At 39.9% G+C, this 288358-nt stretch overlaps 3 protein-coding genes across 7 annotated transcripts; all 3 read left to right on the top strand.

Annotated features, from left to right (window-relative positions):
• The first annotated feature begins 323 nt into the window (after positions 1 to 323).
• On the top strand, positions 324 to 2105 carry LOC138938382 (potassium/sodium hyperpolarization-activated cyclic nucleotide-gated channel 2). Its single transcript, XM_070305297.1, has 3 exons — positions 324 to 556; positions 670 to 834; positions 914 to 2105. The coding sequence occupies exons 1-3, from the start codon at positions 324 to 326 to the stop codon at positions 2103 to 2105; spliced, it is 1590 nt and encodes a 529-aa protein (XP_070161398.1).
• A 132429-nt stretch (positions 2106 to 134534) lies between these two features.
• Positions 134535 to 284728, top strand: Sox102f (transcription factor Sox102F). 5 transcript variants are annotated; one of them, XM_070304700.1, is made up of 11 exons: positions 134535 to 134601; positions 135102 to 135144; positions 179206 to 179301; positions 247755 to 248480; positions 253701 to 253920; positions 275696 to 275980; positions 276242 to 276620; positions 277649 to 277873; positions 278261 to 278308; positions 278473 to 278625; positions 278917 to 284728. In XM_070304700.1, exons 4-11 carry the CDS (start codon positions 247762 to 247764, stop codon positions 279408 to 279410), a joined length of 2523 nt encoding a protein of 840 aa, XP_070160801.1. In that variant the 5' UTR covers positions 134535 to 134601; positions 135102 to 135144; positions 179206 to 179301; positions 247755 to 247761; the 3' UTR covers positions 279411 to 284728. The 5 variants fall into 5 exon arrangements, with proteins under 5 accessions (XP_070160801.1, XP_070160803.1, XP_070160802.1 ...); XM_070304702.1 differs by lacking the exons at positions 134535 to 134601; positions 135102 to 135144 and adding an exon at positions 148251 to 148623; XM_070304701.1 differs by lacking the exons at positions 134535 to 134601; positions 135102 to 135144 and adding an exon at positions 149547 to 149830.
• LOC138938381 (parathymosin-like) lies at positions 159074 to 174522 on the top strand. Its single transcript, XM_070305296.1, has 2 exons — positions 159074 to 159236; positions 174296 to 174522. Exons 1-2 carry the CDS (start codon positions 159074 to 159076, stop codon positions 174520 to 174522), a joined length of 390 nt encoding a protein of 129 aa, XP_070161397.1.
• Positions 284729 to 288358: the final 3630 nt, after the last annotated feature.

Genomic DNA, 288358 nt, shown 5'->3' with positions numbered 1-288358 from the left:
ACCGTTTATAGATTAAAACGAATATCTTTCCCCGTTCAGGCAGTTTCAAATCTCCTGGCCGATACTATATCGGACGAGAAAGTGAGAGAAACCAGAACGGATCTCTCTGATCATCTACCAGCATGAAACGACATACCGACTGCGTTCTCCGTGAATCCGGTATGAAAGCACGGACTTCTCTCGCATCCGAAGAGATGCCGCCATTGCAAACGATGTACGCTTGTCAAACGTACTTATAATGACATTTCTATAATTAGAAATATATATTTAGGAAAATTCATTCTTTTTCCGCATCACGGAATCCATCACGTAACGATTCCACGATGCTTCGTGTGGAGCATGAATGTGAGCTGACAGAAAAACACGAAGATGTACTCTTGCTTTCCGATCGCAGTTTCTTCCAAAAAGTCCTTGATGCTTTGCACTATTTGATAATGGCATCAGACAAAAATCCGGGCGCCCGCAAATATTTACGCAGTCGAGCTTCCATAATCTCGGAAAAACGACGACATTTGCGTAATTATAGATACATCCTCCATCCGTTCAGTATGCTTAGGTATTTTTATATATATTTTGTTAACAAATTTCTCTATAATTTGTCTAAAATATATATGTACGTATGTTTTCTCGAATAAAATATTAAACTAAATTAGATTCTTCGTAGCATAGATTTTTCTGGGATATCACAATGATTTTAACGATAACACTTTTACTGCTGACTGTTCCGTATCATGTTGCCTTCGAAATAAGCAAGCGTTCGCATAATTGGACAATTTTCAAAAACTTCCTGCTTTTTCTTTGTTGCCTGGACATAAATGTTAATTTTATGACAGGGTAAATATAATTTCATTAATAAAAATATAAATCTATTTTTACATGTGAAAAATTAAAAATTTTATCCATTATTTGACAGATATTTTGATACGATGCATCACATTGTTGTGATGGAGCCAAAAAAGATAATGAAAAGATATATGAAATATGGCACTTTTTTTTCGGATTTGCTGGGCTCTCTTCCAACTGATATCGCATTCGTTAACATATGGCAGGAATATGCAGTTACACGCGAATCGATGTCTTTGATGTGTGGACTTCGCGCTTTTTCTCTCGCTTCTTATATGGATAAAGTTGCTTCCGAGTATAATACTCCAATGGCCCTCTACGAAGTTTGCATCGTGATATTTTGTCTTATAATAGCGTTTCAATGGCAATCTTGCTTTTACTGGCTGGTGCCAATAGCGACGACTTCCCTGTCTTTACCAGAGCGTCCCGGCAACGATTCTTGGATACACGAGTTCAATCTTTGGGAAAAATCGAAATCTCGACAATATCTGTCCAGTCTTTTACGCGCTCTCACTGTTTTTCTCTCATCCGGTTTTCTATACAGAAAGCCGAAAAACGAGGCGGATCTCACGCTTATGATAATCTTACAAATCTTAGGAAGTTTAACTATCTGGATCTTGATAGTTCGCGTGAAGCAACTTTTCAAGGGCGCTAATAGCTCTAAGATAAAATATCAAGACAACATGGCACAGCTCAAACAATATATGAAGCATCGACAGCTACCGTATCCGACTCAATATCGTATCAAAGCTTACTATGAGTTTTGCTTTCAACAACGCTACTTCCGCGAGATCGAGATCCTCAACACCCTATCTACATATATGCGCCAGGAGATCAGTATGCACGCCTGTCGTAAACTCGTGGAGAACGTTACATTCTTCAAAAATCTACCGCTTTTATTATTGGCGCGCATCGTAGCCCTATTAAAATCTGAGAGATTTTTGATAAATGACGTGATTGTACGGGCCAATCAGCCGGGTGATTGCATGTATTTTATCGCTAGCGGCACAGTGGCGATTTATACAAGTACCGGAAAGGAGATATGTCACTTGGAGGATGGCGCGTATTTTGGGGAAATCGCGCTGGTTATGCCGGACGAGCGGAGAGTGGCCAGTGTCATCGCTGTCGAAATATGCGAATTGTATCGTTTGGATCGCGCTGATTTTGCCAGAACAATTCATCCGTATCCCATGCTGTGGGAAGAAATCAAGAAAATAGCTATCAAGAGACATGAAAGGACGACAATACTCAATACACAGTAAATAATATCGCGTAGATATTTTACTCGCGGAGATATTATTGTTTTTATCAGATGTGCTTTTTGAAAATGACAAAAACTTTTACTTTTGCACAACTTAAAGTTACGATGTCAAATATTGCTTTTAATATCGATATTTTTTAGATAATTAAAAGCAATACTCATCTAATAATGCGCTATATCGGGAGCAAATAATATTGAAAACTGTTCTACGATCATTATAATTTAATATCGAACGTATCATTGAAACGATTAATCGAACGATAAATTTTAAAAGCCTCGATTATTTATCCTCGCAACGTAGCATTAGATTACTGATATTTATTTATGATATTTATCGATGAGATGGTACTTTGGAACAATGCGTTCGCAATTCATGCCTCATCCATAGTTGTTTAACAGATATAATGTGTTCTAAACTTATCGTAACGCACTAATGTCAGGTTGCAAGGACCGTCGTTGTTAGTATTAAAAGAATTGTTAATGATTGTTGACGATAATAGCGGAAAATTGTTAAAGAACCGATAAATTTCAAGACTCCGATAACTGTTTCTCGTAACCCAACATTAGGGCAGATTTATTACCCTGGACGTGGATCAAGAAGATCGCGATCGTGCGCCGCGGAAGACTACAATTTTCAATGTACTGTAGATCATCGATAATATCATGTAGGAAGAAGAGAATACGTGATCACTTCTCTTAAGATGAATTCGCGATAATTACAGTTTAGCGTCGCGCATCGCGATCGGTACTTGGGCTCGTTGTTTTGCAAACGTCAAAAATCAAATCCATTCGAAGTGCTGCAACGCGCGTATCAAATGTATCGAGCTACGAATCGGCAAGTGGGAGCACTTAATGTAATGAAACGAGAAACGGAAGGACGTTTCGTTTTCCTTCGCTTTGTGATGGTGCATCGATGTGCAACTAGCTCACGCTATTAATACTTATCGGACTCTGGGATTATTATCTTTAACGCTGGTTGTAAGATCCGTAGTTGATTGTAGTCAATGTCCCGGGATATTACATTAAGAATAGGCGGGTAACGAGAGAAGGTCTGATTTATTTGACGATGCGCGCTTATCTGAGAGATTGGCGTATCGAGTTAGTTCGACCGGTTCTACCTGAATATCTTCATGACACGATGCAATGATACATTATCCGTTATTAATGAATGCAGTTTTCATGATAATTGTTTTTTGTCGTTCCAGAACGGACTTGTTCTTTCATCGGATGAAGAATATCTAAGCCGGAAAACTTGGATGGCACGCGTAAATAAGCGGTACGCATGTAGGTGTAAAAAAATGGAACTTCATCAAAATTTATTATTAGATCTAACTGCGCTAGCGCGACAACAAGTTTGCGCTCTGCGATGATATATTTCACTTCTCCGGTTATTAAATGCGACGAATATGTATTTTGATTATCCTGCGTTTGCAAAAAGCGGCATAAACTACCGCAAAAAAGAGGAATAAATCCTGACTTGTATGATCGTATCGTCATACTCATAGTAAGAATAAAACAAAGCGTAGAAATTGCAGACGCAAAGTAAATATGCAGTAATTATTTTTTTCAAAAGAGACAAAAATGTGCCAAGTGCGTATGTCAAAAAAGAACGATAGTTTAATTATGCGCAAACTTAACAACAAGCTATATTACCATTGCATTAGATACGATCGACAATCAATGCGAAGTGAAATTAATATAAATAACTAATCGATAAGTCGCACTATCAGATTTATCATGCTAATTTATAACACTTTTCTAATAAAAAGAGGAGAGAGGGATCGCGCTGATAGATAAAACTAATTAATATACGCTACCGAGCGTATTATAAGCTGTCGACCGTGCAGAAATTCGCGCCTCGTCTGATCTCACTGTGGAAACGAATCGACGTTATCCGACGACGGCGCGTGCGGCGAGCCGCCCATTCGACGAGAGACAATGGTTTGTGCGCATCGACGCATGGGCAGAGAGAACGCCGATGACAATGAAACGTTTAGGAGGGCTGGCCATTATAATAGGCCGACGATGCGCCTGCTTGGTAGCTTCGAAGCGGTGGCGTACACGCACCGGCGTATCCCTACCGCCGCGCGCGCACCGGCTTCGGGTAGAAAGGGGATTGCCAAGCGTTAGGATAGTACAAACGAGAAAGAGAGAGAGTTTGCTATTGTTATCAGCATGGTCGGTTGGCGAGAGCGAGAGGAAACGTGGTGAACGAGTGACGATGAAACGAGAGGAGAAGCTGAAGAGAGAAAGCGAAAGAGATAGGTAAAGAGAGAGAAGAAAACATCGTTGTGGCTATGGTTATATGGCCACACCCCGTGGAGCCAGCCAACGAGCTCTCCACCGACCGACGACCCACCTGACCCCACAATGGGCAGATCCACGTAGCTACGCTCGGTGGCTATGCTACGCATTGTTCCCCTCCTGTTCGCGCCAAGTGGCGTGCATATTATTGAAGCGGGACGGAAATGTGCGGGTGGACGAGATGCGCGTGAAGAATGTAAACGAGAGGGAGAGACGCTGATGAAACAGCCCAAACCGAAACCTCGACTGAACACGTCATTTACGGTGCGCGACACGATGACAACGCCGAAGACGTTGAGAACGTGAAACGTAGCAGGTAGCTTGGGATCGTTAACGCGTTTAACGGTGCGTGAGTGATGCGGGATCACGATATGTCCTTTAAAATATACACCAAGCATATCGTAGATAATTCGACTCGGTTACTTCCATGACCGCGTACTTTCTCTCTAATCGCCTCCCTGTCACGTCTTGCGTGCGCATTCGGAGGATGAGGCGAAACACGCGCAGGGGGAAGAAGCGCGGAGACGTTGAGTTCGTTGCCCGGGATGCTTCGACGGAACGTATACTTGAAGAAAGAATCCGCGGTAGCGAATGTGAAAGTCCATAAAATAAAGATAATTTCAAGTTAAAGAGACATTAACGACCTAACGGAGCTGTGTAAATCTTACATTCACGCACATTCCTGTTAATGGCTCGTATACATATGCGCGGACGTATCTGAAGATTAAAATAAAACCATGTAAACACCGTATCAAGTCGCAGTCGTGTTAGACGAGCGCTAAATCCCGAAGATTGAATAGCATCCACGTTCGAGAAATTGCAAAACATTCCGGCGTAATACATCTCGACGGAATTAAAGCACGGAAACGATTCGGACTTGTATCGCCGATGCAACATTGCGAGATCGAGTCCCTTGTAGCGTCTTCACGCGCAAATATCCGGATAGACAGATACGCGGAGCGTGTACACACCTACATCAACAAAACCCGGCGACGTCGACCCTGGCTGCCTTCTCCTCCGCGATGGGTCGATACTCTGCGAACCGCCACCCTCCCCCGCGCTATCCTCACTCCGCGTCTCGTGCCTCCTCTGTCTTTCGCCCCTACTGCCGCTGTTTCCGTTCAACCCCTTCCATCCCTCCTCTCACATACCCATCTTCACCCACCATCGTACCGTTCTCTCATCCCTTGTGCTTCCTACCCCTACGTCGTCCTCCGTTTCCACTTCCTCCTTCTTCACCTCCGGCCATCTCTACCTTCCCGCCGTTACCACCGCCGCCTCTTTTACCCTCGGTGGCCTCGTCCATAGGTGTACTAGTTGATTGATCGTTTATCGATACGCAGAGGGCCCACCCCGGCGAGTTGCGGGTACGTCCTACACCCGATCCCTCGTCCCCGCGCTCCGACTGTTCCCGCTTTCAAGTATACGCATTACACATTTATAAAGGCGTTAAACACGAGCCGCATCGATGGCATAGAACGCTGTACAAGGGTATATATGCGTATTTCCCTCTCATCCTCTTTCGTGTCCTTCCCTCCTCTACTCCTCTCCTGATATTCCGCTCTGCGCTACTCTTCCTACCTTCCGTTATCCTCCCCCCCCTCTCTCTCTCTCTCTCTCTCTCTCTCTCTGTCTCTGTGCAAAGCCAACCGGCCGCCTGGCCAGCGGAGCCCCCCTACATCGGTTTTGTGTAGGAAGAGCCATGCTCGATTGGTGTCGGTGTGTTTGTAAGCGCGCCGGGCAACATCAATGTTTCGAGTCGAGCGTCCGCCCCCATTATTTTACCCCCGGCCTTGGAACCGCCATCCCATCGACTAGCTGCTCTCTATATAACCTCCGCACGGCGCGGCATCTCCCTCCCTCCCCCCCTCCCTGCTTCCCCACGCCGTTTCCTCCCTCTCGTTTTCTCTCCCGCTCACTCGCTCGCTCGCGCGCACAGATCCCGATGCACACAACCGATACTTATTGATATGGGCTTCCGTTTACCGTTGACTACATACGTGACTTAACCGCCGGCCCCATGCACTTCCGAAACTACTATATCAATTTTTAACTGCGCAGCCGGATTTATCGGGGCTGATATTCTATCCCGTGAACGGCCGAACGACTGTGCTTGTGCAGCCCCACGAGTTTTCCATATTCTTGCATCTTGTTTCGGTTCCAACAGATCCTTATTCCGTTCAATCTTTAGTCGAATATTCTTCGTAGAATATGAAATATATATAAATATAAAAAAGTACATATATATATATACATATATCGAAGAGCATAAAATGTTTCTACACGTTTCTTGTTTTTGCAAAAAAAAATGTCAATATTTATCTCTTTCTACATTATTATATGATTAGTTGCAACAGTTAAATATATTATTTATCTCATGTTTCCTCACCCTTTATTAATCAAAAGTAAAGCTAATAATGTCGTCCGTTTACGTTAACGATATAATTCGTTATTAAAGGAAAATTGTCGAAGAGGGGAGGGTGTACCCAACCCCTATCGAGTGTTGCCTTTCAGTCGTGACGTCGCACACCACAGTGTTGACTGTCCGTCACACATCCCCGAGCTCGAATGACGACGTTTATAAGCTAGTGTCAACAACGGTGGGTAATGATGTGCGGTCCCCGTGTTCAGCAACCATAGGAGCTTCCCGACGGGCGGTCGGTCACCCGCAACGTATCATCCCGTCACGCTACATTGAACGTCATTGTCCGAACTAAAGTCGTCGTTTATCGCTCAACGGGTGATGGTACGCGAACAGAGAAACCGAATACGCTTCGCCCGAATACGTATCGTCCGTTGCCTCGCGGCGCAAAAAATCGCTGCTCGAAAAAACGGCGCATCGATTTATGCGTATCCATAATCAAAGATTGCTCGTAACTTGTATCAATTCTTACCTCGAATAATATATGGAGCGTTTATTTTGAAAGTGGTGCGAGTCCATTTTCTTTTGTTTCGAGAAAATTAAATGTTAGCAGATCTGACAATTAAAAAATATAGGTTAATTATGTGAAGTCTGGGAATGTTTGTACTAATTTATCAATATGTAATTTGATTATATAAATTTCTTTTAGGCGAATTTAACTAAAATAATATATATTTCCAGGCTGCAAATGGACTTACACCACTTTCATAATTAGTCAATTGTAAATATCATTTAATTTCAATTTTGAAATAACAAGTATCACTTAAAATATATTTCATATTAATCCAATTTTGTTTATAAATAATAACAAGAAATAAAATAGAATTAGTATTTTTTATTTTGAACGTTAATTATATTTATATATTGTTAAACTTAACACAAGATATTGGTATTATTAATTATTTATGCTCTTCGTGTGGCAGTGTTTTGAAATATTCATGATGCACAGGAGGTATATAAGGTAATAGCTGCTGCATATCCTTATATTTTTCGTATGTAATAGGCCTGGCATCGTGATGGAAATTGGACTTACACCACTTTCATAATCAATGGTTACGCAATTTCTTTTACCGGCCAATTTTAAATTGAACAAAGTATTGGCATTTTTTAAGATATTAAATACTAACTAGTTATAAACAAAAAGTTTATACTAAATTAAGCATAAATTACGTCATATCTCATTTTTTTAAAAAAAGGACTTACACCACTTTCAAGATAAACGGTCCATATGATGTATGCGTGTAATATAATATACATTTACACTTATTGTTAATAATATGTCTGCACTTTATACAAAAGGATCATTTGTAGATACTATTCCACACTCGAAATTATTATATATATATATTTAATTATGTGTATAGCTAAGAAGTTAATATGAAAATCTTACATACACAAGAGCAACATATAAAATATTTTTTATAATATCCCGTAAGATACACAGGAAGCAATCTATGACGACGAAAACGCGCCTTTCCAACCCTCTGTACTTGACAGCTGATTTACATAATTCGTCATTGACTTCACTCGCTTTTACAATCACCCCTTGACTAACGAGACTACCCCAGCAGGGGGGATGTTTCTGCAAATTCACCTTCGTCCCGTGTAATATACTAACATTCGATTATCCTCGCATAGTTAAAGCATTCATTGCAACTGGTAGATAAAGCGGAAAATACGATCGTGGCATGAATTGCAAAAATTATTTAACTAGAAAAAAATGTTATTAATCCAGTAGCATCGAAATGTGATTAATAATCGTGCATTTAACGACAATAATAAACTAAAATATGTAATCAGCGACGCTTCGAGACATAGATGAAAAAAAAAAACGGAAGAGAGTTGTAAGTCAATTCATGAGAGTAATATGTGTGCCAAGTGTTTGTCTGCGATAAATAATAGCAATATACCTGTATGAACACTTACGCAAAAAATTACGTATGTTCAATATGTACGTTTAACGTTATGTAACGCACGAATTTTTGTTAATATTTTTCGAAGAATGAATAAACGCGTTATTACCAATTGCGAGATGCAAATTTAGTTACGTTTTTTATACAGACACAGAAAAATATTAAAAAATTATAACATTAAAGCCCTATAAATGTAATAAAAGTAATATTGCATTCGATATTGATTCACGTTTTTTTTATTCCGCGCCCAATACATGTGAAAAATTATGGCATTGGATTTTATTGCAGCACGAACGTAATTAAAATTACAAAGAATATAAAACAAGCGCGTAAATAGTCATTCGATCGACGACTCACAGTATGTAGCGGAGAGAAGCAGAAAAAGCGTATCGCGCGAATCGGCGCAACTATATTCGATACTGATTACTTTCATCTCACGTAGATCGTTTCGTTTCAAACGTGACAGAAATTACCCGTGGCGCTAGATTTCGCTTGCAATAGGCGTCCGGGTCCTCTCGATCAACAAGCGCTAGAAATGCCGGAACAGCTAGTGGAACGGAAGGACGCCGAGCACTCGTAAAATTCATAAAGCAGAAGCGTCTCTCTTTTTTCAGCGACAAAGAGTCGAATATTTTCGTCGCGCGTGTACATATAATGAAAGCTTTTTCCTCCCTCGAATTTTCGCGGCTTTTTATTAACTGTGACTTGCACACGAACACCCTCGAAACAAATAATTCGCCATCATTACAAATGGACAAAGTTTTAGAGAGGAATTTCCTTCAACTCATTATCAACTTCTTCGAAAGAAGAAGTCTAACTGGTCGACTTTTGTAATTCGACATAATTCCTAACGCCAAAAAACATCTACATGTTGAATTTAAACTATTCGTGATTACAATTTTTTTATCAATTATTTATTATTGTTACCTACAATATTTTATAATTTGCGTCAAATATTTCATAATCAAAGTATGAGAAAAATAAAAATGAAATAAAATTTGAAAATAAAAGTGAAATGTCATAGTTATGATTATATTTCAGATAAATATACCTGTTAAGACCTGCGTATCATTTCACAAATTATAACAGACAGTTAATTATTTTCGGCTTAATTCATGCGCGCGCGGAGCTTTATTTCGGAGCCATTGTACGACGTCCAATGGGTTTGATAATTTTTTTTCGGCGTATGCTCTCTTATATCACTTTATTCGAGCCGAGCATGCAGCGAAACAGTTTATCATCCGCCGTGGGTCCGAATATACCAACGGCTGTGTCGATAACGAGATGAAGAGAAGAATCAACTCCAAGAGACGCTGGTGATTTCGAGGCTCTTCGTCGCATCCATGCACGAAATCCAATGTTTTTCGCCGTAAAGCCATTCACGACCGAGTTATGAGACATTTATTCATCGCGATAATAACCAGATTTAATTACTTACTGCTACTGTAAATATGTTCTCCACAATATTTTAACCGAAAAAATAGATGTTTATTTTGTTAATGATAAATGCGAAATGATTACCGTCAAATATGTCGCAAATGTGAAACTTAAAGCGTCGTAAAACGTCGGCCGCTTTTTTCTCACGATAACCTGTTCAATTGATCCACGAAGCAATAGCATAAACAGATCGGTTGCCATATTATACAAAGCTCATCTAAACGAACCTGTTTCCGTAGAGACGTGAAATTAACCGTTACGATAGATCACGACGTATGATAATGAGAGAAATAGAGAGATAGAGAAATTTCTCTACGGCTTAGAAAATATTCTCGTATCCATTCCGCGTATCTTTGTACACGTAACGAAATTTACTGCCGGTCCCGTAATGTACATTTTGCCCGGGTGAAGAAGCTTTTGATAAGCCCAACGACGCTCGATTATTTAATCGACATGTACGACGAGTTTATACGCGCAAATAATGCGCCTAATACCGATTTACGTGCGATGGCTTTAGTTAGGATTCTTGCGGACAATTTTCTATTGAAATACTCGAATCTCTCGACCGTTACGCAACATTTACTCCATCATTTACAATACATATAACATGTATCGAATCCTGCATTTCTGCCTACAAGAGAGAGAGAGAGAGAGAGAGAGAGAGAGAGTCGCTATTAAATAACGTCCATTATTCAGAAATTTATTCGTAGATTTACAACAGAATACCGATATTACGAAGCGATAGACAAGCGTTCTCTTCTAAAGATGCGAGGGGATATGTATCTTGTTCCAGCTGCGATACTTTCAACTAATCCTCGTCGGTTATATACGCGGATAAGAACATCTACAAACTTCCGTATTCATAACTATTCATACACGCGTAGCCAATGCAACTTACACAACATGCGTGTCCACAAAGGAATTCAAAAAGATATATTTGGTAAATCGCGCTTGTATAGAAGATACTTGTAAAAAATGTCTCCGCTATATTAAAAATATAAATCAACAGAAAGAAATATTCGGAAGTTGCAAATCGTTTATTGATGTCGTAGATCAGAAATCAGATTTTTATAGATTTATAATAGTTTGATCGTAATTCCTAATTCTATCTATTCTTTTCGATTTTTCTCTGAGAATACAGGTACAACGCAAATATATCTACCCCCCCCCCCCCCGTTTGTCGCTGAGATTATTTTGCAATATCGCGAGCTTTGCGAGCAAATTTCCAACAAGCCTTCGCGAGATAACCCCCGCTGACGACGATAGTGTTAAAGCGGTAGCGTGACTGCGCGCCGCTTTCCCCTCCCTGTTTCCTGCTGCGACAAAAAAGCGCCGGATTGAGAGAATCGAACGGAGACAGGCCGTGGCGATCGACGCCGAGGCCGCGCGGACCACCCGATGTGCCGGGCATCTGAATTAATTATTTGTTTTAATATAAAATCCGCGGGATGTGATTTAGTTCGCCGCTACGGGGGCAAGTGGTTGGGGAGACGGGAGCGCATAAACAAGTCGCAGCGGTCGGGACCCTATTTCTTTGCTCCTCACGAATGCGTTTCGCACCGGCGAGAGAGGCGTTTGAGCGCGTCTATATATGTGTATACACGTGTGTGTATGTATGTATGCATATATATATAAATAATATGGCGTATAGGCACTACGTGCGCGGGAAAAAGAGAGAGCCGGGCTAACGAGTCGTCGCCGATGCCGCTGCAGTCACGCAGACTTCGCTACAACACGAGGAAAATCGTGCGCGCTCGCTCGGATCGGCGAGACGCCGATTATCGATGGCGCGATTTAATCAAGCATGTCGATTGCTTCTCGGCGTTTATGGCGAATTTCACTCTCTTCGTGTCCACTGAATCATATTTTTTTGTCGACGCCAGATTGGTTTATGTAGTACGCGCACTTGATACGACATACATCGCGTATGATGTATCTTAACCGCGATCGACTGATCGTTAGCGCATTCGTTTCATTTGACAATTTTTTCCTCCGGTATATCGCTTTGATTAGGTATGCGACTCTAAAATATCGTCATATTTCTGCTAATATCGTCGTTTATCCTCAGTTTTTCTTTTTTATCTCTCGTTATAAAGGATAGCGAATTGCTTTAACGGATTGCGAATTCCCCGCTTAATACATACATGTGCTATCTTGAATATGTAAATCTTCTGGTATTTGGGTTGCAAAGAATACAAGTGAATTTTGTCTGTGACTTTAGTCAATATACGAGAGTGTCATCTCTCTTATAATATATAATTACATATCATAAATACACCAAACGCAATCATGAAGCAAAGTAACTCGTTATGATGATAAACTTAATTGTTAAATCGTATATGTCCAAGCAAGAATTTATTCCTCTTAATATACGACATCTTATAGCATCTCATCGCAACAGGTTTCATACGCAGCCATTAATAAGGCTATCAATGCAACAAGTCAAGACTTTTAATTGCAAGTGTCAAGTGGATTAGTATGTATAAGTAACGATTTTTCTCTTTATTAGCCATTAATTATACCTGATAGTCTTCTTCGCGCAATATCTCTCGAAAAAATACTCGTGTATAAAGATTAGTTATTTTTAACGGACGACAAAAGTTCAGAGTCACATTATAAATATAGACAACACAAAATCTAAAGACATACAATATAACAAACTATGCTATCGTTTCGTGAAACTATAATAGGAATGAGAGGAGCAGAAATTTGAGTCGACTTAAAAGTCTCGTTTATGGATGGAAGGTCGCGTATAGAAAAAAGCATCGCGTTCGGAAGACATCGGTAGACACTAATCAATCACAAATATTAATTTTTTAAATTATACAGTCATAATATACTCTGCCCGATGGTGGAATCCCGATAAACTATAAGTGGATCTTCGAAAAATATAGGCAAGTCACTCAAATATACTCACTCATATTTTCGTTTATTCGAAGTCGCGTAATTTTTATTGATCTTCTGTTAAATAATCTAGAAAAGTAACATCGTTACATTACATCGTCTTTGGATATCCGATCGTATACCTATCATGTAGATAAAATCATTTAAAATATACATCTTTCGTAACGCAACATGCATTTTATAATTACATTTTCCGTTCGTTACTTGTTCGGATAGTGAACAAGCGTTCATAGATGACGTTGTGGATTCTGTAATTCAGAAAACTTATAACGTCGTTTACGCGACTCGTCTGCGAAATCGAATTCGTTCCGGAAAATGAGCACCTCTACGCGAGAATATTTATTTTCATGTTCTCGGTATAATATCGATGCGCAGGAAAATGTTAATGGATAAGCACTGACAGTAAATTGAATATGCGCAATGAATCGATTCGTGGCGATGCCACGTGCGTTTTATTCGACGTGGCACTCTATCACTCGTTGACCTATCAACTTACCGCGCCGTACGAAAGAATGACAAGGAGACCAAGTCTCAACTGTTACAGACCGCCGCGGGTGATCAATTAGAAACGAATATTCCGCTTCGCATTTATTGAAAGATTACATCGACGATGAATTATTAATTAAGCCCGATTATGCGAATATCTGTAAAAGTTAGTTACTTAAGTACGAGTCTTGCGCGAACAATTAAATATTCTACTGATTAATTAGACTCGCAAATATTTCTCCGCGCCACTTAAAGAAGAAGAAATCATGATCCTTATTTCAATTATCTTCATATTCGTAATATTATAATTAATATAAATATTTCACACACACGATCAAGAAAAGAAACGTCGGATTTATTTCATTGCTCACAAAGACCGCCTGGAAGGATCTCGAAATTGGGTTATCTTAATTGGAGGTAGAAACGGACTCGCATGCCAAACCGTCTTCGCTTCGTCTGTCGCATTTCTGTATTCACGTGATCGGGGCGTGAATTCCGCGTATTTAAGTGTCCATTGCGCCATGGTGCCTTTCTTTGCCCCTGGTAATGATCCCTTTGTCCGGCGAGTGAGCGCGACTTTAAGTGAAAACGTCCATTCAACCAACGACAACGACGGTTTGCGCTCTGAATATATTGCACCGATTGCGAGGGGAAGATAAGTATACGGGGGGAGACTGAGGTCCGTCGGTTCTTAGCTTCCGACGACTTCGACCGAAGGTGCTTCTTTTTCTTCGGCTCGCTCGAGAAAAGGAGCTTACAGTTTGCTTTCACGCGGTCGAGAAGAAGAAATTATTCGCAAAGATAAGGACGACGTCGTCATAATACGAACTCACTGTTGCACTAAATTCGGAGAAAGCGGCTCGTAATAAAGCGCGGCAATTATTCTCATTCGCGAAACTCGCCCCATTCGTCGCTTAATCCCATCGCGTTTTCCTTCTAACGCGACGTCCATCGACGAAGCAACACGAAAGATCAATCAACGTGAGAGCAATGCTATTAGCGTGAGATTTCCGTAGAATGCCAGCTTCGTTCGTCCGACCGGGCAGCACGTCGCAATAAATCGCAGTCGCGCAGTCCGTGCTTATTTACACGCGCGGATAAATTTGACGAGCGTCCGCGTCGGCCCGCGAGCAACGAAATGCGCTTAAGCCGCATCGATCCGTCTTAAGCCATGCGAATATTAGCGCGCGGGATGAATGTTTTCGCGTGCGGTATCGGCGGTATCGGAGATTTTCACCAACTCAGCTCCGTATATATGCCCGTTTATGTTTACCGCGATATGCCCGGCGCGATTTTTCCAGAAAATTAATTAACACTCCTCCCCCCCCCCTCCCCCAGCCGCGCGCACCGTAAGCCGCTTATTCCCTCGATAATAATCCGCGATAGACGTTAGAATCGCAAACGCGTTAAGCGCTAATAGATGCAGTCGAGTCGCACCGGAGTTCCAGTAAGTGTACTCGCCGAGAGTAAATAAGCGTATCTCAAAGTGGCTCTATTAATAGATTCCCTGTGAGCTTATAAGCCGGAATGTTTTTTTTTCCGAGACTAGATACCGCGTGGCAATAACACGCGTGTCCCGCGCCGGTCGTTTACAAAGCCGAAGGCACGTCGATCCAGAAGCCGATCTCGCATCGAGATAATAACAGGGAGATCGCCCTGTGGCAGGCGGTTAAAATGTGCCCGGCAATAGTCAACGACCGAGATCGTCGCAAATGATCCTGACCTATCGATCGATTTCGCGCTCGTTTGCACGCGATTTGTTAAAAGGTGGCTAATCTTTCCTGGACCGAGCAAAATTAACCTTTTCTTCTGTGACAAAGCGAGATTTTGCATGTATTTATAAATGACAGTTTTTAAGCCTGTATAATATTAAAAATAATATCGATTACTGGGAAATTCGATTAGATAAAAAATTTCATAGTCTCCAAATATTAAAGAAAAAAATATTAGATTTCTTGTACGAGTACTCAAATTTTTTTCAACTTTCAACGAATTCCAGTTGTCGCGAAGGAAAAGTCGCACCGTTGGAAAAGAACGAGTATCGTATCTTATGCAGAAATCATGGCAGAAACGAATGTTAATTTGCATTTCCACGGCACAAACAGTACACGGATAACGAAGGTCTATTAATATAGAAAGCAGCGCATGCCAGAAAACGACTGTCCCTCTTTCAGAAAGCAACCCGCTGCGGGATACTGCCACGCTATCACATATTTGCACGTACTTGGCAAACAGATAGGCACTCGAACGAGTCAGTAATTATGGATGTTGCTCGAAATAATGAAAATCTATTAGTTACTACAGCGTTTAACAGCGATGCTATCCTTTTAAGAGCGAGAACGCGCATCACCACATGCACACGTGCATGCTCGGGAATGGAATCTCACCCTAGGACAGGACGAATGAAATCTATCTCTGAAGAATTCTCAAGATAGAATGAAGACTGCAGTGAGAAGTACTTCAACAAGTTCTATTTCGTGTCTACCAGATCTTTGTAAAATTAATAGGCAAGAGAGAAGATGCTTTCTTCGAGATAATTCCAAACGTCTTTTATTTTTATCGGACTTATTGTCAGTTTAATATAAAATCGAACAAAAAAACGAGTACTTTTTTATCTTATTCTTAAAGTGGAAATTATAAAATATATTCTATAACTCGATAGACGACATTAAGAAAACCGTGAAAAACTTCAAGTATACAAGCTCATACTGATAATTAACTCGAAGTTTATGGCGGGACGAGAAGTGAAAAATTAAGAATTTAAAAATAGTGATCCTCTTAATTACATTAATGAAAAGCAAATTTAGGTGCAATCCATTTTTCCTTCGCTTATAATCAGATGTAAGATAAATATAAATAATTATAAGTACGACGCATACTGATGTATCTATAGCCAATACGAATATCTTTTTAAATATATGTTAAAATAAAAAAATGCTGAGTCTTGATCGCGAAACAAATGTTACATGAAATTTCTATATTAAAAAAAAAATTATTAATGGATAAAACAAACAAGAAAAGGAGGAAATAGAAAGAATCTATTGGAGTATCGGACCATATCTCCGATTACAGGAGCGCCTGTCAACAAAACGCACCGCAAGTGCGGAGACAGTGAGCCGATTAGAGCATAAATGCAGTATACAGACGCTGTACGAAGAGAATAGATACACACGGAAAGGGCACCGTCAATGACTCGGATGCTGCGGAGAGGATCTTTGCGCGTAGCCGGTCGGCCGGCCGGTCGGTCGGTCGGTCGGGGTCGCTGACTCGAACGGTCGCCGATCCGTCAGTCGATTACTCCGGGGATCTTACGTGAACATGGAAACAGGTTCTTGGAATCCGGTTCTCGATTCTACATACGACTCTAATCAACGCGGCTAGATTGCTGCATCGTATAGGTACATACGCCGCGCTGGACGCTCGCTCGGTCGCACGCGTTACCTCGTTATTCCCTCCAATGTAACGTGCGTTGTTTGTTCGACTGGCGATGGCCGTCCTTCGTCCGGTCGGATTGTCGAGATGCATTTAGGAAATAATTTCTTTATTCGCGGTCTAATACTTTCTCACACATTCTTCGTTTTTTTAATTTCATTAAGCCACGATCAATATATATCGAATGAGATTGTGATGGATATAGTGATGGGAATAATAGTCTTTTGTCAAATATAAATGACTAACACATTACAGTTACTGCTGGAGAATCGTCAACAATTCCCGATTAATTAAAGCGAAAAATTTTGTCGTCATTTGTCTAGTATTCGATAAAAGTATAAAAGTTACATATTGAGATATGTATAAGTCGTTACTATCTATTGTTAAAATATACATAGTAACAGTCAATCTCCCCAGCAGTTTTGTTCGTTTAACAACAATACCCACGGTTAAATTGACGCATCGTGTCAAAGACGTTCTCAATTTTGGTCATTTGCCTAAATGGACTTTCGTAAAGCCGGACAAACAAAGTGTGATTTGTTCTTTGTCGTTGATTGTCACGAAGATGTTTCGGTCTCGGTTTCTACTTGAGATATGAAGTATACGATTACTCGAAATTCGTCGCGCGGCAACTCATAGCTCACGACTCGATCACTTGAAAGTGATCGCGATGCGTGTGCGGCCCGAACAAACCGGCAACCGTCAGCTGGTGACTTTGTTTACATACATGGAACAAAGTCAGACATTTGCGTGCGCGTCAATCGCACCGGTCCCTTTCGAATTGCGTCGAAAGATCCGAAACGAGCAGATCACGCTGCGGGTACCGATTTTACGCGGCCGCGCCACGGTAGCTGCCGATTATCGTTAATTGAGATCCTGAAATGCCACGCCTCGCTGGCAGCTGCCGCGACGGAAACGATTCCCGGCGAATTTCGCTGGGGACAAACTGGGGAGAATAAAGATCAACTGGGATTCCATTTGATCATCGGGATTCTCTCGCGTATACGATCATAAACGTTATTTTATGCGCGTCGTACAATAGTTTCTTCTCAGCGAGATATCTCAGGTTGCGCGATCACAAATTGGCATTATCCTTCTCGATTTTTGCATTATGCAAAGCTGGAAACGTTCACAGCTATTAGAATGCGCATTGCTAGTGAAGCGCGATCGATTAACATTATTTCTGCGCATTATGATTTACATTTACGTTGATATTATTAAACGCGACTTCTTTTTCGTTGTAACAGCTGCCGAAAGTACCGAGTATATCGACAGGTCTGGTGAATTACAGGAAAGCGCCAATACAGTATCGGAAAATTAAAAAATAAAATAGAAAGCTAGAAATATCGGAAAACAGAAAGCAAGCAAGTGTCACGATAGAAGATATTAACGGAGCTTTCTATAATGGAAATTATTCCGAATGGTTTACCCGCCAAGTCGTAAACTACGTGGCTAAACGCAGACGCGGTAGGCTCGAAAAAGAATGATCGGTTTATCGGTGTTAATGAGATGCGAGGGACCAGGGCCCTGGACCAAGGTCGTCCACCTGCCAAGTTATCCGTCCCACGCGATCCAATGTCTCTCCGGCTAGTCCACGCTCTCGGAATACGATGCATGTTTACAAGGAGCGAGCGAGAAAAGCGGAGTCCTCTCGTTACGACGCTGTCGAGAATGGAGACATCATCCTCGATGATGCCGCAGAATCCGAGCGGAGATTTCCTCTCGTGTGGCCGCCGCTCGCTGGTGCGTTCCGGGGACGCGCTCTTCTCGCAAGTGACGTTCACCCGCCGATTGTAGGTAGGTATTGTAACAAGCGCTTCGCGACACGATATCGGAAACGAAATTCAAGAGTACACGCTACCTCAATACGCATTTGTAGCATTCTTCTTTATCGTCGTGAGAGAGAAATAATAATAGACCCTAAAAGAATTATCTTTTATTCTTGTAATAATTTTAGATTTATATAATGTGTTGCTTTCACACACAATTTTGTGTGTTTTTTTTTTATATTTTACCTAAGATTTTCTAATACCCAATCTCGCTATGCATATATTTATCCGCTAATTAAAATATGTCGTAAAAAAGTCGCAGAATAAAGTTCCATATTACGCAAAAAGATTATTCTTGCCAGTAGAATTGCTGGCGACCTTTTGCTTTCATCTCCAGCCTGTGGCTTTGGTATCAATACATTGCGCTTTCGCAATACTAATAAATATAAAATCACAAAGATTTTGCGGCGCACCGACAACAGGATGTACGAACCGCAAAAAGAACAATTAATTTTCGTAAAAATGCCGCGAGAGAAGCTACTTTAATGTGCTGCGTTAGAAATGAAGAGGTTTACACAATCACCGCCATAGAATCTCTATCTTGGTTCATAGGTTGACGCAACATCTTTTTGTGAAGCCGCTTAGACAATCTTCATTTCAATATATGATTTTTCTAAAACTCTGTAATTATCATTGCACATTGAAAATTTCTCTTAGAGAACATAATTTGCTTCTAATTAATAAGTTATTAATGTTTCTTGCTCGATCGGAAAGCACAACGGGATTCTATTAGAAATAAAAGGTATTAATGAGAGATACGTTTGTCAAGCTTACAAACTTGATTGTTGCAGCGAAATAAGATCGGCTATCGATGGTTCGCGTCTGGCCGCACGATATTTCTCCGTCAGAAAATAATCCCATTGCGTGACAACGGAAAAAATGCCGATAGCCAAATGCCATCGCTGCATCTCTTGACATACATACCGCGGAATGAAAATTCGTGCCAGATCCGCGTACGAGAAAGATACAAGTAAAATGCACGTCTGATCGGGCCGTTCGGTATGTATGTATAGACGCAGATGCACCGGCAGGTGTTATCGCAATTGCACGGACCAAGTTGTAATTTTCAAGCACAAATAATCAAGCGAATAGAAAAAACGATTGCGATGAATATACACATGCGCACATGTATTGGCGCGTGTACAAAAATATATACTATATTGCTAGAAATTAGCATCTGGAACGACAACAATTAAATTCCACGGGAGCTGGTTAATACGATTATCCGTGTGCTTACCGTGTCTAAATTATCGTACGCGCCGAGATTGCTTTACGATTGTATAAATCCGCTCGCAAGCTTCCCTCGATTTCGCGTTGACGTGTCTTCGGCGCGAATTTAACGGAATTTTTGCAAGGAATTTTTGCAACGCTTACTTTGATGCGTGCTTTACGTATGCATATATTCGCGAAATTTACACGTTACTTTCTAAAACTCTCTCCAATGTCCTCTACCGTTTGCCATTGCTGGTAATTATTAGCGACCGCGCGATGTAAATGTTTACACGTTCACAAAGCACTCGCTCCAAGAGCAGTTTGCAATTTGCTAATCATCAATTCGTCAGAGTAACCATTTAACGACTGTTATCCTGTCTCTCCGACGTTTCAACTTTCGCTAATCTGTTTAAATAGATTGCTATGTCGAGTCATAACATTATTTAATAATAATACAGTCATTTTCTCTATCCAATCGCGTCTTATAATTCTATCATATATTTTTGTTTTTCTGTTTAGAATTAAGAAGTCTTAAGATTGATCTCGTATACTAAAATCTCACAATTGCAAAGAAATAATTACGAAATGTCAAGATTTTTCCGAGTTTTGCGTCAAGTTTGATATTAATTAAGATTCGCAAAAATCTTTAAATGTTTCATACAGAAAATACCAAATCCGTGAGGGAATCTCGCAAATGAATTAACGTTTGTACCGACGTTTTGCTACCGATTTTTCTATCGCATTACAAAATAAAACCGTAACATGTATATGTCATAAGACTGAATAAAGTTATATACGATGCAACTTTTTGCTAGAGCGTTACATTCATTATTAGGAAAATATACATATAATGCAAGAAGATGTAAAAATAATAAATCTGTATCATGACTGGCAAAGAATTGCATGTACATATATAAATGTATTGCGTAACACGTATTTTGTGTCACACAAATTAAAATTGAAACTTTTAAAAAGAAGAAATATATAGCAATTTTTTGATTTCGCGCTTTCCGATTTCTGTCAAACTTTGATTAACCGTCAGCATAATAAACGGCGCTTGCGCGCGCGCATGCCGACGTAGTATCATGCGAGGCTCGACGTCGTCCGCAGAAACAGCCAATTTTGATGTAGCGTAGGAGGCTTCCGACACGACCCCAGGTCACACGTAACGCCCGAGTAAACACGTGCGCGCACGAGCCGTCAAGCCGCGGAGCCCCTGGCGTGTCGTTCGCGTAGATATCTATAAGAGAATATAGACAATAACAGGCGATGTACATCGCGGTGTACACGGCGAGGATGTTTGCTCGGAGCAACCGCGGTATGTCGTACACAGTCCAGGATGAAGAGAGCGAGAAGCCGAGAACGCGAAAGAAAGACGGGGACAATTGTGATCCTTCCAGCGCGCGACAGCGTGAAGAGAAAGAGAAATATCCTACGAGGACGAGAGGAAGGAGGAGAGATTGCGAGAGAACCGGCGGGGACGGCATCGTGCGTTCGAGCCGGTGGGAAAGAAGAGCCCGAAGAGTGGATCGAAGATGTAAGGAGGCCCGTGCATCACCTGTGTCGGCCCACGGGTATCGCCGCTGGCGTGCCGGTGTAGCGTGGCAGGATGAAGGAAACAGGGAGAGTGAAAGAGAGGGGAATGTGAGATGAAGGGAGGAGAAAGAGGGGAGAAGGGAGAATCGCGGTCCCGCAGGTAGGGAGAGCGTGGGCCTAGACGCGGATGAGGAACACGGCGGCGAAGATCGGGAAGGAGGGTCGGATGAGCTGCGTGTGTGACAAGTGAGGCTCCGGGTGGTATCAGCAACCACTACAATCACGTGGACGACGCACATGTGCTCGTTCGCGGCGAGCAACGAACGGAGAACGATCGACCGACGACGACGACGGTGAGAGACGAGCCGGATCGCGCACTGGGAGCGAGAGGGGAGAGGAAGCTGCGGCTGGACAGGGGGGAGGGACGGCGTATTCTCTCTTATACCGTGAGGGCAAAGACGCGAGAGGGTCTTATTCTGGAAGCGAGAGAGAAGCTGCGCGCGGCTGCCCTCCGGCGCTCGTCCGACGGCATTCCTTCCACCGAGCGAGTCGTCTCTTCATTCTTCTTATCGACTCTTCTCTCTCCCGCCTCTTTGTATCGCCGTGCGTCCTCTCCTTTCCTTTACCCTGACTTCTTTAAATCCCTCTCCATTCCCCATGCTGGTCGTTCGGCCCCACCTGTCAGTCGTTCGGGTCCCAATTTTAGCCTGGAAAGCCGCCTAAACACCCGACTTTGTCACCTGCCATGGCCCTTGAATCTCGCCGCGCTCTTTCTCTCTCTCTCTCCTCCCTATCCTTCCTCCCCTGTCTCTCTCTTCTTTTTTCTCATCGTTTGAGGAGACGACATACAATTCCACCAATATGATCAAAAAGAGATCCCTATTCGCGGCCCCATTGTTTGCTTTTGTCATAAGCGCAGCTTATGCTATTAGATAACGCGAGTACGATCATTTCGATCAATCGAATATCAATTGCTATAATAAAATAAAAAAAAAGGATTTATGAACAAAAAAATATTTATATACATCATAATCAATTATTAAAGAAAATCTATTGACGGAGATATTATCAACATTTTAACTACACGCGTTAATCGTCGCACTTGAAATACACCTTGAAAATATAAGAAACTGTCTACTGACTAGTGAAAAAAGCGATTTTCCTCTATACGTTCGTTAGTATGAAAACACGTTGGCGCGAATAAGTATGTTCGTCATTGATATATAAAATCCGTGCAACGCGATCGTGTTAATGAAAATTTCCATGATACCGCGCGTCCCCAAGTAAACGGTATTTTCGCAGCGATTAAAAACGATCGGTAATTTTCTGAAGCAACTCCCGTATAGAGTTCCTTCTCCTTCCCTTTCGCTCGAACTAAGTTTCAACGCCGAGATAACATCATGCCCGGGCGATAAGTTACGCGAACCCCTAACCGCAGAAAAACAAATACGTTTCTGACGGCAGGATCATTATACGGCGCGCGTTATTTATTCTTGATGATCATGAAATACCGGTTCTCCACGGGGCACGGCCGGTCGCGTACAATAATTAACGTACGGATAGCAATAACGATAATTTGCGATCTCGCGCAGCATTCCGGACGCTACCGGACACAAGCGGTGCGAGGCTCCAACTTCATTCATCGATCTCACGTTTATACTCCGCTTCAGTCCGTGAGTCGATTCCTAACGTGGTATCAGCGCCACAGAGGCACGTTTCGATTCGGTGTTATCTAATCGCAGTTGACATGCCGGAGCTACCGCCGGATCCTATTCCATCCTTTTTGCACGAGCGGCATGGTGCGTTAGCGCGGTTACGCACATTACACACGGTACTGATACGTATATTGGTATATATGTATGTAAAAGAGTATACATATACACTCGTATGGACATTGTCATGTGCGCATAGCTCGTAAGAGACGAGCTAACGCTCGCGCGCGCCGCGGGTCATTCTCTCTCGGCAGATTTTTACTCGCGGCAAATAATAAATTATCGAGCTAGCCGCGTGCGTAATCGGTTCGGAATATAATCTGCGCATGGACAACCGTATCGCGCTGCGGTAGCAACGGAGGCTCCCTCTTAGCCTACAATCTGTCTTACATATTCATTATAGCTGCAGGGTGAGCAGGTATTATCTTAGATGGTCGGTTTGGAACAACGTGTAGCTTGTAATTTTCAAGAGGTCTCTCTCTCTCTCTCTCTCGAATCTCATCCTCTCTCTGCCCCCGCACGTTTCTCTCCATCCGTCTCCTTCCTCGCCCCCTCTCCCCCGTTCTCTCCCATCTTCGTCTATCTCTCCTACACTTCTCGTACATACACCCCAAACGTTTCTCTCTACTTCGGCGTTCTAAGTCGCGACCCTTCCGGCCTCGGCGTCGCGTATCCCCGACACTCCATCCGACCGTCGTTATCTGCGGTATAATGACAGTTCGATACGCATATACACGTGTACGTACGAATGTATGTACGTAAACGCCTTCACCTGATAATATTGCGGTTTGACCGTAATTGCCACACGTGCGATCGTCTGCCTCACCACAATGCATCGAATGACGATCCTAGAATTCTCGGAACCCCGAGCGGCGCCTTCTCTGGAGAGGAATCGACGGCATTCGTCGTCTTGTTCTCTCGTTCTACCATGCACCGACACGATGCTTTGGATACGTAACGCCTGAACGCATTGACCATATATATTACTTGAAAGAACAGCAGTTTCTCTATTATCCCATTTTTACCGATTTTATAATAAAAAAGATATTAAAATTAATGAAATACACTGTGTGTTGAAAATTATCGAGACATTCGATAATAAATTTTGTAATTCTTTTATATATACTCTTATTTTATATACTCCAATATTCTTTTAAATATTCCGATAATAATTTTTCATTCTTTAACATAATTGTAAATTTTCTTACAATTCGCGATGTAAAATTTTATATCAAGTGATCCGCGTAAATAAAGTCTACCGTGCAACGATTGAGATTAACGAGAAACGAACAGCCGTTCTCGGGAGCTTAAGGGCGACGATTCCTTCGAGATTTCCCGAGCAGGATTACCCTTCAATTTTCAAGCTTCAGGTGGCGCATTTTCTTGACACTCTGGCAAGCATACTCGGCCGTTATAGCGGCACTCGTTCTTGCACTTACATAGGTTGAAGAGAAAAGCAGATGTCAAGTAAAGCGAATGACTGGTGGCATGCAGCTGTGACGGTGACGAAGGTGGAAAAGTGAGGAGAAGAGGGGAGTAAGATGATTTAGCGAGAGTGAAGTGTGCGATAATCGTGTGGGTGGATAAAGCGAGTTTGATGAATGAGGCGAACGCGGTGAAACACGCTCGAATTCGACGGCGCGTGCAATGAGAGTGGGTGATACGCTTTCTAATTATCGGAATTAACTCGACGGGAACATAGACGGGCGTGCGCCAGCTTTAACGCGCTTCGAGCCGCGCTGTGCGATCTTCCCCTTTTTGTTTTATAACGCGTAGATACCTATGCGTATAATTTGTTACCGGTTTGATTCTTACAATTTTTCTACGCAAAATGACATTAATTACACGCCGCGAAAGATCGTTTCTAATTTTTTCGCATTTATCGTCGCTCTATTTTAATGACAGCGTTGATAATAAATTACAAGTTGATAATAAATTCATCGTATCATATGTGTCATAAAATTATTAGCCGTCTAATTTTGGAAAAAATTTCGTTTTCTATTAATCTTGTTTTTTTGCAAACCGAATGTCATTTATGCGATTAAAAAAAATATAGTTTCATCTCTACTTTATTATTAAATATTATATATATTATTATTAATATTTCTTTTGATTAAATTTTTCTGTGTGTATTTTTATTAATATAAAAGAATAGAATGATTTAGGAGTTTAAAGTAGTAATAACAGGTGGCATAAAAAAGAAACAACAAATTTCGAAATTCTACGAGGTTCATCGATTCTGCCGGGTAAGTAGCTGGGAAGGCGAGCACCCGGAATCGAGGCACGCTTGTCGTACGTCAAGGCGGGGAGGAAAATGCACCAGCAACAATAATCAATGGAGTTACTGCATTGGGGTGTGGCGCGCGGTACCGGCGCCTCCTCGCTGTCCGACGTACTTCGATCGTACCCCTTACAACCCTGTCTTCGCCCCCTCCTACAGTGACTCCCTACTCTCCCTCTTACCTACCCTCCCACCATCCTTACCCCGTAACTCACTCGCTATCCCTCCAACGTTGTAGCTAGGTAGATATCGACATCCCGTCTTGTGTCTCCTCTTGCTTCTACTTATGTTAGATACTCCTGTCTTACGGTCGAATTATTGTAAAAGGAAACGTTTATCTCCGATACAGAGAAGGATGATCCTTCAGAAAGAGTAATTACGGATAACGATTCCTGGCGCTGACATTAAAAGTTTCGCATGTCAATAATTTTTATAAACGATTTTCTCTTTTCTTTTTTCATGTTTTCCTTGTTCTGGCGATAAACCGACACGTAGCGCAATTTTGATTTTTCAATAGATAAGAATTGTTTGCGACGGATAATCGAGACAGATAAATATAGATTGTCTAGGCTTGGGTACGGGGACAGTGCTGCTTGGACCAAGATTTAGTTCCAGTATCGAGACGTTGAGCGTGGGTGGAGCGCAGCAAGACGCAGTAGCGCGAGCACAGTACATTGCAGATTGCAGGTGTATGCGGCGAAAGAAGTAGCGTTGCGCTGGTCAGCGCTGACACGCCCGGTTGCTCGTGCTTCCGGCGTCCTCGTCGAAGCGAGTACTCTCGGTCCCAAGCGGCGCTACGGAAATCTGCCTCGTCGAGCTATATATCCTTTTCTCGTTGTAACATTTGTCAAATATCTGTTCCTCGTTTATCATTTCGTCAGGAATGCCGCGCTCAGTCGAATGACGCAACGCCGCAATAACGCACGAGCGGCGAAGTAAGCATTCGTTGTGTGTATTCGATACTAGGAATAAATAATTTTCTAAATCAATAAAAAAAAAAAAAAACAAAGTTCCATATATTTTTCAATGTCTTTATGTGGCGCATGAACCAAATCTTATCGTAAAACAATTCTCCCAAGATTATATCTTGATATATGCAAGTTCAAATGACATGGAAAAAAATTATATTCTTAGATACAAGAGATACAACGAATAGTAAAATAATAATTTTATTGTGCTTGGAATAATTTAATGCCGAATGCAGATTAACGATTCAAAAGATTGAACGCGGTGCCTCGTGACTTATATAAACGTTTCTGTTTCGATGTGCTGTGACAAATTAATAACGTCAATGGTTTAGACACGTAGTCACGGAAAACTGCAAGCGATAGTGATGGAATAGCATTTTGCTGGTTACAGCTGTCGCACATTTCCGGTGCCGTTGACCGTAATATACGGAACCGTATGAGCGAAGAATTTGACTCTCATTCTTCCGACAGTTATTAATACTGAAGAGAGGATCGGTTAAATATTCTCTTACGGATACATCACGTTCTACAGATAATATATACGCTCAATATAAATAATGGCGATAAAATGCGCCAACGTTTGTGCGCACCAGCATAGGTACGTTATTTAAAGGATCATGTTTTCTACATTACTCGTAATTTATTCCGGTAGCAATTATCGTTTGCCAAAGCTATATTTTATGATCGCTAATTGGAAATCGACACCGTGCGACATTTGAAAGATATCGTCTCTTTTAACTACTGCATTAATCATTTTAAGCGCGACTCTCGATAATTGGCACTAAGTGCTGTAACTTTTGCTGTAAAAATTTTTTCCCTCCCTCTTTTCTTTTTTTTCCATCTTTTCTGTCATTAACGCTACTAAACGCGAACGGTACGCCTCGCATACGATAACGATGACTTTCAGCGTAGTCACTGTCAAATAGTGAGCGCACCGCTGGTCGCCGAGGATATTTAAAGCAGCATCGTCATCCCTCGGCCGGTCCACATAGCTCATTCATGCTCGCTCTTCATTCAATCTTCTGAACAGAACCCACCTGATCGCAGCTATCGTTTGTATCTACTACAGACACGGAATATATCGATGTTGCATTATTTATAGGCTTCACTAATCGTCTTACAAGTCTCGCGGCATGTAGTAGAGATAATCCTAGTAGTCAACAATATCTTAAACATTGGCATTAGTTACGGCATAAGAATGCACCGATCGAGAGGAAGAAAATATATTTTTTCAAGCAAGAAGAATAGGCCTCATCATCGATCAATCAGCAAACATATTCGCATCGTCGTGAAGTGTACCTTATTTCACGATCAATCAATCAAGGAAAGTAAAGCCGTATTCTGTACGGGCAAATGCTCGTCCAACTAATTAAAACGTACAGGTTTCGATGTATCTATTTATCACGTATCTTTGTATATGTATGTGTATGCCGTTTAAATGTTTTTGTAAGCGTACCGCAGAGCAAGATCTTAGAAGCAGTCATTAAGAATTGCAACATGAAAAAACATATAGTTATTGTCCCCGCGTACACAGGTGGAAACTCGTTATAAAGCACTTGTTACGCATGATGCAACTTTCAATCTGAGTTATACGTCATAGCATGGACGTCAATGCAATTCAATGTGGTAAAAGTCATTATTGAATGATATATAGACAGTCTTGCGGCTAACAAAATGGGACGTCTTACATCATCTCTCGCAGCAAAGATAATAATGATGTATTATTAAACGCGTATGTTGTAACGATAAAAATATTATTTGCATGCTCCGCTTCTTTCATAATATACCCTTTGATGTCCTTAGTATATGTCAATTAGTTTGAAATTAGTCATTATATTCCATAATTTGTCTATTAGAGCTTTCTAGCTCTCGAGAGAGCTAGAATTTTTCTCCCGAATTTTATTCCAATTCTTTAAATCGAAATATTTCTCAATAAAACATATCGTTAAAATCTGCTATAACAAATATTTTTTTAATTATGATAAACAAAATAATATTGTATATTTTTTTGACACATATATATATATCATCAAATTTAAATATAGCTACAATTTTTGCGAGGATTAGCTCACCGTAGTTGCGTTAAAACCGATCATTCGTTATCTTCGAGACGATCGCAAAGGGGCAGTAATCCCACAGGAATATTCTGTTAGAATTCAAAGCGCGTACAGTTCCCACGTGGACTCCGGGGAGTTTTTCCGATTCACGATGAGTCGCTAACCTAAATGCTCAGTAGCCCGAGGATCCAGATTGTGCAGCTCGAAGGCATTATGCCATCCCGCGCGCATTGTGTGATTGAATAAAGAACATTTTTAGACACCACTTAGGGGTGACACGCAAGCACAACTCATCCTCGTCCAACATCTCTTCTTCCATTGTTGCGAAAGATGCTCTTATTGTTTGGAATGCTTTTAGCAGGCGACTATCTCACGGTAAAACTACAAATGGATATCAGAAAAAATGATCGAACGTCAAAAACAGATGGCTGACAAGTGACAAGATATCGCAAAATTCTCTTTCATTATTAATGAAAAATATATTAAAGGTATATATTATTTCTCGATTTAGAGTATCGCTGAATATATACATACAATATGATGTGCATTGATGTAATTAAGATTGCGATTAAAGTCTTGTAAATTCTATAATGCGGTTTTTGTTATCGCGATATATAATTGGAGATAATATAACGTAATCGTCGGTACATATTTTCATCGTACGTCTTGTTAATTGCACATTTAATGAAATGATTAGAATCCCTACTAAAAATAGATGTCAAAGATGTATAAATCATTTATATCGAAGGTTGTGGTTTAATTAGTAAATCGAAATCCCAATATTACAGATCAAGCATAAGTTATTATAAGGGTAATTTTAGCTATATTGATTTAAATTATGTATATTGATATCAGCAACTCGATAACGATATATATATACTCATATACGAGCGAGCATTTTACTTCAGTTAGAATCATGATATTCTATAAATTGTCTTAATTTTTTTATGTATTTTAAGTTAGATTTTTTTAGTCGATTTTAATAAAGCGAAGTAGAGCCGATTTTAATGTAGATAAATTTCTTCTAATACATATTAATTTATTTTTAGCAAAAAATTACTGCATAATCAACGAAGAAATAAACTTCTGTAATATACATTGTGTTTATTAGCATCGATTCTACTTATGCACTTCAAACTTTGAAATAATATGACTATACCTGGCTTACCGAAAGAATCGTGATATCGTGACCCCGAGCGTATAAGAGAGATTCGAATTTCACGTTTTATTACTTAAAATTATCTCCGTCAATGGCTGATCAATGTCATTCCACCGCGAGCGCTCGGCGATACATGGGAGATTGTCAATTCTCGAAGAAAACCTGACGATAAGAACGCAATAAAGCGGTACGGCCGAGAGCTGCCGCCAGCTAAAACTTCGTTTAGCATCGCATCGGGGTGAAACAAACCGGTCGCGTGCGTGTTGGCTGCGTGCGACGAACAGAGGGGGCAGAGGGTCAATCTCCTCGCTTCTTCTTCTTGTTCTTCCTCTTCATATTCTTTCTTTTCCTTCCGCGTATATATAATATCCATTTCCTTTTTCTTTTTCATTATCTTCTTCTTCTTCTTCTTCTTCTTCTTCTTCTTCTTCTTCTTCGCCCGTCTAACCATTCTCTTTTCTCCGCCTCCGTTCTCTTCGCGGCAGCATCCTTTCTCTTTGTCCATTTCTCCCCGCCATTATAATGTACCGAAATATCAAGTCGCTACCACCGCCGTCATAAAAAAATATATCGTATAAGGATAATATCGTCTGTATCTTTCATATTAAAGAGAATCCGATCATCTCTCACGTTTACATTATTACGAAAAGAGAAAACGATTCATCTCTCACTATTGAATAGTCGGCCTTGTCTAGATGTTTCATCTCTTTACGCATGAAACTTGGTAAGCCATTGTGATGCCATGGAAGAACAGCGGTAACGCGGAGTTAAATCGAATTGCGTGCAATCGTATTTGTACGAGGAAAACGTTTCATCTGACCGCTTCTCGCTTCTACCATATCTATCCGATACCGTTTCTCAATCTCGAAGCACTATGTATGGTAAAAAAAAAGCTAATACCACACTGAATTTTTTTTTTTTGACAAATATTGCTATAGTAAATTGATGAGGTCAAGTTATTGACTGGCTTGCTTATCCCAAGAGAGTTTATCGCTGTGAAACTAATCCCAGCTGAGAGAAAAAGGAGAAAACCAACTCTTGCTTCTTGAGAGTGGAATCCTCGCCGCGCGCAACGCACGCTTTAAACTTTATTAACGCTCACTTACGCGCTCGATCGTACAGCTTGTAATAGTTTTTAATCATCGATCGACATGACTTATCTCTAACAATAGGCAGAGAATATCTCGTAAGATCGTTCCGTGAACTTCGGACGTGACGCGATGTGCCGGCGCGGCAGCCGCGTGCACGTGTGCACGCGAATCGCCGTAAAACGCTAACGTTATAATAACGGTCGTAACAACAGCAAGAAGTCGTAATTTAAATTGAGTTTCTCGCTTGTCTACCCATAATAGCTCTATTGCACGCCACTTGAACGAGAAAGAAAAAGAAAGAGAGAGAGAGAGTTCAAACTACGATGAAACAACGAGTGAGACACAGTGATTCGGAGAAAGAGAGAGAAAGAAGAGAGAGATGATGAGAGCGAGACGCGAGGAGCGCGAGGGAGCAAGTAAGCGCAATGAAATGTCGAGCGGGTGGGTAGGTGTGAGAGATCTCTACGCTTGCGGCTGGGGCGCGTTGATCTAATTGATGCCCGGAGTTGGGGACCCAGAGAATCAGGATATGACGCGAATCCATTGTGGCTCGCTCTCTCGCATTATTATAATATATATATTGTACACGTATATCCTGCACACACCACTGATACCACGCCGCGAGAGTGCGGCGTGACAAGGAGAACGGTGCGAACGGTGAGGGAGAGAGACACGCCGAGGAAGAACGGGGACGGAGATACGAATGTAACAATCCGCCGACATTGTTCGGTCAGCCAGTTAGGGAGTGCGGTTAGCGGGAGTCAGACACTTTGCTCGATATATCGGCAACGATTTGTAAGACCGGTAGTCGCGGTTTACGCGCGTAAGTTTCGACAATCTTGCCGAAAAGGGAGATTTTTTACGAAGCAACATTTATATAGTGATCTGATGAAGAGTGCGACATTTATCCACGATATTTACAACATGAAAAAAAGTTAATGATTATCTACTCTATTGAATTTGTTAAAAAGCGTGGTAAAGATAATTTAACGATAACGATCTATCTATGATCTATTTTATGATGATATTATGCTTACGCGATAATAAAAAGCAATGATAATTATTTTGATAATTTTGACTTGCACTGAAAGAGAAAGAGAAGATTCATAACCAGCGCGATTAGGAGGAAAAAGGTTTACATTCTTTCATTTATGTTGTGGGATATCAATAAAGTTGTAACCGATGCTCCATCTTCCTGGCAATTTATTAAAGGACATATTGGTAAGTGGTGCATGCTATACAAGAGGATCGAGTGAAATTGCGGCGCGAAAACGAGCGCGATTAGCCGCGCTCTCATAAAAAAATGTCTCAGCAGCCTCCTTCTTACGGATCCTCTCCGTCGCTGCATCGTTTCCAGGATGCATACCCGCCACTCTCAAACTTATAATGAAGAAAATCCTCGAGACGCTTGTGTATAGGGGATCGCGATATAAAATCCTTAAAGGAACCGTGCAAGTATTCTTCCTTTTCGCCAGCGACATCCCTCCGTCCTCGCAGCTCTCGAATGAGTTGATATTCAAAGTATCCCCTCTCGTTTCAGCCAAGTGGATACCACTTTGACTCGTCCTCGCGATAACATCTAACGTTTAATTGCATTCGACTCCGCCGCCGGATATAACTTTACTACCGGAAATTAACGAACTTTGACTATCGGTCCCGCCCGAGCGCATGCATGGGCGTGCATTTAAAACCGGGAGCAACGCGAGCGCCTGCGAGATAGCGGCCCCGTTTGCGATCAGCTCGCACGCCCGCTATTAACGGATCGGGCGAGACCGTCGCGTAGACCGATAATTAATATCTCGATGTTAAGGTGAGCAACGCGCGCCGGCAGTCAGAGTTATTACCGCTTATGCAACGCAATACCACGCGCGCGCTTGGTAGATCCTAATATTTCGTCTCTCGCTCGCAGCGACTCGGCCGCTTATTTCCGAGTCCCCGCGATCGATCATCCGGCAACGGATGCTCCTTCAATTTTAGACTTCCCGACCGAGAGAGAGAGAGAGAAAGGGAGAAAGAGAGGATTAAAGACTTACGCGCTCCCGGGCGTTAAAGCGCAAGAAGCCCCGACCGATCGACCGCAGTCACGTAACTTGTAAAAAGCCGTCTCTATCTTATTTCCCGCGAGAGTTACCTGAAAAAATTCGAAAATATTCCACTCGCGCGTCACTCGCGCGCCCGTCGACGTGGCCCATCGAGCATGATGATGACTGCCCGGTCGTATCATTCCCGAGATCGGCAGCGAACATCACCGCGAGCGGTGGCTCGAACGGCGCGCGGTTCGAACTTATCGGACACCCGATGGGCACGGCCGGGGCCCGAAATAATTGCCCGCAGTGAAATATAAATGATACCAAGATTGTGGAGCGTCCACGGGAGAGAAGCGAGCGCAGGAGGGACGGATGCGAGCGAGCTATGGCGTCGTCGGTGCGCGTCTTCAACATCGGCGTATATTATTGTGTGTGTGTGTGTGTGTGTGTGTGTGTGTGTGTGTGTGTGTGTATGCGTGCGTTCGTGCGTGCGTGCGTGGCCCGTCGACCGGCTACTTGGTACGCGAGACGTACGCGCACGTAATTGCGTGCCCGTCCTGAAATTATTCATCTCCCCGACCGCGACTGATCCCAGGCGCACCATCGCACCGCACACGGGCCCCGGCGCAGCCAGGCCCCAGCGGTATGATAATGCATAGAAGTGCCAGTCATTATACCTATACGTACCCGGTGTATCCAATGCCCATCCTATCTACTCGGTACGTAGATTACACCACCTCGAGAGCCTCTCCTTTCTCCCCTCTCTTCATCCTCGTACACCCCTTTTTCCGCCCAGTGACTGCTTTTGCCCCCCCATCGTGCCGCATACAAACGCATACGCGTACAACACGCGCGAGTTACACCTACCTATCTCTTGCCAACCGGTATGCGCGATGCACGGATGCTGCGTGTAAAAGCCTGGGCGCGAATCTACCTCGCATACAAGTGCGTCGCGACAACATTAAGGATTATCGCAAGTTGCGAGAAAACCGAGGAAAATTGGATTTCCAGGTAATATGCGATAGGAAGAGCGAGATGTGCGACTGGTTGATTGTAAGACGCGTCGTTTAGAAGTTTTTATCTTTTTGCGAAGCAAGGACGGGGAGATCGCAATTTTAAAATCAGCATATATGCAGCAATTCATTAAAATGCCGAAAGAAATTTTAAGTTGCTCATTCCAGTTAAATCCCATTATATTTTCTTCTTTCTCCATCTGTAATAATGGGATGAGCACGTGAGAACGTTCGGATTTCATCTCGTGGAATAACACTTATCCGAATTACGCCGAGGGTCGCGTTGCGTTTAAGCCTTCCTGTGCATGGCAGGTAAATAACGCGCATAAAAGATTTTGAATCATTAAAAGTCGCTTAGGATAATATCTGGGTGATTCGCTTTTAAGCCGAGTACTTTTTCGAGCAATTTGTCTCGTATTTTCGCGGACCTCTACGATGCCCCATGGCTGTCAAAAATGAATATTCCGGTACTCTTTCGACGAATATTTGATGGATTTCGAAAGGTTTTGTACAAAGCACTTTACATTTAAACGTTATCAAAGTATTGAAAAAGAAACGTGTATTCTGTTTAACCTCTTCATTTAATATCATTAGAGTTAATGACAAGATAGATTCGGTCATAAATTGTTATTAAATTATATAGATAGGAGCGTAAGAAATTTTGAGAAAAAATATCGTTTTCTCACGTCGTATAGATCTTCAAATGTATCTTGCAAATATCCCTTAAAAAAAATTAATAAGTGATATTCTGTGCTATATGAATATCAATTGTGATTGTTTTTCGAATTAAGAAAATGTAATGTTTCTTTCTTTTTTTTTTTTTACAATAACGAAGATTGAAATTGATACACACGCCATCTTCCCCGAAATTATCTTAATGCAAATATCGTGAGAGCGAAATAGCTCTCATTACGCGGAAGCAAATCACACCGAGAATGTCATTACATCGCGAAAGAAATCTCGATCATAAGGGAGGGGAGAAAGAACGTAAGGCCTTCGCGGAACGGAAGTTCGCTCGATTCGCGATATCCGATGCCGCGCGCGGCCGATCCTTTCTCTCTCTCTCTCTCTCGTCCGCTTTGTTTCTGGAGCCCCGAAGATAATGAGCACAATTATGGTGGGGTTTTTGTTCTAGAAATTACACAGTAGTGCGCGGATGCATGTCTGTGGCTGATTGCTATGCTCCCGCAGTCCCCACGACGCGATACCTCGCGTTAAGCGCCCGTCCGTGTATCGCGCGCCCGTGTATTCGTGTGTACCTGTTGCGGGATCCGTGAGCGCGAAAAGATCTCAGAGATTCGCGCGCGTGTGCGCGTAACTATCGTGCGTTTGCGAGGAAGTTGAAAGGACGATGTGATAGCACTGGCCTCAAGAAGTGGAGGCAGGGACACGGAATAAGCTCTAATTGCATTCAATAAAGCAAATAATAGCAAGCTCATTAGAGCAGAGAGAGAGGAGCTGGTGAGTTGACCGTGGCTCGTATGCCAACCTGCCTACACGCTGCGGACAGAGAGAGAAGAGAAAGGAGAAGAAGAGGAAGGAGAGAAGATGGAAGACGCATGGAGGGTGAGACTGTATCGCCGAAGGAGGAAGGACTGGCCGCGGGAAAGAAGCGGGAGAGGACAAACCGGGCAGAAACCGGCGATCGTGCCAATGTCATTTATTGTCCGCAGTAGACGCGCCGTTCGCTGGAGAACGCATCCCTCGACACTCTTCCCCTCCTTCTCCTTCTCCTTCTCCTTATGGATTCGCCTGCTTCATATGAATGGGCCATAGCCATGCAACCTTCGCGTCCTTCGTTAAGTATTTATCCCCGTTTATTATTATTCGGCCGTATCCCCTCGCATACACACGGACGACGTGTTCACCGCGGTGCATCGGAGGACTTTATGAATTACGTTTTGCACGTGCAATAACACGTCGTTTCCATCCCATGTACGTAACGATTGGCATTATTTTTTCCGAAATTCGTTCTTTTACTCGAAAATTACAATCGCGCGCGTTAAGACGGTCGTGCTAACAGCGCAAGTTTGTGTTCCCTCGTTATGCGAAATAAGCAACGAAATATCCTTTTGCGGTTTAACTTAACTTCTGGAGTTTGCACTTTAATTAGTGATGTACAGAGAGGGGCTTTGACAAAGTCGCCAAAGAGTATAAATTTACCAAGATCGTTATCAGAGCTATGTTAAAAGACACAATCAGCTATGCCAACAATTACCAAACATAATAAAAAATATTCGAAAATGATCAATTTTATGCTACATTTGCATATTTCAATGCATAGCAAAGAGAGAGAGAGAGAGAGAAACCGCTTAGTCCGCTAATCGTTTCGATCAGTCCGCAGATTATCATCAAAAAGTGCATCGTGAAATCCGCAGCAGTTTGCAGGCGCCAACATTGACAAATCTACTCTCCGCCCGACGATCCGTCTTCGGGCGCTCTTTCACTTATTCGCCTTCGTTAAGCGTGACGTTGACTATGTTAATTCATCAATCCACCGAGTAGCATCTGCACGCGGATCAACGTCGGCGTATGCATCGCAGTGTCCTCGATACAGATACGATAAACAAATCAATTCTATACGGATGCAATTAATTTATTAGGGCTCTTCTCGCCCTAAATCTAACGAGCAACGCGCGAAACGATTTCTGTATCGCCCTGTGTACAGATCGCGGGCACGCGTCTCCGGGAAAGACGAACGATGGGCCATCGACGAGGAGCAGCACTATCGAGCGCACGATCGGCATGATGGCCGGGGGGGTAAGGGGAAATGGGAGAGGAGGGTACAGCCGGGGAAGAGTCGTCCGCCCCCGAGATGCGAGTAAACGTCGGTAAGAATGGCGATTCGGCTAATGTATTCCGCGGATGTGCGCGCTCATTATTCAGCGATAATTAATTGACGGCTATAAATAAGCGGCGCGTCCGGGTACCGCGTAAATAAATGGTTCGCGCGCTGCGGAATGGTAATGGTGACTTTGACGGACCGTTTAAACTGGAATAAAGGAGGGTAACTCGTTTCCTCCGGGCACTCCCCGGGTCCGGGTCTGCCTATCGTCCGGTAACGAATATAACTCACCTGCCACCTCGTCGCGCCGTCTGTACAGCGGCTATTCGATGAGAACTTGCGACCCTTGCCTGTGGTACCGGTCCACCGATACTTACTCCTCGGGGATTCTCTTAAACCTGTGGCCTTCCCCCCTCCTCCTAAATTTCTCGGTCCTCTCCGGCGGTCGCGACCGGTCAAGCTGTTATATTTATTTCAAAACGATACCACGCCTTCTGTCTTCTTGCCTACAATTTTGCCTAAACGTTAAGAGAACGTTTATTTACGGCTACTTTTACATTATTTTGCATATATCATTGTAACATAAAAGCAATAGGAGTACACGATTTATGTCCCATTATTATCAATGATAAAACATTTAATTAGGATCTTATCGTATCGTACTTAAATAAATGAGCGCGATAAAGCGTATAAAATATTGTTAGCGTTCGAGCTTCGTAATGACCGGTGACTTCTTCCCTCGTTCACGCCCACAATGCGTTATACATACAATGCACGATTAATCTCGATCGTAACAGGTGCTGACGAAGTATAAATCTTTTGATTAAGGCGACACATATTCACTGTTAATAAAATTGTAGCCGATACAGCTGATAGAGCTGAATTAATTCACAATTGGAATCTATCTCGTTGTCATTTTATTCGATTTGTACCTTATGTAATAGGTATCTTTTAATTATATCGTCATCAGCTTTCTGCGACATGGTACGCATTAGACGTATGAGAGAACGTAGATTAAATGAACCGCGAATATTAGCTCTTAGATTATGAATAAAAAAAGAAAATGATATTATAGAATGTATTTGTCTTAATGTTACATCGCAATGAAGTCGCCCAGACTACTTATCGCATTATTCTAATATTTGAAATCGACCCAATTAAAGGTATTATAATATAGGTTGTAACATTTCACTAAAGTCGCGTTGAATTAAAAAGACGAAGATAGCGACGAACGTGTCGTTAAACCGGCAACACGCAGCCAAAGAGCGAAATAATTCTCTAGTTCTTACGACAGGTAGCGAGAGTACGCAACAGACTGCAAAGTCTGAGCCTCGGGCTTTAATTGCTACGGCGACGCCATTATTATTTGAAAGTATAGAAATTACAGTGTCTCCACGCGACGGATCTCGTAGGTAGAGGAACGCTCTAATTCTCGAGAACCTATACTTTGAAAGGGGGGGAATCGTTCCCCATCGAATGAATATAAATCCGCAACAATGTACGCCGCGCTGTAGCCACGATGCGGCCAACATCCTGTACTTAATGTAAGTTAATGCGCCGATGCACGCGCGAGGGACGAACCTCGGTTATTAGAATTCAGAAAGCAGCGTGTTCTTACGCGTGTATTATTCCTCCCATTCGAGTGAAACACGAAGGCCGATCGAGATATCCTTGCAATAAAGTAAAGATCATTCCGCGAGTCCTTTTAATTGGGCACGCCGCCTGTCTCCGTCGAACTTTTATCACATGTAGCCCATTTACATGGGAGAAATAATACAATGTACCGATGATTCTTATCGGATGGCATCTTCGGCGAACATGGAATCCCACCTAATAACCTTCTCATCGATCGACATTGTTACGGCGCGGTCATTATAGAGGCGCGTTCCACCAGTGGCACCCAAAAAACGCGGGACGCATCGTCCGTTTAACGGCCCTTACGCCGTCGGATCTCATCGGCGCGTACTTATCTTAAGGGACTTGAAAATCCGGTCGCATTAAGATATCTATCGGAACAACGGATGTGCGCCATTAAACTTTTACTTTATTTAATGCTCGGAGGAGAGCCGCGATCTGCACCGACAGTCTGGGTAGAACGAAAGGAGGGGAAGAAAAGGAGAAGAAAGAGAGAATGTGACGGTACGTGTACGAAGTTGCATCGTTGGTCCGTCAGTAACGTCTGCGGGTAGAATTTCTCTACTCTCTCTCTCTCTCTCTCTCTCTCTCTCTCTCTCTCTCTTTCGCGGAACATCATTTTAGAATTGCTAATGCTTAAACGTCGTCCGAGATTGTTGTCAATGGACAATAAAGTCTAATGCATTAACAAATGATACGCCTAAGATCGATGTGGGCAACATGAGAAAAGATTTTAAGAAATTTGCGTATCTTCGATGATAATATCGCTTCGAGATCGAAAAACGAATGTATTCGTCTCAGATTTTAATGATTTTCTTGCGTGACATTCCCGCAAAGAAACGGGTCCAGTAGAAACCCGAATATTTTGCACGAATGCAATAGAAAGATTAACGTTGACGATTACGACACGGTACGGCGATTAAAATCGAAGAAACGGCCGTCATTTCTGCCGCTCGTCCTACGTAAGCGATTGTTAACTGGTTATTTCCTACGGTCGTGAAGCTGGATGGTTTAAGCAGAGAGTTACGACTTTGGAGCTCGTTATGCATGCATAGGCGCGAGCATAAAACACCGGAATTGCGCGAGCGAACCAACGAAAGAGCGAGCGAGTGAACGAACGGCACGGCCAATTTCGATTCGTCGTTGCACTTTGGTGTCCCTGATTTTCTTTTCTTTTCGTGTGTGTGTGTGTGTGTGTATGTTTCTGGACGATACGACGACGACGTTCTTGCCCTTAACTGTCGCTCGGACACCCGCGTTCTCCCCCTTTTTAAGGCGTCGCGAAACCACGGAGGCGAGAGTACCTTGCCTCGCGGCTGCGGAGAACGTGCATCGAGAGGGCAACGACGGGCGTTGTTACTCGCGTTGATTTAGTTGAAGACCGCGAATTTACGGATTCGCCCTTGTTGGAGGGCACGTACGGTACGCGCGAGCCGCGCCGAGCCCTTTCTCGCGTTAGCCGCCTACATTATATTTCCCATCGAGGGGCGTACATCATTCCCTCTTTATGTAAGTATCTATAACAGCTCGAGAAAAACATTCGCAGCTCGCTCGCGCCGAACGCAAAGGTACGAAACGGGACGGCGCGGCTGCATCGCGTGGGCTGCTTGGTTGGTGCCAGCGCGGGTGAACCGCTCGCGACCGCCGCGGAATTGATGTACCGCGTCCGGGGAACAATGCCTCGTACCGGAGAGACGCATCGCGTTGCGAGCTTTCCGCTCGCCGCGTCCACACCCGAAAACGTTGCGAACACGCCCACGTCTAGCCCGAAAAGTAAGGACAGGCAAGAGCGGAAGTCTGACAAATGTCATATACGACGCGTGACCGTATCTCATAATGGCCAGTTATATTTATTAAATTAACGAGACGAGACGAGTTGTCGATAACTTTCTCCATCCAATTTATACCCTACCTAATTATTATATAATTATTCGTCAACGGGTTATTTCATGTTAATTGCTACTCAACAGGTGTAGCAGGTGTGTTAATTTTATTTAATCGATTTTATTTATTTAACCGATACAGATTTATTAAGAATCCTATATTCGACTAGATATCGAATTAAAATTTCGCGCAACGGAAGTTTATCACGAATTCATTTACGACGGGCAGAGATATTTACCGCGAGAATCGTATGCATTCAGGAGGATGCATTGTTGCACGCTGCTCAAGATGTTATCTGGGCCCTTGACGTTGTCGTGAATTGTAAGATACCACCGCTGTCCGTGGATGGAAACGAATGAGATCGAAGAAATGCTGCACCACGTGAAATATACCGGTCCTCTTCTATCCGGTCGATTATCTTGGCGTTGCTGCCGCTCAAGAGGTAATTGTCTTTACTCAGGCACAGTCCAATTATCCGATGCTTAATGAGATGTCCGATTGCTTCCAATTTAGTGGCCCCCGATAACGAATTGTCAGAGAGCGTCGCATAAATCTGCGTCACGCTTCGTTTACGCTATCATGTCGCGCGAAATTTATGCACGGTAACAGCATTCATACTTGTATGTCAAAGATCAAAATCAGAGTCGATACTACATTTACCATAACGAGGATCGTTGTTTTCATTTCGAGAACAATGAAAAATTATTGCCAACAAAACCTATGCAATATTCTCTTTTTCCCCTCTCTTTCTCTCTCTCTCTCTCTCTTAATAAATAATTTAAGTAGATTGTTCATACAAAGATATGTATTTATATTTTAAAAGAAAAAAGAAATAATTTCTCAAATTTTTGTTTTACGATAAGTGATTGAAATCTCGATTAGAATAACAAGTGAAATTGATATGGAAAGTACGATAATTTCATTCTCTCCTCTCTAGAGAATCTTATATAATATCCATAAACGCTCGGAGCATAAAATCAACACCGTAAAAGCTTCGAAACTGGTATATCCTGAAGCATCGATTCCATCAGATGCATTAGCCGTTACTCGGGGCGTTCACGTGACGTCCGCGTTATCTCGTTATACATCGCGAATCGTCGAGAGCGGGCATGCACGAATCGAAGACAAGTCGCTCAACGATATCGATCCCAGCGCATCAAACCTGGGAACAGAATTGATGTGTGCCTCGTATCTTTTTAGAAAGACGAAGGTGAATGACAGCGATGGCGCGCACGCACACGCGTTGCGAAACACACGTTACCTCTCGGCTAGGAAGTAAAATCCTCAAGCGAATCTTTTGTCGTTATTGCGTAGAAATTTATCGTCGAGCACGAAATGCATCTTATTGCAAGAGGCGTATTTGCGGACGACAACAACGAATAGGTACTTAAATCCTGTAAGATGCTCGCTTCGAGAACAAGCGTGGATTCTACCGGTTCTTAATAATTGTATCCTATCTCTCTTCTTCTCTCTTTTTCCCTCCCTCCCTCTCTCTCTCTCTCTCGCTCTCTCAATTGCAAAGCTTATCTCCGACTTCAAAAGCCAGTCGGCAACATGGCGATACCTGGATAGTCCTTGCATACCATTGACCGATACGCTCTCAACGTGCGTCTCGACAAGACAACGAAGCTATTCCAAATGCATTAGCATCTTTTTATCGTATCTTTTATAACATATAACTTTGCAATTATAATACAGTTATAATTTTTATATCACAAGAAAAAGATCTTTTAAATTGTTTTTATTATAAAATAAATTAATTTCTTATTTTATTGTACATTCTTCAAGTCATGTATGGCACCACGTATTATGCAATTCTTAACCGTTATACACACGCAGCGTGATAAGTCACTCATTAATCACTCATAAATGGCTATTAATAGACAGTTTATTAATATCTCTCCGCACAACTATCGGCGACTTGAACACATATGCGCGTACATGTTTCGAACAGTTACATGTCATGATCTCATTAATCGCCTATCAATTAGATAAAGCTCGCCGTAACGAACTATCGATATTCTCGCGGCAAGTAATCCCGCCGCGCGAGATGGACAAGATCGACAGCTCTCGGACAGTAGTATTTTTATCCCGTTCGCGCGGAGGGCTAATCGCGTCAGTCACGAGACGAAGGACCTTTTAACCGTGAAGTCCTCTCAGGTTGGAGAACGAGATAGAACGGCCGGCCGGGAACACGGAAGACGGGTAAAGAAAGAAACGGCGGGATGACGGGAGAGGAGGGAGACACGAAGAAGAAGCGGAGGGCGAGAGGGGCAGGAGACAAGAGACAAGAGCAGAGGAGTTACGAGAGAGTCCCGGCCCGTTTGACAGTGAGGTGTCGGGTGGTCGGAGTCCAGCTTGCCGTCAGCTTGTCAGCCTGTCAGCCCACGCACGTTGGCACCGTAGCGACCGGTCTCGCGTGTAGATTCACATACCGACACCTCGCGTCGCAGCCGCACACACGACGCGCGTTCTTACATCGCGCTATTCCGTATGCGTGTGAAAAGCGGGAACGAGTCTGGGCCGGAACGAGTCCCGCTCCGCGCCCGTCATTAGTCGCGGAATCACGCCTGTCAATCCGGAGTTTTACCACGATTTATTAAAAATGCTTCGCGAAGCTTTTAACCAAGGCTGTAAACCGTACTTTGTATACATCGTGATAATGACGTCGATAATTGCAATTACATCTGCGCTATATCAATCAATGAAATCACCTGTGTGTGTTCTGGTAGAAATCACCTCTTTAATCCCAATAATAAATAAAAACTTTCTTCTGAATTATGGTGAGGCCTAAATGTCTTTGTCCAAGCGATCGCGCATGTGTCAATCGTCGACAGTCCATTCTATTCATTCGCTTTTAACGAGCCTCGCTGGCAATCGAGTGGACTTGCACGCTGAGAGACAGGTGCTCCCAGCGGATGCCCTTAGGAAACTTAAGGTGAAGAAGGGACAAACGCAATTACCTTGAACAGACTTAATCGTAGAATTACGATAACCTTACAAAGATCAATAGATTAGATTTTTATTATTGTAGTTATGTGGTCATTAACAAAGAAAGTGTTAATCGGGTGATCAGAATTTATCCAATTTCAGAAACATTTTATCATGCGTTTTGAGATCGTATGTAAGAGTTTCTAATATAATTCTTCCTCTAAAAGATTTCATAAATAAAATACAAGACTTGAAGTTAATATAATGTAAATCAAAATATATAACTACCTTTAATAATTGTTAAAAAGATAGTATATATTATGATTCAAATATAATTTGCATTTTTTTTTTATAAGAAAATTCTCTTATATATTCATTGTATGTATATGTAGAAGAGATTTTAATTTATATCTATATAAGAGAAAGTGTAAAACGCGTTTCAATAGACTGTATCACAAATACAGGAAGGCAACAAGTAAGTATATCAGAATTACTGATATTATATTCGATACTACAGTTGTTATCGTGATATTATACGTTGTATCCGGCTGTGAAATTAATACTTCACCTGAAGTCTTGTTATCGCTCGATCAATCTACATTTTCGTTATAATTACATATATATGGAATATATGATTTCTAGTCTGTCTCTAGCCTGTCTCTGACGTCAGGCATTTCTTATTCTCATTGTTAATTCAACCGGTTTCAATATTACCGCGCCGAAATATACGACGAAAGAAACACTGTTGCTAATTCTCCGGGGTTAAATTGCACTTTCATTACAATTACCGTATGCTGCTACCGCAACCGGATGGTTACGCGCTACTGTGTCCTGAAAGTATATAATTTGTCTATAGTGGGAGGGCGTAGCTCGCGCGAAAAACGTTTACTTACGATAGCGGAACGTTACATTTAAGAGAATTTTCCATAATGATAAAGACTCGTTCGTGAAATTGTCTCGGACGAGCAAGGAATTACAGAGGCGAGCGTAATTATCGATAGTATATCTCGATTATATCGGAGTCGACGCATTATCGTGTACGCCGGTGTAAAAGAGCGCAAAACGACGTCACATTCCACCCACAGGGAGATTCCGGTCATTATGCTAGATTTTCTGCCATTAAAGGTTCAATCTTCCAGGCAGTCCAGGAAAGACCATAGATCGTACCGCGATGGCGCGCGCCATACGGGCTATGGTGTAAAAATTTTGTCGCATCGCCATTAAAAATTCCTATTAATTTACAAGGATAGGTATCCTCGGCAATTAATAGCGCTCGCGATAATTAACAGCCCCGTATGGCTGCTGCGACGCGACTCGATTTGGCTCATCGCCTCTCATGACATATCGTTATAAATACTTTTACGCATGCTGGCAAATCGCACGCGATTCGCCCGTTGTTTGCGCGCATTATCGCCGAGTGTGCCGGATCCGGCTAAAGCTGAATGCATATTATACATAACGCGTCATTATCACTTTAAATATCCTTATATAAATTTCAATTAGAACAATATATACTAACGTTCGCAAAATTGAGAACTAGCTCTAGTATTATAAAATCCATATAAGAGAATGTTTGACATTACGTTGATATGACAGTGATATTCCGTATAGTGTGCATCTAGTTTAATCCGCGAGACGGATTTTAAGCCGCAAGATCTCGCAAAATCCCCAAACGTATTATTATCCGGTAACCCATCTTAATTGATCTCACCCTGGGCACACGGTAATCGGCGCGATTAAATCGGCTCGACCGCCGACGCGGGCAACGTATATGATAATTCAGCGGGCAGCCCAAGCCAGGCGGTCAATGGTCGCGCACCTGTTCTCTAAACTATCCTCCTCTCTCTCGCTCGCCGCGCCTTCTTCTCGCTTACGCTTAACTTGTCTCTTATTATAGGCGTATGTATACTCGTCCCTCTTCTTCCCCAGCATCTCTCGATAGTCCCTCCTCCGGCGGGTCAAGGCACGTCTAGGCTGTTGGAAGGCCATTTACCCCTTAGCCCGGTACACGACACACCCGCGGCCTCTTCTTTCTCGGATACGTTCTTGTGTGCGTTATCTCGTTTCTTCGTCATTGCGAAATGATACAATGTACGATAGACATTGTCATCCGAACGCGATATCTCGAAAATCTCTGCTTCGCTTTTTACAAGTCGATTAAAGGATGAAAGTACCGATAGAATAAAATAATACATCGAGTGAAATGACGTCTTCTAGTATTCTCATTTTTTAATCGCGTGTAAGTGCGATGATAATGATTTGACATGACGGCTCATACGAATGGTAAAGACAAGTCGAGAAAACGACGTTAGAAAGCGATAAGAGTAACCAAGTACTCGCGACGGTACCGAGTCAATCACTCGACGACTACCGCGCAACGCGAAGCGAGGGACAATTTGTCAAACAACTCGGTTAATTTACGTAACCACTCGTATTATAGATTTTATAAGAATGCGCGCGCGCGCACACATACACGGTATACCTGATCTCGCCGATCGTAAGTATCGATGACCTTTCGAGCGCGGCATTTGACGGATCTAATGAACAGATTTCTCTATCGATATCGCGTATACTTATGACGTTTCGCGTCACAGGCTTAAACAATCGTGGAACAAGGCGTGGGGCTTTTTATACCATGTGAAAATTATATCGTTTCTGCCACACGATTGCGTGCGCGCATGACTTAAGCGCATGAATGTACGTTTAGCGATTAACATGTTGCGATAGACACGTTAACAACGTCGCCGACGTCGACGTAACGCATATAAGTATGCAAGGAAGCAATCATATGCCCTATGCAACTTCGGTAGACACGCGCACGATTAATTATCCGTGTCGAACGGTTTTCACCGATGCATCGGCCAACTGCTAAGATTAATTGCCTCGAAACCGACTTTCTAGCGACAAACGGCGCAACGTGGTTAACGCTGGCGCGAGAGGAAAGATCTTCGTCACGTGTCCAGTCTTTCAACTATGTTATACCCAGGGTTGGGAAAGTTACTTTATAAAAGTAACTCGTTACCGTTACCGTTATTTTTTCTAAAAAGTAACTCGTTACCGTTACAGTTACTAAAAAGTAACGAGTCGTTACAATTTCCGTTACTTTTTTACAATACAAACTAATAAATTATTTTGCATAAGAAAAACTTTTAAAAAATTGTAAGCAAGATTTCATTCAACGTTTATTACAAAATAAATGATTAAATTTTATCGAAATTCTTTATTAATTTTTAATAAAATTTGTTGCTCCATAGTATCATCATTTAAATGCCCTCTTTATGGTGTTAATACAGAGCCACCGATGCTAAACATTCTTTCTACAGATGCACTGCTTGGTAGAGCTGTATTATATTTAATAAAAAGTTTTTTAAGTTTTGGATAGTCGTTTAACATTTCTATATTACAATTATTTGATTTTAAAAACCGTTGCAATTCTTCTTGTTCAGTTTCATTTTGCACCGTTTTTCGCTCAAAAATGAAAAAATCATCGTGATCGTCAGATTTTCCAGCTTTTGAAGAATTTTCAGTCGATCGGATTCCCAATAAATCCTCCAAGTAATTTTCAACACGTTTTCTTTTTTCTCCGGTTAACCAGTTTAACTGAAATTTTGGATGTAAACATGCCGCTATTATTAATTCTTTTGTTTCAAATATTGTAAGAAATTTAAAATCAAATATACTAAATTAAGCGACATTGTTTGTTTTATTGAAATTAATACTTTTGAATCAATAGTTTAAAATAAAATAATATTTTTCAATTAAATCCTTATTTAAAATTAAATAACATATGTATTAATGAAATTAATAAGTTACCTTTTATTTAAACCTTGCTGAATAGCTTCAACTAACGAATGGCAATCTATAAGGTCAGATTTATTGAGATTTTCAAATTTTCGTTGCAAGGTACTTAGAACTGGTAGTAAATGAGAGCTCTGCTTTTCCGAAAAGATAAAGCTCTCATTGGATATCGCGCGTCGCGTCATCGCACTGGTCTGCAAGAGCCATAAGTTGATCCATCACATTCAAGCATTTTTACAACATAATAAGAATGCTAATTGGTCGATTTGTTTACGGCTTTACGGTTAAGATAAAAATTTCATCACGCACAATAGCAAGAATAATATCTTAAATAAATCAAAAAATTTGAAAAAAGTAACGATAAAAGTAACTGTTAAATTCGTTACTCGTTACCGAAAAATGTAACGAAGTTACTTTTCCCGTTACAAATAAAATTTGTAACGCCATTACCGTTACAGTTACCGAAAAAAAGTAACTGTAACGGTAACGGCGTTACAAGTAACGCGTTACTTCCTAACCCTGGTTATACCTAACAACAATCGCGATTATCAATCATTCGGAAAATATTTGAAAAATCAAAGAATCTAAAAAACGAAAGGGGAAGATTATACGCAATACATCCAATAAAACGAATCTATATATCTTGCACATTTAATAAACATTAATATGCGTTATACATACATGCATCATCTCAATATGTATATTCGATTCATTTATATTCCAAAAAACGTATATTCACTTTAATAGATATATATACATGTATAAAATCGTTCTTCAGACTTTATTCGGGAGTCGGCATACGACCGGCTATATCAATTTGTATAGACGCGTGTGCACACGCGTGGAACGTGTATGCGTGAGCGCAGGTAGGTAGGTAGGTAGGTAGGTAGGTAGGGCGTGCGCATGCGAGAGAGAACACCTACACGATATCGTCCGGTTGCCGCGCAGTTTCGAGACCCCTTGTAGTCTCGTATTCCTCCCCCCCCCCTCCCCCTTTGCCCCCTCTTCGCTGCATGCGTTATAATCTCGATATCCCATATATCCACGTACAAGACATGCCTCCCATTTTAAATATACCATCGTGTAATTCATAATAAATGACTTATAAATGCAATGTACTTTTTGTGCCGGGGCACCGTGCGCCCGTTGCGCGAGTAGCGCATCGGCTCCCCTTCCCCCTTTCGCTTCGTCGTGTGTGCACGCACGCACACGCACGTGCACGCGCGGTGGCACACGCATGTCGGATCCCGGGGCACCGAGAGATCCCGCGTCTGTGCGTTCCTGTTTTATTATATGTAACACGCATTATACGAAGCCCTGCACCGCAGCCCTCCGCGTCATCTCTCCTCTGATTTAGATAAATCGAAGATAGCCGTGGCGGAGGTCAGGCCGCGCGTACCTCATCTCTCGCCGTTCCATTTTCGAGGGAGTCGCGCGCTCCTAAATCTCGCCTGCCGCCGCGTTCTTATAGCTCTTCGAGGTGTCGCACGATTCAAAAGCGTCGTCGGTTCGCGACCGGCTGCCAGAGGCGGGTGTCGGACAATATACGACGCTGGAACGAGGAAACTCGTTCCACCGCGTATCCGCTCTCTCCGTGAACTATGATCTTTGCAATGTTGCGATTTAAAATATTGTACAACGTGTGATCTATAGAACGCGGAATATGAATATTTTAGCAAATATCCTGCAAGAGAGAGAGAGAGCGTGAAAGAAAAACATATATGGTAAACGAGTCGCGCGCCAAGGGAAGTGCGAATAAAGGCAAAGCAAATTCTCATCCCTCAAGATCGCCGTTCACGTCGATGCTTGATGCGCACGAATTACCGTGGAAGCCGGTCTAGGGGACCTTTGTATTTCTCGTGTCAGATTTCTCACGAGTCGGGAGGCGCGAGCGACGCTGCGTGACCGAAGCCCGCGGTGAAAAAATCTGGGAAGATTTATCGAAATCCGATGCGACCAACGTGCCGCCGATATACATGTCCCAGACTGTGTTCGAAAACGCTCCGAAGAATCATCTGATACTGAAAATAAAGGAGCATCGTCTCTTTTTCTTTTTCTCTCTCTCTCTTTCTCCCCTCGTCGACGGCACGATGGCTGTGTACACAGAGAGTCAGCGAGAGAAAAAGAAAGAGAGAGAGAGAGAGAGAGAGCACGCGTAGCAGCAGGGGTGCGATTAATCGTCGTAAGCAATCGCTTATATTCTGGAATTTTAATTCGCGGTCAGTTAAGCGCGCTTGTAGCCGCTAGAGACGAACAAAACGTCGTCCGTATATATCGCGAAAAGCGGGATTCAAACAGCAAGCGCATCCGAGACAAGTCACCGATACCTAGCCGCGCGTCTATGCTACGTGTATGCGAATATTCTTGCCTACCTTACCTACGTTAGCGCTCTCTTATGCTTGGTTACCTATACTTGAAATCCGGCTAGTGCGGCTCCAGCACCTGCGCTCGCGAGCCCGACGAAGCAAGCGGTCGTACCAGTCGGCGATTGTAAAAGTGTCAACGGCCGCGTACACCGACTTAACTCCGAGTACCACCACCGAGATCGCTCGTAATAACGTTCCCCCCGCGTCCCTCGCGCGGTTTTCCAAGGTGTTAACGACACGACGAGCGAGAAAGCCCCTTGTCAATGAGCCGGATACGAGCGCTTTTTTTCAGCATGATCGAGTCAGTTTGCCGTCGCATCGTCGTCGTTGCGTTTACATCGCGCTTCATTTTCACATGACACACGTGATTCACGTGAAAACGCACGCACGCACTACCCGTGCGCATGCACGGCTACATATCGCGGCAAGACGCCGCGTATCCCGCAGCGGGGCGTCTCACTAAATAATGCAATAACGTAAGAATTATAGTAACATAATGATATTTTATGTATAATCATGCGCTTGTGCATTACAGGATCATCGTTCTCCGTTTTGCTCGTTGCTTATTCGAATTGTAAATAGTTATTCGCGCACGCGGATGCGGTTTTCTATCCTGCAAACAGATAGGCCGCGCGCATTTCGATGTCATCGTGTAGATTATATAGCAGGGTTGGGAAAGTTACTTTATAAAAGTAACTCGTTACCGTTACCGTTATTTTTTCTAAAAAGTAACTCGTTACCGTTACTCGTTACCAATTTTAAAAAGTAACTCGTTACCGTTACAGTTACTAAAAAGTAACGAATCGTTAAAATTTCCGTTACTTTTTTACAATACAAACTAATAAATTATTTTGCATAAGAAAAACTTTTAAAAAATTGTAAGCAAGATTTCATTCAAGGTTTATTACAAAATAAATGATTAAATTTTATCGAAACTCTTTATTAATTTTTAATAAAATTTGTTGCTCCATAGTATCATCATTTAAATGCCCTCTTTGTGGTGTTAATACAGAGCCACCGATGCTAAACATTCTTTCTACGGATGCACTGCTTGGTAGAGCTGTATTATATTTAATAAAAAGTTTTTTAAGTTTTGGATAGTCGTTTAACATTTCTATATTACAATTATTTGATTTTAAAAACCGTTGCAATTCTTCTTGTTCAGATTCATTTTGCACCGTTTTTCGCTCAAAAATGAAAAAATCATCGTGATCGTCAGATTTTCCAGCTTTTGAAGAATTTTCAGTTGATCGGATTCCCAATAAATCCTCCAAGTAATTTTCAGCACGTTTTCTTTTTTCTCCGGTTAACCAGTTTAACTTAAATATTGGATGTAAACATGCCGCTATTATTAATTCTTTTGTTTCAAATATTGTAAGAAATCTTAAATCAAATATAGTAAATTAAGCGACATTGTTTGTTTTATTGAAATTAATACTTTTGAATCAATAGTTTAAAATAAAATAATATTTTTCAATTAAATCCTTATTTAAAATTATATAAATAACATATGTATTAATCAAATTAATAAGTTACCTTTTATTTAAACCTTGCTGAATAGCTTCAACTAATGAATGGCAATCTATAAGGTCAGATTTATTGAGATTTTCTAATTTTCGTTGCAAGGTACTTAGAACTGGTAGTAAATGAGAGCTCTGCTTTTCCGAAAAGATAAAGCTCTCATTGGATATCGCGCGTCGCGTCATCGCACTGGTCTGCAAGAGCTATAAGTTGATCAATCACATTCAAGCATTTTTACAACATAATAAGAATGCTAATTGGTCGATTTGCTTACGACTTTACGGTTAAGATAAAAATTTTATCACGCACAATAGCAAGAATAATATCTTAAATAAATCAAAAAATTTGAAAAAAGTAACGATAAAAGTAACTGTTAAATTCGTTACTCGTTACCGAAAAATGTAACGAAGTTACTTTTTCCGTTACAAATAAAATTTGTAACGCCATTACCGTTACAGTTACTGAAAAAAAGTAACTGTAACGGTAACGGCGTTACAAGTAACGCGTTACTTCCCAACCCTGTTATATAGATACACTAAGAGTGTAACGATGTAAATGTTGGTAATTTTTAGTCTTTGTACTTAAAAAAATAATTCTTTCAGTAATTTTATATATGCGAAAAAAAGTATATACATATACACACTATCGATTCTATAGATCCTATAAATTTTGAAAGTATACGACGCCCGCGCATACGGTTTACGGCAAGTCGGAGTAACGACTGTGCAATTACGCGTAACGAAACAATATTACTTTATCGCCTAAGAGAATACCGTGGCTTATCAATTTTTACGAGATAATTTCCAAAATATCACTCATGCGTTTAATATCTCTCTCGCGAATCCATATAATTTGCCGCCTATCTTGGCTACCATATTACAAAGTCTCAAATACATACACGTGAGGATGAAGGGGGGGGGGGATTTGGCGCGAATGTGTCACGCAATGTAACGAGTGGCCGCCCTTCGAGGCTTTGATGAATCCACCGACTTTGTGCGTCTTTTCACGCGAAAGGAAGGCGCCGGGAGCGGTTAATTTAAAACATGTTATATGCAAAGTGGTAATGGTCCCAACACTGTCGCGACCATCACTCTCGGTTTCCTTAAATATCCGTCGATGCGTGTTTGTCGTTTCAAAGGGAATAGACGTGCTTTATTCGCCGCCAAAAAAAAAAAAAAAAATGAAATTGAAACGTACCATATATCCGCAAAATGTTTCGTAGTGCGAATATATTCGTTTGGATCCGTGTTTATGGAACGTTAAGACGTTGAACCGCGCGACGATGCGTCACAGAACTTTGCGGCAAAAATGGTTAATTGCTAAATTAACGGTTGCTCGCATCCGCGGAGATTTGTAATGCAATCAGTGCCGTCGGTCCCGCGTCTTCGAGCGACCCGACCCGATGGCAGCCGACCTCTGACTCGGCAAACATATTGATTTATTAAAGTGCACGTGCATACGTACGTATTATCACGATATTCCGCCACTGGCTGTCATGTCAAGGATATAATGGGCGGTTATTTTCTTAATAGATTTCCATTGCCCAAAGAAATATTTAACTGGCTCGCCGGATGCTACTGTCCGTGTGGAGCCTCGTTTCAAATTGCAGCTTGTTCGCGATTACAAAGTCCGGCTTATTGGCGCTGAATTGCCCCGGCCTGTCCGCATGAAAGCGACGATAACGAGGCGGCGTCGTTCAAAGGTTTCACATAGGAATTGTTCATTGTTGAAATAATTTCGGTGAGTTTGGGCTTCGATGCTGTAGAGATACGCGAAAGTGATCTCTATTTTCTTTTGTGGCAATGAAAACGCGGCAGTTACCGTATGGCTCTGACCTGCCTGTATTTGCAAACATTGAAGATGGATGTTATCGAAATTAGACCGATTTAAGTCTTTTGTTTGACAAGATTTCTGTCAAGATTTCGTGAATGGCCGAAAGCACGGGAGATGATTCTCGAAAGGGTTGACGGAAACAAGGATCGAGAATAGCGTGAGAGAGAGAGAGAGAGAGAGAGAGAGAGTGACTCCAAGAGAGATTAGTAATTTATAATATATAATATTATGTAAAGTGGTAATGGGACGGCTGATTGTAGTGGTTCGATGCAAACTGGGATTTCAAGTTGAAGGTAGACGAGCAGAGCCGGGAAACCGGCCGCGAAGATGTTGTAAGGGGGCACCGTAGGGCGAAAGAGCGAGAGGGAATTCTCAGGGGCGTCGAATGGAATACCCGGCCCCAAGAGCGCGACGACGATGGGGATGAGGGAGAAACAGAGATGGCGAAGAGAGTCGCGACGAGGAGAAAGGGAACGCGAAGCAGGGCAGGGAATATATATATATATATATATATATATATATATATACAGAGAGAGAGAGAGAGAGAGGGAGGGAGGAAGGGAGAGTGAGAGTATCTCGAGCCGCCACTGCTTGCGTGTCGAGTCTTAATGAATGCAAACCACGATCCGGAGGCAGCCCGCTCGACCTGTTGTTTTCCAGTCCAGATAGCCTATAATTTTTATTGTCACGGGAGAAATAGCAGCCTGATGGAGGCACGGCTTATCTCCTCGGTCCTCGTTTTGCGTCCCAGCCGTGTTCCGTGCGTTTTGTTGCCCTCTCCTTGCACCAACGTCCTCCCTCCCTGCTACACCCTTGCCGTCGGCTTCCCCTCTAGCATGTCGCTCTCGCGCGGTTTCTCACCCTCTTCCCCGCCTTTCCGCGAGCCTTCTCTCACCTCTCTCGCCATCTCCGCGATTCCGACTTCACATCTCGTTTTCGATCCTTCTCGATCAACGCTACCGGGGGCGTTATGCAGATCGCATATACGAAGAATATGATGGCGTATTACCTACTCTATATTGCCGTGGTATGTGGTACATATGTATGTAATATATATATATATATATATATATATATATATATATATATATATATATATATGTCTATATGTCGCGTTCGCGTAGATGGGTGCATGTGAATTGGCCGAAAAACAGCTATCACGAATGATCGTTGCGATGATTCTCCGGCAGATAAAACCGCGTCAAGTAATAATAAATGTGGCGGAAAAAAAAATTTTCGCTACCATAGCTAATCATGGTTTGCAAAATAAATTTCTAAACTGCAGCAAAACAGTTTGCTGTCGCACCTAATAAATAGGTATCACAGCTAAGATGTTCGCTGTTGCATCTAATATGTAAATAGGTGTTACAACTAACACGTTCGCTATCCATAAATTACCACTGAAATCTAGTTACCACACGCAGTTTTTAGCTACGGCAGCTAATTTTTTCCTCCCGTGCTGTTAAATTAATTCAGCAGAATGACGGAACATTTTGTGTCGTAATTTCAAAAAGAATTAGACAGTCACGTTTTGGCGACGAGTGACAAGTATCCAGCAATATCTCTGGCGACGCAGTTTGTCGATAATCAGAAAGAGAGAAGTTGAGATATGGACCATTCTCGCTCTCGTGGTCCGAAAGCATGTAATCGTTTCCAAGGAATCGCATCTGGGAAGAATCGATGAAGACACGTCAGATCGCCCATAACGATTATCCAGCGGCAAGGTGTATCGTTCTCGAGCGCGGTATACAAGGTGCCTTATTATTATATAGGAGATGCGCCGGGGTATTGTCAGCCGCGTACATACAAATGATTTCGCGGAATCGTACACGCGGTGGCCAATGATAATTAACGACGTGGACGAGTACACGAACGAAATAAATTACGGAATGCGCGCGAACCTTCTTCGAAGAATTCGATATTTATCGCGCCGACAAATTTGTGACATGTAACGAAATTCGTCGTGTAATTCGAGGAAAAGCGTTTATCGTGCTGATTTAAATTTGATCACGTCGCGTCGGATGCGTCTTACTTTTTCGTGAGCACGAAATGGATTGCCATTATCCACTCACAGATTAGTCAATAAACGCTTTAGTCAAAATAATCGCTCGAGATAACCGTTAGCTATTTACTCGAATTTTTACCAGCCAGTAATGCGATATAAATCTACAAATATCTTCACTTTCGTTCGAATGAGTTCCGATCTTACGACGTGATTTGTGTATAACTTATGTTATTTAGATAATGGAATCCATCCGAGGTACACGAACACGTGAGCAGCACATATCTTTCAGACCACGTTCCATCGCACAAGTGCCCGCGCGCGTGCAGAGTCCATTCCGCGAGGATCGGCGTCATCATCGTCATTATCATCATCGTCGGCTTTTCCACGCGTGTGTTCCCTCTCTCTTTCTCCTTCTTGACGCGGCAATAAGAAATTCCAGCGGGTGAACGGTATAGCGACCGCAGGGAAATCAGCGTTAACAATGTTTTATTGTTACGTCACGGATTGGGTTGGCTGTACACGGATATACGTACAAGACGAGCGGACAGGCGTGCATTAAAGCTTATCATAACGGTTCGCCGTTAAGTCGCCGTCAGGGGCGATGCCGGAGTAGTTCGCGGGCGGAAAAGAAAAAGGCAGCTCGAAAATTGGACCCGACACGCGTTGCTGGATCGAAGCGGACAATGTTCCGCGTGTCGAGATCGAGACGCGGACCGCCGAGAAGTCCTGGATATGCCTTTATGAACATGGTAGGTATATTCGCGCGGGTACGCTCGATTAAAGGCGCATATTTACCGAGAGCCCGCACGAAAATAAACCGGGTATTCCCAGAGAGTGGCGGAAAACTATTAATCTTCCGTGGCATACTGCATTGACTTGCAGCAAGTTGGATATGCGGAATATGCAATGAAGCTGCGTATGCATATATTAAGAGTTAATCCGTCCTACTGATTGCGGACTTATCTGAATAATGCAGATAATGTCAACTGTATTATCAGTTATTTTTACACCTTTAGAAATAGCCTTTAATTTTGTAATATTAAGCATTGATAAAATTAATAGAAGGATACACATGTACAATTTTAATAAAAAAATTGTAAAAAAAACGAAGAACATTATATATCTCAAAGTATACCTAGAAAATTAATTAATTTGTGTATTAATTTTTATATGCGTATAGTTTGCATTAAAATCCTGCATCTGATACGATACTTTTGCAGACTGTACACGAGAAGTTCGCCACTCATTCTCTTATACAGGCTAATGTATGGCGTACGAGGTGAGCAGAGGTACAGCAAGGAAAAGGTGGGGGAGATGTATAAGGGTAAAGATGTAACGGGACCCCTGGCGATCTACGTATTCATCATCCGTGACCTTAAGCGAGAAAAAAAGTGACAACCAATTTATAACCGAGATAATTACAATATCAAGTACAGGACTTTTAATATATACTTAATAACCGATAATGAGCTCATTGGCGGATCGACGCACGCATTCGTTTTACCCGCGTACCCGCGGTTTCGTTTATTCGGAAAAAGTGCCAAGCGTTTCATTCTTCTCTCGAAATGCAAACATTTCTATATTTTAGGAAGATCCTACCGACCGATATACGACAAAGTACGAATGACTGGTACAACGTTAACAGTATAATTCACACGAATGGACGAATCCCACGGCGGAGGACTAATTGACAAACATTGACGGACAGTATGTACGATGGTAGCGTGAAGTGTTCGAAGTGGCCTTTGTTGACAGGCGGACCTGTGCTTGGGCGACACGTACGGTATTTCCCACAAAAGCCCCGCTATTTCCACTCAATTTGCTCGTACGAACTCCGGCGCGGATCGGATCGCTCGGCACGCACACGAGCGCGCCTTATTGCTATCGGAGAAATTTCTCTCTGTCTACTTTATTGCGGACGATCGAATGATTATAGCTCTTCGCGAGTTCTTAATTAATCGCGATAACTTTTCTCCTAACCGCTAATTTATTGCGCACGGCCGTTAATTTTCCATATTAAAACCGGAAAGGCTTATGTTAGTGAATATCTGAACGCGCCTGTCCGTTTATAATCTTCCATCTTGGAACCGTCTCTCTGCTTACGTGGCAGTTCGAAGTTGCCCTATCGAAAGGAAATTCGATCAGCGTTTCGTATCGACGGCGACAAGCTTGCCAGCCGCGGTAGAGAAGCATTTATTTGCATAGGCGGCAAGTGCTATCAGCAAAGGGATTTCTGTAATCCCATGCAAATTGTTAAAGTTGAACCATTAGCGAAAATTAATGCGATTTTCTCCGAGCACACGGGAGCGGATCAATGCAATATTGATAGGTTTGACATGAGACGGGGGAGGGTGAGAGAGAGAAAAAGGAGGAGAAAAGAACGGTTTCGATTGGGGTGGAGAACGAGGATAAAGCTCGCGTCTCTCATTATTCATTAAATCATCGCTACGGAATTCCGTAAGCAAGTATCGCGCGCGCGCGTGGCATTTGCGCAAAACTTGAAGTATTGATATACATATATCGAATTTGTTTTTATATGTCGAATTATTCAAAAGCTATATAACCGCTACAATCGTTATATATTGATTTGTAATTTCTCTGTCAGTAAAAGGTTTTGCGCTTATTCTTATTATCGTCCTTCCCCCCCCCCTCTCCCCTCCTCCCCTCCCCCCATCGTCTACATGCTCCAGCCTTATTGCATTTCACATCACGAAAATAAAGTATGTCTTTTATTAATACTTAAATGGTATCGTCAAAAATAATAAAATGGAGAAATCACTCGAAAGCAAATTGGGCAAGTGGTTGCTTCGAAAAAGAAGCAAGCAAATAGCTCTCCCGCGCTTCATCGCCAATCATAGTTTATTTTCTATCGTTTCTCGTAACATTATATGATATTCCTGCATAGGTACTATCAATCATCTATTTTAATTGCTAGACAAATGGACGTATTAGATACGTCTCGGGAATACGAATATTATTCGACTCTCAACTTTCCACAGCACGCTTAATATTCTATTAGCTTAGTTGCGAGCCATCTCTTGCCCTTCACCTGTACTTCCCACCTCGTCTCCACATTTGCTAGTTTAGAACCTGGTAGAAGAAGAGACAGAGAGAGAGAGAGAGAGAGAGAGAGAGAGCAGTACTCTTACACAATATCAAGTACACAATAGTTTTGTTCGGTAGCCTTCCTTTTTCTCTCCGTCTTCTTTTCTCTTATTTGACCGGCGTGCTCGCGACGAATCCAGGAATCTTTATGAAAGGCATAAACGGCTATCTTCCCTAACGGTATCGTCGAAAATGGTATTCATAATTATACAGTTGCGACACACGCATTATTTGTTCGGAATTGTAATGGCCGCGAGTACTTCTTTGCCCGAATGAGCCTGCGAGCGGTATAAAACGTTAATCGCCGCGCCACGGAAAGATGTCTTTTACGACCGATTATAAATCGTCGCTTTCTCACTGCATTACTCTCGTCCAGTCCGTCAGAATAATTATAACCCCTCGTAGCACGAACGGGTTAATAATCAGACACGATGATAAACTGATGGTCACTGATTGATCTTAACAAGCGGGTATTGTGATATCCTGAAGATGTTCGCGGAATATATCGGCCAGCGGAATTTTCTCATTAAACGGCATGATTACAGAATTGACTTCAACACAATTTAATGCGGATGTTGTAAAATAAATTGTGTTATATACATAAGAAGCGCTTTTTCCTCTAAGCGCGCTTTATCAATGTTTGTTCGTTTCTCTCAATGTTTCGTACATAAAATACAAGAGTATCGGTGGAAAAACTTTTTTATATATTAAAAAAAATTGTAATAATTATTCTAATCTTTTTAAAATTAATCTTTTTAAATTAATACATTTTTTTCTCCATTGTAATAATTTTCTATCATTTAAATTATAAATAAAATGCCGCATTGAAAAGCTAGAATGTAGCCACAAAATAAGAATGGATTATTGTTGCCAAAACCTTTCGGAATTCAGCTGGAAGCAAATACCCGCAGCGTTTCCGAGAACAGGTCTAATAACAGTGTATCTCCTCGTCTTTCATCGCCATCACGGCGCTAATGCACGCGTGCAAAGCTCTGCCGCCGACGACAAGCAGTCGTGCCTTTTCGTTCCGATATCATCGGTCCGGCAATTTTGTTGTCGATCGAGCCCAACGTCATTACCGGCCCCGCTGCGCCGAAAACGGTCGGCGTGAAAGAGTTGCGCTTCTTCTCGCAAATAATGCAGGTTCGTTGGCCGACTTTCTCTCCCGTTCCATCCGTTCTCGCTCTCTTTCTCTCAGCATCCCTTCTTCTTCTTTCTCTGTCTCTCTCGTTCCCCCTTATACTCCGACTTGGTCTCCATGCCAGAGAGCAGCCGTGTTTTTGTCGCCCCATTGTGTCAGCCAGGGTTGCTGCCTCCTCTGCTCGTCCATTGTGCGAATTCATCAACGTATTCATTCATTCCGCCGGTATTGTCTCACAGCTGCTCTCTCTCTCTCTCTCTCTCTCTCGCGTAAGGTCTGTCTCCCTCTCCGCCAACGTTTCTTTCCATCGCCGCTGATCGCCTTCGTCGTTATGTTGCGCATTAATGGCAACCTTCTTCTCGGAGAAGAAGAAATAGAGAAGCGAACAAAGAAGAGTTGAGATTGTCAAAAGAATAATGACGCGCGGTGGAGCACGTGGCACGGAACAAAAGTTACTTCGGGCATCGTGGCAGCTAATGCCATTCGCTGCGTAGCTTCGCGAGCTTGTAACGCTTCATCTTAGCGTCGAGAGAACAAAACGCTTATATGTCAGAACGTCGACTTGGGGAAACCCGGCACGGGCCATCGATTTATCGTTCAATTTGCCGTCGTCGAAACGACATTGTCCTAGTTTACTCAATAACCTGTTTCTCGCACCCCTCGCGTCCGGAATCCCTCGGTTATCGCCGTGTAGGTAGGTGTGTAACAACGTCCGACGGCAACTTCCTGGGGCGAACTCCGTCACCCCGCAAACTACGCTTCTACGTATGTCGGATCGTGGAAGGGTCCGCGAAGAAGGGATGCGGGCGAGAGAGCGGCAACAATCGCATTTCCCGAGCGAGAATTATCGAGCCTACGCAATATCGTTGCGGATATTGTTTTCGACGCGAAGCACCGCGAGGTTGCGTCTAGGGTGGCGCGCTGATGACAATGGCGAAAACACCGTTGCAGGGGAAAGATAGAGAGAGAGAGAGAGGAAATGAAAGGGAATATGTGCGAGAAAACGGGAGAGAGGGAGAGAGAGAGAAATTTACGCGGCAGTGAATCGAAGGGCTGCGTTATTGTCGTCCACGATGCGGACCATTTTCTTGCGACTAGCAGTCCATCAGATCTCGCGTCGGTGGTGTCGTTCGTTCAGTCAGTCAGTCAGTCAGTCAGTTAACTTGCCTGCCAGCCACCAGCCGAGCCGAAGTAGTCTCGGTGGTTGCCGACCTACCGAGCATGGAAATACAATTACCACACCGGGAACACTATGCCTCACAGCTCTACCATTACGACCGGCAAGCGCGACCCCGCCGCCGTTCCTCCGAGTCGTAATGACGCCTGATTGTGTAACGCCGGTAGGGGGATATTGGGTTAAATAAACAATATTAGATCCATAAATCCCTGGGATTTGCGTCCCGTTAGTTACGTCTCGGCGACGACGACGTTCGCGAGACAGACAAACTCTTACGTTTTCGCATCTCGCGTCGTTTTAGTATACCGCCAAGTCGAACCATTAACGGCTAAAACAATAAGCGCGAGCATCTCCCCTTCTCTGACGGAATGAATGCGGGGACCCGGGAAATTGAGGCCGGGATGCAAAGGGTTGTAACGCACCGCTCGCAATACGCTTAACGCGCCAAAGCGAAGCACGATATAGCTGCCGGTGATTTATGAGAGCGCACGAGAGGGCACATGCAGTTGCACCGATCGCGATTTTCGCTCCGCGGAGGAATGATTTATCAACTCTCCTCGCGTTAAGTTACAAATAAAAATCGCTCTTCCCACTTATCGCTACCGTAATATCGCGTACAAGTGTACTATTAGCTATTGCTAGCAAGTATTTATCCATATTTCTTTTAACATGTAAAATTCCGTCCAAATATATATATATATAAAGATTTATATAAAAAATATATTTATATAAATAAATCTTTTCAATGATTTGTACGCGCTTAAGGCAGGACGTTATCAAAGTTTGCCGAAAGTGGTTGTTCAAGGACGCGGTAATTAATATTTTTGTCATATACTTTTGGAGTTATTCAAGACAATATCGTCATTCACATTTATGAGAATTAAAATCCACTCGGATATGTGTGTATGTCTGCGAATGTGAAAATACCCAGGGTTGGGAAGTAACGCGTTACTTGTAACGCCGTTACCGTTACAGTTACTTTTTTTCGGTAACTGTAACGGTAATGGCGTTACAAATTTTATTTGTAACGGAAAAAGTAACTTCGTTACATTTTTCGGTAACGAGTAACGAGTAACGAATTTAACAGTTACTTTTATCGTTACTTTTTTCAAATTTTTTGATTTATTTAAGATATTATTCTTGCTATTGTGCGTGATAAAATTTTTATCTTAACCGTAAAGCCGTAAGCAAATCGACCAATTAGCATTCTTATTATGTTGTAAAAATGCTTGAATGTGATTGATCAACTTATGACTCTTGCAGACCAGTGCGATGACGCGACGCGCGATATCCAATGAGAGCTTTATCTTTTCGGAAAAGCAGAGCTCTCATTTATTACCAGTTCTAAGTACCTTGCAACGAAAATTAGAAAATCTCAATAAATCTGACCTTATAGATTGCCATTCATTAGTTGAAGCTATTCAGCAAGATTTAAATAAAAGGTAACTTATTAATTTGATTAATACATATGTTATTTAATTTTAAATAAGGATTTAATTGAAAAATATTATTTTATTTTAAACTATTGATTCAAAAGTATTAATTTCAATAAAACAAACAATGTCGCTTAATTTACTATATTTGATTTTAAATTTCTTACAATATTTGAAACAAAAGAATTAATAATAGCAGCATGTTTACATCCAAAATTTAAGTTAAACTGGTTAACCGGAGAAAAAAGAAAACGTGCTGAAAATTACTTGGAGGATTTATTGGGAATCCGATCAACTGAAAATTCTTTAAAAGCTGGAAAATCTGACGATCACGATGATTTTTTCATTTTTGAGCAAAAAACGGTGCAAAATGAATCTGAACAAGAAGAATTGCAACGGTTTTTAAAATCAAATAATTGTAATATAGAAATGTTAAACGACTATCCAAAACTTAAAAAACTTTTTATTAAATATAATACAGCTCTACCAAGCAGTGCATCTGTAGAAAGAATGTTTAGCATCGGTGGCTCTGTATTAACACCACAAAGAGGGCAATTAAATGATGATACTATGGAGCAACAAATTTTATTAAAATTTAATAAAGAATTTCGATAAAATTTAATCATTTATTTTGTAATAAACCTTGAATGAAATCTTGCTTACAATTTTTTAAAAGTTTTTCTTATGCAAAATAATTTATTAGTTTGTATTGTAAAAAAGTAACGGAAATTGTAACGACTCGTTACTTTTTAGTAACTGTAACGGTAACGAGTTACTTTTTAAAATTAGTAATGAGTAACGGTAACGAGTTACTTTTTAGAAAAAATAACGGTAACGGTAACGAGTTACTTTTATAAAGTAACTTTCCCAACCCTGAAAATACCAAATGCAAACAAGAAAGTTTGCGTTTTTCCGAATTAAAGTCGACGAACGCAAGTATGTACTGCATAAATACATTAACAGTATCCAAAGAATTCTTTATCGTGTAGCCGGCGAATACTATTCAACTTCTAACGTTGTACATAAATTATTCTTAATCAAAAATTTCTATGTTTGTTTTTACAGTGCTTAAGATTTATCGTTGAATGCATTTAACCTACGATTCCATTAGAAAACACCATAAAGTTCTGGGTAGTAAAGGTATATTGGAAGTAATAGTAGAGACTTATTTTTATGGCGAATTACCTCGGCGCATCCGTCGTCTCGCGCCTACGTGGATAAGAAAATTAATAATAATTCTTTCACGACGCAGATCGGGACAATCTCGAAACTATACGCGCGCTGAAACAACAGCGTACATATACCGTTTACCTTCTCTTCGAAATGGCCAGACATAAATAAGAATGATAATAATGATTATTGCGATCGTCCACGGCTGTTGTCAAGCTCTCCGTTTTCTCCGTATCGTCGGCGTTAATTCCGTTTAATTGCGGAATCCCAGACGACTCGAGTATCGCAGTTACGCGCTGTTTCAGTTTTCGCAATCGTCGTCTTCATTTACGATATTGTTACTACGCAAACTATAACGTTGTAAAACTATAACCGTTTACGATGCGAGTTAAATTTCCATACGCCGTGTATTTCTCTTTCGTGTTATTCTCGATCGATCACTACGACAGACGCAAAGCAATCTCGTTTCTCGCCGTAAAGACGGCACTTGCTCGGAGACACGCCGGTGATCGAATACAGAACTCTATTTTATTCCTTTTTTCGGAGCAGAGTGACACATCCGCACGCATATATCGGCACAAAACTGATAAAGAGATCAATCAAATGAAACTCGTTTCTATCTTTAATTCTGGAATTTCGTTAGCTTTATATATTATTATATTTTCTTTGTCCGCTCAAAATTTAATGTCAATAATACCCTCATTAAGACATTATGGAATTCAAGTATGGTTTAATGTAAATTGTAGTTTTCGCATGTTTTCCAGTGGCTCGAAGCGCGTTATGTCTCGACGATATCACGATCAATTACTATCAATACCAGGAAGAGCCTCATAATTCGCAGCTGCCCGCAGAGCGTATTATTTACGCAAAACTCGAGGCACTTCGTGATTACGTTACCGCGCGGGGAAACAAAAAAGTCAAAGGACAACCCTTCATTTACTCGTCCCTTGTGAGTGTGGTTACTCTGGTGCCGCAATTCGTATGCACCGAAAGAAACTGCATTCGGACACTCTATGGTTCTATCATCAGAGCAGAACAGATTTTTGCGCGACGTAATCCCTGCAAGCGTTAAAACCATCTTTCTGTCGTGTAATGATCGTAATTGGTCAGAAATGTCTATTTTTTTAGAAAAGCTATTTTCTCGCGTTATTCACTCGAACAATTTTTCTTTGGATCTGTACAGCAATGTATCACAAATCAATAATCGCACCGTCGAGTCAATCAAAGCAGATTTGGGACAGGCGGTCTAATTATTGCCGACATTATTAACCTCAATGAGAGCGGGGTTCGCGCGGAAGATGAAGGTTGGATGAATAGGTGTCGGAGGGCGATAGATGGTTGCTCGGAGACCAAGGAACATTCGGGGGCGAGGAGAAGGAAGCCGGAGGCTGCCGGCTTCCACTATAGACGCCGCATTATGTCTTCGTCCGCCTTGCTTGCAACGCACCGTGTGACGTGACGTGAGTGTTCCAGACAACCTAATTACATCACAACATAGCACACCGTCATGCGCTACCGTCTCGCCCCTGCAGCCGCCTTATAAACCACCTTTCCTGCAAGCTACCCTCCCTTTTGCCTCCTTCCTTCGGCATCCAATCGTCTCGCGCTCTACGACACCCTCTAACCGACGTATCTTCGGATGAAACAGTCGCGTATAACATTCCACGCGCTAGACAGACGACATTACAAATTCCGAGACGTTATCATAGCCCGCTCTGTGCTTATTCAAATATATTCTGTCATATAACTGTATCTGTATATTAAACATAGAGAATATGTACAATATATAATTGTAGATGATGAAAATAATGTTTAAAAAGACGATATTAAAATATAATAAAATACGTTTTTTTAATTTATTATTTGTACGAAACATCTGTGCTGATAACGATAATAATAAACTGACATATTAGATGGCATATTTTAAAAAATTATTCTATAATAAACAGTACAAGTTTATGTGACATTTCGTGATTCTATATCTAGAATCGATCGTTATGAATGGATCTCCTTCATACGTACGAGCGCAAATGCTATACGTATGCTTCATAACGAACATTGTACGTAACAAGCAGCCATGCGGAAAATAATCACGCACCTACCATACGAAGGGGCGTGAATGGCGGCCATTCATAATACGAATGATGAAAATGCATCGGGTTGCAAACTAAGCGCCATGCCCTTTCGTTGCACTTTCACTGGCACTTTAATTGTACGTCGAGTCAAGGGCGTTTGCGATAGGTCTAAATCTCGCTAGTAAGTTATCACCGACGCTATCTACAGCCATAACGCAGTCAGCGTCATGGGAAAGTACTCGAGATTGTTTAATATCAGCACGATGCACAGGTAGAGGCTGCGCTCTAAGTCGATGGTTACACGGCACGCTAATTAACAGCTCGGACATTCAACAGATTACGAGGGAGATGGCGCATAGTCATCCTCTTTTATATTCCTGCTTATAGGCTTATCACCGGATGTTTTGTTACGTGCAATAAATTAATGCCCTTTTGCAGCTGACGATCTTATATCGCGCGGATCTCAAGCCGGCCTCTCGAACGACCCGATAAAGCCGACGATGTAAGCGCAATCGAGTATTTATAACAAAGTAGAACGTAATCTCGTAATAAGCAGTCACATGAAATGCGATTGATGCGTAGCGATTACGTGCCAGCGTTAAGATGATATACCTGCTCTTGTCAAACGTCAACTAAAATAACCCGATTAACGTACTAATCAATGCATATACAAACGATAGAATATTTATTTCATAACGATAGAATATTTATAAATGTATCCGAGATGATATATACGCGCTATTATAATGTAAATGCATTCCGATTACACGACGTCGAAGAATTATCCATCCGAAGCCAGTGTGATATCAAGGCTCAACGATTGAGAAGTAACCGACTGAAATGAGTATCCATCATTCTCAGCACGTATCCGATTAGCGGTATCTAAGTAAAATTACAAATGCCAGCGTAAATCGTTCTCTATTAATACTCTTCACTCATCTATAAGCTTATCTGTCGCTTCTACGAATTCAAAGTTTTATATTTTTATGTTTCATGAATAAAGAACGTGTGTTCTAGAATGCCTTTTTATTGCCATAATTAATGCGTAACACAAGCGGATAAATCGCATTAATATAACCACCACCTTTTATGATTATAAATTATAACTTAATGACCACGTTAATCCCCATGATATTATGTTGCTTTTTGTGCCTACAATTACGCATCAACGTTAATAAAAATCTGTGCTTTATTCTCAGAATATATCTTTATAGCGATAATTTATTGCCAAATGATTCATAACGTATATTACGCTGTTTTGTGATTGACAATTGCATCCATACTAACAAAATTTAACACTTTATCTCCAAAGGCAAGGCATGATAGACGGTTGAAACTGAAGATGAAAAATTAAAACGAAATAGAGATGACTACGAGTGGAGACAGGTGAGCAATCGCTATCAGCGTCTGTTTGTGCTTAATGCTGATAGATATCGATATTTTATGAGATAGAAAAATGTAAAAGATACTCTCTATAATAGCGAGTTTATTTTCATAGAGAGCGCGTAGGTTTTTTGATTAAGCGATCTAAATGGCCACCGATAAAAACGTCATAACAATAATAATATTTCTTTTATACACATATTGCACAAAGCACGTATTCATAATCGCAAAATGTTATATCATCGTTTAGAAATAGCCTATTAAAGTGATTATCACAAACGTACTGACCTTTGGTCACAAAGATGGAACGATTGTGTTATAAGTCAAATAATCGATTGCGTACTACGATGAAATGATGATTCAGGAGAATTTATGTCTAAGTTCTAATCATGAATCATGACGTAATCAAGAATAAACGCATGATTGATACATCGCCATAAATTAAGTAATTGATCATCTTTCAGTTATTGCATTAAAGTAAAATACACTTTGTGTGCGCAAGCTGCTTAAATTATTTATATTACATATGTACAAGCATACCTCGCATTTCACGAATAACATTTACGTACGTACGCGCGTTTCAACCAGAAACAAATCTCCGTAAAGTACGTGGTGCAACGAGGAAGCCCTTTTTCGTAATTATCCCAATATTAATCTTAGTAAAAGAGCTCGCGTAGGTACATCGACGTGAATACGCTCTTTCAACAAGCTATCGAGAACAGCGGAACCTGTTTTCATAACACGTTTGGCCGACAGAATAATCCGTTTGCTTTGCTTACCTTAATAAAGAAGTTTGCGACATGTCGTACGAAATATGTATATCGCTCGCAATGGAAAAGTTACGCGGCTCGCGACGTACGCGCGAGCGAATCTCGATCCTTTCGGATTAAATCGTTAGATACCGTAAATATCAGCAACGACCATGTAAGAAAAACCGCGGAACGATACGTATGTATTTAAAAAAAAAAAAACACATTCCTGCCAAATAGATCTTAATTAAATCTTAAGAAGCACTTGAGGCACATCCAAAAGCGGAGCTATGTCCCACAGCAATCGCCAGAAAAGTACGTGCGAGGCACACGACATTGCGTTATGTATTTTTACACACCAATACAACGCATCGGCGATAATTACTCTATCCTCCGTACACGCGAAGTACATATTTTTCGCAGGGAAAATCGTCGAAATAGAACGGCCATGGCGTGTTCTCGGTGTCGGCGCGCTCTCCTAACATGGTAAACTCTCTTGTAGGTGATCGATGTTCTTCGGGCCGCTACGTATCTCGCCGTATGTCACATTCCACGAGATCCGTCGATCGATGTGCGTAGAATATAATATGTAACGCCGTAATCTTTCTCGGGTTGGCCACAGGCCGCAAGAAATTGCACGACGCTGCCATTCCTGAATCAGAGCTCACGGTAGCCGCATCACGTCCCAACAGCTTGATTAATAGCCTTAATTAAGCTATTTAATTGCTTTTATTTTTATTTCCTGCCGGTGTGTAATGGCGACGTCGCGGAGAGGTCAGGAGACGTGGCGAAGGGAGCGACGGTTATAACGTCTCTTCTGTATTTGCAGAGGTCTTTGGAAAAAAAAGCATGTTCTTCAAAAACACATGCGTCAATCTTTGCGTATTTCAACCGTACAATAGTATATTATGATAGTATATTTCACTGGTACACGTCGTTGCAGTCGCAATGACAATTAGCCAGATTTCTTCTCTTCCTTTATTTATATTAGCAACTTTAACATTTCACTCTTACGTAATTATCAAACTTTAATGTTTTGGAAGAATTATATTTTGTGTTGTTATCAATTATATTTTTATACAATAGCAGCACACTTTAATTACTATTATCGTGCATGATAACTGTTACGGTTGTCACGCAACTGATAAACCTCAGCGCGTAGAGGGTAGTAATCGATAACGTCGTAAATCCTTGATCTGTCGTCTGGTGGTGGCTTGGGACAATACGGGTAATCACGTATAAAGGAATCAGTGATTGTTTCATTTTCAGTGTGCGAAGAGAGGGTAGGCTGTCCAAGCCTAGCGAGGAGCTAACTCCCAGGCGCGCGCGCACAGACACCAGTGTCTTCTCTGTCTCTGTCGTTTATCTCGGGCGGTCGCCTTCGTGTTTTGTTCGTACACGTACGACGGTGCAGAAGGACGAACCAACAGATGAATGAATAGATGGATGGTTGGATGGATGAATAGACGGACGGACAGACGGACAGATGGACGAATGGACAGACAGATAGACGGATAAATATGCCAACTCTCGTGGCTCACCAACTGCTTTAGGGGTGGCTTCGTAGGAGTTGTGGGTGGGCGACGTGAGGCGCACGAGCCGGGCGTACGTGTGTGTTTCTGGGGTGCAGAGGAAACGTGTCGGTGGAGGCGAGAGGTGGTGGATGGAGCAGCTCTCAGAATGGAACAATCAGCCGAGAATCAAGCGACCACTTGTTCTATATGCAGGGACGACGGACGCCGGTCGCTCCTCGAAGTACTCTGCTCGGCGCCAAGCCGAACAATAGAGACCGTGACAATTATTGCAATTATCGCCGAAACTCGCCGGAGAGCGCGCGAGAACGGCAAGGATACACCCGGCGTTAAGCCATGCCATTTCGATGCAAATCTAAGCTGCTCGTGGCTCGCCCGTACAAACGACGTCTGCATTCTTCGCATTTACACATGTACGAGTTTTCATGTAACAATAAATATGATATTTTTCTCTCTCTCTCTCTCTTTTCTCTTTCTTTTTATCAAGGATTAAAAGAAATCACATTAAAAGACAAGCGGCTGCAATGGTTTTCAAATAACAAGCGTCTAATCACTGTCAATAAACCAGTTTAACAGCTTAGAGATTGGATATGATGTTGTATTTGGATCGCACATATATAGATTATAACATGTCAATATAAAATAGAGATAAAGATAGATGGAGAAAACTGCTTTACATATAAATGCCGTATCATATATTAACCAATCCTAATCAATTTAATTATACATATTTTAAACATTAAAACATTAAAATAATATTAACCTTATCAATAACATTATATATAAATAAAAATTTCTAATATCAGCTATCAATTACTGACTCTTACCATCGATTTTTTTAAAGATATCACAACCTTACTTGTTGATTTGTCAAGAAATAAGAGCGAGCTGCGTTAACTTTCTTTAAAAAACAAAAAACAAAAAAAAATCATATCTATTACAGTTTTGATTTATTAGAAATACTATAAGTTGTTAATAGCAGTCTGTTAAGAAATATTTTTAAGAATATTGAGAACACAAACATCTACATCATGAAATATGTAAATCACGATTACAAAATCTAAAATATGAGTTATGTTAGAGCAGTATAATAAGAAATATAGCATTTCGAGTAAAATGCGATACATTTAATATGAAATGAAAATCTAAAAAAAGATTGTCTTTTTATTACATTTTATATAAAAACTGCTCATATATTTTTTTAATACAGTTATTAGCAAATGAATAAATAAATATTTATACAAATATCAAGAAACTTAAAAGAAATTTACATGCGTCAACTTTCGCTTTTCGCTATATTATGTGTCGCTGTGGATATTTCATGCATTACGAGGGTTCCAACAACGAGAACGACATCACCGACGACGGCCGTGCCCAAACTACAAAGAACAAGAAATAACGAAAAGCTACGTCGTTGCATCTCTACAGAGACAAAGAGAGAAATTCTAAAGAGCGCATGCCGGTGGTACGCATATAATATGTCGTTGCGACTAATGGTGGTTGGAGGTCTGGCAGAAAAAGAGAAAAAAAAAAGATAATAAAAAAAGACCGACAAAAAGAATGAGAGACGCCGATAGACAGCGAACTCTGTGTATAAATGACAATGCTGGCTGCCGGTAGTGCTGATAGTGTCGCGTCACTAAGAGAGAGAGGAGAACGATCATCGCCCTCACATCTTTGCGCGGAGGGCGCCAACAACCCTTCACAACGGTTATTGTTGCGGTTAGCGGCAACCCTCCGACGACGAAGTTAATTGGGCAACGATTGTACGCCGGATGCGTTGCTTTACTTTCTCGCAAGGCACGTTGACTCTCGAACGACGAAAGTCTCGTTACGAGAACAAAGAGCTTGCACCCTTTCTTCTTTCGTGGGATTTCAGCTAAACATCGAGAAACATTTTCTACGAAATCATAACGTTTGGAAAGAATTTTGCGACCATTCGACAATATTCTTGAATTTATTCGAAAAATTTATTTATTCCTAAAAAAATTTTATTTAAAAAATTTTTTTCTTTCACCAAAATTACTTTCTTGAGCGCTAAAAAAATACTATACGATACGATAATATAGAATAGCTGTTTATCACTATATTTCACTGATCGCCGATAATAACAAGTCATTAATGAAATTGTTGTCGGCAATAATCTACTAATGTGACGTTTGTGGCATTGTTTCGTTTCCGCGAATTTTCGATAGATAAATTCTATTATATGCAAGCCATAACTTTATAAATTTTTATCGATATTACACTGGATTAGTTTTGCAAATTAATCTTTGAATCAACAAATAAAATAATACTCAAAATCTCTGTAACAAAATTCACTCATAAGAAAAAAAAGTCTATTATATATTTCTTCTGCATCTATACACATCACAACCACTGTTATTAATTAATTAACAATTAATTAATAAATAATTTTAAATCTAAATGTATATACTACAAATCTTTAAAAAAGATTAGAAATTTTACGGCTTCATTTATTTTTAACCGTTAATGTCGAAGATCAATCGATCGTATCGCAGCTTTGCTTGAACAAAATCGGTGATGTTTTCGGCAGCCAAACATGGCATCTGTCAAGCCCGATCGTAAATCTCCGAACACTATTACTGCTATTGTTTCGTGCATTCAAGGAAACGCCGTCTGTTAACAGCATTGTCACTCCAAAATTGCGTCAAAGGTGATACCGAGTGAAAGGCGAAGGAAGAGAGAGAGAGAGAAAGAGAGAGGAAAACGATCCAGATACATTAAACTAGGCAAACTTGTGACAATCGTAACAAATGATCAAGTGACGGCGTACACATTCGCGGGTGCATACTAATATCATAATGAAATATGCAGCCGTTCACGTGTACTACTAAAAAAACACGTTTATATCATATAAATGCGGTTCTTTGAAATTTTCATCGATGGTCTATGCCAGTTATTACGTAACTATCCTTAGCAAGTCTGAAGGAACTCGTGGACACGGATCGCTGAGCCATGTTTTCCTCCAGAAACGTAATTGCATTTTGTTATAATTTCTTATTTAATTACGCTCATTATATAGCTATAACTCGAAACACAAAGTGATCGGATGTGTTTCCTGACGTTGAAAGTTCTATTCACGTGGCAGAATAAAACTCGCCATTCGCGAAATATAATTGAGAATTATCGAAAAACGGAAGCACATTGATTTCCTTGTTGTTCGAAAGCATCACGACATGTTGCTGCATTTAATGGCGACACAGTCGCTATTTAATTTTAAATTTTCTTTTCTTAAAAACTGATACATATATATAAATAAATGAATAAAAAATACATATATATTTTATTATTCTTCAAATATTAATTTCTATCAAAGAGAGAGATAGAGGTAATTTAATCATATAATATAGTAAGTGCAATATTTCTTATCTTTCTTCCATTGTATCTATTTCAAAAGTTCATGCCTGAGCGATCGATATTAAATTCCCTGTCATTGATTTGTACGTAATTGCGTTTACTCGGGCGTTTTCACGAAACCCAGTGACATCGACGTTAGCCCCTGGGCTGCTCGACCAATCTCTATAACCCAATAATACTAACCCTTTCCGTCAGCAAGAGTGCTCAATGAAAACTGACCTTCCTCTAGCGTGCATTGTAATCGCCAATGTGTTATTTCGCTAAATTCAACGATAAATCAACTACTTAGGTAACGTACGGTAAAATATTACTGACAGATTTATTAATTAACGGAAATTAATTCACACGTTGCGTAAATCATTATCTTGACACGTTTCTTATTTGAATTATAGAAGTAACTTTCACTGCAACGCCCCTTCCTTCCTCCCTCTCTTCTTCTCCCCATCACACGTACATTCTTTGTTATAAGCGATAAATATTATTAAATTTATTAAATACTTTCAGAGAAACTTTGTCTAAATTTTTTTCAGAGCTGTGATTTAATGACGCTTCAGTAAGTTCGCACATTATTGTAGTAGAGCAATTTGAACCGGTAAATTAATTTTATACGCTTACAATTATTTCTCCTTTATAGTTACGGTATAATTATTAGGCACAAATATTCAACATACTGTATATATAAAAAAAAAAAGTATACAAAACATATGAAAATGATAACATTTTTAATATTCTGTATATTATATATATTAAACAGCAATATTACTTTTAAAATGGCTTTTGTTCATCATAGCTGCTAATTTTAATCATCATTTCCCGTACATTTCTTTGCCATACGGAAAGCAATTTCGATGAGGAAATGAATGGTTTAATTCTATCGGAAAAATAATAATACGAAACAACCAACGAGAATGTTGGCCGCGCTCTACAAACCACCCCATTTCGCTCCCTACGTAATGAGATTTTACATTTGCTCGTAACGAAATAAATATTTTCTCTGGTTTCCATTATTCTTTTTCAAATCATATTTTCCATTTCATTCCATCGAACGTGTTATCTCGAAAAAAACGTAGCCTTTAAACGACAAAACAGCACTTCCGGTGCTTAGACAGGGACAACGATACTCCATCATGTTTCGGCGAAGCGAATTATAGTGATAGGAAGGGTGCATAACGGCTAAGCGGACAATCGTCGACGCATCCGGACGGATTGCGGATATGATGCGCTGGCATCCGTGGAAAGACAGAGAGAAACAGAGAGAGAGAGAGAGAGAGAGAGAGAGAGAGAGAGGGGAGATGAGCCGTACAAGAAGAAAAAAGAGGAGAAACGTGTCCCTCTCAGCAGGCAGCAGCTCGTTACTCGCGACCTGCGGCTCACCGTCTCGTAGAATCGCGTCTGCGGCTCCCAGACACGATTGTACTACATGAACGCACACGTTGATATATCGCATACTCTTATATTATTACGTAGCAAATATCGTTATCCCTTTTTCTCTTTCTCTCTTAAGTTAGCCAGAAATAGCATCGGCAGCACATCAACGCATTACCTCGCTGATTACGATATTATTCCGCGTGAATGATTATTTCTTACATCTGCACATTCTGTAATATTTTTTTTTAAGAACGAAGACTGCGCTTCTAAATAGTGATAAAGTTTATCTTATTAAAATAGTTTAGAAAACGCGTATGTTCAATGCGCATACCAAGATAAATCGCAAGGTTTTACGCTCGTGTAGATATTATGACACTCGAATACCTCAATGATATCTAAATCAAAAATTCTTCTTTCTCTCTCCTAACATTTTCGCAATTAAAATTATACATTAGGAATGTTTGTTTTGGCGACTTTGGTCTTCGCGTTCGCCGATATATCAGAAGGGTTAAATTTTCTCTTTTACCACTTCTTCTATTTTATACCTAATCATCGGACGTCAATTTATGGTATATCGCACGATACTCCCGTAACGACCTCGAGCCGCGGGGATAAAACGAAACGCTAAAACATCCTCCATGTTGATGGCGAAAGAAACCCTGTAGCGCGACGCCTAACGTATCTCTGTGCCTGAAACACGCGTCCCGCACGCGGGCAATCGTACACGAGGCAGTGGTAATACCGCGGTGGCACGCAAGCGCCGTCCAACGACTCCGCATTGTTCTGCGGAGGGGGCCCGCCGCCGCTAATTGCGCATTGTATACCGTTGTTGCTCTCAGCCGGTTAACTCCTATATCGACCTGCTATCTTCATATAAAGTAACGCAAAACAACGTAATTAATTGCCAGTCTCTCGAGCATTGTTGGACGATAAATAACGTGCGACGGGCCTACGTCCAATTAAAATATTCAGCAAGACAAACAACAATGGGACGGGACCTTCCTCCTGGGCTTCCTCCCCCCTTCCTACGTGGCTCCCTCGACTGATCCTACCTATCCGGCTCGCCGTGGTCTTTTGCCGTCTTTTCTTCTCTTCCTCGCGAGATCCCTTGCATGCGTTCTCCGGCCGGTTAACCCGGCGCAGGTGGAAAAGATACGAGCCAGTACCTGCGACTTGCACAAAAACGAAACGTGATATTCCGTGCGGCGTAATCACTGTTATCCCCGGGATCGTTGGCAAAATAAGGATCTCCTTTTTATTTGCACGTACGTACAATAGCGTACGACGTGTTATGAGAATCGAAATGCAAGACGAGATGCGATCTTTTTATCGCTTCGCACATTGCATTAGATTAGGCTAATAGCTTGTGATTTTAGTTTCTCTCCCAAAAGTTTTACTAATCTTAATTAATTAAATTAGTATTACGAGAATTATTTTTTGTAAACACGAGAAAGTAGATAGAAAATTTTTGTTAATAACTTAAAGTGAATTTTATCAGATTATTCAATATACAATTATTTCATTATGTTATAAAATATCGAATTAATAATGAAATAAATACGATCAAAGTTTCTCTACACATTAATGAGAAATTGTTTATAATTTCAGCAATCGCTCACTCTTTGCAACGTACGCGTATGATTAAAGAAATTGCATTGGAGGAAATCGAAAACGATTACATCAATGCAATTTGCGTTTAGTAATAATTTATTCGCTATTCGTTCACGATAATTCGCATGGAATTGATAGATATTTTTTTGGGGCGAATTTTCATGTTTCGTTTACGCGATATCTTGATTTACAGGTTGTCCACCGTTATCCGCTTTCTAATGCGATATCTATGTTCTTTTTTTTTTTTATTCCGTGTCGATAAATATGGGACGATCGATACACACCCCGCTCGTCCCACTCGTTGCATAAGACACTCTCGTCTTAACACCCAGCGGGACATTTTTCCGAATAACTTCAGTTAAAACACGTTTTATCTATTTTTCTTTATTCCTTCGATAAAAATCTGATAATAGTAATCGGTCTAATTATGTTGTATGAAATGCCGTATATAAGAAACGTTTTCAATGAGTTAATCATAAAATTCGTGTCGCCTCTATATAAAGATGCTTGTTTCTTGATACCTCATTCTTTGCGGGATAGAAGCGCTTCCAGGATACGTCGACGGTTCTCTCCGTAACTTCCTAAGAGCGCCGGTCTCGAGCGCGATACGCATGCCGGCGACTTATATGAGCAAGAAATTGCCTTGAGGAAACAAGGCATTCTGCATTCTCGCACGCTCTAACGACGTGGGCATCTTTCGAGACGAGAGCTCAGGCACCTCTCTACGCTGCGGCCCGTCCATCTCGCGCGCGCGCTCGCGCTCGCGCGTCCAGATTTACGAAGTAGCTGCGCGCCGGTGAATGCGCGTACGCACGTACATCCATTATCACACATTAGTGGAAGCTGAGACGTTGGCGGTCAGCCGCGGATAATGCAAATCCGCTCGCTCTCTCGAGTATTGTAACGCGCGCGAGAGGTTGCGGCGCGCTTTCTCTCTTCCTCTCACTCGGCATAGTCTATATCGCCATAGTTCTATCCAGGGTTGGGAAAGTTACTTTATAAAAGTAACTCGTTACCGTAACCGTTATTTTTTCTAAAAAGTAACTCGTTACCTTTACTCGTTACTAATTTTAAAAAGTAACTCGTTACCGTTACAGTTACTAAAAAGTAACGAGTCGTTACAATTTCCGTTACTTTTTTACAATACAAACTAATAAATTATTTTGCATAAGAAAAACTTTTAAAAAATTGTAAGCAAGATTTCATTCAAGGTTTATTACAAAATAAATGATTAAATTTTATCGAAATTCTTTATTAATTTTTAATAAAATTTGTTGCTCCATAGTATCATCATTTAAATGCCCTCTTTGTGGTGTTAATACAGAGTCACCGATGCTAAACATTCTTTCTACAGATGCACTGCTTGGTAGAGCTGTATTATATTTAATAAAAAGTTTTTTAAGTTTTGAATAGTCATTTTTAACATTTCTATATTACAATTATTTGATTTTAAAAACCGTTGCAATTCTTCTTGTTCAGATTCATTTTGTACCGTTTTTTGCTCAAAAATGAAAAAATCATCGTGATCGTCAGATTTTCCAGCTTTTGAAGAATTTTCAGTTGATCGGATTCCCAATAAATCCTCCAAGTAATTTTCAGCACGTTTTCTTTTTTCTCCGGTTAACCAGTTTAACTGAAATTTTGGATGTAAACATGCTGCTATTATTAATTCTTTTGTTTCAAATATTGTAAGAAATTTAAAATCAAATATACTAAATTAAGCGACATTGTTTGTTTTATTGAAATTAATACTTTTGAATCAATAGTTTAAAATAAAATAATATTTTTCAATTAAATCCTTATTTAAAATTAAATAACATATGTATTAATGAAATTAATAAGTTACCTTTTATTTAAACCTTGCTGAATAGCTTCAACTAATGAATGGCAATCTATAAGGTCAGATTTATTGAGATTTTCTAATTTTCGTTGCAAGGTACTTAGAACAGGTAGTAAATGAGAGCTCTGCTTTTCCGAAAAGATAAAGCTCTCATTGGATATCGCGCGTCGCGTCATCGCACTGGTCTGCAAGAGCCATAAGTTGATCAATCACATTCAAGCATTTTTACAACATAATAAGAATGCTAATTGGTCGATTTGCTTACGGCTTTACGGTTAAGATAAAAATTTTATCACGCACAATAGCAAGAATAATATCTTAAATAAATGAAAAAATTTGAAAAAAGTAACGATAAAAGTAACTGTTAAATTCGTTACTCGTTACCGAAAAATGTAACGAAGTTACTTTTTCCGTTACAAATAAAATTTGTAACGCCATTACCGTTACAGTTACCGAAAAAAAGTAACTGTAACGGTAACGGCGTTACAAGTAACGCGTTACTTCCCAACCCTGAGTTCTATCCACCGCATAATACAAGACTCTTCTTTATCTGGAGTTTACTACAGTGTTGGATTTAGCGAATGTGGGGCCCTAAGCGTAAGAAATGTTTATGCGTAAAGAAAATCTTTCTAACTCCTAATTATTGGATGAAAGACACAATTTGATAGCGTGTATGAATATTTTTCTTACAGTGTCTATAATAAAAGATTATTGTAAATATATGAAACTTCATAAAACACTTGCAATATACATAACTGATAAATGAAATATAAGCCTCATGCACCCACATTGAGAAATCCGTCACTGGTTAACTTTGCCGTTGTTCCTCCGTCGAATCGTTCTTCCGCAAATCTCATCCGCAGTTTCGCGCCTACCTTTGCCCGTTCTTCCCGTCTCTTCTTCCGCTCTTCTTCTCCTCTTCATTCTCTATCATCCTTTCTTTTATCGATTTCCTTTACCGCTTCTGCGTCTTATCCATACGTTTCGTTCTCTCCGCGCCGAGCGTCTCTCTTTCCCTCAACGATTGAGCGCGTTATTTATTGCCACACAGCAGCAAGAGCCGCAAAACTTAAAGCCCGTAAGCGTGTACATTTTCTGCGTGCAGCTTTTTACACCATGCGTTACAATGCACGCGCATGTACGCATTATACTGTCCCGCGTGATTCATTACCAGCCGATCCTCCGGGCCCCGCTTGAGAAAATACGGAAACTATAATTGTACGCGAGACTTATGACGCCTGGTACGGGCGGGCGTCGAGCTCGTTCTAGGATAAACGCGAACGCGCAGGCGGCGTTTATGATCGCCGTGAGATCGTATCGTTCAATCTGTTCATTCGGCCTTCGAACCTCGAACGTTCTCGTCGAGTGCGACCATTTGCAACCATTATTAAATCATACACATTTTTATGGTAAACAACGCATTTTGAATGACGCTGATAAACGCACGCAACTATATGACATAATGTATTTATGAGTGCGGTGAAGGGCTGTAATCATCTCGGGAATATGAAAGGAAAAAGATAATCCTGAATTTAAGGAAGAGATATAGCGTTTTATAAAATAAAAAAAAGAGATTGGTAGGAAAAATTTTTTTTACCACTTTATAAATGTCACACGCAACAAAACATTGAATATCTATGATACCGATCTTCCGCTTTCTAGATGCTTCATTAACGCTTAACGTTAACGGAATATTTAGCCTCGTAGATGTAATACTTAGCTTCTAATACTACATAAGCGATTCATGGAATTTTTTCTGATGTAAAACGAGCTTTGTGTTTACTACTGATCCGACAAAGTAGATTGGCGGTCTATAAAAAAAAGAAGTAGTTCATTCCCGTACGTCACTTTTAATCTCCATCGCCTATTACACGTAGCTGAGCTACGATGGACCAACGATGACCTACTTTCCGTCTTTTGATGCTGTTCGTGCTTTACCTGCGCTACGAAAAACTGGCGTACACTTTGTTTCTCGCGTATGCTAGATAAAACTTCCTTATTTTTTATACATTACATGTTGTTATCTGGATTAAAAGTATGATCACGATAACATATATATATATATATATATATATATATATATATATATATAGTTTTAATTATAATTATAATTCAGCAGTTATGTCGCAGCTGTTGAAACTTAAAAAATAGATTTTACTTACACATCTGTTTCGGTTGCAGTGTAAAGAATGGAAAGATATATTTTCTACGTCTTTGGATGACATGAACAAATTGCCTAAACACGCGCTTAAATACATCTGCAACTTATGAACGCAATCATTATCGATGCATAAGAGTACGTGGGGATACAATACGATAGTAATAAGAGCCAACACATGATATAATAGCTTTGTAATAAATTTCTCATTCTTCTTCCTTTCTCATACTTTCTTTCTATTTTAATTGAATCTCCGGTGGTATTCTCCTTTTAAAAGCATCTGACTTTCTACATTTTAATCATTTAAAAGACAGAAAAAGAGAAAGAGAATAGTCTTTTAAATTTCCCACGTAACACCGGAGATCTTTGTAGTAGCAACTCGACAGTGTCAACAATAAATGATGATATCCGTTGATCCCAACTAGTGGACGCGGCGCACGGTGATTAGATCGTTATTATAACAATTTCCGCACTGATTTCCTTTCGTTTTGCACGTAACAACGGACAGCGGTGTGTTCGCGATTCATTTGTGCGACCGAATGCCGGCTTGTCAAGCGCGAATACGCTAGATCCGATCTCCTTTTTCCCCTTTCTCACCGCATCTCTCTCGCTCGTTTTCTTCCTATGCACGTGCATACGTCTACAAACACCTATCTCTATCTATTTGCTGCCTGGAATCATCAACATTGCAGTCAGATGCCGCTACTTATACAACCCGGTGGATTCCATCTCCCCGGACTCTCGGTGCGCGGAGGGAAATCGAAACGGGGGGAAGCGAGCACGCATGGCGCATTCAGACAACGACGATACGAGGATACTGGCAGGAGTGGTTTCTACTTTCTGCCATCTCGGTGTTTGTAGGCGCGCGTTGTTCGAGCGGCCGATTTTATCCGAGCGGTCGCTGCCTGCCGTGTGTATGTCGATTTATAGCATCGCGGCCCATTAGAGATAATTGTTGTTGGCTGATACCCGATGCGTGTGTATATGTATCGAGTGCGATGCAATGCAAAGTCGTTTTCCTCCCCTCCCCCCCCCCTCCACCCGCAATACACGCGTGTACCGCGCGCACGGTTTGGATACGCAGTCGCCTATTAGGCGTAACTATTTTATTACGTGCGAAATTTTTCTTTAATTTTATTTTTCCACGTGATCGTGCGTACACAGCGTACATATATACGCATATACTAACATATATATATATATATATATATGTGTGTGTGTGTATCATCATAGACGCTCGTCGACTCGCGTTCCCTTGAACGAGCTAGTTTTATAGTGGTCGCTATAAACGCGCGCGCTGGGGGGACCCGGTTAATTGGAATGTTGCTCGTTCGATTAAACTATTAAAATAAAATCTCGATGTATATGGTGTCGGCTCGGGAAACTTCTTCTTGTCTGATCTTTCTCGCTTCGCTGCGGCATTCGTGGTATTCATAACTTGCATTTCGAAGTTTCTTGGACATAAATTTTCCCAAACAAGAAACTTTTTCTTTCATTTTCCAAATACTTATTATGTCTAATAAAATGCAAAAAGGTCATTACAAATATTATGGGAAAAATACAAAAATATTCCTTATTGTCACGAATCACGAATGTTCTCTTGAAAGTTTTAGAGTTAAGATAGATATTTAATATATTGAAAAGAGAGTGAAAATTTATAATTCCTATCCGTCGAGAAATATATCAGTTTCAACTTCATCTATCGTTAATGCTAAAATCAGCCAAGATGCTTCTTTTCTATCATTTACTCTTTTTTTTTTAACTTATCTTATTTAAGCAGCCTAAACGATCTATGGTATCCAATAGGGAAATGCAAATCGCGCCATATCTCGATCGATTTCCTTCTCACTACCATGTTCTTTTTCATAAGCGAACAGCTTTTCGCTTGCGCGAACACGGCTACCGAGGTAGCGCCCAACGAGATCGGTAATCTCTCCTGCGCTGAATATAGCGCAGATATTAATCTTACGCAATTCATCTCGTTGAGCTTGTCTGGCTTATTAATCCTAATAACGACAGTGCGATTCACTTTTCGAGATTTCGCATACGGCAACCAGGCTGTTGCCATACATGGCGAATGAAAAATCGCACGCATTCGACTTCGTTGTTTTTGATAATACCGTAATACGCACGCAGAGTTCGCATGGCCGGTATCTTTCCGTAAAACTTGCAAAAGCGTAACGAATTGGCGGTATGTACGTGGCGAGATAGACATTCCTTCTCTCTAGCTTGATACGAAAAGGCGGAGAAGAGGAAATCGTTGCAATTATAGAGATAAAAGATGCAAAGATAAGTAACAATCTTACAGCACGTACACATACCAATTTATATCACGAAAATCAATATAATCATTCTCTTGTTCCGTGCGAGCTTTTGCTGAAAGACCGAACTAATAAACGTTAACGTAATAACGTATGAATTATGACTTCCTGCGACTCGCGTTTTGAAACTTTGCGCGATCATCAACTTCGGTAAGTGCATGCGCGTAGATGAAAGAGATCGCAAATGCAAATAAATACACGAGTAGTATATTTTTGCTTAATCTTGAGATACTCTTCTTATAGAAGAATATTTATAAGAGTGTATTTCATATCTTCGTTGTTCACTCCTTCACCGCAGAGTACTCCGATAAATAGTTGTTAAGAACGTAATTTAACAAATTTATTTAATTTACTTAACGATTTTAATTACTTTACACGACTTTTAAATTTGTATAATAATTAAACATTCATAAATCGTTCGTATTAATTTTGAAGAAAAAGAAAAAAAAGAAGAAGAAATATAAAATATTTGAAATTGAATTTCTACATAATTTATTAAATCCGCCGAATAGTTATAAATTTAATTCGTCCACTCGACATTAACGTTGACCAAAGTCATTTGCGTATGAGAGAATATATACAATATCCCGAAAAGGCTATGTCGACGCAAAAATATATATTAAACCAGGATATATACGCGCGTACGGAGATCTCCGTATATATATATATATATATATACAGGGTTGGGAAGTAACGCGTTACTTGTAACGCCGTTACCGTTACAGTTACTTTTTTTCGGTAACTGTAACGGTAATGGCGTTACAAATTTTATTTGTAACGGGAAAAGTAACTTCGTTACATTTTTCGGTAACGAGTAACGAATTTAACAGTTACTTTTATCGTTACTTTTTTCAAATTTTTTCATTTATTTAAGATATTATTCTTGCTATTGTGCGTGATAAAATTTTTATCTTAACCGTAAAGCCGTAAGCAAATCGACCAATTAGCATTCTTATTATGTTGTAAAAATGCTTGAATGTGATTGATCAACTTATGGCTCTTGCAGACCAGTGCGATGACGCGACGCGCGATATCCAATGAGAGCTTTATCTTTTCGGAAAAGCAGAGCTCTCATTTATTACCAGTTCTAAGTACCTTGCAACAAAAATTAGAAAATCTCAATAAATCTGACCTTATAGATTGCCATTCATTAGTTGAAGCTATTCAGCAAGATTTAAATAAAAGGTAACTTATTAATTTGATTAATACATATGTTATTTAATTTTAAATAAGGATTTAATTGAAAAATATTATTTTATTTTAAACTATTGATTCAAAAGTATTAATTTCAATAAAACAAACAATGTCGCTTAATTTACTATATTTGATTTTAAATTTCTTACAATATTTGAAACAAAAGAATTAATAATAGCGGCATGTTTACATCCAAAATTTAAGTTAAACTGGTTAACCGGAGAAAAAAGAAAACGTGCTGAAAATTACTTGGAGGATTTATTGGGAATCCGATCGACTGAAAATTCTTCAAAAGCTGGAAAATCTGACGATCGCGATGATTTTTTTATTTTTGAGCAAAAAACGGTGCAAATGAATCTGAACAAGAAGAATTGCAACGGTTTTTAAAATCAAATAATTGTAATATAGAAATGTTAAACGACTATCCAAACTTAAAAAACTTTTTATTAAATATAATACAGCTCTACCAAGCAGTGCATCTGTAGAAAGAATGTTTAGCATCGGTGGCTCTGTATTAACACCACAAAGAGGGCATTTAAATGATGATACTATGGAGCAACAAATTTTATTAAAAATTAATAAAGAATTTCGATAAAATTTAATCATTTATTTTGTAATAAACCTTGAATGAAATCTTGCTTACAATTTTTTAAAAGTTTTTCTTATGCAAAATAATTTATTAGTTTGTATTGTAAAAAAGCAACGGAAATTGTAACGACTCGTTACTTTTTAGTAACTGTAACGGTAACGAGTTACTTTTTAAAATTGGTAACGAGTAACGGTAACGAGTTACTTTTTAGAAAAAATAACGGTAACGGTAACGAGTTACTTTTATAAAGTAACTTTCCCAACCCTGTATATATATATATCGCAGTTTACGCCTTCAGGAGGATAAAACAGCTTCCGCGCATCTGCCGATCGTTTAAAGGCGACTGACAGTAATATTCGAGTGGCCGTAGAGAAAGTGCCCGTTTCCTATTTTCCCCCGTCGCACTTCAAAAGACCAGGCGCGCGCGGCGTCCTCGGTCCGCACTCCATGTGGCCATGTGGTGATTTTAGTGTAACAATTCTCTCAAACCCGCGTGTATATGTGTGTGTATGCGTGCGGGCGGGTTTATACATTCGCGCGATACCGCACGAATGGGAGCCGCGTTGTAAAGGGGCGTCGATTGATTGATATTCGGTCCGCGTCTGTCTTTAGCCGAAAAGATTTTAACGTCCCTCTATAGAAACGCCGTCTTCTTCTTTCCTCTCGGATGTGGGTTGCCAAGAGGCCACGAAATGCGTACTATATGTGCCATCTATTCGCGCGACGAGTGATGCACTCCATGCATTTTCTTTGCCCTCCCCCTCTTCCTGCGTAAATATATATATCTACGGGGGAAAGTTCTGAGACGGATGTGTCTCTCTAATCAGGTCAGCTTGTTCATAAGATAATGCCCTTGCGATTGCTTAATGGGACTCGCGACGCTGAAATTTTTAAATTACTCTCGATATAATGAACGTGCGTTTGCCTTTCTTCTTTTGTGTGTGTATACGAACAGTAGCGTTGCATCACCGTCAGCTTCACCGCGACCATATATGCTTCTTTAATTCTAGTAGCTTCCTACATCTCGTGATAACGTTCTTATAAGGCTTGATCTTCTACAAACTTGATCGCGAGTCTAGACTAGGCGAATGAATGCATCTGTCGCAAAGTCATCGAACCTATTACAGATGTAACTGGAAACATCTTTATCCACGACATATAAAGAATATGTGTATTTGTCGCAAATACATATAATTCAATAACGCATATTGTACGTGATACGCGCGTAACGATATATTTTTCATTGTAATAGATAATACTAGTCAATTGTACGAGGCATCTAAAATAATGCACAGCACTAGTCAGAAGGGAATATTGGTCGCTTTTCATCTAAATAGCTTTTCGTAGTAACGTTATTTCAATGTCGGGAAGGAGTCGTAAGAGAGCGCGAAGGATATCTGGCAGGCACATTTCCACGGTCGGCAGTAAAACCGACTAACAGTGGCGCACGAAAGTAAATGTTATAACAAACACGGTGAGCAGAGGCTACGACGCCCCGCTATTTAACATTATTTAGTTTGCTTTGTGGACGTTTAAACAGTGCCTGCCTACTTTTTGTATGAATATTTCATGTGCCTCGCCCGGTCTCGAGCTACGGGCGTGTGTATATACACGCGGATGCCGTGTTTGTTTTCTAGGTGGCGGTGGCTGAACCAAGGATAGTCAAATCGCTCTCGGTATGGTACATATACACGCATGCACCTAGTAATATGGACTGCCGACTTGCAACACTACGTATTGACACGAGCATTAAGAATTTACAAAATATTTCCCGCGCGTGTGCAGAATATCGGAGAACGGGAAGAATAGAAGTATATCGCGGTCATTATTGAGATCGGTAATAACGCGCGCGCGATAAGGATGAAGAAATAATAAAATAAATAATAGTCATAACCGATAACTAGTGGCTCTCGGATGTAAATAAGAGAGAAAGAGAGAGTCGAGAGACAGAAATTTATATATGCTTGAAAATTCAGAACGGTAACAACGCGCGGTGGTGCAGGTATACGTATATAAAGTCGCGAGCTTGCATTCGTACGCTCTTGGGAAAACAAGGATTCTTCCGATTTCGGTCGATAGCGACATATTTTTCTCTCGAGGTAAGGAACAGCCGGCAGGACCGAGCGCGGGCGCGCGCCAAGATTTACACGCGTATTAAATTACACGCGCCTTCGTGACACGCAAAGGTGCCCCTTCCCTTGGGTGGAGTAGTATAAGACGAGGCGCGTATCGTGTAAGAAACCCGCGACTGCTCGTCGGGGCATAGAAGTCAAGATAGAAAGCTCTCGTATACCTGCAAACGGTGGAGACAAATGGTTGTGACGTACGGCGTGGATTCTCCCGCGCGGGACTCTCGCTTAAATCACACCCGGAATATTTACGGTACGGCGTATCACGTTTCAATATATCTTATTGTGGTCCGTGCGTGCGCGCGCGCACGCGGTCCGTAGTGAAAACGTGTTTATGTAACGCCCGGTATGTCATATTCCAATGTATCAAGCGCGGGCAGGCGTGGAACCGAATTAACGACGAAGTGCGTTAGATTTATCGTCGAGCGCTTTGTTAGTTAATGAGAGAGCCTGTATCTTCCATTGTGGCTTCATGCGGCCGATACAAATGGTCTTGCTCCGGTGACATCGGTATTCTCGGGTGAGAGGAGAACGATTCCGCCGGTTACGTCTCAATGTCATAAATCTATGATTATGCTTATGATTCCGTACGGAGCGAAAGGAAAATTAACCAACGACAGAACGCGTTTCCTTCTTTCTCTCTCCCCTCTCTCTCTCTCTCTCTCTCGTCCTACCATCGCACGTTAAAGTCTTCCGCGTTAATTTTTATAGTAGCGCACGCTACACATTGATATCTAGTAGACATCGATCAAGTTACGTTATCTTTAATTTTTTCTTCCATCCGTATCTTGAAGTAAAGTTGATAGAAATTTATTCAACGGAATCTTAGGAATGTTTCTAACATTCGGATACACAGCAATGTCTGTAAGATATAACGAATGTTTCGCACTACGGAAGGAGAGTCTTAACGAGACAATTTATACCGAGAGTCCTGGCTTAAATCGACCCGAAACTCTAAAAAAGGTCACGCCATCATTACTAGGTACAAGAATCGCGTGTGCACGCGCGAGAAAGAAGGCGACGTCTTCTGAATTGGAAGCGCGCACTGAGAAAGGAGAAGTGCGCGTCACCAGGCTTGTGCGCGCGGCGTTATATACCGCATTACCGTAAACGGGGTGCCAGCGAACCCATTTTCGCATTACGCAAAGCCTCATTAGACATCCTATTCTCGGACGTGCGTTTTAATCGAGCCGCGCTCGTTTCCCGGCAGCGAGCGGAGCGAACAAGCGAGGTGCAATGTCCTTTAAGCCTCTCTTCGTACAGGTATTCTCTCTCTTTCTCTGTCTTCTAGTTATCTCCTTCCCCTTGTCTAGATTCATGGCCTGTTTCAGGCGCTAGCCTGAACAAGAGAAGCGAGGAGGGACCTACTTTCTATCGCGCGTAGTTAGCCTACTGTTACCGCGTAACCGCATGGCTCCAGCATCCGGCAGCGCCCGAAGGGAACCATCATTCTCGCTGCGTGAGATGAGATCTTTGCGAGCCAGGTCTACTGTGCTTTTTCGACACGATTTAGCCACATCTACCGCGTACACGTATGTCGTCGTGACGCTGTCTTCAATGCACAACCGAAGACCTGATCCTGAATCGAGAAAAACTACGGAGAAGCAATCGCACATCGACGTAATCGTCAAGCGCTATATCGCCGATTTACGGAAAATTTTGCGAAAATTTTCAGTGGTCACGTCGACAGTGTATTAGAATAGAAAATGCATTGTGTAATGGGCAGCATCTATGATGAAAAACGATTGGTGCCTATTTTAAGTTGCTCTTAAAACATTGTATATTTTATCAAAGAAAGAGTAGAGAGTTAGAAAATTTCATACATTTTCATGTTTTTTATATGCTTATATTCCCTTTCTAAAAAAAGGCACGAAATCTCGAACTCGAATATACCTCGGACTTGCTTCATTTGTGTTATTTGTAACTGTCAAATCATGGGAATTTTGACAGTTTGACAATTTGTGAAAGAAAAAGTTTAAGTTAAGAAAGAAAAGTTAAAAAAATTGGAAAATGTCGCGCGCCTGTGTTGTTCTAGTTTAGAATAAAATTTCTACTTATTATTAATAAATCAAAAAATTGAAGAACGCGGAAGAGAAATTTATTCTGGAATAATATTAAACAAGAGAAAGTTGTGCAAAAGGAAACTCGATATCAAACACGCGAAAAATCGAATTTAAAAAAAAAAAAAACTAAAGACAGCCGATAACGCACGAATTTATATCAATTAAAATATTTGCATGAATAATTAATTACATTTCTTACATCTATCGCACATGATATTGCCGTGACATAGATAATATTTTTCGTCATATACTCGTAAAAAGAATCGAATAACACGTGCATTAGCGGAACCTGCTTCGAGGCGAATCACAGTATAATCTGATGGAAAATAGTAAAAGAGATCAGCGATTTACGCAATTTCCATCTCGCGCGCGCTCCTGGTTTGTCCTCAACGAGTCCGCAAACAACCTCGAATAGGGGCCCTCGTGCTCGTTGAAACGTTAACTCACACGCCCCATAAACACGCAGTAGGCGCGGAATTTGTGGAGTGCAAAGTATCAACGTATACCGGAGATACATTTACCTGCGGTCACATGCGTGGTACGCGAGTGCGTGCGTGCGTGCGTACGTGCGTGCGTATTCGGAGGACGCTCGACCGGCCGAAGCGTCAATGTTAACTGCGTTCGGTTGATAGAAAACCGTTGGCATGCCTGGTCGGCCACAAAAACCATTTCGACGACCACAATGCGCGCTGAAAACACGCACGTCGTATACGCGTATCCACGGTCGTTTAGGCGCATGCAATATACGCTTACCTGCTCGCACGGCCGCAGAGGCGGGAAAAAAGGCCCGAGAAAAGTACTCGCGTAACCGCACTTATTAAGACGTCGTCGGCTGGGCGGAATTTAAAGTACCTACCTTAACGTAGCGGTCGAGCACGAGCGGATAGATTATCCCGCACCGGCGTGCTTTACCGTAAGAAAGCATGATCTTCCTGGTAGAAGCAAATGTGTCTGCTAAACGAAAAGAACCGAGGGATGCAAAAATACAAATGCAAGTGAAGGGATGAAGCGATAATTCTCGCATGTTGGTATCTCTTGGCAAAGTATTGTAAATCTCATTACGTCGCGCGTAAAAGCTTTAGTTGAACGTAATAGAGGAGAAGTTGTTAACATACTATGAGATTTTATATAATATGCTTTTTTTATAAAAAAAAACTATACATAAATTATTTTTCTTTCTCTTCATTAGGCAGGTGATATCTCAAAATAAGAAAACGAAAATATGAAGGTCTTCTTTTTCTCTTCCTCTCTCATTTCTTCTCCCAGAAAAATGCGCTTCTCAAAATTTTTAATTATTCGAAAATAAACGATGTAAATTGATTCGTGAATCACGATTGGTCGAGGGCCTAAAATGAAATCTACGTGCTCTATATGCAAGGAAATTCTTTCGTCTGGTTTTTAGATAGTGAAATAGAAGGCGATAGATTGACGGAATGTAAGAGAAAGAGAGAGAGAAAGATCGGCAAAGTGACGACGGAGGCAGGCACGGAGCGGGAGTGGGACCAAAGCGTTTCATGGTAGTTCACATCAAAGAGTCGGCCTTAATAGAAAGCCTTAGAGGCGTTTGTTCGAGTCTCCTCATCTGGCTAAATATTCCTGACTGAGGAGATATCGGCGGGCCAAGATACACAGCACGGTGCGGATCTTACGTATAGAACAAACAGCTCGGGCCCCGGGAATACGCTTCCGTTTCGTGCCTTCTGGGTAACGACCGCGTATTCGTACAAGTTTCCGCGAGTTCCTCCGCAATCTGCGTGGATACACATATCGAGTCGTTGACTCCAGCGTAATAACCAATGGGCTCGTTTCGGCGTATGCGTCTGCTCGCGGCGTATGATACACACATCGCCTTCTATCGCGCGGAAGAATCGGCCTGCCGCGTTGGCAGACGACGGAATTCGACTAATTAATATCGGTGTTGACAGTGGGTCCCGACAGTCGCCGCGATGAGAAACTTGCGAAATTTCGAGTAAGGAAGGAAGGAATTGAGCGCGCCTCACGGAAGTTTGGATATATTTCCTCGGCGCCAACTGGCACGGTAGTTCAAGAAACGATATTGGAAATGTCGTCTTCCTTTCTTTTCCCTTTTCCATGTATTGAAAACTGCGAAAATGTCAGAATTTAATTTTTCCTTCTACGAGCTCATGAATTTTTTTCACGATCGATTTCACGCTATTGCGAGATAAATCTTCTTTTCATTACTGTCACCTTTTTTTAACTCTGCAGGTTCCGCTTTGAAAACGTCCAGTTACAAGTTTTCTCAGTTTTTACCATTAAAGAGTAAATGTGTTTGTAATTAAAAAATATTCGGATGCAATTTCCATTGAATTGCTGACACGTACTAATCCAATTTCCACTAACATGCTGACATTTAGTCGCACAAACGTATAATTAATCTTCGATCGCAAATCAACGTATTTGCTGTAAGTCATTAAAGGAAAAAAGCATTCCGCATACGTACTGTCGATTAATACCTGCGAATATACAACCGCAAAACCATACGTGCGTTTGATTGATTTAAACAGTCCCCCTTATCCTCTGACAGATACAAATGAATCGGATGCGCCCGTTACTATAAGCGCTGTACAGATGTAATCCTTTAAAGGGATATTCGGCCTGTGCGATTCGCTTCGGTTAAGCTATACAAATAGACGTGGGATGTTCGCAATCAGTGTTGGTCTCTCTACATGCTAGGGTGGACCGGCGCGGCTATTTATAAATGAATCCTCACGCAAAACACACCCTTTGACGAATCAGCAATCTTTCGTTATTATTCCACCATTCGGACACTCACCCGCTCCGCGCTCACGCCATTATACAAACTCCCAAAATTACGTCCAAAAATACTTTGAAACGATATTATATTCGCATTATGCCTCACCCGGCGGGCTGTAATTAGCGATACATACCAATGTTGTCTTATATTGAAGAAAAAGTGGTTATTTATTAACGTTGACGATAAAAGTGCATCTGCAATTGTTTTAGAATTTTGATCAAAATTCTGATGGTTCTAGCCGGAGCGCGTCGCGGTGTCAAATAAGTCAATCTCGCGAGCAGCCCCTGCAAGGTACAAGCCACTAATTACTCCCGTCCCAGAAAGCGAAGCCTTTAATTTGAATATTAACGGAGGGGGGGGGGGGAGAGCAACATTATGCTCAACAATTATTCAGGCACAGTGAGAGGCTGGCTCATGAATTAACAAGATCTATCAGTACTTTCTCCTGCCGACCATCCCCCCCCCCGACACTCACCCCCTCCCGACAGGCTCTCACGGAGCGAGCTAGTACTGCGAATCATCGTGCCAAGCGACCTCGGTAACGACGAGACATCCGCCGTTTGTTTGTACGCTTACTTTATCAGTCCACCCCGCTCAATCGTTCTCCCTCTATCTCTCCCTCTCTCACTTTTCCGACGGTCTCCTGTACCGAGTCTCTTCCGGCATTGTTTAAATATAATTTTGTCGTTTACTAATTAATGCGCCGTACATCAAAGAAGATGTTTATTGGTTCATGTGATACTAAAGAGACGGTAACGAAGAGGTAACTCGCTAAGGGAGCGGTTGAAGAAGCCCGGGAAGGGTGGCACCGGCATTGGTTTGAGAAGCGGTGAACGCCCATGAAAATATCTATATAGACGCAGGAAAAGTGTTTCCTCTCTTTCTCATCCCCGCCCCCCCCCTCCTCTTCTCTTCTCTCCTCTCACGTTCGCGTCACCGTCCTGTCTTTCTATCCGCCTTGCTAGCTCACCTCCTGCTCCTCCGTCGTTCGCTTCTCGTTTCTCCTCTCGGCTTCCCTCTTATTCCGGGTTGTTCGTCGCTCTTCTCCTCGACAAACGACGGTAACCACCCACAGACTCATCAACTAACTCTGTTCCAGAGTTACCGGACGACCCCCTTCACCTTCCCTTCGTCACCGATCCTTTTCTCTCTTTCTCCTTCCGCCTGCTATGTCTCGAGCTTTACGACAGGCCACGCCGCATCGCACAGCGGCGCCGAATCAGTCGTAGTTAGCCGCGTAGTTTTCGTCCTCAAACAGAAAGCGGGACACAAACATCCTCACAAACGACTACGACCGTGAGCGGGTTGGAGCGAGAGACGAAGGCAACCGTGAAAATCAGTCAAGTTGTTCGATCGCCGTGATTCGCTCTCTAGGTTTGATTTACATAATCTCTCTATTTAGAAGTCACACCGTAAGGTTGAGTTTTCTATTTCATCATGTATATTGATGAAACAGGACAGATTAACCGCGATTCTTTCTCATACGAGTACCCGTTTATTTTGTCAATATCTAATTTATTTAATTATATTTAATGACGAAAAAAATTCCGCACTTTAACGTGCTTTTTATTCTTATTATTTTCCAACTACGCTTGAAAAGAAGCTACAGTATATATATATATACACACACAACACATTACACGGCATGAAGAAAGAGCGGATTACAAAATGCAATCTCTGGGTAATGGGTGAGAATGGCAGGAGGCAACACTTTGGCGATAACGAGAGGGGAAGAAAATGCGGGATAATGAATGCAGGATCATAGCGTAGGCGTAGTGGTAAAACGAAGGTACAAAGGCGGCTTAGAAAGCGCGATGGAACAAAAGCGCATCGTGATTAATCAGGGTTCTAGATATAGCCTGTCGATACCGTCATTCGAGTCCGTCGATATAGCTCTCTGACCAAGCCGATAAGCAATAAAAAAAGCGACGGAGAGGAAGTAAAAGTGGATCGAGATAGAAAAATGTGAATAAAATGATATCGATGAATATAATTCGCGTCCAAGAGAAAAGAAGAAAAAAGAAAAATAATATAAGAAAAACGAAGTTTAAATGTGAATTAAAAAAATAATTTGCAAATTCGTAGACTGAGGACGTCCGTATCTTGTAAGAAATAAAGCATTACGAAAAGTCCAAGGGTCAAGAAAAATGGCGGTCGTTTTAATGACTTGTTTATCCGAGATTGTCGTTCCTCTCGCGCATACGATTTATGTTTCCAATAAGCAAATCCCAAAAGCATTCTGGAATTAAAAGAAGGACAAAAACAGGCAGATGAAGTAAGGAGGGGGAACGCCAACGACGCGTGAGGAAGTGAGATGTAAGGCTGAAGGACCGAGGGTCAGGAGGCTGTGGGTCCACGTGATAATGTTGTGCTCCGCCGACCGAACGAAAACGGTACCGAAGGGCTCTCCTCGTCCAACGGGACGCATTATGCTCGACGGAACAGGAGGCGCGCGCGTTGGTCGTTCCGTGCCCTTCCTGTGTCAATAGGCTCGATTTCCCTTTCAAGTTGTCAACTCTTTTTGTATGCCCGGCAAATTGTCGCCGACGATGGAGACGGGAACCGTGGTTGATACTCGAGAGAAAGAGAGAAAGAGAGAAAAGAAGAAAGAGAAGAAACGAGAGAAAAACGGGGAGATAAATTAACATTATTGTTGCGACAAAGACGGGGGTGCCGAGCCCACCCAGACTGTCCTACGCGCCCCCCCGCGGGAGCCGAAGCTAGGTAAACAATTCCACTTGATGATCGGCTCGTTTGATGTCGCCTGATTACCCTGCGCAAACAATCGTCGATTCTCTCCATGGAATATCGGGATATATTCTCTTCCACTCGTTTCTGACTTTTTTTCTCTGTCTGTACCATGAGAAAAATGCCCCTCTACACGTTCAATTTTTTGAGACTGGGCATTACAGATGCAATTTTCGGATAATGTAATAAAGAACTTTTGATTGATATACATATATATATGATTAATATATATGTGAAAATATAATGCATGCATTTTCACAATTGTAATGATCAATTTTTTCATACTTTTATATAATTTTTATACAAAATAAAACGCACATTTTATAATAACATTATACACATATATAAAGAACTCCACGCAAAATGTCACCTGTAAATGATAAATGAAGTCATTAGAAGTTCCGTGATTTGGAGATAGCTTTATAACTAAACTCGAACAAAAAAGCCTTTTATGCATGAGTTAATTACAAATTATTATTGAATTTTCATTAATTTATTAATTTCACTTGTACAACGCGCGCCGGCGAGTTGTGCGTACGTATTCGTTATCGCAATATCAACCTGTAATATTATACCGCTATAAAAAATCCAATGACAGCGGTCTTATATGATACGCGTTTTTTCGTCGACCGCTCCATGATCAATCTTATTAATTAACACTCAGAGTCCTCAAGCCATCGAGGGTACGTCGCATCGTCTCTCTCCTTCTACCTTCCGTCCTATTTGACGACGCAGACGATTTTTCCATTCGGTTCACGATCACAGGGAAAGAAGAAACCACATACCGTTCTGAAAGTCCTTCGATAACACGAGAAGTACCCTCGAGACCTTGGTTGGTCTTTCCGTGCCTACTTACACACGCGCGTCCTTAATTAGAGTGCTTCGCTCGTCCGTCGAATCCGCCTTACAGAAGAAGCGTCGTCGTCGGTTTTCGCGTCACAATAGGCGGCGATGGGCAATCATAAAGAGATTCACCATTTTGGAGACGCGCGGGGGCACGACGTGTAATCTGAATAAAATATACGATCGAGAACCGATGATAGATAAAGGACAATGCCCTTTTCATCGCGATGCGGAGGGATGCGAAATAGAGCGCGAGAGGAGGGAAGCGAGAGGACCCGAACGAACGAGGAACTCCGACTTTCAGCGCGAGTCGACAAAGAGGCTCCTTCTATGCAAATTAAATGCTGTTTCCATAACCATTCGTCCGTTCTATTGAGTGAGGTTCGGTTCTTTGTCATCAAGGTAAAGGGAACTTTCACAAGGGGCCGCGTTCGCTCGTTCACTCCGACCAACCAACCAGCTAACCAACCACCAACCCAGTCGCCCAACCAACCACCCATCCACCCCCCGCATATACACACCCGTCCACAACCTACCCTTCTGATTTCAATAACTGAAAACTCCAGAACGTTCCTCTGTGTGATACTAATAAAAAGATCTATTTTTTTCTCTTGTCAACCTTCATGTCCGTTTCGTTCTTTCTATTCTCTTTTATCTGCTCCCATTGTGGCCCTTTGCTGATAGAAACGAACATTTCAGATCATTTAATGTTTGCCTATAATTAACCGCATTCAATATCTATTTGATAGGGTTCGGGGGGGGGGGGGAGGAGATAGATAACGATAACTCTCGAACTGAAATGATTATCGATTATCATATGTTTATGTTGAAATAGTTTGATAAATAGCATAGTGAACAATCAGTGTCATATTACAAATGAAAATCGCATAAAAAAATGTAAAATATATCCTGCGGATTTTGATCTCCAAATGCGATTTATATTTCGGATTTTACTCGAGACATTAATAAACTCACGTTATTAAATTTACAGCGTAGCAGAGAAATATTGCGACTTACCCATCCACTAAATTGTCGCTCGCTTTGGTTCTGTTAGGCAAGTAATCCTATCAGGCCATTAAATCTAAAGGCGTTAATACTCATTAATAGAATGTTATAATGCTAATCGCAATAAGGCGAAAAGAGAATTAAAGCAACAACGTTAAAAATTTTCGAAATTAGAAAAAAATATATTATTTTTTTTCGCATGCATTGATGCATAAAACGATTGCATAATTTATACATTTGATTTTTGCAACACATACATTTCAAAATTTAATTATATGTATATATATATATATTGTATATAACACTATCTTTTTATAGACCACTTGAATACCGATAATAAAAATTTACTCCAATTCTTATAGCAACATTAAATTTTTAACTTTAAAGATGATTTCAACAAAAAAAAAAAAAAAAAGATGAATTTGAAATCTCACACAAATGTATTTTTGAATAAATTTTGTTATTAAATAAAGCTTTATAATATTTAACCGTTTATAATGAAAAAATTGTTTTCTTTTGGAACAATCATAATTTTGATTAATTTGTTTAGTAACACACAAAAATGTATAATATTAGCAAATTAAGATCTGTGTATAAATCGTTTTTGTATAATCGTTATTGCTTTCATTTATGTAATTCATTTTTCTATGTTTTCAGCTAAATATAATATTTCAAAAGTTATCTAGCATCTCGTAACAAAACAATTTCCACAAACCACAATTATAATATTTAGAAAGATATTAGATATAAGATACATTTCATATTCCCTGAATGTAATAAAGGTAATATTTCAATTTTCCAAAGTAAGTACATTGTAAATGAAAATAAGAAAAGAATAAATAAGCAGAGAAATTTTCAAAACATCCGAAACATTTGCGCGCTCGTTCATGCAATCGTTAGTCTTTCATTTAACTCGCGCTCGCCGACGTTTATAAGTTCAGAAGTCGAGCGTTCTAAGCGTTCGCGTGTTGAACCTTTGCCATTAATAATGCCATGAGTCAACGAGAGGGCATTCATTTCCTGCCGACGGATCGGCTTGGGTGTAACAAGAACCGCGGATATCGTCCCGGCCGATTTCGCCGACGATTTGATTCAACTCGACTCGACTCGTCTTGATTCATCTCGTAGCAGCGAGGGCGCGCCGATAGCAATGAAATTACACTCGGCACAAAGAGCGCCGGCGGGCATGCCGGCTGACCACCAGTAATGATGCAGCGCGTTTATGTTAAGGAAGCACACCGGTTGTATGCCTCCGAACAGAAGCAAGTTGCTCCTACATCTCATCGATTCTTCTATACGTTTGTAATTGCCTGCGCGTGTATGGATACTGGCAACATGCGTAACTTAATGCTATTCACGAGAGGAAGTTCTTATCGAGAGAACTGCTAATTTTTTCTGATATGTATGGCAGTTATATTGTATGTAAATGCCGTTCGCGTAATTAAATTTATATTAAAATATGTAATTTTTTAAATATATATTTTTATAACATTAGAAAGAGAGAGAAAGGTAAAACCGACCGATCTGTCTCGCGGAAATTTTAAGATAAACGCAAGGTGTTCGAGAGAACAATACTCTTGATAATTATCTGTCTAACTGGTGTACATATGGTTGATAAGACGAATGCTACTGGCAATCAAGCAATAACCAACATCCGATTAAAGAGTGGCTGATGAACGAAGGCTATGAAATGAAGAAGAAGAGAGGTGGATAAAGCTCGTTAAGTTTCTATCATCTGACTATGTTGAGGGGCAGAAGGACAAGACGAAGGACAAAGCGCGCGGCGGAGTTGCTGGCGGACATCCGAGGACTACGAAGTGGAAACGCATTTAACCTCTTTCACCTACATTAACACCGTGTGTTACGGGGTGGTCTTTTTACGGTGCCACGTCTCTGTGGGAATGACATCACCACTGCGCAACATCGAGCGTTTTACGATATGCCGCCGCATATTCGATCATTTATGGTCGAATACCGTTTGTGAGAATTACATATGTATACGAAAACGCATTTCTTTCTATTTCATATGGAATAAGATGTCAATAAAGCGGACTGAAACAAGCTTCTTTTGCACATATAGTTTTGACAAACCTGGTGAATAAACATCTCATCTTAACTTTGGATTATAATATATTGTTTTTTTTTTACGAAAAAAATAAGAGCGTGATCTATAAGATTTCATCATATGAAATTTAAAAAAAAAATCTTGGATTATGATAGGATAAAAAGAGATGCAATAAGGCATAGAACAGGATGGCTCCATTACAACGAAAACGTCGCGTTACGGAAAACGATCGTGTGGAAATTGACGAAAATTACGACTGCCAGTCGTCGACACATGATTTATATTTGTACGTTCCCTTAGTTCGCGGCTCGTTCCCTTTACGCTCAACGGTCGGCCAGTCGAATGATTCCGCACCAAGGCTGTTACGAGCTTGAAGATGTTATTAAGCACGGCGGCACGTTATGCTCGTCAAATCTCGCGCGCGGTTGTGTCGCGCCAAACGCGTAAACTCTGGCGGTCGTAATCTTATAACCGTCTGCTTAAATAGAATATCGGTTATTACAATATGATTCTTCCCTTAACTAGACGCACGGCACGAGTCTGCAATTTAGTCGCTGACTCGCGATTTTTGAATCCAAGTCCAGTCATACACAAGTTTGAAAGGACTCTTTTGTTTCACACAGATCTATCATCTATTATTATTTTTTCTTTTGTTTATAACTTTCTGCATGACGAATGATTGTTCTATTTTTTATGCATATTATATGGACCGTTTATTTTGAAAGTGGTGTAAGTCCTTTTTTTAAAAAAATGAGATATGACGTAATTTATGCTTAATTTAGTGTAAACTTTTTGTTTATAACTAGTTAGTATTTAATATCTTAAAAAATGCCAATGCTTTGTTCAATTTAAAATTGGCCGGTAAAAGAAATTGCGTAACCATTGATTATGAAAGTGGTGTAAGTCCAATTTCCATCACGATGCCAGGCCTATTACATACGAAAAATATAAGGATATGCAGCAGCTATTACCTTATATACCTCCTGTGCATCATGAATATTTCAAAACACTGCCACACGAAGAGCATAAATAATTAATAATACCAATATCTTGTGTTAAGTTTAACAATATATAAATATAATTAACGTTCAAAATAAAAAATACAAATTCTATTTTATTTCTTGTTATTATTTATAAACAAAATTGGATTAATATGAAATATATTTTAAGCGATATTTGTTATTTCAAAATTAAAATTAAATGATATTTACAATTGACTAATTATGAAAGTGGTGTAAGTCCATTTGCAGCCTGGAAATATATATTATTTTAGTTAAATTCGCCTAAAAGAAATTTATATAATCAAATTACATATTGATAAATTAGTACAAACATTCCCAGACTTCACATAATTAACCTATATTTTTTAATTGTCAGATCTGCTAACATTTAATTTTCTCGAAACAAAAGAAAATGGACTTGCACCACTTTCAAAATAAACGGTCCATATATTGTATATATAATGTACGTGTACAAATTGCCTATTATTATATGCAAAATATTTATATGTTGAAAACATTAATATATAATATAGTTTTTATTGTTATAACAACAGAAAATTATAAATTACTTCAAAAAAAATCTTCACAATCTGTAAATTTTGTACATATCTTGTAAAAAGTAAAACATCGCCGAAAAAACGTATTGTGACGCGTGTTTCGTTTTTATCATCGATGTATCGCGTTATGTAAATCCGATGAGGCTAAAACCGACCAAAGTACCGCCGCAAAAACAGTCATAATAATATCTGCATAAGACATGCGCGCTCTACGACGGAGCTAGTTAGCGAGCCGTTTCATTAGGCAGATAAGGCAATCAAGCAACTCGCCATCTCGTATACTGAAATGTGTGCGCGTAAATAAATGTGCATGCGTGCATGTGCGTATACCGTCACGAATGCACTTTATGTTACTCGTACGTACGACGCTTCGCAAAATCGCCTATTCTAATAAGTCCTATTAAAACGCAAATCTGTCAGTTTGCGGTATTCGCACAACTTACCGTACGAAGTGTTCATCTTAAAGCAAAGCAGAAGACGTTTCACTCTCGCGGGCTCAGTGGAAATAAAATCGATATTAGGACTTTAATCCGGTCCCATGGCGAGGGAAATGCATTGACAGTTAATACGTATATTTTATTCGAAATTCCTACAAAGAGTCGATGTAGCAGTAAAAATCTACTGCATTGCGCACTGTCAGTTTTATTAAATTCTCTATCCCATATATAGTCGATCTTTATACTTAAATTATTCTCGATACGAGAACTCAGAATAATATTTTAAGGACTGACGCTAGCGCAACTGAAAATACTTCTGCATCATATCTCGTTAAGTCGGGAATAAATTGTATTAGCCCATTTTTCTGGCTTGACAGCATAGATGCGGCTTATAAATATCGGTTGCACCTGTTTAAACCCATTTAAACTTGCACTTCGCAAATAAATGGCTTCGCGTTCAACTGGGAACATCGCCTGTCGATGTCCTTTGTAACGCCTTATTAGGATACGCGTGCCAAATTAGTAGCTAGCTTGGTTATCCGACTAGTAAATGGAATCGCGTGCATTCAGAATTGTCTCGATATCTCGAGCGGCCCACATGAACAACTTGGAAACTTCAGGGGCGCATTACGCACACCCTACGGCTTGTCTCTCCGCTATTCGTGCAGAGTCAGGATATCTCGTACGTCCCACGTAAAAGATTCAACATCCCGTAGAGACTTTACGAATACAATGCGGCGCATGCAAATGTTACACATATAAAATATAATCACATATATTTTAAAATATATTTAATATCATAAATAATATTTGTGTACATTTCTTTCTTTTACTTTGTTCACATTTTTATTACAAGCTGTCTTCATTTATGAGAAAATTAATGGCGATTAACGACGCTTTCAGGATAATAATAATAAAATATATTTTATTCATAACGGATGATATATTGTACTTCACATATTTGTATTGATACGAATCTATAAAATAGAGAGAGTAATAATTATATCGGATATATTTACATAGTAATCATAGTCGGGCACCGATTGTACGCTCGATAAATAAATATTCGCGTGACTATCTACGTTGAGACGATCGTAAAATCGCATAAAACTAAGACCGCCACGATGAGAGGCGGTACTGCGAGGAATAAATCTCCCGATCGACTACCAGTTGCCATTCGCATACGAGCGTTCGTTCGTTCATTTATACGCGCCTCTGTATTTAATATCATAAATTATGATCCGTCCGCGAACGGGCTGCCAGCAATCCGGACGATCCGGGAATTACTAGGTAATTAAGCGTGAAACGCACCAGGTTCTCCGCGACAGGTCCATGCGCGAACTCGCTGCAAAAATATGCGCGATGGAGAGAAGCGCATTCTAGGAGAACTAACTCTGTCCAAAGACTGTACGGCAATATATGCGTCCACTTACATGCGTCTTCCTGCTGGCGATTGTATCGATAAAACGATCCATACTTTTGAGACATTATACGCAGGCAAGACCAAGAAAGCCTGCGCATACATCTGCATTATTTCCGACTCATTTACAACTCGTCGACAAATCATCTACTTGTTTTTTCTTTTTTATGCTAGGCCGTCATTGTGCATATTTGGAAGCAGCGATATTATCATTTCAGTAAGCATAATCATCGCTAATAATTCATAAACACATTTGCATAAGTTGATATTTTATTTTACGTCACATTATAAAATATGATTTATATAAAAAAAAATAATTTAGCGAATTAAATGATTGTCACCTTGATAGCGATAATTCTTTCTGAAAATATCTGGATATCCTCAAAGTTTGACGATATCAGATAATTTAGCGAAAGTAATATTTAAAGTGGTATTTGTTTGTTGTTTGCGTGCAGTTTACTGTTTTGCATACCATGATCGTATTAAATGATAACCTGTTTTAAATCGAAATAGTATACTTAATTTGCAAGAATCGCCGCATTAAATATATTATAATTGCTTTGCACATTCCGATCGTGTAAAAAATACATTTTAATGCGACATATAAGAAACGGACTCGAGCTAGTTATCTGTATACATCGAAGAAACGAGTAGGCCACGAATTTCACAATTGTTTCACTCTAATCAGAGAGCGCATTCGTGACTGGACTGAACGTTTCTCGATTTCTTTTTGCACCTGACTCACGCTAGCGCTATTGCGCTGATTCGATAGATCGGTAAATCACACCTAGCACGACACATGTAGGCAATTAACGTGTATCTAAGGACGATTAGGCGCGTTAAGAATTACAAGCGCCGTATGTTGCAGTGAAGCCGACGCGCGGATGAAATAAGTCAAGAACGAGAAGGAAACACGTTAGAAATTATATTCATTTATTTTCTTATCGATATATCATAACTTATAATTTTGTTGCCACCTTAAATTTCTTACTTACACGAACACACATTTCTTGTTAAATTGTTGCATGAAATTAAAGAAAAGAATTGTTTATATCAATATTTATTTCTATTATGTTTTAATCACAAGTAAATTTTTAAGAAGCAACGCATTTATCGTTTATTCGATAAAGTTTTGCATTTGTTATTTTTAATCAATCGTGTTCTCTTTGATGATTTTCAATTTGTAATAATAATAATAGGCAATAAGTGAAATATGTACGACAATCGTTGTAATCGTAGAAGGTAAAGAAATATTTCTACGAGTTAAAATTTTTTCTCCATTCTAGTAGGCCGTTGCTTGCACGGAAATGCTTATTTTAGCATGACACGGCAAATACCGTGGAATAATGCAGATACATTGCATATAGGCTCTCTCGAGTTCTTTTTGTACTCGCTGGATTATCCCGCGACGCCATATTTTGCTTGGCCACGTCCGGCGCGTTGGATCTCCGTATCCAAGGATCTCATTCCGCCAATTCCTTCGTTTCCCATTCGCGGCCAGACAGCACAAAGTGAGCACGCATAAAGGCGCGACTTTCCACTAGGCGTTTATTCCTCCTCGCACCCAACATCGTCGAGGTGGATGGTGTGTGTATAAGTGTAGATATATATATATATATATAAACGCATATATATTTCCTCCTGATCTGGAAAACAATACGCTAAGCGTGGATTTATATGCACCGCAATCCGAGGCAATAATTTACAGCGCGAAACACTGCCTCTCTTCTTTGGCGCTTTCCTGGCTACCCCGGACGCATCCTTCCCTCTAAATAAGGATACGACGGAAATGGCTTCCCATTTCTTTCTTCCGCGTCTTCTACGCGGCACCGATAATCCGGTAGCACTTCTCTTTTCCTTTCTGTAACGTTATATGTCATCCTACAGATACTTCTAATAGATCAACATTTTTCATGCCAATACGTCCGTTCCAAATATTATTGATTGGATTATTTAAACTTCTTACTCTAAAAATTCTATAAAAAAAGAAATTTCTAATACGCGATTAGAGTTACTCGAGTTAATTCAAGGAATGTTAATTTATAAAAATATGTAAAAATGGAGTTTTTTTTTTTCAGAATATTAGATATTACCAAAGAATCGTTTCCTGCCGGAAGCATTCTCGTGGGCATAAATTTCGATTATTGGCGTTGTTTATGCCGGAGATATTCGGCGAACGGCAACGCGATAAATCTCAACACGCGCGTTCCGGCCTGAAGAATGGAGTTTCCCGACAAGCGCCGATTTGTCAAGAAGGGCTTCGAATACCTCTCAATGGCAACAAGCGGAAAGCTCACCCTTCGTGGCATTCCGGAGCCGCACAATGCCATGAATGTGCGTTCCTTATCCCAACGTTAGGGAAACGCCGGTCGAGATGCGGCGCGGAGGGGAAAAAAAAAAAGGTAGAATAGATCCGTTGCTCCCCTTCCACCACGAGATCGGAGGAAGCCTACAAAATTTACTTACGGCTCGTTCTTTCTCCGCCGGACCCTCCAAAGCCGAAGCGGATAACTGTATTACGTCACATTGTGCTCTCTCTTTTTAGTACCTTCGAGGCATCACCTGATTTCTCGTTGACCCGACGATAAAACGCGCGGCGTATATTGAAAGAGCTGATCGATCGTCTGTCGAATTGATCATTTTGAAATTTTGTGATCGAATCTAAAATATAATATATGCATTTTCTCTTCTTAGCAAAATAGATAAACGTTCTCACATTTTGATACTTTTCTATCGATTATTAGTACGTAAATACGATAGTTTATAAAATTTCCGAATTAATTCGATTTCCAAATAATATCGACATTTTATCGTCATTTATGGAACTCTCTATATACTCGGCATATCTGGAAAATTGATTAATATTTTTCGTGCACCGTCAGTAACCACGGCTTAAGCGGCAGAAGACGGTGGAGTACCTGTCGTTATACGAGACGCATCGACGTTTACCGGTCATTAATTACGCGTCAAATCATCGTGCTGTTCCCTAACAGAGACGTACATGATCCTTCGATCGACGACCGTAAACGGGCGGACGTTTTCCATTTGCGTGTCATTGTCTCCTCGATACCTGTCATCCGTACTTTCTCCGATCGATAGTCGATGGCTGATCCGCCGGCGCGCGCGTCCGCATAAGTCCTGTGGCAAGGATTTATCGCGCCCGTCGATCGTATATAATGGGTTGAACGACCTCGACTTTATCTTGAGACTTGAACCTCAGACCGCGCGAACAATCGATCTCGCGAGAACCCGCGGCCCGGGACGAAGGACGAGCGCCCATTATAGCCGACGGATAGACCGTGCGTGCGAAAGGTCATGACTGCCGTCGCTTCGAGTACGGCGTTTTTACACTTTCTAATGCTCAGATCGTCGGATCGCGGATCTCTCGCCGTACGGGGCTAACGATAGTGGCCGATTCCTCCTCTAGACCGCCGCACGGATCCGCTTCGCTTTATTATACGTCATTACGGACGCAGTTCGATACGCTTCCGGTATCGTCTAACATGATATCGTTCCGACCGTTTCATTTTACGCGATATCTTCCGTAAGTGAAATTCTTAAAAATTTCAAAAGTTAATCGTCTTCTTATACGAGCGAATCTGACAATTCGTTTAAATTTAATTGTATCTTAATTATTTTTAATAGTGCGATAACATACGTATATACTGTATTGAATTACACTTGGAAAATTTGTTTATAGCCAAAAATATGTAGCGTAAAAATATTGTTGAAATTAACGTGTTGAGTTTTGATTAGCGGACTTTACGCGCGATTAAGAATGCGCTATAATGGAGAAAGCGAGAGAATCTGTGTCTCTGTTGAAAATACAGTAATACACTTGTAGATACTAACGAGATCCGACAATTTAATGGCATAACGTCGTTACACTCCCGGGGAGGCGTTGCACCGCGATAGAGAGATATAATAGGACTGGCGCTAATTAATAATTAATAACCCGGATCCGAATTAAATGACTTTAAGGGTCGAGGGTGGTCGCTGATACGGAGCGATGAATGCCGCGGCGCGTGGTATATCGGAAATGGCATTGGGGTGCTTTGGGACACGGTGGAGGGGGCGAGAGCGACAGCGAGAGATAGAGGGAGAGAAGGGAGAATTCTCCTGTTCCGAAGGGTGTCCCGGGAGCTCAGGATTGCTCCGAGGGGTGTTGCATTATTTATGGCCGCCATCGATCATCGTCCGGCAAAGCAGGACCGTCGCGAACACCCCACTAATCGCCATATGACAACCGTATTTATTTTAAAGTCGCCCACGTCAACATATGATGCATTAATCTTAATTGTTTCACTCGCTCTCGCGACCGTGCCACTCCCGTCGTCGATGGAAAGAATCTTCCGGAATAAAGCGGCAAGTGTACGATAAAAGCGTAATTCTCGAATTCTCGGTTCTGATATCAGGATCTCCGAGAAATATCGATCTGTTGCCTTTAACATAACGTTCACGCTTATTAATTAATACGCTTAACTCGAGCGTGCCTTCGTCACGAACAAATCGCTCGTGACCCGCCGTATACGCTGCCACGTCATTCGAAAGTGATTTCTACGAGTACTCGCTTCTCTTAGCAGGTAAACTCATTGACCCTCGACCGCGATAGAGCCGCAGGAAGCGTCACGAAGATAGCCAGAGTACGCGAGGGTGGAAGTGCATCGCAAGTAGTGCTATGAAATATGCATAGAGAGAGAAAGAGCGAGAGAAAGGTCTGGGTACGAGACTGGCGGGGGGAGGGGGGGAGAGGGGAAGAGGGGAGAAAGGACCGGAGAAAAGCGGAGAAGGCAGAGACGGTGGAAGACGAAACACGACGGTGAGGCGGGCGAGAGGAATAGCGGACTTGCGCTGTATTCGAAACCGAAGTTAGACGAGAGAGAGAGAGAGAGAGAGAGAGACAAGAAGACGTTGCATCTCGACGAGCATCAGCAGTTAGAACGTAACGAAAGGAGCACAACATAGGGACGGGGACGCGGGGGGAAATAGAGAAGGGCTGCTGCAGGATCGACGTACAGGAACAGCGTCATGCACGCATCTGCAAGGGAACGCGTATGATACGGGAGAAGATGAAGAGAGGTACGGGGGCTCTCGCTCACCCCGTAGTTGCGCGGTGACGGCGAGGGTCGTCCGTTGACCTCGTTCGCCTCGCTATTGCTTAACCCGCAACGCGAACCATTATCTTCGCACTGCGCAACGTGCGTGCATTTAGACGCGCATCCGTGCGAGAAAGCCCCCGCGTGCGCGCGCGTACCGATGATGATTTATATGACATTAGTGCGGACGCCGTCGTCTAAAAGCCCGAAGAAGAAAGCGGTTCTAAACTAAACGACGCGAATCAATGCTTTTCGCCAGAAATCTATTTAGACGCGTAGACTTTTTCATTCGGGGAACATTAGTAAAAACTCTTGTTGGAATAATCATTACGTAAGATGAATACAATTACATCGTATAGTAGTAAGTTTCCTTCATGCGCAATACTTAATCTCCAAGAGAAAACAAAGCGTTTATTAATAACGCAATCCTCAAAACTGTAAAAAATATCGATAAAGAATTTTCGATAATATTAAATATTGTAATGGGTATTTTTTTGATACGACGACATTTATGAGAGATGATAATTAAGTTGTGAGATACACATAATCCATTTTGCCGTAATCTCCGTCGAAAATCGACGGATATTTACATCGGATTGAGTGCATATTAAAAAAAAAAAAAAAAAGAAAAAAATTCCCGTTTCCGATAACGTAATAATCAACAGGACGCTATAAAAATTGAACGGAGATGCGCTGATTCTCGCGAATCCGGATATTTGTTTGCAATGATTTATCGGCGGGACATCGGTGGCTACTAGAGCGAAATCAATTTCCGTCTCTACTAGAACGGACGATCTTTCATGGTCGATCTTTCATGGTGGCCTCTTCGACCGAGGCGTGAGGAGAAATCATACGGACGAGTCGCGCAGCGCTTGCGATATGCAACGTAGATGCCAAGACATCCGTATACCGAAGGTTGCGCGAAGCCGTGTAAGATAAGCACGGCTCCAAGCAGCGAGACTCGGACTGGCATAACTTGTTCAACACGTTCCTCGCGCGATGGGGTCATCGCCGAAGAAGAGGAGATGCCGCGATGACCGGGGTCATCGCGAGGTTGCGTCGCGGCAGCGTACACGTGGCAGACCGCCGCCGGCAATTCGGTTGCCAGCAATAGTATTACGGCCGAGGAATATCTCTTCTTCTCTCTCTTTCTCAACCTACCGATATAAATCACTCGGGATAATCATGGCCGTTTAATTGTGGGACACATCACCGGCGCGCGAACGCGAGGAGCTCGTTCGATGCGCGCGCGCGCGCGCGCGCGTGTTCCAGAGTACGTGATTCAAGTCGATCGATTATTACAGAAGAGCTATACGCGCTTTGGACGATCGGTGAAAAGTTCAATCACGGCGCTAACCCGACGATACGTTGACCCCGGCGAGCGAGCAGGTGTTCGAGCGGATCGTAGCTGGCGCGACCTTATGCAACGTGAATCTCGCTAAAAGACTAAAACCAGTTATATATTCTAAAAGAAAATCCGCGATGTATCATCATTACACATAATGATAGTAATTGATATTCATACGGATATAAAATGGAATTTACGAAGTACAGTTATAAATATATTATGTATTCGAATATTCAATACACATTATCGCATCGTAATCCAATGCCCGTATCTTCTTATCTAACTGTGCAACCAGAAAGGCGCAAAAATATATTGCCTGCGCAATTCTTCGTGAAATCAAAGAGCACGTTCAAAGACATTCTGTCCCTACTTGGCTTGAATGGTGAAGCCAGATAAGCAAGCCGGCAAGAAGGTGTCACGATAATGCAGTTTCCACAATTTCTCCTACGAGCACGATTCTTTCTAATTTAATGTCTTCTCTTGTCCCGCACTTCTCCGCGCCCGGATAATATAAAAGCGCCCCGGAGTCGGAGGGCGGACGCGCCTCCGTTACTTTTCTAACGACAACGGCGCCAATCGGGGCGGCCCCGCGACAAAAGCAGGGTAATGAGAACAGAAGTAAATCATCGGCCATTGTGAGGTAATCCCCGTGTATTGTCTGCCGGTACGCGCGTCATGTATTATGTTATTGGGGCGAACAAACGATCGCCCGTCGCAAAGACGCCGGAAGCGTCTTCTCCTCGTTGCCTCGAGCGTACGTTTCTTTTAGTTACGTTTTATTACGCTATGATTTCCTCTCGATCGATAATCCCGTGAATCGCGCAACGCGACGATTGCATTCGTCACGTTTCCCCTCGACAAATATTCTGCCGATGCAAAAAAAAAGTGTCATTATATCAGCGTCTATAAATCAAATTCAATTTCGCACGATGAAAGGCACTACTCTCGTCTACTTGCCATTAGAATGTGCGATCAATGAATCGCACAATGCGATTTTTATTGTGGAATACGCAAGCGGCTAGTCACAATATTGTAATTTTCCCGGCGCGCATTCGCAATCAGGTCGTAGTTCAACGAAGACGCGGAGGGCGCTTTGTCGAAATGTTAAAAAAAAAAAAAAAAAAAAAAAACAACCACGCCGCAACTTGCCGACGTCATTGTTAATAATTTCTCGCGGGGAAATCGCGCATTCACTCGAGTATGTTCGCTGTTATCGCAACACGCGGATAGCAAACAAACGATCTCACGCGGGACACCAATCGACGCGTCAATGGTACTCTCGAGAGGCTTCTCAACCGCATAATGATGATGACATGCGATGAATTAGCAGTGCCTGACAATTAATAATTATTGATTTGGTTCGGGAATGTGCCGGAAGCGTTCCCACCCTTTATAACCGCACGATCGAGGCGTATCTCCCGTCTGCGGGAAGAAAGTAAACCTAACGATAGATCGATCGATCGATCCATCGATCGATCGATCAGGAGAGAAAAGCGACCTCGCGGCAGCTCATTCTCGTCGCCCGTAACACCTACGTAAGTTAGAAACCCAATCCTCGAATAGGAGGCGTTTTCTTATTGGTGCACTTGCACGGTGTAACAGAAGATAACTGTAAACCGTTACAATTTTTTCCTATCGCGACGCGAAAAAATCCTTTATACATGGACATGCTCGCGGTAATACCAGTGAATGTCTCGGCAATTCTTCGGCGACATCACCTTTGGATTAAGCAGCAAATAATTTGCGATTATACCGCGACGCTATGATCTTCTGCGTACGTGTTCATTTGCCGGCGTCCCCGTTTTGTTTTATTGATCGCGAATCGTCGATCGAGAGGGACGAGATAGTCGTGCGACGAGGAACGTGCGGTAAATCTGTTAACAGAAGATTCGTCGGAATGACCGCCCCTTCAACAATTGGCATACCTGTCGCAATCCCGTTACATTGCGCGCGCGTACTTGATGCACCTATCATATGCGATCCTTAACGACCATAGATAACGATGTGCGATATAACGATCTGCGTTCGGAGACCTCTCACTCGCAGGAAGAATGCCGCCTGGAATACCGTTACTGTCTCGCGCCATCGTATCTGCTTTTCTCAAACCTGCCAGGTTAGTCGTATCGCCAAGAATATATCGATTTTCTTTCGGACAGGAGAAGAGAATAATCGCTCGAGGCATTTTAACGATCCGCGCGATCTCGCAAGAGACTTGTGAGATAACGAGCGATCGGTCGGGGATCGAAAGTGGAACATCGGAAAGTATGTCAACGACAAAACAATTCAACGCGCGCATTATTTGGCAGGCTTCAAACTCGGCTCGCCTCGGTTCATTTCGCGCGATACAACTTCGAAAATCAAAACCGGATCTTGATTTTTTGAGAATGATCATCTTTCTTTGTTGGCATATAATTTAAAAAAATCAATGTACATATATCTTCTTTATATCTTCTATATATTGATAATTGATATGTCAAAATTTAAATAACAGCAGTTTAAATCAATCTGTTTCTGAGACAAATATAAAATGTTTAACTTTACAAATTTCAAAATTATACACAATATTATACCATGCAATAATTTTTATACATTTGTTTATGACGATAGACAGAAATAAAATAAAATACATTTCGTATTTATAAAATATTAAACCGTGCATCTAAAATTAAATCGAGATTATCGGTTTCCGTCCTTCTAATTTTTTTGGGAATAAGATTTTCGTGATTGTCATGTACACGCGTGACAGAAAGATTTTTAATAAGCCACATAGATATCTCGCGTCTGATGAAATTAGACTGGATTCTTCCGGATAACCACGAGAGAAAACAGATTAAGAGAACAGATATATACGAAGTGACGGTGCATCGAGCAGGATGTAACTAGAAGAACTCACGGACTGTCACCGAGAATACAAAATGCAGGATGGCTGAGAGATGCGCTAGTAAAAGAAAGTCGGGGATATATCTCGCTTCTCATCTTCATGCTCCCATTACTCTTTATTACTTAGCTTTTTTTTTTAACGCCAAATTTAATGTTGTTCGCGTGAAAGACCATGCTATTAAATCAACTATTAAAATCATTCTAAACACTAACACGTATATGTCGTGGTATTAAAAAAAAAAACAGCAACAAGTTTCATAGTAAAAAATAAATAATATAGAAGTATGCTTTAAATTTATCAATAAAATGCGTAAAGAAAACGATTGCCAATCGCACAATATATAATGTCTTCTGATTTATCAGTAAGACTAGCAATGTCGTGATATTAAAGATGTTTTTTATATTCGAAATTATATTCAAATTAATATCACACGGATAAAATGTAATCGTACTTTAACGATCGCAAGAATTACACGACAAGAATCGCATCGAGAATTAACGATAAGTCTCGTTTCGTGTACAATCCGGCATATACAATGTGTGGCGGAAGCTAGATCATCTTCTCGCTGACCTTGTAAGAAGAAAAGCCTCTGGCAGATTCTACTACGCGAGCAACTAAACATTTGCTGCATGCTCGAGTATTTGCTCCTGTTCTCAGCAACGCAAATGACGAAGACTACTCGACGAGGATTACTGTTCAAACCCAGTAGTTATGTCGGCAATATCGAACATCTCGCTATCTGTTTCTCGCTATCTGTCTTGCACCGATTTAGATCGCCTTTTAGAATACGTTGCTGCGAAACGAGACAAACGTGCAAAATCACTTGACGTGAAGTGAATTTCTCAGAACTGTTTGAAGATTCATAAAAGCCTATGTTTTTCAATATGAAAAAACATATTATATTGGAAATTAAATGAAATTATAGAAATATAAAAAAACTTTGAATTTTTGCAATTTTTCATTGTAGGATCCATATTTTCCAAATTCCAACTATTTATAATAATTCCTCTTAATAAAATCATAGAGATAATGTTTGTAATAAATCAAACAATCCTTGGTTTCAACGATTGGCGAATATTAAGTAGTCGCGTAGTAATCTATCTCGTAACGAGTAATTTCACACAGAGACAGAACAAAATTAGAAATGAGTTCGAACGAAAACGGATATGTTACCGTTGGATCTGTGGGAGTTGGTTTTTCTGCGATGCGATAACACTATCGATAGATCGACTTTTCGCACGGCTAACGTATCCGCAAAATACACTCGTCTCGATTTTCACGAGCGAAACGAAAAATCGAACCTGGTCTTGTGTACGTCCCTATCCGTTAGAGCATGTGTGTACACGTGTGCGCGCACTGCACTCGGGTCGATTGAATAAATTTAAACCGATGTTAGAAAATACCGTTACTACTACTTCGCGTCCATGATATAGTCGTAGCTACTGAAAACCGCAGTCTTGCGTTAATATAATGTTCCAAAGATACCTAGACGCGCATTTTGTTTCCTTTCTCGTATCATGTATATTCAGTTATCGCGCTTGAAGCTTGCTTTGACGTTAACGTTTGAGCTCGCGTATTCCATGCTTCAGATTTTACAATAATGCTCATTTAACTTGTGAGATTTAACAAGGACTCACAAGAATCCTGTGCAAGAGATATTTCTTTATCTTTACAAAAATTTAAATAAAAGGTACAAACTTTTCGTTACAAAACTAATCCTGACAAAAATACTTTTACACATTTCTCGTTAGCGTAGAAATACATTTCGTACAAATTAGTACCTATATAATTTTTAGATATCTATCGATGTAGCTATCTAATAATAAGTATATGTAAATTATGACAAGATAATGTAATTTAATGTAATCAATTTTAAGAATCGCAAAAACAAGTACATTTGAGAAATCAGCCCGGACGTGAATTTACAGGCTGATACAGGTGTAGTTGAACAGACGGATAAGTTCGTACTTGCAATAAACGGGAAAATAAAATGTGATAGAATGCAAGGATGGGGTTAAAAGTAAGGATATATCGTGAAATAGGAAGACGCCAGGGCAAACGGCCAGGAAGAGCGGAGGCAGATTGGCAGTCAGGCGAAGGCAGAGAGGCAGGGCAGAGGCACGATACGGACCCGTAACGTTAACGCGGGCTAAACTACACAGTCTCAGCGGATATAAGTCGGGCTATTATCGGGCTATGCGCTGAGAGCCCTCCGCTTTCATCCGCTAATGGGCAGCTCTCCGCCTGTCTGCTCCTTTACTGCGTCATTAATACAAGTTGCACATGTCGAGAATCGGTGCGCTACAATAATTTACATGAATGGAATTGAAAATTTTCTACTCCGCGGAAGAGAAAAGGGAAGCGAAGGAGTGAGAAACGTCGGCATGCCATGATCAGAGAAGGAGAACAGAGAGAGAGAGAGAGAGAGAGAGAGAGAGAGAGAGAGAGAAGGTATGGATTAAGCGAAGCGATGAAGGGAGAGGATCAAGAGATGAGGAGGGGTTTCGCGAGCGAGCTAGGAGCAACGGAGAGGACGAAAATCTTCTGGCATTTTATGTCAGTAATTATATGAAAGATGGTATAACCCAGCCAACCGACAGACCGACCGACCGACCGAACCAACACTCGCCTGACCTCGCCCTTCCATCCGTTCTCCTCGTTTCAAGTCAACCAACTAACGCGCATCCTCCCCTTTCAGCCGCTGGTTGAATCTTCTTTAACATCCGTTACTCATCTCTTCGACTATGTCCTCTCTGCTCTTCCGCGGCTTTTTCTGTCTTCCCACATACGTACAGAAAAACGAATGGCGAGAGCAGAAAGCGAGAAAAAGAAAGAGAGAGAGAGAGAGAGAGAAAGGAGAGAGGCGGGAGAGGAGAAAGAGTCTTTTTTATGCTTTAATTTGTGCATAAAACGTGTCCAGTTAAGAATTTAACTACGTCGTGCAGCTGAATCCATCTTTCCTTCAAACTCGCCCCTAACTCTCCAAAGTAACAACTAAGTAGCAACCCATCCACGTGGCCTTCTCGAATGAGTTTCCAAGCGTAGATTCTACAAAACGTAATACGACTACGGGCAAAAAAGTCAGGAGAATCCAATTTTACCTATTGTTGATCCAGACACTTTATTATACATGATGTTATGAGTTAGCGCGAATAATATCATCGTAAAGCAATCACTTTGCTTGCCATCTTCCTACGCCTACGCGCGCAGACTTTAATACGAGAGCGTCGCACAGCGAGGATACGCGAACGTAAGTGTCCGTCTATGCACTGCCAAGGCAATGTGTGCACGGCGTGAATTAACGACAGCTCGTGAGCTCTATGAAATAAATTTGATTTCTTCTTTCCTCGCGTTTATGGTCAAGAATCTTTGTCCCGTAGCCGCGGCGATAATTTATTTTCTCCACTCTTACTTTTCGGCCACCGTAGAGAGAATCTGTCACGTTATACGTTGATATTTTCGTGAATAATGTTACACCGTATCGAAAGTCGCGATTACACTCATATATAATTCATATCGCTTTAACAATGTAGCAAGGTCTTGTGACCTTTACGATGCCTGCTTTCTCGTCTTTGGTTTCGATTATGCGCGGAACGTTATGTTACATTGTGTCCATCTTTTTGTACGATAGTGGAAGTCATGGATGCACGTTGCTCGATAAAGGTTGCGGGGATAATTCTACAGTACGTTTAGATATTGTGTTTTCTGAGACTAAAACATATACTTGACAATTTTCCACGATACTTTTGTATTCAAAGAAGGATGTTACTACGTAAAAGTTGTATGATTTGCAATTCAAAAGCAACCTCGGGTTATGATACCAATCGACAGAATTTGTTTTTCCAAGTTATATTGCAACAATTTCGAAACATTGATTATACCCAGGAAAGTAGTATGGAAACTCTCTATGTATGCAAACTTGTATCTCAATCGATCTTTGAAGTTCCTGAGAAGTAATTATAATTAAACTTCTCTACGTCTCTCTCGAATGACGATACAAATATGTCATACGCTCTAAATATGCAATCGTGCGATTTCGAATTAGGCAAAATAATTTGCATATTACAATATATCAAACAGTCATAAGAATACTCAAATGTATTTTTAATTAACTTACGAGTAAAAATTTTATTGGTTAGAATTATATAGAGTTATTATTTTATTATGAATTTTACCGCGCTATTTTACGCTCCCCCTTCCCTCTTCTCCTTTCCCCATGAGACTGCAGAAGATCGTTGACTACGATTTAACTTTCCTAGTTGCGTCGCAAACTTCGAACACTCCTGGTATAATATAGCAGGCCGTTGCCAAGTTCTTCGCCGACATCACCCCTGGCTACTCGGTAGCTGTAGCGGCCATACGTCAACGTCCATTACACTTCCACCCCGCTGCTGGCTTTAATGTTTTCGACTCGGGCACTCTTTATCCCACCTTGCAGCTAATTAGTGAGCCAGATACCGGACACAGTGCTCCTATACCATCCGGCATACACACGTTCTCTCTCTCTCTCTCTCTCTCTCTCTCTCTCTCTCTCTCTCTCTCTCTCTCTCTCTCTCTCTCTCTCTCTCTCTACTCGTATCCACAAAGTCCTTCCACGTCCGTTGCCCGTCTCCCCTTTATCCACATGTCCTTACTCTCACGCGAGGACCTTGTTCCTTCCCTCTCTCGCTCTCTTCCTCGTCCTTTCGCGTTATCTGCGGTTCCTTCTCGTGCCCGAGGGACACGTTCTCCTCGTTCTAGCTGTCGCGGAACCGGCCCGACTCCACGATTATTCCAAACTCATTTTAACTCATTACCCGGGTTCGTCGTTGGAGAATGGCACGCCGACAAGTGCGCCGTACGTGTGAGCACGCTACGACACGATGCTCGGAAAGCCGGAATATAAATATGAAAATTCGCGCGAGGGCGTTTCCTCCCCTTCCCCCCATCTCCCCCTTCTGCACTCTTCGCGTTCGTTCGTGACTGCTCTTGTATTTCGTTGCCTTCGCGTGTATGCGCGCGTGCGACGATTTCATTAAAATTTATTACCGTCGCGGTAGATTTTTGTCGGATAACTTTCAAATCGCTGCGTATCGTATCTCGAATGGAAAAATGTTAATTATTGAAAAATACTTGACCAGGAATTAATTCTTCTCATTAATTAACTCGATTCTCTTTCATTGAAAATAATTAGTATTTATTATAGTTGTTTATATATATGTGTGTGTGTGTGTGTGTGACGTGAAACTGTGTTAATGGTGTTAATTCGCAGGCAATCGCGACGCAAATATAAAGCTCGGTTGGAAATAATCGTTGTTCGAGAAACTTTTTTTTTTGCCAGGAAGATTACGCGATCAACTAAAGCGGCATTCAATTTCGATTTCTTCCCAACTCCATTAACTACTTCTCCAAGAGGATACTCCGGCAGGCAGCGATCTTTCCTACAGTCATGGGAGTAATTCCTCTCCGACTTTGAACGGTGTGTACATGGCGGCCAGGATAAGTTTCGAGCTGATCATTAGGTAAGTTTAGAAAAAGAGCCACTCCGAGGTTTCATTAGGAAATGGATGAAACAGTGGATATACGAGGATTGGAAAGGAGGCGGTTCTGTATGTAACAGGAATGGGTAAAGCTTTGAAGCTCGCGATGACTCGAACTGATAATCCATTAGGATCCGTCTACTTAGAGTATAACATCTATTTGAATGCAAATCAATAGGGAATGGGAAAGGACGGTAGCCAGTAATTGGTCCGGCTTTATTGGAGCTCTCAGTGTCTCAAAGAGCATCTCGTTCGGTCATCTCCTCTCTCTGGCTCCGCTTCAGCGTCTCCTGCCGTTTCCTCCCTTCCTCCGCGCTCGCCATTGCTCCTCTGTCTCACAATCTCTTTCCCTATGCTTCTCCGGAATTGCTCTTCCTCTCGCATTGATTTCACAAATCTCTGTTGCTTTCTCTACATCCGCGCGCTCTCACCTTGCAAAGTATACGTAAGACTCAATGGTAATTAATCGAGATCTCGTTCCCTTTAACTTGCTTCTCTATTAGAGCATTCGGTATATATTTGATCTTACTGTAATAAGTGCAAGTTACTATTCTGCAGAGTAACTCGCTATTATGGCTATTCTTGTTAATGACGGATTGAATTTACAGTTTCAACAGCGAATATTACATACTCATATTTTATGACGACATTTTAATTTGCTATCATTACATGTTATATATTATGATAATTAATTTAGCTTTAAACCAGACTTCTTCTAAAATAATATTTTTAAAGTAAAAAAAAATTTTTATTGTATTATTAAAGCTTGATAATCGGAAATTTTAACATTCAATAATTAAAATTAATATCAGATTCGTCATTCTTAAAAAAAAAAAAAAAAATGAAATTAGTAAATCATCATTAATAAGCAATATTTTAGTATATATGTAAAACACTGAAAACAGTGAAATCTTACTGCGATATATTAATTAGTCGTATAGTGGATGATTTTTCAGTAAAATCTTCCTATCACAATCAGTGAAACATAAGACGGAAGCAAAGTATGAGTATATTAAATATTAATAAAATTGATCTTTAATGAAATATTATCACTGCTTTAATCAATAATATTTTTACTGATTCAGTTTAAAAGAATAGGTGATCGTTTGAAGATTACTAATATTCTTCACATACAAATAGTTCCTTTCTTTGAGTAAAGGCAAAAAATTTCAAAAGCCAGAAATTTCTAAAACATTTTTCGAATCGCGACACGTTACACGAATTTCGACAATCAAACAAAGCGTAAACTAACGAGACAAGCGTTGAAGCGTCACAGTATTCTCATCTTTGCAGCTCGCAACAGCTCTCTTTCCCTAAGCAAGTGCAAAACGATTCATTCCCCGTCGTTGCGTGAGTGCTAACAGCATGGCGCGAGATGAAATTAATTCCAGCCACGTCCGAGCCACTCAATGGTTTCTTACTTTCCGTCGTCTTACCGTCGCGCACAAGTATCGCGAGTTCGGTAATGGCTTGTAAGAGCAAACGCCGAAGATTTATAGATTGCTACAACGAAAGTGTGTGTGTGTGTGTGTGTGTGTGTGTGCGCGCGCGAGCCAACAATGCATCGATACAATATGTATCAAAGGGGGTGGCGGCTGCCGCTATACATGACCTCCGACAAAAACGCGTACACACAATCGAACCCGACGCGATTGCCAATGGGAATTTCTTTTCGTTTGACCGCCGTGATTAACGATTGAACGCACTCGACTTTCGATCCGAGACACTTCGACATTCCCTGAACTGTGAGGAACGGTCGCTTCGCCGCGCTCGTTCTCTCGATCACGTGCTCGATTTTTACTTTCCTCTTCTTCGTACTACTCTGCCCGCATCCGCAAACGTTTCGCGCCTTCGTATTCATTGATATATCGCGAGCCATTCATCTCCTGTTTCCGAACGGCATCCCATTTTTCTGCCACAAAGACGAGAAAAGAGAAAAAGCAATGCAATTTCTTAGCACGGCGATATTTGTAACATTCAAATATCATCTAAATGTATGAAATTTACTCGCTCGAAATTTTATGTCTGAACTTAATCATAGCAAAGACACGTTCATTCCACTCTTAAAAAAGGCATGCTAAATCGATACTTGCAAGCATTGTTTCTTCTTTTTCGTGATGCTGATTGGTTATCGCGACGTAATGCGCTGTGCATTACTTTATATTATATCAATAAGAGGCTATCATGATTGAGCCGCGCATTTGACAGTTCAAATATTAAATATGTGTGTATAATTTTAATTTATTTGATTTTGAAAAAACGGGTAACTAGAGTTAATATCTAAATAATTTTATCAATATGTATGTATATATGTGTGTATGTGAAAAAATTAATTAATGCTGTTAATGATTAAAACTTTTTTGAATTCGAAAGAACAAAGTTAAAACTATAAAAAAATATAATAAATATAATAGAATAGATCTTCGCGTTTCGGAAATCACAATTTTTCGTATATTATAATTAATTCTATATATCTAAGAATTAATAGAATTAATCATATTATAAATATATATTATAAAATCTAATACAAAGGTTGATATAAAATATAATTTACAATGTATTTACTCGCGATTCTGCAATGTCGAAAGCAGTTGTCAAATTTGGTGAACAAAAAGTTAATATTTAATCGTTAGCTTAACATCGAGTCTTTATATTTTTATTCAATCATTTTTCTATTTAATATTAAAAGAATTCGCGATATTCGTGATATTTATAAAGCTTGAAATATAATTTCCCGAATTTATTAACAATTCTTTGATGTAAAAACACAATCTCCTAACTTTAATAATAATATTTATAAACATTTTAAAAACAAATAATATATAAAAACTAAAAATTAACAAATATATTAATTTAAAATTTCTGTTATATTGTCATTATACCATGTTCTTTCGGTAAATTTTCGTGTAATTTACAAAAAAAAAAGGAAATTTCATATAATTTATAATATTATTAATACAATTATATAATTACATATAAATTACAATTATAATATAAAAATAATTACAATTAATTATTGTACAATCATAATTAGAGTACAATTTACAATCAATAATGCTATCAGTATCAAATAAATACATCTGATATATTCAATATAATGTAGACAATTAATACTGAACAGCATTTACCTCAAGAGTTCAACGTTACATAAATTTATATAATAATATAATAAATATGTGTATACAAGTTTAAATATATAAAATAAAATGTAATATACACGTATTACATTTTATTTTGTACATATAATAAATATATGCAATTTTTTATTTATAAAAAAGATGTAGCTGTGTTATTTTGGAAATTTTTTCATAATTAGTTTAAATTTTTCTACTAGTTAATTTTTAATTTAAATTATTTAAATTAAAATTATTAATTTTTCTACAAATTTTTTATAATTAATTTTCACTTTTTAATTTTCCTAAAAAAATCCCACCTTTTAATTTTCTTAAGAATTTTAAGGAATTAAATACTTAAAGAATTAAATGACCATCTTAAGTTAAGATAATCCTAATAGATAATTCTAACAATCCTACTTTTGCTGGCTAAGCCAACGGGAATCCGGGATCACGGAAATTTCGGGGAACATGTCCTACTCGCGTATCCTACTCGCGTGCCCTACTCGCGTGACCTGCTCGCGTGATCTATTTGCGTGCACTATTCACGTGCCCTATTCACGTGTCCTAATAGAATGTATCGATAGCATTCTTGATTACGTGCCATTGCACGTAGAAATGCGCAAACACATGTATTGTCTAACACAAACATGTGTATTTTTACGCCTTTTGACCACGATATTGGTCAACTATATCGCTTCCGTTGAACCAGTTGGACCTACCTTTCGTTGATCCTGGCCATATTTATTCTGGCCAGAGATGTAGATCTCTATTAGAGGGCGATAAAGGAGAAAAATTCCTTTCGTTGCCGGCTAATTATTATCGCCGGTGCATGAGCGTAACTTTACGCTCGTTTACGGTCGTGAGACATTACGACCGTTTGTCATGCATCGTTTTGATATAACTTTACTTTAATTAATATAATGCCAAATTATCAATCAAAATTAATTGTTTGAGATTCTTATAATAATATAATATTAATTATAATTATATATAATTTATATTAAAATAAACTTAATGAAAGATTTATATTTTATATAATTTAATAAATCAATAATTTGGCTTTATATCAATTAAAATAAAATTTTAATTGATAATACAGATGAACGGGCTATGAAAAATTAGGATAAAATCAGCGCAACGTGAAAATAAGTTATTAGTATTTTATACAATTAATAAAATTAGTAGCGCCTTCTTCATTAAACAAATTAAATAAAATTTATCAATTGAAAAAAATATTTTATATTCTTTTCAAATTTTTATTTTAATCTATATCTTAAATTGTAGCTGTAATATATTTTAATGCACATTGAAAAAATCTAATGAAAGTTATTTTATTTAATCCAGCCCATTCATTTTGAGGCAACGGATCTATCTACAATCTACAATCTACAATCTACAAATCTATGAATCCGTTACTTCAAAATAAAATTAAGTTTATCACTCACCGGCACTGATGCGCAACAGCGGAGTTGTTGGTCTTGAGGCTACGTTATCTGTAACATACAAATATAAAGTCCAAATTATAGAAGCGTTCAAAATATTGTATAATTAAAATTTCGTGCGGAAGATTTTATATCCGATGCGTACAATACTAAGAAGCTCTATATAAATGTAGAACGATTTTATAAATTATAAAAAGACTTCTTTTTACATAGAAATTTTTATAGGAGTTATGTAAAAGTCTTTCTTTTTATTTTTCTCTCGTTTAATTCATTCGAATAAGAAGATAGAATTAGTACGCAATTTTCAACAACTAATATACAAATAATAAATATCTCACCCTAGGGTTGCTCCGCCGGTGCAGGATGCCTCTCCTAGGCCTCCTCCTCCTCCTCTCAGGATGTCAGGGTCGCTACGTCGATCTGTAACATGCAAATAGAAGATCCAAATTGTAGCAGCGCTCAAAATAATTAATATTTAAAAAAATGTATTATACGCATTGAATTTTATATCCGATGTAAATAATAATGTACACATCATAATGAAATAATTTTATAAATTTTGAAAAGAAATTCTACTAATAACTCTAATAATTTAATATAAAAGTTATAATCTAAAAGTAGAAACTTTAACATGATTATAGCTTTCGTATAAAAATCTTTTTCATTAATTGTCCCTTGTTTAAAACATATAAATAAAAAAACGAATTATGCGATTAATTGCTCAATTTAAATTGCACGTAAGCAATTAATAAGTAATTAATATACAAATAACAATCTACTTACCACAGGATTGCTCCACCGGTGCCCGATGCCTCTCCTAGGCCTCCTCCTTCTCTCATGTTGATTCACACGCGCGATACTCGAAACGACACTCCCGCACTTTTATTAAAAGATTACTTCCGCACTTATACGCGCGATACTTTGAACGACACCCCCGCACTTTCGAATTTCGGCACGATCGAATCCCGCTTCACGTGAGAATCACACTTCGAGTCGACAAGTCGGGAATTCACCGATTACTTCGAGCAAAGGTTAAGCGGAAGCGGAAGAAGACGAAATCGATTGATGGAATCGACGCGAATGGGGTTCGCTCGACTCTTGACCCGCGCCTGCTCCCATCGAGGGCCGACTAGAACATCGTTAGGAACGATTTCATACGAACCACCAAGTCTCTATCGTACAGACTGAGCCGGGTTTATCGTAAGGCTGGTAGACGGGTCGAGAATGAAGATGCCTACTTTCTAGGTGCTAACAATCTAGATCACTTCGAAAGCGGGAGATCAACTTCTCTAGCGAGCGAAAATCGAACCTAATTAGTACAGCCGACTCCTCAGATGCCAAACATGTTAGTATTTCTACAATGTGCTGTTAGACGGTACAAGAGAAGGGACCCATTAACGACGATTCCAAAACAATCGACCGAACTCTAACCGATTCGGGCCGAACCGTTCGTCGGAGCAGAACGTGCCCTCAACAGCCGATTCTCGAACCGAAGTTCAAGATTAACCGCGCGAACATGCATCTATACTATGCACGAACATACGTTGCTACGCGGCCGGCATTCACCTCAGCCGCGATACTGAGGCGTTTTAACATTGCGCCTGCATTAATATATTAAATTTATTAATACATAAATATTTATATAATATATAATATTAATATAGTATTAATATTAACTGATATTAATATAAAATTAATTATATTAATAGGTATTAATATATTAAAGATTGCAATGCTGAGAGACATCCCATTTAGCCGGCAACGAAGTATGATTCTCGATGACAATCGTGAAAACGAGATAAAAGTCCAACGCGAAGACGCGACGACGCGAAAACGCGATATCGCGAAAACGCGACGCATCGTTGCTCGTACGGCACGATGACGGCAACGACGACGCACTAATGTGCGTTCAACGCACAAATGCGCGTGCCACATATGAGCCATTGTGCGACTCGTGGCAATGCTGTGTTAACACGCGACGCGAAACACGCGAAAGCCGTCCGCGACGCGACGACGGCACCGACGACGCACTGCTACTTTATTGCTCGAGTATCGCCGCGCGAATGACAATACGTAAGAAAGGAATTTGAGCGTAAAAATCTCGCCCCACTACAGTTCTATTCAAATGTTTTTGTATAAATGATAATAAGGCCGTGATACATAAACAATGTTTACGCACGCCAATGTTTACGCCGCCAAGGCCAGATGCCATGTTAGGTATATTGTTAATTTACTGCCGAAATATTTTACGTACTATAAAATATATATACGAGATATTAAGTTATATAAGTATTTTAAATTATAGATCAATTATTTATTAAACATTTAATGTACCACGGAGCTTGTCATTATATTAATTATTCGGATCTGCGATTCGACTATTTTATTGTGCGTTCTCAATCATATTTAAGTCGTCTAAAAATCAAACGAAAAAACAACAGATGAAATATGATTGAACTTTAAGTATTTTTTAAGTAATAATTATTGCTTATAAAAAGAAAGTGAGAGAGAGAAAGAGATCGCGATAAAACAATAATTTACAATTTTTATTCCTATCACTTTGACTCTTGATTAAATGTATATATATGACGCGAAATATACGCGCCACGAGATTTATCGTTACAATATAATTACCTATTATTTAAAATATGTAAAAGATAATTAATTACATATTTATCATATCAAATTATTTCCTGATATTTGTCGTGATCTCAGAACACGGTTAAAATGATAGGAAAACATAATAATTATAATAAAATATACCTCCGCATTTTGAAAAGATCACAATTTTTCATATGTGTCATATAAAGATATATTCAAGTATTAGGAGGGTAGATTTTTTCGCATTTCCGGTTTCTTATTTACAGTTTTGAGTAGCACTCCACGAGATATAAAAGAAATAATTTAACATTTTGATGCTCAAACCAATATTACAAAAGGTATCACGATTTTTTTATCATTTTTATTTATTATTATTTATAAAAACTAAATGACGCATTTTATAATATTTTATATAACACACACACACACATATATATATATATATATATATATATATATATATATATATACATAATATTCTAATAATTTGCCGTGAGCAGCTCTCATCGAGATATTCAAATGAACTTTTAAAAAGATATGTTAAATCGATTGTTAACTCGCAAGTATTGTTATTTCTTTTCCGCAATGCTGATTGGTTACCTCGATGCTGTGCTGTGCATTGTTTTATATCAATAAAAGCCTATCATAATTGAGCATTTGACAGTTCAAATATTAAATGTGTGTGTAATTTTCATTTAATTTATTTTGAAAAAACGGAGAACTAGAATTAATATGTGCAAGTAATTATACGCATAAAATAAATGGCGCGCTTATAGTGTTCTAGTTCTAATTATTTATAAAAAATTCATATAATAAACTTTCGTATATATATATTAAAATGCCACAAATTGAATGAAACTCACGTAATTAACTTTCTCGTCTTTCTCGTGGAAGATCATTTAATCAAGATTAGTAGAAGAATAATGGGATTGCTATTAAAAGTTATTTCAGCCAAAGACTTAGTATTTTTAGCGTTACGAGTGCGCTCTCACAATTTATTGTTAGTTATGTTTTATTAATAGTCCTGGCATCTTCGCTGCGATAAAATTGGAAATCATCTCTCGCGCATGCAACTAAATCGTCATTTTCGCGATTCCAAATCCGCATGTACTTATGTATCATTTTTATAGAAAAAAATTAACAACGACGTTTTTTTTTATGCGTTAATTCTATACGCTTTAGAAAAATTATATTGCAATTTTTTTTTGTATACCATTCAATAATCAAGCAAGCATTATTAAAATATAATGACATATGATATTTTTAAAGAGATATTTTTTTTAATAATACACTTTATTTAAAAAATAAAAAAAATATCTTGTTTGTGAATAATAAATAGATCAAAATATGATGTAGTTAGATATAATAAGTGTATTATGTCAATATATGCCAAAAATACTTTCTTTAACATACTTTGATACTAATATAATATTAAATAACAAAATATAATTTTTGTCTTATTGTCCAGTTATATGGAAAAAATTCTTTTACGGAAACAATGCTGCCGGATGATAAAGCACGCATACGCACATGCAATTGAGCTTAATTAGCGTGCTGTGGGATTAAGCGACACAAATGTAATTTGCATAAATAACGAATTCACTAAAACCCATTGCGATTGATTGATGTTTAAATATTATTAAAATTTAGAGTATAACTAAATATATTAACGTATAATTACCGCGTGAACGACCGCAGTCTAATCAGTTTTCGTTTTGTTGAGCGAATTACGATCTCGGAATATATGTGAAAGCGACGTTCGCATACGTTCTCTATCGATAGTAATTCAATGCCCGTAATAGATCTTCGCGTGTACATAAAGTATTTCTTCGAGATTATATGGTAGTATCGTTCTGTCCTCTTTCTTTCTCGTGTGGCATTGATCTCATCGATATGTAAAATTGAACCTGTCGTTTAAACAGTCATTTTCTTGTTATTAGACTGTAAATGCCTTGTTGAGCGGACGAGTATCGACACGATGACGATATTGGATCGCGTAGGATTTATTAAAGATGATACAATATAATTGCTGTGCCAATGAATAAAATTAAATTGTGCGTTATATTGCGAACGCTTAAACTGATTATACGATGATGAACACATTATCGGGTAAGAGAGACGACGCCTACGATCTTATTCAATAATCTGCAATGAAATATCTGTAATTTCCACTATATTATTTTTTATATACTCAGCATGTATTATTTTTACATTTTCTATTTAAAAAATGCAATATTATAAACATTGTTGCGTATCTCGATAAATCGCCTTGCGTAAAAAGCAATATCTCCGATTAGGGTTTGAGCCACAGACAGAATCGTTCTTATCCGCATGCCAGCTTATCGCTTACATTTTCCACTCAACAAAATGCAATACGTTTTCACAAACGTCGTCATTGCTCGCTACATTCATACGTTGCTGGTGTCACGAAATATCTACCTTGGCGCCGCAGAATCATTTTCGCAACAACCCGACATATATCATTTCTAGTTTCCACGATTCTCGAGCTAATCCCTACAGGAAGAATGAACGGGAAGCGAAACGAGCGATAAACAACGATGCGTTATCTATCCGCCTGCATTTTGCTGTCTCGCAAATTTCTTCTTGCATTGCGCGATGAATTTACAATCAAATCGCAGCGCTAAAGTGAAAGTTCATGTTTCGTGACATTATTCTTTTTTCCAATTGTCTCGTCACAGCGCAGAGGGAGGAAGAAAGAGAGATAGATTGACGAACATTGAAATATAATGCAATTGATCCCAAACGATCTCTTTTTCCTCCGGTATCCGCGAGATAAATTTTCACACTTCACGTAGCTCGATATTGCATGATTCTCCGTTTTTAATTTTATATTTATAGTTTGCTCCGCACTCATATTTTGTTCGCGCAATATTTAAAATTAATATGATTCGCGATATGTTTAAAAAGATCTTCCTTTCTCGGTAGCTGTTCCCCGTGGAAATTTTTTTCACGTCGCTCTTGCCTACTTGTTTTACTTTCACGCGACGAGCCTTCCTACCGCCTTGCGTTTCTCATGTAAGTATCCCGCAAGAAGCAAAGTGGTTTTGATAATGTTACGATAAGAACGCCACGCGAGTCTGGATATCGCGAACTGGTTTGATGCAAATATAATATTGAGATTACATGCGTTAAAATTTTGTCAGAAAATATACATTTGAAACCCTGGTATTTAATTGTGAATTCTTTTTCCGCGACAACATCCTAATGGGAGCGGCGAATCCCGGTGAAATAAGGTTTTACCCGCTGACGGAGCAATCGTTATACTCACGTTTCTTACGTGCTTTCTCGCATAAAGTATACATCCGGCTAATGGTTCCGCGGAGAACAGATATTGCATAAAGACGCTTGGGTCCTGCACGTAAGATACCACGGCAGGCAATTAATTCCTCCGGTCAGACTTCCGTATCGGAAAGAGATAAACGCTGGACGTTTTTGATCGGGAGATTTTAGGATCGTATATTATAACGTGGTTTTGCAAAGCCCTCCTTCTATCCGATTGTCATACGATTACAATTTCAAAAAAAAAGATACCCGTACAGATTATGTATATATTCTATTTTTATTCTAATGAGGTATAAGATGTGTTTGAAAGAATATAATCGCTTAATAAAACGATAAAATTTCGTATTTAAATATAATGCAATTTAAATATTTATATATAATTTTTTTTCCGATTGTATCATTCGCAATTTCGATATATTAAACAAGCACTGATAAATATATTTTCAAGAATTATTTATCCATGATTACTTTTTGAAAAGAATAACGCGCGACAATTTATAAAATTTTTGTTTCTCATAAAGGACATTTAGATAGTAAAATACAGGGTTGGGAAAGTTACTTTATAAAAGTAACTCGTTACCGTTACTCGTTACCAATTTTAAAAAGTAACTCGTTACCGTTACAGTTACTAAAAAGTAACGAGTCGTTACAATTTCCGTTACTTTTTTACAATACAAACTAATAAATTATTTTGCATAAGAAAAACTTTTAAAAAATTGTAAGCTAGATTTCATTCAAGGTTTATTACAAAATAAATGATTAAATTTTATCGAAATTCTTTATTAAATTTTAATAAAATTTGTTGCTCCATAGTATCATCATTTAAATGCCCTCTTTGTCGTGTTAATGCAGAGCCACCGATGCTAAACATTCTTTCTACAGATGCACTGCTTGGTAGAGCTGTATTATATTTAATAAAAAGTTTTTTAAGTTTTGGATAGTTGTTTAACATTTCTATATTACAATTATTTGATTTTAAAAACCGTTGCAATTCTTCTTGTTCAGATTAATTTTGCACCGTTTTTTGCTCAAAAATGAAAAAATCATCGCGATCGTCAGATTTTCCAGCTTTTGAAGAATTTTCAGTCGATCGGATTCCCAATAAATCCTCCAAGTAATTTTCAGCACGTTTTCTTTTTTCTCCGGTTAACCAGTTTAACTTAAATTTTGGATGTAAACATGCCGCTATTATTAATTCTTCTGTTTCAAATATTGTACGAAATCTCAAATCAAATATAGTAAATTAAGCGACATTGTTTGTTTTATTGAAATTAATACTTTTGAATCAATAGTTTAAAATAAAATAATATTTTTCAATTAAATCCTTATTTAAAATTATTTAACATATGTATTAATGAAATTAATAAGTTACCTTTTATTTAAACCTTGCTGAATAGCTTCAACTAATGAATGGCAATCTATAAGGTTAGATTTATTGAGATTTTCTAATTTTCGTTGCAAGGTACTTAGAACTGGTAGTAAATGAGAGCTCTGCTTTTCCGAAAAGATAAATCATTGGATATCGCGCGTCGCGTCATCGCACTGGTCTGCAAGAGCCATAAGTTGATCAATCACATTCAAGCATTTTTACAACATAATAAGAATGCTAATTGGTCGATTTGCTTACGGCTTTACGGTTAAGATAAAAATTTTATCACGCACAATAGCAAGAATAATATCTTAAATAAATCAAAAAATTTGAAAAAAGTAACGATAAAAGTAACTGTTAAATTCGTTACTCGTTACCGAAAAATGTAACGAAGTTACTTTTTCCGTTACAAATAAAATTTGTAACGCCATTACCGTTACAGTTACCGAAAAAAAGTAACTGTAACGGTAACGGCGTTACAAGTAACGCGTTACTTCCCAACCCTGGTAAAATATTTCAACAAGAAAAATAAACGCATATCATATGATCTCTCATATTAATTACATTAGAATCTTTAGATTTATCTCCACCGTGTCATTTATGCGCTACTTCTGCAACAAAGTACGTAGCTAGTTAAATCATACCATGTTACGATGTCGTATTTGGAATACTCGCGTGCATCTATTTATAGTCGCGTCCCTTAATCCTTAGCTGTACCTTTACCTAGATACATTATCCGCCGCGGTACCTGTACTTGTACCTAGTTACTTTGAAAACATGCCTCTCTCCGCACGTCATCCGGTCGGGATGGTCCGGTTGCGGAACGAGCAAACTGGCGCCAAGTGGATGTCACCATCACGTATTTGGCCTCACAAGGACGCGGCGTGCACGCGCACATGCGCGCACGGACGCATCCCTGCCGTATTCCACCGGATGCCTTAGATTCCATGCGGCTAATTAACTTTACGTTATAGTGAATATCGAGCTGAATTTAAACCTCGCCGCGCGACCGCGAGCTACAATTATCGGTTTACCTAGATCGGCGCGCGCACGGTGGAGGGAAAAAAAAAAAAAAAAAAATCATCACGTTGCTCTTCAGAAATTGCGGCGGCCGTAATTGCTTGCTCGCGTAACGTCTTATTCTCCGCGTCGATCTGAATTACTAATCGTCTTGCTCCTTGAACGAAGGAACGAATGAGTGAGCGAGCGAACGCGCGAACGAATCGGCAACGATCGGAATCACGCGGGAGACGCTTTTAAGGAGATACGCGTTAGAGGCTCGATGACGGGGCGACAGGCGAAATGGATGGCGCGTAATTGCGTGCCACGATAGCAAGAAGAAAGTAAATTTACGGACGGCCCGGCCGTAAATCGTGCGTCGGCGAATTGTACGAATGGATATGTTCGTACGCGAGAAGTGCCGGCGCGTCAACGAGGCGATTTAAATCGTGCTAACGTAATTGCTGATTAACGGAAGAGAATTGCCGATTTCTTATTTTACATTGCTCTATAATAATTCTAAATAGAAAGGTAGAGCTAGCGGAACAGTTTGGTCTACTTTCAGTTTGTTAATTAATTAAATAGATAATTCAATCTTATTTTATGTTACTTTTATAATAGTACATGCTTATTATTAACAACGATCGATAGAAAAGGTCTTACCTGACAAGTTAATCATTATTAAAATACTTTAACGTGAATTCAGTTTCGAGAGAGCATCATAAACTGTATAAAAAAAGGCAGGAATAGAAAATCTATTACAAAATGTATACCAATTCACAATGTTACATTACTTTCATTTACTTAAGATATTTTTTCTTTCAATAAGTAAAAAAAATCAAAAATAGGATGATATTCACAATTCATGATAAGAATATTTCAATTAAGATATATTTTCTCGTTTTATCAAGATATAGGTTAATAAGATATCACGTCAATAGCTTAAGATGCTTGAAATAAATCTAATTATTGCAACAAATAATATTTAATATCTTGACGTAATTTTTATTCTTTATGAAAGCTAATATCCGGATACGGATCTGGAGCATCTTGCTTTATGCCAGTTTGCGTCCGTTGATATTTGAATGTACCTAGTACGCTCGCGAAATATCGTTTTTACACAAGGTACACCCACGATCCACGATAGATGTATTTCAATAAAGTGTAGATAGTTCGTAATAGGAATCAAGATAAATACGCACAGTTTAATTTTCATCTCCGTGTGCGGAAAATGAGTCATATATACTCTCACGTCGCCCACACGCGCGCGGTATCTTGATCGTGCGTGACACTAACAATAAGTAAAAAAAGCTAGCATGGATTTGTGACGTTCTTACTGTCAATCGGGTAGGTGCGCCGAACGTCTGTTATTCGCGGACGAGCGTTCGTGACATTCTAGCCGCGATTTAAACATGTTAATGTTACGGTAACAGCCGCGCGGATGCCCCATGCAATTCTTCCAATGCATCTCTCACTCGAAAGCCCTACAAGTAATAAGCGAAAAAATTGCCAATTGACATGAAAATACAATGTATAAATATCACCGCGACAAATGATTCTTGTTTATTACGAATATACAATTGTCGGATAAAAAAAAATACATATCATAGTCTCATCGAAATTTGAAACATTTTTGGAATTGTGTCGCAAACTCTTTTACGAATATATTAAACCCACGCAAGTGTTTCAGATTAAAAAAGTTTCCGATTTTTGGTATATTATTTTATCTTTATGAAAAATGCTTGAGCGAGCGAGAGTTTTAAATATCGTGTTTTTAAATGTATAGCAAATATTTTTTTTACTGTCCAAAACTGATAACAATTTAATTTGTATATATCGATATCTAATGCAATTTTTGCAAATATATTTTATGCCAAGATTAAAATAAAAAAGAATTTTTAAGATTCACTGTGGTATCTCCGATGCGCAACAGCAGGAGTTGTAGTATGTACATATATAAATGTTGTAGAGAAGTTGCGCTATATTCAATCTGTAACAGAGAAATATACACAAATTGTAAAGCAGTGTAAAAATAATTCAGAAAATAAAAAAATTATAACTGAATTTATCATTCAGATATCTGATAAGAAAAAATTACACAATTTATGAAAAAAGAATTCTTTTTATATAAATATAAATTTTTATGAAATATAAAGTTATAAATCGCGCTTACTTGACGGTTGTTCCGCCATTATTGGAAGTTTCCCCTCGGGCCTCCTCCACCTCTCCGGTTTTTTTCGTGTCACTCACACTCACATAATACATTCGCGGAGACACAAAATAATAATCGCGCGGCGCTTTTCACTCCCGATACTGCATGCTTATTTTTAGTTGATACTTACTCGCGAAAACTAAGCTTTTCGATAATTTTATTGTTTAATAAAATGCATGAAACCATGATTGCACGAAACTACGATTTATTTTTTTCCTAACGATCGTCCGATACTTTTTTCGACACTTCAGATATACACAATACGCTTATTTACAGATATTTGTTCTCTTAATAATTTAAAGAAAGTTTTATAACTCAGATATGAGAAAATGACAAACGATTTCTATGAATAATCGAGTATAATTCCTTTAATACTCACGATCGCGATTACATCTGCGTCACAAGCACCGCCATGAACATTTACCCGCGCAAACGAGACAACTAAACCTAACTTCCGATGAATTATCTTCCACTAGCACTCATTAGTGCCAACTGTGACATGTGAATCGTTCGAGCGATTCTAGTTTCTATTAACGTACATGCAAATCGAATATAAACGTATCTTTAATGCATATTTATATCAGAACGCGATATATAGAACGCGAATATCATGAAATTATTTTTCACTTATTATTACTAAACTATTACGTTAGAGAATATATTCATTAGACGATCGATTTATATTTCTTGATAATATTATATAGATTGTATAATTAACGCGCTCACACGTATATATGACACGGTACTAGTGACAAATACGTACACTGAGAAAAAAAAAAAGTTGTTAATTTGACTAAATTCGTCCAACTAATTACTATTTCTTTGTATCTCTTTAATTGAAATATTTAAGTATTTAAATCAAATATACCTCATGTTAGATTTAATTATTTAATATGTCGTATTTGACTTAAAATATTAAAATATTTCAATTAAAGAAATAGTAATTAGTTGGACGAATTTAGTCAAGCTGACAATTTTTTTTTCTCGGTGTATTTTTCCTAAAGATCGTCCGATACTTTTTTCGACACTTCCGATATACACAATACGCTTATTTACAGACATTTGTTCTCTTAGTATTTTAAAGAAAGTTTTATAACTCAGATATGAGAAAATGACAAACGATTTCTATGAATAATCGACTATAATTAATTTAATACTCCCGATCGCGATTACATCTGCGTCACAAGCACCGCCATGAACATTTACCCGCGCAAACGAGACAACTAAACCTAACTTCCGATGAATTATCTTCCACTAGCACTCATTAGTGCCAACTGTGACATGTGAATCGTTCGAGCGATTCTAGTTTCTATTAACGTACATGCAAATCGAATATAAACGTATCTTTAATGCATATTTATATCAAATATATAGAACGCGAATATCATGAAATTATTTTTCACTTATTATTACTAAACTATTACGTTAGAGAATATATTCATTAGACGATCGATTTATATTTCTTGATAATATTATATAGATTGTATAATTAACGAACTCACACGTATATATGACACGGTACTAGTGACAAATACGTACACTGAGAAAAAAAAAAGTTGTTAATTTGACTAAATTCGTCCAACTAATTACTATTTCTTTGTATCTCTTTAATTGAAATATTTAAGTATTTAAATCAAATATACCTCATGTTAGATTTAATTATTTAATATGTCGTATTTGACTTAAAATATTTCAATTAAAGAAATAGTAATTAGTTGGACGAATTTAGTCAAGTTCACAATTTTTTTTTCTCGGTGTATTATCTTCGCGATAGTCGAGATGATACTACGTCAATTTGTTTACAATACACAGCGAGTACAATCGTTATAATATTTCGAAATGTAACAAAGGAAAGTAAGCTAAACATAAGAGAATGGAGAGAGGGGAAATTTTCGGAGTCTAGCCTAAACGCTTTGTTTATGATACACTGTAGAGTAAATACAATTGCTAATCTATTTCGGAATGTAATAATGTAAAATATTACATGAAATATATGACAATTTCTATGATAATTGAAATAAGGTAAACGTGCTAGAGGCTTTCCAGAGGAGACAGAAATCGCTTCTTTTTATAAATGAAAGAACGAAACACGGTGCGTTCAATATTTGGTTAGACAAAGGGCGTTAGATACAAATCTAGAAAATACGATAAATGTTGAGGATGCTGCTTCGTTCCTTCTTTTAAAAATGTTTCTATCCTTTTTTAGAATTATACGCTCATCTTATTTTTTCATAGAAATAAGCGCTTTCATCTCACAAAAATTGCTATATTCGATGTATTATTTTACGCACTACATTTTTAAACGGATTAGTAGTTGCATTGGCACGCTACTACTCGTATATATAACAAGAACGGCCGGGCTCGCTTCCGAGAATCTCCTCCAATTACACGCGGCGTACTCGCATTTTTCAGTTTCTCGCTTAGTCCTGTCTTGACTATCGCGAGGGTTAGACCGAGTTTTTCGCGTTTCTGGTGTTCCGCGCGCGTTATTCGTGCAATCTATAATATCAAGAACGATAAATCAATTGTGTTAACGATTTGTGATAAAAATTAATATTCGTGTTCTAAGATAATCCGTATACATACATGTTAAAAATGTCGCGTTTAATAAAAACTAATGCTCGAACGATAATGAATATATTTGAGTATATCGATGTAAATTCGGAACCGCGAAATCGGTGAAAGTGATGGTGATCTATGTTACGTGCTCGTCTATGGTAGTACCACAGACTTCTGAAGTTTGTGGGTAGTCCATATACATGACGCGGTAGTTTGTGGTATCGGAACGATCTGGCGTCGGTTACAGCGCAGATTTAATGGCGATTCGAGGATCGTGAGTGGTTAAAAAACTGGCATCCGAGTTAAGAGAGATTTTGTTATCGAGAATCGAAATATCATATCTGAGGGCAAATATAATATCGCAAAAATGTGGAGAAAAGTATCTCGGAGGATTATCGTGTTATGCGTAGACATTATACAATATTTCGTCGATAGTGAGAACGTGCGACAATTTTCTACGGAGTGAAGTTCGCGCGGAAGCCATTAATTTCGAAGCATTTTTAAAACAAATAAGGATCAATATAGAGGGTTTTTACGTCTCAAAATATATAAAATATATTAAGTTTTACAAAGTTTCGTAAAGTATTTTACATTGAGCCGGTTAAATTTTACGCTCCACTCGCCGCAGCAATACTAAAATTCTTATTGCGAATAGTATGCGCTCGCGATTTTATTCTCTTTCTTTTTCTATCTCACTCTCTGTCTTTTCCTTTCATCCTTCCTTCTCCTTCTTTTTCCGTCTCGCTTTTTCTCTCTCCCTTTCCATTCTTTCTCCTTTTTTAGACACAATGTGAGCGATAAAATATACAAATTAAAATCAAAGATAAATACCTGAACAAAATGATATATCTGATTTTCAACTATTCGCGTAATACATTTCAATCGAATAAAATAAAATATCGCGCTTTAATGGATCACCGATATATAAACGTCGAATTTTTGCTACGAAATTTTGACGGATATCGAAATATATATCGTTTTACTTACAATTGTAAGTAATTAACCGTTATTAATTAAATATGTCGCTTATGTCGCTCGATTCGGAGTCAATTCGTCGTATATACACATTTTGTCAATGATAAAAGAATTAAAAATTGTCGGGAAACATTAAAATTGAAATATTGAAAATAAATGAACAATTCTATATAAAAATTAAAAATTGATGAATATTTGAAACTATAATATCGCGCGATATTATATGAATAGAGCTAATAGTTAGTTAAAATGCGATGGATTGTGCGAAAATATACAATAATCGTAGCGAATATGTAATCGCATTAGATATCTCGTATTTATCGCGATTGCATTTAGAGAGATAGATAAATTCAATACCATACTGTATTCCTTATATACTCGAGTATCAAGCGAGTGGAGTTGATAATAATTATATTAAAACGCGATAATTGTCCGAAAATATATAATAATCCTAGACAACGAGCGTTTAGCGCTTCCTACTTGTCACGCGATCATAAATTACGACAAAAGTCGAGCGTTGAATTTTACGACGTAAACGCGTTCGTATGTTTACATTCGGTCGCTTTGTTGTCATTCGCGCGGCGTAACACAAGTGAGTCTGGCAGCAGTCGTTTCGTATCACGCAGTATCATTCTGGATCGCGATCGCGTGGAGTACCGCACAAGTGTCACAAACGCGATCATATTTCTCTTTTCAGTCATTGACGAAACATCGCATATAAAAGCTAAATCGACTATGTCGAGCAGTATCGCGACGCTTTTAATTAAGTTATATTCGTACATTCCATTCGTAAAACAATGTATTTTGAGATCCCCGCGTCAACTATATAACGCAACTAGACAACTAGTGTTATCGAGTTCGTATATTTATTTTTATTTTTAATCGCTTATAACGCGCGAGACCAAAAAATAAAATCTATCTTAAAATACAAAGGTATACATTTGTTAGCGATGAAAATTTTTCCATTGACGCGGCAAATAATACAAATAAATAATAATAAATTTGATTACACAATTTTTGAACGCCAAGTGTATAGTGACGGTAATTTTCGCGTTTCATTCTTTTGCCAAAATATGTAATAAAGTGCGCGTCCGATTTTTTTTTTTTTTTTTTTTTTTTTAGCGCCGTATAAAGTAACGTGAGATTATAATAACCGTGTGTCCGTAAAGTATCAGTGTCGCGAGTGTAAGTTTAATCGAAAGAAAAGATAAAGAGAAGAGGAGGAGGTCCAGGGAGATATCGGGCGACGGCGAAGCAACCGCAAGGTGAGCGATTTACAATTTATTTAATAATTTATTAGTTATTATTTGATTAAATTAAACCGCATTGCATACGGTTTTATTATTTCTGCGATATAGTAATTTCTTTTTTACGTTATTATATAATATAATGTATGTATAAAAAAATATCTTAGATTTTATTTTAAAACAGAGTATTTTAATATTTAAAATTATTAGTATTTTTTTAATTGATACATAAATAATATTTCATTGTATTTAATATGTGTATATATATATATATAATTAAAAATAATTATTATAAGTAATGTCAAAATATAATTGCGCTTTTTTATGCAAGAAATTGATATGATATTAGTAACCGCTGAAAATTTCGAATACGAAAAAAAAAAAACAATAAAAAGGAAACGGATGCTTTAATCGTATCTAATATATTTTAATAAAAAAATGCATATGATTAAAATATTTATAATTATTTTAGATATACCGTTTTATAATCTGAATACATATTTTTCTATGATACACAGGTTAACATTATATACTACAACTTCGCTGTTGCGCATCGTACTGGTGAGTTATATGATATTATTTTTCATTTTAATCTCGAGATAAAATATACAGGGTAATTATGCATATTAAGGCCGATCTCATAGATTTCAACGACCTTGATAAATATTATCAAAGACACAGTCCTAAATAACATTCAAAAGATTTTAGCCGTCGCTCATTTTTTATTACAAAATTATTAACAAAATAAGAATAAAGTATTAAATGGAGTATAATAGAATTAGATAGAAGACCAGATTATATAGATACAAGTGAATATTTTATAATACACATTTATTAAACATTTTGTTAATAATTGTTTATAATAAACAACAAGCGTCGGCTAAAATCTTTTGACAGTTACTCAGGGCCGTGTCCTTGATAATATTGTATATATCCTTGATAATAATATTCAATTGAAATGTGTGAGATCGGCTCTAATATGCATAATTATCGAATAAATAAGAGGAAAATATTTTTTATTATTTGTCTTTATATAAATTGTTTGATATTTGAACTCATTATTTAATAATTAATAAATAAAAATATTTAATATTCTGTTTTTGATAATTAAATGTTTATATTTTTGAAAACATTGCTCAATTAGCAATTTAGAAATTTAAGTGAAGAAAAAAAAATTGTAGATATTAAGTCGATATAAAAATAAATATCAAGAAAACATGCAATACAGATAGAAACGTTGTAAAAAAAATAAATTTACAATAAAATTTTACAAACAATATTAAAATTTGTTTTTAACGGTATGATAATTGATTATTTATACATATAATTATATACATGCTGCGGGATAATATGAAATGGACGATAGTAGGCGAAACTCGTTTTAGCCGAAATATTTATGATAGTCTTAGGATCATAGTAATTAATATTAATTATTAGAACGTATTTTAATGATAGTTAATATTGAATTTATTGAATTGCATTCAGGACAGTTTTTTATCGCAATGACAAGTGACGCAATATGATGAACATGTATATCAAAAGGGGTCAGTGTTACACCTGCCTTGTCTCGTCGAGTACAATAACACGGGAATTCTGATCCAACGATCGCGAAAGTATCTTCCTCTTGCGCTCTCCACCCGAACGCGACTCGTTCTACCATGGGGAACATAATGCCGCGCGGAGCAGGTACTCATAACGCTCGACCAACTTGTTGAGATATAGCCCGGATAGTGTTTCAATCGCCGGGTCCCCCTCGGACTACGAGCATCGACAATGATACGTGCACGTATGCAAAACGTATTACAATATTGGATAGCGGGGTTATGCGTCACGATAGTCGAAATAAATCATCCGGCAACAAGTACCGACGTATGGCTAAGGAAGTCTTAAATAATTTAGCAATTTTTCGACGCTACGACCTTAAGGTCACGCCAAGCATCGCGTAAATCCCTTTGGCTGTGGCTCGTAAGGCCCTTCTCTTTCTTTCTTTTTCGCGCCGACTGGAAACCGAGGGAAATCGCGTGTTTGTTAAAAAAAAAAAAAAAACGCGTATTCCACGTGCTTGTGCCCGCGGTAATAAAGATTCCGTGCTTCGCATATACCGCTGGAACGTTTCTCGCAAATCAAGCAACAAAACGTCGTGTACTGCGGCGAATATTATGTAAGCGTTTCAGCATGCAAAAATGAAACCTGTCCCTTTGCTAGTTTACTCCTCTTTCTAAAAGCTTAAAAGCAACGAGAAAAATTTCTAATTTTCAGTAAAGAAATTTTAGTTCCTCGCGCGTTTCATTTTTTTTCTTTCTTTTTTTTGTTTATATCAAAATTGGAGATACGTAAGTTTGTTCATTTGCAAATGTACAGATTTCTGTCCACTTTACTAAAATCAATATATTTGCTTTTCTTTTCTATGCGTATGTATTAATATTAATTTAAAGGTGAAGCGCGCTACTATTAGGAAGTTTCGAACATTTAGGAAGAGAATGATAATAAAAAATTAAAATACATAAACCTTTGAGTATCGTTGTTGAATTTCAATCATGTAATTATATATTACGAACTTGTACTATAAGATAAACAATTCCCGCATTGAAAAGCTATAATTTTCGCATTTATACGAGATTGCACCAACATGACACGATTAACATTGTGTTTAAAGACGACAAAATACCACTTGATTTCTCGACTATCGCTCACGCGTATTCATGCGTGCGTATACGTGTTCTCTGCTCTCTCTCTCTCTCTCTCTCTCTCTCTCTCTCTCTCTCTCTCTCTCTCTCTCTCTCTCTCTCTCTCTCTCTCTCTCTTCTCTTCCTCTGCCCTTCTCCGCTCTCTTTCTTCTCTCCGCTTATAATGGCCAAACACATAATAAGGAGGGCAAAACGCGAGGCTGTGATACGCGATATATGTAGGGCGGCTAACAATGGAGCACACCTGAGTATGAGCTGGTGCGTTTGTGATGGCTTTGGGGAGGTAGAAGGTACCGCATGGTGCACCGGTATGAAATTTGGGGGAGGGAGGAAGAAAGAAAACGGGAAAAAACGAAGAGGCTCCTTGCACGGAGAAAGGCACGAGAGAAACGTAACAATGCTTTCAGCCTCTCTGCTGCTATTTCTTCTTTTCGTTTTTCTCCTCCTCCTCTTCTTCTCTTCTTCCTTCCTTTCAACAGTAGCTGACGCTGCTATCCCGCGCTCCTTCTCCGATCTCCCTTGTCGACGTGTTTGGGTGCCAATGCCGATGCTCTCCGATTTGTTCGCAAAACACCGAACACAGGCGGTCACCTGGTATGCGCGGCATTGTCCAACACGCGTGTGCGTGACTTGTCTCACTCACGTTCCCGTGTCCTCTCGTAAGGAGCAGTTATCGGCAGAATGCAGCATTCTCTTGCGTACGAATAGAATTCTCCAATATAGCGACATTTATTTTTATAATATTGAATGTTATTATGTTTGATAACAGATGAGAAAAATGTATCTTAATTTTTACTCGCGTATAAAATTCTTTCGCATAGTATAAGAGCAAATTATAAGAGCTATAGATATAATTTTTTTTTTATTGAATTCATTCTCTCTGTTCATTTATTTATATTCTTTATCTTAGAAATGTTTACCTAACAGCTACGTAAGTGTAGCGTATTTAACTATATGATTCTTGAAATGTATTTGGCGTTATGTCTACAATTCTGCTTGACGCCGTTAATAACTTCCCTTTGATCAATTACTTCTCAAGTACTTTTGACATTAATGTTTTTCCACCGCTGCGAGAGATCATTAACCATTGCAGGCTCGTTGCTCCCGACATTAAAATTTAAAACGGTGGTGATATAATTACGAGTAGCGGCTGAGATTTGCTCTCCCTGAGAATTCTTGCGAATCGTCACTAATAACGTACTGTGAAAAAAAAATTAATAGTTGCGTCTAAAAAAAACTTTTATAACACACACACACACACGCACACGCGCACACACATATATATGTATATACACTCTAATAAAAAAAAAATATACTCCACAATATATATTTGATAGGATATAATATTTTTAATTATTGTAGGATTTCATCTTACAATTACACAAATATTCTGATGTTTATGAAGCATGTTAAAATGTTTATGTTATAGTCTACATTCTGCTTTTCAACAACATTGAGCATGTAAGAAAAAATTCAAAGAAGTAGATTGTGTAGAAAAAAATTATATATCTGCATTCGTTCGTTGCAAAAGAAATATCTGTACGCGCATATTCTGCAATAATGTAATCATTATGCATCGGCATCTCGTTGTGGCAGCTATATTTAATTCTTGTAAATTATATTGATCCCGTCATTAAAGTCGCGGCGAATGAGAGTTACTCGCGATGGAATGCTGCAGAAGAAGATCTCCACACATGCTCAAAGACTATACGCGGGATTCTCGGGCAAATCGTGTAAGAGGGAATGGATGTAATCTAAAGTGTACGTAACGAAAGAAGCTTTCACGCAGTATCGGATTATTGCTCGTCTAATAACTACCATCGATAAAAAGGAACGTTGCTAATTAATCCGAGAGTATCGAGCCTCTTTTGAAATCATGAGATATCTCAGTCATTCGTGATCTGTTAGAGTTCAAAAATGATTTTTTTTTTTTCTGATTTGATAGAGAAACTTAATCCAGAGAAGCTTTGATCCAGATTAAATTAATAAAATTATCAATGAATTTGTTTATGGTAGAGATTTTTATTTGCTGTACATATTCCTAAAAAGCTTTGTTAAATATTCCTTATAACCTGTCCCTATGCACGCTAAGAATTATGACAACAGTTAGGAGAAAGATAATTAAATCTCCAGAGTCTCTTAAGTGCCGCTCTTTCCCTCGTCCCTTCGACGGTGTTTCCTTCTTGGTACAGCGAGATAGTTATTTCCTGTCTGTCCATCGTCCGTGCTACGTGACCCTCAAGGCCGACACGGATACGACATGGATGAGTGATCTTGTCGGACGTACGTTTAAGATGAAAACGCATCTTCCTTCGATTAATATTTATTCGTAATCTCACATGGTTCGAAGCAAACGCGCATACTGCGTTCGGTTATACTTTTATCGATGGAAGCTGTTACGTCATATTATACAATGAATCTAGATAAAGCGCGTCATGTTCGACTTGCAAGTACGAGCCAAAGGTTATGCGTCGACTACGCTTAAATAACGATATGTCGGAACGCGTAACGGTGTTAGTTAAAAGGCTTTTCAATCCAAACGTCATTTACGACAATTCTTTCTTCTATCCAGTCGTAACTTAACAGAACTTACCTTTATTTTAACTTGCGATTATACGACGGCTAATGTAATCCTCGAAAGACTGTGAAATGCAGTTACGATCGAACGACGACACGGATTTCGTCGGTGAACAATAACACTACCGCGATACGTATATCGGGTGAACGGTGTACGGTCGTAGTTGATAGATGAAAATCGAAGCAACCTGATCCAAGGGACCAAGGGCCTGCTGCATAATGGGAAGGCTGCCCTTAACAATCGTGTAAAAAGACGCCGGGCCGTTTTAGATTGAGGAATATTGGGGCATTGTGAGAGGCCGCACGGTCGACATGTGTCCGTATGCATGTATGCGTTACGTGCGTTGACAATAGGAAGCCCAGTGGGTGCGTTAATCCGGCGTGTGTGAGGCTGGACTGTGGGAATATTTCGTGAAGAGAAAGGAACAGAAGAATTGAGAGAGAGAGAGAGAGAGAGAGAGGGAGAGAAAAAGAGAATGGCGGCGATGGTGGCGGGGGAAAGAGTAAGACGGTCTTGGCTCTATTGTATCTCGGCGATACTATCTGCCGGTACACGCGATGCCTCTGTCGGCTCGTCGACAGTGTTGACTCGCGTTTAAAGTCTCGTACATTTGTGTGTGCGAGCACGCTCCTATCCTTCTCTTTCTTTCTAACGCGGGGCTCGGCCAGCAGTAATTGCCGCGAACGACGTACGGACCGACGAAGAGTCGAGACAGCGATCGTCTCGCGGACAGTTCTCTTCGTTTATCGAAGTTGCGCGGCGCACCTTCATCCGGAATCGATAAACTCATTGTCTACCGTAATTCACGATCTCCATCGATGCCTAATAAGAGAGAGAGTCTCATCGGAAGCGTCACTCGTATGAAAAATGGAAGGAAGGGCGCGAAGACAATCGGAAGATGAGTGAAGCTCGTGAGTCACTCTATACTTGCTTTTCTCATCAATATTAAATTTTTTTCTCATTATATTACTCAGGTTATTGATTATTCCGCGACATACTTTCAGCTATACATTATCAAGTTATTTTAAATTATTGCTAAGAATGAAAGAAATATTATTCGTGGCAAAATTTTTCCTTTGAAGAGAAGTTAAGTTCGAGCTAAGAACTCAAATCTATGATGTTTTCGTTCATTGATAATAAAAATTTGAATATTAAATTTTGCATTAAAATTTCGTGGAACGATCAATCTCAGATGAACGAGAAAGATAGCGGAATAATTGTTTCTTATATACTGTATAATCTCGAATATTTTACATTTAAATAATTATATAAATTTAGGGAGTGATTATTTTCGCTTTTTATAGATATTTTTTCATTTTAATTTAATATTTTCACCACAATTTATCAAATAATGAAAGAACAATTTTACGCGTGTGTTTTTCTCTCAAGTATTAGTCTTTATTCCTTATTATTACAAACAACTTTTGGTTCTTCTTCGATGCCGCGTTTCCTTATCAAAGGTTGCAATTTCATCCTTCCGGTCGAGTGGTTTCGAAATTCCAGCTCTGACGGGCGACCCAACGACGTCTTCGCGCCCGTTAAGAGTCCCTGTTCTAATCTCGAGAGCGGATATCGAGTCGGTGTACTATGTCGCCGGTGATCGGTCAGAGGATCGCTCTCTCGGAAAAGTGGCCGGGTATTTTTGTAGTCCGCTGAACGTGGGAATGATTTTGAGACTAGAGCAGCGAGAGGGAAAAGGGTTGAACGAAGATGAAAGAAGAGAAGAACGGGGCACCTGGACGTCTCCCCGAGAGCCAGTCTTCTTGATGCGCGAGCGTGCGGGCGCACAGATCACACATACACGCGTATACAGAGCTCTCTCTTGCGAGTGCCTACGACGGCGCTCACGATGCAACACACGCGTCGTCCCGTGTATGCACGTTCATGCAGTTTGTAACGCGCGGAACAGGTATTCTCCCATTGAAATAAGGTAACGTCGCGAATATGAAATATATCCCCTTGTACAACTTGATAATCCGTGGTTACCATAAATCCTGAGTGATTATCCGCGTGTCTATTTATAAGCCTCATGGCGTCGCCCTTACCTTCGCAAGCCTCATCCCACCTCCCTCGCCGCATACCACGCATCTCTCTCCCGCCCTACCTCTTTTCTCTTTGTTCGGTTATTCTCCCAATATTCTCGTTTTCTTCTCGACGATGTCGAGCGGGATCTCGAAAGACTTGCAACGTTTATACCTATGCGCGTGTCATGGCTTTCTACGGTATGCGCGTAAGGCTTCGGAGATATGCCCGATAGGATTAATCGGCTTACGACGAAATAACGCTTCGTTTTCGCGTCGAGAAGCGAGAATGATTTGTTGCCGAACCGTTTGTCCGCACCTGCGACAAAAGTGTTGATCGGCTGAACGAAGATGTAACGTGAAGAAATCATAATGAACGATAGGCGATGAGAAACGACGCGATCTTTTCTCGTAGAATAATACGATAATGTACAGTATACGTGCACGGGGCATAATAAATAAAAATATAGTCAAGATTAATTGTCTAATTCTAAATAATAGTGAGTGAATTTATAGTATGAGGGCAGTTAAATAGAGCTGCAAAGCGGATTTGTCTTGGCGCGAGTTTACAATCCACGCGAGGCTGGAGAAAATGCAAGAAAATGTATTGAGTCAGAAGATAATAAATAATTCAGTTTGATATACGAGCTCCAATATCGGCGAGATCTCACCGCGTGTCGTCCGTATACGGATATGTGCGAGTGGGTTGTCGCACATTTTGCCTCGTAGACAGATATATGCATATCGATCATTCTCGATGCATTGACAGCTTCATTCGCGAGCATATTCCATGGAATTACACCTCCGCGTCTGAGTCCCCTTGCTCTCCTTAGAGATTTCAAAATATATCAAAATACCTTCTCTTTTTCATAAGATGACATAAACTCATCAAGATTGTAACTGTAACGACGCTCGTTAAGTTTAATGTCATCAATCACTATTTGCTACCGTATTGTCTTTACGTGGAAACGTGGAAAATATTGCTTCTAATGATAATTTAATATATGATGAAGAAATTTTACCCAAAAGAAAGAGAGAGAGAGAGAGAGAGAGAGAGATTGAAATCTATTTTATTAGATTATATTTGATACCATGCGATATAAAAGTCACATTCTTTATCGTACATCAAATATTTCATGTTTTAATGTTACGATTGTTTAATGGAGTCATTCAGATTGTCGAGTGTCAGGAAATGGCGCATAAACAAAAGAAAAAATAATACAAATTGCTAAATTAATTCATTTATATATTAATTAATATTTTATCCCGTTTTAAAATAGTCAAAATATTACGATACAAAACTCAAGTATAACAGCGAATAGTTTAAAGCGAAAGGTAATCGAGCGTCGATTTATCCGAGATAACGACGTCGCTAAGTATGGAGAATGATTTTTGATTCGCCCGCATTGAGGAGGTCAATACTGAGAGAAGGCGAGGAATACAACCGGGAGTATAACATCGTCGCCATAGGCACTGTGCGGTAAGCTATTAAAAACCCAAGTTATGAATGAAAGCCGGGGCTGAAATAGAATGGCATGCCGGGTCCCGCCCACAGGAGCAGGTACGAACACCACGACTACGACTCAGCCTCGGCTGAGACCAAAGTTTCGAAAGATTCCCAAATAGCTACAGACGATTACCTAGCGTGATGCGCAAGTCGCCGCCTCGCGCGCGCAGAACCGGTAGTCGAATCTTCGGATAATTTAATTATTATCCACATGTCAAAATCAACTTGTTCCCGTCAATACTCGTCGCTAGAGCTCTATAAAAAAAAAAAAAAGAAAAAATAATTGTACAGAAGAGAGAGTGTTTACATAGACGATTCATCGACGTGTTAAGAGTTCGTTATGCGCTTCTTGACGCGTTTAATATTCTTCGGGAAGACAAATTTATAGAGTGGATTTATGAAGAGCTTTATAATCGAGCGCAACGTACACGTGTGCGAAGTCGAATGTACTTACATTTGAATTTTTTCAATTAAACATGTCGAGTTGTATGTGAGCACTAATTCGGTGATAAATACATATAAAAATTATAAATTTAATCGATTGAAATTCAACCTTAAGATTTAATTTCTGGAAGAGATTCGGTGTCCGATCTGTCACATTCTTGACGTCAGCAGCCGGTATCCGGAGAGCCGGCACTCGGTGGAGCATCCTGACGATTCAATTAGGATTCAGGCACGCCAGCGAAAGGTCCGGATCTCGCCTCTTTTACCATCTTTTTTTCGTGGTATAATCGATCGCCGATTTCACAAGAGATCCAACCGATCGTACGCTCCGTTGATATATGAAGTTTAGGAACCAGATGCAAGCAACCTGTGCGTCTGCAAGGTATCAGCGGATCTTCAAGATGCGGTTTAAATGACAATATAATAAGCGCATCGAGAAACAAATGATTGCTCCTTGTCCCGCAGATCATTAATTTTAAATATAATTCAATTACGTATTTTGTACGTGGATTTTTCATTAATATAATTGATTATCAGTCTCGGTAGTTTATAATAAACACGAATTTTTTTTTCATAATTTATATATATATATATATATATCATTGCAACGAAATACGAACAAATTCGACGCGATAAGAACAAAGTCGCTCGAGGATGGGTTCTCGCAAATTATCTCGAAGTGTTATGCTTTGCGCGCGGACAATGTCGGGAGTGTTACATTTAATTAATCACAAAAGAAGAAAACCCTATCGTTATACTACTACGTCGGGTACACAGACGAGTCGCCGACGAGACTAAGGAAGTGAGACCAAAGCATCGGACCAAGGGTTGAAAGCCTCGACGAAGCCATCGTCGAGAAGCGTCGCGGGACAATGGAGCAATCAATAGGGTAATGTGAGGACACTTTATCGAATTATCGATGCGGTCGACACTGGCGTACCTACGGTCAATGGACACGGGTACCCTGCTTTTCGAACGAACCCTTACTCGCCTCACTGTCGCTCTTTCTCTCTCTCTCTCTCTCTCTTTCTCTCACCCGTGTCTATCTCTCTGCCTCGCTCCCTCTGGTTACCCCGCAGTCCTCTCTTTGCTGCTTTCAATCTGTCTATCCGCGTCTCTTTCTCGCTGGTTCCCGTCAATGTTCGGCGACTGATAGAGCCGGAGCATCCGCGCCGTAACAAGCTCAGTCGCCCTTGACACTTTGGGCCGTTAATGTCCGAGAAGCACGCGATAAATCCGGCCCCGAACGAAAGGCGTATTTCCATCTTACCGCGGTGCTATCCCGGGAGTGTCCTTCGGTGCAGGAATGAGTATCTCCGCGGCGTATGTCATCTCTCGCACTCGCTAAAGATACTGGTTTGTACGCTTGTCCTATTTCTGTACGGTGCGTCCCTACCTATTTGCGATCATCGCATCAAACAAATTGCAAAATCTTTTATCTCCTCTTTTTCTTTTTTTTCTTCCTTGTAATAAAACGAAAATAATTAATGGCCGCTGCATGTGACAGGTGAACTTATAAAATCGATCGATCGATCGATCCGTAAAACTTTATTCCGCAAGGTTTATCGTCTTTACTCTTCTAACACTTGTTCGTGTACAAGATAATTTCTCTAATCCTCAATACATAAATCTGTTTGTCCAATCCGATTCCACAAGAGAATCCGTAATGCAGAAGAGTCGCGGACGACAACGCGCAGTTAGAAAATCCGGTCGTGAGTGGGCTTCGCGCCCGAGCGCAGCGAACATTTAACAGGGACGGTAGTGGGCCGATATTTTTACGCGGTCTCGGTGTCACATATTTCATGTCAGTTTGACTGGGAATTTTTTCTCCGCATCTTTGTATCGAATATCGTCTCGCGCGTATACGCGTGTACACGCATGCGCTTGTATAATTGCCACGGCCGGTCTTCGGTGTCCTTATCTTCTTCGCGTGGTCTCGCGTCGTCCCGCGTCGCCCCCGTGTCGTGTCTATCTCGCGAAGCACGCTCGATTGACCGCGTGTGAGAACACGATATCGCACGAATGAGTTATGATCCCTATTCGTGGATTTGCATACCGATTCATTATGCGCCGGTGGAACTGAAAATTGGAACGCAACGTGGCGCAACAGAATCAGACGCTGCATGTGGAACGTCGAAGGAGGGCGGCAGCAGAAACGATAAATCAAAGGCCTCCTGCTTCGCGTGTCCCTCTCTCCCCTCCCTTCGCTTAGCCTCTCCCTTTTCGCGAACCGTATGCAAATCGCGCTCGCCTTAATGACGAACGATGCTACGGTCCAGGGAAAGAAAGGAACATCGCGTCCGAAAAACTTTCCGCTTTTCGCGTACCATGTTTATCGCTTCGAATGTGCGAATTCGCTCGGCGAAGGCCGTGTGCACAGATGTACTAAATTGCGTACAAACAAATCACTTTGGCACGATGTGCGCAAACACAGTTGTGTAACGCTTCGTAATGTTGGGTAATTCGATTTATATAACGGTAGTGCTATTGTCGACGCACGTTGTTCTGTTTCTCGGATTTCTTAGGAATATTTGACAATTATTAGAGTATTAGAGTATTATTGCCACGTTTTTCTTCAACCTATTTCAACCAAGTTATCCACGCTACGTTCTCGGCCGCGAATAATTATAAAAAACGTAAAGATCAATTTAATTTAATTATTATTACGAATTATTCTCAACAATAACCATTCTTACTTTCTCCAGTAGTTATTTTTCGCTCCGTTAAATAAGTAAAAAGAAAGAGAAAGAAAATACAAAAGCAATGAAGGAGAGGAGAAGAGAAGCGTTTTTGAAAGACGGATGAACGGATCGTCTGAGATAAGCGGAGATGACAGGTGAAATACGTAGGCGGAGACGGGACAGATAGGCCGATACATGATGCTATTCGCGTTGATATTCTTACAGCTACATCTTCTCTTTACCATTTATTATTTAATATTGATACACTCGTGCGATTCATTTATGATTCACTAAATTCTAAAAGAATCGACAGAAGAGACTATAAAGTATACGATCATTTGTATCTTTGAACTAATTATCCAATATATATATATATATATATATATATATATATATACACTTGTATATAATTTTTATAAAAAATTTACTTTATATATAAATTAACTTTATAAATTTGTAATATATCAATTCTCTTTTAATCAATAATTAATATTCGTATGATTTTTATATTAGAAATAAATTAATTCGAGATTATATAGACGATCAAAGATGTTATACTATTCGTTCCATCATTGTCTTATATGACACTTTGATCCAAGTCTCGTCCGTTGTCCACGGAAAACATACATACGGATCAATGAGTATACGCATCATTCGCGAACAATTCGTCATTCTGGTCTAAACGATGGCAGCATAGATAAAAACAGAGAGATGGGAGCCCGCGCGACTGCGTTAAAGCGCGCGTATCCGCGGTTAAACAGCAACGGCAGCAGCATCGGCAGCAATACCGGGAGTAGCAGAAGCAGCAACGGACACCCCTCCATGACCGCAGGCTGTCTATCCTTTCGTCTTTTCTCTCTCTTGTCTTACTTCCTCTTGGCCAACGTTGGTTAGCCCCGACACCCTCTTTCCTCACAATATTTCTCTCTCTCTCTCTCTCTCTCTCTCTTTCCTTCCCGGCCGATTCTTTGCCTCTCTCACTCTACCTGGATCTCTCATCGTTACTCTCTGTCTTGCTCTCTCCGTATCTTCTCTCCCGAGTCTCTTTAGTTTTGTACGCTACCTACCTGCCTTGTGGCTCGCTCGTATCGTATCGTATGTAAGTGAAGCGAGATGCTGTGGCGCGCGCGCGCGCGCGCGGGACGAGACGTGGCGGGGCCCCTAAGACCGACGGGTTAGCTGTGTGCGGCACGACGTGGCGTTGTCTCCTAGCGTGTAGGCACACGGCCCTCTCACACGTGCTCACGCACGTACGCGCACCGTGCGGCGCGATATAACGGGGAAGACGAGAGCACTCTCGCGCGAGGGAGATAGCATGTCGCGGAGTGTACGGGCCCGTACACCAGGCTCCAGCATCCGACACATACAGGTGCGTAAACGTGCTCTCCTGCGCTCTCCCGATTCCGCTCTCGCGATCGCGTGAGCGTAATAGGGTACGTTGTGTACGCGAATGAGAGAGAAAGGAAGAGAGAGCACATACATGCGTGTGTGTGTGTGTGTGTGTGTCTGGTACCGCGATTGTGTGCGCGGCCGGTGCACGAGAGCGTGGGCTCCCCTTCCTCCGGAGCCACACTCCACCTCCTCCTCTCGGTCTCTACCTCCTTCTTCTACCTGCCGGCCCGGCCGACACACATGTGTATGTGTACCTTGGTCTTCAGTGTAAGATCTGAACCAGTGGAGAACGCACGCTATTGTTATATCATTATCATTGTCATCGTACGTAGCCGTTCGTTCGCGCCCGTTCCCGCCGCCGCGGTGTATTGTGAATATTTCACGTCGACGCTCGTGCGGTACCGCGAGGTGGTTGGTCGAGACGAAAATCTATTCCGAATTAATCCAATCGGTTGGCCATGCGTGTATGTACCAGGCGCCGGGTGTGAACGAGAGAAATGTTCGGGCACGCGTGAAACGTGCGGCGAGAGATCCATTCCATCCCTTCGCGGCCGATACGCGGATCTCCGCAGGATCGAGTGGCGATATGGGGGATGCGTGCTGATACCGCGTTCTCTCACGGTACGGGACAGTACGTTGTAAACACGTGGGAAATTGCACCCGTCGATCGTCAACTGTCAACTTCATCGTCAATGTCATCGTAATATCGATTCTGCTGTGAGATTTATTGGCAAGTGAATCCTTAGGAAAGGATCATCTTTCAAATTTTATTTTGCATTAAAAAAGTTTATAGATTTTTCGTTAAGAAGGCGGGTTGTCGAGAAATATTGTTAGATCCAACATTTCTATTTGTCGTCCACAAATCTCACAATGATCAAAATCTAAAGCGTCTATCATCGATCGACGTTGAGTTTCTAACTAATCGACAGCGGTCGGATGTAATCGATCAAAAAGTAGATCAGGATTAGAAGGACCCGATGACGGGGAGGAAGCGGAGGAGGCTCCGAATCTTGATAGACGAGAAGGGCAGAATAGGTTGGAAGGAAACTATGGACGATGCTAATTAAAGCGATTAGACTTTGGGGTTAATTGTTCTGGAACGCCAACTCTTGCATGATCCCACATTGATGCTGCTATCGTGCTTGTTATCTTCGTATCCCTTGAAGCAGGACTGAAAGGGCGAACGATCCACAACCGGGCCAATTTGATGAGCCTTGAGAATCTTCGTTGTTACTTACACAAGGCTGATCTGAGAAGATTGTTTGATCGTAAACGAGACGTTGGGTTTGGTCTACCCGAAAATTGTGGTGCTAATTACTTATGCTGTAATGTGTCATTGGCTTTATTGACAATTATCAAGTGCGTTTTCTATTATGGTGGAAAACGTTATCGATTTTAAATATTCTTTTCTTCTTCTATAATAATTCTATCTTATTATTATTTATATCTATAATTTTCTATAATAATAAATTTTATTATTATACATAATTTCTCTTTTTTCTATAACGATTAAATCAAAATTGTTAATAAGCCTCTTTTGGTTTTATACAATAGTTTATACTTTAATTATAATAAACGCGTAAAATCGACTCGATATACTGCGCGATCGATATGATCTCGATGATTGCTCAATTAGTTTTAAACGTCAATACATATAGTGTATCGCGAAAGATTCGTCCGGTTTATCTGGCTTTTTGTGATTAGTGCGAAATATCTCTTTCTCGGATCGCCCAGAAACGTGGACTATATAGTGTGGGGTGAAACACCTTGACGAAAGTGCAGGAGCTTTAAAACCTCGTGTCAGGTGTCATTGAAAAGAAACAGCGAGTTAGTGCGAGTTTTATTAGAAATTGGGTACGCGGACGAGTAATCGTGATGACGAGTGATTCGCACAATAGACGCTTCGCTTGTTCGGAAATAGCCAGTGGAAACTGACGGTAAGCTGCTACGTTTTACTATAATATTTTGCTCGTAGTGAAAAATATTGCGCTTTTTCAGCGAGATCAGTATATGATTTAATACGCGAATAGTAATTCTATGTCTTGCTGTATCACGTTTTACAAACACCGCGCTTCTTCGTCGAAGATACGTTATATGGGAAAGATACGTGGACATGGTATAGATTAATCTTTCGCAGACGTTGGTAGAAAATTCTTCGCGTCATTATGTCGAGAATATATCTTGACTCGCGTGCGCGAAGGAAGAGGCAGTCTCTCAAAAATGTCAATTAGGCGCGAGAGCAATTCGCAGAACCAGATGCGATCGATCTCTCACGTCGCGAGCACGGATTTTCAGGTAATACGCGAGTAAATGGAACGATAAATCCTTCGATTGTCGAGCATCGTTCGGCGACGCGTACCGCCGTAAACACGGCGAAAGAGAGAAGACGATCGTTGTCCAATTCGAGCAGTTATCGCGCGCACGTGATCGCGACATGATGGCGGCGGTCCGATTGATTCTCGTCGCAAATAGCAAAAATTGCGCTCTCGCTAAATCCGGCTCGGTCACGTTCGCGATGTAACTCGTCTCGCGATTCGCGACGCGAGACAGTTCTCGATCGGTGATCCGCGGCAGCGCTTTCGGCACTCTTCGATTCGTCGAAACTCGCGCATTATCCAAGTAATCCGCGTCCGTTTCCTTCCAGGAGGTCGGTTCTCGTTTTGGTCAAACTATGCCCGTTGAATGGAATCTATCGTAATACGCTGCTTATTTTAATTAAAAGCACGCAACCATCTAAACGATCGCGGCCGCTGCCGCATGTGGAACAATCGTCAATGAGATCGCGGTTACGATCGCAAAGATACGCTTCGCGTCAGTGGCTACCGGTGCATCGCTACCGACACGTTCGACTTTCTCGTATTTTGCGTTTATTTTTCACACGCTTGCGATGAAAAATAAACTTGAATCAGCCACGCCGCCGATAGACGTGGAATAAGGAAAACGCCCGATGATTGCGCTCGGAAAGTTGTCTCTGTCGGTTAGGTTGTGTAACGATTTCCTTGAAAGAATCTGTAAAAGTTATTCCTATCGCTGCATCTTCCTTCGTGTATTTTTCTTACTATTAACTTATTATAGATTCACACATACATACACGCATCGCGCGAATTTTATCTTTTCGCGACCGAGCACGTCTGATAATAATCTGAAAGTACAAGATAGGCGTGAAATGTTTAGAATGAACTGGCTAAGAATTATACAATCTTGCCAATTGTTGCAAATGGCTCGATACGAGAAAACGTACATCTTGTTTGATCATATTTTGTAATCCCCCAACACAATAAATTATTAATCAAAGCACTTAATTGTTCCTAATGTAACTAGAAATTTCTCGGGACTTGACGGTCGGTGGAAATTGTCTATAGCCTGTGTATTATTCTGTTTCGTTACACGTACGCGGATATCTCAGATATATTGTACCAGGGTTGGGAAAGTTACTTTATAAAAGTAACTCGTTACCGTTACCGTTATTTTTTCTAAAAAGTAACTCGTTATCGTTACTCGTTACTAATTTTAAAAAGTAACTCGTTACCGTTACAGTTACTAAAAAGTAACGAGTCGTTACAATTTCCGTTACTTTTTTACAATACAAACTAATAAATTATTTTGCATAAGAAAAACTTTTAAAAAATTGTAAGCAAGATTTCATTCAAGGTTTATTACAAAATAAATGATTAAATTTTATCGAAATTCTTTATTAAATTTTAATAAAATTTGTTGCTCCATAGTATCATCATTTAAATGCCCTCTTTGTGGTGTTAATACAGAGCCACCGATGCTAAACATTCTTTCTACAGATGCACTGCTTGGTAGAGCTGTATTATATTTAATAAAAAGTTTTTTAAGTTTTGGATAGTCGTTTAACATTTCTATATTACAATTATTTGATTTTAAAAACCGTTGCAATACTTCTTGTTCAGATTAATTTTGCACCGTTTTTTGCTCAAAAATGAAAAAATCATCGCGATCGTCAGATTTTCCAGCTTTTGAAGAATTTTCAGTTGATCGGATTCCCAATAAATCCTCCAAGTAATTTTCAGCACGTTTTCTTTTTTCTCCGGTTAACCAGTTTAACTTAAATTTTGGATGTAAACATGCCGCTATTATTAATTCTTTTGTTTCAAATATTGTAAGAAATTTAAAATCAAATATAGTAAATTAAGCGACATTGTTTGTTTTATCGAAATTAATACTTTTGAATCAATAGTTTAAAATAAAATAATATTTTTCAATTAAATCCTTATTTAAAATTAAATAACATATGTATTAATCAAATTAATAAGTTACCTTTTATTTAAACCTTGCTGAATAGCTTCAACTAATGAATGGCAATCTATAAGGTCAGATTTATTGATATTTTCAAATTTTCGTTGCAAGGTACTTAGAACTGGTAGTAAATGAGAGCTCTGCTTTTCCGAAAAGATAAAGCTCTCATTGGATATCGCGCGTCGCGTCATCGCACTGGTCTGCAAGAGCCATAAGTTGATCAATCACATTCAAGCATTTTTTCAACATTTTAAGAATGCTAATTGGTTGATTTGCTTACGGCTTTACGGTTAAGATAAAAATTTTATCACGCACAATAGCAAGAATAATATCTTAAATAAATCAAAAAATTTGAAAAAAGTAACGATAAAAGTAACTGTTAAATTCGTTACTCGTTACCGAAAAATGTAACGAAGTTACTTTTTCCATTACAAATAAAATTTGTATCGCCATTACCGTTACAGTTACCGAAAAAAAGTAACTGTAACGGTAACGGCGTTACAAGTAACGCGTTACTTCCCAACCCTGTATTGTACAATGTGCACAATGTGGTTCCATCGAGTTATTAAGTCAATTCTGTATCGCGGCATTTGTAACCGGAAATTAAGATGTCGAATAAATGTTACGTTTTTAGTTTAGTTCCTTTTTCATAGGCACTCATGTCGTACCTTGCCTCACTTCGTCGCTCTTTTTCTCAAATTCTAAATACACACGGCGATGTAGAAAATTTACAAAAATTTATAAACAGATGTAGTTATCTTTGACACCTGCCGCAGTTCCGTATCAGTACTTTCATTGCACGTTATACCTGTTACGAGATCGCGTTCTCTCGCGTTGCGTATATTTGATAGCGGTCATTTTTAGTGGCCATAATTTTTACTTAAAAGGAGTACCTGTCAACAGTGATTTGGGTAGCGCGTGAAGCGCCGCTTTTATTGTACGCATGGGAGGAGACAGTCCAATTAAGGGCACATTTGTATACTTAAGTGCGCCGATATCGATGCATAAATCGGACCAAGCTCGACGATTTATAGCTCGAGCGAATGTCGTAAAACGTCTACCGCGAGATACGCACGGGGAAGCCGGACCTTCCCGTTCTTAGAATCCTCAATGGATACAGATATTTAGGTAAGAGAGTACAAGACGAGTTGTAATGCATCTTTCGCGATGATAAATCTATTGCAAAGAATGATATCTAAAAATACATATTAAAATTTCAACAATTATCTTTAGTATTTTAAAACTTTCCGTTGAATGCTACATATCTGATGATAAATATTTCATGCATCGGAAAAAGGGAACGAATAGATATCTTTATACGTTAAATAATAATAAGTAATCGATTTATTGAAAAGACGCATATTTTTTTTATAACACACTAGCCTTTAATTCTCCCGTAATAGATCCGTCTGTGATAAAAACTGACTTTGAATATCACTAAAAACTTGTCAAGGAAACATCTCTCGAGCTTACCGCGCGCAAAGTCAACCCCCGAAGCACGCAACGTTAAACCTTTTACGCGCTGCGTCACAAAGGAAAGCGAGACGTCGCTAACCCTTATAAGATAATTCTTCCTCTCTCTCTCTCTCTCTCATTCTTGTCAAAATGTATACGCGTGGCCGCGATGTAAAATATATTTTCCTTTGTCGTAAATCTTTACTTGTTTCTCGCGTGCTCTTCAACGATCAGCGTTGAGTTACGTCGGTATTTCTCAGAGCCGTTTCGATGTGTTAGAAGCTCGTAAATGTGCAGAATGAAATCCTTTAGAGCACGGCATATTCATTTTGTACGTAACAATTTACATGTAAATCCGCTGTGCTTGAACGTAAAGACCATAGGATATCGTAATTTTCCGCATCAAGAGTGACGATATTTTTCGTATATATCAAGCAGATATGCGCTAATTTTTATGATATTGTATGAAAAATATATTTCTCTGTTAATCCTGCTTTATTAAATGCGAATTAAAACTTTGAATATCGTTAAAAGTTGTCGTTTTAAATATTCCATGTCACATACATTTTTTGCGAGGTAATTAAATCAAATGCTTAAAATTTCTCACGATATGTATATATATATTTTTCTTTTCAATACTCTTTATTATTGCCTAATCGACACGTTTGATCCATCATATATACCGAGATCTCTCCCAATCGAGCAATATTCCCATCGCGTGAGCTTGCTGTCAATCGCGCATATTTGAATATAGTCACGTGTCTGCATGATCTTTCTCTCGATTTGTCAAGATGCGTGCGATTTGATGCCAAACGTAATCGGCAATGCTACGTATCGATATGGAATTTTTGCGAAACAGGTGGTCTTGCCCATATAGCGAATACAATACGAGCTCGTCGTTCGCGTATCGCGCGATCTGTCTTCGTAGCGAATCCTGTTCGCCTTGGCATGGAAAATGCACGCCGCGTGTCCTAATAGAGTTCTTTGTTCAAAATCGAACTCAATTGTTACGGCCGGTTATTCAGAGTGGAACAATGTCCGATCGACCAGTTTGTCTCGAAACGCATGCGTCCTGCGTTCGCCGATCGCGGTATGCATGATCTTATCTCGCAACCCGGGGCGAAATGCAAATTGAAGTTTTCTCGCATAATTGGTCCTTTTCAAGCGCTTACCTATCTAAGAAACGCGCATGGACGAACGAATTAAGTTTGCCGTCGTTTTTATCGAACGACGACATGAAATATAAATATTGAAACGTTCGATACTCATAACATCCATTCTCGAAGTACGCGCGACAAGTTGATTATCTCGTTACATCGCGTGTCCGGTCGCGCTCTTTACATAGGAAATTTAAACTGAAGTTGCGTGTGTTGGGGCCAGAAAATTGAAATAATTTCTAATAATTGTACAAATAATTCGTATTTCAGCTACTTAAATTAAAAAATTTAAACCCATGTAAATTACATTGTATATAAAATATGTCAGAGAGAGCGTCGGGCGTTATCGAAATCTGATCGTTATGAAAAAGAAATTTAGTTTTGATAGTTTTGCACGCGTATGTTCATTATTTTATACTTGGCGAAATGATTCGCGGCAAAGTTACCTGACCCGTTCGCCCACCGGGCCTCATCGAATCCCCCCCTTTCCACGAAATAAATATAAAAGATCAAAGCAATTCACGGATTTAATGTCCGTGGGTTCGTACCCATAAACGAGGCAACCGATGCCAGCTGGGAAATAAAGTGAGGTGGGTATTCTTCCCGCATCCACGATAGCTTTCATCTTATAGCCTAAGAGACAACACGCCCACTTGACGATCACCTGAAAACGATCCCGGTTCTCCTAATATCCAAATTATATCGAGATTAGTTGTAATTAAAATTAAAATTCGAAAGTGCATTTGTGTCCGACTAACGAAGCGTATTTTTTTATCTTGGTCGACGATAAAATTTTTTTAGTTCTTCTTTCTATATCGAAATACGCTTTTATTCGACGAGACAATATATTTTATAAAAGCCACATTATACATTTGACAAAACGGAGCACAATTTTGTCGCGATACGCGATCGTGTCGCGATCGATGAGATTCAGAGAGATCCGTAAATCTTCAAATATATCTTCCCATTTGGAACCCCTCCAAATTTTTGTTTAACCCGACGCATCTACCTGCGCGTGCAGGACATAACCTGCACCTGCTTACGCTATCGATGAAACGGTCATTGACCCGGCCAACAGGTACCCTTCGGTCTTAACGAGTTTACTTCTCGGACCCCAGAAAATGTCAACGAGAGCGAGTCATCGTAGTGTCAACGGATCGCCGATTGCGAACGGTCATTTGCGCGGCGATCCTTAAAGGGCCACTTCTTCCCTCTTCCCCGCTCTTCTGCGTTTCCATTTTGCTCTTTGCAAAGCACGATCCTTTATAGTGGCGAATCTGGCCTCTGGAATCCCGAGGCATTTATCGGTGGAGTTAATACAGGTGAAAGAAGAGAGAGAAAGACTGCGCACGTTTTCGTAGTTGCCGTTGTCGTAATGAAGCGAGCTCTCCTCCTCTCCTTTCGTTCCCTCGTTCTCTTTCTCTCCTTCTTTCTCCAAATGAATGGTTGGCGTTTCTCTGTTGTTGAGCGAAACACGATGGTTTCTCGACGAAGAGAGGTTATTCCTGATGGGTGGAAGGTCGGTATCATCGGAAAGGGGTGAGAGGGGGAGGAGAAAGGCCAAAGGAAGAAGGCAGGGCGACGGTGGGCCTAATTAGTCAGGGATATATCTGGAATCTCATGGAGGCTGAGTTTTGTAGGCCTCCTTCAGTTTTATGTACGCAGGCGGATTTCTCTCGTGGATTAGCATACAAATCGATTTAAACTCGAGATAAATAGCCACTCACAGGCTCCTCACACGGAGCCGACTTCGGGCATTATCTTGTCCACCGTCGAGATTAACGCTTAATGCTTTATACTTTACAGCCGGGGAGCCTCCCCGCGCTGCCTCCTGCGGGTACCACTATATACACTTAAGTACGTACCTGCGTTTTGTCATGACACCGTCGAGTGGTGGCTCTTCATCTCTTCCTCTTCCTCTCTTTCTCCCGTCCCGGCGTGCCCGCCTCGCGCGTTTCACGCCAATGTGTTCCTTCGTTACTTCATGCCGCGACCGATCGGGCAAACTCGTTTCCGATTAATCGAAACGCCGGATCATCGTTTGTGCAATAACGGCTCGCCAATGCGGCGGATCATTTACGCTTTACATCCTCGATGGATTTCACGGCAGTATTCGCGGACGTTCTTTACGCACGCACGCGCGCGCGCCGATACCGCTGTGCTAACGCCGATAAAATGAACTCGAACATATGCTATTATCGTGTTACGCGAGTTTATGCTTTGTCGCGCTGCGCTATATTATCTAGTAGATACACGTAGAGCGAGATTGTATCGTGCTAGTCCGATTAATGCGAAGAGGAAGAATAATTTGCATACATCGAACAAAATTGACAATTCGTGGATATGCCTCGTGGATATGCTTCTCGCTACTCGGATCTCGAGTGTCGCGAGAGATATTGTATACATTCGCTGACATTTTATGACGCTTTTACACCGGCTTCTGTAGCATTACCGTTCCTAATCGCTAATAGTTACATTAACGTTTTATATTCGGCGCTTTAACGATTAGCATATCTCTCCTCTCTAGCATAAACGGAAATACAATGTTGGCGCGAGTAGACGAGTTATAACTTTTGCACGCTCGTAACAAGTACGTCGTTATTCGATCGTATAACACGGTTATGCCTTTCGGAAGCATTTACAATTTCGAAAGACAACCTTATTTTATATTATTGTCCCTCGTGGTGTATTTATTGCTTGGCCGATCAAAATTGCGTTGACTTTATGATTATCTCAAAATGGTCGATTTATGTATTTAGCCTTGAATGACGATGAATTATTCGTCGAGTATAATGCGAGCGATGCCGTTGACTTCACCGATAGAAGAGGAACGAGTTTCGATGCCGCGTCCGATTTCTCCGCGATGCACGAGATTCGTTGTGTTTTAGCGGAATATTCCGATTCACGACGATTCAAGGTTTCGAATAGCAAACGTCGTTCGGATAGTCATTAACGAGACGCGGATACACGTGGAGATACGAGAATCGAATCTCCCGTGAGATTAGCCGTATCGTCAAGAGAGAGAGAGAGAGAGAGAGAGAGAAAGAAAGCTGCTCGTTATACCTTACTCTTTTATACTAATTTATACCGTTATATCTCTCCTTATACTCGTACGGAACTTGTATTTTTTAATTGGCTGTTGCGTAAAGACTATAAAACTGATTCTCTTCGATTAATATATCCATTCTTTATATATTCGCTGTACCATAAATTTTCTTATAAAATTCGATATATAATAAAATATTCGTCATACGTGAGTGAATTCACTATTTATATGATTAAATTAGTTTTATCGTGTTTTCATTCTAAGATTATTATATTTCAAACTTTTTAATATTAATTACAACTCTTTTATTATTAATACGCTTTTATCGTTTTATAACGAAGAGGCAAACGTGTACTCGTAATGTTAAAATGTCCTATTGTTCGATGGTATTTCTTGAGAAAAAATAAGTCAACGATAAGTGAGACATACCGTAAAAGCAGATCTTCCTACTTTGCATTCTAACAATTATCATAATTTAATTAATTAAGAAAAATTATTGGAAACTACAAATAGCCTAAGCTGTTTAGATTTGACGATGATATCATACGGGTTCGGCTTTGTCGCCGTAACGGAAAAAAGAACTTATTAAGCGGTTATACTATTCCACTTGTGTATTTAATTTTCGCTACTGGGTACATCACTCAGCATCGTATTATCTCTCCGTTGTTTATTTATTTTGTCCATCTGTTGTATCTAATAACGCTACAATGGAATAGCGTGCGCTTTCGCGAACGTTCGGCATCCGTTCGTTCAATTAGCGATTATTTTGTTTGTACCGGAATTATCATCTCGCGTGTCCCGATGAAATCATTAACGGCCGACTTTTAGCCTCGCGGCAAGCGAGTCGGATCGCTTCGATTGATCTTACACGCGATCGTGTTACAAATACCGGTCGCGCACGTAATAAGGATGGCGAGGCTGCATTTCGGCGGCTCGCATGGCATACGTCAATTAATGAGTTCGTAATACAAAGACTTCTAATGCGATTCCTGATAGCCGGCCTCGGGATAATAACGTCAATCCGCCAGGTCCCCGATTACTCCGTAAAACGCGCGAGGCAACCGGAAAGAGAATAAGCGCAAGTGGGCCATTCTTGAAACGGATGAGCAGGTGAACGGGCGTAAATCAGGGTAGACTTAAGTCACGGTACGAAACGGGAGGAAACGAGAGATGGCAGAGAAGAGAGAAAGAGAGAAAGGGAGGACAGGAAGGAACGAAGGATAAAGAAAGACGCTGAGAGATGGTCGACAGAGGACAGAATGAAGAGAAAAAGACGAAGAGAAGCAGAGCAGTTCTTACACAGCGCGAAGAGGACAGCAAGATTGGAAACGTCCGATGCTGGATCGAGACCAGCTGCTGTCACCGACCTGCCTGGTAGACAGCCGGATTATTGCACGAAGCCTCCATGGACCATGGACGCTCGTTGACTCCGCTATGTGTCCATAGCGGCATCCGTAGATGCTGTGGTCGATTTTGAAAGACGACGTGGAAATCACATGCTTACTAAATCTGGATTTTACGAGTGAAAGCGTTTTTGAGCAATGCCGTAGAATTCGTATACCATAGAGGAGACGGAGTCCTCAAAAGTAGTCTATTCGCGAATATATTCGTTCGAACATAAACAATTAAGGCATCTCGAGATGTGTCATTTAGTAATTGTTTGCTTCGTGAAACTTCGTTGACAGCTTGACACAGCAGTGAGATGAATATTGCATCTCGTGCTATTAATATAAACTCTTGGGGGACATCGTTAAAGCCTCACGTCGATGTACGGCGCTGCGACGTTCGCACCTTGCCGATCGAATTGTTGATTGCTACTTGACCTCGCGGTATCTCGCATCGCTCCCGCATCGCGAACGATACGGCTCAAAGCCGCAAGTGAGACGAAGTTACTTTCGTACAGAAATGAATGTTCGGAGAAGGCGCTAGCAGTAATAGAGAAACCGTCGCGGCTAATAAATCTCTCCGCTTACATTCCCGGCACATAATGCGGCTCCACCGCGAGAATTATGCGCGATTGATAAGACGCGGCGCAAAAGTGTAATTTACGACATCGTTCGCGCGCGATGTAATTGACTATAAATGAAATTGTAAAAGGGAGGCTGCGTGCGCGCGGTGTCAATCCGCCTCCGAGTCTATATACCCGGTCGAATGCTTTGGAAGTTTTGCACGCGACTTTATCGGCCTGTAATTTAACGGAGAACATTTCCTCTGACAGGCACATATAAAACTCTTCATGTGCGATAACATATCGAAGTAAATCGCAATAATACGAAAATACGAAGCACGGATGCATAATCTTCTGTGCAATCTTCCGCACACGTCAAAGGGATATCTCAAAATATCTCTGTTATACGGCCACGCTTTCGATCGGTAGCGTGCTCCTTTTCGCGTGACGAAGTTTAATTTGGAAATTCCCGTGTGGAGAGACTCTCACTCTCTTCGAATATGGATAATGCGTGACACCGTGGAATCGGTGCTAGGCGGCAAGGTGTTGAAGCTAAGGGGCTCGTATTTTTGTCGCCGCCAGAGCTCGTCGTCGTCGTCGTCGTCGTCGTCGTCGTCGTCGGCGCGGCGAGCCCCTTTTCGGGTACAGTGGCGATAAATCCGTATCTTTATGAAACGCCGTCGGACATTGCTGCCTATAGTGGCTTCTTTTGTTCGGTTAAATGTTCCGTAGCTCCGGGCCGGCTGCTCTCGATCTCTCTTTCGCCTTCATCCGTCGATCCGGCATGCCTTCTCCTCCGCGTTTTCTTGTGTAGGCATTGTATTTGGACCGCGCAATCTCTCCGATACTTGTATCAATCTTCTTTTTCGCAATGTTACACGTGTTGCCAAAATTAGAATTAATTATTCTTGCTGCACAACTCCTGGAAAAAAAAAAAAAAAAATGTATTTGGTAAATTTTTTAAACGAACAGATTAGCATCCATAAAATATAATGGGTGATCCTTATTGGATTCATAGTGTCACTGAGGGTTAATATTCGGAGAAAGTGTATATTTTATGCGGTATTTAGCAGCCTCGAGAAATCGCGCGCCTGTGGTCGAAATCGTTTCGCGAGTGATTTTACGACTGCAGAAATAAGAGCCAAGAGTAAATTCAACTCGACGATATAATTATGAATATTTACGCGTTATTAATTTATTTCTAGGTGAAAGCGAACATTACGTAAACGAATGCTGACATACACGTTAATTGAATTATCTTTATCTATTGGACTTTGTCGACAGTAAATATTCTTACTACAGACGATGTATCGTCGAGACGAAATTACAATACTACATATAAGTAAACCTCTATCTTTCACTTACGAGAATCGACCCTAGTCCTTTGTGGGAGCTGTTATCCAGCACTAAGATATTTCGTATATCCATGTAAAAGCCCTGACGATCCAATCTTATCGTAACGAGGGACTCTGAGTTTGGTCGGATCCCATATAAATTATTACCACGAATTTTTCGAGACACTCCGCCTCCACCTCCTTTTCCTCTCTCTTTTCTCTTTCATTCCAAGGCTCGCTGTCTGTTTCTCCAACAATCTGGTAGGAATTTACCGCGTTACCATCATCGTGGCAAGGAGACACGGGAGACGGGGGAGCGGCATCTAATCAAAGAATGGCGGTAATCACCGAAAATAATGTCCTAACATTTCGTAGACCTTTAAAGCTTACGTACACGGCCGGCTTGAGCAACCGAGACGATGGGCGATAAATTGTTGGCACCTACGCGCGAATGCCGCGTGCTCGCCTCTTTTCTTTTCTTTCTCCTTGTCCTGCTCCGCTGATTGTGAGACGATTTCCGCTCTATCCGTCCTTCTCTCCTCGCGTAGCCTCGTCGGCCGATCATCGATTCGAGACACCTTAAAACAATAATGAGGGGATAGCTCGTTGTTAATGCGTTACTTTTTTGCGCGAGACATTCCGTGACGGATGAGGATAAATTTACGACGGTCAAGGTATAGACGGATGTGTTGTATCGGCGACGTAACTTTCTTCGCGACGATATTTCGATCGCGGGTGACATTGAACGTATGCGACATGAAAATTAAGACAAAATTGCGCGATACGAAATGACAAAGAATGCGTCCAAAAGGCGTTCCGTTCCGTCAATGCGTCATGTTCGAGTAAAAGTTGTTTTTCGAGTAATCGTTAAATACAATACAATAGTCTTGTGATTCAAGCGAATAAACAATAGTAACGCATAATGAGCATATATGACGTAACGATGTAATTCGGAATGACAAATTACAATATCACAATGTATTTTTTTTACGCTTATAAAGAAACATACGATATATGCGCATATGAATATACGAAACGACTTGGAAAAAGACGACATTTTATATCTAATTGCTATCTAAAAAGCTGCGTAGACTTATTGTCTACAATACGTAAATAACTCAATGGCTCAATGTCACGTGAAACAGGCAAATTACAAAAATTGAATTTGTATTGACGGTAACATATAAGTTATATAGTTGAAAATAAATATGTAACTGTCAATGTTCATTGTGTTATATTCTATGCGTTTCCGTAGATAATAATGTCTGACAGATGTTTCCGTGTGGATTGCACATCTCGCGGACACATCTACACAAAGTAAATGCTTCGAAAGGACGCATGAGACAATATATAAAAACAATATTTCTTTCAATCGCTTTCTTTAAATTAAATCGACTCGATTGAAAACAGGCATTCTGTGGCACGACATAGAAATAGCTTTGAATTCATTTAAATAAATATAAATTTCATCAACGTTATTGTGTGTTATATAATTGTTTAATGAAAAAATAAATCAAAATTGTTGAAGTATTAATGAAATATTGTACGAGACATTAAAATGATTAATTAAAAACTTTGTCAAATATTGATGTATTATTTTTTTGAATTTTTTTAAGCTTTATATCCGGTATGAATTAATAATATTCATTAAATAATCTTGTTTGTGTGTGTGGATTATGGCAAGAAAATATTAGCAATTATCCAAAGTCGTTGTCTGGAAAGGAAAGCAAATATTAGTTCCTCGTCGCATCGCCGCCACTCGAGAGACGCAATTATCGGATATTCGTAAAAAGACGAAAGAAGAGGGCAACAAGACGGGCGTTGATGCGACTGATACCGTTATATAGCGCAGCCTATAATAAAGTAAATAAAGAGTTCTCAACCAACGACTTGACTTTCCGCTAAGGCAAATCGTACTTTTATTTTTCCCTTCGTTCAATCGAGAGGGGACGAAAAGGAATCGTCGTATACCCTCGAACCAGTTCGAAAACAGCCTGTTCGTTCTCCACTCGTTACGCATTATCATTCTTGATATTATTTGTTGATTATGTAACTGATAGTCAGTAAGCTCTTCGTTCTTCACTAATTTCATCGGCCACCTGCCGATTCATTGCATATCATTATCTCCTTTTACAAAATTGTTTTTTTTACACTCGAGAGAATTGTCAGCAAATACAAAATAGAAGGTAAAATAATTGGGGGATATTTTAAATATTCCATACGACAGAGTTCAAGATTCTATCTCTTCGCCCTTCTTTTAATCTTTATACTTTCAAATGTTCTTATAATTTTTTATAGGATTTGCAAGAGATTACGAAATTTCCAAGTTTTACAAAAAATGATGTGATGATGATATCGATTGATAATTTGATGATTTTCTTTATACATCAATCTTGAAAAAAAAAAAAAAAAATCGTAATGTTATCTACGATACTAATGTTGCTTTTATAGAGTTCTTCTATCGCTTTGTTACTTTGTCGTTTCTCTCTAAAAAAAGGATACGTGAGTTGCTCGATATCACGATATCATATTTATATATTATTACATTATTATTAAAGTAAATATTCACGAGGCATTAATTTCTTGACATTTCATTGAAATCGAAGTTTTGATATGGTAGAGAAAGTAGACATTTTCACGTTACATAAGAATTTGTCATATTTGAATATGGATATTTATATTTAATAAGGCAATAAATTTCCCGTTTAACACTTGTTCTACTTTATTGCGAATTATTTCCTTTATTTTTTTCATCGATTGCAAATGATTTTTTTTTTCTAGATAGTAGATTTTTCCTGGAGCGTAAAATGCATTACAAGTAGATAGGATAGAAATATATCATTAAGACTATTCGTAAACGCGCGAAATTGTTTTTATCAATCACGCGTAAATTCTCTCCGCTTTCTTTCAATTTATTTCAATAGGTAAAAAGCAAGTATTTTAAATCGCTTTTATTAACGCGATTTCTCTAAATATCGATCAACGTTTGTTTTCAGACAAGAAATTAACTGCTTTCAGTATAGAAATTAACAAACATAACATGTTAATTAAGCGAATTTTATATCCAATGCAATCGCTGCGAAATAGTCTACTTAATCCGATAACTTAGATAAAAAAGGAGGTAAACGCACGATGTTTATTATGTTAATTATATTACATTGCTTGATGTTTCCGGTGAAAATGCAAAAGACGGAAATGATCGTTGTACAATCTGGAAAAAAAGACGTCACAAGATTATTTTGTTTTACACACAACTATTAAGCATTTGCGATAAAAACATAACGGAAACTAAATATTCAATCGACAGTTTATTAATCAGGGAAAATTTTGACGAACAATTTTTAAGCAATTACATAAAATGTCAAGTAGAATGGCAGATCAACTATTTATAATAATTTTGCCAAGCATTTTTACACGCGATTAAAATCTAATATATTTTTATTAAAGACGATGTGCAATTGAAATACCTGTTTTCATCGCGACATACGATTTATGGCATTCGACCACGCGACGACACCCTATTAGTATTTACGTACGGTTAAACGCTCACGCATGTTCACGTACCAGAAAGGATTATGGGCATAAAAAGGCCATGTCGCATGTCGTCGCTTGACGCGCGCGACAGTTTCCCCGTCCAATTATCATCTGACAATGAGCCGCAACACCTGCGGCGAGTCGGGCTGCACCGCCCCGTGCCTATCCGTGCAGCGAGTCAGACAGAAGCTACACGCGCATTAATATCCTCACGCCCGGAGGCGCATTGTTCTCGTTAAATAGGGCGAGAGCAGCAGCTCCACGAATCGCGATAATCACCGGCGTGGCGGTGACGGAGGTGCATCTGCATACAAGTCGGCCAACGCGAGCGGACCGACCGACGAACGAAGCGAACGAACGGAGCGGAGCGTCCGGTGACAACGGGTAAGGGGATCAGTCCGTAAATGTAAACTTGAACGAGCGACGCAAAAAGTGCGCGACTCTACTGCGTCGAACGAAGGGCCGTTTGTCTGGCTAGAGGCCGGAACGAGCGGCTCTTGTACCCGGTTCCCCGATGCTCTTCTCTGCCGCTCGTTGTATAGTCTTCCTCGTCTTGCTTCCCGCGCCGTATCCTCCTCTCGTCTTCTTCTTCTTCTTCTTCTTCCGTTTCTGCGCTCTCTCTGCTCCCCTTGCCGCCCTCGCCAATTCTCCTCACCCCTTCCTCGTTGATTCCCCTCTCTGTCGGCTGTGTTTCGCTTCTTGCGCTGCTCGTACGCTCATCTCCATTCCGTCCACGCCGCTCATCCTTTTTCTCGCGGCAGCCGCCGCAATCCCGGAAAACGCGCGCGCGCCTCTCCGTATTGCTCGTTCTCTCTTAACCGCGATCGACGAGGCTTTCTCTGCGGCGAAACGTCTGTTTTGAGAGCATCCGTTTAAGGAATACAATATGAGGACGCGGAAAAGATTTTTATAAAAAGCATTTCTCTCTCTTTTCCTCTCGTAAAAATTCGCAGCTGCCCGCATGTGCAAAGGACAATTGAATAATACGCGAATATTTGATCTTATATTTATATATTTCCTAGTTAAATAAAAAAAATAAACATGCGAGAAAATATATATTTTTACATACGCTAAAGATTAATATTAAAAGAAAGATATTATTGAAACTGAAATATTCTCGAAACATTCAACACTATTCTAGCGGTTTATCGAACCTCATTTCTTAAGCACGCGTGAATAATTAGCTCGGATAAGAAACGAGCATGTTGCCAGTCTTTTCTCTTTACACGCTTTATTAACTCTCTAGTCTAGACGTACGAAGGATACGAACACAGAAGAGCTATTGTGCATGTTGTTCGGCATTCATCTTGTATGCCTCTATAAGCTTTTGCGAGTGGGCATTTACTCGACGCAATCTCGTTTTTAACTTATAATTATGCGATGCACGTTATAGAAAATAGTATCGCATGTATGCCTGCTAAAGCGGAATGTGTCAAATTTTTTATCTATTTTTTCATATATGGTATATCGTTAGAAATAGAATTATAAAATGTCGCGACGGTGTATGACGTAATCGTATTGGAGATGACAATCAAACCGTTGAGAATTAGCAAATATTCTTTCATATAGCTGAAAAATTTAGGAAGGTATATCTTCGATTTTTCACTTATACTTTATCTTATCTTAAATTCAATGTTTTATTCGATCATTTTGACGACATCGATCGATCCTGTCGCTAAAAGTTCGTTGATTTAATCGATGCGTATTCTTGATATCCTGCATCTCCTTTCTTACTCTCGCTTTTTTTCCCTACACGCCACTAGCCTCCATTTTTCGCATCGTGCTTCTTCCGGCGAGAAGGCAGCAAAAGGCGCGATGCGGTCGGTGGAGGAAGAGCATTCGGTGAATTGAATTATTTAAAGCCCGCGCAAGAACAGGCGTCTTTTATGAGTGGCTCCACACAATGTCGGCTTTGTGCCTCTCAGATACACGTGTTGCGTGCGCGCGTTCACGTACGCGGCGCGGCCGCGTCGGCCAGCATGAATGTGCTAATAATGAAGGTAAATTTGTTCCGAGGAGTCATTAATTAAAAGTATTTTGTAACAAGGCGACGTTCGCCGCCGTGCGCATCGTCCTGGTCTCTCCATCCGAGCTTTCTTTCCACCCTGCGCGCGCGTTACATAAGACACGGGGCGGTTCACAGAGTTACCGCTTGGAGCAACCAGAATTACCAGGGTATACGTATACCCACCCCTCTAACCTCTGGACGGTAGAAATAAATGAATGTACTCTCAAATGGCTACGATAAAGAGACATAGAAGACGATTGATGGTGATGTTTCTTTGAAAGAAAAATTATTCATTCGTGCTTGTTTAAAGGAAAAGATCGTAACTCTAAAGCAACTCTCTGTATATATGTACACGTGCTCGTTGGACGCCTATGTGTCGTATGTATATACAATACATATACGCGCGAATAGATGAGAGCCGATGGCAAGAACGATGTATAAATAAAAATGGCGATCATAGAATTGCTAATGTTTCAAAGAGAGATATTATTCTTTTCAGAAGATGACAGGACGCGCGCCACAACGCGAGACTTTTCAGAAAATCACTAGAGACGGGGTAGTGGGAAAATGAAAAAGGGTGTAAGGATGACAGAAGGACCGCGTCGTTGGGTTGACGTTGACAGTGGTGGATAGTGGGATGGCCAACATCTCGTGTTTTCTCTTTGCGCGAACTTCGTGGATACACGTGTACAAGAGAGAGTCCGCGCAAGCGAACCGCCATATTTAAATATTGCTCACCGAGATACTCTGTATATATGTATATATCTACGCAACACGCGCACATGTGCGCACAAACGGCCACAAACGACCGGGTTTGCGTGAATACGTATACGTTATATGTGTCTATACAAAACAAGCGGCCACCAGTAATTCAAAGGCCCCATTCAAGGCTCTGTCTCTATTCTTGCTCTCGCGTTGTAAACCATTTCATTTGCCCTTTGCCGGAGTAATAACTAATAAGAAACTCTGCTCCCGGATTTTTAACCGCCAACAACGTATCACGGTGCTGCTTTCATTATACAAATAACCAACACGCGGCCAACAGTGGCTTTAATATTGTCTCGACTAGCTGGGAAAGCAATAAGGGAAGCGTAGGAAGTTGATTCAAAGTGTAAGACGCTATTCACTTGCCACGCGATGTTTTTTATCCGTAAGGGTGTGTTTTCGAATGGCAAAAAAACCATAGCAAAGGTATCATAATGTAAATGAATTAATTCCATCTGTATGGGAAAATATTTTATAACACTGCTCAGATATATATATATATATATATATATATATATATATTGACCCATGGCATGTTATGGAATAGTTTAAAATCTGTGCTCAATTTTATTACTATTTTTTACGACTGTTTTGTCTTTTTTAATCTCTGAATGCATTTTAATTAAACGTTAACGATATTTCTAATATCAATCAAAATAAAATTGGAATTATACCGTGCATGCTTATTTCATTTTTAATCGGCATATAAAAAAATTTCATGTTATATCAATAATATAATATCTGCTAGAATGATCGATGTTAAAAATACGTACACGAAGATGAAGAAAATGATAATTTTTCATATAATTTATATACGGAATACATATATATATATATATATATATTTTTTTTTTTTAAATGATACTACTATTTATCATCAAGGGCGATCTATCATCGCCATTAAGATATCTTTTTCGCAGAACGTAGCACGCAAAACTTGACATACACTACTGATGTTTTATTCATAAAACGATCTACACTCTACTGGTTTTGCCAAATTAGATAAATATATTTATTTAATGAACTTTAAGATAAAGAAAGTTTTAATAAGCCAACATATCTGATCTTTTTCACAAATTAATGTATTTGTTGGATTAATTACAGTAATAATGTGCATGTTTAAGTACCCTTATAGAATGTTTATAAATATTTATATGTTTCTTTAATTTTTAGATAAAATCGTCTATATAAACACTGAAAGCGTTTAATTTATATTGCATATATATATATTGTTTAATTCATGTTATATTTAATTAAATGGCGTATTTATATATTTCTCTTGCATATAGATATATTTATACGTCATTAAAAATAATAGTAAAAGTGGTGGAAAAAATATTAGCATTATTAAAATTAAAAAAGATTGAAGGATTTTCGACATTTCATACATTTTAATAATTAAATTATTAATAAATATCAATGTAAATTAATAATTGATTTTATACAATTAATCTTTCACGAAAATTGATTCTTAAAACTTTTATAATGTAAAAAAAAAAGAAAAAAAGTAGTACGCGCGAACGAGATTTAATCTTTCTATTTCGCTGCCGAAGTTAATGAACGGGCGTGAAAATATAGCTTAACGTGCAATTACAGTCAGTCTGTTTGCTTTTATGACGGAAGAAAGATTACGTGTCTATCTAGATGATGTCACGATGGAAATGAATGTCGAATATCATGCGCTCTCTCCTCGATAGATATCGACTTAATGAGTATACATTCATCGTAAGAGCGAAACTATGGACATCGTAAACGCGAAGTTGCGCTGGTATGCGAGTTACGTCATCTGCGACGCCATCAGGTGAAGACACGCTTGGGACGAGGTGTCCTTGGTGGACACCTGTCGGGACTCCCCGTCGATGGGGGACGATTATCGAATGACGAGAGAGCGAGCACGAGCACGAGCACGAGCGCGAGTTACGAAGGCAGGGTTTTGGAGGAGCGCCGATGTGATCTGAGGCAGGTGGAGCAGAGGGAGGGGAGAACCCTCTTGCACTCGAAGTTCGATGAAATTTCAACCCCGGCCGAGAGAAGATCGGCCGGTAAATTGACGAAGGGCGAATGCGCCGGAGGCGCCCTCTCCAACCCCCTGTCGCTAATCCACCCCCGTCCCTCCGCCTTCTCCTTCTCCCTCTCCCTGTCCCGCGCGGAACGCAGTAAGCCACCGACCAACTAGATTGACGTCAGACAGAGGAAACGGCTCCGCGCCTAGTGATTGTCATTTTCCGGCCTGCATCCGGACTGCATGCTTTTTCTCCGTTCGCGCTCTTTTCCTCGCGCGTCTGCTTGTAATTATTTTTTACGATTAAGTGCGCCGCGTCGTCTGAACGCCCGTTTCGGAACCGATACTGATTGCCATCCCGCCGTAGATCGTTCTCGGCCTCGGGAATTGTCCCAAGCTCTCTCTTTCTCTCTCTCTCTCTCTCGAGTTCAATTTGTATTTCTTTTCTCTCTCGTTCTTTTAACGCGATTGAGTCAATTGCCGGATCGTATAAAGAGTTAAAGGGACGCATTTCTGTTATACAGTAATTTTTCTTAATTATATTTTTCGAGATGATCCATATAATCATTATAATTATCTGAGGCGCAATGTAAAGAAGAAAACTGCTTTTCTTCTTTCACAATAACAGATTTCTATTTACTGAAAAGATAAATTTACCAAGGCTTTTTAGGGTGCTAAAAATACATCAAGCTACAATTCGAGTGCGGTCTGGCAAGACTTCCGTTGCGGAAAAAAGAATGATTCTCTTGGCCGAACGTTTGTTCTTCGTGGTAAAGGAGCAAGCAGTGATCTCTCAATGAAGAAACTCGACTCCATAAATAACCCTCGCAACAAGGATTAGTTGCCCCTTTTCGTCCGGTTCATTGTAAATTAATTATCTGGAAATGAGAAATCTCCGGTATACATTTTTCTCGGCCGCTCACGCATTCAGCGAGAGATAAAAGCCGTTCTTTGAACCTGATCGCTTTTTCATCTATATATCGCGAAATAGTATCGTTGGCTAAGACTGAAACGGTAAGACCGATATGTTTCCATAAAGTTGTTGACATGAGATGCACATGTGTTAGGATAAATTGATAGCTTTGCATCGCACAAATAGCACTTCAAAGTCTACAAACCTTTGCCGTCAAATGACGATCTACGAATTTATATGTCTCTGATTGAGTCAACACAACGGCAGACACATCATTTCTAACATCAGTCGGAGTCTATTTCGCTCGAAACTGACGATGAATATTTTTTATCGCGTCATCTTTGTACATTGAACCGATATTAGAGGCACGAAGACTGAGAATACATACATAGAAATATACGTAAAGAGATAAAAGAAATTGCGAAGAAAGCGCGTACGCGAATCGACGACGGTCGCGACGAAAATTGACAAGGTTCTACTAATTGAATTAGAGAACGATTGTTACCCGTCCTACGCGACGTATATATGCAGATGTATATACGAAGACGCGATTACGGAGGAGTCTCGCGCGTTTCAACACACATATCGGCGCCTACGCAACTGCTCACCGGCCATGGTGGAATTTTCACCTGCTCAAATAGTGCCCGGACCGTCAAGCTCGCCGTGTCATTGTGTTTGCATTATTATGTTAATCGCAACGTGCGGCAGTAACAATGCGTCAACCTCGATTTAGGAAGCGGCTCGAAAAGGAACATATAGCTGAACAAATATTAACCGAGTAAATCATTAGTTTCCTCCTCGCCTCCTCCTTTATGTCGGACGGCGTTTGTTCGAGGAGACTCGAAACACACGCATACACCCATGCTGTCGTACAATACATTGATTTCGAGAGACTCGTGAAGTAGTCGGCCCCATAATTTGCAAATTAAGCTTAGCTATTTGCGATGCCACGAAGTGCCGTACCTGTGAAACCGCGGATAATACACAACGGACGATTGCGCAATTGTGTAACTTAGAAATTTTTATTCTTGTCTATCCTTCGAATACAATTCAATACAAAATCAATATTTGAAAACATTGAAAACCTATAATACCAAGATAAAATAAGAGAAGGATATTTTTACCCTTTTGTCTGCGATTCGTATTTGCTCAAGTTCTAATTATACGTATGTTGAAGTAAATTTAAAGATAAAAATAAAGTAAAATTTTTTATTACGAAAGCCAGAATTAATAATAAAATCGTAAAACATACGTTTAAAACTAGCGATAAAATTTACGGTAAACACACGAATATTCTTAACAAATGTAACAAATATAATCGAAGATGTAGCTCGAAGTGTATGCGGGAAACCAAGTCGCTCGAATAAATACGAGCTATTAGACCGGCGTTTTCTTGCGCTCGAACAAATCGCGCGTGACCAGAACGCCGCGGTACAATTAAACGAGGCGAAGCCGAATCGAACGGAAACAAGAACGTCGCATCCAAATGGCGAAATGATCCTCGACCGACTAATGACGGCGCGTGGCACGCGTCGCCGATACGCCGCGAAAAAACGGTATCGATCGTGAATCCACCGATGCGAGACGTGCTCAGGAGACTCGTGGCGCTAATCACGTTAGCATAGCATTGCTGATTGAAGTGCGGCGGCCGAATGAAGGAGCTGAAAAGTGTACTCGGCGGGGTGGGTTCCATTCGTCGAAAAGTGCCACTCTACGCGGTACGATACTCGTCGCGAATCTATGATACACGAATTCCCATCGGTCGATTCTATTAAGATCGACTTTACTACGGCGTTTCAAGCTGCCGATTCGAATTTTACTTTCGAAAGAATTTTTGTATTTATAAATTTTTATATAAAAAAAAAAGAAAAAATTGATTCGATACAGTGAAAAAAGTACCGATCTTGTTTTATTTCAGGAAAATAAACATTTCGCTCTTTCGCGACATGTCGATCGAATAATTTTTGCGTCGATATTGCGTCGGACATTAAGGATGTACAGGAGGCATTTTAACCCTTAGACTTCCCAATGCGATACTGTCGTACCTTTCTTTTTCAATCCAACGACAAGTCCGTTCCTCGCAAGCCCATCCCCCTTTTATCCCCGTCCATCCCGCTGCGACGTGTAACGCAATTACGATTGTTGTTTGAATGAACAATCAAGCACCCTCGAGGCGCGCCTCCAATCATTCAATTTCTGTTCAATCGACTTCTCTGCTCTCGCGCGCGCTGCCAGTCGGTTCCCGCGCCCCTTCCTTTCTCCTGAGAATCATCGTCGTGCCAGAAAGAGACGGGAGGAGAAGAGAGACAGAGGAAAAAGGGGGTCGGTGGTACATCGAAGGATAAAAAGAGAGCGGGCGACGAACGCACTCGGTCGCGGGGAGGACTGGGGTGCGGGCCCGCGATTATTGTCGCTTTCCCGACTGACAAAGTAACTACGCCGGAATACTTCTTATTTCCTGCCGCTGACAGGGCGCATATTACGAGAAAAGAAAGCTAATAACAGCTACCGCGCCGCCGTCTCGTCGTTCGGCTACCTGCATTGACGGGCGCGCCTCGCAAACCCGTCCCGGGTTACATCGCCGTCCCCGACTCCTCGGCCCCCTTGGCCCCCTTGGTCCTCGCTATTGATTTGTGCTGGTGGAATCGGGTACGCGCGCGTGTGTAGCGGGGACGAGCCCGTGAAACCCGGTTATTAGTTCCCTGCGGGAGAGCGGACCTCTTCTCTCCTTCTCTCTCTCTCTCTATTTCTCTTCTTCTTTCATTCTTTGCGATTCTTGAAGGTACCGTACGAAACTTCTCGATTGAAGAGAGAAAGAGACGAAGAGAGGTCGAGAGGCCGCCTATTATTTCATCCATGATGTCATTGCCGCAAGCGTCGCGGGATGTTAACACGGATGTGACGTCGCAAATCGTCGATAGGCTATTTACGCGATGGTGCTGATATCTGCCGCGGGGAGACACGCGATCAACGAACTTGGCTTGTCGTAAATAAACAGTCGGTCATAATTTCCATGAAATATGAATGATGAGAGAAACAATAAATTTCTTAAATAGAAAAGAGGCACGGAGACACGAACGGTAGAATTTTTTTTTTACTTCGAATAATCTTTCGTAATCTACATAAATAGGCTTTAATATATTAAATATTCCATTTTTATTTTAATATTATCAGCGTGCTTGTCTCACAACGTCTTGTAACATATTAATTTAACGGTATCTTTCTTGTCAACGATCAAAAAGTAATTATCATATTAAAGCGAAATCGTCGCCGGCGATTTAATATATGTCATAAGTCGATTTCTTTTTCGGATTCCGAAATTTATATAAATTTCGCGATATGCGCCGTTAATATCCGTGCCAATAAATCGAAGGTAGATCGATTCGAAACCTGATAAACCCATTTGAATCGTGGCTTTTTATGTTGCATTTTAAAGAGTTAAAGAAAACTGCACGGTTTAAATGTTGCTCAAACACGTGGAGCTATATGATATATAAGATATCTTCTTTCTCATTCTAATCTTACTTTTCTCACATTATATCTCACGCGTTCACAGTTTGTACCTCTTTAAGCCGTCAGTAAACATAACGATCATAAAGTGCTAACAACGTTGCCTTAATACTATCGTCTCACGCTGCTTACCCCATAAACCTCTACGTTTCATGGGTTCCACCAAACTTTTACGGTATCGTTAGTATGTCGAATTTACTACGTGCCTCTATATAATATTCCTGCCAGCAGGATCGCGCGCTGACCCAAACAATAAAAATAAGATACAAGAAATAACCCTCTCTCGGAGGGGATGTATCCATATAAAAGACAAATTCTTAAATTAAGGAAACAAATTCTGGTTCGCGCGAGGTGCAAAATGTAACGGTTTAATTATCGTGTTTACACGGAGAGTACAGTAACCGGCGATTCCTTCAAGTACAAATATCGGTAACTTAGTTAAGACGAGCGTTTGCGTTCGGATCTAGAGCGGAGACGTCGGAGAAAGGAGAAAAGGGGGTTAACACCGAGACAGAAGAAGAAGAAGAAGAAGAAGGAGGAGGAGGAGGAGGAGGAGGAGGAGGAGGAGGAGGAGGAGGAGGAGGAGGAGGAGGAGGAGGAGGAGGAGGAGGAGGAGGAGGAGGAGGAGGAGGAGGAGGAGAGAGAACGGACGACGAGAGACGACAGTTCAGAGGAGAGGAAAAGAGATTCGTGATGTTTGTGTATGTGAATACCTGTACATACGTGTGCTCGTTGGCGAGGGGGGCAGCCGGTAGCGAGGGGAACAGGGGGGGGGGGCAACGGGTGAACGGGTGAACGGCCTGCCGCGTCCTTGCGAGCCACCTGACCACACCGGCCGTGCCGCCACCACTCGGTCTCTCCAGCATCCTTCCAGCGGTTCGGACTCGCCTCTTCCAACCGGCAAATCCCGCTCGTCCTACCGGGCTTCTACCTGACCGATCGCATACATTTTACGGCCCCTCTGTGTCGATTCCCGCGAGTTCTCTCGCGCGATCGCACCTGAATCTTTGACATGCCATTCTGCTTGCTCATGGCTTGTCACGAGTTTACCGTAATCAACGTCGAATTCAGATGCGGATCTCGTTACTCTATTCGGTGGATTCTGGATCTTCGCGACGCTATTAATAATAATTCGGGATTTTTTCTTTCTGAATATAAATATCTTTTAATTTTTATATAGTTTTCCGAAATATATATTTTTATATATTATAATATTCGGTTTTATTATCTGAAAGAAGATATTACAACGGCTTGCGATAACAATTAATACATACGATAAGTAAATTGCATTCTTAAGTTTACAACATATGTGTAACATTGCAAAATTTTTAAAAACAATAATTAGGATAATATATCTAAATCCTTCATCTTAACATACATCGCACAAAAATGCGAAAGCAATTTCCGTGACGTTTAGGCAAACGACCACTTGCGATTTTGCAGTCGATTTCAAATATTCGTTTCTCGCAACTCTATCCAAAAGTGGTTACCTATCCTTTGTAATGCATGCTTCCTTATTTCCAGAAAACGCCCACGCATTATTAGCATGTTACCGCGATATCTTACCTTTCTCGAGAACTGTCTGCTTCAACTTGTTTATTCTTTTCGTGTAACATGCGAGATACAGTCCCGTATCTTTCGTATCGTGCGATATTGATCGACCACTTAGCATTTATCCGTAGATATTGATTGTTTTGTTCGAGGCTTTTCACTTTCTAATGAGTCGCTATTTATAAAACGCATTATTCTACCTATCTTTGCGACACATCTATGACGCCAAGCGATTTCTACATCTTACTTTACTATAGACTATCTAATCCAATATTAAGTTCTGGCTTATCTCAATTACCAGTGTGTGTTAATTATTCTATAAATCCACTTTTTCAATTAATACAGTCTTTTTTACTTTATATATTATAAATCTACGCAATATTTTGTTTATTTTGTTTTCCCTATATATACAATAAATCTCCCTGAGTTTGATTTAAATATATCGATAAAGTCATGCGTTAAATTTTCTCCTTTGTAAATTATTATAATTTCTCTCGGATATCCAAATACACTATTGTGAAAATTAAAAATGAGATCGATACAATAAAGAAGAGAGGGTCGATGTCCGTTTAATGGTTCATAACGGCACCGCCGTGGAGATCGTCTCTTCTCTTTAAAGCTTATTTATTATTATCAAAAATTATGTAACGCGGATATGTTGTGAACATAAAAATGCAATTTACTTGTACATATTAATTGCAGTTGCAAGCAATTATAATACATGTAAAAATATTTCTAAAAATTTCATAACAATTAAAAAGATATAATTCAGAGATTTTATATCGCCGTACAGATACGTTTGTCGTACGCTTTGCGTTTTTAACACGGCTGGAAATAAATTACGGGATGTTTATGTACTCATGGTGGCGTACCTCTTCTCAATACATTTAATCTTCATTATTTCAAGACACTTCTCTCGGTCGCAAACTTTTATACCGTGTGCGTTTCTATCCGTTCATTCGCACGTAATCCAAATTGATTTTATGTACACTCTCGGAGTGTTCCGTATGCCGTTGATTGCAATCGTTTCCCTCTCACGGGCCGATGCTTCAGTACCACTTTCTTACCGAGTCGAAAGTGGCTATTTAGCGTCTTTATGGCTCCTCACTGCCTAGAAACTGTGTAGCGCGCCCGCGGCTATATCGCCTCCACGCTCGCAAATTTATCAAGTGTTGTATTAGCACGGCCACTTATTCTTAATGTCTTATTATTATTCTCCGATCGTCATACATATTTTTCTATACGCGTATTCTAATCTTTATTGTACATATTTCTTTTCATTTAATTGGTCAGGCGTATATTTTTGCGATAAGTTCCTTTTATTCGACACAACCCGAGAAAAAAATGATATAATATGGTCAGATGTAAATAGACTTGAATTAGTTAAATATTAAATATATTATAATTATTGTTTTGAAAAAAATCTGATAACTGTATGTAATTTTATATGATCATATATAATAATATTCGAAATTTGGCGCGATATGATCTTATCTTTATGTAATCATATTCGGCTAAATTTGTTTTCATATATATTTCATATATAATCAGGTCTAGCCGAATATGATTATATAAGATAAGATCATATCATATTTAATTATATATGATTTTATATAATTACATAAGTCACTTTTTTTCGGAAATATAAAAAATGAAGGAAAATTTATGATCGTTGAAAATTCAAGCAGTATTAAAATTGTTACGTGATCCTGCATCGACCAATGGATTGCAGTTTGCCTTTTGATTTTTGAAGAAAATTAAATTTGTGTTACAATTTAGCAATGTCATGATCGCGCGAGTGTTGTTTTTACTTCACGGACGATTGAAACTCGGCTGGACGATTACACGCTTCACGGCGGTATTCTGTCGAAGCATGTAACCGGTATTGGCTCGACAGAGACCGTAGGTTACGGAAAGATCCTCAGGGCTAATGATCCATCACCTCCCGATTCTAAAGTCCGAAGTGGCTACTTAACGACTTTACAGCTGCTTGCCATCCGGGAACGCCCACGTGCCATAGGTAAACCCCTTCGACGCGCTTGCGAATTGATCATCCGGTCTATTAATAGAGCGGGAGCTACCTGCGATCTTCTCGAATAGAAAAATACAGTCCTACCCGTTTTCGAGAAAAGAACGCCTAAAAATCGGCGGCTTCTGTTCGCCAAATCGAGTGATTAAACGTTTTTAACGTTTTTATAAAACGCATTATAAAATCAGATATTTTAGATAGCTTGCAAGAAATCTGAGAGATCTGCCTTTCAAATTAAATTGTATTAAATTAATATGACATATATTATCCAATTATCTTAAATTAATAAAAAATTGATCAGGTCGAAGGTTTCAAGATATAACCGTGTGAAGACTAAGTATCTGACGAAAACATGATGATTCTGTTAGGTAATTGGTATAAAGAATTGTAATGATATTATGCTTTTGTAATGAATTACTATTTATAAAATGTTTCATTTTGTCGTTATCTATTATACATATATACACAATTTATAATAATTATTTATAATGAAATATATAACTTCAAGCATTTTTCAAATATTTAAACAGTTCTTATATGATTATAAATTATGGAAAGGGGAGAATGTTTAGTGAACATTATATTTTCTCAAGACTCATTTAACATGGTCGGATTCCATGCGGCGGTAGGAATGCCGGCGTTTCAAGTCGAAACCATAGAAGGAACACAGGAGGAGAAAGAGAGAGTAGCGAGGCGGAGAAGAAAAAGACAGTGACGTAGTGTACCCGCGTTCGTAGGAATCTCGTGTCATCTACCAGGTTCTTCTCTCCACCTACCTCTGAATCATCATCATCCTTTGTCTTTTTCCAGAATCCTTCGTACCTGTCGGTAACCAACCGCAAATCGCCGATCTTTCGACTTTTAAATAAAAGCGAAGATAGCGAAGATTTAACGAAATGTATTCTTTTCTCATTAATTGAATGAAAGTCATTAAAGTCGAGACTATTATAATGTAGGATACATTTGCATTATCTTATAATTACGAAAATTCATAAACCATTGTAGTTGTTTAATATTGCTATAAAAATGCAAATTAATTGTTCTTCTCTCCGCCATTCTTTACCCGTCACTGGATGGATTAAGATCGGGAAACATTAACAAGTATTCATCGCTAAAATTCTCTACATTAATTTGCTTTTGTTCTTGATCAAGAAACTACGTTTACGTTTACTTAATTATACTTTCTTTCGCGAAAAAGAATGAGGTAATGTGATTCTCTTTCATTGTGTTCTTTGTTAGACTGTACGTTATCTTTTATTCGATTTTATTTTCGAATTTTATTCTTTCCACCTTCCTATCAACAATTCCGATTCACTTCAATTTTGTAATAATATCGAATGCGAATTAATTGATTTAAGTCAACGAGATGCTAATATTTATAAATTAATGTCTCATGCTATTAGCCTCGGTTATATATATATATATATTTATTGTCAAACAAATGTATTATATTTTAAAAGATCCATATATTATAATAATAAAAAAAATAATTAAGTTTGCTTTGTGTAGAATTCAATCAGATGATTATAAAATTTTTCGATTATTGCGTTATTCTTTAGTATTACTAACTGTTCTGTGCTATCGAGTCAAAGATTTAAGAGGATTTGAGAACAAGCTGCGAGAGAAAACTCGTACGGGTAATGAAAGTTGAAATGGATTATGTAAGAATATTAGAGAAATATTGTAGAATTGGAAATGTATTACGCGCAAGAAATTCTATCAAAGGTTAAACTGCGCGGAATGACGTTTTGCATTATTCATCAAGCTGACCAAGATTCTTTTCTGTCTTGTCCGCAGGATGGTGCGCTTCCTGATGTTTGCCATAATTGTACGACGGTGGACGGGGTCGATACGGCCGTAAAACCCGATCAGCTGGAAGGAGATTCGAAGCTGGTAAGTACGAATGACACCTGCTTATTGTGCTTATTCATTCAGGATGCAGCTATCCAATCGTGTACAATGTGACTTTAATGGAGAACCCATAAAGACCTTTAACTACGAAATCTATCATCGCGTACAGTCTAACTATAGTACCACTGCGATTTATCAGCGATACGACTTATTCCCCTAGCGATACATCTTTGCATAGCATGTTCATAGCATGTTCGGTACTCGTTTATCGAGCTGTTGAACTTGCATACAAGCGCTTATTACAAGCGTATTTCAATTGAAATCGTGTTATAACGTAATGATATAATAGTACTTTAAAACTTTAGAAATCTCCGCGCTTCCGATACAATCTCATCAAATGGATTTTCATAGCATCTACCAGCTATATAAATATGAAACCGGAATTTTTGTATAGAAAATACACGTTTATTGTATGAAAATGATAAAAAATATTTTATTCCAAGTATTGCCCATTGCTAGCTATACATTTTTCCCATCCCTCTGACAATTTGTGAATGCCACGCCAAAAAAACTGTTGCTCCTTTGAGGCAAACCAGTCATCGAGCCATTTTCGTATATTTTCGTAAGAAGTGAAGCGCTGCTCGGCAAGTGCGTGTCCCATCGATGCAAATGAGTAGTAATCGGATGGAGCCAAGTCTGGTGAGTAAGCCGCATGCGAAAGTATTTCCCAACTAAACGCCTCAATCGTTTCCTTGACCGGTTTTGCTGTGCGCGATGGTGCATTATCATGAAGCAAAATCACTTTGCGTTGCTTTTTTTGATATTCTGGTCGTTTTTCACGCAAAGCTTGATTCAAATCGATCATTTGTCGTCGGTAGCGTTCAGTATTAACGGTTTCGCCAGGTTTTAGCAGCTCGTAATAGATCACACCCTTCTTCCACGTTCTTCGTCTCTCACGTCAAAATCGCCACTTCTGAATTTTTTAAACTACTCAAAGCACTGTGATTTACCAAGAGCATGCTCACCGTAAGCTTCGACAAGCATTCCATGCGATTCTGCAGCAGTTTTCTTCAAATGGTAACGGAAAATCAATGCTGTCCGCAAATCGTTGTTTCCAGGCACAAAATTCGACATGTTCAACGCTATTAAAAACTATGTATTGTATGAAACTTGTATTGTTGCGAGTTGAAAATCTTTATCAGATGTCGAAACAAGAAAATGGCGCCAATGACGCGGTTTGACGGTAACTACATTGACAGCTAGGACCATCTATGGGCAAATTCCGGTTTCATATTTATATACCTGGTACAACATTCGACTTTTCTCAACTTTATTTTTATTCTGAACAAAAAAGATCGACATTTATCTGTTGAAGTGTTAAAGTTATCTTATTCCGTTCTATGAAGTTATTAAGATAGGAAAAATTGAATGGTAAAAAAATTTGTCATTCAGGCACAGAGGAGAGAGATAGAAAGAGTTATGATATCTTATTTTTGTACACCTTCGGGTGCTGATACGCTATCGAATTGATTTATACTTTGCACGATTGCTTTTGCGAGTGATCGATCAAATCGTACGCGGTAGGTACGTTACTTGAAACCTACACTACGATATAGTACGCGCGATTGTGCTCCAGGCGGCTAACATGAAAAATAGAATTTATGTAGAATCGCGCACGTGGCAGTGCAAATGAGCGGAGAGAAAAATACTCGTCGCATACTTGATGTTCGGGCTAAGTACAGTATTCAGACACACGCGGACAATCACGAACGGCGGGACACGATTTTACAATAAGTCAATCCATTTTCAAGCTGCGTAAGAGCCTGACAAAAAAGAAAGACCGAAGCTGGATATAGTTATTGCGAGTGTACACGTGAACAGGTCGATCCGGTCGAGTGAGATCAAACGAGAATGCAGAACAAAGAATAAAAAGAGAGAGAGAAGAGAAGAATGAACGCGAGAGGCAGGGGGTTTGCGATGGCGACAGAAAAGAGGGGAGAGGGGGGGGGGAGGGGAAGCAGAAACGAGGTACATATATATATATGATGGCATCAAGGGCGATAAAGATGTGAGGGAGAGGAAGAGAGTAGCAGAGACATCAGAAAGAGAGAAAGAGGTGAGGATGTGTCGTACAATAATCGAATCCATTCGTAGCGCAATGTTTACAAAAGTGCGATATCTAATCGGCGAAATGCTCGTCGAAAAGTAAACCGAGAACAGGGTGGAGCACAACGTGCCGTCTCCCTTCGTCGTTCACGGCCGTTTTCGTCCATCCGTCTCTTGAGCTCGCGAGCGCGCGAACGGGTTATGCGCGCCGGAGAGCCTCTCCTTACGGCAATACCTGCCGCGCGCGGTGAACAGCACACTTCGCTCGGTGGTATCTATTTATACATATATATACGCGACTTTGTATAACAGTCAGTGTACATGTGCACGCATACTTGACGAGATGCATGCGCGCGCGTACGCACACTCGCGCCGGCCAGCACGTATTGGCGTATATATCACCGTCGAGTATTGTATAATGCAGCCATTGATAGCCGTCCTCTCTTTCACGCACGCGATATGCTGCAGTCGCTGCAACCCGTGTCCGGTGACAGCCTCCAGTGTCCAGTCTCCCCGCCGGTGAGTGTCCACAAGATTTATTTTCCCAGGCGATATATACGGGGTGGCGCTCTCCCACCGCAGGAGCGAAAAATCCGGCTCGCGACCCAACTTCTTCGCGTACAATCCTAAGGATCAGGCGAGAATAATGATTTGCCGCGCGTTGTAGTTTTCAGGACGCGACCAAGAGTGCAATCTAAGCGGAAGTACTATTTAGTGAGGTGTGACTTTGTTGGATATTCTCTGCGTTTTCATTGTGTATCGAACATTTAGTTTCTTATCTGTCATCACTGGAATGGAACCGACTAGGTACGTAAAAATCATAGTTTAACTATGAGTGTTTATTGGCAAAAAAGCACGCTGCACAAAAGTAAATATTAATTATTAATTCTGCATATATTTATTATCATTAAGCTTTTTTGAGTTTAAAATCTATAGAAAAATCTGATTTAACATATAATGATGAAATAAAATTAAAAATGTTTGATAAATTAAACTTCAAAAAACAGACGGATGAATAAAAAAAAAAAAAAGTGTTAGCTTTTAATTATTTTCAAACAAATTTTCCAATATGTATTTAATTTCGTACTTAACGATACAGTTATTTAATAAGAGTAAATCATTTGCTACGAACGATATATCCTCAATCAAAATAGTATCCGTTGCAAAAAATCCATCAACTACTGCGATAATGAGCAGATATTTTATATATTACGCGAAACATGTTTTTACTTAACAATTCGCTTTCCAATCCAGCGATCCATGTTACTACTGTACACGATGAAACGGAAGCGAGTTACCGTGAGCTTATGCAATGTTCAAGTTCCGTCGTTGCTCGCGTAAGATTGACTTAAGGCAAGAAATGTAGCGAGAACAAAACTCCTCGGCCGCGATCGCGACTTTCGCCATTAATCGCGCGTATATCGGAGGTAACGTCGTTATTTTCTCGATCGCAACCTGTCTTTCTCGGTGCCCCGTGGTACTTAACGAGCAGATCACTTTCAGCTACGGCGCTACATAAGCACGATCAATTTACAAGGGCGACGAACTGCCTCGATGTCAGGCGTGAAAGATTGCAATCGTCATGTGACGACCGGTTCGGCGAAAGGATCATTCCAACAATCTTTCCTAGATGACGAGGATGACGAGGGACGAGTTACGATTTGACGAGGAAACATTGAAAACGATCGGGAACAATCGGGACACCCGTTGGATCGTCGATCGCTCTGCCATTCGAAATTGCGTAAACGGAATTGAATTACCGTCCATTGCGAGAGAACGTGAAATTCGCGTGCACGGTTCGATTTATTGGACGATCGCTGACGGATAGCCACCGAACGGTTGTTATTTTGCGGACAACTAAAAAAATTGTCGACGATATCTTCATTCGATCGCGCGTGGTAGACGATTTTATCGTATTTTAATCGTCCGCGTTCGTTACGCGCTTTGAAAGTCGAAAAATATTCCGTTTCGCAATATTTATAAATGTTATAAAATATCAAAATTACTTTTGTTTTTCTAAATTGCAGAAATTTTTATGTACGACGATGTGACGCGAATTCACAGATTTCTCGAACATCGGTTTTCATTTCCGAATACGGATATCGCATCCGGCGATATTGACATGCCGCTACCAATGGCGGAATGTTAAGTAAATAGCGCGCAGCTACGAGTATCGTAATGGCTACGCCAGTATCATCGTTCCATCTAGCAATTGTCAATAAACTTGTATCAGCGTATCTTCCAAGACGATGATAAAATGTTATACGATTTAGCTCGAGATTTTTGACGGTGGAAAAGAGCGCTATTTACACAATGATGATTACGCGATTACGCGCATCGCGAATGCTCGATGCGAATCATCGATGCGCTTCCGCTAATTTCGTTCCTCCGTTTCTTCGACGAGAAAAGCGGGTCGAAGCGCGGAGCGCGTTAAATTGGGAGTAATTTGGGCGCGACAGTATCACAAAGACAAGTTATCTCATTGTCAGTGTACTCGTATAAACCTTAGCGAAAAATGATATTTTCCCCGGCATTTGCATTGGTCGTAACTTTGACGCTCCTTCTTCTACGCGATTATATTAAAGTCGCTTTGCGTGAAAAGAGAAATCGGGGAAAAGAGAGGCGCAGGAATAATCCACATTCGTCTATCTTATTTGTGTCTTTGAAAAAGAAAAGAAATGTACGAGAGAAATGTGACAAAATGCGCGCTGCTATACATATTTGCGAAACGCGGAATGCACTGACACGGCGGCTGAGATCTTTATTGCAAAATTTTTATTTCCTCGGACAAAAAGGTATCGCGTCATTCGTGTGCTCAGAAATACGGGTAACAGCCACCGTCGCCAGAATTATTAACGATAATTCAAATTTTTGGCAACGGCAAGTGCTTTAAGAATATCGGGCCTCCGATGACACATAATACATGCTCATATATTTGAATCTCGATCGTCGGATAAAACTGCAGAGGCAAGGAAGGGGCGGGGAAGAGAAGAAGAAAAAGAAGTTGAGACGCGCCTTTGTCGCGTATGTCATTATGACATCCGGTTACCGTATGGTCGTTCAAATGACGCAAATGGTGTTTCAAAAATATCAAAACATATTTGATTAAAAATAACATCGCGCCGTCGCTATTGTTGCAATATCGATTTTTTCCACTCATTACGATCAAAAATTTATTTCTTATTATCATGCTATTGTTGCATATAAAAATATTCTCATTGTAGCTTAATAAAAATTCTAATTACAAATAATAGCATTATAATACAATATTATCAAATAATGTTCGCATATTTATTTACAATTTGCATATTATAATTTATATTTATCGTTTTTATATTGAAACTATTTTAAATGCATATATTTGCACGGGTATAATGAAAAAAGCTACAAGGGGCATCTTCTTGGTAGTCTCTTCGACGTATAACACCAAGCTGTTTAGAATACCTCGCCCAGGATTAACACACTCTCGCGAGATTATGCAGATCCTGGAAAGCTTGTCTATTTAATTCTCGATTTATGCGGAACTCACAGGCCGTTGAACGTGTACCCCATAGTGGCTGTTGTCGACTTTAATCGAGGTCTGTGTGTGCTTGGAACAGCCAATCGTGAATCTGCCGTTGATGCCGAGAAAGCCCGGCCTCTTTGACAAAAAAAAAAAAAAAGAAAAAAAAAGTAGGCAGGCATAATCGTAAAGTGCGAATGTTATTCTCCGGGCGATGAGCGAGGCCGCGAAAGAAAGAGCGAAGGAGCAATATTTTTTTCGGCGCGTATAATGGAACGCCATGGAATAAGAATTCCACGTCTCTCGCAGTCGCGACAAAGATCTCGGGGGAATATTCGAACCGGAGCTCGAAACTGACGTAGGTACCGTTACTGTTCGAATTACGACGAGTCGCAAAGCAGCAATTAGTATCGCGTAATTAATCGAATAAATTTCGCTATCATTCATATCCACCCAAGAATCGACGTAGGAATTTATTTCGCGTCATCGGCAGTTGGATAATATTTTTCGAATTCTCTCGCTACAGTATTTTGCACGTCGGGATCCTTTCATCATTTCTTCGTTGTACTTGTCGATAAATTCGAGGGAGAGCTAAAGATCGGGGCACCCCCCTCGACCGGTATTCGAGCGTGGCGCCGTGGATTCTATCGAGCACGTCAATTGCGAATGATCGACGAACTAAAGACGACGAAACAGGGACGAGCTCGGTCGCCCGAATTGCACAAGCGGATTATACGTTTTCCTTCGTAATAAAACATGGGAGGTCTCAAAGGGAAAATAATGTCTCCCTGATTACTCGCCTCGATTCAACCCGCTACTCTCCTCTCCCTTCCCGACGCCTCTTTCGCGCTGTTTCTCTTTGCAGGGATATAACTTCCCGGTCCTTTCTATGCCTGGGACTTTGTTGAAATGGGGATTAAAACGATGTTTGCGCGGAAGCCAAAAGCATTACCGACTTTATCTTTCGAATTGCACCGTATTACTTTTCCTTTTATCTCGCGGCGCTTCTGTAATATTTGTTTTCTTAATTTTAGTCGAACGACGAAGGAAGATATTCTCCGTTATAAGATTACATTTGAAAGAATTAAAATACGGAGTCAGTCTTTCCGTCAACGTGTGCAACACAGGTCAAGTTACACAAAACGATTTTTAACGTGAAAATATATTCATAATATAATTAAATCCTAGAGAGTGCATTTTTTTATTCAAATATTCCGATCAGTTTGTTAATTGATTTTTATCAAATATCTTATCGCGTATAAATTTTAAATACATTAAATATATCACGGCTATCACATTTATCACGGATTAAATGGATGTATATTGTAGCACATTAAATAAATTGATTTCATGTAATAGCCAGTTTTTGCGAAATCTTTTATCTGCATATTTCCTTATTCGTGTGTTAATAATATTAATGATAATAATATTATAATTATTTAGATTTTGAGTATAACGACTCGAACGTTAGCTTGTCGTTCGATAATCACAAATCGGTTGCAATACAATACAAAGTCATATATTTTAGAATTTGGTTCCAAAGACAGAGAGACATTAGCAACCTATAAAATTTTATACATCAATTCCATAAATATAAATAATCACGTTTATATTACATGTTCTCTAAGATTTGTGAGATAGAGATCTGTCTCTCCATTTTTTCTAACACTCATATTTCACTATATTAAACTAATATTCATTAAAAATACATTATTTATGCTAATTATGCAACGATGATTATAAAAAAATGTACGCGATTTATTGCCCTATTAATGCTGAAATTGCTCAAATAAAAATATGTGACCTTTAAAAACGCACGATTTCTTAACGTACGTATCGCTTAATAAATGTGACTGATGTGAGAGTGTGTGTGATTGCTAAAAGAGATTGGATTAATAATTGATACACGTATTAATAACTATAATGCTAATAATTAATTAATCATGAAGGGACAATACGTGTACACGCAAGGGATATTCTCTTTTTTTATGCAACGTTCAATTGTCATTTTTGAACGAATAAAAATTGCAATATCGAACTCGTATCATATTTCGCGAAATATATATACGCAACGTTCGAGCTTCATTTTCTCCAGTCTTAAATATTCAGCAAAACGAGCTGCGAAAACAAAAACTATCGCTCCCTAATCCAGTGAAAGCCAGCCACCAGTCACGAGTAAAAAAGAGAAAAGACGCAAGCCCGAGAACCAAACGGTCGGTCGAGGTGGGTAGACGTCGCGGCGAGAGCTTGTCCATAATGTATAGAGCCCGCGCGAACATAAAATTCTCCAATTGCAAAATTGATGCGGCTTATGTTTCCCTATCTGTCTCCCTTTCTCTCCCTCTATATCGGTGTCGCTGCACCCTCCTCGCCGGTAGTCGCTTCCGCGCGACCCCGCGACAGCATCGCGTCTACGACGATGCCACGGGTCTCGCGGGTCCCTTACTCGTTTTACTGTAAAGCAACTCCTCATATTGTACAGGGACGCGTAATTCATTTTTTACCGGACTCGGCTCAATTATTTATAAATTGCTGCTCCCTCGGGGAGAGGATGGGCCGATCTGTCGTCCCCTCTCGATGCGGCGCGTCGCGGCGCCCGCGCTTCTCTCTCTCTCTCTCCGATAGCAACCACACCACTGCGATGCGGAATAAAAAAGAAAAAGCGAGTGCTTCGGAGCCCCGTATACAACCGGTCGGTAGCTGCCAGACACTTGGAGCGATCGCGCGAGAGATGTAATTTGTAGTTTGGCATGCTTTATTTCATCAAATGTATGCTGTCGGGAGACGCGAGTTTTCATTTTTAATTCGATTTCACTTTTCGATCATAATTACCTGCTATATACAATGATCACGATATGAGATAAAATTATAGAAAGCAAATTACTTTAAATTGGTCAAAAATAATCGTCTTATATTATTGAAAACAAATCAACTAAAATATTATCGAAAATTACATTGGGGACATGTAAGTTTTTCATATAAAGTTGGTAAAAAGTAATTTGGGGAAACTTGTAAACAGATTTCTATTTTAATAGGATAAACGCAATATTTTATTCAAATATATGTATATTAGTATTCCAATACTTATATAAAACCTACTTGACCGAGACAATTCGTAATTGGATATATTTAAACATTCGTCGGGAAAGAAGAGATCTTTGCACTCAGTAAGAACTCGCTGAAGCGCGGAGTGATCGAGACGATAGGTCAATTAAACACGGAGGCCACGTATGACCTCGCGCAGCACGCGCTCGCGATCGTAACTTCATAATTCACGATCTCTTTAACGATGATGCGCCGCTCTACATTAATTTACATATAATTGCAGGCTTTTTCGCGAACCTGGCAATTTCAAACTCAGACGCATTAAGACGTACGCACGCGACGCGTTTCTTTAACGGTAACACCCCCGCACTGTCTCTCACGAAACAGGCTCTCAAATCTCGACATTATTATACGTTAGGTCGTAGCGGTCAGGTGACCGTAACTCAATCATACTTGTTATATATGTATAACGGAACTCGTTCGTTGTATGTGCGTTTATCTAATATATTATTAAATATTTCTAAAATATAAATATATAAAAATTATAAGTAAACACAACAAATAGAAGCATGTCGATAATCTTCTTTTTTTTTTATTTTTGAATGACGGTGTCTCGAGAGAAATTATCTTTAAATTATTATTATTTTTTATTTTATATATCAATTACAATTAGAGCAAAAGATTATCATGAAATAATCATGAGTTTCAAAGAACATGATTCTTGTTACAAATATGTAATAATTAAATTTTTGATATTAGATTGTACAAAAATATTTGAAATGTATTTATAGTATATATCGTAGCGAAATGTATTATTTTAAAATCCAGAAATAAATTAGTGAATTATACGACGGTAATTTCGGGCCTTATTATTCTCGCCGCGTTCATAGGCAGCATCGCATCGAACGTTCAAAGAGCATCGTTCTTGGTTTGATGCTCAGAACATCATTATAGGGACACCGTCTGCTTTGACTGTTCCCTAGAGAACACAATCTCCCTTTCTGCGTCTCCGTGTTTCATCATCCGTTCTGGTTTCCTCTCCCTTTTAACGTACGCGCGAATGCGATTCGTTGTTTACAAAATCGACTAGAGAACTCGGAGAGTTTTCTTTTTAAAGGGACCATATGCTTTTTAATTAGTCCTCTTCTGCGCTTGGTATCCTTCTATTCGAGTGAATCGCAAGAAGCATGACAAACTCATGGTTACTAAAATTCCTGAGAACATGTTTTAGTAAGCAATACTACCTAAATATCAATCGAAATATATGAAATATTTTAATATTTTTTTTCAATTATTAAATTATTTAAAAATACTAGATTGATATAAATTCATGAGCGTAAGTTTCAATACGTGAGTTTGATAACATTCCAACGACGGTAACACAAGATACAGAGAAATATACATAATTGATCGGGTACATAATTGTTTAACTATTAATTAAACATTTCATCTTGCAATTATAAGTCGCAAGTGTTGCGATAACTGACAACGTATTTCTTATAAACATCGACAAAACGATCTGTATGTGTGTTTTCCATTGAGCCGAATGTGCACCGATGTGTACGTAAATGCCATTTTTGTTAAATTATGCTATTGAAGTTATATCGAGAAAGAAAGCATTCGTTCGGCAATTGACGTCGATACAATTGATTACATAATCAGACAATATGCCAAACGTGTAAATATTTATCACGCAGATATTTAGATAATGATTTGAGTGTTTTTACGTTAAATAGGAATAATCGATAAGAAAAGAATATATGTCCCTGTAGATATTAAAAGCCTTTCTGAATAGGAAGACGTTATTGGAACAACGATTTGTATAATTATATTTTTAGTAAAACATAAAAAAGTGAGATGCTCGATTTTTACAAAAGAGAGATCATCCGCACGTACATTTAAGAATTCGTCAATAAAATATAACAGCGATTGGTGCGAGATGCGCGCAAAGTACACAGTGCAAAATGTAACGTGTCATTAGAAAGCGCGAGGTCGTAGCTGCCGGGAGAAATCATCGGGACATCGCGGCTCTTTTCCTTGCAATTTCTTAAAAATCATCAGACCGAACGTACGTACTCCGCTGAGAGCGACAAAGTCGGTCGACGTCCGCCGAGGAGCGACCTTATCCTCCAGCCAATAAGACAATGCTGTACTCTCGGGAGAGCGCGCATCACGGAACGACAAGGAGGGCAACCGCGGACGCTCATCGCGCGCGAGCGCGATCAGGGGCTACCCTTCAAACAACCTTGATATTAACCAGTTGTGGAGGGCCCATTGTCGGCTTCGGACTATGGACATTGTGCTCTTTGAGCGTTCCACAAAGAGGCAACGGGCTCGCACGCTCGGTGTGCGTGCGGTATTCAGTCAACGCGCTATCTCAGGTCCCGGGGCCCCTGTGTGCGCACGCAATACGTACATACGCACACGTACACACGCGCGCGCGCGCGCGCACTGAGTGCCGTTAGATTGCTGCTAAAAGCGCGGTGCCCGCGAGGCATTATCCATTGTGAGCGTGGCGCATCTCGAAAACATAACGCCGGTATCAACAGCCGAGCACCGGTGGCAGGAACGAGAGACGAATGGGAGAAGAGGTGATTGTAATAAATTCATCGATACTGAGACATCACTCCGCGTGGTTGAATCGAGAGAAATTAAATTGATATTTTTTCAATAAACTTTTTATAAAATTATGAGGGATACTTAACACAGAAATTGATTGAAAATGTCATAAAGCATTTAATACGATAATTTAATTTTATTTGTATACAATTGACATTTTCCTAAAATACGTACACGCTACATTCTATAGAAATATTCGTATACATTGTATCAAAGGGACAAACATAGGCACGGATATCAATCTTCAAAGACGTGAGCAATTCACTCACTAATCGCTGAAGGAAGACATCACACAATGGATTCGCCGTTTAAGCCGCGAAGAATTTCCGACGGCGGAGATTAATTGGTCGCGAGAGGTGCGCGCGACGACGAGCAGCCCAAATTCGACGATATAGCGGAACGTTGGATCTCTCTTGCGTGTATAATCGCACACGTGTATCTCCGGAGGTTTATCGAAGAGGGTGGAGGAGAGACGATATCACACATTGGCTGTGTACGGTCGCACGAAGCTCGTCTTAAGGCCCTAAGCTCCTTGTCGGAGGACGCGACTACGCATGCGTGCCAAGGACTAACGCACCGGTGGCGGCACAATGCCGCCGCGATGAATGTGGGCATTAAACGATTACAGTCAGGGATTTGTATGAACAAATGGATGACAATGGCGTACGCGAATGGCCACGCGGGCACGGAGCGACCGGCGACGAGAACCGGCCTCTTGTTCCGCTCCTTCCTCTTTCGAGATTCAATGAGAGGCTAATTGGAGGCTGCATCGTGTGTTGGCGTTGGCTGCAAGCGAGCTCACGGTAGCGCGCTCCTTGTATCTCTTATATACGCGCATATTATTCTCTGCCTCACCGTCCGCGCCATTACGCAAATTGCGCTCATCGATAAACGCGCTCCTATTATTTTAATCTTCGTTGTTTAGTGTGTATTGATGCGAAATGGATACAGATATCTCATACGTGATTACCTGATATGTCTTGTGCACCGTCGTTGCGCGTGCTGCATATAAAACATCATTCCAGACATTATCACCTACATTTTCTCCCGAAGAAAATATTGCGAACTTGGCAGAACCGCGAAAGAATTAGTCGCGTGATAAGTGAAAAGATATTTTCGTTCTTACGAATTATTTCGGCGTTATCGTACGTAATATGAAAAACGCTCATGTCTATCAATAGACAGCAGCGCGCCACTTACTCCCCGCGTCGTGTAAATCATATCTGTTCCATAAATCACTGGCTAAAAGGGATCTCGAGAAATCGCCTCGCGATTGGAGAAGCCTTATTGGTCCACAATAAGGCGTGACGCATATCGATGAACATTCTCCACCAGATGTCTCGCACAAGGTCTTTTTCCGCCGATAAACCAAACCCACGCCGAAATATACGAGAGTATATCGAGAGACGCGATGTCGTCGAGTTATGATACAAGCATCGAATTTCCGCGTAATGTACTTTTCCTGTCATTCATTTTGCGAATCGCGCGCGAGTAAATGGCTAACGATAGATCTAAACCGCAAGCGCCGCAAGAGAAGAATCAGGGCCCAGGATCCGAAGAAAGAGCGTCTCGGAATCGGCAGTGCCGGCCAGTCGGTCGGTTGATCCAGCGGCTACCATCTATCATGCAGCTGTTGCTTCCATTGTGTTGTTAGTCTTACGTTACGCGTCGCGACGAGAGAAGTCAAAAAGAGAGAGAGAGAGACTCTCTCCTCGCGAGCGAAGGAGCCAGCAGCCGGCGAGTGTGCAACATGTGTTCGGCCCGCGCTCTCCTCCCTTCTCTACCCCTCCTCCACTGTTTCTACTTCTCTAGATCTCCCTCTTTTTTTTTTTTTTGCGTTATAATATTATTCTTCCGACCTAACTGAGAAGACACTGAGAACTGTAGCGAGGAACATGTATAGTCACGCGAGTCGAACAATGGATTAGATCCGTTCTTTTCGGCTACTATTTTTCTGTACGTTCGATATTTCTCTACCTTCTTCAGTTTACAATCGTCGCGTTATCTTCTCTCTTCATCGAATCAATTGACAAAAATCCGTAATACATTATTATTTTTATAATGTATCAATAATAATGTCCTCCATGGAATTCGTACCGAAGAAAAATAACATTTGCACCGGTAACTATTATATCAACATTCTCTCACGTACTTGATCGTAAGAAAACGATGTATTAATTTTACGTAATGGACTAGCCGCGTATGAACCGATGCATTTGTATCAAGGAGGCCGGGAGTAATTTATAAATGGTCATCTCTCGGAACCCCAAAGCCACGCGCGCGGCTTGGAGAGAAAGAGGCGACAGAAGGATGGGAGCGCGGGGCGAAAGGGCGAGGAAGCGAAGGAGAGAATCGTCGGGGGATACAGAGAGCGAGCTAGGCAGAGAAAGGGCGTAAAGGCCACGGAAAAGGGGCAGAGGAAGGGAGATCGGGATCATGAAACGGAAAGAGAGAGGATGGGAGAGAATGGTAAAGGGAGAGGAGGGAGACGGGAATGAGACAGAGAGAGAAAGAGAGATCGAGACAGGCAGAAAGATAAGTCTTTGATGTCTAGCGGAGATATGATGATAATCATGATGAAGGCTTCCGCTTGCACGCTACAGTGGAATCCGCGCTTGCTACCTCCTCCCCGCCATAAGCCGTCGTGTGCGCGCGCGTGGTTTCAGGTCAGGTATCCTGTGTTCTCGCAATCAATATAACGGACGTACCTCGAGACGTTGATATACTCGCGGGTGACCTTACGTTAGCGCGTTACGCCCAAACGGGATTCCAGATATGCAATGGGTCCGCCGCGCAGGTGTACGAACGGGTTTCACCGTGGCGGCAGCGGCAGCGGCGCGCATACACCGCCTTTTAACAAGAGGCGGTAGCGCGAAATGAGCGCCAATTAGCATTATGTTTCATGCATAACATCGGAGAATTATACGCTCGGTGGGCAAAGACAAATAGTGCCGAGTCGCGAGATTAATCATTAGTAGCTGACATAATGTATAATATAGGGAAATTATAACAGATTTGTAGATACATTATAGCGCACGAACGATCGAGCAAAAAGATTTCAAATCGTCTTACCAATAATTATCCATATTTTAATTTCATCGCTGTGATCGAACAAAAACTTACCGAAAGAATTTTCAGGAAAAGCATACACACACACATATATATATATATTAAAAATTGACACAATGACAAAAAGTTTCCTAATCATTTGCTATATACGCGGTAAAGCCTTTTGCTTAAATTTAGGAAAAGGATTGTAGAAACGGCAAAACACATTTCGACGAATACCAGCAGCCTGTCCAACCAAGAAAACACAACGGGAAGTAGATACGTACAATGAAGACGATGACTCGCGTGGCGAGTATACAAGAAGTGCGTCCTGCTTTCACGACAATCCAATGCGGGCGCGAGAAAGTAGTCGGTCCATCCGCCTTTATACATACCAATCGAATAGAAAGCTAGATAAGCTTTATAGTCGATCGAAATCGTAAAACGGCCGGACGGTAGAGTTTTAACGAGATATACCGCATCTCGTGACGGTCGCGAGAGACAGTTCGTGTCTCGCTACACGTGCGCTATACGCTCCCTGGATGATGGGTGGAATTGCAGCCCCCTATGCCGTTCCGGCGATTCCGTGAGAACGACCTGGCACCTTTTAAACGTGCCGAGTCGAGTCCGCGTCGTAAAATCTCGAGAATTTCAAGTATCGCGTAATCCGAGTAGAAACGAGCATTATTTGTTCGCGGCGAATAAATTCTTTCATTTTATCAACGAACAGTGGATCGCCAAACGGACATTTTCATCAAATCAGTGCCACGTGCCACTTGGCTATTTGCATATGTATGGCCGATATATATATTCTCCGATTGAATATTGCTTACTTTCTCGTACAGGATTATTCGGTTTGCTCACAACGGTTTCTCTGATATAAACATTGGTACATATGTGTTTCAGCGAGATAGCCTTATTCGTGCAATCGCACGGTGTTTGCCAAAAAAAAAATCGTATATTGCGAGAATATTGTACAACTAATATATACAATTGATCATATGACAGATATACGTTTGTATCGCGAGAGCGTACCTGGTGAAATAATTTAATGGCAAATTTTTTGGCAAAATCAGAGTCAATTTTTTTTTTCTAAATTTTTGTTTTATCGGAATCGCATAAAACGTATACATGTGTTAATTGTGTAAATTATTCTTTAAAATTGTATATTCTCGTTGTATCGATCGTACGCGGCTTAAAAATGAATTCTTTCCCGTCACATTGCATCGAGAAACGAATTTACTTTTAAACCATCCGATATATTCTTCGATGCACGTGACCCCGGCTGCTCTCCGGAGGGTTTTACCAACGAAATTTTATACCGTAAACCAGAAGAACGACTCCGACAGGGATAGGCGCACGTGCGCCGGACATCGTTACTAAAACATTAGGTGGCGCCGATAAATGGCCGCAATAATCCTGCGGTTCGACTCGCACGCCGATTGTAGAGTAAAAAGCGACGGAGACTCTTGGCGGAGAGACCCCGCCGACATAAATGATCGCCCTTCTTTCTTGGCCGCGTCTCTATACTCCACGGACCGATAAATACAGGTTCGCCGTAGGGCGGAGGCGCGAGGCTTGGCCCACGAATTATAGGCGTTTTAAAAATATTGTTCCATCACTTATTCAAGCGCTCGGCTAAGGTATCGCTTTCCAATAGTATCCTTCGATCACAATTTCCCACCGGCTGTATTATTGAAGCTTACCCCAAAAAGTCGAGCAGTCTAGGTGCTATGCGGCGGATCGTCTACTTTGTAGGAATAGGTCGAGCGGATAAAAGGATGATGTACGATTATGGCAGCCCGCGAGAGAAGCTGCTTTCTATTTTGGAACATTTTAGCGTCGATCTCCGTGAATCGAATATCGCCTTTACGTTTCCTTTCAAATACAATATTATAATGACATGTATGAATTTTGTATCGCTTGTACATACAATTAAATATTATTTATTTAGGCGTCGTTATTAAGATTGACATTAGAATCTGTTCCGAATGCTGTTTAAAATCGCTGATGCAAGCGGATTTAATTGCGGTTTCAAACCGACTATCGGCAAACACGTATCGATTTTATGTCTCTATGGTATTTCGTCAGAGACGCGATTTGATCCTTATTGCATCTGTATTCATCGTGTTCCTAAATGCGCCGCGGATTATCCACTTGTAATCTGTCACAAAACCGAAAGTTTTGATGATTTCATTAAAACTTTAGGATTCTCCGAGATATACAATAGTCATATACCATATATCGTTGTGTACGTGGAACGTTTTCAACGTTCGGAGTTTCTCGATGAAAATTATGTCATAAGGTATATATTTGAAGAAGCGCAACAATTTTACTAAATAGAACTCATTAAATTTGCTCTATATATGTTTTTTATTATATCCAATTTCATTATTATATTCACATTAAGCACATTTTACATATATAATATATAACTCTATCTAAAGAAGAAAATAACGTTTTTCTATACATTTCATATCTTCTCACCTTAATAAAGCGAGTCTCACAACCTAAGAAAGAGACAAAGGATTATCTCTCAAAAAAATTTTTTTTTTCTTCTTCTTTGCGCAAACAAGAGAAGGAGACAAAGCATGAGGTCTACATCTGTGTTCGCGGAAACTGCCGTATCGCGTTATATACGCGTCGATTATAGACCGTTTCTCCGTTCTCGACCAAGCTGGCCGTTCCAGGCGTTAATGAGGACAGGCGATCGGCCCCGGGGCATTACGCATACATTAGGAATCGCCGATCAACGGCCGAGAGATGCGATCGGCGGGATCGCGACTGCATTCCGCGGGCGTAACGTTAACCGGCGCGCGGCGTCAAGAGCGGTTGTAAGAGCCGATGGCGTCGACGGCAGGAGCCGCCGGGAATGGGAACGAGAAGCTCAAGTGGCGGCGCTTTCAATTATTCTCGCCGAACAATCTCACCGCTTGTTTCCTTCGGCGATTACATCTCCGAGTATTTATTCGCCTCCCCGTCCCCTCCCCCCTCCCCCCCCCCTCTCCACGGAGCGCGCGCGGCTTCCATCGTTCCGCCGTATCTATCCGCTCACTATCCCTTCGCTGCTCTCGTTCCCGCGTTATGCCCTTGCTCGCTGTTCCTGGCTCGTTCCGAAGTCTCTATATGCGAAAATTTATTGAGAAAAATAATAGAGCAGGAGCGTAAGCTTTTTTTGGGTCATGGTATATACGATAGATTCGTCATGAAGCAATCATTACAGATGTAATTGTGCCGTTAGATAACTTGTGGAAATGGAGTTTAGAATTTATCTCGTTCGATTTGATGATTTACACGTGTTGTTGGTTTTAGATTTAAATCTGACCTAATCGCGCATGCAATTTCTGTAATAATAGCGTTCGCTGGTTTATGTATTCGCGCGCAAAAATTACGAGATCATATTCAAACGATTTATGGCATTTGGTAAGAGTATAATATGAGTTGTAAGAGCATGCATCTCGCGTATTAGAGACGATTGAAAATAACGACGCGCTCGAATGGCAAGCAGGATCTTATAGTCATTAGCTTGCAACGAAAGCGGGGAGAAATTGTGAGTCCCGGTTTCCAATGCGATCATTGCTCTTTAAAGCAACCCATTAAGGAATTGTTCTCCATTCTCCTGTCCGCCTCGCTCGCATCACGAACCATCGGACTCGCCCGAAGATCCGAAACTGTGATTACACGCGCGCACGAATTATCGAGAGTTAATTGTAATCTTAATTAAGGTCTATACAACGTGACCGTCGGATACGCTGCTCGATAATTTCTCTCAAGGGATAAATAAATATGTAAGGGGACGGGATATTTTAACGTATTACGAACTACTACCTCTGTTATCTTTTTGATTCTTTATATAATTAAACTTATGTTATAAAATATATTTAACGAATATATCGATTTTTTATAATCTTTTACACTCTTTGCTAGATATGTAACAATATGTTCGTAAAATAATAAAAGAAATTCTAAATTAAATTTTAATGCAACAGTGTTAGTTTATTTTGTTTATTACGTGTATAACAAGGGCAATCATAATATCTCGAACTAAAAAAACAACTACCGGAAATACGTGTTGTCAACTCTACCATTATCTCTGAAAGCAAAACATCTTTCTTAGGGCGCAACTGCTTCACATTAAGCTCGAAGGTATAATCGAACAGCCTCGTGGCTCAAATGCCTGTTATGTCTATCTATCCTTGAGTTTTCTTCGCGAGCACGTATGGCTCACACATGTTTAAATTATTATTGTCTGAAATATATGCGTGTATATATAGGTACAAAAGCGGCCGTTTGAAACGCTGTTCATGATTTAGAATTCATTATCTTTCTCTTTAGCGAGATAATATGTATATCTTCACAATCTTAGCAGGGGAATTCATTAAAATTATATAACAATAAATTTGGCATGCAAATTTGGATCAATGCTATAAAAAGTCACGGATACATTAATAAATAGTAATATATTCTCGATTATTTTGTCAAATGCAATTGTGATTTTATACGCTCTTGATAATTTCATCTTGAATAAAATTATGCTGCGCAGAGATTGATGCATTGTATGACACATGACTTGTAAGAATCACCACAACCGATGATTGTAAAACTCGCAGGGTTGGGAAAGTTACTTTATAAAAGTAACTCGTTACCGTTACCGTTATTTTTTCTAAAAAGTAACTCGTTACCGTTACTCGTTACTAATTTTAAAAAGTAACTCGTTACCGTTACAGTTACTAAAAAGTAACGAGTCGTTACAATTTCCGTTACTTTTTTACAATACAAACTAATAAATTATTTTGCATAAGAAAAACTTTTAAAAAATTGTAAGCAAGATTTCATTCAAGGTTTATTACAAAATAAATGATTAAATTTTATCGAAATTCTTTTTTAAATTTTAATAAAATTTGTTGCTCCATAATATCATCATTTAATTGCCCTCTTTGTGGTGTTAATACAGAGCCACCGATGCTAAACATTCTTTCTACAGATGCACTGCTTGGTAGAGCTGTATTATATTTAATAAAAAGTTTTTTAAGTTTTGGATAGTCGTTTAACATTTCTATATTACAATTATTTGATTTTAAAAACCGTTGCAATTCTTCTTGTTCAGATTCATTTTGCACCGTTTTTTGCTCAAAAATGAAAAAATCATCGGGATCGTCAGATTTTCCAGCTTTTGAAGAATTTTCAGTCGATCGGATTCCCAATAAATCCTCCAAGTAATTTTCAGCACGTTTTCTTTTTTCTCCGGTTAACCAGTTTAACTTAAATTTTGGATGTAAACATGCTGCTATTATTAATTCTTTTGTTTCAAATATTGTAAGAAATTTAAAATCAAATATAGTAAATTAAGCGACATTGTTTGTTTTATTGAAATTAATACTTTTGAATCAATAGTTTAAAATAAAATAATATTTTTCAATTAAATCCTTATTTAAAATTAAATAACATATGTATTAATGAAATTAATAAGTTACCTTTTATTTAAACCTTGCTGAATAGCTTCAACTAATGAATGGCAATCTATAAGGTCAGATTTATTGAGATTTTCTAATTTTCGTTGCAAGGTACTTAGAACTGGTAGTAAATGAGAGCTCTGCTTTTCCGAAAAGATAAAGCTCTCATTGGATATCGCGCGTCGCGTCATCGCACTGGTCTGCAAGAGCCATAAGTTGATCAATCACATTCAAGCATTTTTATAACATAATAAGAATGCTAATTGGTCGATTTGCTTACGGCTTTACGGTTAAGATAAAAATTTTATCACGCACAATAGCAAGAATAATATCTTAAATAAATCAAAAAATTTGAAAAAAGTAACGATAAAAGTAACTGTTAAATTCGTTACTCGTTACCGAAAAATGTAACGAAGTTACTTTTTCCGTTACAAATAAAATTTGTAACGCCATTACCGTTACAGTTACCGAAAAAAAGTAACTGTAACGGTAACGGTGTTACAAGTAACGCGTTACTTCCCAACCCTGAAAACTCGTTTCCTAGATTTATTATTTAAATATCTTCGAAGGATAGTATTGTATTATGTCGTACATTCATCATGCATACAATTAATACATACAACGTGTCTGTAAAAAAAAATCGAATTTTTCGTATATCATGAAATCGAACCGTCGGTCGAAACGATGGCCCTGACCTAGCTCAATCCGGTACTCACTCTGGTTTCTAATTTCGAGTCGGTCACATCCTCTGCCGGAAATAGTGCACGTGTGTGCGGGGGTACTGGAAGATTCCGGAAAGGAGGGGTAGGGAGTGTCATCGTTCGGTACGGAGCAACGATAATTAAGGGCAAGTGATCGGGCTCGCGATTCGTCGGTAACGTCGCGTGGCAGTCGAAATTTTTCATTCCTCATACTTATATACGATACGAATATCCGATGCCGTGCCGGATGCCGCGAGTCACTATGTATACGATAGACGCTATGCGAGTGCATTTATTATATGTTAGCAGCGCAGGACCGGTGCGCGTGCGCTTATGCCATCTCGGAGACGGATGCACCGGCGCGCGCGCAATCGCTCACTCGTAAGCGCGCAATATACTCCTACATTCGCGGCTCCTACATTATGCGTATCGTACAGCATTGCGCTGAAAGCTAAATTTACATTGTTAAATTGTGCCACCGCTTCCGTCAAGCTTCGCGCGAACTTGCCACTTATTCGTATACTTGGTCGCCGAAGTTACAGATGCGTCCTCAGTCTTGCTATTTATCTCGCGCTCCTCTCCTCATAACGTTGTTATGCGCTATTAAATTTATTTCGCGTCGCGCGAGCGGCTGAGAAATTCAGTGAAAATGAAACAAAATTGTTTAAATTGCTTCCATCAACCGCGTGATCGCGGATATTAATCATCTCGAGCGCTCGTCTCTTTATTATATTCAATACATAATATTATATTAAGCCCGGATTTTCTTAAACTGTTCAAAAATTATTCATATCTCGTAATTATATGCTTGTACCCTAACGGAATATGAAATCAAATCATTAGTTACGAGTGGATAAACTCGTAACTACACTTGTGAGATTGCTATTCCATCATTATCACAATTTAAATATTTCTACACTCGATTACTCGAATGTCGGTAACACCTTCAATCCTTCTTCAATTTTCATTAATAGCGCGTAATTTCTGCGTGAGAATTTTTAACAGCACTCTCTGATTCGCGATATTAAAATGTTGCCGGCGTAAAAGCCGATGCATCGTTTTACCGTTATCGATCACTGTATGCGTATGTAAAGACCGCTAAGTGTCTCGATTGCATCGCGTCGATTTTCCAATTATCTACGCACGCGTTCCACATTACGCTTATCGAACAACGGTATACGCGGCAGCAATGAGGAAATGTCTTCGTATCAACAAGCACTACTATTGCGTACTACCGTACGACGTTGTGTGCGCGCTTCTAAATAATGATTTCCGTCAAGTACGACCTTGAAAGAAAGTATCGATGCGATAACGAAACGGAAAAAGCGCAACGCCGTTGACGTTTTTACTTCTCTTTTTAATCTCGTTCGTGCAAGCTCTCACTTTGCGAGACGAAATAGGCAAATAGTTATCTAAATCAAACCGTTGACAGTACATAATGATCGGATAGAGTTATTGACAATGAAAACGCTCTTATTCGGATACCGCACTTTCAAGAGAGAAAGATTTTCCGGGGTCATTTAAAATGGACTGATTGAAAAATGTTTTATTAAAATATTTTATTTGTATTATAACTGTAATTGTATTATTGTTAAGAATTTCGTGTAATGATGTAATTCGCATCGGATCTCTAGTATAACAAATTCTTTCTAGCTAATCAATAATAAGAGTGATACAAAGATTAAATCTTAATTCATAAGCCAAAAATCTGATCTTCGGGGGAAAGAAAAAGAAATATTGCACATTAAGTTTTCTTATAATTTTTTTTTTCTTTTTTAATTAAAAAGTTTTATATTAGAAAGATAATTATATAAAGAATATCAATATTAAGCCGTAAAGTTATACATATAATCAATGCAAAATTAAATAGCAGTCTTATCGTTACGTAACTTTGTTTGCATGCGCGCGAGATGACTCGCGGTAAATGAAATCACTCCAAAAATAGCGATTGGCAGAGAATCAGGTGCACCACTGCTAACGAGATGGACGAAAGCAATTCTGTTACACCGGCGTGCTTTCACGATATAATTTTTTAAGTGAAACTTATTCAAACGATTCGCACACACAAAAATCAGCGCTAGCACAACGGCGTATATTTTTCTTTCGAGGCGCTTGACCTTACGAAGAAACTGAGACAGAGAGAAAGATCTTCGTCGTATAACCGAGCGCTGTAGCTTCCATACATAATTAACAGCGCGCAATAGGAGATTCTCTGTCCCCCGAAGCAGATCTCTAAACGATAGTCGTGATTTTCGTAGCTACGAGTGTGTCGTAGCGTTAGAAAGATGAAAAGAAAGATATTGTAATAGCCGCTTGGTGTCTGCAAACAGCCTATACGAGATAGAGAGGAAAGAGAAATGGAACAAAGAAACTCGGAGAGAATGTCTTGTCGTCGAGGATGGCAGCGCGCGTGAGGCAAAGGTAGATACGGAGATACGGATGGACGAGCCGCGCGCGAATGCTCGAAAATGCGAGATATAATATCCTATCTCTCTTGCGCGCGTGAGCGATCGTCAAATTAAATTAAACGACACGCGAATCGTTAAGGGAAAAGGACGGTCGCGCGGAGCTGACCGCGACGAATATACGCGCTGATCCGCCCCGGGCGGCCGATGACGTTTCCTCGTCGTCTCTGCGTCCATGGATGCTGCGAGATACTGACGTGTCATTGCTGCTGTCCGTTGCCGCGCGACCGATGACTCGCGTAATATATCTGACGCGCGAAATAAATCGTGTCGCTTTCGCGATTGCCGCTACGCCTTGAATAAGTCAATTACATTCGCGAGGAAATAAAACAAGCGTTGTATCTTAACGGTATGAAACGAAATCTTCGTTTGTAAATTCTGTAAATCGAGTTATATCACAAGTCAACTCAAAACCTAAACTATTACGCGTCCATAATTTACTACAATTTTTTTGTCATAAAAAGTACACAATTTTTCAAGATTACGGGTTAACGATCGTTGTATGTCATCGGCAATGAGTTATTTTTTCTGTTACTGAAAAAAACTATCATAATTTGTATCTTCGTTGATGAGCGAAGAAAAAAATTGCGAGTATAAAAACCGCATGTACTTTAATACGATAATGTTATGAGGAGGAGACAGTCTATGACAAGTGCACAGAAGCGTCGTGCGATTTATACGTGCTTGCATACTCACATGCGGGATGTTTTGTGGCGGCAATTAATAGTAGATTAGCGGCTCGTGCATGGTGTGCAAAGAGGAAGACGATGGGAGGGTGAGGGTGGATCAAGCGTATTGGGAACGCACGGTAGGGGATGGGAAACAGAATCCGGGGAAAGGTCGAAAAGGGGGTTGCCGAAGGGCCATGGGACTAACTCGAGGAGAGCGAATCTTGGGGATGGGGATGGGGATGGGGCGGATTGGGGGAGGGATGAGATTACACACGCCGCCTCGGGGATTACCACACTCTGATTCTCCGATAAGAATGTCAAAATAAGCTGCCTCTCGCCGCGCCACGTGTAATCTCTCTTCCCGCCCGTTTCTCCCCCGTCGTTCCATTCGCTCGGTGAACGCTTACGAGCCGCGTAATTATGTTGTAACGAGCCCGGTCGTTCTCTCTACGACGAGCTCTGATCCGTCGAAACGGCCGTTCTCGCTACGGCCAAGCTGTGAACCGTCGTCACGATTCGTCTCACCATCGGCGATGACTCAAATCATTTTATATAAGTCGCGGGTAGTGCGTATCGGTTCAATGTGTAGACACACATATGTACATACAATATAAAGTACATTCGTATATCAATTTCAGACGTAAGCGGCATATTTACGCGTCGCAAGAACTAAATTAATTTCTTAAGAGAATGAGATATGTATGCAGATTTATTTTATTCAGAAAATGTATTGTACGTTTGTTTATAATGTAGAGTGAAACTTATAAAGATTTTTTTATTGTTGCACACATTACTTGTGATTTAATGTTTAATTCCGATTTATTATAGATTTAACGCACAAATAATAACGTATTTGTCTTTTCGCGATACAACGAAATCGGCTCTGAGGAAGCTAAAGGCATAAATTACGCTTAACGCACACGCGCGCTCGTTTGTACGCACTGTCGTGTAAATTAGCCGGCTGACACGAAGGCAACGCGCGCCATCGGAATTCTAAGTATCTTCCGAATACCAAGAGATCTCTTCAGGGCTCGGATATATCGCCGGACAATCCGGAGAGCGTTTGACCATGCGTACAGGCCGGCGAGAGCGTAACGCATAAATTACGGCTTCGGATCTTCACACTAGCGAGGACGTGCTACTTTTCACGGGGTTCCGTCTAACGGTCGCGCGAACAATCCGGACGCGAATAAAAGTGAGGAAGAATGGGATCGGTCTGAAGGATTAGCCGCCTTTCAGGCCGACGTTGAACAAGTACCGCGTCTTCGCCATGCGAGGATTAATTCACGACTCTTTCGTGCCGCGAAAGAGAAAAAAATCTCAAATGGCGAGCGTCACGGTTAGCCCGTTTACCGTATCCATATCCGTACCAACTCTCATATCATGTTAACACACTTGATCCTACCGCGTATCGTTATCTAAATTCAACAATAAATTATTAAATATGAATATTTTTCTTATCGTTATTGGATTCCGAAATAAATTGCATTCGCGGGAACTTAAATTTCGAAATAAATTAAAATCTTACGAAATGCAAATGTTACGAGTATCTCTCGTTTTCTAATTTAGATGGCTTATTATACACATAATAAAAAAAAAAAAAAAAAAAAAAAAAAAACTCATTGACATGCGAGAAATCCTGCGGGATCGAGTATTACCTATCGACCGCGATGAACAGTTATAATAGCGCGAACGTGTGCGCACATACGTTATGGATGCACATACGATCTTCAGACTTACTCGCCGGGGGGCTTTTCGTAAGGAAACGATACAATAGTCGGCGAATGACGATTATTCAAGTCGGGGTGGATTATGAGACGTTTATTGAGGCTAGCTTCTGTCCCCCCATCGGATAGAAAGGTGGAAAGGGGAAGAGGGCGAGCCGTCTTTTTACGCGCGTATGCGCCGACGCAGTATCCGAGTACGGGGAGGATGTTGACACTGGCAGATCTGCTCGTGGATTAAAGCTTTGTGTCGTACAAAGCGCCGCCACAATGCCCTGTCATTGTATACGCGACCTCATATACTTCCACCGACATGCGACACTCTGCAGGGATGTAATAACTCGGTCGATTCCCCATTAAAGTTTCAGGCGCACTCGAAAGACACGAGTGATACATCTATGTAGTTGGAGAGGAGAAAGAGAGACGGATCTCGGTTCGATCGCTTTCCCGCTCCCCTTCGCCAACTGGTCGCTTCAAAACGCGTAGGAGTTTCGAACTAGAACCAAGCCGATTTCGCGAATGTCGTACTGTATCGAATATCTCAGTTGCGTCAAATACGCATTCGCTCGTTCTCGGATATTAATCGAAAGACACATGCACGCGCAAATATCTCCGTTTTCGAACATTATACAGAACTTACACGGCTTCTGACAAATATTTTACGAGCTGCGAAAGTCTGATTAAGTTGCGCTGTCACGTGTTTGGATAAACACGCGATACATACTTCCTTGCTTTTAAGAAACGATGAAATAATATATCATTAGTGATATTCTAGTAAAGAACGATGACCGATCGGCTGCGATAGTTATGAGAATGAAATTCTAGAAATGTTCTAAAAGATGTTGGAGTTACAAAGTAGAGCATCTCTCGATTCCGATATAGATAAGTAGAGGAATGTAAGACTTTCTATGATGAGAGACAAAGTAATATCTCATTTCAACAGAGACGTATAACATCCCGAGTTTACGAGTTTTCTGCGCTCAGTGTGTCCATCTTAATCTCAATCTATGTGAAATCCAACGATCTTCGTCCTTCGCTTAAATTGCGTTAGTGTAGCCCCTCTACGAAGACAGCTTACGTCGACCGTGTTGACCACCGCTCATCACCCTCACGACGGGATGATCTCTGTGTTTCTGTGTTTTTAGTATTTCCCGAAATGAAGTTGCGAAAAGTGAGATGGTCGGACTACGGCGGTAACGCTACGGTGATAGTTGCGCCCGTTGGCGTTGGCGATAGGTAGGTAGGTAGAGGTAGCTAGCTAGGTAATATCTTCGTAAGCTCCGTCTTTTATGACAGGACTGGAGCGCCTCTCAAGGATATTGGTAATCTTCGGGCTGGCTGTAGTAATATCGGCGTCGCAGTGATCTCTCGCCCCGAAGATCCCCATCCACGTGATCCCCTCCCTTCCATCGTCGCCTCTTTCACCACGTTCAACCCTACCCCCCTTCTCTCCCTTTATTTCCCTTTCCTCTGCTGGCTCTGCGCGCTGGTACGAGTCCACCAACCATCCTTTCCGTATAAGAGCCAAGACTTCGAAGAACCGACTCTATACCTGCCTCTCTCTTTCTGCTCTAAAACCGTCTCTCGCAGTCTCCTGCTCTCTTTTTTTGCCCCCCCCCACTCCTCTTCTATCTATCTAACTCTCTCTATTTCTTACTTTCTTTCTTCGTAAGGGCGGATGTATTGACGCGACTTTGCAGCCACATTCCGAGATAAGAACGTACAACGTGTACTCATTTCTTTTCCGTTCACCGATTTTGCTTTCTTATTTCCTTGTCTTCGATTTTCTTGTCTTCTCGTCACGTAACGTAATCCATATCTATGATATCTATTTTGTCGAAATTTTGCTCGTATATTTCGAGCAATTATGATGTTAATTTTATCGCAAAATGGATTTAAATTGTATTATGTAATTAAATTTCCAGGCGTACACATATACACAGTGCTCGATTTATCATCCGATTTTAGATCGCAGATATAAGTTTATTAATATATGATATGTGTTATAAATAAATATTTCAAAATTTATTTTGATTTATGAAACATCACTCATGTCACTATTTGTGGAGACCTATTTGCGGTCAGATCAGAAATAATGTCTATATTATTACGTAATGTATTCTTAAATAATCATTTAAATTTATAAGAGAACATCTTTTGATACAAATTCGTCACGCGATCGTCGTGAGGAATATATATCCGTATTGAAGCGGACACGCGAATACGGTTGCGGAGAATTATTTCTAGCGCTTTCTAATCTTAAGCGTCGCATAATATCGCGCCAGTCCGTGAAACGTATACAAATGCGCTTAGCAATTCATTCTAGCGACAATTATTGCAGACAAGAGTTATGGTTCGGACATAACGAGCCGTCGATCGGTTCGTTACGTGGCCAGCGCTCGGGCAAGCCGAAGATAATTGGATAGCGTTCGATGAATTGCTCGTGCAACAATGAGACAGCAGCAAGATAAATCGCACTTCGGTACTCGCGTTATCTACGACGACACAGAGGTGAGCCGCTTCGGCGATTATCTCGATTCATTTTGTCCACGTATCCGATATTCTTTTATATATAATTCTTTTTGTATATATGCGCATACTCGTATAGTATAATAATGCGAACACGTTATATTTGCAAATTCTATAGAATATTTAAAAACTACCAAATATTGCCTTTCATATAGCACATTGAAAACAATAAATGCACTGAAATATGGAATCGATGTTCCCGTCAAAAGACAGCTTAGCTTTATAAGTTTTATTATTAGCTTTATAGCGAAAAATTCATTATAATGTACATGCTCGTTACTTGCATTGTATTGAGATAAATGAGTTTAATGAATATTTGGCGATAGTTAATCACTCGTGAAAAATATATTTGTGCATTTTCTATGAGGACAAGAATTTCGCAATAAAGGGATTTATTATTCTCATCTGAAAACTAGCGCGTTAACCGCGCGATCTAAATATTTGTATAATTACGATCATAGATCTCTCTCGAGAACGTTTATTCTCATTAATAAGTTTACCGCCCGCCGACTTGTCACAGTTGTTACTTTAAATCTCTGCAGACTTAGATTTCCACAAAAGCCTTCTCGTCAGTATTCCCCCTCGGAACGGGCAGGAGCCGCGACGCTTAATTATAAAAATTAACGTCGTCGCAATATTGCCCCTCGGACAATTGTTGACGACTAATTAGAATAACCATTTTATAATACGACACATATAATGATCTTATTCATTCCGTTTGACGCCGACGCAAGTCGCACGAGCCCATCGCGATGATCTTTTTTTTTTTTTAATCCTGTGTCCGGCTTTTCTCCGTGACCGTACATCTCCTTCTCGTCGTATCTGGTGCGCGAGCACCGGGTATATAAGCCGAAACGACCTGGCTCCAGTATCGTCCGCGAGAGATTAACGCGCGAGTAAAATAAAGGCCATTGAAATCCCCGTAGCTCTACGAACAAAAATAGCCGCCAATGAGAAAGGGAACCTTACAGTTCCTCTTTTCAGGGCTTTCATAAAAATTTCTGAAAACTAATTTTCCTCTTACATACCAGGCGCCAGGCGGAGTAAAGCGCAGGCGGCGAGAGCCCGCTATATAAGAAACGCGGCCTTCGTCTCGGTTCTCTCACCCCTCGCTCACCCTTCGACGTTCGCCACCTCTGGTGTGCTTTCTCCCTCTCTCTCCCTCCCTCCCTCTCTCTCTCTCTCTCTCTCTCTCTCTTTTTCCCTCCTTTTCTCTGCTATGTTCTCTGCGGTTATGTCGGTACATCTCTCTCCTTCAATACCTTTCCTGATATCCACTTCCACCACACCGTCGTCATCGTCATCTCTATAGCCTTACCTCCCCGGTTCTCTGTTCACGCTACAGCACTTTTATACGAGGTGCTAATCTTCCAGACAAGCCCCCGCCACCCACACCACTTCCATTTCTCCGTTCTTGCGATCTTTTTCTCTCGTTCTCTTTTCGTCGGTCTTACAAGCAGAGAGAGAGAGAGAGAGAGAGAGAGAGAGAGAGAGAGAGAGAGATTTCTCGCCGCTCTTCTCGTCGAAGTCAGTGCCGGGATTATAATATAATATCGCGCTTTTGCGAGGGGTGAACATGGTCGCATCTCAGACTCGTTGCATTTCAACGTCAACGTACGATTCTGTCAATAATCTCTCGATAATATCTGTCAATTTTTTCTTCCTCGTACGAGGCTTATTATCATCTTCATTTACATAATTTGTTGTGACGGAGAGTAAATATACGAAGTCTTGCCACAAATTATATGATATATCCGTTGCAATTATAAATACTTAAAAAAATATAATATATATAATATTAGTATATGTAATCCGCTCTATGTGCTCTATGTGTTGTGTATGTATTTAAAATATCATTTAATATTCTTAAGAATTTTGCAGATTTATTTTTAAAAACTATTTGACTTTTTTGTAAAAAGTTTTGGGTGTACAATGTTCTTGCATCATAATATTTGTTTCTAACAATATAATAAGAATTACGAGAGAAAGATCTTTCTGCAAAGTATGAATAATTAAAATGATCAAAAGAGAAAATAACTGAAAAAAAATATGTGTATAAAGAATCAAAAGAATTTAAGACTAATTTTTTTTTTGACAAGTGCAGATGATAATATATATGTTGTATATGTAAATATATATAGTATAAAACGGCGTTACCGCTTCTAAAGGAACGAAGGGCATTGCCATTTGAAATAAGTTAGCCGATAAAAATTTCATTTTCTCGTCGCACGGAGAAATTCGTGTCGCTCCGAGAGCGTGACGCTATTTCGTCGTTCATTATCGCCCGGGTCGCATAACTCGCGGCTGTACCAGTCCCATGGGAAACGGGCGGACGCGCGGGGAACAATGTGGCCGTCTTCTGAATTATTCCCTTTGATTGCTCGCTTTCGTCCCGCTTCGTTCGATCCGATCTGACTCGTCGCGACCCCGCGATAAAGAGTTTTCGTGGCCCCGACTCCCGTCGAACCTTGATGCACGGATCGTGGGGGGTTGACACCGATTACACTCCCATCTCCCTTTCCCTCTCTACTATGATTCGAGGTGAAGGGTATAGTGGGGAAAGCCGGGGATCGGATAGCCGGACGGACAGATGGACGGATGGATGGATGGATGGATGGATGGCACGGCAATCAAACTCCGTTAATACGGCTAAGTGGAAACGAACCTCCGCCGCGTACGCCGGCGCATGCTCGTATATATCTCTGTTTACTCGTTCCCGCCGTGGAAAATTCATCAACCGGCCGATTGTCGATGGTACCGCGACGCCAAGTCACGCTCGACGTCCATATAATCGTAACGGAAATACAAGACGGTGGTCTTTAATAGCCCACTATTGTTCCTTTTCTAATCAGAATCAATTTCTAAATTTACAATTGTAATTAGCGATACTTAAATTTGTCTTATACAGAGTATTTGCTAACTATAATTATGAATATATAGTAAAAGGAGATGCGGAGAAACATTATAAATACAAAATCAGATTTGATCCAAAGAATGCTCTACGTGCGTTAAATTTACACATGCAGACCGGAACCGTCAATCGCGACGGCAGGCCACTCTGTCATACGGGCCACAAAAAGACCTTTATTGGCTGACACTGAACGTACCTATTATATTAGATACGCGCGCGCGTCATCCATCTCTCGAGGACAGCTCAACAATAGCTCGATAAGGCTCTAACATTCGAACGGATGACGTTCGCTTATACGGGGTGAATTGATAGAGACCAAAGATGCAAACGCGGCGCAGTAGCATTATTTGTATCTTGCAGATTTTCATTGATTCTCTCTCTCTCTCTCTCTCTCTCTCTCTTTTGGCAGATCGCGACGTCGCGATGCGAAAACCTTAAGCCGAGGGAAGGGAACTGATTGAGGAGCGTCCGTCAGATAAGCGCGTAATAAATACGAGCTTCGTGAGTAAGCTGAAAACGGCGCGGGTGAGTCAGCCCTTCGTCAAGTTGCCGAGATTTAACACGTTATCTACCGCAGATTGTTCTTTTCTCTCTTGTGCTTCGCGATAATAAGCAAGCAAATTCCTTTTATATTTATTCAGCGTAAAATAATTTAGATTATTTTACATCATTATCTCTCGGAAAAGAGCGTATCTCAATTTCGCTTGAGACAAAAGCAGATTGAATCATTCTCTCTTTATCGCGAGAAAAAATACGATAAAAGGCGAGAATTCCGTCTGTAAATTTGACGCGACGAAGTCGGGGCGCCTGAATCGGACCCGGAGATGTCGGTTTGCCTCGCGGTGAAAGCGTTTATACGATATTTATTGAATGTTGTTGCCATAGGCGGTCTGACGGTTCGTGAATGGGGAATGAACTGAACGGCGCGAAGGGAGATAAAGGTATGCGGAGGAGAGGAGGAGAAGTGACGAGAGAACGGGGAATAGGGGAAGCCGGGAGCGAGAGAGCAAGTGAAAGCATACGGTCCGGGCATAGCGCGAATAGGCGAATCAATCATCCCGCGACTCATTAGCCACGCTGGTATACTTTTCCCTCTTCTTCCCGTGTCCCTTGACTCACTCTGTCCCTCGTTCGCTCCGTTCCGCAGCCTCATCTCGCCTTCTTGCGCCAAGAGAGTTCCGCTGTTTCCCTCGAGAGGATTTCTCTCTCATCGCACCCGTTACGAGAAGATGCTCTCCGTTCGTATTGCGTGAAACCTCTATCACGCTCACAATACGTGCCAACTTTTAAATCTCCTGCGTGTCAGGTAACAAAAAATTATTAAATATAAACGTATCCTGGAGTATCCAATTATTTTTATCGATCACCATTATTCAATTTTGTTGTCTTTAAAAAAGAATACAATCAACTTTGTTTGATTAATTACTGTACATGCATATATATATACTGTACATGTATATATATATATATATATATATATATATATATATATATATATTTGTATATTTTTCAAACAGTTATTCTGCTTTTGCTATCATATTTAGTGCAATTGAGATCGAAATAAAAGAACGAAAAATAATGAAAGGAAAAGCCTCGAATCGCGAAAAACGCTTGATGCGCAGAATCTGCATGCAGGCGAGCCCGTTGATCGTTGGTTTAATAAAACGTTAATTAAGGAGAAAAGATCGTCCGCGTGAAAGTAGAGAACTTCGCTTCTCGCAATTAATGCTACGGTACATCCACCACTGACCGCGGCGTGGTTCGGCAACGATTTGCCTTCCGCGAGATGAATCGAGTCCTGGCAAATACACACACATACTTACGTAGATGATTACACCTGCGTTACATAACGCGTTAAGTTTGGCCCGTTATTCTACGGCGATTTGATCGAGCGAACCGTTTATCGCAAAACCGGTAATTTGCCCTTCTCCCTCCCTTCTCACCTTTATCATCTCGCCCCCTTCGTTGTCCGCCTCTCTCGTTCTCTTCTCGATGTTCTTACCGATGCATATTTTTTTGTCTTATCAACATTATATATGACATTTACGTGCGTGTTTTTATAACATTTTTATTACGGAAAAAAACGTTGCCTCTCGGATTGTAACGCTTACTTTGTAATCAAAGCAGTGTCCAATTAGGAATGTGTAACATTCGCAACTAGTTTTCCATCGCATAGTATCCAAGGTATAAAAAATGTATTGTTTTTTCTACGAATAATATTTTCTTTTTGCGATTGTATAATCGTATCGATGTTGAAAGCAGATCGCATAATTTATCGGTACAGCTATTCAAGTCAAGATTTTTTCATCTCTTTTGCAATGTAAAATAAATTCACTGAATTTCAGCCAGCGCGCATTTGGAACGGTTTCAATATAATCGAGAATATTGCGTACACGTTCGCGTAGACTCGACAATAACTGCCAATATGCAGCGTTGCATAATACATCGCGTATGACCCGCGTCAAAGCCGCTTCTCTTGGCGTCGAAGTTCCTTCCTCGGCATACAGGGACCGGACCCATTAGCAGGATATATCGAGTCCCGTAGGATTAGCCGGGTTGCCCCGCGGCGCCTGCCCCATCAGCTCAAAGGACAAACATAACTACTTTAGTCCCGGCCACAAACTCAAGGGTTAAGCGAGCCTCCGTTACGCTTTACGCGAGCTCTCCGCACGCACCCCTCTCAGGACACTAAATTCTCAAATCTGCCTCTCGGTCTCTCTAACAGTCCTTCCTCGCCTCTCCCTCCTTTTCCCCGCTCTTATCCGCCCCTCCCTGAACCTGCCTCTCCGCGTCCATCCCGAGTAGCACAGTCAGGATTGATTCCGCCTGAATATTTCATAACCATCCAAACCCGAACTTGTTGCCCCTAAAGCCTTCCTCCCCCGTGTAGTTCATTAACGTCATTATTCTATGATGAATTTATCGTCCATCGTTGCCCTTGATGATGCCTACCATATGGATCTGCCAAACTTAATGAGCGATCGCTTCGCGATCGCTAACGACTTGCTCGGGCATGTATACAACCACATTTCGTCATTGATTTTCGCTAGATACACGCGCGCTTTTTTCGATTTATTCGCACTATTAATTTCTAAGAACTTTATGAGGGATATTACACTTTTAGATATTAACACTTTTTTATTGTGATTATAGCTATATAGCATCAGAAATTATATCAGTGAGATTTCTAGATTAATGCTTTATGTTATTTGCTTCGTATATCTATTTCTATTTACGCGAATGCAATAGCGAATTAGCGTGATAGATGGGGTAAATTTACAAGGAACTAACGAAGAGAGCCACCGGATTATTGCCATATTTATTAGAATGTCTCGCGTCATATTAGCGGGGCATTAGTGGCATCTATGATTATCTTAGCTTGTTCAATTAATCACAGTAATGGTACAATTTGGGACACCACGCCAAATAACGACCTTTAACTGCATTATCGTAGTCGTTTACTATTGGCCATATTCATATTAAACGATGGTATAGAGACCCAAATAGCCTGACGCGACTTTATTCGGTCGATATGAGCGACGCTCGCATAAGGAAAGGGAATAACAAAATATTGATGCATAGATTACAATTGACAGATAACCGCTCGGTGATGAAAACACATTATCTCTTACATTTTTCCCGCGCTTCATTATGATAGTTATTACGATCGTAATTACAGGAATCAGACGTATCGTGTCGCTATATGTATAACGGAAGACGTCGATTATTTCGTATCGCCATGTCGATCGAGCCCCGCAACTCGCTGTTCTAATCAATAGAGTAGACGGTTGCCAGGGTATGGAATACGTTCAGCTCTGCGATGTCGTAATTATAATTATTAGGTAAACACACAGAGCGGCGTAGCTTGCACGCTGTGTTATATAGATGTATCGTACACGCATGTACGTACTCTCTCTCTCTCTCTCTCTCTCTCTCTCTCTCTCTCTCTCTCTCTCTCTCTCTCTCGCTCCCTGTGTGCGCCAAGCGTAGTTTTGGTGTGCCGTGTGACTGCAATATATCCCAGCTATGCATTATGCACGGAATCCTCTCATTGGCTCGTAGCGTGCAGTCGATACTCTGCATTCAATGGATGTCTACAGGGCCAGACCTCGCCCGATTCCACTGCGTTTGTTGCGATCGATTAAGCGAAAATATTCGCTTCGCGAATGCCAGTTCAAATATCAGGATTATATCGGTGCAAATGTATGGAATCTATGCGAAATTCAAGTACGCACAGTTTTCTATAATTATTAAAATAAATGGCAACATCAATGTATGGTATATAGAAGTTACAGAACTCTTATTCTTCCTGTCTCCTTTTCCCTTTTTTTTTTAATTGCAGAAACATCAAGAAATAAGAATATGTTATTTTACTTTATTTGCCATGTTTATAAAGACAGATTATTTAATTCGTTAAAAGCAAACGTGCTATCATTGACGATTGGCGAACGTGCACGAGTCTCTTTATAATTTCTCTACCTCATGCACGAGAAAATTGCCGTCGCTTCTCGATGGCAAATTACAAGAGCTTCGTAACGCCGGCCGCGGTAGGAAAAAGAACGCGATCAGCAGGAAGCGTTAAACTTGCGACGTACTCAATTTCAAAATGGCCAATAAAAGCGCTCGCCGTCATTTCTTAGGGGGTTTGCCGGTGCAGTCGAAACCAAATACAGCGCGCGGTAGCCTTTCTCATTAATTTTTTATTTCACAAGCACGAAAACTCTCGTCGCGTGCAAAAGTTCATCCAGCGTTCTCGTCTACTTTCCTTTCCTTTTCCCGTCCCTTCCATCGCACTCGGGCTCTTAAAAAAAAAAAAATGCGCAGAGTATTCATAGATGGGGGCAGATTTCACGACGATGTCGGAGAAACAAATGCGCGAAGATCAAAGTACGCCCCGGGCTCATCGGACGGGACTGATTATTTTTATGACATTATGTCACAGGCGCGGGGTTGTCCGGGAGATGAGATGCCTCCTTCCTATCGACGATGTAACGAATCTTCGTCGGGAAGGAGAGCACGCCATTCAACCCTCCTCGTGCTACTGACAACGACCTGTCACCCCGTGACCGGAATATATCCCGTCGCCTTTTATTTCTCGTCGTTCTTACCTTATTACTTACTGCGACGATAGACGACTCGGCGAATTAATGGACGTGGACATTATGAACGAAAGAGGGCACAGAAAAGGGGATGATATGGCGATGATAAAAATGAAACAGTTCATGAGATATATTGAACCATAAAACGTGATTCGAGTAAATGATACGTTGTTTTATATCTGTTTTTCAGCAAATCGTTAATTATAGGTATTACCGATGGAATCTTTCGTTATTTGTAACCTTCGAAAAGTATTCGAACAAAATAGAAGATCTTATTTCTCGTTTGAAATAGAAGAGATATATATTTTCAGCAGTTCTCTACAAATTTTGTGGTGCAGGCCACGTATAGAGGTATGTACATATGTATTTCTCAAGCTGTCAATTTGAGACTTGACCGTTTCGGGTCGATACGTGTGCCTTGTCTCGTTACGTAATAGTAGAACATTCGGCAGGAACAAAGGACGCCGACAGTGACGGGGATTAAGAAGCCGAGTATTATCGTGCAATGCGACAGATTGACGGCGTTATTCTTAACCAAATGAGAAATGTCGTCGAAGCGCGCGTGTACGTTATGTGCGCCATGCGAGGATTTTTCATCTCACCTCTCTCGTGTGTGGCCGCTCGCTTCCTCTGGCGTTGACAAAAAGCCACTAAACGTCGAGATATGTGGTAACACTTCGAGATAAAATATACACTTATACTCAATCGGCTGCGAATGCATCGATAAGTAAAGAAAAAATGCTCTTTTTTTATTTACGCCGACAAGTATTGGATGAGTTAATCTTCAATTATTCTAATTAAATTCATATATAATATAATGCTGATTCTCCAATAAATAAATGATGCTACGATTAACAACTTGAAAATTAGCATCAATTATACTCTTTTTGTTATAGAGAAAATCGTTCGTCTTATAATGAACAACGGAAAATAATTGTACATGAAGTTATGATGCCATTAAGACAATAATTACTTCCCCGTAATCTTTTATCTCTCTCTCTCTCTCTCTCTCTCTCTCTCTCTCTCTCTCTCTCTCTCTCTGTGATGCTGTTAATGTTCGCTAATTGTCTACTATTGTAAATCTGTGCGAGCTTAAAGGCCGCTTGCCAGACTTGTATAAGAAGCATCTATCAATCTACCACGTGTGAACGTATGTGCAATGTGAGAGACAAAAGAGCAGACACATACGAGGTATTATTAACGTCAAGATTGAATTATGTAATCGGGACAGAGGCCGCTTTTAATGCCTTCTAACACCGACTTGCGAAGAGGCATTTGTTCGCTCATAATTTCGCTCGGTTCGACAAAATTATGTGAGATTCTTTCTATCATCGATAAAATCAGATAAGATCGAAAAATCAGACGATAAATTAAGAATAGTTTTTTTTCTTCAAAATCTCATTAATATTTTTTATAATAAAATAGAAAATACGGTTATAAAGTTGCGAACATATATTTTAAAAAGGTATATCGATCGAACTTGATTTTTTTTCCTTCATTTATCAATTTCATAAAAGCGCCATTATTTTTTAGCATCTCTGAAAATCGTATCGCTCTATTGAAACATTGATCGAGTGATCGTGTTTGTCGCGTTAAATTTCAAAAAAACTGAAAAGACTCAGAGGGATATGATTGACAAAAATATCTCGAATGATAGACGGGTGATTCCCGGAGGAGGCAAATAAATTGACAGTATTATCAATATTCAGAAAAGTGAGAGAGAGGGAGAGAGATAGAAAAAAGGAAATTAAAAGAAAGGAAGAGCTGAGTTCTGCCTTTCAATGCCGTGTCAGAACATTTCGATGTAGATAGGTACCCCGTATGCTTACTCGTGGTTGCCCTGTGTCATTTCTGGAACGAAAATAACGTGCGGTATTTATAGTTGTTTTGTATGTGAAAACTTAAGTGCTTCTCATAAGATTACATGAAGAATACATGCCGGCTTAACAATCTGTTTCTCGTAAAAAATATGCCAACTAAAAAATAATTTTTTTTTTTTTTTTTTTTTAAACTATGACTATCGAATATTTCTAGCATTTTAACTCAAATAGGCATTAATCGAATAATTGCTCGATTCTCTTTAATAAAAGTGTGCATCTACATTGCACTTATATATATTTCTTTAAAAACACATTTTTTTAACATAATTTATATAGAGAAATATCCTTTATATTGTACATATATGACAATTAAATATTGTTAATTTTAATGAAAAAATTGATAGATATCTAAGCTTGATTTATTTTTTATAATCTATGCGTAATCTATATTATTACCGATAAAACTATAGAAATTAATTTAACTTTTATACAACATATTGAGCTAACCGAAATTATATCAGTCTCGATGCCCGGTTCTAAGTATCCGTGGATGTGGAAAGAGATCACAGAGATCCGACATGTATCGTACCGCTGCTTATACACGCGCAATATAATTACAAAGTATATCGCACGCACCCACACCCACGCAGTTTCGTTTTCTTTACAGATCCTCAACAAGATGTGCTTTATACGCGCTTTCCCCTCTCTTATATTTCTTAACGACAAAAGAAAAGGCACACTCGCGCCCTCCGGTCGTTTCTTCTTCCGCTGCCTTCCTCACGCCCATTTACAGTACGTATATGTATGCCCTATCCACACAAACGTATCCACGTACGCCATAATGCGGTAATGTGAAAAATTTTGCTGCGTAAAAATTTATGGATGCATTCTATAATTTATGCATCTCATATCTATTTATCTATAAATTGATGAGTAGGGAAAACAAGATAAATGAAATTTATTCTTCCTTCCGCCAAGCTGACCAGATTCTAATCTAATTTATTGCAAAGCTCTACTTTTACAAATAATATTGTATTATCACAAAGTGTAGATTGGAGAACGTAACAATTATATTCAGGTTGCACTCGTCAACCGTATCATTGATCCGTGTAAACTTTCGCGCCGATCATCATATCCCGATGTACGAAAGAAAAAGGAAACGACGCACGATCGAAGCGCCGATGTAATTGAGCTTGGTCACTCGAGTCAGCCGTCTCGTTTTCCGAGGCCCTCTTCCACCGAGCACACCCATTTCAGTCGACCGTTATTCATCGCTCCCGCTAATATGGACCACGTGTTTTGAATGGCGACTCTACGAAAGATGACGATGGTCTCTCTCTCTCTCTCTCTCTCTCTCTCTCTCTCTCTCTCTCTCTCTTCTCCATGGAAAGGGACTGTCGAGTGTCGCGCTCCAATGGGCCTGCCGGTTGAACCAGCACGTGCAAACCTTCTCTGACCTTCGGCATCCTCCTCCGCTTCCTCGCTTCTTCGCTTCGACCATCATCCCGGCGGCCATCAGCCTTTCTACGTCAAACAACAGTCTCATTGTGACTGGTCCGCGATTTACATACTCGTACGTTTACGTCACGCGTGTGCGTATGCGTGTGCGTGCATACTGGAGCGACTGTATCACGCACCTTATTAATCGCAATGTACATGTGATCGTCGCGCTTGTGCGCGAAGAGAAAACGATCCATGGTATAACAGTGTCTGAGCGAGTCTTGCAAACGCGACGTTAAAGTACAAAGTAGTTGAAATAAGATTCGAACCATTAGTTTAAAGCATATATCGATATCAAACAATTTATTTATCTAAACGATAATCCACTTATTATTACGCTAATTGCGTTTTCGCAAATATTAAAGACTAATGTAAATTTTACATACAGTAACGTAAAATTATAGTGATTGTTGTATCTAGTATTGAATAATTGGGCAAGCATTGTAACATCGAGCCTTCCTCGCGATTGCATAAAAGAGGGCACCCTCTTCCGACCGGCGAATGAGAGGGGCACGACCTTTATCTACCTAAAGTCGAAGACAGATAGGAAAAGGGGAAATTATTTCTATAGAAACGTTAATAATAATAATCATAATAATTCTCTTCTCTTTTCACGACGTCTGTTCGACGCAGTCTTTTCATCGGAACGTGAATGGGTCGAACGAGTTGAGCCACATCCTCTTCGAGCTCCCTTTTTCCTACCTCCTCCAACTCTCCCGTCGCTACCATCTCTACCCCACCCCATACTCTCCCCCTTTCGTCTAACCCTCTTCTCCATCTCTTCGTAAGGAACATCCATTGGAGACCGCGGTACCGATTGTGCGCTCCTCGTCGATCTAGTAAGTCATGTATGAATAGAGCCAGTTTCCGCGACGTTCCTCGGTGCTCTCATGTGCCAAGAAAAACGCGAATTTGCGATGGCCGATCATATAACCGATACGGTCTATACGAGTCTTATTCAGGCTTACATTATTATAATTGGTAAATTGATGTATGTTGCATTATTATAATTTTTCACCTTATTATCCTATTTTATCAACTTTAATCTCTTAATTGAAGTAAATTCATCCAAGTAAAATTTTATGCTTCTTTTTGGAGCCAAAATGTAAAAAAAAAAAAGAATATATAGACAAGAGATCGATTAAATCAAAATTAACATTAGTGAACGCGGTCATTGGAGAGAAGAAAATGTCAAGTTTCAAGATGCTATTAATTCGAGGATGAAACTTGTGTATGGTATATAAGAATCTTACATCTCAATTATTATATTTAGTATGATTTTACCTTGTTGGTAGAGGTACACAGCTAAAAAAAAATCCTGGTTTTTATCTGGGAAAATGTATTTAATCATGTCAAACATCAGTCACACGACAACAAATTCTTATTTTTCTACAGAAATAAAATTGTAAAAGAGCTTTAGTCATTCTCAGCACTATATAATATACTATAAAAATTTCCTATCTTCTTGATAACTAAATTAATTTGAGCATTAAATTATCATATAGCGAGTGACGTATTTGTAATTTCACTTAGTATCATAAATTGTTACTTAATATCGTAATGAAATAGTACCTTGTATAAAATTTGATCTCTCTCTCTCTCTCTCTCTCTCTCTCTCTCTCTCTCTCTCTCAAATTTGATCATCGACTGAGATTTGCAATCGACGAAGAGATATGAAAGAGGACATACTATAAAAAGAGTCGCTTCTCGAAATCTATCATGCGCCGGCGTTTTCCCTTCATGCCGACTTGCCCGATACACTCTCTCCCCCCACCCCCCTCTCTATCTCTCTCTCTCTCTCTCTCTGTCTCTTCTCCTCTTGTCGATGTATATATCTATATACAAATTAGTCGCGTGTACGCGCAAGTGCATACATATTGCACAAACGACTATCGCGCGCATTCCGAGTGCGCGTTACGTAGCTCGACTCCGCGGGACACGCACAGTATGATCCAATCAAATGCCAAAGTGGATACCAACAAAAAGCTATGCGATGATTTCTATCGTTGGCCCAACGAATTTCAATATGGGCCGGCATGCCCGAATAACCACTTATCCCGCGTAGGCAGGTATTCGTATGCGCGAATATGAAAAGCGCGACCGCGTGCGCATCCGCGAGACGATGTGAATGCCGCGAGCAGCGAGTGTATAGTCGTCTTTTCGAATAGGTTCGTCCGTGCATCCTCTCTAAAGTATTTTATTCTACCCGCGTATCGCAATACAATAAAGTAATAAACAATGAGATCGTGTCAAAATTGCTAATTCTTCAATTTTACGGTTTTATTATATCTTGTTAAAACGAGTTTTTTATCACAACGCGACTCCGCGTGTCGTATTATCTAATATTGATATTTGTAATAATTTACATATATTAAATCATTCCGTTGCTTCTCATATATCAATGTACGACGAAAGTAATTTGCATGGTTATAGGCTACAGATTGTCGCTTCGAATTCTCGCGATGCATTCTATTATCCCGCATTTGTTTTTTCCGCGAAGGATCTCGTTGATTAGCATCATTTGTAATATACCGGTATCATTTATAATCATTAACTTGTCGCATCCATACTTCGGCAATGATTGTATCTCGACGATGATCGTGCATTCACGTATATCGCGAACAGCGACAAAGCATACATGTCTTTTTTTGATGTGTAAGTAGAGATAACGTAATTAATGTTCAAAAGAACGAGAACAATCAAAGATTATTGATTAGCAACGAAGTTTCGAATTATTATTCGCCACGTATATTTTCGATATTTTGCTTGATTAAAAACTCAATTTATTTGATATTTATTTTTAAACTCATTTCATCGCAATACCAAAAAGACGCGAAAAGATCGGAATAGCTTTGCCGAATGGAAAAAGGGGATTGCCTATTTAGAAGCTGATGGCCCTAAGGTGGCGTCACTTATCCCGAAGGAAAAAGACGGCGCTTGAAGAAATACGTAGAGTGACAGTAGAACGAGCAAGAAAATGGGTAGAAAGAACAGACGAGGCGGGAAAGAGGAGGCAGGTACGATCTTTAGGGGATGACGAAGATGCGTTTTTGTCGGCACGAGGGAGGGCGAGAAGAGATCGCTTTTTCTTCGCTCTCTTTCTCGCTCTGCCTTCGTCTTTTTCATCGCCTTTCTTTCTCTTTACAAGCCGGCGCGTTTAAGAAAGCCCACCCTGTCATCCCTCCTTTCGATCTTTCTCTTTCTCTTTCTTCTCTTTTATCGCTTGCACTGACGACGCCATCGTCCTCCGCCGTCCCGGTCGTCGTCCTCTTGGTTCACCCCGAAGAACGCCGAGAGTGCGAGAACGAGATGGACGTTCCACGGATGAGAAACGTGTTTGTCAATAGCCCGTTAATGCGCTAAGCCATTAATCATTGCGAGCGCTCGCTCCTGTCACCGCGAACTTAAACCATCCCCCGAGCTCCCCGACGTTGGTAGAGAAGCAGCGGGAGTGAGAGCACGGGGGTGGCTGTGCAAAACACCAAGAACCGACTTGTGCGGTTCTTTCCGAGATCTCGTTTCCGGCATTTGGCCCCTCTCCATCTCTTCTTCGATCTCATCGTTCGCTGATAAACAGAATTTATTTCCAAAACATTTTTAACCGGATTAGATTTATCGACTTTTAATGAGACAAAGGTTTAATAGTAAGATTCTACATTTCATTTCAAGTACTGGTTTTTATTTATATGCTCAATCTATAGCTTGAAATATTTACGATTATCGGAAATATATATCATATCGTTTGATTTGTAAGTACAGCATAAATATCTCGCGTGTAACAGCGGTGACAAGTACAGTCTGAGTTAGATATATTTACGCGTCAATATATAAATAATTTGAATATATCTTGTTAGAGTGTAGATTCTCAAAAAATGACATTCACACAGCACAATCCAACCATATTATCGTTTTTTTATTTTTCAATCAGAAATAATATTATCTCGACATTACCTAATTTCTTTATAATAATTTTCCTACAAAATTTTTCTCTCATATATTATATATTAACAATAAGTAACGATGACATTAACGAATATTTCAAAGTAGACATTTAACTGCGCGAAGGGACCCAGCGGACATCCAATATCCGTGTTGCGAAGCGAGACGAGATGCACGAAATGCAGGCAGGGATTGATCTTTTCGTTGCAGCCCGAGAGTCATTCGTAATTTTTGTACATTTTCGCAGCGCGGACGGGGAGCATCGACGATCGAAGCGGTGGCGGCCTGGCGGCGGCGGAGCGCAGCGCGATATACGCTCGTCTTATCATATCGGAAGGATCTCCGCGCGCGTTAATGCGCCGCCACGTAATAATATCTCGCTAGCAACGTGCGAGAGTGCGGAGATTCGTTCTCTGAAATAACCGCGCGTTTGCGGCCGGCGTGCACGCGCGGGCGTAGAATTTGTGGAGCGATGATGATCGGAGCGCTTCTGTAGAATGCAACAGAAAAGAGGAGGACGAGGAGAAGAGAGGAAGAGAAGAAGAAATAGCGCGAAGAGGGAGGAAGAGAGGAAGGAAGCGAGCAAATTCGAGCGCGAAGGAAAGAATGAGACAGCGAGAGGGGGAGAAGATAAAGCGAGAGAGTGCAGGAAGGAGATGGAACATTCCTATTTATAGCATTCTATTCGTTTCGGGTAGCTACGGATGCTGCGTGGATCCTGCCATTGCGGAAGGCATTATTATGGTAAACGAACGCACGACGCTCCGTTTATTATCTCGAAGTTTATTGCGCTTTCGCGGCCGATTAACTCGTCTAGTCTCGAGATCGGAACCGCTCGCGAGAGCCCGTACGTGTATGCGCGCGCGTAGATAATCACACACGCACGAGAGACTCGTGGGTGCAACTCGTGCCGCGGTATCTTTCCTTCACCGGAGTCTCTCGAAACGTATCGCTCATTCAGAAATAATCACCTATTCCGTAGCGTAGTCTTCTATAGTGGATATAAAGCTGCACATATATTAAATACACCAACTTGGCTCAGTATTAATAATGAGTAATAAATATGTTGATAATAAGAGAATAATGAAAGATATAAAAAAAGAGAAATTTTTTTTAAATACATACAATAATTCAATTTTAAATTCAGATCAATTATAGCGTGTGAGCGCAATGAGCAACTCCTATTTTATCATCACTCGTGTGGCGCTTTGCATAATTGTAATATGAGTTCTGGCGTTGAACATTAGACACTCGGTAACGAACCGCGGATAATAAACGTTTAGCGTTTAACGAGTACAGACACTATAATTCGCTTCGTGAGATCTGTAAACGCGCGGCTATAACGAGAAATCTGCTCTCTCGCTTCGGCGCGCGTACATGAATTAACGTTAACAAGACACGGTCCGTATGTTAATAGACATGTAACAATATCGTTCAGGTGCAATCTAAGAATTAACGACGAGCCAGCTTTGTAAAACTACTGATTAGAAATCGCGCAAAGGCGAACGTGTGTTTCCGAAAGTGAGATGCGCTCGTAAAGGCCGGATATTGGAAAGATGTTGCGATGTTGATTATCATTTCTAGTTGCGCACAGCTCTCTCTTCACCAATTTGATAGCTTTTTTTTTTTCTTGTTTACCATTCATTCGTTCATTCGTTTATTCCAACGAAACGAGAGGCATGTTGGCGATGTTGTCTCACTGTCCATTCAGTTTTTCACTTTTATAAGAAACAGAGAGAGAGAGAGACAGAGCAATTAAATTGAGCATGGTTTTATTCTTGTCTCTTTTGAATTATGTTTGATAGTACAACATAATTGATTTCCGACGAAGAAGTTGAATATGAGTTGACCGAAACTAATCGCCATGTGGGAACTGCCCATCATGCCGCTCGCGCGTTCGTACGTCGAGGATACGGAATACATCACCGTTCAGTGCACACAATGTGCTTTTCCCAAGTACAAACTGCTTATTGTTTCTCGAGCGCCGTGCGCGCGCTCGCTCGCTGCGAGGGCTGAGAAGAAGCCGAGAGAGACGATAATAATAGCTATGCGCGCGGCCTCCTCTGCTGCCGCGCCACTCACGAGAGAGCGCGGGGCCGTTTCCTCGCTTCGGCTTTATGAAATATCCTCGCCATTCTTTCGCGCCTGACTCATTCCTTCGTTCGTGCTGCGCTCCATTCATGATCCGCGCTGTGCAACCACGTCACTTTAATTGCGCGTGTATGTACGTACGTCGCGTACACGTGCCGCTGCAACGGAGATACTACACGTTGCTCTTTTCTGTCGCGTCAATTTTTTTCTTCGTAGGAAACGCTTGGTTCTCCAATTTAATTTAAATACACAATACAGTATAATTAAATTTGATATTACTTGTTTTCTTTAATTTAATCTTTCACGCAATTTTGTAATATTGGTTTCTCGGGGAAAAAATTATGGTAGATGTTACATGTAACTTTTTTTCTATTGTATATATATATGAAGTTGATATTATTTCCGGGGTTTCGAATCTTCCGGCACAGTTGACATTGATCCAGAGATTAATATCTCGATTTTTTACGGAACGTACGTTCGCACGATTCGTGCGTATACGTTGAACGCGTTGTAATTTCAAATATCTAATATAAATGTGCGCACGCGCATTGTCGGTCCCGAGTGAGAAAGAATCCCATTGTCTTGACGAGTATCGTTATGAGCAGCGCGTGTTCCCGCAACCGGTTGCGTGCACAAAAAATCGTCGTTTCGTAGTTATTAGTAATTAAGATTTCGAGCCGCGATGGGAACGGATGCCGTAACGTGAAAAAAAAAGGAGGAAAAACAAAGGAGATTCTTTTCATATTAATTTTCTGCTAAGTGGATGATGGGAAGGCCGCTATTATCGGCCGTTGTTTGCGCTCGTTATTTCAATACAGAAGTTAATGATACAGTTCTGCTGGGTTGTTTAAAAGTCGCGTCGTCAATCATTGCATCCCGCGATTAACAAGCGAAATTTCGCCGTTGGCAGATAGTTTAAATTTTATTGGTTATACAAAAATCTGGGAATCTTTGGATGGTTTACAATAATTTTAATCTTACGATAGAGAGAGATAATTCGATTAGATGATATGAAAAGAATCTCATTATAAAAGAGATAATTTATTTATTATTTGAATATTTATAATATTTCGAATATAATAATCTAGTTTGACTTTTAAATTTCGATGGAATTATATCGAATAATGATTATACGATTGAAATCGTTTTGCTTTAGCAGATGTATTATAAAAAGCGTATACATATATAAGAGAGTGTATAATATTACACGTACACACACACATATATATGTATATTGATATTAAATTTACTGACTTATTAATCATAATAATAATCATGAAATAAATATCTATCTTGCTTGCTAAATCGAATATCAGGATCAGATTTTGCCACACTCTCACACAAGCCATACAGTTACATTTACGCATAAGAGAACCTATTTCGAAATCGCTTCTTACAATAGTCATCCCTACAATAAAAGGGGATTAGAGTACGTTTCACAATCGAGGACCGCGAACCGATCGATCATTGTACGGTGTCCCTGCGTCGCAAAGCACGGCGACAATGCCAGCGCGGTCTCCGTTGTTGTTCGTTAGCCGCGCCGCGTCGTAATTCACGCCTACGCACGTGCGCGTACGTCTTGGACGAGAGCACATAATGTCACGGAAAACCCGCCGCTGATCGTTGGTTCGCCGCGTGCAACCAGCGCGGTCGCCTATTACGGGCGCGACCGCGCATACGCGAATTTTAATTATTCTCTGGACCGGACACCTGTCACGTCACGAACGCGCACGCGTGCACGCTCTATTTATACACACACGCGTGTTTAACGGTCAGCATTATTTCGCCACGCCGCGCTCTCGCATTCGCGCGAGGCGAGAGATCCGCGTCTTCTCTCTCGTCTCTCGCGAGAGGAAGCCCGGGATAACGCGCCGGCGCGGCGCGAGACGAGTGTCGGCGCGTGTGTACGCACGCGGTCACTCGCGCGCGGGCACGCGCCCGGCTCTTCAACTGTGTGGTCATTTTCAGCCAGCCTCCCCACTCTTCGTGCCTCCTTCCTCCACATCGCACTCCGCATCTTATCTTCTCACGCTAAAGTCTCTTCGATGCAACGATGCGGTGTGATGCGATGCGTACAAACGCGTCTATTGAATTGATTCATAATTCGATTATCCCATCCGATCTAAGTACCTCGTAATCTAATACGTTTTATGAAAATAGTCTCAAGTACGATATTTCGGAAATATTATTCAATTAGGTATTACGCGGTGATTAATTTAATACAGTAGAAATTACAAAAGTAAGTTTATTCCGGGGTATAATACTGCGTCTTGAAGTAGCTGCAGGCAGCTGTCAACGTCATGTTTTTTCGAAGCTTCTCGGCCCATTATATTCAGAATATCTCATCCCACGCAACGATTATTACTTTATCCTAGCTTACGGCAATGTAAGTGTGAATAGTTTAAGTCAAGAGTTTAGAAAATTAACAGACAACTTAATACTGTCGAGGAGAACTCAGGTGTGATAAAATATTAAACGTCAAGCAAATCTGACGTATGAGCAAGTGGAAAAACCGAAAACTATGGATGAGCTTCCTTCATTGTTCTCGGCAAGCTTTAAATGGGAGATTGTCTATAAATATCTATTATTATTCTAATTTCTATTGTTTACTTCTTATTTTAATATACAAATGTGAATTAAGAGGATAAATTGAAAAATTGAAAAACTCTCATTTGTATAAGCGAGTTATTCGCACAAAACTTTCAAGGCACCACCGCCAAATGGAGATGCGGAGGCGATGAGAAGATGGAAGTATAAAGAAAAGCGTCCGACAAAGGTTACTATTTATAATCGGTACGGTGTTCGTCGCCGGATGAGCGGGCGGCAGTGACGCTCGAGAAAGAAGAAGAAGAAGAAGAAGAAGAGGGCCATGAAGAAGAAGAAGAAACAGCGACGATGCGCAGAAGAGCGTGCGGTCAGGCACGGAGACGGCGATATATTAATAATGGGAGCAACAAAGCGGGGAGGAAGAGAGGAATAAAGGAACGAAGGAAGTAAAAAAAAGGACACTCATATGGAGCAGGGGGGAGTAAGCAGCTCCGTTCCCTCCGTTCTCTCAGTTCCTGATCTAAATTCGTCCCAGACCCCGTTGCGACCGTTTGGCTTAAGGCTAACGGTCCGTCCAGCCTCCCGCTCGCTTCTCTGTCATTCCTTCGTCCTTCTTCGTCCACTTCGCTCGACACGCTCTACGTCTATCTCTCTTTCTCTGTCGCAAGATCGCTACTCGATGACTCTCATTCATGAGAAGAGAAGGACGCGAATAGATAGAGGAGCGATCGGAGTGAAGCTACTGTACGAGGGGCAGGGTGGGCGAGAGAACGTGGCAAAATGAGAGAAATTGCGAGAAAGAAAGAGAGACGGAGAGATAGAGAGCGGCCGGAAACGCCGCTCGCAAGCCAATGTTCATTCACAAGCCGCTTGCCACGGCTGCGTTGTCATCCTTGTCGTCTTTTTCCTTTTTCTCTACTTCGGCCTCGCGCGTCCGTTCCCTCCTATCCTCTTCCTCATCCTACACGCAGATTCTCTCACCCGCACTTCTTCTTCGTTGTCGTCGTGGTCGTCGTGGTCGTCGTGGTCGTCGTCAACTACGACGACGATTACGACTACGACGGCGACGTCCAGCATCGCGAGCAAAACGTTGCGACGCCACCGACGCCGCCGCCTCGCATAAATCTCGTTTCTCTTTCTTCTTCCCCTCTCTCTCTGTCTCTCCCTCGTGATTCCAATCGCTTCTCTCTATCTCTCTTCCTCTCTCTTCCATATCCACTATAGTGCCTGGCATATTCTGCAAGAGGATGCACGAGCAATACGCGGAACGCGTACAACACTCATTGTTCTTGTCGGCTCCCGCACCCGCGACTGGGTACCGGAATAGCATAGTATCCCGCGTGCCACCGCGTTAATACCGCTCCCGTGCAACGATGGTGCATCTCGCGTTTCTGCGCTAAACTAACCGCGCCCGCCCGCAGCGGAAAATGTGCGGATTCTGATCTCGGCCCGAACATGAGATAAAAACGTCTTGCACCCCGTGTAATCCAACAACGCACAATATTTTATTATCCTAATATCATTTTGACGAATAAAACATCGCAACACACATGTTTCTAAAGTTTGAGATTATAAAAGTTATGTGTCGCGTTACATATAATTTCTTGAAGTATCTTCTTAAGATAAGCTTAGGCGCGAAAAATGGCAATTACATTCCTCACTAATTTCTATTGTATATTGATTCTTTCACCGAGAAGATGTATCTCTCTCTTATTATTTTTTAGCGCAAATCATTTTTCTCAATTATATCGAAAATTGGAGAATTCGCATCGCGCACGCCATTTAAAATTTTTATTCAAAAATTTAATATAGCGAAAGCAAAAAGAAATTTTATGAACTTACGTAAAACGAAGTAGAGTGTTATGTTGATTATGCGTGTAATGTGGAAAAAAAAAAACTGCGGTCTTATTCTAATTCGAAACGGTACGTTATTCATTTTTCCATCCTGTCGCGAAGAGGAAACGATCATGCAGAATAATTGCGAAAACAGCACAAATTGACGCTGAACCGCAATCGATCTTAATTGAGAGGAAAAGAACATCGATTTGCGGTGTAACGCGGAAAGGGTCAGACGAGGCGCAACGGATGGACGAATTACGCGGTGGCCCCGGCAAAGTACGCTCGGGGGATGGTAAGAGGCTCTAGTTAAGGGTGCGCGCTGGGACATTGAGAATACGAAAAAAGAGAGTGGAAGGATGGGAGTAGGAAAACATGAAAGAGATACGACCCAACGCGTCAGTCTCTCATACGTTTCTCTCTGCGGAAAACAGTTGAAAGTTACAAGGAATGCGACAATGCATACATGCGTATATTGACACGTATGACATCGGCGGGTGATAAAGAATCCAAGATTCTATCAAACTAAAAAATGCAATTTTTGCAAGCTGCATCTTGTTAAATTCTCAAGTTATTCTTCGATTTGCAACGCGATAAGAGAATTTGCCGATTTAAGCGCAACTGAAGTAATAAGATTTACATACAACGCTCGTATTCGCACTCGTTACGCAACGGCAAAGCATAATGGCGATAAAATGCGTTCGTCTCTTCCCGATTTGAGGCCCGACTCGAGAATTTCTACCTGGGCGAGAGAACGCAGGGACGATCGGCAAACCCGTGGTGGAAGATGTGGGCGGACAGACCGACGACAACAATGAGCATTGTGATCTGCGCGGGTGTGCCTCGCGCCCCATTGGTCGATTCTCACCACCTCCACGAATCCGTCCCCGAGCTGTAAGCGAGCATGCCGGCAGAGGGTTGTACCGCCGCCTCCGAGCCAAACAATACACAATGCGCGCAGCGAACCACTTGAGACTGACATTGTCGGTCGAAAGCGATTTCACCATTCGATGATTTCCGCATCATGATTTGGTTGAATGTCGATTTTTTAATCCTTTTAAAGTGATACGATTAACTCTCTGCATTAGCCAATTGATAACAATATTATCGAATACATAAAATTCAAAGTCATGAATTTGATCGAAGAAAGAGGAGAGGATTAGTTGAACCACAATATAGTATAGCTTTAATTATAGCAGTTTTTTTTTTGAAAATCGAGAATGAATGTTGATTATATTTTAAGTTAAAAACTATATACTTATAAGTTACACTTGGAACGTATAGTCCGCTATTTATGTATCTTGTCGTAGAAAAAAGAAATTGTGACGCAGGATAATCATGTCTGACGCAAATTCAAGCCGAACCGCACCTTAATTGGGGAAAAAAACATCAATCTACGATCTAACGAAGAAATCACACCCAATCGAGAGATTTAATAAATATGAATTTCTGTTCCTCGATCTAATTTAATACGCATATAGAGAAACATTAATTAAATCAATAAATATTTCAACCACGAGCTCTAAAATTCAAATTAACATGTTATCGAATTGACGCATCATTTTTTTTCTATCTATTAATTATACAAAATAATTGAACAAAAAAACATCGCAAATGCGAAATACATGAAAACAATTAAAGTGTCGCGTATGTTTAAGACACACAAACGCTGTTTGCATTTGACCGTAAACGTCGTTTCGAGATGAACGTTGTTATTACATGGCAATACCGACAGATCGGTGCAATTTCGCGGATCTTTCGCGATAGGGTGCATCCATTGAAACGGTGTGCTACGTTTCGCTCCGATATCGCGACGATGTACCGCATTCTTGTGCGCCACGTGACGCGTTGATCTCGTTCTCTACCCGCTTGTCCCCATTGAGCGATGAGATATCCCTGTAGGGGTAATTGGGGGGATAAAAAGGGGGAATAAGCGCAGCTACCATAACGCGCATAGCTGGCCATCCACGGTGCCGCCACTACCCCCAACTACGAGTCGGCAGCGCCTTAGGATGGATGAAAGAGGCCGGGGGCAGATACACGATAGATTCTACCAACCGCGCGCACACAGCCGAACGATCTTGTCGGCGGTGTTAACAAAGACGACGAGGACGAGGACGTCGGCAAGGACAACGTTGGGAGTCGGCGGCGGTGGTGGCTCTGTAGTGGAGGCAGCGGCGACAGTGGTGGTGGTACTTACTGGCGGCAGTGGCGGGCAAAGCACATCTCGGCGTGGGTGTCGGGAGAAAGGAGGCGGCGACTAGGCTCAAAAAGAGGCGTGGTATGCGTAGCGGGATTCGCCGCCGCGTACAAACGAGATGAGGCGCCTCCGCAACGACGGTGAGATGAAGAGGTGACGGGAGAACGGCTAAAGGGGAGGGAGAACAGAGAGCGGGAGAACGAGAACAAGAGCGATAGGAAACAAGAGGAGGGAAGGAGAGGGTCGATAGCGGTCGCCTGATGGAACAGAGGGAGGACGGAGCGTACCGGTAACAACGGCAAAAGAGAGAGGGACTGCGTCGGAACGATAGGGAACGAGAAAGGGTGCGAGCAGGACGCAAGAGAACAGAAGCGGGGCGCGAAAGTGGTGCGGCGCGCGGGCGCCGAAGCGCCAGCCGCTGCCGCTGCCGCCGCCACCAGGCAGCGCCTTCCGAATCTCATCCCGGTCGGTCCTCGGGGGCTTCAGTCAGTCAGCCGACGCTCCGAGACACGCGGTGATTATTTCCATTGTATGCTCGCCGTTCTCTTCGAAGGGGAAGGGGGAGGTTTCCCCACCGCCCTCTCGCGTTACCTCGCTCCCTCTCGCTCCGTATCTCTCTTTCTCTCGCGCTGACCTCTCCGCTCCCGCTCCCCCGTTTCGCCGCACGTTATGCCGGAGCAGCCTCCGTGCGCCTCTATCTCGCCCCCACTGATACGGATCGGCTGACGCACCGCGAGGCCGCTGAAGCCTCTCCGTCGTGTTGCAGAGCGCCTCGTAGCTCGCGGTAGTGATACGCGAAGCGGAGCATCGCGCCGTTATCGTCATCAAGCTACCCGTTACATTCGTTCTCCGTGCGATTCGGCGACCGGATATTTCCGCTCGCTTGCTCGTCCGCGCGCGTGCATCGTCTGTCCGTGATTGGTGTTGAAGTGCGCGACCGGTACCGACGACGAGCCGGGTTACGAAGTAACGTGAAGGAATCGGTGCAACTTGTCTTGGTGAACGCGCTTTTGGTCGTGCGATCGTGTCCGTTCGCGTGCGAGTGTTGGAGTTATCGAGCCCGCTTGTTGTGAATTACCGAGTGTTGAGAGAAACCGGTTGGTTCCGAGAGAACGGATCCGATCGTCGCGTTAGCTGTCGATCTCTTTGAATTGACTTTGTCAGTGGCGATTCTACTCATTGTGCTGAGGTGCATTCTTTTGATACGTGACAAGTGGTTCCGTCGATGGCAACGGGGTAGTCCAGGCTACCAGCGCGCGGCCAGGATGATATGAGCACGCTTGGCAGGTGAGTGAACTGAGCTAGCGTGTGTGTCTGTAGAATCGAACCACGTGCTTCTCTTGATGCACGATGCGGGGATCGGCGAAACGGCGGCGAAATTATGTTCCGCGTAATCATGCGGCATGAGACTAATTGTTCGATAGAGAGTTAATTTTAATTAATATTTTTATTTTTTTATTTTTTATATGTAAGTATTTGGAATTTATATATGTATATTCTCTTGAACGCACGATTGCAAAGTTACAAGATCCCATATAATTTATAAAAATCTCTAATAGAGTAACATTAGGATAAAATGTGTTTTCGTAAAAATTATATAACCTATAAAAATCAAATCGATTTTAATTAATCCAATCCATCAATACGATCTAAAACACTTTTCTATGACACTTATATATATATGTATATTGTTAGAATTATATAGGTGTTGAAAAAAATGTCAAAAAATTACGAGAATATTGCGATAAATTTAATCCGGCGTTGTTAATACCGATCCGAGATGACTTAGATGGCGCGTGCAACGTGCGAAACGGCACGCGTGCGTGCTCGTGTAACGTGAATTACGATCTGGTATGAGCGAATGATACGCGTGTCTATCGGTATACGACAACGTAAGGCTTCGTTGGTCACAGCATCCGCGGTCAGGACCGAGCCAGCCGCCGACGCGTCTCGAAGCACGGAATTACGCTTACACGAGCTGCAATGATCACGCGTAAAGAGTTCTCGCCGTGTAATTGGAGTCACGTCGCGACATTGTATCCCGCGATACGCGACCGCCGGCGTGATAGCGCGAGGACGATTAGAGTGTACGCGTAACGTGTGTGTCGACTTATGCGAATGCGTGCGTGCGTGCGTGCGTGTGTGAGTCGTATTCAGGCGGCCGGGTCGCAGGCCTGTACGCACACGGGGCCATGTGTTCGGTGCGCGAAGAAGAGAGCCGGTTCAAATCGGAAGGTTGACGAGAGAGAGAGAGAAAGAGAAGAGACGAAGAGAGGAGAGGAGATGTAACGAACGAGGGTTGAGAGAGAGAGAGAAAGAGAGAGAAGGGAGCGTGCTCTTTACGCATCTGACCCAGTGACCCTCCCCGTTGCCTCTTTCCCCTCGGCGTCATGCTTCTCTCTATGGGGTTCCGTCTACTCTCTCCGTAGGCTTCCCTCTATCGCGGTATATCCCTCTCTACACGACCCCTCTTGAAATCCGACGACAAATTCCTTCTTCCTTCGCGCGAACGATGCGAGAAAAAGAGCGACCACTTGATGCCCAGCTCGATCAATTAAATATTAAAGCACACGGCGCATATGGTATGAGCTCTTTTAGTCACAAAACGATAAGCCAGAAATTTTTGTCGATTAGGCGTGTGTACAAAGTGGATTTCGTGAAAGATGATGTGGTCGGGAAGGGCGTCTTAATCTGCAATAATATTTATGAAAATTGTTTCTAGTTACGGGTAAACCCGAATGATACAATAAGACATTTCAAATGAACTTTGTAATTGCTCTATCACTTATTACTTCATTACGGTAAAGTTGCTTACTTACGTAGCATTAAAACGAAATATGATTTTGCAATTTTTATCTCAATAGCAGAAAGTTTCGCCAATCAACAGCTATCTAAAGCAAATGCAATTAGGGATTTCGTTTGCAAATACTTCCGCAATGTCTCGTTTAATCGATGTTCCTAGCATAAATAATCCTTCCAAGTACGACTCGAGTTACGTGCCGGGTTGCCGAGTACGCGTTCACGTGGCAAAAATATCGAATTACCTCAGGCATCGTGATAATAAGCGCGAGAAATACGGATTCCCGAAGGATACGCCTGACACGGAATTGACACGTTGAAGACTACATGCACGCATTTGCGTAACAAGAGCGCGTATCACCGAACGGTACGGAATCAAGAGACGGCGTTATCGAATTAACGCGCGAATGTTCGACGCTCGAAGAGCGTATCCGCTTTATTTTTCACCAATTTCCCTGGAGCACGGCGATCGTTTCGCATTGGTTTTGGAAACGAGCGATTTTACAGACGAAATTATGATTTGCCGGACACGTGATCGATTTTTTACTTTGATTACCGAAGCGCTATTTAAATTAACCGACAGCGCTAAAAAACGAGCGAAAGCTGACTAAATTGCGAGAGCAAATTAAAATATATAATTCATGTTTAACGGTGAGATTTTTGGGGAGATTTCCAACAAAATTAACGTCACGAATATCTTTTCTCGTGAACGTTTAAAGAAATTTTCTTTTCTTCTCTAACACGATTATATAAGAGAGTAAAAATTATATTAATTATTGCATATATTTTTACTAAAGAATTTAGCTATTATGGGCTATATCCCTTCAAGTAAATGAAGCATTAAAAATACTGTGTACTTGTTAAACTTAAAATCCATTCATCGGCTTCATAGAATTCCGCGTCTTTGAAGAGATATAATTAAAGCGAAGATACAATATATAACATGCATAAAAGCGCTTTGTATAGCTAAAGATGCAGCGCGGCTCGTATAACATATTATGTTATATTTTCGTTATAATAAATTATTTTGAACGAGGTTACATCTCTCCGTATCCCTCCTCTCTCATCTATAAATACAACATGCATTATATCGCATCACGCATAAAAATATCGTTCGTATAACAATGCGTGCAATGTAATCTGTCTGCGGAATTTTATTAAAACCAATTGCTTTCTAAGTATAAATCCAGTCGCTTGCTTAACGTGTTAGCGTGTTGCGACTCGAAACACCGGCACGATCTCGGCTGATATACGTGTACACGTATGCAGACAGCCTTATAATTGCGCGTGACACCGCTCGCTACGAAATGAATTCGGGTGCGCATACATAAAGTCGACAATGGAGACATACTGCGCGTTTTGATTGCGTCATTAAACTGCGCGTTAGCGTGCGAGACAAAGCACGATTCTAAAGTGTCAAAACATGAGACGGTCAAGTTCCGACATTCCGACTCATTAGCGAAAAGGAGTGATAGCTTGATTCGCGCGTCTAGCGTTATATCGAATAAGAGTGTAAGTAACCGGCGTGTGTCGCGAAAACTTTCCAACAATATAAATAATATTGATAAAAACTGATAATTGCGGCGCATCGTTTCAAATCTCATCTATAAGTGCAAACAGACTAATTATCTAGTCGTACACTGTCGGGAATATATCGGGTGTATATATATATATATATATATATATGTATTTTTCCATTATTTGTAATATTTTTCACCCAAAATTAGGCTGTATAAAAAAACTGAAATGTTAATTTGGGGCTTAAAATAAATGAGATGGCAAAAATATTTTTTATTTATAAACATATATATAAATTATAATTGGACCTACATATATGAGTTATATCGCTTTAATATAATGCGTGTTTTTATAATCGCAAACGATATCGTACTTGACTTTGACCGATCTAACAAACGACAGGATGTGAAATGCATTCGCGTTAGAAGAAGAAAATCTTTACTCATCAGCGTGATTGCATATCCGCTAAGGTCAGTTAATGGTCGGCATCAACAAGTCATTAAAATGATAATATGAAAGTAAATAGGAATGCTTTTTTTTTTTTGGATTCTTTCGCGTGCCTAAGAATTCTCTATCTTAGTTTTATGTGACGTTTCGAAAAATCCCGGTTCATTATTTAATACGTTGGAATGCATTTTTAATCATCGATAAACAACCATAACAAAACGTATAGCGAAACAAGATACAATGAATTAGATCAGTAATTATAAATTATTAATTAACGCAAACGCGGACATAATCGCGTACACAATCATTTACAGAAATATTACGAGTCTTTTTTTAATTCCTACATATGTAAATTCGTTATAAAATTTGATAGATAACAGTGAATGATAAGCGTTGGATGTTTGATCCTAACAGCTCTCTCTAAATTTCTTCAATGGGATGTGATCTCATAATATTATGTTAATCTTGAATTTGATCAACGATAATAATATTATATACTGCGATATTTCCATTTGTACAATTACTTTCAACAAGTTTATGCGAAAATAGCATACTAAAATTTTTCTTCATTGATAATTTTGTATATTCTTTTTTTTATCAGAGAGTCATTTATATTGCATATATATAAATTTATAAATATTAATACACAACATTGTTTTCTGGTTCTTTTTTCAAAATATTTCTATATATTGATATTTTGTGCCAATCTTTAGGATTATGGCAACAAAAAGATTGTAAAACAAGCTAGCATAGACGATAATAAATTATCTTGTTTTAGTTACAATGATACAATAATGTCTGGTTATACTAACATTACGATAGTTAGTGATAAGATCCTCTTCAAAGTCGGACAGCGCACAAATACATGACACGTGAACTTTTTTAAATAAGCTAAAGCAAAAAAAAGCATTCAAATAGCTAAAGATGTAATCACATACCCTGCAGTCGTTACGATCGCATGTCTTCCTTGGAACGTAGTAAAAATGAGTGTAAATTTTATTAGAGCCGGTCTATATTTATTAGCGTTTTGCGATTATATTTGTTAGTCGCGATACAGCATTTTGTAATAGAAAATTACCGTGACAATTAGACAGTGACGTATAATAATGCACAACACGGTCCATACAAGAGACAAACAGAAATGCAAAATATATTATCCGTTGATCGGGCAGGTAGAGAGTAAAGGTGAGTTATAGAAGTTATCGATTATGGATATCAGGCCATTCCTCTGATTGCAGGTTTTCCGTGTCGCTTCTTTTTTGTTGTGTTATTTTAAGTGCGAATAAAACATAATTAAATATATAAGTTAAATATTAACTTTGTTTAGCGAGAGCAATAAAAAGTCCAGAAACTCGTTGAAATTTTGTCCATAATTCTATTATAATGAAGGAGAATATCGAGATTGCTTCTTACTATCGTAAGAATATTTTTCTATGAAGAGAGAGAGAGAGAGAGAGAGAGAGAGAGAGAGAGAGAGAGAGAGAGAGAGAGAGACAAAATTGTAAAATTGACATTTTCTGATAAACATGTTTTATTACGAATATAAAAATATGCAAGAAAAAATATAATAAAAAAGAACAGAGATCTCATTACTGCATCAAGATTGGTTTTCACCCCGAGAAAGCCGAGTCCTCGAGTTCGAGGATCGGCGGGGATCTATCCCGCTATTCGCAAACCACACAATGCCCGTACCCCGTCGCGAGAACAACAAGAATTCACGGCGCGGCCGGGATTCATCAAGACAGATGAATAGCGGCAGATAGCCGAAGTATGTACTCGGACCATCGCGCTATCGCGCGTGCAGCCTTTCGCGCATAGGTCTGCGCTTTGTTCGCGATGTATAGGGATCGTGTACGCGTTTGAATCCGGGGAATGGCGAGAGCTTCGTCAAGAGAGATACAAGCGCGTAAAACGCACACGATGGAGATACCCATGTGTTTTCGGGGTGGCGCGCCGTCGCGCGTACCCCACGAGTTTCTCTCGTTTTCTCTACGCTTGGCCTTCCTCTCCTCGCAATCCTCACACTCCCTTCTCCTTAGCATTTCTTCGTGTTCCTCTCTCAAAAGAATGTGCTTTTCCTCATGCGTGCCAGTGTACGTGACGGTCGGTGCGTGGGGGCGGTTGCGGAGAACTTTAACGCGTTCCAGATGCTGCGCGCTTTGTTCTCATCGACGCGCGCTCTCGCGCGATGTCTACAGGCCCTCTCTTTCTCCTTCTCGCTCCTTCGACCGAAATTCTGATAAATGCGTTACGGCACTCATTTACATTCGAATACCTATAAATCTCATTTTTAATCCTACATAGGTCGTAGCGAATATACAAGATAAAAAGGTTCAACAGTGAATTTTTTAAATTATAATTGTATAATCAAGTAGGAAGAGAGGAGAGAGATTAGATTTTTTTCCAAGACTATTTTATTGTAAAAAGAAGCAAAATATACATATATATATATTTTTTTTTTTCTTAGTAATCATCTTTCAATTCTACTTAGTAAAGAGATATATACACAGTTAACGTAGACAAATCTTCTAAATGTCGCTGCTTTTCGTTAGTTTTATAAACACCGTCCTGTTCTTATTTAACTCTAGACGACTATTTGCGTCTTTTGTCTACTTTAGTAGTCTCCCCCGAGAGCGCCAAATAAATTCCTTTCGTCTTGCTTTATCTCCTTCCTTCTTTCTTTCAGTCAGACCCTTTTTCCTTCAATCTCGTTTATCTATCTTCCCTACTGTTTCTTCTCTCTCTCTCTCTCTCTCTCTCTCTCTCTCTCTTTCTCTTTCTTTCTTTCGTGGGACGATACATGCATACGCGCGACGAGTGCACGTGGAACGCGTGTAACGCGTTCCCTATTCTCTCTCTAATGAACGCCGTTATAACGCGAAGGAGGAGGATCGAGGAAGCGATCTAAGGTCCAAGCAACTTGACACTGAACACATGGCCCCACTTCTCCTTAAACCCACACTCGGTCAGAAGACCCTCCCCCATTTCTATCCCGTCTGGCTCTCTCGTCCCCTCATCTCAGCGTGCCCTATTCTCTTTTTCTCTGTTCTTTGCCCTCTTTTTTTTCTTTTTCTTTTATTCGTCTCTTCTTCGAATTCTTTCTTGATCAATCATGCGCTCGTAATCCATATGGATTTTATTTTTAACGAGTTTGTAGCGATCATGACATCGTAAAAATTATAAATCAATTTTTTTTAATATTAGATAGAGAGAATATGACGAATGTATCATTGTTATTTTGAAAATGAAAAATTATCGCAACTAGTATTTATTGTATTACACACATCGTAAGATTAAATATATTATTACTTAGTCATTTCATATCTTAATTTAATTCTCAGTATTATCCATACACATAATCAAATACAAAAATAAATTTGCACAAAAAGCAATTGTGAGCCTCCGGAAATTTCCTTATCGCAACGTTGCGAAAGCAAGTTGAGTATAAGTCATTTCTTTACGCAATAGTTAATCCATAAGATATATACATAACATATATATATATAATAAGGAAAGATAGTAAGTTACGCCTCGTGGAAATGAGAGAAAAATATAAAAAGTGACTGCCACAACGGTAAAAGGTCGAACTTATTTGCTAGTATCCTCTATTTCTCGGATTCACTTCGCGTTATCTGCAGGCGTCAAAAGTGGTTTTTTCACTAGTACCTAGCTATGCGAGCAGCTGATCGGCGTGGCGTGCACAGCCTCTCTCTGATGTACCATATATAAGTCTCGATCGAACGGCGGTGAATCTTGCAAACTAAACGTTCGTTTCTTTTGATCTTGTTTCTCGCTGGGACCCAAGTTCAGTAAGTACGCCGTTGCCGCTCGCGTAATCAAGTTACGACGATATTAATTACGACGGCTCGATGCGGCGTGTCCGCGGATTAATAATCCGACTTCACTTTCGTTCATTGATTTGCTTTGGCGCGATACGATAGCCAGCATTTTATCGCCAGGATTGAAAGAATAGAATGTATCGCTGAAAGTTCAACTTTTGCATTATTCATATATTAAAAAATAATTTCCGTCGATAATTTACAGCAATGTACTATTAAATTACTAATAATATATACGCGTAGTAATTTTGACTAATACATTGACACAAAAATTTTTATATTGTACATTACAAGATATAATAAAGAAATTAAAGGACTTGTTGAAGGAAAACGCGCACGATTCACGTATTGTGCGAATGTTTATCGCTCTCTTGATATTTGCGTTAAATCACCATGCGATAAGATATATTTTTTTTTAATTTGTTGTTTTAATATATTATATATGCGTAACGAACTTCGTCCAGCGATATGAGTTTTCCCGCGTATCTTTCCTGACTTCTCCGAAGCGTTGTATAAAACTTTTGGATTTATCTAAAAGTATTTTAGAGAAAGAGCTTTTTCTAATGAGAAAATATAGAAATAATTTCTTTTTCTTCGATAATCTACATTTGGAATATTGAAATACTAAATTTTAAATGCCCCAAAAATAAATACATCAAAAATAAATTTTATTTATACCCCTCTCTTTTAACGTATCGTTATAATTATCTTTTGTATAAACGAGAATTTTGGACTCTCTTCAAGAGTCCATTTTCTTAATTTTTCCCCAAGTGCAAAGTTTTATATTTTATATTATCATACTTGAGAGCGGAAGCTGCGAGTCTCGTAGATAAAAGCCCACATTGCGTGAGACGAACGACGAGAAAAAGATTCGCGGCGAGAGAAGCGATGTTGAGAGGCGACGGCGGCAACGGAAGAGAGAGGCGCCGGAAATAGAACGAAGGGCTAGCACAACCACGGGACCAAGAGACAGCCTTCCTTGACCCCTCCTAGTTCCGCTGATAACGTATTCTAGAAGGCAGAAGAAGAGAGGAAGAAGCAGAGACCGATGGAAGATTGCTTTTACAGCCGATGCGACACGATGCGCGACGAGGCGGGCGTTCGCGCTGTCGGTTCCTATGAATGTGTTTCGGTCTAGAATCGCGGCTTACGGCCTCTGCCTTGCGTCACGATGCAAAGAAGAACGGGAGGATTGGACGCGCGAGGGCGAGGAGGCTTACTCTCTGGGACAGCTGCTATCTCCGGTGGGTTACGGTGGGCCGTTACGTTGCTCGCGCGGGTGGTTGTGCGGGGTCCGCGCCCGCTCATACATAAACAAGAGATCGGCCGAGAGGTAGCATCAAAAGAAGAGACGTCGGTACCGGGACTCCATTATGTAGAGCGTATCCCACGGTGGTCCTATGAAGAATACTAACGATCGGCGCTTTCTCTTACCACGTCCAAGATTTCCTCGCGCGAGATCGCGGGTTGAAAATAGAAATAGCTATCGATATTTAGATTTTGAAAACTCTCTCTCTCTCTCTCTCTCTCTTTTTTGTCAGCACATTTGTTTGTTTTATATTTAATTACTTTGGGCTTTACTCTTTAGGTATTATTAAATTTTAATAATGTTAGAGGTGACATTTCTTTTAACGTGAAATAAAATAAAAAGAATTAAAAAATAAAATCAAAAATAAAACAGAAAAGGAATTAAAAAATACAGATCTCACATATATAATTAATCGATAGTTTATGAAAAATATCGATTAATTATATGTGTGAGATCTGTATTTTTTAATTCCTTTTCTGTTTTATTTTTGATTTTATTTTTTAATTTTTTTTTATTTTATTTGCTCTTGCCGCCTATGTATTCATGATAAATGAATGCTTATGCAATACGCGAAATTCGCGCACTGATAGTATTATATTTAATGATAAAAATTTGCACGCCCTATGGTGGAGTCGTGTCCTCTCGCGTTTGATTTCTCTTACGACAGCTTCTAAAAATATATAAAAATGATAATGAGAAAAAAAGAAAATAAAGAGTACGTTAATGGTTTCTTATCGTCAATGTACGCATTTGCTTTCTTTGTCGTATAATTAGTACTGAAGGACTTAATTATGCTTTCGGTCGTCTTTTCATGAAAAGCGAAAGATAATAAGTTTTTATATGTCACAATGCGTAATTATAATTTGCAATCTTTCATTCGCTTCTGTTGAATAATAGATAAATACTTTCACTAATAATTTATTTTAATTTTTATACGCAAATTATGATGTTCGGTTAAATAATTGCTGAATTGATTGCATCGTAAACAAATAGGATAAGAAAACGTTATTAATGATTCAAAATTATTAATGATTTATTATTAATATTTAGCTATATATCTAAAATTATATAATAAACTCTTTTATGTGATATAACACTTTTTATAGGATCAAGACTATATACGTTATAAATTTAATCATAAATTTCATATTACTATGGTTATATATAATTATAAAATTCTTAATTATATAAATTGTCTACAATTTATTTGACATGTCTTCGAGTCATGTCCATTTTTCTCCAATAATATCTTCTGTTTCTCGCAGCTGTTTTCCACAGTGGACCAATCGAAACATAGTTCTCACCCTATTTGCGTGCGCGCTGACGGAAGTCGTAGCTCGCAGTATCGGGTCAACTTTCCCACCCCGACATTGAAACGCCACCCCTGCTTTGCTACTTGAGCCCGAACAGATGCATCCCTAAAAAAAAAACCAGATTCCTATTATGCCACTAATAATAGAAAGTCTAGCGTCGGCTCACACGCTCACGGCTCACACCAGAGTCACCCGCTTGGACGCGTGTCGTTATGCGTGTGACTCTGTTCGTGTTGCTCGCGTAAAGATATTCGATTGATCAGGATCCGCGGAAAAATAGTCATAAAATAATCATCAATTTTTTTGTCTCGAAACACGCCTGTAATAAATTAAATTAATTTAGCATTTTAAACTTAGCATCTTTTTTTTTGCGTATAGATTATGATTTTTTTTTAAAAGAATATAAATAAAATATATATATCTTATAGATATGACAGTTTGAATTGTTTTTGTATGTTTTTTGTATGGACATTTTATATGTCATGATATAAAGATATAATTTTAAATATAGTCATAACATTGGTTTCAATGATATTTTATCTGTGGGGTAAATGTAATAACTAAGATGTTCGACCTCTCTCTCTCGATAAGCAAAGTGTGGCAGTCGGATCTAATATGTGACATACAGGCGCAGATAATTGCGTCGAACTCTTCGGTGAATTTACATTATGCCTAGAATATCGTAATTTTACGACTTGCAGTATGCTATTAGATTAATTGCAGCGTTATTTAAATCGTACACGTAATGTTACGTGGCGCATATGTGTGATTTAATAACGTTACAATTTTTCTAAATCGTTGATAATTCAATCGCCGACGAGTCTTCTAAAATTAAGCTTCAATTAGATTCTAATACATCACGTTCTGTTATCATATCATTATATAGAGTTTTTTACATATTTTTTCTTTACCTTATATTATGTACGTTCGCAATGCATAACATTATGTATATTATTATTGTAAACAGAAAATATCATGTAATTCTCTTACGTGAAATATGAATTTATGTGGATAAGAAGTATCATGTTGCGCACTGCTTAACAAAGTTTTCGATCCACTGACCCTATCAACAATTTTTTCACGATAGTAGAACGTATGATGTATTAGAATTTAATTGCAGCTTAATTTCAAAAGACTTGTCGACGATAGAATTATCAACGATTTATAATAATTACGATTTGCATACAGCGGGAAATCGCTGCGGCGCGCGTACAGAAGAGAGAAAGAGAAAAAATGTGCTTGCGTAATTACTTATCTTATATGAACTTAATGAATCAATAACTGAATGAATAGATATTGCGTGGGTGCGCGCAAAGTTCTCGTACAGTGTCCGGCGAGAGAAAGACTCGTTGTCGATTTATCTCGTTGTCCATAACGAATTTGCGTCCTATTAATATCGACGGTCACATTGTCGACCCGTTATCGCTGAATACACGAGATCCTGTGTGTTTGTTACACGAACTTTGAACTATATTTTCGACTAATCTTTTTCCGAATGTTTATTACAAATCTCAAGATGTCACGTAATCTCGCTCCCCGAATTCGGATGGATATTTTTTTCTAATTGTATATATACTCTATCTTTCGTACGAAATTATTTTTTTCATCGTACAATTAGTGGATCGTTCGAAACGCGCGTTATAGTATTCGCAGGAAGGGAACCCATCACCACCACCGCGTTCCTGCACTGTCACCGGCGTTGATGATCTTTCGCTATCCTCGTTTGTGATTTCAGTCGGCCGGACACGATGGCATCTGGCGGTTAAAAATATTTCTTCCGTGGACGTGCCGCAGGCACGCGCGCTTTTTGTTCGGTTGTCTCAAGTAACCGAGGCTATAGTCGCGAATCTGTGCGCTTCGCGTAGTAATTATGCCGGGCGGGAAGTCTAGAGACAGAAATACTTCACGTACCGAGAGCGCGGTAAGGGTTCGCACGGCAACAACGAAGAACCGTGACGTTTATACGTGTACGTGTACGTGTATACGTGTATACGTGTATACGTAGACGCGTATAATGTCGAGACGTAGACAATAGAAATAGAAAAGCAGCGCGATAAACTCGGTATATGTTCTATAAGAGAGAGAGAGAGAGAGAGAGAGAGAGAGAGAGAGAGAGAGGGGGGGGGGAAGAGAGAGAAATGTATAGAGAGAAAGAGCAACGGACTCTGTCGGCGAGATTTCGTCGCGTCCGATTGAACGTTTGTTATACACTGATTGATTGCCACGACTGACAATCGTGACTTATGAGATTACTATTTATCACGCGTAGTTATACCGAAACATATCTTTGCTAAGTACGTGTCAACCTTATTTTAGTAAGCCTTGCCAAAATCTTAAGTTCATTTTTAGAAAAATTGTTAAAGCCTCAGGAGTATGTATCCTGTTTTTTTTCTTGCCTCTATAAGAGAGAGAGAGAGAGAGAGAGAGAGAGAGAGAGAGAGAGAGAGAGTTTGTATCTTAAAAAGTGTTACAATTATAAAATTATTTTTTTACCAAAACGTTGAATATTTGTTTGAAAGACGGAAAATAAAACTTTGACAATTTTAGTCTCTTTTTATCGTAACAGCTCATAAATGCAAATAATTCAATATATCTGTGTATTCCTAAGAATAAATATAAATATATTCTTTACAAAATTGTCACCGACATGCTGTGTAAAAGAGAAATTAGACGTATCTCGACTTTATCGCATCTACGGGATCATACGGTACGCGATAGACTAATCGTAAAACGACTAATAGTCTCTCTTTTCCGGCTAGACGGGAAGTGAGCGGTGTCAAAATTCATCAAGTCGCGCATCGCGATTTATCGTGCTCCGATCTCGCGCTTATTATCTTCGTCACGTATAGCACGCTGCATTGGAGATACACGTTCGCTCATAGCAGACCGCAGCACGTGGTCCTCGCCGAGCCCCGATCCGCCGACGACTCGCGATTCGCGCGAGTGCACGTGTGCGTGTGCATCGAGCGGGAACGCACGTGCTTACACAATCCCAGCGCACGGGACACGGGACGTATCGCGCGAGTTCGCGCGGCGCAAAAAATGCGCTCGAAGGCGCGCGCGCAGCATGGATATTATTGTAGCACACATTGTAGCACGCATTGTAATACGCGCCGCGTTATACGTGCCCTCCCTATTATCAGCGTGCTGACCGTTTTGCTCGGTATTTTTTGTATGCGCGATTTGCATAATAGACTGTGATAGGGCATATCGAACACGACCAGAGAAGGAGACGTCGGCATTATAATTCTGGCTTTCTTAAATTCGCAAGAATTAAGGGCACACTTTCTTTTAAGACAAGGAATAATTTATAGGTATTAATCTACATATAACATTAATTTTTTACGATATACAAATGTTTTCTTGGTTTACAAAATGTGATTTGAAACAGATAATTATAGATATAAGTTACAAACAATATTAATAAGAAACTGTTAATATTTTTTTGAAATAAGATGTATACATATATATATATATATATATATATATATATATATACACATGTTACGCAATAAGAAATTATGCGTAGATCCTCAAACGTCTTTACGCAACACGCACAACATATCTCATACAAATATTATCCTTTTATTTCCACAAATATTATCTTTGTTATAAATAGATTTCCGGAAAAGAGAAATTAGCTTATATTGATTCAGCTAGCGAAACAATTCCATTAAAAAACTTCCTGATGCTTTTTTATATATTTTATATACGATGGTTAAAAATATATTCTTGTTCAAAACATTAAATTGATTCTTAGAGATTGAACGGCAAACCAAATTAATACGCGTACTCACTGATACAATTTATATTTAATATACCTCTTGGATTAATTGATCGATTAAATCGACACATTGTGGGGGAGGATCATATAGATCTTTTTACGTACAACGCATCACATAAATATTATCTTTATCCTCGCGATACAGTTATAGCAGCGCCTAAAGCGATAGCCGATGACAGCCGCGGTATCATTATATATTTCAAAACTTTATGATATATTGCTCCTATGTTCGGAGAAGATGCATGCGGCATTCTCAGCACCGTAAATCGTTCTCCATTTTGTGACTAACAAATGTCCGCGTAACGCCGAGTAATAAATCTCTCCCTGTAATTATCTACATCACGAGACGATTTTGAACGCGAAGCGACATATAAAGCGCGTTTCCTTGGGTTGAAAAGTCGTTTATGTCTAAAAGTCATTATCTCTGACATATATACGTAATGCACTTTACCTCTGCACATCAATCGTGGACTTCAAAAATATAGATCAAACGCATTAATAAGCTACGTCATTATCGCGTTGTTGAATAAAATGCTCTATTGTTTTAAATAAAAGAAGTTAATACAAACTTACACTTTTTTTTTTATACTTGACGAACACAATATCGTATTATAAATCTGAAAATTAAAATACAATTTTTTGGGGAGGGAAAAAAATGTTTAGGAAAAAAACTCGGTAAATTCAAGAATTTAAAGATGTTACTTTCAAACGAGTTACTTTCGGCGGAAGTGTGAAGAGCTTTCGCCGTGTTAAAGTCTGTATGCCGCCCGAAATGCGATTAAGATTCATCTCACTTTTCATTGAGCGTCGATTAACGAAACCGCGAGCCGCACTCGTTCCTGATTTCGGAACCTCGCTCGCATTAGCCAGCGAAAGATAATCGACCGACGTAGCTTACTCTCTTTCTCCCCCTTTCTTTCTCTTTCGATTCGTCCGTCGCGTCTCTCGCGCGTTCTCGGCCCTTTAATAAAATCTCGTGTTCGATTAACGGAAAGATCATTGCGACACGATAGCAAGCGCAACAATAATTGCCGCCCGATGATTGCGTCTTATTATTACGCCTCGTGCCCAGTTATGTAACTGTCATTCCTCGGTTTGTCCGTTCGACGATATCTTTGACGACGATGCTGCCGCCGAATCGGCAGACGACCGGTCGATCGCACGATTTGGATTTAGATTTGGTAATTTGTAGACGGAAATGAATGGACGAACTTGGGATAGTCCGTGTCTAAATTAACTCCGCGCCAGATGGCAGATAGTTTAGACGTCGCGCCCGCCGGGGATGTCCGAATGACGTAAGAAGTAGCGTCGCGTTGCGTCTCTCGCTCGCTCTGATCTTCCATTTAAAGATGTAGAAGCTTATTCCATTATTCTTTTGCGCTGTTAATAAAAGAAAGATCGATAAATTGCAATAAATCACGCTCAATAAATAAAGTCTGGTGTTTCAGACAATTATTTTTATATGATACGCAAAAAAAACAAGTTGCATCATCAAATGTGTAAAAACATTTGAAACCGGCGTTTCTAACGCCAATAATCCTCCCCCCGCCCTTGCTTCCTAGTATACGCCGCAATCAAGCAATGGCTGTTCATGTTACGAAAAAAGAAACAAAAAAAAAAGAAAAAAATAGAAAGCAAAAAAAAATGAACAAATTCAGCAGTCTCTTGCTTGTGTTGCAGACTGAGGATGTCCTCAAAGAGGAAGTCGCCACCAACGAAGCTATCGGAGGGCGGGGGCGGTGCGGGTACAGTGGCAGGCGCTAACGAGGAGGAGGAAGACACGACCTCGCCGGTGGCCGGTTCCGGTGGTGAGGCAACCGTCGGTGAGGAGGGTGCCGCCACCCCCGTCGACATCGAAGAGTGCTACTCCCATCAGAGAGGCGGCGAGTGCGAGTCGTCCGGTTGTTCGTCACCGGCGACTACCAGCGAGCCGGATCTGCGTGACTCGCCGTCGCCCTCGTTGAATTCCCTGCGGACGCCCAAACGGCAGAAGCTGCTGTTCCTGTCGAACCAGGACACCCTCGCGCCGTACCACCATCCCCATCATCACCATCACCATCACCATCATCACCATCACCACACGAACACGTCGTCATCGTCGGGCGGTATATTGGAACCGGCGAGTTCCTCAGAGTGCGGCTCGCCGCCCACCCTCCTCTCCGTTGACTCTTATTATCCCCATCATCCTCATCACAACAACAACAACAATACCGTCACTCAAAACAACAATAACAACAACGGCAGCAGCACCGCCGCCGCGGGCAGCAAGAGATCCATGGACGACGTTCTTAAAAGGTTAACGTGCAAAATGAACAGTGAGTCCCTGTCTATCCAGGACGATACCACTAATAGCAGGCGGACATCGCCGCCGCTCTCCTCGACGCCAACTAGCCACAATGCACATAGGTTAGTCCAGGTGATATTATATACTGATAATGAGATAGAGGTTCTAGGGTGGGCAAAACACGAGATTTTTTCATTTCATGCTATTCTTAATTGTTCAAAATTGTTCACAATAAAAAAAAAAAAAAAAAAAAAAACTTTATTTTATCGCATTTTTAAGTAAGATGATGAACGAAGAAAGACAAATCTGATAGTTTTTGCATTATATATAAAAATATATTTAGATATTAATTCACTATACGTTCGTATAATGCACATTTAACTATTGACTCCGCTGTACATTCACATTGAAAAATATATTTCTCTATCTCATTTGTATTTTAATGAATTTAAAAAAAAAAAATTACTTTCACTTGTATTTTAAAATTATTGGAATTTTCTGGATGCTCTCGTTATAACAAATCTTTTAATCGTCAAAAAATTCAAATTATTTTATACACGATTCTCTTCCATTTAATATTGATCTAACTTCTATTAATACAGTCAAGGAATATTCGTTGAATGATAGGAAACGATAACACCTTACTCTCGAGAAGTTCTTCCTATTTTCTCGGTCATTTAGTCTCCAACGATTAGAGCAATTCATGCGATGATAAGCATTTCTTACGCAACTTGGATGCCATGTTAATTATATTCGATACTTGTTTGATCGACATTGTAACAGTGCACTACTCTGTTGCAATATCATAATGCGCCACCGTGTCGCCGAGGTTATCATATCTCTCCCACTTTACATAACTGATTAATACAATATAATGGCAAATCTCAGAGGCGAATGTAGCTTTTTGCAATTCTATTGCGGGTTATAATTTTTGTTTTCGATTAATTTAATTGCTACCAATTATTTAATCGAAGAATGCAAGTATTCTCATTTAAATATAATTTTAATTTTAACAAAGAAAATTTATTTGTGCAAACGAAATTATAAATTGTTCGTGAAACAACTTTACATGTTGCTATTATGTTATTGATTTACATACAATGTTATCTCGGCAAATTTAATAAGTATATTTCGGAACTTAATAATTGTGTCTGGTAAATATCGATTTTTAAAATCAGATATGTTTAAAAATAATGTTTAATAATAAAAAAAGCGCTATTCTTCTGTACGCATTAAAAATATAAATTAAAATCTCTCGGACTAAAAATTGGATGTTCAGATGAAACTTTTAAGAAAAAGAACTTTTGAATTTAGTTTATAAAATTACCGATATTGTCCGAATATACATAACTGACAATGAAATATCTCACAATCTTTATCATACGATATTATCGCCAGAAATTAGAACGTCAGCTATAATTTTGTTTTTTTAGAGAAAAGACCACTGTGTGTAGTTTCTTGCTTTAACATTCTCGAAAGGCCTGGTATCTTGAATACGGTAACATGCAACTAACGATCGAGCGGGTCCTAAAAGGGACTATTGTCCCGAAACCATAAGGCCAACCTAGCAGTCTTTTGAAATTGATCTCTATTGCCGTATATTCAGTTGACAATGACCAGTAACCCAAGAACAAAAAATAGTATAAAGTCAGCGATAAAAGAGCTCAGAACGATATTATTATCAAATGAGAAATGAAAGAGACCAATTTTCTATTTTTTGCGCCATACATTTTTTATTGACGTGTATGATATTTTTCATCGATAATTCTACAGTCTATTAAATAATATTTAAATATGAGAAAATCTGTGTTATAAATTTGCATTAAAAAAAAAAAAAAAAAAAAAAAAAAAAAAAAATTATTATTGTACATCAGTAATAATTGCTCTAGATAATCAGGTTTAGCAGTAAATCGATTCGTTAATGTCAAGTTATTGATAATATCGGGCAATTTTTTTTTTTAATTTTAATAGCAAATCGATCCCACGCAATGTACAAAGTCGAGAATACGCGCGTAAATTGTTTGCGCGTGATTAATTATGATCCATATATGCGTCATAAACGATGGCATTATAGATTATAGAGCATTAAGATAATGCTCTTATAAAATTATACTTTTATTTGCTATTATCTTTCATACTATTGCGACGCGTGTATTGTGGATTGTTGATTTAAGTTAGAATTAGCTGATTTAATGGAGCGTAAATAAATCGTTTATGACATAATCGCGATTATATTATGAGATTTCATGTTATTTTTCCTCAATCACAGAACTGTAATCATTAACATAAAAAGTACTTTACATATCTAGTCCGCTGTTACGACAGTAGATTTGCGTGGAATAATACTTGGCAAAATTACACGGAGAACAAATAACAATAGAATAGGAGAATCCTCTTTGCAAAAAGTATCGGGCTAGATAATATGCAACGTAACGCGTCTCTTATGTTGACACGAAGTCATTGAAAGCAAACGAGTGAACTTGGCAACGTGGAAAAGCGGTAGCACAAGACTATGCCAGTCTGCTGCCCACACCGAGCAGAAGAACGGCGGGCCAAGATTCTTCAAAAATTCAGCCAAAAGTACAACGTGCGCTTACGTTGACGTTCATCTTCTTTTTGGAGCATGTTCAATCTAACTTCGCGTATATCGAAATAACAGGAATGATTTAAAAATATACGGCTAATGCTCACGATGTTATTATCTCATGACATATAATTGTATATTCGTATAATATACATATACATATAATATCGAATATGCTGAATTAATATTCGACATTATTTTATATTATTTTATTAATTTATTATCTAACAATGAACTAAATGTATAAATCTTTAACGATGTCAATTTTCTTTCTCGCGAATATAATTCGCGAATGTCTAGTTTTAAGATATGGCTCGGTAATCCGTCAAATTTGTACAAAATTGCGCATTTGCAACGTATTCGGCGGAACGTACAAACAACTGTAACAACATTGTTACATAAAGCGTCTCGAATCGTATATGCATCACTGACGTATCGCGCACACGAATCGTATTATGAGCACGCACTAGCAACATTCGGAGATACGAGTGAGTAACGAGTAGAGTTATAGGGTAGACGAAAATATCGAGCATGTACATTAGCTCTCGGCTATTCTAAATATAGCCGGTATTGGATAAAAACTCGTGAAGTAACCGTCGCATTATGGACCGACGATAACTTCGAGATGTATAAAAAACTGATATTTTTGGTAACGGAGAGATTCGCGACATTGGTAAAAACTTTCATCGGCAGTCAGTTCTTATTCAGTAATTATTTTTTCAAAGTTGAATTTTTTAATTAAATTTACTGGGATTTTATTCTATGGATCGCGAAATAAGAATGCTTTTATTCGAGATAAATCGAAACCGTGACAAAAACAAGAATAAATAAATAAATATAGATAAACAGATAGCTTGATGATTTATACGTATCACACATACACATAGGATAATTGATTATTGTATCGATTGATTTTTGCAGATATACATAATTATTGACAGTTATATTTAATGATATCAATCGTAGTTTTGATGAAGTGCTGCTATAAATCGAATGAATCTCTCATCAAGATCTCACGTGTGAGTCCTTGCGGAGTATGAGGTGCGAAAATCTCTTTATTCTTATTGACTTTATCTACGATCCATGTGCCATCAATTTATCATACATTCTCACGTCTGTTAGTCCGTATATATGAGAGCAGATTGTGTACGCAGAGAGTAACACAAAAGAGATGAGGCGATCATTTATCATGGCTCGCGCATGAAATTAAGCCCTTTAAATGTCTTAACATGTGACTAATAATAACAGGAAAAAAAAGCTTTTTTTATTTTCAAAACCAGTAAGTACAAATGAAATTCATTGCCGAGTCATATCATCATTAGGGCTCAGGCTAAAGAAAATCCGTGTGGAATTGAGACTTTTTGCGGAAGCCGGATGCGCGCACTCGCTGGCTGTCGACTGCACAAAATAGACAGAGAAAAAAAAAAGAAAAAAAAGAAGAGATTTAAATGTTCAGAAAATATTTAAATATTACATAGTTTAATTAGTTTTAATTCTCTTTTAAATTAAAGAGTCAATGTTTTTTTATATATTTTTCTATCTTAATACGCGATATATTAATTATCGAAGGGAATATTAATATAACGTATAGATATAATATATTAAAACATAATTTTTCATTATCCACTTATCACCTAAAAAAAAACATAATTCCTAGTCTAGAAAAATCAAAGCAACATTTATTGAAAATCAAAAAATATTAGATGAGGAAAAATCGAATGTCGTAAATAAAAAAATATGAGATGTTCCAGGCACTCGGAATGAATGATTCAAACATTTGCTTCGTATCATACCAGGTATATCGTAACTTTAATCGTTGACCCTTGCTACGAGAGTAATCATGCTGAAGCCCGCTGGACTGAAGAGACGCTGGCCTATATTTTTCGCAGCTTAGGCTTTCTCGTTGTCAACATGCTTCACCCTCGTCCACCGCCTCGTTCGCGCAGTCTTTGTCCGACTTGTGGTCTCCTAAGCGCCGCACAATAGACCTGTATCACTTATTCGCGGACCATTTTCTCCGACATAAAGGCGTAGAGGCTCGAGGCAGGTTCCGGACAAGCGCTCGAAGGCCGGGATACAGACGGAGGAACGGGGAGGGGAAGGGGGGGAGGAGAGGATTGATGGCACCGGGGTACCCCATCACGGACGCAAACACTCGCCCCGTCGAGATTGCGCGGCCGCGACTCATCTATTATTCACCTGGCTTCCAGCATCGCGTATATGCGACCATCACCATCCTGTTCTGACTTAATACACTGGAAGCCATCTCCCTCTCCCCCCCTCTCTCTCTCTCTCTCTCTCTCTCACGTGACGATCTAGAAACGTCTTTTACACACCAACGGATATTCCTAATTGATATCTATTTTGAATTTTTGATAATAGATATAGAGAAATTTTTTTTCTTATATATAAGGTCAGTTTTTATATCAGTTAAAATCGCTGAGGCGGAGAAATCTTTGATCTACCGGCTTCTATCTTTTTTTCTTAATAACTCCAAATATATATCTTTTTATTTATCTGAATGATAATTAATATCTAATTACTTGGTTACTTCGTTAGTAAAACATATTCTTTAATTCTTATAATCTTTTTGTATATTTGTCATATCTATTGTATTTTGCAATTTTTAAGCGCTTAAGAAAATATAATTTCAGAACACCCAATACACACAAATGCCTTGCTTTCTCTCTCTCTCTCTCTCTCTTCCTCTTTATTTGATTGAACAAAATTGACCATGATTCAATTGCATGTGTTACAGTGGAGTCGCAACAACCGTGGCAAATAACGTAGCACTCTCGCCCCCGGATTCCGGAAGGATAGCAAACACGGAGGCACAGGTACAACAAGACGGCGTAGCGGCCTTTCATAGGGTCCTATGCGCCGAGAGTTTCGTTGAGAAGGAACGCCGACTATCTGAGATGATCCTGCAGCTACAATTAATTAGGGAGCAACTGCTGCAACAGCAGGATCAATCGAAGGTAAGCGCAATTATCATGGTGTATCCGCATAGGATACACCACGTAATCGAATTATATAAATACAATACCGGATTATTACTTATAAAATTATACTGAGTGTTGAAAAAAAAATTCACCCTATTACTTTTTGCCTACGAATTTAAGACAAAAAATAATAAATTTTTAATGAAAATGTTAAAGTGTCAAGATCTATATTGAATTATAATTAAAATGGAAATCTACAAATTGTAACGATTTAAGCTACAAGAGAGAACTCAAAGAAATAATAAAATTACACATCTACTTATTGCGGAATGTGATCGAAGTAGAAATAGGTGATCGAATGATAGAAGTTGTTATCGCAACGTACATTATGACAGATAATGATAGAATTGTAACAGGTGCGCCGATCGATGTATCTAATTACATCATGCGGGATATCGTTTATGATTAATAAAAAGCAAAAAGAATAAAATAAAATACGTGCCACACGTGGCTATAACGGCGACAAAATAGGAGCGACAGATCGAGCTGTGTCTCAATACAAATCGTTAGCTAGCTAGCGCATGTTGATTGAGGGAAAGTACATCGATTACTGTGGAATCGTAATTGCGCGGTTGAATCAGATATAGCGATCGTCAGATATGATCGGTGAACGTTCGTTACTAGTTTAACGTTTTTTTTTTTTCGATTTGAAAAAATGTCACGCGCGATGAAGCGAAGTCTGCATGACTATCTCGCGACTCCTAGAGGATCATAGAATAATTCATAATGTTCGCTAATGTACGATGCTATGCCTTTCTCTACAAACAATTTAAAAATTTTACGTTGCGCGTTTCTTCCCGCATCATTGGAATGTCGGGCCGTATTCTTCCGCTTAAAAGCATACCCGCGATGTTCCCGACAATAACGTCAAGACCTCCTTCTTTCTCTCTTCCTCTCTCTTCCTGCGATATTACCGTACTAATAGCGGCGAGTCCGTTGCACCTCCGCGAGTAACAGTACACCTTTGATAATGCGTCTGCATCACGCCAGAATGCAATTCGCGATCGCGCCATCAGACGCGAGCGTTGCGGCACAATGGGATCTCATTGAAATCGCTCCGGTCTGCGTATCGGATTCGATAACCGCGCCGAGATTAGTATCGTCTTCGCGGCGATGACTCGATACTCTTCGCGCGGTCTCGAAAAGCATGGGTCATCGCGTGGCTGTGGCGAAACACAACAGCCGCAACCACGCCGCTGTCTCCGTCGCCGCTTGAAGGAATCGCGGGAGACCGGAGGAACCTGTCTGTCCGCAAAAATGCAAGCGCGTGCAGATAATGCCCAACGTGTATTACCGTTATTATGCCAGTCATTTACGTGTTGTGGAAAAGATCTTTCTTCCACAATGTCCCGCTAAATTCGCCCGCCGGCAAAATTCTACGAATGCATTCGTGTAAATATCCGTCGTGTGAGCGCGGCAGGTAAAGAGGCCCAGCATACTTGAACATTAATATACGGAATTCGGGAGCGGTAACAACATCCGTGAAGTATGAACAACAAACCCTCGAGGTATTCTTGAAATCTCGCGGGCGGCTTATGTCGCAATCCATAACGAAGAATGCGGCGGACAAATCACGCTGACACATACATATTATATGTATGTGCACGAGAAACGAAGATGTATTCAACAAGAAAAATTAAAAATATATGGATCTTTTCTCTGATAATAAATTAGCTGTTATGCTTATAATTGAATCGATAACTCTTTATGTGAAATTTATTCAAAATGGGAAAGTTAATAATAAATTTTATTTTTTTGTACTAATGAATTATATTCCAGCAAAAAAAAAAAAAAAGCAAAATAGTTTTTAATAGAATTTAATTAAATTTGAAATTATAATTTAACTCTTTTATTTATAAAAATGTTTTTCTGCAATTTTAAACAAATGTTTTTCTGCAGATGGCAACACATTACACATTTAATACCATAATTTTTTTAAAGATGTATTCTTGTAAAAGAGCAAATATTTATGAAAATTTAAAATGTATTATTTTTTTTGTTTTTAAAAAATCTATGAAATTATTTCAATAACATTTGCAAGCTCACGTATTATAAGAACACCGGTTAATATTAGGTAATTAGATAATTAATCATGCGAAAGAAGAAGAAAGAGAAATAGCCAGCGGAATTGGAAATTATTACGATCATCTGTAATTACGTTAATAAATCTGCAATCGAGAGGCGCATAATACCGGCAATAATGTTTTAATGATACGAAAGAGGAAGGGTAAAGGAAAATAAAGAAAAAGAATAAACGATTTCTCCACATTTTCTTGCGATTGATAGATTTTAATTATTGTATAGCTGAGTGAAAAATTTTTTAAATCTGGAAAAGTTTTCTAAATGAACTTGCAAGTTGCCTATCCACACAATAATCGATTAATATATTTGATTGTATAATTCAAATAGATATAGATACGCCGATTATATTGGTATCAATCATTGAACGTGGATAAATCCATAAAAGGATGTTAGTCGAGCGAAAGATTGCCTCGATCAATCTTTACAAGAATGTTTTACACTATCCCATAGTGGAGAACATTCTTTCGTCCGCCATTTCATCGGTGGAGTGAAAATGCGTTTGTGTCGGCGGCGTTTGCGCGCCAGGCGCCTCGAGTTAGTTGACGTTAAAGTGAAAATGCAGCGGATGCACCGTAGACAAGCATAAAGCGGGGTGAAGGGAAAATAGAGATGGTAAGGAAAGAAGAGATGCGGGGGCGGCAGGGACAGCCAGGAGAAGCTTAGGAACGGGTGTGCGAGATAGATAAGAGAGAGAGAGAGAGTAAAAAGGTGATAGAGGAGAGATAGAGAGACCACGAGAAAACGTAGAAGGAAGGCGGTAGTCTCGATGTTCTCCTCCTCTTGGATCGTGGAGGGCGTATAGTAATGTTCGAGTTGGTAGACTCGGGGTCGAGTGGGGATCTCCCTCTTTCTCCCCCCCCCCACCCTCTCTCTTTCTCTCTCTCGTCCTCTCCTCCCGGTGTGTCTCTCCGTTACCTTTCCACCTGTTATGCGACGCCGTGCTACGTTGGCACAGGTGTGCGCGATCGCGTAGCCAGCGACAGAACCGCACGCTCTCTTCGGTCTCCTCAGTCTCTAGTCTCCCTCCTTTCCGACCTTTCTCTTCTACCTTTCTGTACTCTCTCTCTCTCTCTCTCTCTCTGAGAGAGAGAGAATATAGATATATATATACATCTCTCTCTTTATTCCACGCATCTCCGTTTCCTGGCGAACGAGCAGACCGATCGTGCGTGGGCGGCGAGGATTGCGTTCCCCTTTACCCTGAGGCGCTTTCACAGTCCTACCTGTGCGTCCGGTTGCACCTGCAGCAGCAGCAGCAGCAGGGGTATATTGTCACGCCCAGTAATTTGATCGCAGTCGACCTACTGCATTGCGAATTTTGTCCCCCCCTTCCCCTTCCCCGGATGCATTCTCTTACATTGAAAAAGGCAATTTTCATCGCACACTCTCAGAAAGGATTTCTGATAACGAGACAAAAAAATATTCTTGACATATTTAATCGTATCACAACCTTATGCAGTATAAAAATAAAACAATTTTAAAATTAAATCAATAATTTCTTTTCTTCTCTCTCGAATTAAATAAGATTGTCTTACTATCTTGAGACAAGAGTAACATATACAAATCTAAGCTTATATATTCTTGCATTTACAATAACTTGATGTTAGCGCCACAATAGCCGGCGCGAAACCGATATGCGGTGGCGTTACTAGGCATTTATTCTAGATTGAAGAATTTTCCATTTAAGATTAAAATATTCCTTTTTCAATAATAAATATGATTGTCGCTATATCGATCCTATTTTATGATAGATTGAAGAGTAATAGCATTAGATCCGGAAATCTTTTCTGTGGGTGCACTTTTACGTATCACGTGCGCCGGCATTTTGCTAATTATCGGCAAAATGCATTTTTTTTCGAACGAAAGCTAATGAACGATGATAATGTATATATCCTATACAAAAGCCATTTGCGAGAAAAAACAATAGTGCAAGAAGTTTTTATTTCATCTGGTTAAAGATATTTGTGAATACGATAGTCTCTTTGTGGACGAAACTTTTTCTCCCGCGAGTATACGCAGAAAGCAAATTATCTCCACTGGCGTATATTTCTCTGAAATAAATTCTCATAAATTACCAACCTGCCAAACCCGCGACGCAGCTGCGCGTAAAATTAGTACATTAATACGTTTTACTGTACTACTTTTACATATTTTAATCGGAATTATATGTATTATCAATGAGATATTTATATTAAACGCGTGCGGAAATCTTTACGTTTGATTTGAAAAAAGCTCGCGATTGCACATTTTATTTCTTAATCTAAACAGTTCGTTTATCGAAGAGAGAGAGAGAGAGAGAGAGAGAGAGAGAGAGAGAGAGAGAGAGAGAGAGAGAGAGAGAGAGAGAGAGATCTGTATTTTCTAAAAACTACATTTAATTTTAACGCAACACTTTGTGTGCGAGTATTATTATATGCTAATGAGAATATATTTAATGAGTTAATTACGTATGTACTTGATAACAAAGTGTTTAAAAGTGATTCAAGGAGGTTCAGCAACGTATAATAAGCGTTCGGATAAAAAGATACGTGAACGATCGGAATGTGCATACCATGAGATGATTAACGATAGGATTGGATTTAGAAAATATTTATTATATTTTTCATTAGGATATAAATAAAAAGATATATAATTATGTAAATGCCTATAGGCTTGTAATTATTAACTTCCTACAATTCTAGGTCGTGGCACAAACATGTTTGTTAAATTCATTCAACCCGAGACTATCGAACAATCGAGAAAAATATTACATGAACGTGTAACAATCCGATTATAAATGAGCGTATCTTGTAACAAACGCAATAATTTCAGAGAGAACTGTATATAATTATATGCAATAATACATTGTAAAGATATATATTCATATATTCATGTATATATGCATATACATTATACATACGCAATTTCAATCAACAACAATATCGTTATTACGCGCGACAACATGGTCTACAAAGGCGGAGCAAAAGCTATAGAGGAGTATCGCGTTTCGCGCATCAAGAGCGACGGGGATGACGGGGGAAAACGTGCGTGCGCTGCCGTGTTCCGGGCACGTGCATGTGTACGTACATATCCGTTTGTCCATTTGCGTATCGGCCGGCGCTTTATGGGAATTAGCAGTGCATTGTGGATCGTCAGTGGGCGGGCTGTGTGTGCACCGGTGCACGAGACGCAACCGCAGGCGCGACCACCCCCGCGATCCGGCGGGGAGGATTGCGGCGGAATAGCCGAAGGGGATGGCGGTGAGATAAAGGGAGTAAGAGAGAAAGAGAGGTAGATAGCGGGAGACACAACAGTTATATGGACAGTGGAAATAAGAGGGAATTGCCGTGACCTAGGGGGAGGAGGTATTGGGGGATGATTCTTTGTATGTCTCTCTCTCTCTCTCTCTCTCTCTCTCTCTCTCTCTCTTTGCGTACCACTGTTTGTCAATACGCGAGCGATATGATCACCAAGTATAATCACCGGCGGACCCGAGAGAGCGCCGGGCTTTCTGTCAATAGAATACTGCTTTGTGTGACCTCCCGCGCGCCATCCCCGCACATCTCGCCGCTTATATATTGTATCAAACGCATCCGAGCGTCCGCCCTCTGAAACACATCGCATCGCCGTTCGCAAAATCCGTATCGACCACGAAGCCGGTAATGTATATATATACACGGAGATGCATAGAACACGCACGGAAGCCTGTGGAAACTGCGTGGATCGTACCGACGAACAAAAGTGTGTCCTCCGTTTTGCATATTTGCGTAACGTATGTTTTTGTTGCCGTTATATGCATGCATCCCCGACTCCATTTGTTTTTCTTTCTTCGCTCGCGAGTCTACCTCATGCGCGAGCGGCTACAAAGAGAATAGTATGGCGATAGTATGGCGGCTATTGCGATCGGGATACATGCACATCGCGGCTGTGCATGTATACGTATATGAAAACAAGGAACATAATGACAAAATTATTACTTATGAGTTTATCAGATAATAACGGTAAACCATCTTGCTACGCATAATTAGCGGTTATCGCTGGTAACGAAATATTTAATAGTCTGATTAGTTTGCATATCATTAGATATCTTGTGTTACATATTATATTAACAGAAATAAGTTGTTGGGATCATTCATCGTTTATAAGGGATTGAGAAACGCGGAAACTGACTCGATTTGTATTACGAAGTAGAAAATAATTTTGATACGCTAAACGAAAAAAATTTCGCATCTGGAAAAAAAATCTACTTTTATAATAATTTTATAGAAGATTTAAGGAAAAAAAAAAAAAAACAGAACTGTGTTTGATTACACGTTGTATATTTTGCAGGCTATCGTTATCGCATATCATTAGTGATGCTCGCTTATAATGTATCCTCCGCTAACGAAGCTCTCGCAAAGTGCGCATTATCACCGCGTCGCATCGTCGATTTTTGCAGAGCGCGATTCGGTCTGCCGTGTTAAACAGGCTAAATGAGCGCGGTCGCGTTTCCGCCTTTGCCTCTTCGTTTGCTTTTTGAGCGAGAGACGCCGACTTACGCGGGCATCCGCGCGCGAACACCTATCTTCCTTCCGTTCAGTTCGCCCCCTCCTGATTCGTCCGGATGGGGGAGGCCGTACTATCGCGTCGGTCTGGTCCTAGTGTATCTTTTCGAGCGATCAAAGAATTACCGCACTCGAGTGGCAGACCGACGGTGTTTGCCGTTTGATCGTCGGGCAACGACGCGTAACTTTGCGTGCCCGTGTTACTTGACATCGCGCTGCGCTTCAAGACCGCGATTTGGAAAATTTGTGCATCACGAGAGAAACTTGCAAGTTTTCTCCTTATTCTGAAACAGACAAAATAAATTTATTACCTAGGAGAGATGGAGATCTTCTCGAAACAAACAAAATCGTATGAAATTGTCACTATATACGGAATTTTTATGTATTTTAAATTTTTTATATATCAAAAATTTTTTGGAGGAATTATAGATGCAGAAAATAGAAGTGTTAAAAAAAAGAATATATTACACTCTCAATAAAATATTAATTTTTCATTACAAGATTAACAATAAACTTTAATTGCTAAACTTTAACTGCAATTAATTATTTTTTTTTATTTTAAAATATCTAGATATATTTATGGACAGTTCTATATATGTAGTTTACTATAAATTTATTTATTATTGAAATAAATATCAAAGATATTAAATATGATGTTCGGATATAGATTTTACAATTTTTAATGGCGGATTATTGTTTTCCAATAAAATTTTTCTAAAGTTTACCTGTGCTCACACAGAAATATCCATACGCCAATGTCAGACGTGGCGCATTAATCATATACTTATTCACATATTTTTTATGCTCGCTCTCTTTGTTTATTTCTGTTTTTATCTTGTTTGTTCTCTTTCTATCCCTCGTTATATCGCTTTCCATGTTCTACTAGTCTTTCTTTGCTATATGTTCTACTTGTTTTGTTCACCTCCTCTGATTTGTATATACATTCAATACCTCTTTCGAAGACTACATCCTCATCATGTCGTGTTAATGCATGTAATTGCAATTAATCTCATTAAATCCGGCCGATGGCACTCGTAAATCGCGTTACTCTTTTCTGGTTATCTTGATTTTTTCCTATTCGTTTTTGTAGTAGCTCTAATCTTTTTCTCTTTCTCTGTATCTTCTCTATGTCTTTTTTTTTATCCTTGACGATATTATTAGTTGCTACTGATTTCAAATTGCCTTCAGGACGATAAAGCATTCATAAGAAAAACTAGATATGTACAGGTATATATTTTTTTATCTTGAAAAAAAAAATACAACATGTTGAAGGATTTACGCATAATTGGAAGAATACACGAGCGAATGGCACGACATCCAGGTTGATCCAGGAACTCGTATGCGGTTAACGTAAAAATTGAAAATGCCGATGCTGCAATAATTGAAGGTTTCAATCGAGTTTTACTGGCGCCAAAAGCGCGCGTTCGGTATCGGATAAAATTGAATTAGAGCTTGATAGAAAAAAAGAGAACGACACTCTTGTAACCCAATCGCTGCGTTCTAGGTATCGAAAGCTGATCGGGGACCATCGGCGTAAAACGCGTTCAATCAGCTTCGTACACGTGCATTCGAATACTCGGCATATCGAAAGTAATACTGCACTCCAAAAATCGACGATACGATTACGCGCTCGTATACCGTATGTTTTCGTATTTTTTAACCGTAAATGCAGCGACCCGATCCGTTATTCAACGTTCGATTGAATGATCCTAACAAGACATAATCTCGTTTTATTTTCCAATACGTTGCTGCATATGGTATCTCTTTTCCGCATATAACAGTCTAGATCTAAATGATCATCGATGTTATTATCAATATAAATGTCAGATATATGTCAGTATTCCAGTATTAATATATGGATTAACACACTGTTTTTCCGATAGCTATATAATCGTCACCGTCGTTAGCCATTTCGCGTTTTGGTTGTTGGAGTCGTATACTAATGCCATAGAGACTTTGATTAAGCATTAAATAAATATCCAATTAATGTAAAAATAATACGTCGAAAAATATATAAATATATATAACGGTAATAATCAACTTTGACTAAAAGAAAGTTAGAATACGGATACAGCATTCTATCTTTAGCTGTAGATATCTCTTTTTCTTCGATACTCTTCGTCGTTCAATATAAATGTCATTGGCGTGTCATATATTTAGTTCATACAATTATATTTTTACATGATTCTTTCTATGATTTCTCATTCTCAAATTATACGAAAGCTTTTTATAGCTATTTTCTAAGATTAGAAGTCTTTAATGTTTTAAGTACGTGATGTTAACATCGTAATCGTTTGTATTTGTAATATTAACAATTTTCAGACTCTCTCTTCTCTTCGCTTTTGTCTGATAAGACTACAAATTTATAAAGAGCATATAATCAACAAGGACAATCCATAAAATCATAACTATTAATTTTTAATTGTCTCAATGTGAATTGTATTCTTCATTTTCTGTTCTTCGATTAAAAGCCACATCCATAGCGTTTTTAAATGGACGGTTAAATGCAACCGAGCAAACATTTAAATTACTTGAATTTATTATTAAATACGCATGCTAAAAGCTGTTTTTCTCTTACGCGTTTCCTTGGGAATTGCTTATATCCTTTTGATATCCCGTTGAGTACTCCTAATCAGGTGACGGCTGTTATATTAATTACGAAATAATTATATCGTCGGACGGCTTTAGAGCTATACCTTGTGTTGAATGTAAGAAATAGCGAACACTAATGCATCCGCAACGTCGTCTGGACCACTCGACTATAGCATTACGCGAACCCTCTTACGTGACGCTTTTCTCCTTGCTGTGTCAGCTTCTCATCTGATTTTTCACCGACAGAGAAAAGAAAGATTTCTCGTAATTATTTTTCTCATTAATGCGCCCCATTGTCCACGCGCGTATAACAGCGGTATCGGTAACTACCGCGTCTTAATTAAATCCCCACGCGTGAAACGAAGCGTTAATCTAAAAGCGAAATTTCGTGGACGCTTCGTGGTTAATGAGCGCAGTAGGATCAATATAATCATCGCGGATCATAATAATGTCTATGTTTGAAGAAGAATTGTCGTATAATGTATCGTTATCGCGAGATTATGAATATGAAGTAAGAATTATTTTTTTTGGAGTAATATAGTTATATGATTCTCTTTGCGATATCATAATTTCGTAAAAAAAAAAAAAAACATTGCCAATAAAAAAAGAGACGAGTACAAAAACTTCCCTCTGGATCGCTCGATAGATAATGCTATCGTTAGAATGTAATAGAACGCAGCAAAAGAACGCAGATCGTGAAACAATAAATGAAATAATTATTGACGCCGGTTCCTCTCTTTACACTCTATAGAATCTTCGTTGAAAGAGAATGTACCGGAAATATCCGTGGATGATTGGAGCGAATCGTCGCGCCTCCGCAGCCTCCGTCATTCTTATCTAACGTCGGCCCCCACATTGGCGACACGGATTGTTAACTGAATCCGGGAGCCGGCATTGTTCGAGGGTACCGAGCGCCAGTAACAGTGGCCCATTGTATTCTCTCGGACACATTCGTCGGCTTTTCTTTCTCTCTGCCTCCGATAGTTTTTTCTCTCGTTTCGCGACTCGTTACCGTCGCAACTGATTGTCTCTCTCGAGTCTTCATTGCAGCTTCGTAACTCGCGCGTATTGTTCGCGGCTAGAATTGCTCGATCTCCTTACGAAAAGCATTATCATCGCGTATTTCGGTTTGCTTCTCGTTGTTCGCGCGTGTCCGCTTATCAATGCTATCGGTCTCCTCCGCGAGCGAACAGACGCGCTTTTAAGGCCCAAGCTCGCCTGGGGTTGTGGCGAGCGGATATAATGCGCGTTTCGGCTACGGCGCCGAGAATAGTTCAAAGTAAATACCGTGCTGTGAGAGAGTAGTGCCTTCTAATCTTCTTCTTCTTCTTCTTTCACGGGTGATATTCCGATTGCATTATGACCCAGCTTCAAACAGATGCGGCTTCTCAAGGGTGATATTCCACCGACTAATGTAATACGCGGGGATTGTCAGCGATGGTAAGTTTTAATGTTTGGTTAATCGGTTCGACTCATGTTTGACCTCGCGAACCATCACGTCGTCAATTGTGTTAACCGAGTAAAGCGCTGGAAAGTTTTTGGAAATGATGCATCACGAAATTTTGTGGAGAAACAAATTTTTTATATATTAATATAAAAAAAAATATATACAAATTGCTTTAAACAAAAATTAAGTGGGTTTATTACAAGATTCTGCGCTCATATAATTGAAGAAAATTTCACATTTAGAAATTATCTAGAATTTTTTCTTAAAATTTTTTACAAAGATAAAGTAAAAGATATACAATATATTCGTATTACTTTATAATTGTCTGTATAGAATTTAAATTAATTTGTGAATCAACTATTTTCAATCTATTAGGATCTACTCTCTTTTTATTACTTTTATAAAATATTACTTTAATCGCTGGCGTGAACGAAATGCGACTGTCTTTTTCAACTACGATACATTTAAATTTCATCATCATTATTACGCTTATCATTATGTAATCTCTGATATTTACTTAAAATGTTTATTTATTAAAGTTTACTTATTGATCTGATCCGGAAGCAAGTAATAATCGTAGATCCACAATTTAAACGCATCCACAAATTCACTGCGATGCTTCAGAAACAGAGTAATTGAGCGCGATAATAAGTGGGGATTTCGGCCGCAATATTTGAATCTAGATATATCTCACAGCGATCGCGAGGACTATAGAATGAAGTGGAAGTAGGTACCCGGCGAGCATTGAGAGTGCGGGTTATACTTGTAACTTGGACGGCGACCCCGTGAGAAGGAGAGAGGGAGAAGAGCAGCCGCGGGCGCTGCAGAGTAGTAAGAATTCTGCCGCGCGCGGATGTGAATGAGCCTCGCAGCTGCCACATTCCTGTGTGCCATCATCGTGATTTCCTTCCATTTTCTTTACTCTCCTCCTCGAATATTCTGCTTATGTTAGGTCTCGCAAAGAAGAAGAGTTCTCCATTAAATTGCGCTCAAATTTCAAGTTTGCCCGAAACGGTTTGCACTCGGTCGTGCGTCTACATAATTTTCATTGTGTAGACGCAATCCTAAACGAGCAAAAATGTATCTTGGGTGACCGGAGAATTGCATAAGTATGCAATGTTAACTATCGCAAGAGCTACTTTCGAATGCTCGATATAGTTTATTGTTGAAATTAGGATATATGATAATTATTATATGTAATACAAAATGTATATATTTTATAGAACACAGACGAGATATATCACTGAAATTTATTTCTTGATTTATAATTTATAGTTTCTTAATATCTTTGACTTAATTATTTTATAATATGCGCAGATAAACTGAATGAAATATGCGAAGATCAATGACTGTACATTAATTAAATGCTCTATATACAGAATATTATTAACGCAACGGCTGTGCGCCAGTTCAATTATTCTAATTTCCAATTGAAAGCTTATTTCTGATCAATTTTACCGATGTCAATTAATTTTTCCCGCTATTAACTTACCTTTCGTCTCCTTCTGTTTCTAAAAAGATAGAAAGTATCAGACTAAAGTTAAAATTAACTATAACCTGGAAACTAATTGTTAAATGAAAAAGATTGGAAATGTGTAACGTTTTATTAATCAATGGATCTGTAAAATATGATATATTTCTTAGCAATGATATTAACATATCTTGTTGTGAATATTGTTTATTAGCTTATATTTTTATGGAACGGAGTTAGTGATAGGATTTCAGTCTGTGCGTATTTCTGATGTGTCGCGCGGCCCCGTGTGTCGTCCAAATCTTTATTTCGGTTCTCACGTTTCGGCGCATGCATGGGAACGCGAGATGCGTGAGTGCAGCGCGAGAGAGGGCCGGGATAAATATTGCACACTCCTGTGAAACGCGCATCGCATCGTGAAGGTACGGATATCAGTTTACGGTACGTACACGCACTGCGTAAACGAGCCGTTTCGGAGCACGCGAGCGTGCAACTTATTCGCTCTCTGATATGGATTCGGGTTGTCTCGCTTTATTATGACGCTAAACGAGCCTAAAAGATACATTCCACGTCGTATTACGTTACAGTGAAAATTGCACATCTAATTAAAGCGTCATAATCATTTAATTAAATAGATTAAAAGCGCGCGTCATAAAATATGAATAAAAGATTTCTTTACATTCTTACACGTTTTTAAATTTCTATTTATTTTCTACGTGTATGTAACGATCGTTAGTTACTAGTTAAAATATTCTGCTGCAACTCTTGATATATATTATTCTCGCAGCCTAATGATTTTTTTTATGAAAAACGAATTAATAAACGATTTGTCTTGTGCAATAATGTTTCAGTGATATATCTTTATGTGTTACAAGTGTACCGAATAAAAAAATAATTAAATATTATAATCTTTTAAATAAATTATATCCATTGTTTATTCAATATACTTGTAATAATTAAATCCTTGGGCAACACGGCCATAATTAGATACAAAAACGTATATAACTCGTAACATAAGATTCGCATTGCACATTAACACGTGTGTCTTGTATATATCCGCATAAAATTATTCCGCTAAAATCGTATTCAATAGTATTCATCAATGTGGCATATAATTTTTCCTATGTCTACGCAACAAAGGAGTTGTGAAGAATTTCAGTTAGCCCGAGCTAAAGAACGTCCCCACGATTTTATTAATTGCCGTAAAATAACTGGATTCCACATCGTGCATTTTATAATTTTATGTGCATGTCATCTTCTTGGATTCCAAGAATAGTCCTCTATCTTTCATCTGCGAATTTCTCAACATATTATAGTAGATATAACAAAGAAAAGAAGATAATATATAATGGATATAAGGTTATACATATATTATCATAAGATAAAAAAAAAAGTTAATTAATTCGCATTAAAATTATGCAAGATCTATTTCCAGGAAGAGAGATATTCATTGGTAAGAATACTGTTTTATCTAAAAGTATGGTATTTCTGAATACTCTTTCTCTTTCTCTCTTTTAATGATATTTCGAAAATAATTTATATAAATGGCACGAGTTAATTCTTTCGAGAAAAATACATTTAAGATTGCAAATTATTGATCAATATGATTTCAACTTTTTTTTTAATGCAACTATATATGAATTTTGTCGATCATACCTCTTTGACAACAAAAATTTTACACAATCGTATCCACTTGCACAATCGGCGGCTGCCGCAATGGATTAGAATTGCGTCGTAAATAGGAGAGGAGAGACGAGGGAGCTGCACCGTGACACGTGCATCGCGCGCATTATTCTCGTTTCTCGAGTGGTCGGGTCTCGGTCCTCTTTGCAAAGCGAGCGCAGAAGAAAAAAGCAGGTCGGAATGAACGGGAATGATACGTACGACGAGCGCGTGCAAGACTGAGAACGAAACGAGAGAGAAGGAAACAAGATCCTTTGTTATGTGTGTATGGTATGTGTGTGCGCCATAATATATATATATATATATATATATATATATATATATATAAAATTAATTAAAGTCGACGGAGATTCGAAGGGAACTGCTTATTGTACTTACCCCGACTTGAAGAGCGTGACGATTTTATGTGGGGTAAGGTAGAGAGGTATGTACTGTAGTATTGCTTACTCGTGTATTGTATAGTAACCCTCGTTGATCGTCTTCCATCTCACCTTGTACTTGTTCTCTTTTTTTCTTTTCTCGCATACGCCACTTTATCTTATTTCGATATCTCTCATCGGAATCATTAACCAATAAAAGTACGAGTTGTGATCGTGCCGATGCCCAGGAAAGCTTGACTTATTAGGAATTAATGATGATAAAACATTATACATGCGAACATATGCTTACATTTTTTCACGCCACCGGAGATAGGATGATTTTAGCCGACGACCGATTCGACTACGCGACGTTAAAGATCCGTTAAAGAAAATTAATGCGCTACGAAAACGATATTCCCTCATCTCACGAGCTAGAAACGTTCGCACCGCTGCAGTATAAACCAATCGAGGTGTCGAAATGGTACGATGACAGTGTGCCGCGGTTGTCGGCTGCCATACATTACAGATAGAGGGATCGCCAAGGGATCTCCTCTCGAGAGGGGTGATCGTTGATGGGAACGCCGACAACCGCGATAGAGACAAAGAGAACACGTCAAACGGATAGAACGCGTATCCGTGGAACGAAAGAGGACGTGAGAGGAACATATCTATCTCCGTCGTTGAAAGAGAGAGTCGAGCCGAAGGAAGCGACGCGAGAAAAGAAGATACGTTGGCAGGAAAGTAAGAGAGAACCGGAGGAGACAGCGGCGCGATTGCCCTCTTGCTTGCTTCAAAGTTGACGGGGGTTGCTTCGGACGCATCCCGACGTTCCCCCGGGCTCCCTTGGGATCGTCTCCTCTCGCACACCACCCCAACTCACCACACACGATCTTCGCGAAAAGAACTCCCGGCGGGCGTAAGAAGCCGAGGACAATAATCCTGCTGACAGCCGGCTCATCGTCGCAGCTTATTTCGATCCCACGGTGGGCGCTGAGCCGCTAAGAGGAGAGCGCTGTCTGCGTCTCGATGGTGTATGCTGTCATACATGTCGTAATATCAAGGTTTAATGCCATTAACGTGCGCTCGCGTATTAACGAATCGAAGACTCGTAAATGTATCGGCTGAAACACTAAGAAGAATACACTGAAGCGTCTTTCTTATCTCTCTATCTACGCGGAAAGATTATTTGTTTGACGCAGAATAAATCTGCAACAATAGCATCTTATTTTGATCAAAGGAAAGTACTAGACGATTTCAACTATATGATTATTAGTAATATATTGCAATATATGCGCAGAGGTCAAGAGATATTTAGCCTCGTTGTGAGCGAAGAGATAAAGATATCTTCTTAGTAAAAAAGAATGGTAATATACAAAAATAAAACTGCTTACGCGAAAGTCTAAGATCTTTCAAGTTTAATAAATACGAAGCTGTGTTTGTGGTATTTATACGTATGTATTTGCATTTACAGTGAAAGTTATTTCATTTTGCGTGGTAAGCGCATGGTAAACGATTTATCTTTATATTTAAGAAGCCGACAAAAAATTTTAATTCCTTCTTTCTTACTCCCTGGGGGGCTTATGGGGGGCCACCCAACGTTTCGATAACGGGACATTCATATGGCTATGGGCTATATATGTTAATGGCGAGAAATTTACCGTGTTTACGAGCGATGGTCGCGTGCATTGCGTATGAATATTGTGCATGGAGAACTTTCATCGTCAACATTCCCGGAGATCCGACCACGATCAATGTTGCATTTGGTATGTAAGTTATCACGGATGTAGAACGGGCGAAGAGGCGAATCGTAAAAGATAGAGGAAGACGTGTCGTCGAGCATCGAGCGAAGGCACTATGCAGTTTATGGCGACGAAATGCGTTTGCTTATAGAGCATCTCCGACGCCGTTAATGTCGCACCGCGTTCGCGCCGCGTCCATGAACTGCTAATGATTTCATGTGCACTGGTTGTCTCACATTTACGAACTTGTTAAAATGCATGTAGATTCTGACGTGTTTAATTAGCATATCGATCGCTGATAATCGTTACGTTAATTGCTGAGAGAAGAAGTAAATTTATGTATACATAGTATATGACGCAAAGATATTATTTTTTATTCATGAAGAAGACTACATTATATATCTGACAGTATATATTTCCCCATTGATCATTTATCGATGCAACTATCTTAATCTTTTTCTCGGAAGGAGAATGATTGAACAATGATCTAACTATTGATCGATAAGACATTAATGGCTGCGTGTTTATAACGAGACTTACGACTAATAGAAGCCTTACATATAGTTAACTCTATAGGCATTATCACAATTGCTTGCGGAAGCGATGACGCGAGTTGGTTGGAAAAGGGAACAAAGTCGTCTTTGTGATATAGGATGATCGAGACGCGCGTACAGAAAATATTGCCGCATAGCTCGAGTCGTTCGTTCGAATAATATCGGCGAATGATATCGGTGGGGTATACGAGCGAAAGGAATTATTAATATTAGCGCTTTCGCGAGAAACCAATCCCGATGATCGGCCGATTTGTTTATCCGCCGACGTGGAATATCAAAAGGATTAGAGGCGGCGAACAGATAATAAACATCGGCCAATAAAGATAGCCGAAAATAACGCGCTGTGCAACGCGTCTGTGTCTCTATACGCGTCCACCCGAACCGGTCTGATCTATGATTATGGATCCCCACGAGGTCGATGCGGCAAACTTGTGTCTTTTGACGATCGCGCGAAATGTCTGCTCTGCCTTCTGCATAGCTCCGGATAGAAAAATCATATAAACCGTGCATGATTTTGCACGATATTTTTTTTTTATTTTTTTTTTTTTTTAGTTCCTTGCTTTGAATCCTCAATTATTATAGTTATACCAAAAATAAGGAAAATACTAGAAAAGCAAATTGTACGAAAATAAATTATGTATTTCTTTGATGACAAGTAATGTATAACGTAATAATTTATCTGCGCGAAAATTAAATTTGATTTATTATAATAATTGCTTTAATTTAATAGTGAGTAGTTGAGAAAACGATAATTCAAGATAGAGTTACATATTTTGAATAAGAAAGTATATGTAATAATATACTTATATATACATAGTTTATATTTTAAATATCTAAAAGAAATATTTCGTACGTATAATTTGAGAGTGTAGAATGTATAACTTATGTAATATTTAATATACATATATAATTTTTGATTTGTGATGTTATATATATATATATATATATAATTTAGCTAATCCACATGCAATATATAAAAAAGCGATGATTATTTTTTATTTGGTTATCTTAAATTACATATGTAATAATAGTTTACATGTAATGATAGTGTCCTTGTTTATTCATTAGAAATATTTAAATCGAGAGAGGAAACTTGTCATGATACACGTGGCATAATAGGAGTTACGAAGATATAAATAATGCACATCAACGAGATCTATCAGATTACTACATTGCGAAAGAAACTATGATAATACCGCATGGATTAATATATACAATGTCCTATCAAGAAATATCAATATTTTAAGAGGAAATGATAATAACAGCCAACATCTATCTTGGTTTTGATCTAGAATAGATATAAATCTATTGAAATGCGCATTATTGATGAATTTTTTTTTTTTTCAGTCGAGAAAAAATTTACTCCGCAAGTCAGAATCTATCATTACAAAATTAATAAAGATCGAGATTTGTAGGATATCTTGTATACGAAAAATCCAATAATGACGCTTATCCCGTCTTATCTGCACGATCTATAATATCGATTTCTGATATTATACTACCGATTCGATTTTTGCATTATATATTATCATAGTTACCACTACGATATGGCTTGCGATGAAAGAGACGATGGACGAAAAGACGGCCGTGTATCCACGCGAGATGGACCATCTATACCCCTCCGCTACACTCGAAAAGCAGCCACGAAAATACCGCTTCCGGTTGCCCTAGATTCCCGCAATTCACGCGGGTCCCTCTTTCTCTCGCTCTCTTTCTTCTATCGTTACGGCATCATATGGGACGAGCGCGAATCTCGTTCAAAGCGCTTCAAATAATTGATGTATCCATAGGTCGCTCCTTCTTGCGTGTGTATCGTCGGGGAGAGATTCCGCGTCTCTATTTTAAAATTCCATTAAAGAGTGCAATGATGTTTTTTTTTGTTCTTCGACTTATTGTTTTGCCTATTAGCTGCGAGAAGGACCGATTTGTCCTTCCTCTTCTTCTTTATCTTCATCTGTTCCTCTCGATCATTTATTTATGAATTTCATAACGCGATGTATTTTAGTCGATTGCGATAGGATCGATATTTGGAGGGAGGGAAAGGTGAAGGGCCCTAATCCTATCTACGTGCGCGGACTGTTTATATCGAAGTCACTCGCTCTTAGCAGCGCGACGTAATTTTAGACAGTACCCGCAGTGACAGTCTTTATAACGCACGTGAAGTATGAACCACTTCCGGTGGATCTACGTCATCCGGCGTGTCCCCTTGCACTCGCACTCCAGTGGCTCCGATTCTAAATCTAGACAAGCAAATCTCGTAGCCTTTAGCCCCGCATCTCGCGCGACGCGTGTCGCGCCGACAAAAATCTGCTCTTGTCCCATCATGACGCAATGTTGCAAAAGGCATTGTTCGTGTTCGCCGTTGATCAGAATCATACGAAAATAAAGTTTATACGATGTCAAATTATTTATTTTTATTAGTTTTACATTGTATCTTATTCAAATATGATGCTCTCTCCCCAGGATGTTCTCTTCAGATTCTGTATCAGATCGATGATGTACGATAGATAATCGGTCGAAGAGCGATTATAATGGTAGGTAGGTAGGTATGTTTCGGTAATTGCGTGGCTAAGTTTAGGCGGTGCAGTTGGCGTCAATGCGAGGATGCATATTCAGAACGGAGCTCCTCATATTCTTATGCTCACTTACTAAACCGCCGCGTCGCGTGTGGATGTGAATGTGAATGGAACTTGCTGGCACCCCGCCTGTTTATATTTAGCCACTGTGGGCGGTATAGCTGTCACGGATACGTATCATCGGCATAACTGAACTATGCAAATGAATAATGAAGTTCCAAGTCGCCCTTTCTCTCTCTCTCTCTCTCTCTCTCTCTCTTCTATCCCGCTTCTATGCCGCCTATTATAGGTGCCGTGAACCGAGGACGTTACCCGAATTGGCATTACCCGGTCGCGTCTCATTGTCTCTCACATCAGTGGACAATCTCTTCACGCCACCAAAGCGAACGCGACACATGTGGTCTCAATGAACGCACATGCGTGTACGCTCGCAGGAACATAAACGCACAGTTCGGCAGCCTTTGAACGGGCTTGGCCGTACCGACGTATCGTAAAAGATTGTAACGTCAACGAATACAGAGAATGGAGAATAGTCATACGATACTCTTAATCCTATAATGACTGCCCTGTTAGTTCCGTGCGATTTAATGCGACGTTAAAACAACATGTATACTTGATTCTTTATACTTTTATACGTCAAGTATAATTCTTGTAAATTATTAAAAGGAGAAACGTATGTCTATCTAGTCAATAATCAACATTAACAATATAGATACACCTAACATAAATACGCATCGTAATTAATTTTTATTAAAATATAACTTTGTAATCAAACAGAAGTCTCTTCTTTTTGTAATTTCTCGATATATTTCTTGTTCCTTTTTAAATCATAATTTTCATTATAACGTAAAGAAAGAAAAATTAACTTTTTGATTAATCTCGAATAGCATTAGACATTGTTGTACGTTCTCTATGTAATTTCTAATATAACTGAAAAGCAGTCTTGCATTGTAATCATTTTGCGCGTCAGTATCTATTAGAAGATACTCTGCTTGTATATCCATATTCTTTTTCTTATGCTATCGTGTTTAACAATCCGCAAAGGTCAATAAGAAGTATCCGGCAATGGAAAATTGACGCGGAAGATCGTGCTTATCATCGCGCTGCATGTTTTGGATTTTTATGTCGCACAAACTTACCCTGCAGTTTTTATTTTCGCCACAATTATTTATAAATCGAGTGATTTTCTATGCCGATTCCGCGTCTCGATAATAAAACTCCGAGAGTCGTGTCGATCGCAAATCATTTCCCGCGATTAATAATCGCGAAGAAGGGCGACACGGACCCATCCAGCGTCACGCGCGCGTCTGACGTCTCAGCTGGTGCACAGGCTGGATGAATAAACGTCTTCCTTATCGTCTAAAATAAACTGCACGTATCTGGATCGTAGCCAGGATATAGAAAAGTACAATGATATTTGTCGCGTAAATTCTTGCGTTCCTATGGAGAGTAGATTGGACATATTCGCCCATCTAAATCCGTAACCGACTTTATTTAACCGAATAAAATCATGCTTTAATTCACTATTAATATACAATATAATATATATGCATTGAAACATTTTTGCTGATGTATTTGACTGTGATCTATTCGATTGCGTGTTGTTGTCGCAGTCAGACATACGTAATTAGGTTTTTAATATATCATTGATATGTTCACGAGATCTAACATACCTGATATACATACAATATCTCATATTTAAGATAGCGTTAATAATTTAAGAGACTTGCAAGTAAACTAATTAAAGAGATTTGCAAGTAAACTAAAATAGATATGTACACACACACACACACACACATATATATTACGTTTATATACGAATACCTATAAAAATATGATAGTAATAAAAATGGAATAAAAAATTTTTTAATAAATACTTATCATTGTCATGTCACGATTTCTTTTGAACACTTGAAATAATTGTAATATTTGTTAAGCATCGATTCTCTATACAATTCACGTTATTATACAGTAATATCGATAAAAAATTCAAACGCAATGCAACAATATTTTCTTTTTTATCTAACCCAAATAAAAAAAAAGGAAGCTTATATAAGCTTAGCACAAATAACACTACATATGTGATTATAGTTTAACTAAGTTTATATAAATATTAGTAAAAGTTAAAAGATAATCTCCTCTGATATAACTATTAAATACTTTCAACTGAAACATAGACTGACAATGAGACTTTTAGGAAATAACAATCTTAGTCCGCATGTTTCAGTCGAACATACATAATATTTATCAAAATAATCATTATGCGTTTATGCGTTACATCTAAACAATAAATTACTCATCTACAATATTTTTGCATATGCCAAGTTGTTGAGAAATAGTTTCTTCTCATTGCACAATCTGCTCAATTGAAATATCTCTACATTAATACATCGAAAAAATAAATTTTATTCCAGAAACTGCATATAATATAGTTTGCGCACATTCGATCGAAGTATAGAAAAACGAAACGTATGAGAGTTTTAAAAGGCTCTTGCGATGCATCGAGTTAGTGACATAAAATGGCAATCATACATCACATAATTCGTTCTATACGTGCATTGTTCCGACAACACATCCGATGTATCTCATTCGCGCGGACATACCATCGGACTGTCCATCCTCCGCAATAGTTTCGCGAATTTTCGCTAACGTGTTCCTCGCTATAAGAGCCGATGCACAGTAGAGTACAGCGTTCCTTTAATTAGTGGTTCGTGTGCCTTTACAGTCGTATCCCGCTCACATGACGGTCGACTCGCAGAAGCAAATCGAGATGCAGCGGCTGCAAACGGAGCACTTGAAGCGACAGCAAGATCACATCATGCAGCACAACATCCAGGAGTTGCAGGCTCAGATGACAAAGAGCCAGCTGAGCATGTCGGGACCGCAATCGTTGATGTTCCTGCCGTTTCTCGAGCAGCTCAGAGGGCTGCCTGTACAGTCACCCATGCCTCCGCCGCCAGCAACGTCGACCGCCACCACCGGCAACAAGCACATCAACTCTATCGCCAATGTATGTGATCCGGTGATTGTCGCAATTTTGATTGACCAGTTCCGTATACGTATAATCAGTATTTTATAAAACTACAATATCACATTTTATTTTCGCGACACCGGTCATTTTCAATGTATCTACACGTTTCGGTAAAAAATATGGGGAGAAAATCATTTAATTAAAAGAATTTTAAATCCGATCTTCTCAAAATATGACATTATAATATTCCGATGATTCGTTAAACATTATTATGATGTTAAAGACTTTCTTCATTCGCAGATGATTAGCAGTCATCGGGAAGGTCCGAGCTGGGCGACCGCGCATCTCGTACAGATGACTACGCAGATGGAGAAGGAATCGCCATCACCGGCGCCAACTTCGTCCGCTGTAGCGCCAACGGTCCCGCCACTTCAGGATCTCGATGCACCGTTGAACCTCACCAAACCCAAGTCCACATCCTCAGGCGCCACGGCATCTTCCTCATCCCCCGGCAGTGATTCGCATTCGACAGGTGCCGGAAGTAGCGGCCAACAGGAGCAGCCATTGGCGGCGACCGCGCCAAAGCTCTTCCCGCCAGGACTACCGATACCGCGGAATTATCTGCCGACGCTTCCTTACGCCGGTCTACCGCCACATCTCAGCACACTATCTTCGCCAAGTAAATGATACATTTATGATCGTTCGCTTTAATCATTAGCGAAAGGAGAATCATAAGCCGGAATTGTTTCCACTGTTAAGCTGCGATGAATCTGATATCATCGTTGAAACAACACGGATATTTCGTGAAATTATTGCTATTTACAAGGATTAAGTATCTTTATACATTGTGAGATCTTGTAATACTACGCTTTCGGAAGTACATTTGATATTTTCTTCTAATTAAATGTTATCGCTGTTCTGCTAAGTCGGATATGCAACGCGTTCATCCCGCGGAACAAATGCAAATTAGCGGTTACCGTAAATGGATTTCAAGAAAAAAAAATACGGCCCATACGCCACAGAATATTTGCTACGGTTACATGCCGGTGGTGACACTTAATCAACTTCGAGCAGACCAGCTGGTTTTCCCGATTGTCCGTGGCCAGAGTTTTTCCTCCGTCGCTCGTTTCGGAGAACCTATTTCACTTGCCATCTGCTTTTTGTATGAATACCGTAATCAACGATGTGTAACGCGTTTCTTCCCGATAAGTCCGCGCGACAAAATTTGCACAAGCGAGGAAGGAAAGAAAATCATCGGGATCTTTAGGTCGTCATTGTAACGTCGAGAGCGAATCTCTTCGTGCGTATCAATCGCCGTGCGAAAAACACGGATGAACTTTAGGATTGTATTCAGAAATGTCGAAGAAGGTTTTCGCAGACATTATAGTTCCAAAAACAATTTTTAAATTACAAATAATTTAATGAAAATAAGAAATTTTGATTCTTTAATCTCAAAAGTGGATTTTAAAAAATTTTAAATTCTTAACGTTTTTAACTGATATTTAACATTAAAACTTAAGAAGATTAAAAAAAAAACGTCAAATAAAATTATCACCGAACACGAGATTATTTTAAATCTTATCAAATATACAAAATCCGAGTATCGCATAGTTTTTCAACATCTTGCACATCCCAAAAGACCGTAACTTCTTCGATTATGTCTTCATTGCTCATCTTTCATCTCCTTCCTTCGATGACCCGTTACAGTGGGCAAAGTAATGGCCAAAGACGAGGGCGGCGGAGCGGGTGGATCCGTGGCCGCTGCTGCGGTTGCGGCCGTGGAAAAGCACTTCGCGATGCACGGACTCTACGGATTACCGCCAAATGCAGCTGCGATGCCACCGTCGACCCAGACTCAAAGACCGATCAAACATTCTGGTTCTCGGGAGGAGACGCCCCAGGAGGAGCAGGACTTTCTCTCGACGCCTCACAGTAAGCGAATATATTAGGATAAAGGAGCGTCGCGTTAGTGCAATACGAATGTGCATTATAAAAAAGAAGATCGTTTAATTTTGATATATAATACATTGAATTTTAAACATAAATTTTCTTCGACAAGTGTACATATGATTATTATTATTTTTTTTTTTTTAAAGGAGATCAATAACCCTAAGTGAAGGGTCTTATATAGAGATTATATTATAATATATAAAAATTTTTTATTTGATAAGAATTTTGATTGTTCCGGTATAGAGAAAGATACGCATAATATTATAAGATGCACATAGTGCTTACTATAACCATTATATATTATCTAGTTTTATAAAGTATATATAATAGCTCTTACTTCGTATATATGATTTGGTTTCAAAATTGCAGTGTGGCGAGATCCGGCATATAAAGTAGCGGAAGACATAACGGAAAAAGGTAAGCACTTCCATTCTTCAAAGTAACCGGGCTGATATTACGCTCTTGTTTTGAGAGCGCTAAGTGACGCCCTCACGAAATCAGATTCGTTTCTCACGATAGTATCGTGAATCACGACGACGGCGTGACATCTAACGCCTCTATCTTCCTCTTTCTTTTTTCAGCTAAAATGGTGAGGCAGCAGAAAAGGGAGAGCGAGAACAAGCCACATATCAAGCGACCTATGAACGCATTCATGGTGTGGGCTAAGGATGAACGTAGAAAGATCTTGAAAGCCTGTCCAGACATGCATAATTCGAACATATCGAAAATTCTCGGTAAGTACACCTAATCCATATCGCCTTTCATACTTGCGATTATAATCGGTTTATCATATCTGCACTTAAATTTATTTTAATTCGGCTATTATCTCTTGTACATGAAATTTCACGTAATAATTTTACGTATAAAAAATATGTATTAAACTCTCTCTCTCTCTCTCTCTCTCGATAATAATATTACACATTTGCAATCAAGAATATAATGAAAAATTATTTGAGACATTTAATTTACGTAACAATAAATATCGCTAAAGAACGTAAAACTACTTTCTTTGTCGTCGGTTATAGGCGCCCGGTGGAAATCGATGTCGAACTCGGAGAAACAGCCATATTATGAAGAACAGTCGCGGCTGTCGAAGCTGCACATGGAGAAGCACCCCGACTATAGGTATCGGCCGCGGCCGAAGCGTACGTGCATCGTGGATGGCAAAAAGATGCGCATCTCCGAATATAAGTCGCTGATGCGACAGCGGCGGCAGGAGATGCGGCAGTTGTGGTGTCGCGACGGCGGTAGCGAGATAAACTTTTTGTCGCCTGTTAGCGCCGACCTGGCCGGCACGCAGCATCACCCAGGAGGGGGCGCTGGTCCGTCGGCGCGACCGTCGGTCTCGCCGCCGGCGACGATGCTGAACGGCAGTGGTGCTGGACCGAGCTCGGATCATCCCTCGTTTTATTATCCGCAGGACAGCCTCTCGCCAACAGATATGATGAACTTCTCGCCAGAGAATTCCGGTTCTATCGGTGGCTACGACGCGAGTCCGCGGCATCACGACGAAGATTGAACCGTAGCTCCGGGTCAGCCACTTTGGCCGCCCGGAGCATCATCGTCATCATCGTCGGCAGCAGCTGTAGCGGCAGCGGCTGCCGCAGCCGCGGCAGTAGCGTCCACATCAAGACTCGCCCATGAGCTCTTCTGGTAAGAATCGTCCGTCTCGGTGTGTCTTAAGTCATAAGACGTCGCGAGCCGCTGACTCGAGTTGCGCTTTTACGCGAGCTGGAAGAGGAGGCTATTACAGGAGAAGAGCCGGGTGTCTCGAAACCCCACTGGAGGTTGTGATATAATCTCGTTCTATCTCGGTGCCATCGTACATGAAACGCGAAGGATCTATCCGCGAAGCAAAGGCGCGAAAGCGTGTTCACCTGATTGAATCCGCCGTCGTGACGTCGCTCGATCGTCGGTCATTCTTGTTCTTCGGTACCAGTTATCGAAAGAATAGTTACAGATAATTTTACACACAGTACAATTTTTCAATCAATTAGTTTGTTTGATTTATATGGGATATGTGTACCCGACTATCTCGATAACAATGTATTGTGCGGTTAACATAAGTCAACAGTATCGGCAATAGAACGCGTTCGGATTCGTGTCGAATATTTTGATAAATAATAATGTCGTCTGACTCCGGATTCGCAGTTTCCAATTAAATTGTCTTTTATATATCGGCAATAATTGAAAATTTTCTCGCTTGTGTTATTTCACAATTTTTACGATTTTTTTATTGCTGCGCGATACAACGCTATTTCAAGACAATCTATATTGTGAGTGTTTATCCGTTTGTAGAGACAATCTTCGGCATCCGCGATCTATAAAATCTTCTTGTGCAAATATACTTTTGTTATTTGTTTTAATTCAGATATTCTTAATTCTTAAGAAAATGAGGTACTTTTCCAAACGTATTTAAAAATCTGTTTAGTTTAAACTGAAACAATTCAAAAAACATTTAAAGAATGTCGTAATGTTGTTTAATAGACATTCTAATCTATCACAAGTTCTCTGAACGTAAAACGTTTTTCTTTGGTAACTTTCTTTTGAGTGACAACGAAGAATGGCGTTTTTTTACACACGGCGGTATTCTTTGCATTCTTTGTATCTTATAATCAAAACTACAATTTGCACGATAGACCTCGAAATCATCGGTAGCTAACGTGTAAAGATACGATTAACCGGCGTTAACTAACAGCCAAAGTATACTCGTTGCATATTCACTGTACGTGCGCAAGGTGAGACGAAATGCGAGGGTACACGCGCAATCGCATAATTTTTATAAAACAATCACGTGTCGCTTTGGCGTGCCGATTCGGATGCGCAAATTCGTGCCGATCTCTTTATCAGGACTTGAATACATAGCGAATATATCACATACGCGTTGCGATGCATGGCCAAAAAGTCTTGTTCCTATTCCTTCTAGTGTGTGTGTGTGTGTGTGTCTACGATACGCCATTCCGATCGGTCGTATCGAGAGAAAAAAAAAAAAAAGATGAATGAATAAAAACTGGTCTTAAAAAAAAATTACAACATCTCTCGCAACGATCGCATGCGTCCACAAACGCGTAGATCCACATGTGGCAATCTTATCTTGCGACCGCCCAAGTCAGAGTCGTCTATAATGTATACCATCGGTATATAAAACGACCGCGTTCGAAGCGCTGAACGATAGATCAGAAAAGAGTGAGAAAAAGCTAGAGAATAATCACTCGCGCGATTAAATCCCGGTGCGTAGAGGCGTAATGGTTTCGCTTAATATAAATGCGTAGTACTTATAGTATTTTCATCATTAATTTATTGACTCTAATATAGAAACGGCGATAGCCAAGGGAGGTAATAGTCGACTGAACATAGCGAGTAGGGAAGGTGCAACAAGAGATGAAACGAGATGGACATGAGAATTAGCGTGGAATATCGATATATTAGTACAACGTTACAGTAAAAGAAACGGAAGATAGTGTTATTTATCGAAAAATTAGCATGCATTCAGCGATCGAATCGTTGCGCGCGACACGTCGGGATGCGATGCAATGATGCGTTACATACGCGTGTATTATGTTTCTACGCTGTCGAATTATATTATGAATAGAATGGGCCGGGAGGGGGAAGGGGGAAGGGGGAGATTGGTGAACCCAGGAGATTGGGATCGATGGAGAGATAATTACGGTTTCGTATAAGCCGATGCTAAAAGCGAACACGGTTGTAACGGTAGTCTGTGAGACGATTGAACTGGACGATGTATAATGATTTGGAGCTCGATGTGATAATATTTATGTGCCAAATAGCGTTTCCGCGGGCGGGGGTTAATCGAAAAGGAATCTCTAACCCCGTGTCGCCTCGTTGGCTCGACGTGAAAAACGAATTCTTGCGTCTTCTTTTCACGTTTTTTTTTCTTTTGTTATTTATAATCAGTGCAATTACATACACACAGTACCTAATATAATTTTATAAAGAGAGCCAGTATCCTCGATATATCTGCACCCGTTTCGTTGGGGCTCGACCGGCGTCAGATTAGGATTTAGCTTAATGTTGATAATAATTTATTTTATGTATATAATGGATTTGTACACACACACAAATGTGTCGGGAAATAATCATTAATCACGTGATCCGACACGAGCGTCAATATTATTAATGTACAGTGTAACTATATTGTGATGTATCTACGTAGCTACATTATATATGTAATTATTCGAAGTATGTAGATTAACAATGTTAAATGCGATACGTATTCTTATTTTCATTGTCATTATTATTTTGATTATTATTATTATCGATGAGACACCTATTATATTATTATCATTATTATTATAAATATTACAGTTATTGATATCATCGTTGCTTATTTAGTACTATTATTTAAGTAATGGCCTTATTATTTTTAGTAACGAAAAAGGTTGTACGTGCCAGTTTAAACAATAACGGCAAGTAAAAGTTCGTTGTTCGTTAATGCTCGAATACTCGATCAAATTTTAATGTCATATTTCTATATATTACATATTTTCTTTTTCTCTGAGCTGTTTTCTTCGTCTGTGATGATTTCGGAAATTTCCGCAAGAGTTTCAATTTTGTTTCACATTCAGTTATATTTTTATTTAAAGTTTAACGTTTTGAAATATGTTTTTAAAGCAATCTTTTATCGCAATTAAACTTTCAAAGGTAAGCTTGATATATGAAAGAAAAAATATGTTTTCTTTTAATTATTTTACTAGATGTTATTATAGCAATTTTTCCTTTAACAGAGATATTAAATATTTCGGGTGAATGGTCTGCCTATCTTGCATTTTTTCGATTGTGCCATACCCTTTCGTTATCGTGTGAGCATCGAAAAATTTAATTGTTTTAATGTTTCAAAAATTTTATGTAAGATTGAACTATATATATATTTCTAATGGTATAAATACGCGTATAACAGAATTCGGTCCGCATTTTTTTTCAAAATTTTATTGGTTTATTGTCCACAATGATTGCTTTAATAAAAATCGGTTCTGCATTCCATCGATTGCGGTTTTTATTTATCTGATCATTTAAATTAATAGCGTTAATTATGACATATTTAGTTCGTAGCGATCTTTTTAATTTCGGATATCATGACATGCAATAATCTCAATACACGATTATTATATTTACTGGCCTTTATATGCAACCAATGCGAATGCAAACTGTAAGAATAGTAAATTGTAAATCGAATTACACACTACTAATATTATAGTATATTTAACGTAAAGAAAAGAAGTAAACATTAACACCCGCTCTCAATATTCCAAGCATTCACTTCATTTATATGTACGTTGTTGTTAATGGTATAAAAAATATAATAAAATAACGCTTTACCGAAATTCAATCTTAGTTTTAGGTATACTATTTCTAGGTGAAATTTGTATGAAGAATGTATATAGTTATGCAATACCAGTGCATATGGTGGAAGGGAGATATAGTGAGCAAGAGAGAAAGAGAGAGAGAATGATAGAGGACATAAAAAGTCAGATGTATGTGTGAGTGGAATGAAATGCTCGCGATCATCTTAACACTACTTGTGTGTCGTGATTGTAGTGTACTCTATCGGCATCAATAGCGTAAAATCAAAATAAATATTTAGGATAGTGGGTAAATCGCTACTGATAATAACTATTTCAAATTTTATTTATTGATACATAATGGAAATCTATCTTCATCGCGGCAGTGTTAAGATGAGCGTACAAAACATACAGTAGAGCAAAGGAAAAGTCATACTTTGGAACACATAGTCGTGTATAATTATTTACGCCTCGCGCTGTCCTTTTCCCACATGCATGCATGCGGTCGCCTCGCGCTATCTCCCTCATACCCACCGTCTTACGAACGCTATCCCTCTTCCACGCTCATGCGAACGCCTCGCGCTGTTCTTCTCCCACATGCGTGCATGCGGTCGCCTCGCGCTATTTCCCTCATACCCACCGTCTTACGAACGCTATACTTATCGCACCGACTTACGAACGCTATCCCTTTCCCACGCTCATGCGAAAACCTCGCGCTGTCCTTCTCCCACGCATTACGGCATCGTACCTTAAGATCGCGCGTGCGGTTTGTATGGAGGATATGCAAGGAAGGGAAGCGAAAGAAATACATAATCATTTTTTTCATTTTTTTAAACACATTTATTTATTTATTTATTTATATTACCATACATCGCCCCGTCTCAAGGTTTCAGACAAAATTTCATCCACAGCATAAAGCTAATAGTTCGCAATCTATGATAGATGTTTTATCATAGACTTCGCGCAAGATTTTAACCGTAGAATCTCTCTCGGCGCCAAACATATTACTTTGCAAACTCCAAACAAATTGATCGAAACTCTCATTTACAGCTTCTAGATTCTCACACAGCTTTAAATACTCGTGATTAACACAGTATTCGAGTTCGAATAAGAAAAATATAGTTGACGGTTTCATGTACAAGCAAGAATCGCGCAACGTAAGTTTGACAACACTCGCATCACTTATTTTAACAATCTCAATTGTTAAGTCGTTAATCCATATCGATGCATGATTAGGCGTTTGTATAAGTTGTTCAACGTCCGCTCGTTTCAGCATTAGCGATTCCCATGTATCGATAGACAAAACGATTTGGTTGCCTCGGTTATCGCCCAGATGCAATTCCACGTAAGATGTTATTCCAACGCTGATTCCGATATCCAAGTATTTATAAGCAGTGCGCGTCAAAGCAAATCTGCGTACCAAAATACGTGGTATACAGCGAGATTTACCGCATCTGAAAAAATACAATTAAATATGAAATAGCATGGAAAAAAAACATATATGAAAAATATATAAAACATTTGTGATACTTACAAATCATGTGGTTTCTTGTATACGATTAAATATGAAATAGCATGGAAAAAAAACATACGAAATATATATATATATATATATATGAAAATTTGTGATACTTACAAATCAAGTGGTTTCTTGCACGGTTTAATTTCATCTCGTGGTTTCTTGCACGGCTTAATTTTGTCTCGTAGAACGTAGTAATTCACGCGTTTGCAACCGTTGCTGGTGCTTCCTTCAGCGGAATACCAGATATATAAATATGAAACCGGAATTTTTGTATAGAAAATACACGTTTATTGTATAAAAATGATAAAAAATATTTTATTCGAAGTATTGCCCATTGCTAGCTATACATTTTTCCCATCTCTCTGACAATTTGTGGATGCCACGCCAAAAAAACTGTTGCTCCTTTGAGGCAAACCAGTCATCGAGCCATTTTCGTACATTTTCGTAAGAAGTGAAGTGCTGCTCAGCAAGTGCGTGTCCCATCGATGCAAATGAGTAGTAATCGGATGGAGCCAAGTCTGGTGAGTAAGCCGCATGCGAAAGTATTTCCCAACTAAACGCCTCAATCGTTTCCTTGACCGGTTTTGCTGTGTGTGATGGTGCATTATCATGAAGCAAAATCACTTTGTGTTGCCTTTTTTGATATTCTGGTCGTTTTTCACGCAAAGCTTGATTCAAATCGAGTTGTTGTTGCGTTTGAGCGTCATCCTCATCTAACAATGTTTGCAATTCGCTGTCTTCAAACTTTTTCGGTGGTTTTCCACGTTCTTCGTTTCTCACGTCAAAATCGCCACTTTTGAATTTTTTAAACCACTCAAAGCACTGTGATTTACCAAGAGCATGCTCACCGTAAGCTTCGACAAGCATTCGATGCGATTCTGCAGCAGTTTTCTTCAAATGGTAACAGAAAATCAATGCAGTCCGCAAGTAGTTTCCAGGCACAAAATTCGACATGTTCAACGCTATTAAAAACTATGCTGTTGTATGAAACTTGTATTGTTGTGAGTTGAAAATCTTTATCAGATATCAAAACAAGAAAATGGCGCCAATGACGCGGTTTGACGGTAACTACATTGACAGCTAGGGCCAGCTATGGGCAAATTCCGGTTTCAAATATTTATATACCTGGTACATTTCTCTAAGTTATGAAAAGTAGAACGGTTGAAGCGACACTGATCGTGTAAAAATTAACTGAGTATACGCTTATTTTCAAAAATATGATGTGGTGGGAGATTAATGCTCAGAAAATTTAGGAAGAAGGGAAACAGCCAAAAAAATTCTTAGAAACGACTCGTGAGGAAAGGAGTGGGGAGAATAAGAAATAAAAAACATTAAATACGTTTACACATTTTATTTTATTAAAAATATTGCAATTTTTTTAGCGTTGCGACCATCAGTTAAATATTTTTAATACATTCTGTAATGCGCAATTCTTAACATGTTTTCCACATCGTATAGTATTAGTATTTAACATATAGATTATTTAAAGATTCAATATCTTCGTAATCAGCATCCAAAGTCTCGATGATTAGGTTTTTTCTCGCATAATTCTCAAGCAAATCCACCAGCCATTCGCGTTTCTGGCATCCCTTGACGTACACGAGGGTCGACGTATCGTCATCCTCTTCTGTTCCAAGTACGGCTGATGTAATCAAGCGTTTAGCCATGCTGTACGGCACGTTTCCGTTTTCCCATCGTAATCCATGGTGATTCGCGATCAGCCAGGAAGCACACGATTTGTCGGATTTTGTGAGGAGATTTCATGGTAGGGGGTATGTAAAAATGTAATGCGCCAGAACGGTCCCCTTTCTCAACACCGCCACCTCCTTTACGACAAATTTCATCCCGACGAAGAATCCTTGTAGGTCCACGAACGTTGGTACGGACATAACATTTTTCTTTTTTTTTATATCAACATGTCGAGAAGAAGAAGACTGCGATTGATCCTGATGCATTATTGGTTTTATATCATCTCATCTCACACACTTAGGTGATTTTGTGCACAACGTTGGTCAACGGGTTGTACTGAATCACGCGATCGTATATGATGAAACAGTACACGGTGGTATTCGGCGACACGTTCTCTATATACTCGAATTCCAATCTCACATCCACGGTTGCGCTCTTAACCGATTCGTTTTGTCGAGAGCAATCGATGATCACAAATGTACCGCTAATTAGAAACTGCGCGACGGTGAGATTTAGCTCGAGATATTCGTATCCGTAATAGTTCTTGCAGAAACGCTGGTACGTGTCGTACAGAATCAACCATCTGTGTTTATCGAAATCCAGATTTATATGGTCGTATGGATAACATTCCGAGTTCAGATAGAGTTTCACGTTGGTCATTTTGCTATCGTCGAATCGATTCGTATCCTCGGACATGACGTTCTTCCGGCCTGTCTGCAGAACGAAGACAACGTATCGCGGCTTCTCCAGCTGAGTCGCGGTCTTAATGGGCCACGAATGTTTGGTTGTACGCTGCAATAGCGGAAATTCGTACAGATCCCGAGCGAAAATCTCATGCTGAGGTATTGTCCGCTTTCCAAGGCGCGCAGCATCGACAGCTTATTAATTTCGTTCAATACTACGTGTGGCATTGTATCTTGACCCAGACAGCACAAAATATCCTCAGGATCATCCTGAATATGTTCAGGACGGTTCAGGACATTTGTAGGATGTTTTAAGATATTATTATAAATATATTTATAAAAATTTAATATGCATACATAATTATTTTTAGTTGTGTCGGCTATTTAATATAATTTAGAAATCTTAAGTATTATAATAAGTATTAATGTCCTATAAATGTCCACTGGATAACCCCTGGATGTCTGTAGGATATATCTGCCCTGTCTATTATATTGGATGTCTTTTGGATTTCCAGAGGACATATACATGTGCAATTAATTATTAACGTTAATTTCGTTTAATATTAATAATTGAATTTGATGCGCACATTTTCATATATCCAAAATTATTATTTATTTAATATTTCATGAGAAATGTTACTGTTCGCAACATTCCAAAAACTTTACAAACAATAGTATTCAACCGCTAGTTCGTTTGTTTACCGCTATGCGACACGCGAACTCGTATTTGAGATTTGGTCATGAGAATTATATAAAGCTTGCAAAGAGCAACTGACAGGAAATTACAAATGTAATTATTTTCTATCAGTTCAGTTTCTGATGCAATCCCAACATAGGGAATTCAGATATTGGATTGTTTAGAAAATATTACACAACTCAAACCCGGGAGCCATATGTTTTGTTATTTACTGCCAATATTAAAAATCTAATATTAAAAATAGTTCACCGTTCTTTAATATTTGAGGCTTTCGTGCTGTACATTAATATTTTAGGTTTGAATATTTTAGGTATTTCTCATGAAATATTAAATAAATAATAATTTTGGATATATGAAAATGTGCGCATCAAATTCAATTATTAATATTAAACGAAATTAACGTTAACAATTAATTGCACATGTATATGTCCTCTGGAAATCCAAAAGACATCCAATATAATAGACAGGGCAGATATATCCTACAGACATCCAGGGGTTATCCAGTGGACATTTATAGGATATTAATACTTATTATAATACTTAAGATTTCTAAATTATATTAAATAGCCGATACAA

Source organism: Polyergus mexicanus, unplaced genomic scaffold (genome assembly GCF_030449975.1).
Source record: "Polyergus mexicanus isolate NDT 795.1 unplaced genomic scaffold, iyPolMexi1.0 SCAF_12, whole genome shotgun sequence".
In the NCBI taxonomy this organism is placed as follows: domain Eukaryota; kingdom Metazoa; phylum Arthropoda; class Insecta; order Hymenoptera; family Formicidae; genus Polyergus; species Polyergus mexicanus.
The sequence above is the reverse complement of the archived record's forward strand: the minus strand, read 5'-3'. Positions and strand labels throughout refer to the sequence as shown.

Coding starts and splice junctions, on each gene's coding strand:
- LOC138938382 (XM_070305297.1), top strand. CDS start 324: ATGCTTCGTGTGGAGCATGAATGTGAGCTGACAGAAAAACACGAAGAT. Junction 557..669: donor CATCCGTTCAGTATGCTTAG/GTATTTTTATAT, acceptor TTCGTAGCATAG/ATTTTTCTGGGATATCACAA. Junction 835..913: donor AATGTTAATTTTATGACAGG/GTAAATATAATT, acceptor ATTATTTGACAG/ATATTTTGATACGATGCATC.
- LOC138938381 (XM_070305296.1), top strand. CDS start 159,074: ATGAAGAGAAAAAGACGAAGAGAAGCAGAGCAGTTCTTACACAGCGCG. Junction 159,237..174,295: donor TCCATGGACCATGGACGCTC/GTTGACTCCGCT, acceptor GTTCGGATCTAG/AGCGGAGACGTCGGAGAAAG.
- Sox102f (XM_070304697.1), top strand. Junction 248,481..253,700: donor ACTAGCCACAATGCACATAG/GTTAGTCCAGGT, acceptor CATGTGTTACAG/TGGAGTCGCAACAACCGTGG. Junction 275,981..276,241: donor ACATCAACTCTATCGCCAAT/GTATGTGATCCG, acceptor CTTCATTCGCAG/ATGATTAGCAGTCATCGGGA.